Raw genomic sequence first — 288,358 nt, 5'->3', positions numbered from 1 at the left:
TTTTCTTTCCCACAAGTTTCACGTGGGGCATTTAGAATTAGAACTCTGTCACATAATACATAAGTGCCTTGCAGTCTGATCCTGTACTCCACCCAGGGCTGTGCTCCAGGCTGCCTGGCATGTGTCTTAGCATCTGTCATGTATTAGGGCCACATAAAACTTCTAGTGGAAGAACAAGAACAATTGGTAATAGCAAAAAGATGTGTTTTAAAGGTAAAATCAAGGGCTAAGACTCTCCTTCAGATGAGAACATTGTTTTGTATTTGTGTTTTGTTCTGTAACACAGATGGTCTCCCGCCCTGTACTCCCTAGCTTTCAGGATACACAGCACCTGAAGAGGGGACACTATGAACAGGTAGAAGCCTATGGACTTTCTCTCTGGCACAAGGAGAAATAAAGTCACTAGCTTCATTTGTTCATCACAGTGAATTGTCTTTTGTGGATTTGGTTTAGTAGTAGAGCACTTGCCTGGCATAAGTGCGTCCTTGAGTTTGATCCCCAGCACAGAAAATGAGTAAGTGATTACAAGTCAATTGTTCAACAAAAACTTGTCTGGTTTGGGGAGATGAGCCAGGATTAACTCTGAAAGAGACAGTTAACTTAGTTTGCTGGATACATTCCTCAGAAGCAATGTCTTACTCTGAGGCAATACTTTGGCCATGACCAACCTAGTAGTCTTTAACCCCTAGTTAGCAGAAACTAACCAAAATTTGGTTTATTGTCAGTTACCTCTTTTTCCTTACCAGATTCAAGTGGTTCAAGAACCATTGAGTACCAACACCAACAAGAAAATAATGTGTTTGTGTATATTCTCTATCTTTTTCAGATTTTCTGTTTTCATATCTATAATAAACATTCCCTTGGTGAATATTTTGACTGGGTAGCTCTTACAATTATATATTCAATACTAAAAGCAAAGTATAGCACATGTAAAAATGAATAATAAATATTTGTCGAACAGAGATCACTATGTGACCTTTCTTGAGAAAGGGAATAATATAAAGATTAAAAATATGGTACAACTCAATTTAGGTTCAATTTTCATGGAGAAGTTAAAGTATATTTTTGCTGTCCTTAAATAATATTCAACATACTTTTCAGGAGGGAGGGGGGGAGAGAGAGAGAGAGAGAAGAGAGAGAGAGAGAGAGAGAGAGAGAAAGAGAGAGAGAGAGAGAGAGAGAGAGAGAGAGAGAGAGAGAGAGAGGTGATTCCTGTTATTCCCCTATTTGTATTAAAGGCAAACAAAATTCACAACAATAATTGGAAATCATTAAAGAAAAAATGTTAGGTCAAATTTACTTTATAACAAAGATCAATGCTTTGGAAAATGTGTGTTCAAAAATAAGTTTATCACTTTACCTCTGAGTTGACTGAGTCTGTGTTGTAGAAAATAACCCCAATTAAGGATATCTTGTTGGACGTCAGAAGACCCAGGTCTAAGGATTTACTTCTGGGGACACTTGAACTCACAACAGCCATGGGACTTAACCTCATTTCTTAGGTTTAGCATCTACTTTGGTATATTCCTTTAGGGTGAAAGAATACAAAGATATATTTATTTTTAAATTACAGTCTGGCAGAGTTTCAGCTCTATGTGCTTTGTTAAGTGGTGAAATGATTTGGCTAGTGGTTTCTCAGTCAGAATTCCATAGTTCTAGCAAATGGAGGACTCTGGGGAAAATGACTGAACCATCCTTGTGTCATTTTTTAAAAGTTGGAGTACCTGTAGCAATTCTTTGATCCTAGTCAAAACCCTCTGATCCTAGCCAGAGAAAGTATTTTGAAACTTTAAGCCACTGATCCTAAGCTTCATCCATTTCACAAAACTGGAATCATTTAAGCAACAATCTTATTACCTTTGCTCCAAAAACTCTTCTCCAGAGAGTCTCAGAGTAAATTTGAAAGGTTTTTTTTTTTGTTTGTTTGTTTCATGTAGGGGCCATTCCTGGGAGAAAGCCTGGTAAAGAAGAAGAGCTGTTAAGTGTTCCATCTATTCCTTTCACCTTTGATGCATCTGAATATTCTGTGCACAACAAGTTATTTATCAGAACCTAAAACTCTGTGCTTAGGAATAGTCTCTTAGAATAAAAGAAAGCTCTAATTATTCTTAAGATTAAAACAGAATAAATGAGATTTATCTTTCATGGAAATCATAAAGTTAAAGGAAAATTGACCATCTTTTAAAATTCTTAAAGACAATTAGAAAAGCTTTTTTAAAAGAAGAAAGAAAATGAAAAAAAGTCTTATATCACAAGGAAGGAATTTTGCTGATAGTAAAATGTCTTTGAGAGAGGAGAAGGTAAGGTGTTTAACATAAGATGGCTTTTGAGGCATTGCAGCTAATGTATTCGAGCTTTGTAACATTTAATTCCCACAGATGGTGACAAAGCTGATTCACTATAATCAGGAATTTGATGTTTGCCAAGTATTATAGGTCATTTTCCCTAGTATTTTATTTAAGAGATTAAATAAATATTAAACTGCTGTTTACATATTTAAACAAGAAAAGAAAGCTTTCAAAAATCCATCATTTTGCATATTACAGTCATAATTTAACAAAGCATTCATTTACTTATATCCATTCTGGTTATTTTATTTTCTCTGAATATATACAGCATCAGGTCAGAATTTTGGTACCTAGTTGCTTTTAACCAATTTTTCAAAAATGCACATTATTTACCAGCTTTAAGTGCATATTCCACTGTTTTTTCCCCATATATTCAGAGAATTATGTAACCACTGCCATAGTGAACATTTCCATTCCCCACACCCCCCCCCCGCCAAAAAAAAAAAAACACCCTGAGACTATCATCAATCACTCCCCATTCTCCCTACATTGGAAACTACCAATCTACTATCTGTCTCTATGTATTTGTTTATTCTAAACTTTGATATAAATAAATTTATACAATTGTGGTCTTTGGTGACTGGCTTCTTTAGAATGATGTTTTCAAGGTTCATCCACTTAACATAATTAGTATTTCACTCTTATCATAGCATTATCAGTATTTCAATTATTTTTATTGCTGAGTAACATTCCATTTTATTAATTTATCACATTTTGCTTATTAGTTGATGAATATTTGGGTTGGTTCCACTTTGGGGATAATATGATTAGTAATTGCTATCTTGGAACCAATCTGTTACTTACTATTGAACAAGATGACATAAACTCATAAACTCAAGTCCCTCTCCTCTGGCCAAAACTCTCACATCTGCTGTTTGGGGCTCCTCTAAATTGATATTTTATAGAGATCAGACTGGTGTATTCTGTTAGTTACAGTACTATACTCGGTATCAAACAATTAATGTTACTAGGAGGTAATGTAGAATAAACTTAAGATAAATTATTGGTTTGGAGACGACTTGATAATATTTATAAAAAGCAAACCAAAAAATCCCCCAAACAATAGTGATAGCCTACAACCTCCTATTGTCACTGACTAGACCTTAATTTTTACCAAGATGGAAAGATGAAGTACACCGATGAACCACATAAAATGGGTGTACATTTCAGTCTCACTACAGCAAGATTAAAAAATATTCTATTATTGTTGTTGAGCAATGAACTTGCTCATTATCATCATAATTGTTTTGAAGACTAGGATCTGCTATAAGTTCCTCTGGAAAGCCCTGGTAAGGAAAGAGGTGGCTTCCTAGGTGAAATAGAGAACATCTGAATGGTAGAACAAGTTAGCTTGGTATTAAGGGAAATCTAATACTCTCTTTCTCTATTTATAAATACTCTTGGAAACTTTGTCTTGGCTAATATATTTCTCATTTATTCTTTGCCTTCATTTTGATCATTTCTTCTTTCACATATGAGCCTCATTGCCCACAAAAGATATTTAACCTATTGATTAGCACTCTGACGAGGAAAGAAAAGTTAGGGGTCAATTACATAATGGATTAAAAGAATAATTTCCAGCCAAGGAGAAAAACACGGTATAAAAAAGTTTGACTTCTGTTTTTGAATCATTTTTGTCAAAGCCTAATAAACTAATAAACTCTTTTGTACTTTTACAGCCTCTGAATGACTTGGAATTGAATCAAGGAACAGCCAATAACTCATCCAGAATTCTTATATTCAAGTGTTTTAAAATTAGAAATGGCTCAGTAAGGGGAGGTGCTGAATGCTCTAGGAGACTGAAAAGAATGAATAACTGAGTGATTAAGCTGATTGCCTTGGCTGTCCTGAGAGCAATGGCTGCATCAATAGGAAGAAAAAAAGATTTTATACTTCTAGAAACTCTATAGGTAAAATTGAGGAGAAATATCAACTCTTTAAAGAGCTAGTTTTATTTTGGGCTTCCTGGTAGTAAACTGAAGACTAATTAAAATTCATCTTAAGTGATCATAATCACTTTTAAATTTGTTGCTGTTGCCTGTTTTTATTTCCTCTTTTCTCAGTCGTATTTTTTCCAGACTTTTTTTCATTAAAAAATTCAAACTTACAGAAAACATCAAAATGTAGTCCAAAAAATTCCCACATATCTTTTGCTTCAATTCAGCAATTAATATTTGCCACAATTGCTTTTTTTCTTCCAGAAGAAAGATTGGTAGATAGATAAGAAATGATAGGAAGATGGATTATAATAAATAGACACATGAATAGATAGATTTTTGTGGAACTATTTGAAATTGAAGGACAGACTAGCAAACTGTTAAAACTTCTATAAAATTTTATCAGTTTGTTTAAAAGCATATCAAATTTTCTAAGATTATTTCTTTTATATTTCTTTTTTGTCAAAGGGAGGAGATACTTGAGATTGAACCCAGGGGTGCTTAACCACTGAGCAACTTTAGTCCTTATTTTTTATTTTGAGACAGTTTTCCCTAAATTGCTTAGGGCCTCACTAGGTCACTAATATTGGTCTCAAACTTACATCCTCAGTCTCCAGAATCTCTGGTATTACAGAGGTGCTCCAGCATGCCCAGCTTCTTTTGTATTTTTTAACTCTCATTTTTTTTTTCCTGTGAGGAATTTCTTTTCCTTTTTCTAACTCCTACATGATTGCTTTCTGTATGTAAAAATCAACAAGAAATTAAGTAATGTTCAATGTGCTTTAGTTCTTTCCTGTTATTATTAGTTTTCATGGTTGATTTGTCTTAAACTTGACCATTCCCGTTGATCCGACACCCTTTGACATGTCAGTATCAATTTTGAGCCTTAATTTTATGAATCAACAAAGATATTTTATTTATTAACTAACTTACTTGTGGTGCTGAACCCTGGGCATTTTGAATACTAAGGAAACTGTGAGCTGTGCTCCCCCCAATGCCCAAATTCAGGATACAACTGTCTGTCACCTGCTTGAACCCAGGACTGTGGTCAACTGAACTGCAAAACTAATGCTTTTTTTTTTTTTTTTAAGCTTCTGTTTATTGCTTGCTTGCTGACTGAAAAATTCCAGTCCTGCCTAGAGCTCACAGGTCCCACTTATTAATGTTTCAATATCTGTGATTGGCTAGTTTAAATGATGATAAGCAAGTCACTGAGATGTGTTATTTGCGCTTATATTCTCCTTGGATGAACCAGTAAGCTACTGTCCTCCCACAGAGCTTGAGTCTCTACTATGGTGGGTGACAGTCCCTGGCCAGGTAAATAAAACTCTCTTTTGATTTGAAATTTGGACTTGGAGTGCTTTCTGGAACAGCTCCCCATAACATTTGATCTGTCATTACAAAGTTTTGCTTTCATTTCTTCATCCCAAGTTACTCTCTTCTTCTCCTACAATAATAAAACTAGCTTCAAAGAATGTTAATATATCTATTTACTTTTTCATTGAGTCCTATACAAAACAATTTCAAAATCACTGCACCAATTCCACTACCAGCAAGGTATTTTTCGGGTAATTTTTTCTTCCATCAGAAGTACATAACCACAGTATGTTTTTTTAAAATATCAACTGAATATTGTTTATTACATGTGTTTATGAAAAATATTGGTCACTTTTTTCAAAATTCACAATTTAAAATTATCCCGTTTTGTTGATTCACTCTTTTTTAATATGCAGAACATGAACAGTTTTCAAAAGCTGTGACCACATAAGCCTCTTGCAGCTTCTTGATGCCAAGTTCCTCTTCCACAACAATGTCATTTGCACTCGCATTAGTGCTTGGACCACTTCTTACCAGCTTTCAACTCAGCCTATTCTCAAGCATCTGCAAGTTGCAATATTGAGCAAGTTGTAATAAGCTTACTGGACCTAGTAATATTTTTCTAAAAAGAAGTACCTATCAAGGCATTTCTGTTTGTTTGGGGGATTTCGTTTCTTATTGATTTGTGGAGATAATTAGATATTCTACATATTTTTATATATTCATTATAGATATCTGGTGATTATGGATAATTAAAGATGATTTTAAAGCTGATGGTAACCAGATATATTGGTTGACTAATGTGCTTTAACAATCTATATGGTTACTTCATAGATATCACAATACCTTTTACTGTATTTGTAATGCTTTTCTTCATTTTTTGTCTATACTACTGCATACTGAAGTATGGCTAGGCAGATGTATTTTCTCAATACTTGTTAAGACTTTTTAGTACTTGCAAACAAATGTTATCATTTTAATAAACTAAGTTAATGTTATATTATACTATTAATTCCTTTGAATACTGAGGACTATTTTTAAAAAAAAAGAATGCTTAAATGACCACCTGACCAGATCTTTCTCTCTTGTTAAAGATTCTAGGTTTACGCCTAATTAATTTTTTTGAACTGGTTGAAGCAGATTTGATTAAATTTTGTGCAAAATGAAGTGATAACTAGCAATATATGAAATCATGCTGTTATAGGCAGAGACCCAAAGGCAATTGAAATTATTTTCTCAAGGTGTAATATTTTCTATTATTATATGTTGTTAATGAAGCCAAGTAGATTTAATATGATACCTTATTTTTTTTTCTTCTTAGTTAACAACAAGGTGTATATATTCATGTGTTTGTGTATATGTGTATGTGTTTGTGCATGTCATTTTAAGTTTTTTTTTCTGTAAATTCTGTACTTTTGAGTTTAGGGGTTCAAAGGGGACCAACAAAAACCTATTTTGGAGTTTGGTCCTTTGGAGTGGACTTTAAGTATCATCTGACCCTATCCATGGATGATGAGTCATAGCTTTCAAATGTAATTTTAAATATGGAAATTGAAACACAGTTATTGTTCTAGCTTTGCCAACTATTTTTATTTATAGTCATGATTAATTCCACATTTCCTTGTAGGATTCTTCTTAACACCTCTTTAAGAAGACACTGTTCATCTCTTAATGTGCTTGAGATTCAGTTAACAAATAAGGTAGGAAATCCACTTGCAGTTCCTATGAACTGCACAAAGGTAGAGAAGCCATACATAGGGAAGTGAGTGATGAGTTAGGTTAGACATAAAATATTTGTTTAACCATTATGTATGCCTTAATCTTTATTTTTAATGGATTTTCCTTTTTGTATATCTTGTTTATGATAAAGTAAAAATGTTATTTGATAATATAAAAATATTAGACAACGTCTTATTTTTTTCCTTCCAACTTCCACTTCAAACTCACTACTTTATTCCTGTGGATGCAGATTGCTTCCCAGTATGGTCAAGATCCTGGGTTCAATCCCTAGTACTGCAAACATGATAAAATAGCTTAAATGAAATTGAAAAAATAAGATTCACCACTTTATATCAAGCTTTAGTTAACTTTTCTAAAACAATATTTTTCTATTGCTTTTTCAATTGTTTATCTTACTAGCATCTCTGAAGATTTCCTTAAACTACAATTCATGAAGAAATGATAATTCCTCTGTTCATCTCTTTTCATCCAATTAAAAAGCCTTCAGATTCTTTTTGACTACTGGAAATTCTTCTTTTTCTCAATAACTGAAAGAACAACCACTTGGAAGAACTAGCTATTTACTTCCTCTTTATTTCTTGCCACACTAAATTCATCACCTGTATATTTGCACTTCATATAGTTTATGCAGCACCCATAGATCTTGTATGTACCATGAGCAATAAGCTCATTTCATCTTTGATAGGATTATTAGGTCACAAGGATGGAACTATAAATACTATAAATGTATTGTGAAACTTACAGTTGTTAACTTGTTAAATATATTTTTAATTTGCCCTTCCGACATAAACAGAAAATTCACTGAAAAATAGAGCATTTGCCTATAATGCTAACAACAACAACAAAAAAGATGTTCAAGTTCTTAAGACATGTATATAAAGGAAAAAAAATTGCCAAAACCCAATAATGTATTTCAAAATAATTAAAATAGGAGAAAACTGAGTCTTGTTACCACTCCTGTCTATTAACAGAGATACATAGGAAAAAATACAAACAGATTAAAAAACACAGCACACTTTCAAAAGTTTTTTCGATTTTCCAATGGATACAGTGTAGTGTAGGTAATTTAATCTTATTTGTCATGGCTCTTGGTGAGCTTTTGAATGTGCAGAGTAGAACATGATCCAAACAGAATACTAAATAATCCTACATGAGATTGAGAAGAATTCTTCCATGGCAGTATAAAGGATCGCAGCAGACCTTACACACCTACACTGTTACGCTCATGGAGCACAGCACATATATCCTTATCAAATCAAATAAAGGTAATTTAGAAGTAAAATCAGCTTGATTGGGGATGACAGAGAAGGCCTCTTAGGTCCCCACTTGCACAACTGGCTAGAAAGTGGTACTGAATTGGGAATATGATTATATCTATTAAATAGTGACCCCTGTTTCTAGGCAGGCTCCAAGTCATAGAGAGCAAAATCAGGGATACTGGTTTCATGAACTGATTTAATGAATATAGAAAACTTACCAAACTTCAGTTTTCTGCCCTCTATAGAAACATCTGAATACTTTTCACTAAAATATTTTCAAAAATGTTTGTCTATCTGGTATATAAAAACACAAAATAGAGCTATCATAATGTACTCAAAAATACAAATACTTATAATTTCATATACACATATATGCCATCTATCTATCAACTGTCTATTCATTCATTCAAATATCTATGTAGCTATCCCTCTAGAATCCTTGCTTATGATACTAATGACATTTTAAGAAATACTCATCTGCAAAATAAAGGCAGCTGGAAATATTTCTCTCTTAGGCAAAATACCTGAGGAATAAGCCTAATTTTCCTTGAGCCTCTTCAGCGATATGGCTGGGAGTGATAAACACCGTTGTGGCAGACAACTAGAAATGGCACCTCTGTCTCTGTCTCTGTTGATTCTGTTTTTCTCTTTGTGTTGCACACAATGAGAGGTGTAGATAAGCAGAGAGAAGCTGGAACATCTCTCTCTTTGTATACTCTTCACATTTGTAGCCATTCCATCATCCTTAAAGACGGCAGGTTGGCATTCCAGTTATTAGAACTGTGGTTGGAAGACACTGGTGGTCACTGTGTAAAAGTAAGACTATTCGAGAAAATGGACAGAGATTGTGCCTTCCCTGTTAACACACCAACACGTGTGAAGGCTCCACCCTCTGGCTTGCTTCCCCACCCTCCATTCCACTTTCCTCATATAAAGCAATCTGAACACTGTGTTTATATGATACAACACGTATGTTTTCCCTGTCAAAGCAAAGAAAATGACCCCTCTTAGATAAGTCATCTCTGGCAGGCTAATCATTGCCCAGACCAGTGTAAATTATTCTCTAAAATAGCTGAAGCAAGTCACAGTGATAAACAGGCTGGGGCACATCTGTCTTTGCAAAGCTGAAATTGTTACTGCTAGGTGAATCCTCTGTATTCTCCTCACACTATTGCACCCATGGAGTGCAGCACCAATATCTTTGTTGAATCAAATAAAAATAACATTCCTGGTTTGATTACATTTATTTGATGCTGACTTGTGATTCACCTCCTGATGCCAGATACTTTTTTCCCAGATTCACTTCACTTCTTTCTAGAAATGCTGATTTCTTGTCTCTTTACATTTCTACAGTTTTATTTCAACCTTATTTTATTTCATACTATAACTTACTTATGTTTCATGTTCTTTTGTTAACTTTCTATAATTCCATAAACTTTGAGCCTAAAACTGTATCTTCACATGATTATAGATTATCATAATGCTTTATGAGTATTTCCAGACCAAGACAGCAGATGAGTTTCAAGGTATGAGACCGAATCTGTGTATTCTATGTAAATTCAGAAAATGTGTCAGTCAGACAGCTTTGCATACTTAATAGCTAGATAATTCATAAAACGTGAAGAGCAACTGAGATATTTCAGAATTTCTGTGAAACAAATTCTCTCAGTAACATTTCTTCTAATAGTTTGTTTTGAGAAAGAAAAATTATTACCTCTTTCCACTTCCAATCCCCTGAACCTGTGATGTTAGACAGCACTTAACATTTTCTTCCCTTTTTAAATTCAAATGTCCTTTCTCATTTTGTTTCATAGTGAAGGTGACATGCTTCTGGGTTTGGCCTGTTATCCGACAACCCTATCCAATTTAGAATTCATCCTGGAATTTTCAGTTTCCCTACATTATTAATAATAAATGCACTAAAATAAGCCCAAATAAATTTGGAATGAGTCCTCATTTTTTTTTCTTGCTGACATTCAAATTTACCATCCAGTACTTTGTGACATGCATATGAAATGAACAACTTTCTACTTTAATATTTGGCAAAATCTGGAAAAAAAAAAAAAAACAAGTGCTAACCTGTCTTTTTTGACCTTTCTAAACAGATTTTAATATGCCTTTTACTTTAAAGGGCAGAATGCAAGGGATGCAAAGACAAAGTGTTCTGGGACTAAAAAGGACTGGAATAACCAACTCTCTATACTCTCTTCTAGTGGACAAAATAATTACTCTAGTCCATGCCAGGCGATCACTTGTTATAAGCAATCCTGACATTCCTATGGGAATATACCTGGTCCTGAGGCTGGGAGCCTTTTAGACTAAAAACTAGTGGGAAAGTATAGTTAAATATAGTAAAACTAATACAAGCAACAGGATGAGCAGCCTGCCTTAGAGCATGGGAAACTCTTAATGCCTCACTTCTAAGGTTTTGCAACAACATTTCAAGGATCAAAATTGTAAAAATAAAATAATTCATTCACTTTATGGCATGGTGATGATTTTTATTCATTCATAAACAAGTTTTGCATCAAAAACTAAAAATTGTGAAACCTTATGTTCATAAAATATTATTATTGAATTCCGGTTCCTCAAGAATACTTAAAACACACAAATAAAAATAAAGTGTAAGCAAGTGAAAATATATTAAACTAATGAAATCTTCCATACATCAAAAGGAATAATTAAAAAAATTTTAAAAGGCACTTACAGATTGGAAGAAAATATTTGGCAATCATAAAGGATTAATATCCAAAATATAGAAGGAACTCATGTAATTCAATAGCAAAAGGCAAACAAAAATGAAACAAAACAAATAAGCTAATTTAAATGAGCAAAAGACTTGACTATTCAATCCTTTGAATAGTCCAAAGACAACAAATAACATCAAGTGGATAAAATTTAATACAATATAATTAATCAAGAGGAAAATGCAAATCAAAGCTATAACCTTATAGTTGTTACAATGACTATTATCAAAATGTAAAAGATAAGCATTAGCAAGGTATGTACGCTCTTGGTAGGAATATAAATTGAAACAGTCATTATGGAAAACAAAGAGGCTGTTCAAAAAATTTAAAATGGAACTACCATATGAACCATCAATTCCTCTTCTAAGTAGATACACAAAGGAAATGTAATCATTATTTGTAGACACATCTACCCTCCTGTTTTCGTTGCATCAATAGCCACAGTAGCCAAGATATGGAAACAACCTAAATGTCCATCAATTAATGAATGGACAAAGACATTGTGAGGTGCTATGATATGTGTGTTTGTACATGACTAACAATCAACATTTTAAAAAATGACATTTGGGACAACATGGATGAATCTGGATGATACTATGTTAAATGAAATAAGCCAGATACAAGAAGAAAATACTGCATGGTCTGACTTAAATGTGGAATATCTAAAAAGTTAAATACATAGAAACAGAATTATCATTAACAGTAATTGCCAAAGGAAGAAATTAGGAAAATGTCAGTAAAAGGATGTAAAATCACAGTTATGTTGGAAGAATAAGCCTAGAGATATAAGGTATAGAATGAGGAATGTAGTTAATAATATAACATTTCATCCTCAAAATTTATTAAGAAAATACATTTTATGTGCTTTTATCATGTACACATAAAAAGTTAACTGTATGAATTGATATGTGAATTTATAAACTATTTATTATTTCACTATGTATAGGTATAACAAAATATTGTGTTGTTTGCTAAAAATGTCTAAAATTTTAAAATATTATTAGTCAATGGGTAATTTGCTCTGAATGTTGATAATTTCCACCCAAAAAGGAGGCCACAATGATATCATAGACTACATAAAAGCTAAAAAAATGGATTTCATAAGACCATACTCCTTAATAGGTGGTTATGTACAATTTGTTCAAAACTAGCAATTTACTTCATGAAGTTTCATAAAGTATATTTAGACATTCTGTAAACATGACTATTGATATCAAATAAACATTTTCTAATTAATCATCACTCATTTATTCTGTTTTTTGTGATATGTAAAATGAAATTACAACTCAGTGCATTAATTTCATTAGCAGGATGTGAATTTCACAGTTTAAGAATCTAATCATCTATGTTAGTTAAATTCATTCCAAGAAAAATTCAAAATTTTCAATAAATTCATGAAATCAAGACGAAGTCTTTAGTAGTATATTTCATTGATGGTGAAAGATCTTATGTTACTGTGAATAAGAATAAATTAAATTGAAAATTTCACCATTGAGCCAGGTGCAGTGGTGCATGCCTGTAATGCCTTTGGTTTGGCAGGCTGAGGCAGGCAGATTACAAGTTCAAAACCAGCCAGAAAGTTCAAAACTAACCAGAAACTTAGTGAGGCCATAAACAATTTAACAAGATTGTATCTCAAAATAATAATAATAAAAAAGCTCTACTGGGTTTGATCACTGGTGAAATTAAAAAAAAACATCATTGAATTATTTTGAAGCAATCACTGTAACATAAATTTTGGTAGAATGTATTGTCCCTAAATTAAAAAAGTAAACTTGGAAATGGTTGCACTATACATAATAAATAATGCATTCAAATAAGTTGCACTATTTAAAATTAAAGCTTTAATTTGACAGAGCACATTGCAAGCATTTTATATATGGATAAGTAAAGTAATTAAGTTACAGCATTGTTTGGTAAAGCTGATGTGAAAAATGAAAAAAAAAATTCAGTGCAACAGTTTTTCTGCCCCAAATTAATCAGGATTTGGAATTATTTGGGCTTAAAGTACTTACTTTGTAAATCATCATAAGTATTACTCACTTACTCTCCAACTAGTGTAAAGTTATATTTTAAATTTATTTTCAGTGTATTAGAACTCTTCACCTGGAAAACAAAATTTTTAGAATGTCTTTGTAATCTTTGGAAAACAAAAATTGGAGTCAGAAAGATTTTGAAGTTTTTTTTTCTATTTCAAAAGGAAATCTAGAAGAAAATTAATAAGGGAAAGAGCTCAAGTAGTATGCAAGTTAGCACTGAATTTTTCTTAATTGTGCTTGGGAATATCCTGAGGTCAGGAGCAATATTTTGATTAAGACTTTATGGTAATGTAGATATATTTTCAATTTCTACTTGAATGGAAAGAAATAAATTGACTTATAATATATGTAGGATCCAAAATTGTTGCAAAAAATAACTTCAAAAAGAGCAATTTGCAAGTTTTGGTTATAAAATCATGTTTATAGATACACCATGTAAATTTGAGGAAATATTATCCATGAAAATTTCTGGGCTGAAACATTTACATATTTCAATATGAAAAATGTTGAACTGAAAATACTTAGCAGATTCTTCTTTGAGCTTATCAGTTACCTCAGCACATAAATATTTTTTCAAATTAAAAATTCAATTAAAAATACTATGCCTCACAGAAAAGAGCTAAGTAAGGAAAGTTTTTGACAATTTCCAATATTTTAAACATAGGGTGAAATTTTGAAAATAGGAGGCATGCAAGTAGTATATTATCATTGGCCTGGAATCATTAACAGAAAATTTCTGCAACTAATTTTTTCTCCCTGTACACTGACTTTGTGACTCATCTACATTATATTGCTTGTTTTGCAATTTATTAAAAATATCTCCTCACCCTGGATTTTAGAGGAAATTCTTTGGAATACTGAGTTTTACACAAAAGGGAAAGAGAAAAGAAGAAAAAATAGTGTTTGCTTGGAGCTCATAAAAGAACAATTGTTCTTGCTCCATGACTTCCATCCATTCTCATCACTACCCCTTCTTGAATCACCTCACTTTAAAGGCACAGAATTTTTCTCTCTTTTACAGATTTTCTTTCCCTTTCCTCTGAAGCCAATTCATCAGTGACACCCAGTTTCTTTTAGTGGAGCTGGTGGAAATTATTTGCTTTGTCTCAATCCTTCTGAAGGTTATTTTTACAAAGGTCATGCTTTCCTGAAAATCTGAAATCAGGGAAAAAAATAGTAAGAATATTCACTGTGTACTGGCCGAGTTCCAGCACTGGTATAGGTGATTTACCTGTAGTGATCCTCATACCTCCTCCTAACAACACCTCATTTTAAATGAGGTACTGATACAAACTAAATGATGTGCCTATTCAAAAACCAGGTACTATTATACCACAAATGTGAATTCAGAGAGGTATAATGCCAGTCTATAAGTCTTTAATATTTTCCAAAAATATCATTATAAATAGCCTTTTCTCCCTATTGGTACAGCAGTAATAATGACTAACTTCATTGACTGTGTACCATTTGCCATGTACTTTGCTAATCACTTTACATAAGTTCCCTTGAGTTTCATTTCAGTAACCAAGAGATGAATGTCCTTTGATGTCCATCTTTTTAGTGAGCTAAGCAGATGCTTAGAACATTTTCTTAATTTCCAAAAGTCAGAAATTAGAAGAAAGACTAAGATTCAAATCCAAATGTGATAGAAGGCCTATCAATAAACTATGCCATAATGAACATTGGGACATTTGTGTGTGTTTGTGCATGGGAGTGGGTGTGCACATATGTCCATACTCTGTAATAGCAGATGATACAATTGTTGTCATTTATTCAATGGTCTTTTTCCCACCTTGGTTCTAGAGATTGAACTCAGGGTCTCATGCATATTAAGTACATGATGTATCACTGAGCAACAATGCCAGTTATGGTCAAGTATCAGCATCTAGAGAAAAAATATTTTCTGAAGTCATACAATATTTTCAAATTAACATATTCAGATTCATAATTAATTAATTATGAGGTTTCCAAGGGAATCATACATTACAGACATCAAATATAGGCCAGATGAAGCATTAAAAAATAATGAAGAATGCATGAACTTTATCACAAGTCTTATGGCCATAGGGTCTGGAGAAAGGTACTAGGACATTTCATTTGTGGAGAATACTCTTATTTTCTTCTGTCAATCAAGCATGCATGGCAAAGACACAAACCATACTCACTTCTTTGCAAGACGTCTGGATCTTCTTCAGAAAAAATATGGAAAATGAGGTATAAAGATACAAAAGAATTTGAATCTGAGTTACACAGCTAGTGAGGATAAAATCCAGAGGAAACCCTATTTTCCTTCTTACTTTAACCTAACTTGACTTTCTAAAATTAAAACACCAGAGGGCTTTTGGGATGGCAGGAGCTATTTCCAGATTTCGTTTATTCTAAAGTAGACTCTTTCAAACTTGACTGCCTAATGAAATGTCTTGTAAACTATAAAAACAACTAATCTCACTTTAGATATAAAAATGTACAAGGCACAGGAGTGTTACCCAGAAGCTCTTCAGTGACAACCTGGCCCTATGCATAGCCTCACCAGGTGAGCAGGCCCTCTTAGTATAGCTGGAGCAAAACATGTTTCAGCTCAGCCAGGAAAATGAAAGGCTTGACCTCAAATGAGTCGGTAGTTCATTTTTAGGCTTTCCTAACTACATATATTGCCTTAAGGAAGTCAAGTTGTACACATTTGCTCTCCTAGCAACTGCATTTGTTTAGTACTGTTATAGTTCATTGCCCTGCAGGCAGTAGGTTAAATTATTTATGTTTTCATTTTCCTTCACATATTTTATAAAACCAGTGTTTACTTGTAAAATACATTCTACTTCCTTTATAAATAAAATGACTTTCATGAAATTATCTAACATCTGGCCTACACATGAGTATATTAAAACATTGAGAGAGTCACCCTGTGGTTCCAGAGAGAAAAAAATTATATTCAGGAACACAGGTCATGAAAGAACTACTATAGAAACAGGAACAGTGCAACAATACCGGGTGGTGCGTCAGGCAGCGAGTACATTGACAAAGTATTGACAAGAGGATGCTTAGGTTTGGAATTGCTAAATAAATGTCTCTTTTGCTCTCAAGTACAATTCGTAGCCAGGCACGGTGGTGCACACCTATAATTCCAGCAGCTCCGGAGGCTGAGGCAGGAGGATCATGAGTTCAAAGCCAGCTTCAGGAAGGGTGAGGCACTAAGCAACTCTGTAGGACCCTGTCTCTAACTAAAATACAAAATAGGGCTGGGGATGTGGCTCAGAGGTTGAGTGCCCCTGAGTAGTTCAATCCCTCATACCCTCCCTAAAAAAAAAAAAAAAAAAAAGGACAATTTGTAGCCAGAAATAAATACAACACAAAATATATTCAGGAAAGTCTGTCAAAGTAAGTAATACAATAGTTTATTATGTTGAGAGTGAAATGAGTAAGGGAGTTTTTCATAAAATAAGTATGAAAAAAAAATGATCAATGCTATATTTATTTTAAAATAATAAAAAATAAAGATAAGTATTACATAGACCCATTACTTCCTAATTATTAGTTAGTATATGTCTTATATAAAGTATCCAGGTATCAGAAGAAGTGGAATGAACAAGAAAATAATTCACATTTTAAATAGTTTTCTTTGTTCTTTTCAGATTCAATACCAAAGAAAACATGAGAAATCACTGTGGTATTATTATAATTATTATTGTTTGATTTGTTACTGAATGTAAGAGAGAGGCTCAGAGACATGTTTAGGGAAGGAAGTTAGAAGGATATGTGGAATTTTTATCAATATATAAATCATCGAGATGTATGAAGAGTCAACAATCTTTTTTTTTACTGTGTCAATCTGATAGCAATTGGTGATCTTAGGAGAGGAGATGTCCTACATTTATTTGATAAACTGTACAAGTGTTCTGGAGGTAACTCTGGGTCAATGGGCAAAGTTCTACAAGGTCTGGTAGAAGATTAAAGTTAAAACATGCATAAAAGTACCTTTTTTATACTTCAGTTATTTTCTCACCATGTATTCAAAGAAGATGTAGGGTTTTTCCAGCAAAACACACTTGTTTCAAATTTTAGTCATTTGTTGAAAGTGCTTTAAAGTATACCTATGGCTTTTAGAAGAATTGAAATTTTACGATGACAACATGTAAAGACCAATTTACAGTACTTGTCATTGGCTGTTATATTGTCAAAAACTTCAAACCATTTACTAAATCAATGATGAGCAGTGTCAGATTTTACCATACTTCCCTACAGTGATGCCATACTCTATAGAATATCCTAGGAATATCTTCAATTTTTCATAAGGAATAAACTATTTCTTCATATTTTAAAATCATTGAATATCTATAACTTCATTTTCAGTTATATAATAGCACATTTTATCAATTTCTGTGTTTTCAGGAGATAATTAGATACTGTGAAACTTTGGGTAGAACGTGGATGGTTCAGTTGCTGCTCTTCATGATCACTAAAAGCAAGCACCTTGGAAAGCACACATAGTGGAACATGGTACAAATGCAGAGCTCATCCACAAAAGGGTCTTCAAGAAAACTAATTATATCTAAATCATTGTAATTAATATTTTTGTAAGCTTTCTTAATTCTAAAATCCTATTCGTTCTGTTTAAATCATTCCCTTTTCTCTTTTTAAAGATTTGATCAAGTAATCTTAGATAATAACAAGTTTCTTGCATTATAGATTGTTTCTTGTTTTTTTTTTTCAAGTTTCATCAGAAAGGAGCAATCATATAGGAATGGTTATTACCATAGGTTTAAGAAAAAGCAGCAAAGAAATGTTGTAGTGTTGGTGAGAAACACTCTTAGATTTACAAGGGCAGAGAGTAGGACGTCATAAAATCTGGAAAAAGCACCTGAAAGAAGCAGCTTCCCAGTAGGAGCCATGATTTTTAGAGACAGGAGAAGACATTCTTCACTTATAAAAGTGGATGTAGGAATGATCAGCATCTTGACAGAGCAAGTAAATGGGGAAAACTCTCCACAGAGGGCAGAAGAATCTACTAATGATAGAAAAGAGAGTGTACTCCCCCAAAGGTCCCTGAAAGACTTAAGACGTGGGGAAGATCCTAGATGGAAGCATTTACAGAGGGCTGCCAGATCTGGTTAAAAAACTATGAGAGGGCTGGGTAATATTTTAAGTTCCCAGAATTGAGTGTTATCTATCTCCGTATTCAAATGGCTTACCAAGTGCCTTGATAGATGAGAAAGACAATAAAAACACTGTGATGACTAGTTGCTAAGCAAATTACCCTTGCTCTACAGTGTATGGGCTGAAAGGTGCACCTAGAAAGCTATTTTCTTCAGAATTTGACACAGATTGGCTTCCAAGGTTTTGTGATTTTCTAATAATTAGAACTTCTTGATGGATGAAGAAAATGTGGTACTTGTACAAAATGAAGTATAATTCAGCCATAAAATCAATGTAAGTCTATGATTTGTGACTACCAGAATTAAACTGGAGATTATTATGTTATGCAAGATAAGTCAGGCAGAGAAATACAAGTACTTCGTGATCTCACTCATACATGTAGAGATGTTAGCCTCATGGGAATTGACAGTAAGAAGGTGGTGACTAGAGGATGGGGAGAGTTCAATCAGTGGGTACTAAGTTACAGGTAGAGAGGAGTAAGACATTCTGGTGAGCTATTGGATAGGACAGTAACTAGATAATCATGATGTACTGTACATTTCAAAAGCATAAAGAAAGGATTTCCAATGTTTTCACCATGAAGAAATGATTCATGTTTGAGGAGATGAATATGTTTAACATCATTTAAACATTACACAATGTGTTCATGTATCAAAATGGCCTGGTAATAAATGTGTAAATTTTTTTGTCTTTACATACCTGTTAAACATAATGATTATTTTTTTAAATAATTAAAATGGTATGTTGAATATGTTAAAACATTTTTGGATTGGGGTCTTCCTCCAACTTCAGGCAAAATTTTCTTTTTAAATGCAGATTCCTAAGCCCTAACCTAGACCTACTAAACAAAAATCTAGGCATTTTAAATTTTATATCCTCTCTTTGCCCTCCAGGGTAATTCTTAAACACAATAAAATTTATAAACAAATCTCTTGCAATTTTAAAATAAATCCAATCACTTAGTATTTAACTCTATAGGTAGTTATAGAATGATACAGGATAAGTATATCTGTGAGAGTTTCACAGAAAAAGAACAGTTGAAGAGAAAGGAGAAAAGATGGAATTAATAGAAAAGAAGGAGTCCATAATCATTCTAATGTTTCATAAACTTGATACCTCATTTTGAGTGAGGGAATATAGGTATTGCAGAAGAGAGGTGGGGAGTTACTAGAAGAAAAACTCAGTATCTAAAAAACTTACAATTTCATTATGTTGTTTAAATATGGCAATAGTGGAACATTCTTGTAACTGGCATTAAGCATCAGAATTAAAACCCATTATCTTCCACTTGTGATAACAGAGCACATGTGACAGTCAAGTAAATAATCAAATCATTTTATTTTCCTATCACTCTATCCATATTTCACATTGATGTCTTTTTATTTATGACATTAGAATCTCTGGCATTATCCAGTTGTGATTTTCTATCTTGGAGTGCCCAGATTCTTGGGAGACTCTATCTGCAACAAGAATCTAAAATGAAATCCAGTTTAATTTACCAGAAGGGTCTTAAAATGATACCCATACTTAGCTGTTTAGCCAGCTAAGCATACTTACTGTCCTTTCTTAAAGTAAGATAACATTAAATGGTAGGTAATTACTTAAAAGTAGAGTTCAGTTGAGTCTGAACTCAAATCTACTTGTATGGAAAAAAATCACATAAATAATTTAATCATAAAATATAAATATAGTTTGATCCACAATCCAGATAAACACAACATAAATCTAAAAACCATTTTTAACTTCTAAAATCTAAAGGAAAAATGGATCAAATGTTAAAAAAATCACAACAGATTATTACAACTGAAAAATTTCAAGCCTTCTTCAGTTGATTCAACCTATTTCGTTTAGACCTTCTCCATTCATTGTGGAAAAACCTTTTCACATCGACTTATAAATCTTGATGTGATATTTTACAATGTGTTCCAAACACCATTTTCTTTTATGGACAGCATAAATCCTCTAGAACAGGGCTATCTGTATCCACAATACACTAATCTGAAAACATTAGAAGCAAATTAGGAGTCTTTGCCATACAAAATTAGACTAATAAACTAATTAACTCACAAATGCTTATGCAGCTTATAACAAATTTAAAGGAGACCAATAAAGTTGTTTATAAGGTTACAATAATTAAAATAACTTCATTAATGTACGCTGTTCATGGATAGGCAGAACTAACATCATCAAAATGGCGATATTACCCAAAGTTCTCTACAGGTTTAATGAGATGCCAATCAAAATCCCAACAGCATTTCTTGTAGAAATAGACAAAGCAATCATGAAATTCATATGGAAAAACAAAAGACCCAGAATAGCAAAAGCAATTCTAAGCAGGAAGTGTGAATCTGGAGGTATAGCGATACCAGAGGTCAAACTGTACTACAAAGCAATAGTAACAAAAACAGTATGGTACTGGTACCAAAACAGGCAGGTGGACCAATGGTACAGAATAGAGGACACAGAGACTAATCCACAAAGTTACCACTATCTTATATTTGATAAAGGGGCTAAAAGCATGCAATGGAGGAAGGATAGCATCTTCAACAAATGGTGCTGGAAAAATTGGAAATCCATATGCAACAAAATGAAATTGAATCCCTTTCTCTCGCCATCCACAAAAATTAACTCAAAATGGATCAGGGAGCTAGATATCAAATCAGAGACACTGCGTCTGATAGAAGAAAAAGTTGGCTATGATCTACATTCTTTTTGAATAAAAGAATATCCTAGGATATTTACCCTTGAGAAACTTGAAGAGACCAACGGTTGTCACTAGGTGAGCCACATGGTCCTGAGGATGTCACTTCCAAAGTATCCAAGATTTGGTGGACATCTGTGCAACATGAGGTATTAGACAAAACCAGTGACTTTCATTTTCTTTTTAAAATTTTGTTCTAATTAGTTATACAAAAGAGTAGAATGTATTTTGACACATTGTACACAAATAGAGCATAACTTCTCTTTCATCTGACCAAACATGGGGCAGAGTCATACAGGTAGTGTAATCATACATGTATCTAGTGTAATAATGCCCATCTCATTCTACCATCTTTCCCATCTCCACTCCCCCTCCAATCCCCTCACCTCACTACCCTTAGCACAATCCAAATTTTCTTCATTTGTCCCTACTGCTGTCCTCCTTCCATTATGGATTAGCATCTGCTTATCAGAGAAAACATTCTGCTTTGGTTTTTTTGGATTTGGCTTATATTGCTTAGCATGAATTTCTCTAGCTCCGTTCATTTACTGCCAAATGCCATAATTTCATTTTTTTAGGTCTGAGTATTATTCCATTGTGTATATGTACCATATTTTCTTTATTCATTCATCTGCTGAAGGGCATCTAGGTTGGTTCCATAGTTTAAATATTATGAATTGACCTTCTATAAACATTGATATGGCTGCATCACTGTAGTATGCTGATTTTAAGTCCTTTGTGTATAAACTGAGGAATGGAACAGCTGGGTCAAATGGTGGCTCCATTCCAAGTTTTCTGAGTAATCTCCATTTTGCTTTCCATAGGGGTTGCACCAATTTTCAGTGCCACCAGCAATATAAGAGTGTACAAATAATGACTTTTTATCTGTTTCAAAGAGTCCTGATGGATACAGAGACAGGCAAGTGGACAGATGAGCTTTACTGTTATTGTTAAATATTTGGAGGTTTTGCATTATATGTCTTTGAAAAGTGATTTCTTCCTAAAAATGTATTCTTGGTAGGGAATAGCCACAGAAAATCCAGAGATCGTGTCAGCAGGATCCTTGTCACAGAGGAATGTGTAGCACATGACATGGGAATTTAGTCAGCATTGAGAAAGCCTTTCACATAGGTAGTTAGAGTCCTTGGATAAGGAGGTTCAAGAGCAAGAAAGAGATCCTTGGTCCTAGAATGATGAAGATGCTGAGAAGACATAGATGTGCACACCTGAGGATAGAGGGACAGGTGTGAAGATAACAACATGGCACTTTAATGTGGATTTAAGGTGAGGAAATGAGTCAAAGTTTTTGTTTCTAACACTGAGTCATATATCAAAATGAACAAGCTTCAAGGGTAAAATATCTTCATAATTTTAAAGGATAGCAATTTAAATATTCAGGTGGTGACTATGTTGGTCTTAGAACCTGCAATGGTGTTAAGCCTATTGCAAGGAAGATAGATGACTTTCCCTCTCAGCAGAAGTAATTCCGAGATAGAAAAGAGCAAAGCATGCAGAAAAACATGACCTTGAGTTTACCTTTGTTTTGCTTGCACTGTGGAAAGGAACACAGTCACTACAAGAGAAAGGAGAAATGTCGGATTTGTGGAAGTTGTGGAGAGAGATTTTTAAATTGGACCTCTGTAATGTTGATTAGGGATAGATACAGCAATGTCAGATCTTCCTTAAAGTAGGAAATTAAGTGGGATTTAGATCCAAATGAACATTGAAAATTTTAATAAGCACTCCTATTTATAGAAACTTAACAGTTATCTGTTGTCACAGTGAATAAATGCATGATATTTGAATGATGAGTAACCCTTATTTCTATACTTATATGAAGAGTTATGGATATTTTGGTGAATTAAGGGTATTCAAAATTTATTAGAAGTTGAAAGGTTATTAAGCGAAAATATTCATTGACACCTTATGTTAAAAAACAAAAGAAGAATGCTCTAGTTGAATTAGAACAGGGAAGGAAGAGGATAAGAAGAATTTTACCCACTCAGCATCTTCTTGCCTATAGGGTCCTGCTGTAGCACAAGGCTTTGAGGGACACGTTTCAAAATCTGGATGGAGGCAGAAAGATAGAAACCTTTGGTTCAATGTCATTGAATTATTTCAAAGCAGGAATTAGATCTCTTTAGTTATTTAATGACCTACATATTTAAAACAGTGTTCTGAATACATTTTAGAGGTATTAATTGAGATGAATAATTGTAGAATAAAAGAATGAACTGCAAAAATACAATGAGAGTATGAAGCTAGTTGATAAATTTTGTCACTAAAATTCATTTAATTTGGCATTGCAGAAACTTGTTACTATGAGCTTTTCAAAGCTTCTCTTCTATAACAACAATAAAAAATATTATTTTTTCAGAATGTGCTTGCATCATTAATATTCCCTCTGGGAAAATAATGGTGTCTCCAAATTGGTACTCAAAACAGAAGTGGAAAGCTTTAGAAACTCAGATGGTTTCTACCAAGCCTTTGAGGATGTGTTTTCATTAGTGAGATGTCCCTCATAACTCATGATCAAATGTATCAGGGAAGTATTAAGTAATGTTTACTTCATTCGTTTAAGACTTTTTGTCTTTTATCTTTATATCAGTGTTATTATTGTTCTCATTTATATAGATAAATGTATGAGTCATAAATATTTTGTAGTTCTAATCTCAGATATAGAGTCTCAGAAATTCTCCTAGAGAATCAATTTATATTCCACCAAAGTATTTTGGTATTCTATTTAACACAAAATGTTTTGTATGACTAAAATATCCAAATACTTTATTTTCACAATGCTACACATACTACTTGAAGAAAAACTGGTTGACTGTTAGTTCAGGTTTCAAAGATTTGATCCAACTTTTCTTTTCATGCAATTAAAGAATTCTTGAAAACAACTAACAGAAGTCAATCCTAGGATTTTTTTCTCTGACTTGACTGTAAGTACTATAATCGCACACTAATTGCTTATTTTAGTGTAATATAAGTCAATAGGATTTCAGAAGGCAGGCAAAAACCCATAGGCACTTATAAATGTCCTGTGACTTAAATAGATAAATAGCCTGCATTCTCATCATTTATTTGACATTTCATTAATAGTACAGATTTTGTGATTCATACTGTTTGAAAACATTATTTCTGATCCTGAGTCATTTAAAGGGACATTTTTTTCCATGTAATTACTTCCAAGGCCTGAACAGTACCAAAATCAACATTCTGTATTCTTTGAAAATTTAAATTTATAAGAAGAATTTCCTCCCATTAAAGTAAAATATCTGGGGATGGGGCTGTAGCCAAGTGATAGAGTACTTGGCTAGCATTCCTGAAGCCCTGGGGTTGGCAAATAAAAGAAAACAGAAAGAGAGAGAGAGAGAGAGAGAAAGAGAGAGAGAGAGAGAGAGAGAGAGAGAGAGAGAGAGATATCCATATTTTAATTTTTTATATCACTAGAATATACAATCATTTAAATTTAATGCTTCTGGAATAATCACCTACATAAACTTTGAAGTAAGATTAATGTACGTGATATTACTGTCAACCATAAATATATGGAATTTTGAGGCTCAAAGAAGCAGCAAAGAAATATTGAAAAATATTTGACATAGATGACTTAGAAATGAGTATATAAAAGGTTAAGAAGACTAGGTAAAAGGTGACAAAATTTTCATCTAACTCAGAAGAATTTCAGAATAGCATTCATTAAAATAATCAGATTAAACAAGGATTGCCAATGTCTTGGCTGGGCACAAGATCACGAGCCACCACACAGCTTTGTCGATTCAAACAGCAATTCTTTATTCCCGAACTCACACCGGCCTCTACACACGTTCTGGGGAAATCCCAGTTCTGCTGCCGCCCAATTCACCTACTCCACGAGGCTTTTTTCCAAAATACTTTCTGAATCTCACGAGAACTCAATGGGAGCTCAGGTAGCAGGAACGCCCTATTTCCAGCAGCAATAATCTTCAACCTCCAACTTCCCTAAAACCCATATTGTCTTAAACCGGGAACGCCCTAAACCCAAGGACCGGGATACTTCCTCAAACCTGATCAGCTCTAAACCTGGATCCGCCCTGGTCCTTGAGCAAGGTCACCTTACATGCAATGTCAACAGCGAAATTCCAAGGCAAGTCCATTTAACATGGGGTACGCTGGCAAGGAAATTTTGATGAGTCATTCCTACTTGGCAATGGCCCTCAGCAAAGGATAATTGTATAAATAAGTGACTGAATAAAATACATTGCTTAACTGAGGCATGTTATGAAAGTTTTATCTGAGTTCTAAAGACTGGAAATAAACTAGGTAGATTATTTAGCTTTTTTCACTATTTTTTTTACTAGTTTTACTTAAAGGCAGATAATATAAAAACATATTAAATATTTGCTATGCGTTGATTTTTCTTAAATGATATTATCACGATATAATTTAGAAATAATAAGTATACCTGATTTAAATGTACACTATCCAGAGTTTTAGCTTTTATGCTAAATTGATAAAACTATTTTTTATAACAGAAATTTTCCTTAATCCCTTTTGAAATCAACCACCACCCTTATTCCTGGCTCCAGGCAACTATTGTCCTGCTTTCTACCACTCTGTCCTGGCTTCCTTTACTCTAAACTTTCACATAAATGGCCTCATGTTGATTGTGCTCTTTGTTATGTTGTTATCAACAGTGTTTTTGTGTTTCATCCATGTTGTGTGACTAATTTTTTATTATAAATCATGATTATGTTTTCTGAATATAACAGTTTCTTCATTCATTCACTATTTATTTTCCCTATAAATTTTTGGAAGTTTCATAGTTTTAGTTTTTTTATATTTTACAAACATGTCCATTTTAAATTATTTTGTTGTGTTTTTTATTATATATAAGAAATAGGGTTCATTTTTTTTCCATGTGCATTTACAATTATTCTGGCATTATTTGATGAAAAGACTTTCTTGTATTCATTAGGTTAATTTAACCTCTGACAAAAATCAATCATTTTGTGTGGCTTGATTTAAGACCTGTTATTTCATATTAAATTTATTGTTCCAAAAATACTGCATTGTTATGATTACTGAAGTTCTTGAAATCAAGTTAAGTTCCTCAAACTCATAGTTTTTCAAAATTGTTTTACTATATGCCATTTGAATTGTTTTGTGAACTTTGAATCAGCTTATCAAGCTCTATAAAAACAGGCTGCTGAAATTTTAATTAGAATTTTTTTTTTCAATCTATAGAAAAATTTAGAGATAATCAATGTTGCAAAAACATTTGAGTTTTATAATTCATGAACATGGTACATCTCTCTCTTTATTTGGATCTTCCTTCTTTTCTGCCAATACTTAATGATTTTAAGTGCATAATATTAAATATTCATTAATATGCTATTCAAAGAAATAATTTATATATTTATTGAAATAAAATACATTCAACGAACTTTTACAGAGCTAGGTACAAGTCATTGAAATTCATATAGAAGAAAAATGCAAGACAGTGAGCTTACCAAGCATTAAAACATGTTAAAAAGCACCAGTATTTGAATTAGTGTGTTACTAGGTATGTAATGGGAAAGACAAGTATATAGAACAGAAAGTCAAGAAATAAACTGAAGTAAAAACGAAAATTGAACACACTGTAAAGTTATATAGCAAGTCATTAGTGTAAAGAGGAACTTTTAAATAAATTGTCCTGACACAATTGGATGTCTCCTATAAAAATTAAGTTTTCATCTATTCCTTACTGTACATTTAAGATTAAATTTCAAATGGAGGAGTGATCCAGTGCAGATAATAAAACTTGTAAGTACTTGAAAATATAAAAGAATTCCTTCATACTCCAGGTATGGAGAAAGCTTTCTAAGCCTCCTCAGGAACTGATAAAATAAAGAAAATTTTTGATAAAGTTAACAACAAAAACCTTGCATAGCAGAAATGAAAGCAATAAGTACAGTCTCAATTTTACTGTTTAGTGTTGTTCACTTACCTTCTATTGCATACTAAATGCTAATGCTCCTATAGATAAAGAACTCAAGAATATAGAGAAAATTGGCAAAATGATCATGAATAATTGTTTTGTCAAAAATAATTAAAAAATACTAAATGCTTTTAAAAACTTAAAAACATACCCAACTTTATTTATAATAAGAGGAGTGTAAAATAAAACTGTATTTTTCATTGATTCTCAGCTATCACATTGGCAAAAGTTAAAACAAGTAAGTCTATGGATAAACAGAATTTCTCTCATTACTTTGGGGAATGTTTTTTAAAATATTTATCACATACAATTTAATATTATATACCAAAATTACAAGTTCATGCTTTTTAACCCAGTAATCCAACTTCTAGAAATGCATTCTGAAGAACATGTTTCCAACAATATGTATAGATTAATATGCATGTGTTATCCATCATAGCATTGTGCATAATTGCAAAATGTCAGAATTCATCTAAATGCCCTTGCACAGGAAATTGGATGAACACGGTACATGCACATGATGGAGTACTGCAGCTGCAAAAAATAAGAGGGATATGGAAAAAAAAAATGTTCAGGAATCACTACTCCTGAATAATTCGTATACCTTTGTTTGGAATGTGAGTCACTCTGGGAAGAAAATAAACATCAGAAATATTAAACCAAAAAAACTCTATTATACCCTAAGATATTGAGATCAAGTATTGCCCAAATGACAGTAGAAAAGCTTTTGAAGATAAAATAAAATGAATCTCTCTCTCTTTCTCTCTCTTTTGTGGTGTGTGTGTGTGTGTGTGTGTGTGTGTGTGTGTGTGTGTCTACGTGTGTGTCCCTTTTATTATGAAGAAGTTATTTTGGTCTAATGAATGATACAATATCCCATAGCTGACCTGAGACATGATAGATGTATGCAGGGCCCTTCTTCCTTTCCCCTATAATTCCAATATCTTACATTTTTAAAGCACTTTATAGTCTAAGATCCTTGGCACATATCATCTTATTCAATCCATTTTATTTTAAGTTACTTTAGTACATTGAACTTTTACATGAGAAGCCACCCTGCTCCAACTTTACTGGCTATCCCCATCCCACACCAATCACAAACACAACTAATTAATTCTTTGCTTCTATCACTGATCGTGAGTATAATGGCAGACTAGATGGTAAATTTTGTATTTTTTATATGGTACTATACTTAGGTAGAGTATACTACACTATACTTTAGTGTAGTAACCTAAATATTGTATACTTAGTCAGTATTATAGTTCATGTACCATGGTGTGATTGCAAGAGTTGATTTTCTTTTGAGAAGAAAGTATGTATCCCAATAAATATTGTTTAATGTTTCTCACTTACCTTCTCTTGTGTACTGAATTTCCTCAGCCCCTGGTCTAGTAATTTCTGTATTTACACATTACTTTTGTTATTTACTTTCTAAAACTTTTTTCTTGATACAAGTTTTAATTTTTCCAGGATTTCTTCTCCCTGATGTTCTCCATGACCTGAATTACTCCTTCCTAGCAGACAGATGTATGGTGTGAAAATGAGATATTGAAATTCCAGCTAGAGCTCATGTTTGGAAATTTTGAAGAGGAGACTCTTTTGATTACAAATATTATAGAATGTCACAAGTGAATTTTATGAGAACCTATATACTGTCCACAAAGCTGGACAAGATTCTAGATAGCCATGGATGAAAAAAATCTTCCCTTGCAGGGGTATTTATGTAGTCTAATTTCTATGTTTCTGTTTACATGCAGCAGAAAAGACTTCAAAGTTCATTAAATATTAGATAGCCACATGATCAAAATTGCTGGAAGGTTTGTGGTTTAAATCAAATATTAAATAAGCAAATGAAAATATCAGAAAAAAATATGAAAGAAAATAAAGGTGGAAGTGCAGGGCACACACACTTACTTTAAGGCAGAGATGCAATAATATTTAAGCTCCTACATGTATTAGAATTCAGCAGGGAAATAAAAATAACAGGGCACATACAGAGATAGATAAGAAGAGATTATTATAGATAAGATTATTATAGATAAGAGATTATTAAAAGTATTAACTCAGCAATTCTGGAGGCTCAGAAGTCTCAGGGTATGCCATCTGCAAGCTGGAGAACCAGGAAAGCTAGTGGCATAATTCAGCCTGAGTCTGAAGGACTGAGCAATAATGGGGCCGGGAGAGGGGAGGGAGGGGAGCAGTGAAGAATGTCCCAGAGTCCACAGGTCCATGTACTGGGAGGCCAGAAGCAGTTGAAAGTCCCAGTTCAAGAAGAGAAAGGGAAGGGCAGGGAGAGGAAAGAGAAATAATTAGCTCTTCTGCTTTTTTGCTGTTCTTAGGTCTTCTGTAAATAGGAAGATGTCCACTCACCCAAGAGGGAGGATGTTCTCTACTTAGTTACTGATAGAAACACTAATCTTTTCCAGAAACATGACTGTCATTTGAGTGTGTCCCTTGGATAATTAATTCAGGCATTGCCAATGAGACAGAGTCGGGAAGTGGGTCCCTTTGAGAAGTGATTAGGCTGTGAGGGTTCCTGCCTCATGAGTGGAATTAAGGCCTTTATTAAAGGGGCTCCATGCAGCCCTTGTCCAACGTGCTATTGCACTTTGCTGCCACATGAGGACATGATGGTTAGTCACTCCTGAGGCTGTAGCCAAGATAACCAAGTCAGCTGGTGACTTGATCTTGGACTTTTCAGCATTCAGAACACTAAGCAATATTTATTTTTTTACTTTTATAAATTTCCCAGTCTGTGGTATTTTTTAATATTTATTTTTCTTAGTTGTAGTTTGACACAATACATTTTATTTTATTTATTTATTTTTATGTGGTGCTGAGGATCAAACCCGGGGCCTTGCATGTGCTAGGTGAGTGTTCTACTGCTGAGCCACAATCCCAGCCCCCAGTCTGTGGTATTATGTTACAGCAACACACACTGAATAAGACAAATCCGCTCATAGACATTCTTAGACATAATCTCACTCTGGACATTCTCAGAAATAGATATTCTACCTGGTATCTAGATATCCATTAGCCTAGTCAAGCTGACACGTGTAATTAACCATCACATTCCATGTCAGCTTAACAGGATAATTTGCTACATCAAAGTAATGGAGTTTTCATGTGTTCATGGTAAATAATCCTAATATTTATTGAGCACCTATAAAGTCCCAGAACTGTATTTGATACTTTGAAAGAAAAAAAAATCATCACATACAATTATGGGCAATGTGTTTGTTCTAAAAGAGTTCAGAGAAGTTATTATTTAAATTGAAGTGAAAGTAACAAATGATGAAGAATTATTTAGAGAATATAAAGCATTGTTGACCTTTCAAAGAAAAATATTAAGCTTCTTTTTTTAAAAAAAATACAGAAGGGCCATCATGCACAAAAAGGATTAGTTTCGCATGTTGGCTGTGATGATAATAAAATTAGTAATGTCACAATTGTTGATGTGTTTTTATCTATATTAGGAGGGTAATTTAGTTTCAGGGCCAAAAAAAAAAAAGTTAAAAAGCTTAACCTGAACAATTGTTTGGTATGTGCACTGTAAGCAGTTTGCAGTATATTCAAGTTGGGGATAGGGTAGGATAAGTTCATATTTGAGAATGTGATGTTCTCCCGGAGGCTAAGAATTGAGTTGATATAGTGAAATGTGTAAATATAAAACAACTGAAGAAACCTGTCACATTGTATAGTGGTACTTTTAAAATATACAGGATAAAGTTTCTAAAATTTTAATGAGAAAAAGGCAATTGAATTTTCCTGCTTTTCAATGCTCACTGTGGAGGGAAGGGTATTGACAAAATACCCTTAAGCTAAGCTCAGGAGCAGACAGCCACACAACTACTCCTTCTGCTCCCATAAGACTAGCCAGAGAGTGAGAGAACACTATGGGGCTGTGCCCATGGAGAGAAGTGATGAGCTTGCTGATGAGGAGTATCCAGCATTTCTCCTACATTTTGTTAATTTTTTACACTCTAAGTCTCTCTTAGGTGAGAAAAAGCCAGAAATATCATGTACTCAAACTCTCTTAAAATGAAAACATAGATGTATGACTTCAGTTTTCAAATACGAAATTCTCAGATTCAGAAATATTTGTTTGGGTGATACTCATAATCTTCGGAAACATTTGGTGGCAGAGACCTGTGTAGGCTCTCTCTCTCATCCAGTGAGGAGGTCCACAGAACCGGATATAGGAGACTGTGGCTGCGGAGTCACTAATCAAGACCTCGAGAGACCAAGCAGGAAGCAGGTCTGATTTACTGCACAGTTACCATGTATATATATTCAGGCAATAGCTAAGCAGATTATAGGCAGCCACCAATGCAATTTCTGGCCAACTGTCCTTGCAGCAACCAATGGAGGAGCGGGCCATGGAGCAAGCACAAGGACTGCAACACACGGCCTCACACCCAGGACTGAGCCTAAGGGGTAAGTGGTTTGCCACTCATGCCTAGCACAGGGGAGTGGTTTGCCACTCTCCCTTAACGTATGCCATGTATGCAGTACTCCATGCACTTGTCCCCACAAAAGCTGTGGCCTATTTTAGCGGTAGTGGAAAACAGGAAAGATGACGGTGCCCATGGGTGAAGCCCATCTTGATGTGATTGTGCATATGATCCACCACCAGACTTTGGCTCCCAGAATCATAGAAATTTGGCAACCTCTTTAGTAGGAATCTTCTTTCCAAGATACAACTTTTGCAGGCAGCACTAACAAACAGACCATGGGTCTGGATTCAGAGATATATCTCTTATTAGTATTATATCTATATCACCTTTGGTTAGTTATATGTTTCTGCCACAAGCTCTGAGAACACACATAGAGGAAACAAGAAAAGGGGTATCTTATAGATATGGTTAAGATCATGGTCCACAACCACATGTAAATACCAACTTCTATGCTACGTTCTAGTGACAAAAGAGATGAACCTAAAATAGGAACAGATCACCGCCTTCCAGTGATCTAAAATGGTGCTTAGAGAACAAAAAGTAGCAGCCAAAGAAAGAAATAATATAACACTTCTACCCCTCACCACATCCCTCACACTGCCTTCACCAGATGTCTGTCAGTGTCGCCTAAATAAAGACTCTCTTTTCCAATATTATAGTTCATTTTTCCTCCACCAAAGCAACTCTCTTTTCCAGAGAGCTGGATATGAATTGTAAGCTGTGCCTTGTCTTCTGTTTCCCCGCTTTGGCCTCATCTTGTACGCTGCTCTTGGCTACACACTAGCCACATCCAAGTAGCCCTTTACAGGACCCATACCTCCTGAAGTACGGCTCTGCTGCTGTTTTCTAAAGGACACCAGATCATATTCTTGGCTTATTGGTCCAAGTAATGTTTCCAGTCATTCATTGAGGCTTTGCAAATACATGCATGTGTTTGACTCTCAACAATGGTTAGTTTAGTATTATTCTTTATGCTTTTTTGAAAATAGTTGACAGTGATGATTAACAATAAATTATGCCCAGAATATTCTTAATGAGAGTAGGATGTATTTACCCCATATAACTCAAGGAATAGTGCCAGCTGTGGATGGTAGAGTTGTGGAGATGGTTACTGGAGATAATTGTTGATATTAGAACTGCAATTCATTTAAAGATCCAAACCTGAGGAAACTTCTGGCAGATAAATAATCTGCTTTATCATTGGTATTGGCTTATGTCTCCTGGCTTTACACCTGTAGTATAGATTGAAAGCTACCTCTAGTTCTTGGGAATTACAGAAATAACCAATTTGGATGTCATTAAAGTAGATAAAATGCCCAGGTGATTGTAAAGAACACAAATACACAGTGAAAGAAAGGTTTGTATGTCCAAAAATGGGTGCTATAAAATGTATTTATGACATCTTTCCCAATAATAATGAAAAGATAGTTTGCAAAATACACAATTGAGAGATTCATTTGAATTTTTTCATCATGCATTTTCCCCCTCCGTGGCATTCTTTATCAAGGAAGCTGAGTTGAGAGACAAAGTATGTTCACATACTTATCTATATAGTATATACATAGCTTTGTCAGGTAAGCATTATGTTAATATTCTCATTTTATGAAAAAAGATTTGATTCTCTCATCGATTAATTATCCTGATGAATAGAAAAAAAAATTAGGTTGTAATGAACAGTGATTCAGAAGTCTGTCTCTGACTCCAAATCTGCAGTCATTCCTCTCTGTGCACAGTTTTAGTAAAATCACATTAAATTCCATGAAGGACTTGTAAGAAATAATAATGATGTCTGGAAAATTTTCATGCATTTTAAATAGAAATAACCTCTTAGAACCCTACGGCATACAGAAATTTGCATTTTCAAAGAAAATTATTTTTGTTTCCTATGAATTGATTGCCAACTGATCCATAAATTTCAAAATAAAACATGAAATTAAAGCACTCAAAACGAGTGCCTGGAATTTACATCATTTCCCTCATGGAATTAAAGTGAAAGCACTTGGTAATTTTGCTTGGTCTAAGGGCCTTAGGAAAATTGACTTTCAGTGTTGATGAAATAATATTTTAAATGACAAACATTGGCAGGAAGACAATTTACTCTGTTGATAACATTGAGGAAGGCATTTTCAGCTTCAGATTTAGTCAGAAATCTCTGGAAGGATGCAATTTACAAAATGATTGCTCTGTGACTTTGCAAAATGACATTAACCTCTGATGACTCCGAATGCCAACATCTTAGACAATAATTCCCATGGTTTAAAAAGTCACAATAGAATTGAATGTCAATTGTACACTGGATTAAATGAAGGAAAGCTTGCTTTAAAATTCTAAATTCTATCGAAAAATAATAAAACTCCTAGAAAAGTACTCATGCTCAGGAAAATGTACCATATGTCCTCTAAAACACAGGCTAAAACAAGTACATTAAGAAAGCAATTCAAATGCTATCCTGTGGTGCCGAATTATGAGTTCACATATGGCATTCCTCACCTGTAACATTTTTATTTTACTTGGTTTCTTTCATAAAATTAAGGTATTTAGTTATTGTTTTGGTGGTTTACACAAGATAACAAGGACAATAAAAATGTAATAATGCTTTCACAAATAAGTATTAGTTATGTTCAAGTTCAGTGTTTGATCAGATCAGTTTTATAAACATATAATCTCTAAAAACCTATTTTTTGCCTTTGTTAAAATATTAAGCAGATTAATAGAAGTAAACAAATTGTAGGAGAAATAATGAAGTAAGAAAATAATAACTAGCATCATGTCTCTATAGTATATGTGGTTATAGAATAATTTTCCATTGATAACCACACATTTATTTATAATTATTGTTTGTTTTTGGGGGCAAAATATTAAATAGGGTTTTGAAGGTCATATTGAAATTAAGTAATGTAGTACATTGGTTAAATTTGTGGACTATAAAATGAGGAATAAATAGCAAATACTGGTTCTTACTTATACCATTAGAATGCCCACAAACTATTTAACTTTCATCATGAAAATTGATATTTCTTCACTTTTTTAGAATATCTTGTGTCAAGAAACAACCAAAGGGCTTATTGTTTAGTGTAGATTGGATTCGTGTCCAGAAATGTCAGTGAGAAGATGAGAAGACAGTTGCCAAATATGTTTAGGACTGAGAAAATTTACACCCCTCCCAGCCACACACACACACATACCGGGAATAAAGTAACTTTGACAGTGGACTGTAGGGAATTCTCAGCCTTTTTTCCTTGAAAAGATGTTCAGTGTCTACAAAAAGAATATATCTAACACAAGTAAAAAAAAAAAAAAAAAAAAACTAATGAAGCTAGGGAACAAGTCAGTTTTCACAAAGTGCAAAAAGATTTTGCACTTGAATGTCTAGAGCAACTTGAGAAATCATCCAGGGAAGATATGTTGGTGTCAAGCACAACTCAGATAAAAGATGAGATTAGCTTGAATTGATTGCATTTTCAATGTTGTAGAATGTATCTTTCCTGGTAAATAATCCAGTTCAAAAAGATTTATTCAAGAAACACTAATGAATAAAACTAGAATTGTGTCTTATTACTTTTGATCACGACTATCCAAATTTAGAATAAAGTACTATGAGAGACAGAGTTGTTTTACCAGGATGTAGTTGCTAATCTAAAATCTATAAAGAAAAGAGTGCATGAAAAAAAAAAAAGCTTTAGACACTTAATACATATTTGCATCCATCAACATGGAATTGCGCTTAACTTGATAATGATATACTCCAACAGTCTAAGAAATAATTTTAGGCTTTGTTGAGATATAATTTGACATAAATAAACTGCCAAAGTTGAATAGTGCAATTTGGTAAGTTTTTATGTAGGTATGCCCATGAAATTTTCATCAAAATTAAAATGATAGACCATGTTCATCATCCACTGATAGCTTCCTCATACCTACTTATAATCCCTCTTTCTCCACAGGCCTCTACTCTACATCCTGTGCTTCTTGTCACTAGATTGGCTTGTATGTTTTGGAATTTTCTACAAATATATCTGATTACATATTATTTTAATTGGCTTTTTAAAATCAGGATAACTTTTAGAATCATCCATATTTTTCATTCTTTCATTATTGATGAGCATTTTTCCATTGTATTATCCTAACAATTTTTTAAACATTCTCCTGCTGATAGCCATTTGGGATGCTTCAAGTTTGGGGCAAAACAAACAAACAAACAAACAAACAAAAAACTGTATGAGATAGTAAGAACAAGGTTAAAAAAGAAAAAAAAAAAACACCTTCAGTATGAGGTTTTGTGTTAATCTGGCAGGGAGTTTGACTGTGTTTAATGGTTGTTCTAATTACAGTTGCCTCAAGATTCAAACTCTATTGGTATCTTTTTTTTTCCCACTGGAACAGGGCAGTGAATCCAGGGACACTCAACTACTGAACCACATCTCCAGCCCTTTTTTGTATTTTATTTAGAGACAGGGTCTTGCCGAGTTACGTAGGGCCTTGCTAAATTGCTGAGGCTGGCTTTGAACTCACCATCATCCTGCCTTAGTCTCCTGAGTTGTTGGGATTACAGTCATGTGACACCATGCCTGGCCATTTTTGGTACCATTTTTTTTTTTTTTTACTATTTTCCTGCTATCAGTTTTCCTTGAGAACTCCTTCTTAATCAGAGCCCATTGTATGTGACTGTTCATATTGTATTATAATGTTTTTTCCTAGAATGATATTGATGTAGTGGTAAAATGTGAAAGGAGGAAAATCTTCTTCTAAGTTTATGATTAAAATCTCAGCTGTTATGGTCCTGTGCCCTAGACTGGCACCTTTGTAAATACCTTCTAGCTTCCTTAGGTGACAGATGCAATAGAGGGGTTTGACATTGCATAGTCATCTTCCCCAAAGGTCTAATAAGCTTCTGGCAAAGCCTTCTCCCCTGAAAAACATGCATCTGTTATGGAAAATTCTTTAGTCATATGCCAAAATTATTTTTTCCTACCCCAATCTTGCACAGGAAGCATGAAGATTTTTCTCACCATTCCATGCTGAGAATCTCTGGACTTTCTACACATAAAAGCTTTTATTATTTGCCTCATCTAATAGTACAGTCCAAGGAGTTTGTCAGTCTCACACTAATCTATATTCAGCCTCTAGAAATTCTTCCAAATTGTCATTTAAGTGTTCCAGTTTTTGGCTCCAGTGGCTTTTGGTGAAGGTAGTTGATTTCAGCCATATTTCTCTGTACTCACCTGTCTCTTCCAGTTGGGCAGTGGCAGTTTGCCCCATGACTTCAGTTCTCTAGGGTTCTAAGAAAAGTTGTTGTGTTTCAGTGTAGTTAGTATTTTTCTTGTTCTGAGTGTGGAGCTGACAACTTACAAACCCTTACATATCAAAGCTGTAACCAGAAGTCTGTTTAACTTCTCAGAAATTGCCAAAGTATTACAAAAGTGGTTGTAATATCTTATATTTTCATCAACCAGTATCTAAGATTACACTTACTCTGTATGGCATAGGAATAAATGGAATGACCAATGTTTTTTTTTTTTTTTTTTTTTTTTTTTTAATTTTAGACATTCTAATAGGTGTATAATAGAATAGTGTCTTATAGTTTACAGTTATTTAATATTTCCCTTTTCAATAATTTTCTTGGACTTATCCTACCATGTAAGTTATATTCCTTAATACTTTAGTATAGACTACATTGAAATACCATTAACTAGTGATCCATAGAATATTTGAGATATTATTGGACCCTTTATTAGTTTGACCTTTGTTGCTTTTTTTTCCACCCCAAATAAATGTCATTTCCCCAGTAATATTCTGAGTTCCTCGAGAAAAGTATTATTATATTTTTCTTTTTGCCAGTCCTCTCTATAACATAAGCCAAAAATAAACTAGTGCTTATTTAATAAATACTGCATATAAGTATTTGAATGGAATATGTTCTAGATTGTAATTAAGAAATCTTGGGCTGGGGATGTGGCTCAAGCGGTAGCGCGCTCGCCTGGCATGCGTGCGGCCCGGGTTCGATCCTCAGCACCACATACCAACCAAGATGTTGTGTCCGCGGAGAACTAAAAAATAAATATTAAAAATTCTTTCTCTCTCTCTCTCTCTCTCTCCTCTCTCACTCTCTCTTTAAAAAAAAAAAAAGAAATCTTGTTTTTCTTCTTTAGGAGAAAATGCTATACCACCAGCAAAAGCAAATTCTGTCGTAGTGAGCATTCTTTAAACTTGAAAGGAATAATTAATAGAGTGTTATTATTGTGATTCCTACATATCTTTATTTTGTTAATCTGTGGCTAAGCAATAATAATGTCAGTTTGACTGAGTTGGTAGAATAGGAACATTAGAAACTTTTAGGACTTAGTTAGAAAAAGAAATTAAGAGGGAGGCATACCAATTCACCCCTGTATTCTGTAAAGTCTTATTCATGATTTTAACTAAGCAGAGGTCATCCTGTTTGGAACAAATGCCTTACGGCATTCATAAAATACATTTTAAAAATCATAAAGCTAGGCTAACAGAAATATATTCACTGTTTTATTTATACTTGCTTTCAGTGTAATGATTGAAATAATAAAACCATTGGTAAGATTACTTTTGGAAATACATGCAATAAGTTTTCTTTTAATCTAAATTGATTACACTTATACAGAGAAATTGAAAAACAAATTGATAAAAGGTATAATAATGGTAGTCTTCATTTTTTCCTTCACTCCAAAAATGAAGTGAGATAATAAACTTACAAGATTTGTTGAATTAACTCTATAATAAGTCCGATATTTTTAAGAATAAAAATGCTATGCTTTATCAGTGGAATGTTCAGTATTATATTTTTCAAAGTCTCAAGAAAAGTTTGATAATCATCATATAACACATTTCTCTGAAATAATAACAAGCAATAGTTAACCAATATTGAATATTCATCATGTGCCAGGCACTGTGTAAATATATATGTTTATATGTTATATATAATATACATTTATAATTATATATTTATATAATTATATATATATATTCTTAATTGTGAAACAAGCATATGAAATAACAACTATTACTGTCTCACTTTTATAGAAAACTCCCTGAAATGCACAGAAAATAAATAACTTGCTCCTGGTTTCACAAAGTGGCAATAAAGAATTCTCATTCAAATTTATACACTTAGTAACTGAATTGGCCAAGAATATATTTGAATATGTGGAATATGTGTGATATCCCGAAATCAGGGCCAAACACACAACTGTATCCTGTTATTGGTACATGCAACTCTGTCTCTGTCTTCCCCTGGACATTCTTCTTGCCTTAGCCATGTTTGCAACTGAAGCTATGGACAGGAGCCCTCAACAACCTCATTTTCTATTTAAATGGTCTAATGACTTGGAGAATATACCATGCTATTCCTTCCTCCTGAGCTTAAAGATAGAGGACATGCAGATATACTCCTTATTGTATAATTGTCTTCTATCTTCTCTATAATCAAAACAAAAGATGAAAACAGACCACAGTTCCAACATACTCCAAACCTACTGCCTATATCACATAATCAAAAATTACATACAGATTTTCCCCAAAATGCTCAAATAGTAAACACAAAACATAAGTTTTACATCTTTGTCAGCTTGATTCTGTGAAATTAAACCCATCCACAATAGACACATTAGCATAAACAGTTCTTCTTGCCTGAGGGTGGAGAGGTAATATATAATGGACAGTCACTAATAAAAGTCAAAATACTTTCTCCTGTATGATTTATAAACTATGATGCACTTGCCTTAAAGGGAAGTTTTTCTCCATTTGAAGTCTCCCAGACTGTGATCTGTGTGAAAATAAACTTAAATTTTTCTTTATCTGATTGGATTTTAAATATCAGGCATAGTCAATGAAAAAAGAGTAAGTACCTTTTCCTTCATATCTAGCTCATTTATACAATCCTGATTGAGCAACATATTGCATTCTTGATTTCATAAGAACAAAGAAATGAACCTATGTATATGGAACACTCTTTAAGGAATATTATGAGGATGTCTGGAAATACTTGAAATTATTGGAAAAGTTAAGGATAATGGAAAATATTTACCTTATAGAAACAAAAAAAGAGAAATTATGTAAACACTATTATAAATAAAAGATACTACATATGATAAAATGAAGGAATCCAGATACTGTTGACTTCAGTGGAGAAACCATATAAAACAGAGGATCATCAATTTCTTAAGTCTTAAAAGTACAATTTAGTGTTTTGAACTGAGTGTTCCATTAAAAAGTTTGAGGTGCTGCAAGAAATCAGACACATACTCAAAAGTTACTCAGCAAGACAAATTTACTTTTACAGAAGTTGTGCTACCAAAAAGTTTGGCAAGTAAGTACAGTGGGAAGGAAGTCTTCCCAGGATTTTTCCTAATGTAGTGCTGTTTCTTGCTCTGATAGGAGGAGTTCAGGGTTACAGTCTACATAATTGACTAATTTGAAAATGAGGAAAACAAGGGGAAGGGCTGTAGTTATGATTGGATCACTTACTATACTACAGGCATTATGATTGGAAGACTGAGGACAAAGGGAGGTATGATGGGGATCTCAAAATGATGACATTTCAACCACGTGGTTTAGATTACAGCAAACACATTTTTGTTACAGATAAGGAAAATCAGACTATAGGTTTAATTTTGACAGAAAAGAGAACATTAATCTTACAATACCTATCTTCAAAAAAATTTTTAGAAGTTAAAAAAAAACAAAGTATTTTCTCTCCAGCACTATGTTAATTCTCTATGATAAAGCACCTTACCACACTAGACAAAGTATAGCGAACACTTTTTTGCATGTTTGGTATTATAAGAAATTGAGTGAAATCATCAGGGTTGTGAAAAGAAAAGAAAAGAAAAAGCTGTGACTTCCCTTGGAGGTCATTTTTAGCCTGTATTAAAATAGTGGCTTCAGAACATAAAAATGGAAAGAAAAAAAATTCAGTACCAGGAAGAAACAATGAACATTAGAAATGTTTTCTGACTCAGCCAAAGTCATGTTTTACTTTGAACTACTTAAAAACAAAAACTCTCACCTACTCTTTTAGCCCATTAGTGTTATATATCTAAGTATACTTTTTCCTTTGCATTAATCCTGCTTTGATTTTATAGAACTTCTGATTCTTTGTCCCAATACCTTTAATCATCTCTGAAAATTTTGCAGCTATTATCTTTTCAACTGTTTTTTCATGTATTTTCTCTCTCCTCTGCTTTTAGCTTTCAACTGTATTTATATTAGAATCTCTCACTATATCACATCTCTTACATTATTTATTGTTTGTAATTTCCATTTATTTTTCTCTCTCTGCTTAGGCCTGGATATTTTTCCTTTCTTGCCTACTTTCCAAATCATTAGTTGTCTTCTTACATGTGCTGAATCTTTTAAACCAATTATTTGAGTTATTAACATCAGCTATTTTAACTTAATTTTTATTTTGAACATTTTCAGGTTTCCAAAGCTCTGCTACTCACTCTTGTCTTTTTATTCCTTGAAAAAATTAACCAAAGGTTTTAAAACCCATATCTCAAAAATGTCTATATATCATTGGCTGTATGTTGTTTTTCTGAGATGATCTATTTCAAATACAATTAATCCCCTAAACACCTGCTTATTTGTTATGATGATATACATAAATATGGAGAAACTATTTGAAACTCCATCTTCGCTCAGAGAGGAATTGCTTTTACTCCTGGAATATCTCAGTATGTCTATCAATACCACAGCAATAAATGAATCAGGAATTTCTTTGATTCAAATACTGGTAACAATCTTAGTGAACACCAGTATAATTTCTGCGACATTTCACTCTTAGACAGTAGTTCTTTGGTCGTTCAGTGGAAATCATGGGTAATTACCAGGACCCTTCCTAGGTGCATAGTCCTATACTCCATTTAAATCTTCAAAACTGTAAATCTATCAAAATCTTTGTAAAAATTCTTAAGTCTCAATTTCCATGTTCATGCCTGACAGATGCATGTATTTTGCTTTTATTTTCCGATTATTTCTCAATATGAAAGATGGTCCAAAATCTCTCATTTCACTAGTGAAAGTGACACTTATAATTTCCCCATATTTAATATTGTTTATGTTTGATATTTTTATCTTATTTGTAATCTATCTTTTCCAAAAGAATAACAACTAATAAAGTCAGGGATTTTGTACTATTTAGTCCATTACTTGAGATTTGTGGTCAGGCTTCTTTTTATTGTTCTTACCCTTATTCTGATGGACAGATTTCAAGCTATGCTCTTTCCCACCCATATTGAAGGCAAATGTCCCTATGTACTTGTTTTGACCAATAAAAAGTGAACCTAAATGACATGGTTGATTTCCAGATGGAAATGTTATGGATCTGAATGTCCCACTCCTGGTTCTCTTTTCCTATGACAATTAATAATAAATATTAAATGGTGTTGCTTTGGTTTACAGAGGGGCTACACATACATGGCTCAGGGACTCAACTATAATACATGTTGAAAGACACACAACATGAGCAAATATCAGTCCTTCTTTTAGCTTGTTAATATTTTGAAATTAGTGGTTATCATTGCATAATTATTCCTGACGAGCATATACCCAGTATCTAATAAGGTGCTAGATCATTAAATGGTTTTATAAATTTTGCAGAATGACTGAGTAAATAAACGAAATGATTTCATTTAGCACTTTTTATGAATTATGCAGGGCACTCTGCATTTTACACACATTATTACATAAAATCATCTGAAATATCCTCCAAAATACATATTAATTATATTTTTCCTTAAAAAAAACCTGAAAACAAGTATCTAAGAAAAATTTTTGAATAGCACGGGATATTAGTAGAATATCCAAAATTCAGAACCAGTTCCATTATTTGAAAATGAAAGTGCTATTAAACATTAATCTGTAGCAGAAACTGAAGCTATATTAAGTGCTTTATCAAAAAAAATTATTTTACACTGTTTACAGTATAAAATGTATAAAAGGACATATTTTCCATTGATCATCTCTAAGAGTACATCACAGAAAGCAAGACAACAACACTCCAGTAATTCAAGAAGGAAAGCCCATAAAGTTAAGCACATGGGAGTAGGTACTAGGAAGGACAACACATTTTAGATAAGGAGTCATGGAATTTCTCATCCTGGTGACACACAGGGTCTAGATGTCCTTTAGACCCCTCATAAGAACTATCCTAGCTATCAGTAAGCACATCCAATTTTGGCTTAATAAAATTCGCAAAATAGCATAGAATCCCCTTGCCTTTACCTTTAGCAAAACAATTTTGTAATATAAACTCCAACATTTATCCCTTAAACACTGATAATACCCAAATAGGAGATATATCTTAAATGAGGTTTTGATTTGACCAGAGTTAGACTATTTAAAATATAGGTGTGGAGAGTATTCAATGCAAAGTAAATTTCTGTCAGAATTTATTGGTATATTAATGGCATATTAAAGGCCCAATCTGCTTTAATATTTGTTTTCATAAAAAAGTGCAGATTATTAGAATTATATAGAAGGCTGGTTCTATTTTTATTATTTATTTTTATTATTTCTTTTATTCTAATGAATGTCAATTCTGGTTCAGTTCAAAGCTCTTAAATCTCTGCAGCAAAAAATAAAGTTATTTTAATATCTTTCTAATATTTCTTCAAAAAACTCATAATGTTTCATATTTTCTGTAAGTAAATGGTATTTTTATGATAATTGCCTGAAGTGATATTCATTCTCAAAGGAATCTTGAAAGAAAGAATGTGAAAATACTAAATTCTGTCATCAAAATGTGCTTAAAATAAATTTTTGGCTATACAAGTGCAGAATATTACTATTGGATACTCCTACTCAATTTGTCATTTAGTATCTTTTGGACTATACTGACTTTGAAACTGAAGCCTTCTTTAGATAAAAGGGTGTATTAATGTGTGTGTGCATGAATAGTCATGTGTAAGTGAAAGTTTAACATGTTGAAGTTAAGGAGGTTTAAATGAAATGCCTCATAATGGATGAAATTTAGTCCTAGATAGTCCTCAGTGTTTTGCGAGATGCTGGGATGTATTGAGGTATGGTTCGATTTGGCAGTACAACACATGTAGGAATCATCAGACAGTGCCATTATAGATTATTCCATGTGGGAAACCTAATCTTTAGGTCCTTCTAAAATTATGAAAAATAGTAATACCAAAGGGTGTGAAAGTTAAAGATGATTCCAAGAAGTGAAACCTAACATGAAATATAATACAATGATAGAACTTAAAAAAACAATCCTGGAGAAACACTTTTTTGGAAAAGAGAAAATATTAAGAGTCAGAAATAATTATACCATGTTTGGAAGAAAAGGGATGGATTTTTAAGTGCAGTGAATAATTTGTGAAGATGAGGACTTGACTGCAGGATTATATGGTACATTTGAGTAATATTCTAAAGGTATCAAATATTATAGCAAGAACTGGACTTCCTTCTATTTAAATGAGAAAAGTCATTGCAGGGTTTTTTAAATTATTTTTAATTTGTATGGCAGTATCAAAAGTCTTTGGATAAAATTAAGTAAGGCCACCACCACGGTCACCATTGAAGCCATCATCTCAGGACACTGCCACCTCCATCTTAGGACACCACCCAGGGCCTGGAAGTCCATCATCAAGGTGCTGCAGGTTTGGTTACACCTGAGGTCTGCCTGCTAGATAGGATAATAGCCACCATCTTGCTGCTTCTTCACATGGCCACTCCTTTATTTGAGCAGATCCTTGGTAGTCTTTCTAATTACAAATTAAAACAACATTGAGATCTTGACTGCAGCATGATGAAACCTGTGGAAACTGAAACCCAGATCCGTGAGTTTGCAGCTAGGACTGTGTAGACAGATCTGAACCTAGCAATCATTTGGAAAGTCAGAAATTGGGAGCATTTCACGCTGGGGGAACACAGGTTAGAGAGGCTGGAGAGAGCCAAGCTCTCCCCAGCTCTGTGAGTCCTGAAGTGTGCAGGCATGAATGAGGCTGGCTGTAGTGGGTTGGAAGGTTGGAAGAAGGTGTGAAAGCATGTTACCATCAGCTAGCCCAGATAGCCAGTCTGACACCCACTGGGCCCACTTAGATCAGCACTCAATGGGTCCCAGCACCAGCCTGGTTCCCCACTCCTCCACCCCCCGTCCAACATCCACCAATCCCCTGGTCCCTCCAGGTCTGGCACCAGTCCAGCACCCAACAGGGCCCTCCAGCTCCCCAATCCCAAGTCTTCAAACCCCTCCCTAGCCCCCAACCCAGGCCAGCACTTACAGCTATACGGTTGACCTGAAAGTCTCAGTGCATGTCTTGATCCACCAGGAATTGTGGGCTACACAGGCATCATCAGGGGCCAAAACCAATACAGAACAGTTCTTTGTGACAGCTGCACAGGTTCCTGTGCCCATCCCTCAGAATCACCTGTGAAAGAAGTGCCTGACCAAGAATTAGACAGTGCAGGCACAGAATAAATCAAGTTTGGAGATTAAGTCAGAGATCAGTGTTTGGAGTGATGAATGAAGTATTACAAGTTGTTTGAACCATCTCAAGGTAGAGGTGATGCCCTTCTGAGAACTCTTGGTGGTATCTCTCCAATTGGAGACTTCTCAGTCACTTGTGACGTCCTGATCAAATAGTGTTCTGTGTCTCACAGTATTTACTGATTCAAATAGACTTAGCATCAAATGCCAGCTGCCCTGGGGATAAAAAAGAAATGGGTGTGCTTGATAGCCTTGAGATGTCAGCTGTCCAAAGGAGGGAGAAACATTATGCAAACTGAAAAGCCCAAAATAACTGTTTTCCTCACCACCCTGCTTTTGTTTATCTTGAAGAAGCTTTCTTACAATAAATATTTTTGGTGTTTAAATTTATAAAATAAAGACATGGAGCTCTGTTCTTTGTTGCTTAGCTAGACCCCACCAGGGCTGGCTCATGAACTTGGCCCTACTTCACCTATTTTTATGTCTTTATTTTATTTTTATTCTCACTATGTTTTCAATCCACTCATCACTCATGTTCAGAGAAGTATTTCATGCTGTGGGGGTTGCAGCAAACCAGGAATTGTGTGCTACACAGGCATCATAAGGGGCCAAAACCAGGCTCCTACATCATACCAGTAGAACCCAATGGAGATTCCTGTGGTGCAGTCTTCCAAGGTTGGCTGAAAATTGCTATTCTCTGCCTTCATAACTTTCATCTCTAGGACTAAACTTCCAACTCTAGTAAGCCTCACCATCCTGAGGATGGAGCCATCTTCACACTTCACAAATCCCCACCTATCTTCTAAGAAGATAAGCTGAGAAACTTTTGAACACCAACAGAAAAAACTGTTCAATTTTCCATTGAGATTTTTTTTTTTAAGGACTGGGATGTCTCAATAGTATATTAAGGTTTTGCTGTGCATTTTTTATTATTAATTTTTTTTTCTTTTTAATTTTTTACTGGTATATATTTTTCCTCTCACTTATCTGTTTCCCTAGATTCTCTTCCTCTTATCTAAACTTTATTATCCTGCTTAGCTAACCTTTATTAATTCTACTCTCACTCCTCCTAAATTTTTTTACTTCTATCGTCACTTCTTCTTTCTCATAAATATCACACCCTACACCACTTCTCTTCTCTCTTTGTCCACCATTTAAAATTGTAAATCCTTTTAGAAAGCTTACTATTTATGTTTAAACTCAGATACTAGAAACTTTCAGGGACACCATAACTCTACAGGGTAGAAACTATACTGCCTCAAATCCACATTGCTGGATGGAAAGACAAAGAAATAACATAATAAAAAAAGGGAACAAAGCACCCCAAAGAAACCAAGATGCTCAAATAATAGAACCCATTGGCAAAGAGTAGAACAAAAATCAGAGAAGGAGTTTAGAAACTGATAGATAAATAAATTGATCGGTAATGTAAAGGATTATGTATGGAGTGAAATAAAAAATAAATTTCAGAAGGCAAAAGATTACTTAAATAAAGAGATAGAGATTCTATACAGAAATTAAACAGAAATCCTCAAAATAAAGGAATAAATAAACCAAATTAAAAATTCAATGGAAAGTATCAACAACAGATTAGATCACTTGAAAGAAAGAATGTAAGGTAATGAAGACAAAATATATAATCTTGAAAATGAAGTTGACCATGCAGAGAAGATGGTAAGAAACCATGAACACAACTTCCAAGAATTATGGGATAACATGAAAAGATCGAATTTAAGATTTTACAGGATAGAGGAAGATGCAGAGATAAAAACCAAAGAATGCCCAATACTTTCAATGATATAATATCACAAAATTTCCCAAATATAAAGAATGAAATGGAAAATCAAATACAAGAAGCTTATAGGACCCCAAATGCACAAAATCACAATAGACTCACACCAAGTCACATAATGAGAATGACTAGCATTCTGAATAAGGATAGAACTTTAAAGGCCATGAGAAAAAAATATATCAAATTACATATTCAGATAAGTCAAATCAGATCTCAGTTGATTTCTCAACCAAGACTCTCAAAGCTCGCAGGGCCTAGAATAATATTTATCAAGCTCTGAAAGAAAATTAATGCCAACCTAGAATTTTATATCTGACAAAATTAAGCTTCAGATTTGAAGATAAAATAAAGACCTTTCATGATAAACAGAATTTAAAGAATTCACATCTAGAAAGCCTGCACTACAGAACATTATCAACAAAATATTCCATGAAGATGAAATGAAAATAAAAAGTGAAAACCAGCAAAGGGAGGAATAGTCAATAAAATGAGAAACTAAATCAAATAAAAAACAGAAATAAAGCAAAATGACTGGGAATACAAATTACATCTAAAGAATAACCTTGTATGTTAATGAACTAAACTCATCAATCTAAAGACATAGACTGAGCTGGGCAAGGTAGTACGTGCTTGTAAACCCAGCAGCTTGAGAGGCTGAGACAGCAAGATTGGGAGTTCAAAGCCAGCCTCAGTAAAAGCAAAGCACTAAGCAACTTAGTGAGGCCCTGTCTCTAAATAAAATACAAAAAATAGGGCTGGGGATGTGGCTCAGTGGTTGAGTTCCCCTGAGTTTAATCCTTGGTACCAAAAAAAAAAAAAAAAAAAAGACATAGACACTCTGCAAGATAGTCACCTCATAGGGAAAGACAACCACAAACTGAAGGTGAAAGAATGTTTAAAAAAATCACTTAATATAGATTGTGTAAATAAGCAGGAATGTTCATCCTCATATAAAATAAAGAAGTTCAAGCCAAAATTAATCAGAAGGGACAAAGAAGGACATTTCATACTGCTTAAAGGAATTACACATCAGCAAGATATAACAGTTATAAATATTTATGCCCCAAACAATGGAGCATCTATGTACATCAAACAAATCCTTTTCAATTTCAAGAATCAACACAATAAGACTGGGTGACTTTAACACATCTGTCTCATTACTGGATAGGTTTTTAAAACAAAAACTAAATAAATTATAGAACTAAGTAATACAATCAATAATTTAGACTTTACTGACAAATATAGAATATTTCATCCATCAATGAGCAAATACACTTTCTTCTTAACATTACATGGATCCTCTTCTAATGTCTTATATCTTATGCCACAAAACAACTCTTACGAAACAATCAATCAAACAAAAACAGATATTATACCCTGAATTCTATCAGATCTTAATGAAATGAAATTAGAAATCAATACAATAAAATATACAAGCTACTCTAATACCTGGAGACTAGATAATATACTATTGAATGATAAATGATAGCAAATGAAATCAAGGACAAAATTTTTAAAATGCAGGTTAACAAGAACACGATATAACATATCAAAATCTCTGGGACATCATGAAGGCATTGCTAAGAGGAAAGTTCATTGCATTGAGCTCCTTCATTAAAAGAATAGAAACTCAACAAATAAATGACCTAAAATTACATCTCAAAGCCCTAGATAAAGGAGAACAAATCAACACCAAAAGCAGTAGACAGCAGAAAATAATTAAAATCAGAGCTGAAAACAATGAAACTGAAACATAAGAAACTATTCAAAAAATTGACAAAAACGTTGTTTTTTAAAAAAAATAAATAAAATTGATAGAACCTTAGCCATGCTAATGAAGAAAGAGTGATAAAATTCAAATTACTAAAATTCATGATGAAAGGAAATATCACAATGGACAATACTGAAATACATCAGATAATTAGAAGCAATTTTGAAAATTTATACTCCAATAAAATAGATAATCTTGAAGACATCCACAAATTTCTAGATCTACCCATCTGATCTACCTAAACTGAATCAGGAGGACATACATAATTTAAATAGATGAATTTCAAGAAATGAAATAGATGATGCCATCAAAAGACTATCCATTAACAAGAAGAGTGAAGCAGGAGGCATCACAATACTAGACCTTAAACTATACTATGGAGCCATAGAAGCAAAAACATCATGGTATTGCCACTAAAACAGACACATAGAAAAATCGTTCAGAATAAAAGACATGAAGGCAAACCCACATAAATATCATTGTCTTATACTAAACAAAGGCACCAAAAATACTCATTAGAGAAAAATATCCTCTTCAACAAAGATAACCTCTTTCTTGTGCTGGGAAAACAGGAAATCCATATGTAGCAAAATGAAACTCAACTCAACTCAAATGAATCAAACACTTAGGTACTACAACAGAGACCCTGTGCCTAACAGAAGAAAAAGTAGGACCAAATCTTAATCACCTAGGTTTAGGAACTGACTTCCTTAAAAAGACTCCTAAAATACAATCAAGAATCAATAACTGGGGCTGGGGATGTGGCTCAAGCGGTAGCGCGTTCGTCTTGCATGCGTGCGGCCCGGGGTTCGATCCTCAGCACCACGTACCAACAAAGATGTTGTGTCCGCCGATAACTAAAAAATAAATATTAAAAATTCTCTCTCTCTCCCTCTATCACTCTCTCTTTAAAAAAAAAAAAAGAATCAATAACTGGGATGAATTCAAACTAAAAAGTTTTTTCTTAGTAAAGGAGATAATAATGTAAAGAGAGAGCCTATAGAATGAGAGAAAATCTTTACCACATGCACATCAAATAGAGCATTAATCTCTAGGATATATGAAGAACTCAAAAATCTTAACACCAAAAAACAAATAACCCAATCAATAAATGGGCTAAGGAGTTAAATAGACATTTCACAGAAAAGGAGATACAATTGGTCAACAAGCATATTTAAAAAAAAAAACTGTTAAACATCTCTAGCAATTAGAGAGATGCAAATCTATTCTAAGATTTCATCTAACTCTAGTCAAAATGGTAATTTATCAAGAATGCAAACAACAACAAATGTTGGTGAGGATGTGGGGGGAAAGGTACACTCATACATTCCTGGTGGGACTGCAAATTAGTGCAACCACTAGGGAAAATAGTATGGAGATTCCTCAGAAAACTTGGAATGGATCCACCATTTGAACCAGCTATTCCACTCCTTAGTTTATACCCAAAGCACTTAAAATCAGCATACTACAGTGATGCAGCTACACCAATGTTTATAGCAGCTCAACTCACAATAGTTTTACTATGCAATCAAACTCTATTCCCCTCAATAGACGAACAGATAAAGAAAATGTAGTGTATATATACACAGTGGAATATTACTCAGCTTTAAGGAAGAATGAAATGGTGGCATTTGGCAGTAAATGGATAGAACAGGAGAATATTATGCTAAGCAAAATAAGCCAATTAAAAAAAAACACAAAAAAACAAAGGCGGAATGTTTTCTCTGATATGTGGATGCTAATTCACAATAAGGGTAGGGAACTAGGGAAGAATAGAGTCACTTTGGATTAGTCATGGAGAGGGGGAGTGAAGGGAGGAGAGGAGGTAGGGGGGTAGGAAGAATCAGGTAGTAGAATGAATCAGACATTATTACCCTATGTGCATATATGACTACACAACCAATGTGATTCTACATCATGCACAACCATAAGAATGAGAAGTTATACTCCATTTATATATGATGTATCAAAATGCATTCAAGTTTCATATATAACTAATTAGAACAAATAAAAATATTTATTAGTTAACTTGTGTCAAGCACTAATTTCAAGGTGTAGGTATGTAATCAAGAACAAATTCCCAAGTTATCACTATTATTTTTATTTATAGTACTTGGGATTGAATTTAGGCCTCAGGCATGTTAGGCAAACCTTGTACCATTAGGCTATATCCCCAGATCATTTTTAATTTTTAAAGTTATTTTGATACAAGATTTTATTAAGTTGCTGGCCTCAAAATTTCTGTCCTCCTATCTCAGTCTTCTGAGTAGTTGGGATCATGTGTGGGCTATTAAACCTTGCCCACAGTTATAAATGCAATGTATTGTGTCTCAAAGATGACGGGAGTCTTCTCAATTTTAGTATTTTCATATATCTTCAATAAAAAATAAACATTCAGGTCAATATGAAAGCAAATATAATAACTTATACCCTATGCATGCAAACTCATTAGAAGACAAATAATATGATACATGTAAAATTACAAAAATATAGCAAAGCCTAAACCACCATAGAGAATCCACAAAATTCCATACAACATTAAGTACAGAGGGGTGGGGAGACTTAGGAAAAGCATAATGTAAATAAATCATCCCTGGAGGCCTGGTACCAGGTATAACAAAACACTGGCTACAGTGGAATAAAAATGAAAAGGTTTGGAAGTGTTCAGGAGCATAGAATACATGTCTCTCCAAGGAGCAGATGCTGGTAAAGAAGAGGATCTGTGGGACATTTAAGAACAGAAATGAAGGAAAGAAGAGTGTTAAATATTCTTCAGAAACAAAATCAAAATCAGAGCACATAGCAATTCCTTCACACCCATGGGAAAGCATTAAAGATTTATGAATTTAAAAAATTGCATCTCACAGCACAAACAACACTAGGCACTCATGGCCAACAACAAAAAAATATACTATTCCACCAAAACCTTTCAATTGTATCTGTATATAACTGTTATCACTCATTCAAGAAAATGAGATATTCATACCACAGAAAACAGCAGAAGTCGTCTTCAAAAGGCCACCATATAGAGAAGGCTTTAAACTTTTGTGTTTATCACAGTTCCCTTTATAATGGAATGAAGCCATGGACTTCATTCAAAAAAATATTTTAAATTCAATCATAATGTAAAAAACATGGAATTGCAATGGGAAAATATATCAAAATATAGTTTTCAAGGTATGTTCAAATTTTGATATTTAGTGTACTAATTTATTAGCAGATCAAATAAACTGTTAATATATGTAAATATTATTATGAGATACATGTGCTCACTATAATGTGATATAAAAATATCTCTGATATCTACTGATGACAGATTCTTGGGAACTGATACTGATACTACTACTATAATGTGTTGCCTTGATTTGTAACACAGTATGCTAAATTCCAATTAGAAACTAATAAAAAAATTAATACAAGTTCACATATACTACTGCATGTTGGTAAGTGTTCAGGTGTGCACATTCATTAAAAGGATAAAAAGAAACTGATAAAAGTGGTTATTTAGTGTAAGATTTAAAAAAAGTAAAGAAAATAAATAGAAGAAAGATAAAACAGAAAATACAAAAAAACCTTTGAGATCTTGAAAATGTCATTTATTTCTTAGATATGCCACCAAAAACACTATTCATAAAATTTAAAAATCCATAACTTCTGCCTCCTCAAAATTTAAAACTATTGAACTTTGAAAAATATCAAAAAGAAAATAAAATGAAAAGAAACAGATTAGAAGGAAATACTTGTGAAAGATACATCCAACGGGCTTATATCTAGAAGACAGGAAGAACTTAATAAGAAAAAATGAACCTACTCAGCAAATGGCCTCATGATTCAAATGAACCTTTACCAAAGAAGATATGCAAATTGATATTAATTATAAGAAATTTATTCAAAATCATAATCATTAGGTGATTTTTTCCTTATTTTTTTTATTACCAAGAGAGTAATTAAAAAAGATAAACAGTAACTAACGTCAGATAGGAAATAGGAATTCTCATGCCTTACTGGTGGGAATGTTAAATGGTACAGTCACTTTACTAAACATTTTTATTTATTTTAAACATAAATCTACCATGAAACTGAGAAGTTCTACTTTTAAAAATCTGTTCAAAACAAATAAAAGCATGTATATCCACATTATCCATATAACATATATTTTTTCTTTTTTTGTGTGATGCTGAGTCTCCCACATGTTTAGGCAAGTGCTAGTGTAGCTCAGTAGTAGCACACCTGCATTGTGTGCCAGAGGCCCTGGGTTCAATCCTCAGCACTGCAACAAGGAAACAAACAAACAACAAAAACAACAACAACAAAATCAAAACTAAACATCTTATGCCCAATATTCATGCCAGCATTATTTAAATTGAACAAATATTGGAAACAATCTAAAGGTCCATCAAATTGGGAATAACTAGACAGAATATAGTATATATATAATGAGATACTATGCAACAATCAAAAAAAGGGGGGGGGGGTTGTGGAGGCATACTACTACCTGAATAAGTTTTTTTGTTTCTTAGTTTGTTTTTTGGTTCCTTTTTGGCACTGAGGATTAAACCCAGGGGCACTTAATCACTAAGCCACATCCCTAACCCTTTTTATTTTTCTTAATTTTCAGACAGATTCTCATTAGGTTGGTTAAGGCCTCACTAAGTTACTGAGGCTGGCTTTGAAACTGCAATCCTTCTGCTTCAGTCTCTGGGATTACAGGTGTGTGCTACTGCACCAGGACAATAAGTCTTAAAAAACATGTTCACCTGAAAAGCCAAACATAAAAGAGCATGGATTGCATGACACTATAAAATACCAGAAAAAGCAAAAATATGGAGACAAAAAGTCAATTAGTGGTAACCTGATGGGTAATATGCAGAAGCTTTTGTATTTACAGAAATGTTTGTGAGAGAGCCTACGGGGGTAATCAAGTCTTCTAAAACTGATATACATTCATAATTACACGACTTGATGAATTTACTTTAAAAACTTTAAAATGAAAGATTATATGATATGCAAAATATGCAAACTTTAAGGCTGAGGTTGTGGCTTAGTGATAGAGTGCTTGCCTAGCATGCATGAACCACTGGGTTCAATCCTCAGCACCACATAAAAATAAATACATAAATAAAATAAAGGTATTGCGTCCATCTATAACTAAAATTTTTTAAAAAAAATATACAAACTTCTTTTTTATTATTAAAAATGGTAAAATACACATGGTTGGAGTATAGAAACAGGATGAAATGGAAGACTTTAAGACAAGACTCTTCTGTATATGCCTTTCTAGACCATTTGACTTTTCGAATCATGTAAGAAGACTTATCAATTAAAATAATTTTTTAAAAAATTCGGTTGGTTGTAACCACCATGTATGTTACTTTATACCAAGGTGCTAAGTGTTGTTTTCTCTCCAACTCCTAGCATTTTCTACTTTTGTTGACCCTTTACTTCTCCTGGGAGGTTTTCAGAGGATACATAGAGTTTCTTTTTGACAAATCCATGAATGGATATCATTATGAATTTACAATACATCCTTTCTTCACTTTGTAACTACTTTCTCCTTTTCTTCACATATAATATCATTGTGAGGGGAACAGGAAAATAAACAAGGAGAGAAATGAATTACAGTAGATGGGGTAGAGAGAGAAGATGGGAGGGGAGGGGAGGGGGGATAGTAGAGGATAAGAAAGGCAGCAGAATACAACAATTACTAATAGGGCATTATGTAAAAATGTGGATGTGGAACCGATGTGATTCTGCAATCTGTATATGGGGTAAAATTGGGAGTTCATAACCAACTTGAATCTAATGTATGAAATATGATATGTCAAGAGCTTTGTAATGTTTTGAACAACCAATAAAAAAAATAGAGTAAGGGAAAATAGAACACATGTGTAAATTCTCATTCCAAGAATGTATTCCTGCTCCAATTTTAGCCCTTTTCTTCCAAAATGCACCTGAAAAGCTCTCGAATGTCTTGGTTGGAATGTATCATTTGGAAAGAAAAACTTAACTTTTTAAAACCCGCCCTAAAGAATTAAAACAATTCAGAGTATTTTGTCTTCAATATTTAAAATGATACACTTTTAATATGAAGTCAAATATATTAAAAGAATGCTACAATTTCCCTGTTCTATAGTATAATTTAAAAAATTTAAAATATAACTATATCCTCTAATTCTATTCTTAGTTTACTGTGGTCACAAAAACAGGGGGGAAAAAGATAATACAGATACCAGAAATAGTAAAAGTGTTGTTTGCAGGTGTGAGGTTTTAGGAGAAAACAAAGAATACAAAAAACAATGTTGCCTATTAATATTGCTGTGAGTGCTTCAGGTGTTGATGCTGTCTTCTCTCTGATGGTTCTTGAGAAAGAGATAAACACACAAATCTCTTAAATGCCTCACGGCAAGTGATACCATCAAAAACATATGTGTAGAACAGGGATTTTTAATCTTCTTTTTCTTTTCTTTGATCCTGTAACAGCTCCATGTTACCGATGCCCTTTGGGAGGTATTCACCATGCTTATGAGGAAAGTGAGAACAGGAATTAGCCATACTGACTTCTTGGTATAGAGTACTATTTAAAACATTTTCTCATTTGTGATTTTTTTTATATATGCACAAATCTGCATGGTTGGAAAGGCAGTGAATACTTTCTTTGTTATAAACGTCTCTTCCTCCACAGTGTAAAAGGAGATGTTACATTTGGCTATAGACCCTTGCCCAGGTGTAGTTCAACCATTTTCTTTACTATAAATGAGACATTTTATTTTTTAAAAGATAAAGCATAAAATAAACTAGTGTTTTCCTAGTCTTGTTGTTGTTATTGTTGTTGCAGTTGGACACAGTACTTTTATTTTATTTATTTATTTTATGTGGTGCTAAGGATTGAACCCAGCCCCTCTCATGTGCTAGGGGAGCACTCTACCACTGAGCCAAAATCCCAGCTCTGTTTTCCTAGTCTTATTTTTTTTTTTAAGATTCAATATTTTGATTGACACCTTAGTTTCTGTTTTTTATTTTAAAAATTTTCCCCAGGATTGAAAAAGTGCGTAATAATTAAGGGGATGATTTTATAGTTTAGGTAGGGAGAGCTGTCTGGTCCAAGAAAAATGTGCTTGCTATCTTTGAAAAGCTGAAAATGCTCAGGTGGTATCTTATAACTATGATGTAGGCAATTTTCTGTCAGTGAATTAAGATCTAAAAGGGCCTGTGGAACATATGGTTCTAGGAAAGTTTTCTGCACCAAAGAAGGACAAACTAGACATTTATTTTTGCCACTATGAGTTCAGGTGACTTCAAGTCTACTCTTTCTAATTAGAATGGAATTACAGTTTTAAAAATTACTTTATAACCCCTTTTGTTTGTTTGCATCTGATTTGAGCAGGGAGAATCATGTAGTTACCATACCCACCACCGCTCCAACCAACATCAACACTATCACTTCCAAATCGAAGTAAAGCACATTTATATTCAATATATAATAGATAGTGGCTAATAAGAAACAGCTAATTAAGAGTAGTTTTCTCAGTTTTTTTTTCTCCCCAAAGCACCTTTGATACTGGATATAATGTTCTTTAATATTCTAAAAGGGTACTTCTGGATAATAATAGAAATGTAATCTAGAATGTTTTATTAATGTAATTCACAGTTTATAAATTCTCCATCTCATATAATTTCATTTTAATTGCAAATTATTTTTTACTTAACACAAGTCTTTTGTTTTAAGTACATCTGATTCTTAACTAACCTTGTATTTACAATCTCCTAACACTTCTCAACATTTTCATATCATCCATGGATGATCCTTCAAATATTTAGTTTAGTATTAGATAGAATTTTCAACAAAAAATAAAGCTTAAATGATTTTCTATTAATGTAAATATTGTTATAAATATACTAAAGAAAGAAAAATCAACGTATAATTGATACCATATGAAGCATTAATTCTTCACAAACTATTAGAAGATGCTTTTTTTCCAATATTTTTTAGTTGTAGTTGGACACATCTTTATTTTATTTATTTTTATGTGGTGCTGAGGATTGAATCCAGGGCTTTGTACATGTTACTCTACAAGTGAGCCACACCACAGCCCCTAGCAGATGCTTTCTTAAAGTGCAATGAAATCTTAACTCAAAGTCAGTGGACAAAACCTTCCCTAATGCTCGTTTTGCATTGCTTTTTATTTGGTACTGGGGATTATTGAAACCAAGAGCATTTTATTGCTGATCTACATCACCAGCCCATTAAAAAAAAATATATTTTTTTTTCTTGGAAAGAAGCCAAGTAATTAATATATATATATATATATATATATATATATATATATATATATATATATATATAATTTTTTTTAAGAAAAAGTCTCTTTAATTTGCTGAGAATGGCCTGTAACTTGCTGTCCTCCTGCCTCAATCACCCAAGACACTGGAATTACAGACATGCATTATTGCACCCCATGCTCTACATGCTATTTTAAATTTCTGTCTATGTTAATTTTGACCCTGGTGAAGATTGAAACAAAAAAAATCTTAATTTTATACACATTGTCCCATAATATAAACTTTGAAATTGTATCTGTAATATTGGATGACATTGGCTTTGTATGGGAGTAAAAGTACTAATGTGATCAGTATTTCCATCGCACAAAAAATAAACACTAGATTTTTTGTTGAGTTATTTTTCAAGATGTTCAAAGACATGGATGTAATGTGTAATTACTGACTGTGAAAGTTGTGAAGTCAGAATGGACTCTCTTCAGGAAAACATGATGTTTTCTTTTTTGTTTATTGCTTCTTCTGTGGGATAAATAAAAGCTCATTATTGAAAATTAATATGAGGGCTATCAGAAAAAAACCATTACAGTCTACAGAAAACAATAAAAATGAATAGAACAAAACACTAACCACAGAGTGAAAATGCTGAATTACAAAAAAGAGTTTCTAGATGAGAGACCAATATGTCTTTGATCCTGAAAATCTATATTTCCAAGCAAAGGCACACAATTGGATAAATATATTCATGAAGCTAACGTTTGTATGTGAATGTGAATAGCATCACATATACTTTTCATACTTCTAATTTATTTTTACCTGACATTATGGTAATTTATTTATCAATAATTCAATCTAGTCTTTTAACCTACACTTATATTATTTTGAAATTAATCTTAATAGAAAGATATCGTTTTTTTGTTTTACATTGTAAGAAACCAAGTTTACAAAATTTAAGTCCCTCGATGAAAACTTCTTTGGTAAGGAAAGAAGCCAAGTAAACAAATAAATCCGGAATTGAATTGAGCTCTGTGTGATTCCTATCTAGGTTCTTTCAACACAATAGGGCTTAAGGCTCCCTCTTGTAGGGCTATATTATACTCATTTGAGTTAATTTGTTGAGCTTACCCATAATCCTACAGTTTCAGTAGATATTTAATAGAATCTGGTGGCCCTGGTGATGCTGTGTTAATACACCTGGAACCCTGGTTTTCTGTCATATTCTGATGTCAGGTAATACTGTAACCTGAATGAGTTACTTTACAACTACATGCTTCATATTCTTCAAATAGAAGAAGAGAAGCAATTGTAAAAACTTACATGAGATCTCTGCTTTGAAACCCAGAACACTGTATAAAAAGGACACAACAGCAGCATGGGAAAATCAATAATACCAGATTTGGTCCTTATTCCAGGAATAGCCTCTTGCTGCCATTACACTGGCCAATCCCTTAAACACTTGAATTTGTGGTCTGAATGTCTGCTCTTTTTTTTTTTAATTTTTTCTTCTGAGAATTACAGAAAACTTTCTAAAATAATATAAAGATACTAGATCCTGCCACCCACACCGACCTGTGCAGGACCCAGGCTCACAGTAGGTCCAGGTTCATCCCTCCACCAGCAGACACTGGCTGGAGACAGCCCAGATCTGTCCACACTGACTTGTATGGGACCCAGGTCCAGGGCAGGTCCGGGTTTGTACCCCACCTCCACCTGAGATTCTAAGCCTAACCCACTTTCATCTTGGGACACTGCAGTCATCACTATAGACTTCCCCACGCAGTAGCCCCTAACTTTTTGATGATAGGGCCTAGAAGCAGCTGCATCTCATAGCAGGCATCCCAAAGAGAGTGTGAGGTCCACCCTTTCAGTCCCATCTCTGTAAAACATTGCATCCATCTTAGGGCACCTCAACTAATATCTTGAGTTACCTTGGCTATTGCTGCCACCACCTGTAGTAGCAGTAGCATACATTGAGGGACACCAGAATGGTCTGGAAGCCCAATATCATGGTGAAGAACAGATAACCTGCACAGATACTACAAGAATATAGGGTAGAAACTGTAATATCTCAGATCCATACTGCAAGAAAGGAAGACACATAGACAACATGAAAAAACAAGGGAGGAAAGTTCCCCAAACAAATCAGGACAATATAATAACAGATCCCATGGACAGAAAAGTTGAAGAAATATCAGAGGAGTTCAGCAGGCTCATAATTAAAATGATCTGTGAATTAAAGAATGACCTACATGAGCAAATACAGGCAAAAATTGATGACTCCAATAAAGACATAAGAGAACAAATACAGGTAGCAAAAAATTACTTCAAGAAAGAGATAGAGACTCTGAAAAGAAAACAAAACAAAACACAAAAACAACCAGAAATCCTTGAAATGAAGGATACAGTAAATCAAATAAAAAACTCAATAGAAAGCATAACCAACAGATAGACCAGATCACTTGGAAGAAAGAATGTCAGATAATGAAGATGAAGTATACAATCTAGAAAACAAAGTTGATCACACAGTGAAGATAGTAAAAACCCATGAACAGAAAATCTAAGAATTATGGGATAGCATCAAAAGACCAAATCTAAGACTTATTCGGATATAGGAAGGCACAGAGTTCAAACCAAAGGAATTCACAATCTCTTCGATGAGAGAATATCAGAAAATTTCCCAAGCATGAAGAATGAATTGAAAAACCAAATACAAGAGGTTTACAGAATACCAAATATACAAAATTACAACAGATCTATACCAAGACACATTATAATGAAAATGCCTAGCATACAAAATAAGGATAGGATCTTAAAAGCTGCAAGAGAGAAGATTAGATCATAAATAGTGGAGACCAATTTGTATCTCAGCAGATTTTTCAACCCACTCTCAAAGCCAGGAGATTTGGAACAACATATATCAAGTTCTAAAAGAAAATGGATGCCAACCAAGAATCTTATATCCAGAAAAACTAAGCTTTAAATTTGATGATGAAATAAAAACCTTCCATGATAAACAAAAGTTAAAAGAATTTACAACTAAAAAGGCTATAGTACAGAACATCCTCACCAAAATATTCCAAGAAGAGAAAATGAAAAAGAATGATGAAAATCAGCAGATGGAAGTATTACACTGAAGGAAAATCTAATCAGTGGAGAAACCAAGTCATATTAAATACCAAAAATAAACAAAAATGGCTGGGAATACAAACCATGTCTCAACAATAACCCTGAATGTTAATGGCCTAAACTCACCAATCAAAAGACATAGGCTAGCAGATTGGATTCAAGAAAAATGATCCAACAATATGCTGCCTCTAAGATACTCATCTCATAAAAAAACACATCCATAAACTGAAGGTGAAAGGTTGGGGAAAATCATACCACTCACATGACTGTGGAAGCAAGCAGGGATTTCCATCCTCATATCTAATAAAGTAGACTTCAAGGTAAAGTCAATCAAAAAAGACAAAGAAGGACACTACATACTGCTCAAGGGAACCATACATCAACAAGACTTAACAATTATAAATATATAAGTTCATCAAACAAACTCTTCTCAAGTTCAAGAGTCAAATAGACCACAACACAATACTTTGGGTTGACTTTAATACACCTTTTTTCACCACAAGATAGATCTTCAAACAAAAGCTGAACAAAGAAACTAGAAATCATTGATACAATCAATAACTTAGACTTAACTTCAAGAAAGAGGTATATACTCTGAAACAAAACAAAACAAAACAAACAAACAAACAAATATATGTATGTAAAATATTTCATCCTTCAGTGAGAGAATATATTTTCTTCTCAGCAGCAATGGTATCTTCTCTAAAATAGACCATGTATTATGCCACATAGCAACTCTTAACAAATATAAAAAAGTGGAGATACTACCCTGCATTCTATCACATCATAATGAAATGAAATTAGAAATCAATGATAAAATAAAAAATAAAATCTACTCCAACACTTGGAGACTAAATAATTGCTACTGAATCAACTGCACAATGAGTCTCAGAAGACATCCAGGAGGAGGTTAAAAATTTTTTTTAGAGGTGAATAAGAACACAGATACAATGTATCAAAATCTCTGGGACACTATGAAAGCAGTTCTAAGAGAAAAGTTCATTGCATGGAGTTCATTCCTTAAAAGAAGAAAAAGTCAACAAATAAATGACTTAACATTACATCTCAAAGCCCTAGAAATACAAGAAAAAAAATCTACATCAAAAGCAGAAGACAGGAAATAATTAAAATCAGAGCTGAAATCCATGAAATTGAAACAAAAGAAAAAATTGAAAATATTGACAAAACAAAAAGTTGGTTCTTCAAAAAAATAAATAAAATTGACATACCCTTAGCCATGCTAATGAAGAGAAGGAGAGAGAAAACTCATATTACCAACATATACGATGAAAAAGAAAATATCACAAAATACACTACAGAAATACAGATGATATTTAGAAATTATTTCAAAAACTTGCACTCCAATAAAATAGAAAATATCGAAGGCATCAATAAATTTCTAGTTATATAATTTGCCCAAATTGAGTCAGGATGATACACACAATTTGAAGAGATCAATTTCAAGCAACAAAATAGAAGATGCCATCAGAAGTCTACCAACCAAGAAAATCCCAGGAACGAATGTATACACTGCAAAGTTCTACAAAACATTTAAATAAGAACTAATACCAATACTCTTCAATTTATTTCAGGAAATAGAAAAAGAGAGGGAGAACTTCCAAACCAATCCTATGAGGCCAATATCACTCTGGTTCCAAAACCAGGCAAAGACACATTAAAAAAAAAAAACACTTCAGACCAATATTTCTAATGAACACAGATGCAAAAATTCTCAATAAAATTCTGGTGAATAAAATACAAAAACATATCAAAAAGATTGTGCACCATTATTAAGTGGGATTCATCCCAGCGATTCAAGGTTGGTCAACATACAGAAATCAATAAATGTAATTCATCACATCAATAGACTTAAAGATAATAATCATATGGTCATCTCAATAGATGCAGAAAAAGCATTTGACAAAATACAGCACTGCTTCATGTTCAAAACATGAAGAAAAATTAGGGATAACAGGAACATATCTATCTATGCTAAGCTCCAGGCCAACATTATTCTGAATGGAGAATAATTGAAAGAATTCCCTTTAAAACTGGAACAAGACTGAGAAGGTCTCTTTCACCACTTCTATTTTACATAGGTCTTGAAACACTGGCCAAAGCAATTAGACAGATGGAAGACTTTAAAGGATACACATAGGAAAAGAAGAACTCAAATTGGCAATATTTGCTGATGATATGATTCTATAACTGGAAGACTCTAAAAGTTCCACCAGAAAACTTCTAGAACTAGTAAATGAATTCAGCAAAGTATCAGGATATAAAATCAACACCTATAAATCAAAGGCATTTCTGTATATCAGTGACAAATCCTCAGAAAGGGAAATGAGGAAAACTATCTCATTCTCAATAACCTCAAAGAAAATAAAATACTTGGGTATCAACTTAACGAAAGAGGTAGAAGATCTATATAATGAAAATTACAGAACCCTAAAGAAAGAAATCAAAGACCTTAGAAGATGGAAAGATCTACCTTGTTCTTAGATAGGCAGAATTAATATTATCAAAATGACCATACTTCCAAATGCACTATACAGACTTAATGCAACTTTGATCAAAATTCTAATGACATTTCTCATAGAAATAGAAAAAGTAATCATAATTTTTTTTTTCTGGAGAAATAAGAGACCCAGAATAGCTAAAGCAATTCTGAGCTGGAAGAGTGACGCAGGTACATCACTATACCAGAATTTAAACTAAACTACAGAGCAATAGTAAGAAAAACAGCATGGTATTGGCACCAAAACAGACTGGTAGGCCAATGGTCCAGAATATAGGTCACAGATACTAACCCACAAAACTACAATTATCATATATTAGACAAGGTGCCAAGAACATGCATTGGAGAAAAGATAGCCTCTTCAACAAATGGTGCTGGGAAAACTGGAAATCCATATGTAACAAAATGAAATTAAACCCCTATCTTTCACCATGCACAAAACTCAACTCAAAATGGATCAAGGACCTAAGAATTAAACCAGAGACTCTGCGTCTAATAGAAGAAAAAATAGGCCATAATCTTCATCACGTGGGATTAGGTCCCAACTTCCTTAATAAGACTCCTATAACATAAGAATTAAAACCAAGAATCAATAAATGGAAGAGATTCAAACTAAAAAGTTTCTTCTCACCAAAGGAAACAATCTGTGAGGTGAACAGAGAGCCTACATCCTGGGAGCAAATTTTTACCTCTCACACATCAGATAGAGCACTAATCTCTGGGGTATATGAAGAACTCAAAAAGCTAAACACATACACAAAAAAACTAATAACCCAATCAACAAGTGAGCCAAGGACCTGAACAGACACTTCTCAGAAGGTGATATTCAATCAATCAACAAATATATAAAATAATGTTCATCATCTCTAGCATTTAGAGAAATGAAAATCAAAACTACTCAGATATCATCTCACTCCAGTCAGAATGGCAGCTATTATGAAGACTAACAACAATAACTGTTGGTGAGGACATGGGGGAAAATGTACATTCATACACTGCTGGTGGGACTGCAAATTGGTACAGCCAATATACAAAGCAGTATGGAGATTCCTTGGAAATCTGAGACTAGCACCACCATTTAACCCAGCTATCCCTCTCCTCGGTCTATATCCAGAGGACTTAAAAACAGACTACTACAGGGACAGAGCCACATCAATGTTTATAGCAGCACAATTCATAATGGCTAAACAGTGGAATAAACATAGATGTTCTTCAGTAGATGAATGGATAAAAAATAATGTGGCATATATACACAATGGAATTTTACTCAGCAATAAAAGAGAATAAAATTATGGCATTTGCAGGTAAATGAATGGCATTGGAGAAGATAATGTTAAGTGAAGTTAGCCAATCCCCCCCAAAACAAATGCCAAATGCTGTCTCTGATACAAGGAGGATGATTCATACTGGGGTAGGGAGGCAGAGCATGGGAGAAATAGATGACCTCTAGATAGGAAAGAGGGGTGGGAGGGAAAAGGAGGGAGCAGGGAATCAGCAAGGATGGTGGAATGTGATGGACATCATTATACAAAGTATAATGAATTGGTGTCAACATAGTTTAATACAACCAGAGATATGAAAAATTGTGCTGCATATGTGAAATAAAAATTGTAATGCATTCTGCTCTTATTTATTTTTTAAAAAAATCAATTAAAAAAAAGTGGATCCAGGACCTAGGAATTAAACCAGAGACCCTGAGTCTAATAGAAGAAAAAGTAGGCCCTAATCTCCATCGTGTGGGATTAGGCCCCAATTTCCTCAATAAGACTCCTTTGGTGCAAGAATTAAAATCAAGAATCAATAAAAGGAATGGATTGAAACTAAAAAGTTTCTTCTAAGCAAAAGATACATTCTGTGAAGTGAACAGAGAGCCTATATATTGGGAGCAAATCTTTACCCCTCACACATCAGATACAGCACTAATCTCTAGGCTATATAAAGAACTTAAAAAGCAAAGCACCAAATAAACAAATAACCCAATCAATAAATAGGCCAAGGACATGAACAGATACTTCTCAGAAGATGATATACAATCAATCAACAAATATATGAAAAAATGTTCATCATCGCTAGCAATTAGAGAAATAAAAATCAAAACTACTCTAAGATTTCATCTCACTCCAGTCAGAATGGAAGCTATTATAAATACAAACAACAATACATGTTGGCAAGGATGTGGGGAAAAAAGTATACTCATACACTAGGACTGCAAATTGGTGCAACCATTATTGAAAGCAGAATGAATATTCCACAGAAAACTGGGAATGGAACCACCATTTAACCTAGCTATCCCCCCCTTGGTCTATATCCAAAGGACTTAAAAACAGCATACTACAGGGACACAGCCACATCAATGTTTATAGCAGCACAATTCACAATAGCTAAACTGCAGAACAAACCTAGATGCCCTTCAATAGATGAGTGGATAAAAAAATGTGGTCCATAAACACAATGGAATATTACTCAGCAATAAAAGAGAAAAAAAATCATGGCATTTGCAGGTAAACAGACAGAGTTAGAGAAGATAATGCTAACTGAAGTTAGTCAATCCCAAAAAACCAAATGCCAAATGTTTTCTCTGATAAAAGGAGGCTGATTCATAGTGGGGTAGGGAGAGGGGACATGGGAGGAATAGAGGAATTCTAGATAGGGCAGAGGGGTGGGAGGGGACATGGGGTTAGAAATGATGGTGGAATGTGATGAACATTATTATCCAAAGTACATGTATGAATACATGAATTGGTGTGAATATATATTTTTATAAAACCAGAGTTATGCTCTATATGTGTAATATGAATTGTGATGCATTCCACTGCCATGTATAAATAAAAAATGATTAAAAAAACACTAGATCCTAAATCTGGAACCACTTTACATATATCTTACTCAGTAATTTGTGCTTTTGGTAAATCCTCAGGAAATGCTAAGCAGCAAGGACAGGTCAGAGAGTTTAAAAATTCTTTAAGGTTCATCTTTATTGACCATTGTTTCTCAACATAGTCACAGCAGTATTTTCATTTTAACTTGACAAACATATTGAAGCAACGATAATTTTATACCATGAACATATTTTTTTCCTCTGCTCTGGTTAGAGCAGTAGGTGGCTCTCTTGAGCTACTCTTTCTGTTGTCAGAAGTCTGCCTGCTGGGATTCTGCTGCCCCTGGGTAGATGGCAACCTCTGTAAGTACCTTGGGAGGGAAGGCCAGCTAACTTGAGAAAATCCAGTTCATCACTTGGCTTTCAGGTTTCGCTGATTTTAATTCTGTGTTTTCTCAACTATGCTGGCTATACAGAAAGATGCATATTCTCTCATCCATTAAGGAAAACAGCTGTCCTATGTGTTTCCGGTTTGATTCAAGATCTATGTGTTACATGGTAAATTTAGAATTCTCTTGAAGATTAAGAGTAAGAAGTGATTAAGCAATTCATTGAAATGCCCATCTAGTTTTAATTTCTTATGCTGTCATGTGCTTAACTGTGATATGAAAGATGAAAGTAAACGAATTATAAATCACACAGTTAATATTTGAAGTTTTACCAAATCAGATGCGTATTTTTGCTATATTAGGCCAACAGTCGTGGTTGCTGTTCATAGCCAGTGAACACTAAGGTTAAGTGGTTTTATATTTTATATTTTAAAAATTTCATAACTGGATGGCAGAAAATGGTTTTACATTGTTTCTGTCTTGTCAGATTATTGGAGAAATACAGAAATCTCTGGGTGTTTTTGCTGTACCTTACCCTTTACTGTTATGCAACCTATGAGCAGATGGTAGAGAGTATCTCTGCTTAATTACTTAAGTTTTGTACCAGAATTTTATGTATCAGGTGTTAGAAAGTTACTGTCAAGATAATGAAAACAAAAGCAAAGTAGAACAATACCAACTCAAACCCTAAGTGAATGAACAATCATGTCTAACCACTATGCCAAAAATCCCAATATTAAACACCTTTATAAACCAGGCAGGAAATGAAGATGGTGAGGCCCATCAGAATTGTGAAAGGAATGATGGTGATGTGGAGATGTGAGCCAGAGAGTGCTCACAATCCTAAACCTTGAATCAATATGTTAACCAAATAAAATGTGCCTGACTGCAGTCTCATGTTGAATGCACATTTGAAGCCCAGGCAGCCATGGTAGAAGAATCTGGACTCTGGCCTGGCCTCTCCATCTTATTTGTTTTTAATATAAAGTGCTATTAGGAGAACAAATCATGATCATCTGTGACACATACTTATTAAAACTTATGGAAAATATGGATAGATAAGATCCAGAGAATATTAAATAGAAGATCAGGATTCAAATGAAACAGATTTTAATAGAAACTCTTTCCTATCAGAAAAGTCTGTCAGCCTCCAAAGTTATTTCAAAATAAATCAGTGTTCTGGTTTTTATGATAAAGTAAATATAATCTGTATAAATTGGTTGCTGCATTGCCTGTCTTGGTGAGTTCTAGCTTTCACTTAGGTAATCTAAAATCTACTTGCTGGAGTTTAGTAAAGTGCTGAACAAAATCCACTATTAGTGTACATGAAAAGAACATTTTAGAAATGAAAGGAAACCTTTCAGAACAACTTCCATTATAAGAAGATGAGTCTAAATTTTAGTTAGGTTAAAGTTTAAGAAAGATTAAAAATGACTACTACATGTCTTTATTGTCATATATCATGTGCACAATAAAAAATCTGCTACATTATTCCTTACTTTGATACTTTATAAGTTAATGGCCCCATGCAAAAATTTAATTGCATAGTTTGTACATTTTGAAAAGCCATCAAATTCCACAAAACAGAATCAGTATCAGTAACCTGACACCCAAAGTGGCATAATTTTACCTGCTGTGCCAGCTGTGCTATTAAACACGATCCTTCAGATTTATGGACGTTTTATTGAGGAGAGGGTGGTATCCTCTAACAACAGATATTCTAGATAGAGACTGTCTTTAAAAAGTTTATGTGTAAGATCAAATACATCCTCAGCACTCACTGGAAGAAATTTAGTACTCAAATATCAAACTTTTAAATTTACCCAAGAATATTTCAAACTCAATGATGTAATCATATGCATGAAACTTTCTAAATTTAGTGATGCTTCCAGATCTCTTTCACTTAAATACGTGTAAAGTAAAGGCTCCTCTTTGAAGAGCACATTAGAATTCTACCTGCACCCTTAGGTTAGACATACCTGTGAACTACTAGAAAGATGCTGTGAGTTAAGGAGAGCTTTATTTCAAAGCAATTGATACCACAACTGAAATTCTCACAGAACATTCACCTAAATAAACACTCTGTACTTGCAGGTTGTTTTATATGTATCATTACATTATCCTTTTGAGTTTTTGAAATGATATATGCTAAACAATAAACTAAAGTCTGAGAAGCAAAAAAAAACTGCATGGGAGGATCATTATATTTAGAATGAGGAAAGTCTGGATGATTGATCACTGTAAATTAAAATAAGGCTGAAGTGGAATCAAGTCAGAAAAAAATAAGAGGACTTGGTCACAGTAGCAATCATAGAATAAAAATCTTCCTCTGAATGAACAGAGGAAAGAGTTGCTGTTACTTACTAGAAAACAAAAGAAAGTTCTCAGAGGAAATGATATTCCTTGGGAATCCATGACTTTTATTAAACATCATTAGTACTACCTATTAGCACATTTTATTTTTGTCACATACTGAAGAATATTAGGAGGAGGATGTATATTTTTATTTATATGAATGAGGGAAAGAGTTCCAACAGAAGACAACTAACAACCAAAACAAAAACTATTAAGTAGAGCTGCTTTATTGTGACCTACTTGTACCAAATGAACTGACTCCAAGCAGACCAGAGCTTTCTCTTGGGATTTTCTCAGAGCCTCCCATGCCCACAATATATCAGTCTACTCTGTAAAGCTTTAGGATCCCTATTCTCTTGCTTTCCTTCTTTGTCCTGAAAAAAGTCTTACTCTCCAGTTCATCTTGAATAATATACATGCATAGGTATATTTTTTCAGTATGTTAAGATAGTGTAATTTGGCAAAGCCCACAAAAGTTTTAAAAATATTCCATCTTCTTGATTCAGTAATTTTGTTCCAAGGATAAATTTTCAAAGATCAGCAAAAATTATTTCATAGTTATATTGTTTATTAGTGTCACAATTTTTAAAAATCTTGAATTGTCCCATATGTTCTCTTATGATAAATGTTGTATATTTCAATGGTGGCATATGACTTAGGTATTATTAGTCTTTATAAGAATGCACTTAATAAAAATATTTTAAAGAGAATATAAAGAAAATATTAGCTGTTATTTTTACTGGATGAAGGGCTTATGTAGAATTTAAATATCTTTACACTTTGTCACAATTTATAAATTTTCTATAATAATTATTTCTTCAATCTGAAGATGTACAGAATTATTACAATCTCATTTGTTTAATTTTGTGCAATTGTCCAACTGATTTTAACTAATGCCAAATATTCTCTTGAAGTTAAAGACCTGAATTTTTTGTTTATTTTACATTTTGTGTTAGGACTCAAAGCCTGGGGCTCCTGCATGCTAAGTATTACCTTATCACTGATCTTTCCCACTGGTTCTCACAAAGTGTGCTTTTCTGGATGGGGCAGGCTGGCACTTTAGTTGCAGCCAGATAAATTTTTATTATGGTTTGGATATGAGGTGTCTCCCGAATTCTTATGTATGAGACAATGCAAGAAGGTTTAGAGAGGAAAAGAATGGGTTATGAAAACCATAACTCAATCATTGAATTAATCCCCTGAAGGGGATTATCTGAGTGGTAACTTGAAGGTGGCTAGGGTGTGGCTGGAGGAGGTGGGAATTGGGTGCGTGGTTTTAGGATATGTATTTTGTATCTGGAGTGGAATCCCTCTCTGCTCTCTGATCTTCATGTGAGCTGCTCTCTACCACACTCTTCCACCATGATATCCTGCCTCACCTTAAGCCCCAAGGAACAGAGTCTATTGTTTATGGACTGAGACCTCTGAAACCATGAGGCTCCAAATAAACTTTTTCTTCTCTAATATTGTTCTGATCAGCTCTTTTAGTCATAGTGGTGATAAAGCTAAATAAATCACCTTTATCTTTGGCTTCCTTATTTTTCCCATCATTTTCCTTCATAACATTTTAGAAAACTATCCCAACTCTTACAGAGTGCTTAGTGTATTCAATATGCACATGGATTCTCTTGGCAAGAATCTTGCCTTTCACTTGATTGTTACATGCTAGGTAACATGATAGAGTCTTCTAGTTTTGCCATGGACACCCTTCTGGGGCATTCTTTTTTTGAAAAGTACCCATTCCTTTAAAATCTACAACGTCACCCTTCTTGTAGATGTGCATACATGTGACCAGAGAAGCAAATCCATGTTTTGAAAAAGGCCTAGAGAACATGTATTGGGTGCTTTCTTCTTTTCCTTTGTGTTAGTCATTTTGGAAAATTAATGACATCTTTCTCAAAAATTGTTAGAAGGGTACTGGTGTTATGGCTCGGTAGTAGACCACAAGCCTAGTACGTGCAAGGCTCTGGGTTTGATCTTCAGCACCACATAAAAAATAAATAAATAAAATAAAGGTATTGTGTCCAACTATAAATAAATTTTTTTAAATTGTTAGAATGATGAATAGGGAGAAGATGGCGGCGGGAAGTGAGTAAGCCGCTCCGTGCTCCGCGCCGCCACGCCCGCAGCGTATGTTGCCGCGTCTTAAAAGATGAAGTAAAGATCATTAAAGGAGATCTATTGACAAAGACTCAGCACCGTGTCAAGAAAGGGGCCTAGGTGGAGTGAATCCGCCACGACTCCAGCCAAGGTGGAGTGAGTCCATCACGACTTCAGCGCGAGCAGTAAGGCTGCAGCCCCCGAGCTGCCCGGCTCCCTCGGCCCCTTCTCCTTCTCCTCTCCACCTTTCCACTTTGCTTCTCCCCCGCCATCTCTCCTCCCACGCTCAGTCCCTAAATCGAGATCTCAATTTCTTTCCCCCACCCCACCCACTCTCCCGCGTGTCCAGTACTCGGCCCGCGCGGCCCCGAGGCGCTGCCTCCCCTCCCCCAGCCCGCACCCCTTCCCCGGGGGTCCCGAAGGCCACAGCTGGGCCGCCACCATGCCGCCGCCGCCGCCGCTTCCCGCAGAGCACCATAGAGCAGACTCTTCACCGCGCGAGTGAGCTGCCGAGTTAAATGGAACAGCTGATAAGATGAGTGACAATTTAAAATCTAAGTGATCCAACATGGCGGCGGACACGGAGAGATCAAGTCTCTAACCCCTTCAGCTGCGCGAGCATAGGGAGAAGTAAACTGTCAAAATACTGTTCGCTCAGGACCACTAGGCACTGTTGAGCTGAAGGGGATCCCGGGTGAACAGTCTGTCCCTCTCAGAACACACCAAACCCGGATTGGGCTGCATTCTAGTTCTGGTTTGCCTGCTTCTAGTGATTCAGCACTAATGATCCCGCTGAAATAACTAGTCGGCCCACCTGAACTCACAGAGGTAAAAGCCAACTGAGCACGAAAGTCAGACCTAGGGTATCCCTCTGCTGACAACAGAGGTCCCTTGCACCAGCTACCAGGGGAGTTGCTACCTGAGGGCAAACAAATTCGCTGGGGGTCCTCAGGCCCAAGCCCTACAAACGTAGGGTCTGAGGGAGGCAAACAGAAAGGGTGTGCCCAGGCATCTATGGAAACAGGGCTCCCAGGAGCAGCAGACCCGGCGTGTAGCCAGTATTGTGGCGAGCTTCACAGGTGAGCGGGGCCTGGCTTGAGGAACCACAAGAGAAGGCCATAGGCACTCAGGATTGGAGACCTGCACAGTCTGGGAAGAAGAGCTGAGGAACAGTGATTGGTTCCCACCCATCAAGAAGAGAAGCCTGGCCCAGTTCCCACCTACTGGAAGAGAAGTTAATTGAGCTCTATGACTGCATTTATTATTATTATTTTTTTAATGATTATTATTGGTATTTTTTAAAATTTTATTTCCACTTTTTGTTGTTGATGTTGTTGTTGCTCTTCAACTTTCTTATTAATTGTTTCAATTTTTTAAATTCTTTTTATTCTATTATTATTACTATTATTTTTTAAACTTTAATTTCCATTTGTTTATTATCATTATAATTTTTTTTGGTTTTAAATTTTTATTTTTTCGTTTTTTCTTTCTGTCTTTTCACTTATTTTCTTTTGTCTTTTCATTTCTTTTCAATTTTCTTATTCCTCCTTTCTTGAATTCTACCTGCCTACACTCACTCTCTTTAGTGACTTCTTCCCTTCCCTTCTAATACCTCTCCTCCCAAGCATCAAATAAATTTATAAGAGTAAACAATAACTCAGCAGTCAAACAGAACAAGAAGTAACATGAGCATAAAAAAGCAAGGAAGAAAAGGAGTACAAACAATGAAGGACAGCCTAAATATTCAGGAGGACCTGCAGTCATCAGAAAAATGGCCATATAAAGAACTCAAGGAACACCTTAGACAGATGGAAAGGAACCTTAAAGATCACATTGAAAATGAATTACATAAACAGATAAAAGAAGAAGTTAAGCATCTAGAGATTATAAAAAAATCAAACAATAATTCTAGAAATGAAGGAAAAGATAAACCAAATTAAAAATTCAATCAAGAGTATCACTAACAGAGTGGAGCAAGTAGAAGCCAGAATGTCAGATAATGAAGACAAAATATATCATCTTGAAAAGAGTCTAGCCAACTCAGATAGGCTGGTAAAAAATCACGAGAAAAACATCCAAGAGATTTGGGATAATTTAAAAAAACCAAACTTACGAGTCATCGGGATAGAGGAAGGCACAGAGATTCATGCCAAGGGAATGAGTAACTTGCTGAATGAAATAATTACAGAAAACTTTCCAGAAATAAAAAGGAAACAGATATACAAATTGTAGATGCATACAGGACACCGAGCACACAAAATCACAGTAGACCAATGCCAAGACACATTGTTATGAAGATATCCAATATACAGAACAAAGAGAAAATATTAAAAGCTACAAGAGAAAAGAGGCAGATTACATTTAGGGGTAAACCAATAAGGTTAACAACGGATTTTTCATCACAGACGCTGAAAGCGAGAAGATCCTGGAACAACGTATTTCAAACACTGAAAGACAATGGATGCCAACCAAGAATTCTGTATCCAGCAAAATGAAGCTTCATATACGACAACGAAATAAAAATCTTTCATGATAAACAAAAGCTAAAAGAATTTGTAGCCAGAAAACCAGCATTGCAACGCTTCTTGAGCAAAACTCTACATGAGGAAGAAATGAAAAACAATAACCAAAATCATCAGAGAAGTGCCTCGGTAAAGACAGAGGACAGGGGGAAAGCTAATCATGGAGAAACAAACTAAATTTGAAAAAAAAAATGAGATAAATAATCAAACATGGCAGGAAGTACAAACCATATATCAATAGTAACTCTAAACGTTAATGGCTTAACCTCTCCAATAAAGCGACATAGGCTGGTAACATGGATTAAAAAAACAAGTCCAACAATATGCTGCCTCCAGGAGACACATCTGATTGGAAAAGACATACACAGGCTCAAGGTAAAAGGTTGGGAAAAAATATACAAGCACACGGTCCTCATAAGCAAGCAGGGGTGGCCATTCTCATATCGAATAAAATCTACTTCAAGACTAAGTTAATCAAAAGGGATAAGGAAGGACATTTTATACTGTTAAAAGGAACCATTCACCAACAAGACATAATAATTATCAATATTTATGCACCAAATAATGACGCTGCAACGTTCATAAAACAAACTCTCCTCAAGTTCAAGAATCAAATAGACCACAACACAATAATCATAGGTGACTTCAACACACCTCTCTCACCATTGGACAGATCCTCCAAACAAAAGTTGAATAAAGAAACTATTGACCTCAATATCACAATCAATAACCTAGACTTAACTGACATATATAGAATATATCAACCATCATCAAATGGATATACTTTTTTCTCAGCAGCACATGGATCCTTCTCAAAAATAGATCATATATTATGCCATAGGGCAACCCTCAGTAAATATAAAGGGGTAGAGATAATACCATGCACTTTATCAGATCATAATGGAATGAAACTGGAAATCAATGATAAAAGAAGGACGGAAAAATCCTACATCACATGGACAATGAACAATACGTTACTGAATGATCAATGGGTTACAGAAGACATAAAGGAGGAAATCAAAAAATTCTTAGAGATAAATGAAAATACAGACACAACATATCGGAATCTATGGGACACAATGAAAGCATTTTTAAGAGGGAAATTCATCGCCTGGAGGTCATTCCTCAAAAAAAGGAAAAACCAACAAATAAATGAGCTCACACTTCATCTCAAAGCCCTAGAAAAGGAAGAGCAAAACAAAAGCAAATGTAGCAGAAGGCAAGAATTAATTAAAATCAGAGCAGAAATCAATGAAATTGAAACAAAAGAAACTATTGAAAAAATTAACAAAACTAAAAGTTGGTTCTTCGAAAAAATAAATAAGATGGACAGACCTTTAGCCATGCTAACGAAGAGAAGAAGAGAGAGAACTCAAATTACTAACATACGGGATGAAAAAGGCAATATTACAACAGACGCTTCAGAAATACAGAAGACAATTAGAAATTATTTTGAAAACCTATATTCCAATAAAATAGAAGATAGTGAAGACATCGATAAATTCCTTAAGTCATATGATTTGCCCAGACTGAGTCAGGAGGATACTCACAACTTAAACAGACCAATATCAATAGATGAAATAGAAGAAGCATCCAACCAAGAAAAGCCCAGGACCGGATGGGTATACAGCGGAGTTTTACAAAACCTTTAAAGAAGAATTAATACCAATACTTTTCAAGTTATTTCAGGAAATAGAAAAAGAGGGAGCTCTGCCAAATTCATTCTATGAGGCCAACATCACCCTGATTCTGAAACCAGACAAAGACACCTCAAAGAAAGAAAACTACAGACCAATATCTCTGATGAACCTAGATGCAAAAATCCTCAATAAAATTCTGGCGAATCGGATACAAAGGCACATCAAAAAAATTGTGCACCATGATCAAGTAAGATTCATCCCTGGGATGCAAGGATGGTTCAATATACGGAAATCAATAAATGTTATTCACCACATCAATAGTCTTAAAGATAAGAACCATATGATCATCTCGATAGACACAGAAAAAGCATTTGACAAAGTATAGCATCCCTTTATGTTCAAAACATGAGAAAAACTAGGGATAACAGGAACTTACCTCGACATTGTAAAAGCTATCTATGCCAAGCCTCAGGCTAGCATCATTCTGAATGGAGAAAAATTGAAGGCATTCCCTCTAAAATCTGGAACAAGACAGGGATGCCCCCTATCACCACTTCTATTCAATATAGTTCTGGAAACACTGGCCAGAGCAATTAGACAGACGAAAGAAATTAAAGGCATAAAAATTGGAAAAGAAGAACTTAAATTATCACTATTTGCAGATGACATGATTCTATACCTAACAGACCCAAAAGGGTCTACAAAGAAACTACTAGAACTAATAAATGAATTCAGCAAAGTGGCAGGATATAAAATCAACACACATAAAGCAAAGGCATTTCTGTATATCAGCTACAAAACTTCTGAAACGGAAATGAGGAAAAACACTCCATTCACATTATCCTCAAAAAAAATAAAATACTTGGGAATCAACCTAACAAAAGAGGTGAAAGACCTATACAATGAAAACTACAGAAGCCTAAAGAGAGAAATAGAAGAGGATCTTAGAAGATGGAAAAATATACCCTGTTCATGGATAGGCAGAACTAACATCATCAAAATGGCGATATTACCAAAAGTTCTCTATAGGTTTAATGCAATGCCAATCAAAATCCCAATGGCATTTCTTGTAGAAATAGATAAAGCAATCGTGAAATTCATATGGAAAAATAAAAGACCCAGAATAGCAAAAACAATTCTAAGCAGGAAGTGTGAATCAGGTGGTATAGCGATACCAGATTTCAAACTATATTACAGAGCAATAGTAATAAAAACAGCATGGTACTGGTACCAGAACAGGCGGGTGGACCAATGGTACAGAATAGAGGACACAGAGACTAATCCACAAAGCTACAACTATCTTATATTTGATAAAGGAGCTAAAAACATGCAATGGAGAAAGGATAGCATCTTTAACAAATGGTGTTGGGAAAACTGGAAATCCATATGGAACAAAATGAAACTGAATCCCCTCCTCTCGCCATGCACAAAAGTCAACTCAAAGTGGATCAAGGAGCTAGATATCAAATCAGAGACTCTGCGTCTGATAGAAGAAAAAGTTGGCTCCGATCTACATATTGTGGGGTCGGGCTCAAAATTCCTTAATAGGACACCCATAGCACAAGAGTTAATAACAAGAATCAACAAATGGGACTTTCTTAAACTGAAAAGTTTTTTCTCAGCAAGAGAAACAATAAGAGAGGTAAATAGGGAGCCTACATCCTGGGAACAAATTTTTACTCCTCACACTTCAGATAGAGCCCTAATATCCAGAGTATACAAAGAACTCAAAAAATTAGACAATAAGAAAACAAATAACCCAATCAACAAATGGGCCAAGGACATGAACAAACACTTCACAGAGGAGGACATACAATCAATCAACAAGTACATGAAAAAATGCTCACCATCTCTAGCAGTCAAGGAAATGCAAATCAAAACCACCCCAAGATACCACCTCACCCCAGTAAGATTGGCAGACATGATGAAGTCAAACAATGAGTGCTGGCGAGGATGTGGGGAAAAGGGTACTCTTGTACACTGCTGGTGGGACTGCAAACGGGTGCGGCCAATTTGGAAAGCAGTATGGAGATTCCTGGGAAAGCTGGGAATGGAACCACCATTTGACCCACCTATTGCCCTTCTCGGACTATTTCCTGAAGGCCTTCAAAGAGCACACTACAGGGATACTGCCACATCGATGTTCATAGCAGCACAATTTACAATTGCTAGACTGTGGAATCAACCCAGATGCCCTTCAATAGATGAATGGATAAAAAAAAGTGGCATTTATACACCATGGAGTATTACACAACACTAAAAAATGACAAAATCATGGAATTTTCAGGGAAATGGATGGCACTAGAGCAGATTATGCTTAGTGAAGCTAGCCAATCCCTAAAAAACAAATACCAAATGTCTTCTTTGATATAATGAGAGCAACTAAGAATAGAACAGGGAGGAAGAGCAGGAAGAAAAGATTAACATTTAACAGAGACATGAGGTGGGAGGGAAAGGGAGAAAAAAAGGGAAATCACATGGAAATTTAGGGAGACCCTCATTGTTATACAAAATTACATATAAGAGGTTATGAGGGGAATGAGATAACAAACATGGAGGGAAATGAATTATAGTAGATGGGGTAGAGAGAGAAGATGGGAGGGGAGGGGAGGGGGGATAGTAGAGGATAGGAAAGGTAGCAGAATACAACAGTCACTAATATGGCAGTATGTAAAAATGTGATGTGTAACCGATGTGATTCTGCAATCTGTATTTGGGGTAAAAATGGGAGTTCATAACCCACTTGATTCTAATGTATGAAATATGATATGTCAAGAGCTTTGTAATGTTGTGAACAACCAATAAAAATAAATAAATTGTTAGAATGATTAATACGTTTACTTGTGTGAACCTCTTTGTACACAGTGGGTTCTCAATACATGAAGGTTTTGTTTTGTTTCTTTTAAACATAGGTAAAGATTATAGTTAAAAGCTAAAGCTAAATAATTAGAACAATTTACCTTCAATGAAGATCTAATTTATAGATCTGACTGCTTTAAAGGTATAATCTCAATAATATTGAAGATGACATGTCAAAGGAGTAAATGGTTTTAGAAATGAGTCAGGATGGCGACACTACTTGTGGTAAGACACTGTAAACTAAATATCAAAGTAAAGGAGCCTAAGAGTCTTACAAATGACAATAGGTTGTCATAAATTGAATTAGGCAGTGTTCCATTTGAAGTTGTGTTTCTAAGTGTGGTTTCCACTTCAGAGAAAATCAACAGGACCCTGAGACACTATACAGAGACATCAATATGGCAAATGCTTTGTTGCTTGATAGGAATTTAACTTCCTTCTGTACCCATGTTGCTTTTTTAACACTATCTTCTGTGGTTATGTTACCTTATATAACTCTATGACCTTTAGTGAAAAACTGCTTCTGAAGAAAACCATTTAATAGCAGAATAAGTAAAGCAATGGTCCCATTTAATTCACTAATATTTTCATTTATCTCATCATCCAAAATCAGGTAACTCTAACCTAGTTCAGTTGCAGGATGTATCTGGAAAAAAAAAAAAAAAAAAACATCTCTTCAGTTAGTTCTCTGAATCAGGCTTTGATATGTATATGATACTTTATTAGTCTAATATTAATATGGTTTTGGAATTCTACAGCAGCAAGATTATATATTTCACTAACAAACAACCCCAGATCTGAGTTGTTTAACCCTACAGTTTTTTCTGCTCAGACTATATTTCAGGTAAATGGTGTGTGTATGTGTGTGTGTGTGTGTGTGTGTACGTGTGCGTGTGTTTTACAGGAATGTTCTACTCTACAGTCACTTGAAGGACCTAGTCTGAGGAATGGCTTAGCATTTAAAATGTCAGCATTGTGGTTGCTATAGCAAGAGAAGTGGGTGAAGAAAGTAACATTTCCATTGATTTATGAACACAAGTGACTCAAAACCCTTCCATCCACAGCCATAGTCAGAAGTAGTTTTGTTGCTCCAGGTAATAGGTGAGTAGGGGTTAAGGAAGGTGAAAAGCAAATGGAATGTTTTATGAGTGCTCTAGTCTCTGCCACAGTAGTTTTTAACCTCAACTAATACCCAAAAAGGTTTTGTAGCCTGGGACATTTCACCATAATAAGATTTACAACATGTAGAAGTACTTGTCTTTGTATGAAGTGGAAGAAAATGACTGTGAACGTAGGTAAATGTCAGTGAGAGAAAGTGTTTTCTGCAGACATTAAGACCCTGGACATTTTTCTTATTCATGATTTATAGATTCTAAATAGATTGTGCATCCAAGTGAGCAAATGAAATGAGCATTAATTGGCTGATCCTCTTTTTTAAGATTTTTCAGTTGTCCAAATGATGGCACAGCATGAGAATAACTCTGACGCTTGGATGTCAGCCCTGCATCTGTATTGGCACCTTTAGCTCATGCTTTCTGGTAATCTATCCAGTTCTTTCCTTCTTCTTGTGTTCTGCCAATTTTTCTTTAACTCCTTTGGTTCATCTTCCTAAATTAACAAGTTATTAATATTATCCCTATTATCCTTCTCTCCATAACTCCTTTTTTACTTCCACCTATGCATAAAACACTTCATAGCTCTGATCTTTGTCAAAATATTGGAAAAATCTATCCCTGAGACTAAGGATGAGGATCCCCAGTCTACATGTCCAAGTTGAACTTGAATAGTGTCTGCTCCTTTAGGAACCCATAGAAATTCCTATTCAGTTTGTGATCTCTTTTTAGATAATCAAAATGTCTACAGCAAGCAACATTTATTTCCATGTTGTAATTAGCAAACACGTGCCAAACATATCCTGGATGTGGTCTTCATATTATAAAATGAATATGTTATATATTTAAATTATTTTGATCTCTTTAGAATATTTTCTCGGGGGCTCATATCCTACAAACTGGAAATCACTCATCAGTGAGAACCTAATATTCCTTCACTAAGTGGAAATAAGGGATGAATATTCCTTCTTTCTTTAGAAAAATATCCTGTAAATTTTTAAAGTAAATTCAAATATGCTAATAAGGAATCTACACAAAATAATTTGTATAGTATTCCTAAATGTCCTAAATGCCACTGCTTTGTAGACCTCACTGTGTTTTCCTATTTTGGAAGATAAGATTCTGGAAGGCAGAGATCATTTGTACTCCTCTGTCTGATGTAGCAGGATACAGAAAACTATGTAAAAAGTTTGGATGAGTTATTTTAGAAAACATACATATTTTCTAAGTGAGATTTGGATAGCAGCCTATGTCTATTCCCCTGATGCCTAAAGATGCAAAGAATTGTCAGAACAATTTGGTTCATCAAGATTTAAAGTGCAAAATTATTATGACACTCATTTGGCACATGTGATACCAACAGAATTAAATCTTTAATCCTTAGGAGTCCTTCAAACAGGATCTGTTTCTATGAGATAAGAGGCACCATTAGTGACTATATATATACTACATGATTGGAATGAGTTAATAGTAAAATGACTTAAAGACCAATATCAGCAACTTGCTAGTTTGTTTCATTTAGTATTTTGTTATTTCATGGCTTGAGTATTACTTTACACCTACATGTACTTATAAGCAGGAAGCTCATTCTTCTAAGATTAAATATTGATGTTTATTTAGGGAATAATTATGGCTTTTAATATCTGCATATATTAATTTTATTAACCTGATTATTATAATGTATGTAATAATAAATAACATTTTAATTTTTCTCACATTATTTGCAATTAAAGAAAATATGAGAGGTTTTAACTCAATATTAAACCATTTTTATAATCAATAAAACATAAAATATCAAGGCTGATTTTGCTCATTTATCAGGGTTCACATTACTCAATGTTCTCAAAAAAAGATTATGTTAACATAATGTCACTAAAAATTTTGTCATTATTTATGTCTGGCAAGTACAAACTAATATCTACAAAACTTGGATGCAATATAAATAAATAACAAAATACATAAATCCTTTTAACAAAAAGTAAGATAAGAGTTGAAATACTAAAATGAAATCAAGGGATTTTCTTGCATGAAGAGATTTTCTCAATCTCTAATGCCTTTAATGGCAGAAAAACATTAACTACATGTCAGTAAAGTCCAAATGTAGAGATCAAAGTGTCTATCTACGCAGAAGAGTAAAATGCCTTTTGTGGAATGATTCATTTTTATTTAGTAAAAGTTGAATTTTCTCCTCTATGGACAACAAGTTCATATTTGCAATAGGATAAAATGTGTTTTTATTCAAAGTTCCCAAATGAATTTAACTCAGGTAATAAGCCAGGTTTATTCTGTGGGCTGAGCGCCTCTTGCAAATTGTGGCAGAGCTCTTAGTACTATAGTTACCCCAGTTCCAAAAACATGAAGTTCAGGTATTGATAAATGTTTCACAATATATTAGTAAAATGTTTAGGAAAGTACAGAACTACCTAACTGGCTTATTAAGAGGCCTGTGACAGAGCTATAGTAACAAAAACAGCATGGTATTGGCATCAAAATAGACATGAAGATCAATGAAAGGTAATAGAAGATGCAGAGACAAATCCACATATTTACAGCTTTCTGATACTTGACAAAAGCTGCCAAAAGTATATTTTGGAAAAAAGACAGTCTTTTTATCAAATGATGCTGGAAAAACTGGATAGTTATACATAGAAAAATGAAATTTTCAGAAAGAGAAGTGGAAGAAGATTTAGTGATAAGTATACAGAGAGAGGAAAATGCCTGATTTTGCCATTAATTTTAGGTTTAACAGTGAAGAAGGCCTTGTAATTTTTTGTAATTGTCATTCAAGTTATAATTCAAATTTCATGTAAATTTTGGATGATTTGGTCCTTGACTTGATCAACTAATGGAAACCAAGATGATGTGTACTGTAATTTATTAAATTTTCCTATGGAAAATGGGTATGAAGAGAGATGTTTGGGACCTAATCTGCCAATCTAAATGCCGCTTGAAATGTGCTTCCTTTCCTTTAACAGTCATCTTTTGCACTCTGCTAGGCACTTTAGAGCTTGGAATAAAATATACAATAACACACACTTACACTGCTTAATAATGAGCATTACTGTGATCTTAGAATTATTTCTGAAATACATAACTACAGAGTTCTAACTCTTTAGGTAGAACTTCATCTTTTCTCCTTTTGTCTTCATATTTTTCAATGTAAGTCTCCCAGAACCATGAAATCTTTGGTGATTTAATTCTGATGTTTTCCACTGGATGATGCAGGATTGATGGGAACTCTCATGGAATAAAAATGGTCTGACTGGACTCAAAGGAGCCTTAACATAATGCACTTTTAAGCAGAAAGAAATAAAGTAACGATGTTAGGATTCTCTTATTATACCATCCTTTGCTCTTTCTTTTCTAGCTTTCAAGATGTATCTTGTCATTTTCCACAGAGTTCTACTTGTATGACTCTCAATGAATCTTATTAAAGTAGAGTGCTAAATTCAGATTCATTGTTATGCTAACCAATGCTCATGTGTTTCTTCAATGTATTTGGGAAAAAAAAAACTCAAAGAAATTTCAAAGCATAAAATTTGTTACTAAACCATACCTTCTCCTACACAGACTTACCTACATCTATCTCAGTATTTCCATTTTTAAATGATACCAAGTTATAAACTGCATTTATCTTAGCCTAATTTTTCAGCAATAGAACTCTTTGGAAGGTGAGGGTATTTTGTGTATATTCTTAGTAAGAATATATCTATATTTTATATAGCTTTTATTTTAAAATAACTCTAAATGGATTACAATATTTTTTTCTATTGAATTTTCTCCTCGAGGTCAGCTTTCCCCTTTCATGGCATAGAAAAGACACTCCTATGTCTGCATTTAATTTAGTTTCTGAGTCTCAAAGACCAAAAGTTTTCTAAAAATCTGTGAAAGATTGGGTATTGATATTTTGTTTCTTTATTTGTTCTCTTTTTTTTCTTTCAAAGAATCATTAAACTTTAAATTGTTACATGCCACCCTAAAAAGTCTCCACATAATGTAGGAGTGGGTAGTGGAATAGTCTAAAATACCAATACATTCATAATCACCATTTTAAGATTTTTCCTTTGTGATGTACTATAGTCTTTCCTAATGTCCTCACTCACATTCAAAAAGAAAATGCAGAACAGCTGCTTATACAACTAGTGCTGTGCTTTGGAGAAAGAGAAGTGGAAGGAGGTTTATGGATCAAAGTACAGAGAGATGGAAAAGGCCTATGTCAGAATTTTAGGATGGAGGCTTAAGGGTACTTTTTTACTATGGTGTTCCTGGAAATCTTAAACCACTAAGTTGCCCCCCAAAGATAGGGCACTGTAGAATACTTAAGGTTCTCTTTTTGCAAAAGAAAAATACCCACAGAAACGTAAACACATTGCCATTTATAAATTCACTGTTGCTGATTTTATTTAATCTTGTGATCAATTCATTATTTACAAGGGGATATTAGTTATCCCTGAATGTATTAGGCAGGCTATTAAATAGATGGTGAAACATGAACACTGATCATCACGTATCATATTTAAAGAGACACAAAGTGGAGATGGGAGACGAGCAATTCTGGACAAGCAGCCAGAAAAAGGAGAAACCTCAGCCCTTGAGAAATATAAATAAAGAAAAATGGGTATATTTTGCCTTCATCAATTATTCTAACATTTATATTTTTATCAGAGTAGATCAATATCCAAAGAGATAGATTTCCTTTTTCCCCTTTCTTCATCCTCCTGAAGATAATTCAAATTGCACAAGTGACTAAGGCAGTAATTTACATCTTTCTAGATAAAAAGGAGGTCTTTCTGCAGTGCAGCCATGAATACGATTCAGGGCAATGCTTTCCAACTACCTAGGATGAAAGAGGAGCATTTTATATTTTCCCATATCAAACACAATAAAAATAAATTAGAAGAGAAAAAAAAGAAAAGACATAAAGTTCAATCCCTATTTTGCTATCAGTGGATTCAACAGGCATAAAATTAGGCTGTTATTTTGATGTACAATTTAAAATTTTCAAATTCTGTACAGCATCTCAAACTGACAAATAACCATTATGCATACCATTACCAGTTGGCATATCATGTTATGGAGCCCTGGTTTAGGGGTTTGGGAGAATAGTGCCCATTGAGAAATAAAGATGGACATCTGGAGTTTTATTCCCAGTAGAGAGGGACTCCATTTTCTACCTTTGCCATGTGGTTCCTCTGCTTCAGGGTAGCTTTGAAGTATGTTTCCCATGATAGCAATCCAAATCTAAAATTCAGATGCTGGATGGGGATTTATATGCTGACATTTTAAGAGAGTGGTTTTTAAAGATTTCTCACACTTAAGTGGATTAATTCATTTTTGTACTCTTCTTTCCTATTGCCGCAGTCTGGCTGGGCACAATTTAGGAGCCACTTGTCAAAAGAAACTAACTTTATTTTTAGAACTACAACCGCCAAACAAAACAGCTCCTCAGGAAAAAACCCTCAGAGCCCAACTGCCACCACCGGCTTCCCCAAGCCTCTCACCCCCACACAAACCTCACTACCTCCCACAATCCTCCTGCTCTTGAGGCTGATTGGCTGGGTCACATGGGCGGAGCCAAAGAAGTCCCCTAATGAGCAGCTCCGTGGAGGAGCCAATCAGCTAGATGTTGCTGGGGCGCTGTGAACCAATCATCAGCTGGCAGTCTGAAGGGCGGGGAAACAGCCCAATGAACATCACCGCAGAGGAGCCAATCAGCTAGATGTTGCTGGGGCCGCTGTGAGCCAATCATCAGCCGGCAGCTGGAAGTTTGCTGGCAGCTGGAAGTTTGCTGGGGCCCCTTTGGCTGTGGCTCTCAACACCTATCACATAGATTAAATGTAAGTAACATTTTCATTTAACTGTTGGAATCAGGAATACTACCTATCTGGAAGATAATCCTAAACCACTGAGAAGTGTCCCATATTCCATATGATTTGAATATCCTGCCTTTTTGCTTAATAAAACAAAATTATTTTTCTCAATTTTAATACATATGAAGTTTTGATGAAAACCCTAGAAATTATTATTCTTTAGTTTGAAATTTTCTCTCAAATTGTTCAGTGCTCAGGAAAGAACATTGATGTATATGTTTCTTGGCATTTGACTCCTAAATGCAGTACTCTTAATCTTAGTACATTCATAGATATCATGTTCATGATGGTTCTATCTAGAGTTGCATCTCACACCTTGATTATATTTTTAGTGTAATTGCTCAAAAATTTACATATTGGAAATTATATTATTTGAAGATATTTTCTGATTTTTGTTTTATGACAGAATTTATTGATTTTAAGACAATATGTTGTAGTTAGGTTATATATTCGATGGATTTATTTCAAGGGGACAATAGAAATTATTGGTTTGGAAATAAACAGGATGTGAATTATCCATTGGAATAGATGAGATCAAAAGCACTTTATAAAAGTCTTTGCTGTGCATTTCTTTGGTTCTAGGTGTGAATATTATTAATAGAAGCATTAGAGCACATATTATATAGACTTACCAAAATTAATCTCCTTTTCTAAGCTTTACAAACTTATTCTTTTTATTAGGTTAATCATTTTTCTGCATAAAACTTAATAGTCCTAACAATAATAGCCTCAAATATAAAAAACAGAAATGTATTTTTTAATAAAAATCATGACTTTCTATTAGTTTCATCCACATACTAGAAAATAAAGCACCCAATCAAATGCAAAGTAAGGAGACCAAGGGAATCTCAGTAGTGCTGTGTTACCTCCTTAACAAAATTTCTTATTTTTTATCTCAGGTCTCCTTGTGTCTTCACTAAGACACAAACTGCATGATTTGTTTATTATAGATTGATGCTGGTATTGTAGCAGATATTGTAGTATTTGTCTTTAGATATTGTAGCACTTGTCTTTTCCAAAACTCCACATATATTATTTTTCAGAAGGTAGCATTTACTTCAATAATACTCTGTGAAAGACAGTCAGTTGGCCTCAAAGCATTTTTAAGGTCTATCTTTGGATAAAGTCACTTAGTTGTCTAAGTGCTAGAGGAATTCCTTTAAGGAAAGTGTAACTTAAGAGACCTTGGCAGCCTCTAGATACACAGCTGCCAGTGCAGGAAATGCTACACTGTCATTTAATTTTTCACTTTATTTTTTCCCCTCTGACATAGGGAGATTTCTTACTGATGAGAAAAGACTATGCAGCACACAGGAAGGCTTATTCAGACAGCACTTCTTGTCTTCCCCTCTCCACCCACTCCTCCTGCTGCAGGAAACACCCATCTCCATCTGTCACATGAGTTGTTTGGATATCCTCGAATTTTATATAGATGGAACCATGAAGTAGGAATAATTAATTGTCCGACTTAGCATATTCCATTTAATCATTTTGAAACTAATCTATGTTAGTGTGTGAAAAAATGTTTTATTCCTTTGTATTGACTAATAGCATTCCATTTCATGGATGTACCATTGAGTATCTATTGTCCTTAGGATGTTATGCTCAAAATAGCAAAGTACAGAAGCACCATTTGTTTCACATCCTCACAGACCCTTGGTATGTTCAGTCTTCTGAATTTTAGATATTCTAGTGGGTATGTTTTGGTATCTCTTGGTATCTCATGGTGATTTTGATTTGTATTTCTCTTTTGATTATTGATGTGATAATTTGGGGGGTTACTTTCTAGTCTTTTGTCTTCTTTCTTAAAGTGTCTATGCAATTATTTTGCCATTTCTTTTTAATTAACTCTACACTGAATGTTGAAATATAAGGAATTTTGTATACCCCAAAGAAGAGATCTCCTCTGTTAGATATAGATTTTGTGAATATGTCCTACCAATCTGGATCTTGCCTTCCATCATATTAAAAGAGTGCCTTTTAAAGAGTGAATTTTATCTCTGATAAAATCTCATACATTGACATTTATTTTTTTCAGTTTGTATTTAAGAATCTTTGACAAACATATGGTCACATCAAGTTTCACCTATGATTTCTTCAAGAAATTTTGTAGTTTTAATTTATTCTTTTAGTTCTGTGGCTCATGTCTATTTACTTGTTGCATATGTATAATCTATTTTGACTTATATCAAAAATTAATTGTGCACAGATAGATCCTTACATATTTACCTTTATATAAGATAATTCCTTAAATCTACTAGGATTTTAATTGAAATTTCTTTAGATAGATTAATTTAGGTAGAATTAACATTTCATCAATATTTCATATCCTGATGCATGACTATGGTATATTAACCCATTTATTTAGGACTTCTTTAATTTTCCTCAGAAATACTTTATAAACCTAAGCAGGCCAAGGTAGTACACACCGGTAATCCCCCAGCTACTCAGGAGACTGAGGCAGGAGGATTCCAAGTTCAAAGACATCCTGGCCAATTTAGTGAGATTCTGTCTCAAAAAACAAACAAACAAAAACAAAATAAAAAGGATTTCTAACATAGCTTAGTGGTAGAGCATCCCTGGGTTCAATTCCCAACACAGAAAAAAAAATTACTTTTTTAAATGTAAAGATTTTTCTACACTTTTTTAAAAATATCCCCTTAATATTATTTAAGATTTTAAGATTTTTGATGTCACCTGGTTCCTAGTATTCCATCCACACCAGAAGCAAAAGTTCCCTTAATTTTCCAAATTTATTTTACTCTCACATAAATCCAAGCAGTCTTAACAGCCCTAAACTCCTAATGCTTGATATTTTTTTGTCCAGCAAGAGTGAAACTGTTTGGGTCTTATTTCCTTGAACTGAGGCTTTAAAAACAACCTGAGAGAGAAAATCTGATTGAATGCTCTCTCTTTTCCTGAGCTTCCTTTCCACTTGAAATCATGGAAATAGACCTTAGGTTGCTATTCAATGCCCGCAAGAAAAAAGCAACCCAAAAAGTTGAATTGTTATTTTTGTCCAATTTTTGTAGTTGTTTGTGGTCAGAAAATAAGCTACCTTGATAGTGCAAAAACAGAAATGCCAATTTTCCTGATAAAATAAAATGTTATCATTTATCAGATTAAAGTTCTTATGTTTTCTATGTTGCCTTCCATTTTGTTTTATTTTCTTTTATCTTTCTTATTTCAACCCACAGGTGCAGAATACTTCTTACTTGATGATGGGATTCTCAGAATGGAAGAAACAATTTTACAGTAAGAGAGAAAGATCCCTGGGAGACAAAGAAAACTGGAGATGTCACCACCAAAATACATGGCTGTATTTTTGGTAAGAGTATCAGAATAGGCAAGACTGGGGAGCGAAGAAGAGTCACAGAAGCAATGAGTGATTTCCATATCATCAAAGTAGGTAAATCATATTGTGCACCCGGGAATCCAAAAGGACAAAAATGACACAAAAACTAAGAAGACACAGAGGTGAGGGCTCATGATGACCTGGTAATAAAAGAAATGAGAGATGGTCACAAACCAGCCATGAGCCGTCACATGCAGAAATGATAAAAGGAGAGATCTGTATCAGGAGATGACTTTGCCGTGAGTTTAAATGGAGATGAAGCAGGTGTCAGTCAAAGATAATTAAAGAGAATGGAGTGCATGGGATGTGGAGGTGGTAGTCAAGTTACAATCAGGTGATGAGCATTTTCCCAACCACTAACACCAGGTACATGCATAGGAGAATTCAAAGAGGATGGGTTCCAGTTCTGGATCCTCTAACAGTTCCCAAAGATTGAATTCTGAGACATGGGTTGAATTTTTTTTGGTTCTGTATTGCTTGAAAAATATTAGAAAAAAAGAAAAGAGGATTGGAAAAGGAGAAAATAAGCAGACAACAAACACTCAAACAATGGACAAATTCCTTTTGACTTAGAACAGTTAAACACGCATGTGTATAGGCTAGGACAACATTATTTGAACACTAAAGTCTATAGTTCATGTCAGAAAGCATTATGTTCCAGCTATCTCCCAGGGGTTTTTCAGGGTAGACTATTTTTCAGTATTATAGGCTGAGTATCTCATTTAATTTTTATCGGTGCATATTAATTATACATTGGTGAGTTTCCTTTTCACTGTCCAATGCCTTCCATGCCTTCCCTGCCTCCCTCCTGCTTGTCCTTTTCCTCTATCCCAGTGGTCTTGTTTCTACTTTCATAACACCTATTTTTTCCCACTTTTCCTTCTAGTTTCCACGTATGAGAGGAAACATAAGAACTTCTTTCTGAGTCTTAACTCTCTCTTAACTTGAATCTTTCCACATCCATACATTTTCCTGCAAATGGCATAATTTTGTTCTTTTTGGCGGATGAATAAAGCTCCATTGTGCTTATATACCACATTTTAAAAACTCAGTCCTCTGTAGACAGACACCCCAGTGATTCCATAAGATGGAAATGGAAATGCATATCAAAACTACATGGAGATGCTATGTCACTGCAGTGAGAATGGCAATCTTCAAGAATACAAATAACAATTAATGCTGGTGAGGATGTGGGGAAAGGGAACTCTGACACACTGTTAGTGGGAATGTAAATTAGTATACCCAGCATGGAAATCAGTAAGGAGGATCCTCAAAAAACTAAAAGTAGAACCACCATTTGATCCATCAATCTCACTCCTTGGTATTATCCAAAAGGATTTAAGTCAGCAAAATTTAGAGATGCATGCATACCTATGTTTGTCACAATAAAATTCACAGTAGTTTCCATTTTTCTTAATAGCATGACCAAAATATGCAGTATTATCTGACCCTTTCCTGCTTTTTCAACTTCCTAGATGGCACCACTTCTCAACACATACACACACATATGTACATGGTTCTTAGCCAATGGGCTCTTCTCAGCTCAGCAGAATCACTTCTTTACCCATGATAACTTTTTGTATGTTTTGCATTCAGTCTGCATGGAATACTTTCTCTACAACCTGTTTGACAATTTAATTAATATTCATCTTTCAGAAAACAGCTGAGATATCCCTTCATCAGGGAATTCTTTCCTGACTCCCCTCTGAATAGACTATTTCCCAGTATTTTTTTTTTAGCCAGAAAGTTCAATATTTATTTAAATATGTACAAATTCTTCTTTCTTTCTTCACCAGCTCCCACTCACCTTGAATCTTGTGCCTGAAAGTACAACACAAGCATTCCCAAGTCCCTGTTTCAGATCTGTGGGGACCAAGAAACTTTCTTCTTTACTATAAATTTAATCAATGCTGTTCCAGGGCCTGTTACACAATAGCACTTGATTAAGGAAACTTTTGTTTGTTTGTTTGTTTGTTTCGGTTGCTGTTCACTTGTTTTTATCCTCCTTGTATTTAAGATGATCCAATACCAAGTATCACTTGTTTTTTTTTATTATTTTATTGTTGGTTGTTCAAAACATTACATAGTTCTTAATATACCATATTTCACAGAATGATTGTTTTTTTTTAATGTATGGGAATGGAAGGAGACCCTCATTATTACACAAAATTACATATAAGAGTTTGTGAGGGGAAAGGGGAAAAAAAAACAAGGGAGAGGATTAAACAATAGCAGATGGGATAGAGAGGGAAAATGAGAGGGAAGGGGAGGGGGGATAGTAGGGAATAGGAGAGGTAGCAGAATACAACAGTCATTAATATGCTATTATGTAAAAATGTGGATGTGTAACTGATGTGATTCTGCAACTTGTATTTGGGGTAAAAAAGGGGAGTTCATAACCCACTTGAATCAAATGTATGGAAGACGATATGTCATGAGTGATATTTCCCAGTATTATAGGCTGAATATCTCATTTAATTTTTCTTCAGAGAACTTACCACGCTATGAAATTAGTTTGTTTTGTAATTGTGTAATATCTGTTTCTTCCCTTCGGAGGCAGGTTCATCTCTGTTTCACAAAATGGAACCTGGTACAAGTAGACTTCGTGTCACATGGTTCTGTGAAAAAAAAATTCAGTTATCTCTGAAATTAGTGAACGTTAGTCCTCAAATAAAGTGATTCAATTTTTTGTTACTAATGTATATTAACTATGAGAAATTGCACCAAGTACAAAGGTCCCTGCTAACTAGCCAATCCGCAAACCACTATGTGAATAACAGATGAATTTTTTTCAAACCGTATCACTAATTGGTTATCCTGCATCTGTTGTTCAGTTCAGGTTTGGACAGTGAAGCAGAAAATGCATTACCTCATGGTCCCCCAGTAATAAACCCACCCATGCAATATTGTACAAAAGTGGATAATTTAGAGAGTTGGCCAGCAAAGTAAAGGTGTTTCAAAAGTAACAAGAAGTGATAATGCTGGAAGTAAAGCTTAAATAAAACAAATGGAATTACAGAAGGAGTGCTGACTGTGGGGATGTTGATGCACTTTCCCTTCAATAGAGACAAGATCTATAACCAGAGAATAGAGTCAAAGTGAGATGATTGTTACAAATGAAGAAGGTGGCTGTGATTAGGAAGCTAAATATTAGGAAGTGATGCTGGTAAAAATCTTCACATTTAAAGGAACTCTTAGAAATAGTTCACATGTTGAAAATGCAAAGAATGCACTATTGGAAGCTGGTGACAACTTACAAAAGACTATGACAATGACAATTCACTAAGGCATAGAGAAGATGCTCCCATTACTCTGCCTGTAAAAAAAAAAAAAGGGGGGGGGGGTTTGTTTGTTTTGGAACCAAGGGTACTTAACCACTGAGCCATATCTATCAGCTAAGTTACTGAGGCTGGCCTTGAACTTGCAATCATCCTGCCTCAGCCTCCTGAGTTGCTTGGAGTAGAGGTGCACACCATCCTACCAGGCACAAATTAAAAATTTTAGTTACCAATGGTTCTAGTGTATTAAATTAAATGTATTAATTAAATACTAGTTTTACTATTTTTGCATTTCCCAAACATTTATAACAGGAAGAAAGTTTTTAAAATTTTTTGACAACAATTTTTAAAGTCAGAGAAAAATTGTTATTTTTTACAATTGATTATTAAGATCCATTTTCATGATTTCAATTTGTACAATTTCAGTGTGCATATAGTCATTTTATGGTCTTGTAATACTGTGCAAAGACTGCTTGGAATTAGTTGCTACTAAGTAGTTTTTGAATAAATGATTCAAATTTTAAAGGAAACAAACACTGAGAAAAGAGAGATTTATACTTATAGAAGCAAGTTTTGCTTACTGCTTGGTGATGGTTTTGATTCAGTTACCATATGTTGCCTTATTCTGAAGAAGTTTTTGAACAGATTATAGGCCATTGGTGTTACTTTATGATAAATTTGGGACAGGAATGGTGGGATGTCAAGATTGTACAGAGAGTAAGATAGTTATAATTTTGGTACACTTGCTGGGGATCAAAAGAAGGGCTTCATACATTCTAGGCAAGAGCTGTACCATGAATCTAGATCCTGAGTCCCTAAATCATTTTATATTTAAATATTTGCTATTTGTTCCCAAAGTAATTACAGGTTATACATGTATTTTAATGATTAAACAAGTTACTTCCCCTCACGCTGATAAAGAAAGTGAAGCCCCTGGCAGGCTGATCTTGCCTGATAACAGGGAAAGGCAAGAAGATCAGGGTGGAGACCACCAGACCAGATGTTTCTGACCCCAGGGTAAATGATGCCACTGAGAAATCCAGTGTTAGCTGATAAGGATTGAAAAGGGGGTCAAAACCCCCCAAAATATAGTATAAATGATAGAGCAAATGAACAGGGATTCTGCCAGCCAAAACAAGGATGCACTAAAGCTGGAGAGCCTGATGAGGACCTGACATCCCATCACTTGTCATTGTTCCTGAGCCTCTGCGTGATCCTCACCAAGGCCTGTCTGGACCTTGGTGAGAGGTGCAACTTCTCCCTATGACCACCTCCTCCTCCCCCTCCTCAACTGGTCATCCACTCCATGCCAGGAAAAGCCTGCCTTGGTTCCGGACCTGGTCACTGTGGTCTGAGTTAGTGTGCATCTACTGGACTTAAAAACTAAGGCTAAAGACTTTTGAACTTAGCATACAGAGGGAATGTCTGTCATTTAGCCTATCATGATTAAGTGTGTTTTGCAGTGCTTGGAATTAATCTAGAATTGTTTGCTGTGAATTAATCAATCTAGAATTGTTTGCTGTGAATTGATGGCAGTGCCTAGCATTAAGGATTGTCGTTTTCTTGATTAAGAACCTAGAGTGAAATTGTATTGAGTAATTTGAGTGAAGAAAGCATTGAAAGGGGCAGAAGCATGTGGAAATTCTTTATTTCTCCCCTCGACTACATACGTCGAAGTTTTGCCCCCTCATGACAAATAGTCAAGAAAACAGAGAACAGTTGAAAAAGAAACAACTTAAAATATGTAGAATTCAGTGTAAAATAAATAGTCACTGCTCATATCCAACTCTCAGTTTCAGCAAACTTCATGAAGATAAATGTATAGAACAACACACCAACTAGGTGTATCATGATAAAACAAATGACAATCAAAACTGAAGAGAAAATATTGAAAATGAAAGGGGAAAGAAAAGAAACCAAAGGGAAAAAATCATGTCCATGAAAGCTTACTAATCATCAGATAAAAGGGACAGATGAAAATAGAACAAAATATTTTAAATACTTGAAAAAAACTGACCCATGGTTATTTTAATTAGTGCATTATAATCACACATAGTAATGGAATTCAGGATATTGTGTTTGTTCGTACATAATTTGTTCATAGCATAATTTGATCCTTGTCATTCTCCATTACCTTCCATTTCCTCCTCTTCTGCCTCCCCTTGACTCCAGTTCTTCACCGTGCCTTGCCCTCTCCTCCCTCTTGACTACCTTTCTCTACTCTACTGGTCTCCCTTCTATTTTTTTCAGATTGCTTTTAAGAACAACAACAACAACAACAAAAAGAACCACTTTATTTTCTCTTTCTCTTCTTTCTATCTCTAGCTTCCACATATGAGAGAAAATATTTGATTTTGATTTCTGAGTCTCTCTTAGTTCACCTAGCACCATGTTCTCCATTTTTATACATTAACCAGTAAATGACAATAGTTTCATTCTTTATTCAGAAAAACCATTTTTCAAGAAAACATGTAGAACAAAAGCTTTTAGAAAAATAAAAGTGGAAAGAATTTGTTGCTAGGAGACCTACACTGAAAGAAATACTAAACAAAGTTTTGAAGCTTAAAGAAATTATAATAGTTGAAAACTTGAATCTTCAAAATTCAGGTAATTCAAAATACTATAACATACAACCAACCAGTTTCTTCATTATATCTCTTCCTAAAATAACTATATTAAGCAAACAATACAAAATGGATATAATGTGGGAGTTATAATAAATAGAGAAGTAAATCTTTGCTAATAGTTGTCCAAATAAGAAAAGGGTAAATGGGGACAAACTATTATAAACTAGCCTTTTGAATGAGGAATATAATCTTATATCTAAGTAGATCATGATAAATTAGGTATGCATATTATAAGCCCCAGTAAAGTCATATTAATATATCAAATATTGACAAAGATTTAAAAAGCCAATAGATTAAGTTAAATAAAATTCTATAAAAATTCAGTTCTAAAAGCACTTTTTAAGCTCAGGTAAGTTAAAAGTAGACATATGCAAAATAAAGCAAAAAAAAAAAAAACTTTTAAGTATTATTAATTATAGGTGGATCCTGCAAATATTAAACATGATTATAACTATGTTCATATCCAACAAAATGAAGTTGAAGGTGTATAATCTGAGATTATAAGAAACATTTCTTAAAGAAAGGGAAAATTAGTCAAATATTTAAAAATTTAATGTTAAGAATATCAAACATTAAAATTCAACTACTTAGTTTTCACACATTCTTTTTGTTAGTATAAGAAGAAAGAATGTTAATCAAATAAACTTTTAAGAACAGCATGATTTTGATATTAAAATATGACATCATTCTTAGAAGAAAATTTTAGGTGAATGTCTCCATGAACTAAAGAAGTTATCATTAGCAAATTATTCAAAATTGTATCATCTAAATTTTGGTATTTCACAAACAACTGAGTTTTATTCTAGGAATATAAGCTTTGCCTTTGTTTTTTTAAATATTTATTTATTTATTTATTAGTTTTAGGTGAACACAATATCTTTATTGTGGGTTTGACCACCACAAAAACAAACAAAACAAAACAAAACAAAACAAAACAAAAAAAACAGGTATTCATGATAAAACTCCATGAGCTCTGAGAAATGGGGAATTTTTTCACTCATGTAAATGATATCTATGAAAAACCTATGGTTAACACATATTTAATGGTAAAAAAAAATAGTTTTCCCCTATGTTTTAGGATATAAACCATATCCACTTCAATTACTTTTATTTATTTTACTTAAGGTGTTGCCAAAGGACTGTGAATTTAAGTAACAAAACCAATAGGTATAAATACTGCAAATTAAGAAGTAAAATGTATTTATTTTCAGATGACATGACTGATACATGAAAAAATCACAGCAAAAAAATCACTTGACACTAAATTGAAAACTATATGAGAACTAACTTAAATTAGGCAAAATTGAGGAATATGATTAAAACACACGTGTATCAATTATATTTCCATACTATTAGGAGATAATTGGAAAATCAAGCATAAAAAGCAATATATTTACAATACTGTTAAATGTACCAATAAATTTCTGGGAATAAAATTAAGCAAAAACTTTGCAAAGTCAATTCATTAAAAATTATTAAATTTTACTTAGAGAAATTAAAGACAGAAAGATATAAAATCTCCAGGAATTGGAAGACTTAGTATTGTTAAATTTCAGTATCCATAGTTAATTACTCTCAAAGTGAAATCTAACCACTTGTGGTACTCAAGGACACAGGTGTTTCAAGAAATTGAAAGCTTTCCTAAATAGTAAGATGTTATTTTCTTTTTTCATTACATTTCTCTCATGAATGTGTAGTGGCATAATCCTAAGTTCACCTGATGTGAGATATTGCAACTGATTGAATGTAAAACTAGATATGAGAATCTAGTTGTTTTCTATTAAGCCAGAAAATAAAAGCAATTTATAGAAATATAAAGTTATACTGCTCTTAACTCCATGTCTTTTTCTAAAATGATGCTATCTGCCATAAGTTTATTATTTATTTTTCCTCATCATTAATATTTAAAATAATAAACACATGACAATATAATATATATTATTTCCAATTTTAATTTTATAAGTGTGGATAGATAGATAGATCCCACATAAAGAAAAGTTAGTTGGGGATTTAACAAATTTTAAAAGTACAAGGAATTCTGGGAACAAAATTTTTGAAATTGTAAAAATCATTGATTTAAAGATTCAATACAATTCTCATTACAATCCTGAATTTGCATGGAACTAAACACAACTAATAAAATTCAACACCTATCCTGAACTTGAACATGCACACTTCACTCTTAGCAACTGAGGCCTTCAAAGCCCAGTTGTATTCTGTGTGTGCCTGTATCTACCTGTTCCTGTACCATGTGGAGTCAGCCCTGTGGAGTGGCCATTTCCCCTCCATGCATAGAGATAGTTTTTTAAATTTTCTAAGTTGCAGATATTTCAAGTAACCAACTGTGTTTTTGTCCTCTGTAGCTGTGAAACACCACTCATATCTTTAAAATGATATTTCCATTTTTACTTATATTACTCAAGTTTTTGTTTATATTTTACAACCATAATGCCAATATATTTATGCTATACCAATTTCCCAAAACCACGAAAAAATACCAGTATTAATTTAGTAAATATTTAATAGAGCTTCAGAGTGCTTAAGTTTCAGGGTATTCCCAAAACGTATAAATGTAAATTAGAGATTAGAATTGTTGCCCATTTAAGCTCAGGAAAACTCATACTAAATAAAATGCATTTCATTTGGGCTGTCAGATATACCTGTGGTTGACCAACAGGAAGGTCTAATTAATCTCATTATGTCAGAAGAATTAAATGTTTGTGATATAGTCTCAGATGTGTTCAGTGACTTTTTTTCTATAAAACTAGCTCTTCTAAACAGCATATAGTCTGAGCAATGTAAGTTTACAAAAACATTAAAATTTACCTTACAAAAATAAAAGCCATCTTTTAAGAATTATGGTTTTTGTTTTTTTCAGTCAGGTGTGGTGGTGCACACCTGTAATCCCAACAACTCAAGAAGGTTGAGGCAGGAGGATTGGGAGTTCAAAGCCAGCCTCAGCAACAGTGAGGCAATAAGCAACTCAGTGAGACCCTGTCTCTAAACAAAATACAAAAAAACATAAATTATCATTTTTAAAAAGATACAAAAGGATAATAGTTTCTAGGTTATGAAACAAGTCTTTACAAAGTTAAAAAATGCAACATGATTTACAGTGCTGTATCATTGAAGCTTAGGGATTTCTTGGTCAAATTTTCCAAACATGGATTGTAATTGGATGATCAGGTGGAAGTATTTCACAGGAAGATTTTAAATTCTCAGAAGAGATTAAGATACTTCACCTCTAATACAGTTATAATCCTAGTTTTCTATTATGTTACACTATTATCATCAATCAGGCTTTTATTTAAGCAAAATAATTTCAGAATTTCTTAAGGGAAATACGTAAAATTATGTATGCTTTGATGACGTTTATCAAGGAGAAAAGATAACAAACTTAGATTGTGCGTGCATGGAGACAAGACCCTAACAACCAAGTGAAAAAGCAAAACATATTGTTAGCAACTAAAAGCACTAGAAAAATCCTGTAATTATTAGTGATTAGTTAACGCAGCCAGAAAGTCTATTGAGGGAAAAAAAACTGCAAGGTTGAAAAAACAATATATAATTTAGTACTATATCCATGTTTACTTAGGAGTACACAAAACCATTCTGAAGGTAATGAAAATTTCATGGTCTATAACGAACTCAAATATGAGTTGTTAGTATTGCAATTTTTGAAAAAGGGAATAGAATATTCAAATACAGATCACTGTCACAGAGGAGATTGCTGGAGGCCTCCACATGTTATTACCCCTACAACCATCAGTCACTTACTTGAGAGGGCTCTGGCCCATTCATTTGTCTCTAAAAATACAAAGAATGTAATAATTTAGGAAAATCACACTATTGGAGTCAAAGAAGGAGACATATATTGGTATATTTTCTGAACTGTGAGAATCAGAGAATATTATCCTCAGAGATTTTTAAAGCACTTTTAAATAGCCATACTGAAATATCAGCATAACCAAATTAATCACATGAGTTTTTTCTTTTTACAAGAAATTTATAGAATTCAGAGTTTTCAATAAAACTCATGTATATGATTTTAGATCCATTGACCCTCTGACCCTCAAAAATCCTCAATAGTTAATTCATGTTTTTAAAATTGGACTGTACCTTGATATTCTTTTTGTCTTCATTTTATGGCAAAAGAATTTTGTAGAGTCCAAAAACTCATTTGTGGTGGCTTCTTCTATCAATTCTATAACTCCTACAAGTTATGACTTTAAATAGATCTTATTCTATTTAGCTTTGCTCCTTAAGCTTTTATGTAGCAGCCTAGTTTCTGTGTCCAGATAAAGGGGAGTTCTTTGTTCTAAAGCTCTTTGTAAATGGCAGAGATCATTTTTATTGCCCTATGAAAATGACACCAGAAATCTGTGCCCTGAATGTGTAGCCTAGAAAGAAGAAAAAGTAGAAGATTTGAGACACTTTTGGGAAAAGCTATGGTGGAACAGCAAAGCTTGTAGGAGTTTTAATCCCTGTTGTAGTGTCTTTCACAATGTGCAGAAGATACCTTGGTTGAGAAGTCCCTGAGCAAATGTCACCAGATTCTTTGAGCTCCCACCAGACTGACCTGAAAGTTGTCGACACTTGGGGGACTGCAGTTGTTTAAACTGACACCATCCTCCTGAAACCCTAGGGCCTGAAGAAGCCTTTTCTATGAGCATTAAAAATCAGAGTTTTGTATGTGTCAGCTATGTTTATCTCATGACTGCCAGAAAGAGAACATTCTTTCCAATCAAATAAAAGAATCCCTCCCAATCCCTTCCCCCTACCTCAAACACATTAGTTCAGGACTGAAAATAATGGAAAATGCTTTTTAAAGGAGAGGGGGAAATTACATTAGAGTGCCTTTTTCATAGAAAAAAAAAAATCTGTGTCCAGCAATTTCAACAGGATCATAAAGCACAGCAAATCGTTGAGTTTAAAGCACTCTCACTGGTCCTTTTTTGTTATATAACCTCTGCTTAACTCCCAAACTTCAGATTAAGCTTATATTTATGGCATTTTCTATTTGCATTATTCAAATCTCTTCTCACCCCTTCAGCATGCAGGCATTCTTTGGGTAGAACCAGGTTTAATAAAGACCAAAATGACTGTTTTTTTTTTTTTTTTGTTAAGATCATTCATCTTTCAGTCAGTCCTAGGAGGCAATTTATAGTTCTAAAGGCTACTATATTTTGGATAACGAATAACAATTTCACAGATGAGAGATTTCCATTAACTTTCCTCTACCATTTAGCCTGTACCTATTTTAGCACTTTCTTTGAGCTAAAACACCACTTTTTAAAATATTTCTGAATTTTTGTATTTTTCTTTCAGCAGTTGGCCATAATTTTGTGTAATGGTGACTAGAGGAAATGCTACGCACTGTTAACCTTACCAAAAATGGAATTCAGCCATCCAAGTCAGGGGAGTCCTGTGGACTTGGCTGTTCTCCTGGGATGGAAGCTGTTCAGAATCTCAGCTACCAACCTGGCACTTAATGTAATGTGATTTTTTCTCTATATTTTTCTGTGCTGGGAAATATTCACCAAGGGACACTCTTAGTCTCTTCCTCCCACATCTGAGTTTGTTCAGAGTGACTAGTCTTATTTAAAGATTTACAAATATTAGGACTGTTAATTTTTTTCTAGTTGATTATTCAATACCCAATTAATTTTTGATGATCTCTTTCTCTGACACTGTTTCAATCACTGTGCACTTTTATAGTAAATCCTTTTCATGGATTCATTTCTTCTGCTAGAGTGTGAACTCCTGGAGGCAGAAATAGATTTATATTACATCCTAACCAACACCTGGCCAATTATAAAGAATCAATAAACACTTTTAGAACTCAATGATTGAAGTATCCACATGATTTCTAAGTGCATTGGGATAATGATATTTATACATAGCACTTTAATGCAGAAAGAATAGGAATTTGGTATTTTATATACTGAATTAATTTCCTAACTCATTATTTACAAGTATTGTGATGAGAACTGTGTGAGCCTCATTTTCTTCATCTCCTATATGTATTTACCACATTATGTTTTGGACATGACACTTACTATTAATAATGTAAGTTCTACTCTCTCAACTGGTAAAAACACAAGTTTTTCAAATTTTTGTATACGTATGTTCATCAAAATCAAGTTTTTACTGTTTTAGTTTGATATTATAAATAATATGAATTATTTGTTTTTAAGTTTATTTAAGAAAAAGCCTTATTGTGCTTTCTACAAACTTTTAAAGATTAAATTTATTATGTGTCTTTTGGAATTTCCTAGGCCAAATCCTAATAGTTGTATGCCTATAAATTGTTATAACTTTTGGGAAAATTTCACTCTATTTTCTACAGTAAGTTGCTCACCATCTCTAGCAGTCAAGGAAATGCAAATCAAAACCACCCTAAGATACCACCTCACCCCAGTAAGATTGGCAGCCATGACGAAGTCAAACAACAACGAGTGCTGGCGAGGATGTGGGGAAAAGGGTACTCTTGTACACTGCTGGGGGGACTGCAAACGGGTGCGGCCAATTTGGAAAGCAGTATGGAGATTCCTGGGAAAGCTGGGAATGGAACCACCATTTGACCCAGCTATTGCCCTTCTCGGACTATTTCCTGAAGCCCTTAAATGAGCACACTACAGGGATACTGCCACATCGATGTTCATAGCAGCACAATTCACAATTGCTAGACTGTGGAATCAACCCAGATGCCTTTCAATAGATGAATGGATAAAAAAAAAATGTGGCATTTATACACCATGGAGTATTACGCACCACTAAAAAATGACAAAATCATGGAATTTGCAGGGAAATGGATGGCACTAGAGCAGATTATGCTTAGTGAAGCTAGCCAATCCCTAAAAAACAAATACCAAATGTCTTCTTTGATATAATGAGAGCAACTAAGAACAGAACAGGGAGGAAGAGCAGGAAGAAAAGTCTCCCTGGTAGTATAATATGAAACAATATAAGTGAAAAATTCTGTAGCATCCATAAAATAAAATTCTGTGGATAATCCTTGATTTGAGTATCCCATTCTAACTTATCACCTAAAATAAGCAGTGTCCAGTGTTTCCCAGGGGAGGAGGTCTGTCATCTTTCTAAGTTTTACACTAGTATAACTAACAGCTTACATGAGAAGACAGCACAGAACATAACGTCAATGCTTTCTCTTATGAGTATGAGAATACTAGCCTCCATTAAGATTAAAAGTTTCAGGAGTGGATCAAGGTTAGAAACATGATTCAGGCTTGGGCGTGGTACATGCAGGAGACCATTTGCCTTCCATTTGAAGATAACCCCTCCACCCACCCAGGTGGCTAAACATGAGAGTCTGTGATCATCAGGGTTTTTGTGCTGAGGAGAGAAATTTGAGATGGACTCTTTCACCTTGTGACTCTAGGAAAGTCATTCAACTTCTGTGGGGATAAGTATTATCATCTGTTTTACAAGTGGTAGGATTCTCCTTTACACTAAAGTAAGTCTATATTTTACATGCTTATGATTTTTCAGAGGATTGTATTCTATTGATCAGCTATTTAAATTATTACTGTTTGTGTTCATAATTTATTGCATTATTACAACCCTATTGAATTCTAGGTTATCAATTATCAGTTTCCATTTTTGTAGTCTCCTAAGTTTAAGTCTATAGAAAACAACATACACAAAGAAAATATACTTTTTAAATGATTTAGAAAGAAAAATATTAAAAAAAAACATTTTATAGGATTTTTGTGTACCTAATCTGCTATTATTTGATTTTAGAGACCTCCATTATGGAATTATAATCAATTGCTTTACTCAGTCATTTCTATGGCTGTTCCTCATATGTTGAATGTATTTCCCCTCTACTTACTCTTTTATTGTCAATTGAAATTGAAATTTGAATTGAAATTAAAATCTTCAACAATGTTAAAAATACCACCACATTTCTTCTGAGTGATTTAGATACTATCCCTTAATTATATTACGAATACTTATTTCCTTTCATTATGTCTCTAAATTAGGTATTTTATTCCCTCATTATTGTGCTATTTTCCTCTGCTATACCCTTCCATTTATTTGCATCTTTGGCAGGGAGAAAGAGAGTTAGATTGGCAAGTGTCAATTCCATCACCATTATTATCTTTCTACACCCATTTCAAATCTCTCTTTTAAATTGTCCCAAATATCCCCACTGTAACTCAGAACCACTGTGATTCTGGTACTTAGGCTTTTTAATAGGACCATTTTTTTCCTGTCAGAGTAGATTATCCTTTATTACAAGACTCATATTTACTCAATTGTGAAATGATAGCTTAATGAATGTTATTAAGTAATATTTTTTCTTAATCTCAAGACATAAAAAATTTTTCATCATGACCTAACCACTTGTTACAGTAATTTTAGTATCTATTTATTTTATTTTTCCACGTCTTCTCTTTTTTTCTCCTTCCATAAATACTTTAAATGTTGAATAATTTATACATGATGATGAGGGAAGGGGGAAAAAAAAGAAGGAGTGATGTTTGGAAATTTGAAAATGAGATGAGGAAGAAAGAAACTTGTTAGAAATGTCTAAGCAAATCATCTCTACCATCAAGTAATATAAGGAAGAAAATAGACTCAATCATTAATTTATTCTGATAAATACATTCCTGAGTTTGAAGCATTCTCCAGAGCACCAAACAGTGATTCATCATTTTATAAATCAACTTGCCCCTTCTATATTCCACAGCCTCAATTACTTATCTCCAAATACATCTCAACTTACCCCCCAAATTACTAAATAGCCCACAAAGTTCATCTGTGATTAAATCAGAAATGTTTTCTATGGGTTGATATGCTGTATGATCCTTAAGCCAAAATTGTAGGAGAGTCTGTTTGAGCCAATCTTTTTACCTCACTGGCCCTGAAGTTTTGTCTTCTAAAGTCCCACTAATGTTTAAGACTACAAAATTCGTAACTCAATAATAGGCATCTTGGCTAAGTTCTGAAAGAACTAATGTTTGTAAAATAATTAAGATTCAAGGATGAGGTTTTTATGCTAGTTTCAAACACTATGCTTATTTTATGAAGCAAGACAAAAGAGCCAGCTTTATCAGGAAACTGCTGTATCTTTGGCATATCAGACTTAGCCTGTACCCAGGACAGACCTGAAAGAAGAAAAAAATTGCAAGAATCTCACAATCAAGCAGGGATAAGAGTGGGTGGAAAATACATCTCTTATATTGAACAGAAATTGAAAACATAAACATGTGAACACTAATTTTTCTAGTTTTCATTGAAGTAAGTACAGGTAAAAAAAAAAAGCCTCACTTATAAGAGAAATCCTGTTAAAAACAATACCCATATGTGGAGGTACGGGATACAAAGTTCTTGCCTCTGGGGTTGGAAGTTGATTTGACTGAGAAGTGGTCTGAGAGACTCTCTTGTGTGATAGTATTAAAGTATTTTCACTTTATATTTCCATGTTTTATAGTACTGTTACTCAGAATATTATCTTGAGTTATGAAATTAAGCTGTAATTCATTTATCCCACAATATTTTATTATAAACCAACCAAAATTAAAAGATTTTCTACAAAATATTACTCTTTAATCTTCCAAATTTTGCAAGTTGTACAAGGTAAAGACAGATTTAGGAAGTGTTATAGATTAAAGGCAGTTAAAGAACTAAGACAACTAAATTCAGTATGTAATTCAGAATTGAATCCTAAATTAGAAGAAGGATCTTAGTGGGAAGTTTTGTGTAATTTGAATAAAGTCTATAGGTTACATAATAGTAATGCATCAAAGTCAATATCTCATGTTTCATAATTATAATGTGGTTATGGAAAAGACTTCCCTTGTTTTGTAAAAATACATAGTGATTATTTATAGGTAGAAATGGCTATATATCTATCCATCCATTTACATAGATATACATTTATAAGCACACACTGCACATGCAGAGACTGATAAAAAATATAGTAAAAGAATATATGACAATTTTAATACTATTTTGGCTACATTTTGATATCTGTAATTACTTAAAAATGAATATACTAAATTCTGGAGGTCAAGGAGAATGGAAATATTACATCAAGTATTAAGATAGCACTTGTGGATAAATTATTATAAAATTACTCTTCACATATTACACATTTTGAAGAGATTTTCTTGCTTAATGGAGGCCATAGAATAGAAAAAAGACACAATTTATGTTTGGGTATGAATTTTAAGATCTACTATATATTCTAGTTTGAAGAACTTTGTACAAAATTTATGATGGTCTTCTATTTCTAGAAAGAAGCTAGAGAAAATACCGTGAAGGACACTTCCAATGCAATCAATAAAGACATAAAAAAAAAAAAACTACAAAGGACAAAAGGAAAATGAAAGCAAGAATTCTGGAGATAAGCTAGTATTAAAACCAGGTTTTAGCGTGAGCTTTTTATTTGATGGATGCCCATAAGAGGTATAACAAAACATATGTTTCTTTCAGTTGCTTTTTCTTCTAAAACAGGGTACGGCAACAAAGAGAGGATATTGATTTTAGGTCAGTATTAAAAAAAAAGCTATCATATAAATCAGGTAGGATTCAAAGTATACAGATGTTAGAGGAAGATCTGGTTTAAGTCCAGGCTTTTTGAACTACTAATTTCATAGTTATAAGCTTCACATACTCTCTGAACTTCAACATAATCATCTAAAACAATAAAGTAATAAAATACACATTAAAATTTCATACTCCATAACATACAAACATTGTACCTGTTATCTGTGTTATTATTACTAATATAAAATGTGTCATAAACATTAATAGACTTTCCTTATTTGAGCAGTTGGAGATTACACCAAGTCTATAGAGAATTCCCACACACAGCCACTTCTACAGCCTACCTCCCTTCTGTGACTTCTGTAATTAACATCTTGCATTGGTGGGGGACTTATTTACTACAAATGATGAATTGATATCAATACATGAATTTTGATACATTTTAATGCATTGTGTTCACAATTATGATATGGGGAATAGTTTTACTGCCCTAAGCATTCTCTGTGCTTCATCTATTTATCACTCTCTTCTGTCTCCCATTTCTGTCATCTGGAAACCACTGATTGATCTTTTTACTGTTTATAGTTTTGCCATTTCTAGAATCAGAAACTACTCTATAGTATGTAGCTTTTTAGAGCAACTTAGAATGACTTTTTTTTCATTTAATGACAAAAAAGTTAATATGGAATTAAATCCCCTTTCTAGCTTTTGGGGATTGGATAGCTTGTTTATTTTAATCAGTGAATGGCATCCCATTGTGTAGATGCGTCACAGTTTATTTACCTATTTCTTTGAAGGGCACTTTCCTTGCTTCCAATTTTTGGAAATTATGAGTATAACTACACCCATAAATATTTTACTCATTTGACTATTTAGGAGCACAATTGCTAGATTATATGCCAGAACTATCTAACTTTGTAAGAAACTGTTTTCTAAAGTGGATGTACAAATCTGTGCTTCTACTAGCAATGCATGAGAGTTCCTGTTGCTCCTTGACCTTCCCAGTATTTAGTGTGGTCAGAATTTTGGACTTCAGCCATTCTAATATATTTTTAAATTTCCTAATGACATATTATGCTGAGCATTTTTCATACACTTACTTACCATCTGTATAACCCATCATGACTTTTTAAAAAGGTAACTACTATTTTTACACTACTATTTATGTTATTAAATTAGCATTGTTACACTTTTGGAAACAGAGGGGTTTTAGAAAGAAAAGCTAAAAATAAGGAAAGAAAAACAGAACTTTCAATGGTATCAGGGGTACAAGATGAGAAAGGCAAGGCAGGGAGATTCACAAATAGAAAGCAAGAGTAAGAACAAAAAAAAAAAAACAAACAAAAACAAACAAACAAACAAAAACCCTCCTATTTGAAGATATTCATGCACTAGGCATACCTGTCTGATGGGGCATTTTTCAGGTCAAATAAAGACTGTGTGTTTGTGTGTTAGAGAGAGAGAGAGAGAGAGAGAGAGAGAGAGAGAGATACAGAAACATAGAGTGTTATATGCATATGAAAAAGAGACCAAGACAGAGAATCACTATAAATGAAAGTGTGTCACTGAAAGGACAAAAATAAAAAATAAAAAGGCAGATATTTATTTTTACCCTTGAACCTACTCTATAGTATTAAAATGTTTTTCCACAGTATGCCCATAAGCAAAAATTATAAAGACAATTGTCACCATCCTCTCTCCATTGCCTCCAAACAACACTTTTCTCTAGATACTAGTGTACTTATATGTGTTTTTTTTAAAAAAGTAATGAGATGACTACATGGATAAATTCAGGTTTTAGGCTATGTGAAAAAATTATATTATAAAAATCTACCATCTTATTAATGATGCATATAATATCTCAGTTTGGAAATATATATTGTGCATATGTGCTTATGCAACTATGCCAATTCCAGGGATTTATCCCGAGGAATAATTTATAAATGTGTAAACTTAGCTAAAATCGAAGTCATTCAGCACTGTTTGTTGCTGCATGAAATGGAAGAAAAATAAATATTGCTACACATAGTTATAGCTTTATAATTAGCATAAACTCATATAATGTAATATTGTATATGGTCATTGCATATGGATATGTAAAAATAATTATCAATATTAAAGTTGTTCACTACATGTTAGCATAAAAAACAGGTGTCACCAGTATTATCCTTTTATTCTGCACAGAAGAGGATGTCATGGAGAGATATAGGATAAAGTCCTATAAAATACCTATTCTGGTTGACAAGACAAAAATTCACATTTACTTGCTTCTTTTTTTTTAACATTTTTTTATTGGTTGTTCACAACATTACAAAGCTCTTGACATATCATATTTCATACATTAGATTGAAATGGGTTATGAACCCCCAATTTTACCCCAAATGGAGATTGCAGAATCAGGTCGGTTACACATCCACAATTTTACATAATGCCCTAATACTAATTGTTGTATTCTGCTACCTTTCCTATCCCCTACTATCCCCTCTCCTCTCCCCTCCCATCTTCTCTCTCTACCCCATCTACTGTAATTCATTTCTCACCGTGTTTATTTTCCTATTCCCCTCACAACCTCTTATATGTAATTTTGTATAGCAATGAGGGTCTCCCTTCATTTCCATGCAATTTCCCTTTTCTCTCCCTTTCCTTCCCATCTCATGTCTCTGTTTAATGTTAATCTTTTCTTCCTGCTCTTTCTCCCTGCTCTGTTCATAGTTGCTCTCATTATATCAAAGAAGACATTTGGTATTTGTTTTTTAGGGATTGGCTAGCTTCACTAAGCATAATCTGCTCTAGTGCCATCCATTTCCCTGCAAATTCTATGATTTTGTCATTTTTTATTGCTGCATAGTACTCCATTGTGTATAGATGCCACATTTTTTTTTATCCATTCATCTATTGAGGGGCATCTGGGTTGGTTCCACAGTCTAGCAATTGTAAATTGTGCTGCTATGAACATCGATGTAGCAGTATCCCTGTAGCATGCTCTTTTAAGGACTTCAGGGAATAGTCCGAGAAGGGCAATAGCAGGGTCAAATGGTGGTTCCATTCCCAGCTTTCCCAGGAATCTCCAAACTGCTTTCCAAATTGGCCGCACCAACTTGCAGTCCCACCAGCAATGTACAAAGGTACCCTTTTCTCCACATCCTCGCCAGCACTTGTTGTTGTTTGACTTCATAGTGGCTGCCAATCTTACTGGAGTGAGATGGTATCTTAGGGTGGTTTTGATTTGCATTTCTCTGACTGCTAGAGATGGTGAGCATTTTTTCATGTACTTGTTGATTGATTGTATATCCTCCTCTGAGAAGTGTCTGTTCAGGTCCTTGGCCCATTTGTTGATTGGGTTATTTGTTTTCTTATTGTCTAATTTTTTGAGTTCTTTGTATACTCTGGATATTAGGGCTCTATCTGAAGTGTGAGGAGTAAACATTTGTTCCCAGGATGTAGGCTCCCTATTTACCTCTCTTATTGTTTCTCTTGCTGAGAATAAACTTTTTAGTTTAAGAAAGTCCCATTTGTTGATTCTTGTTATTAACTCTTGTGCTATGGGTGTCCTATTAAGGAATTTGGAGCCCGACCCCACAATATGTAGATCAAAGCCAACTTTTTCTTCTATCAGACGCAGAGTCTCTGATTTGATATCAAGCTCCTTGATCCATTTTGAGTTAACTTTTGTGCATGGCGAGAGAAAGGGATTCAGTTTCATTTTGTTGCATATGGATTTCCAGTTTTCCCAACACCATTTGTTGAAGATGCTATCCTTCCTCCATTGCATGCTTTTAGCCCCTTTATCAAATATAAGATAGTTGTAACTTTGTGGATTAGTCTCTGTGTCCTCTATTCTAAACCATTGGTCCACCCCCTGTTTTGGTACCAGTACCATGCTGTTTTTGTCACTATTGCTCTGTAATATAGTTTGAAATCTGGTATCGCTATAATGCCTAATTCACACTTCCTGTTTAGAATTGCTTTTGCTATTCTGGGTCTTTTATTTTTCCATATGAATTTCATGATTGCTTTCTCTATTTCTACAAGAAATGCCATTGGGATTTTGATTGGCATTGCATTAAACCTATAGAGAACTTTTGGTAATATCGCCATTTTGATGATGTTAGTTCTGCCTATCCATGAACAGGGTATATTTTTACATCTTCTAAGATCTTCTCCTATTTCTCTCTTTAGGGTTCTGTAGTTTTCATTGTATAAGACTTTCATCTCTTTTGTTAGGTTGATTCCCAAATATTTTATTTTTTTTGAGGATATTGTGAATGGAGTGTTTTTCCTCATTTCCGTTTCAGAAGTTTTGTCGCTGATATACAGAAATGCCTTTGATTTATGCGTGTTGATTTTATATCCTGCCACTTTGCTGAATTCATTTATTAGTTCTAGTAGTTTCTTTCTAGACCCTTTTGGGTCTGTTAGGTATAGAATCATGTCATCTGCAAATAGTGATAATTTAAGTTCTTCTTTTCCAATTTTTATGCCTTTAATTTCTTTCGTCTGTCTAATTGCTCTGGCCAGTGTTTCAAGAACTATATTGAACAGAAGTGGTGATAGGGGGCATCCCTGTCTTGTTCCAGATTTTAGAGGGAATGCCTTTAACTTTTGTCCATTCAGAATGATGCTTGCCTGAGGCTTAGCATAGATAGCTTTTACAATATCAAGGTAAGTTCCTGGAGCTAGATATCAAATCAGAGACACTGCGTCTGATAGAAGAAAAAGTTGGCTACGATCTACAAATTGTGGGGTCGGGCTCCAAATTCCTTAATAGGACTCCCTAGTTTTTCTAATGTTTTGAACATAAAGGGATGCTGTACTTTGTCGAATGCTTTCTCTGCGTCTATCGAGATGATCATATGGTTCTTATCTTTAAGTCTATTGATGTGGTGAATAACATTTATTGATTTCTGTATATTGAACCATCCTTGCATCCCAGGGATGAATCCTACTTGATCATGGTGCACAATTTTTTTGATGTGTTTTTGTATTCGATTCGCCAGAATTTTATTGAGGATTTTTGCATCTAGGTTCATTAGAGGTATTGGTCTGTAGTTTTCTTTCTTTGAGGTGTTTTTGTCTGGTTTTGGAATCAGGGTGATGTTGGTATTAATTCTTCTTTAAAGGTTTTGTAAAACTCCACTGTATACCCATCCGGTCCTGGGCTTTTCTTGGTTGGTAGTCTTTTGATGGCTTCTTCAATTTCATCCATTGATATTGGTCTGTTCAAATTGTGTGTATCCTCCTGACTCAGTCTGGGCAAATCATATGACTTAAGAAATTTATTGATGTCTTCACTATCTTCTATTTTATTGGAATATAGGTTTTCAAAATAATTTCTAATTGTTTTCTGTATTTCTGTAGCATCTGTTGTGATATTGCCTTTTTCATCCCGTATGTTAGTAATTTGAGTTCTCTCTCTTCTTCTCTTCGTTAGCATGGCTAAAGTTCTGTCGATCTTATTTATTTTTTCAAAGAACCAACTTTTTGTTTTGTTAATTTTTTCAATAATTTCTTTTGTTTCAATTTCATTGATTTCTGCTCTGATTTTAATTATTTCTTGCCTTCTGCTACATTTGCTGTTGTTTTGCTCTTCCTTTTCTAGGGCTTTGAGATGAAGTGTGAGCTCATTTATTTGTTGGTTTTTTCTTTTTTTGAGGAATGACCACCAGGCGATGAATTTTCCTCTTAAAACTGCTTTCATTGTGTCCCATAGATTCCGATAAGTTGTGTCTGTATTTTCATTTATCTCTAAGAATTTTTTGGTCCTCCTTTATGTCTTCTGTAACCCATTGATCATTCAGTAACATATTGTTCATTTTCCATGTGATGTAGGATTTTTCCTTCCTTCTTTTATCATTGATTTCCAGTTTCATTCCATTATGATCAGATAAAATGCAAGGTATTATCTCCACCCCTTTATATTTACTGAGGGTTGCCCTATGGCATAATATATGGTCTATTTTTGAGAAGGATCCATGTGCTGCTGAGAAAAAAGTATATCCATTTGATGATGGTTGATATATTCTATATATGTCAGTTAAGTCTAGGTTATTGATTGTGATATTGAGTTCTATAGTTTCTTTATCCAACTTTTGTTTGGAGGATCTGTCCAATGGTGAGAGAGGTGTGTTGAAGTCACCCATAATTATTGTGTTGTGGTCTATTTGATTCTTGAACTTGAGGAGAATTTGTTTTATGAATGTCGTAGCACCATTATTTGGTGCATAAATATTGATAATTGTTATGTCTTGTTGGTGAATGGTTCCTTTTAACAGTATATAATGTCCTTCTTTATCCCTTTTGATTAACTTAGTCTTGAAGTCGATTTTATTCGATATGAGGATGGCCACCCCTGCTTGCTTACGAGGTTTGTGTGCATGGTATATTTTTTTCGCATCCTTTCACCTTCAGCCTGTGTATGTCTTTTCCAATCAGATGTGTCTCCTGGAGGCAGCATATTGTTGGATTTGTTTTTTTAATCCATGATACCAGCCTATGTCGCTTTATTGGAGAGTTTAAGCCATTAACATTCAGAGTTACTATTGATATATGGTTTGTACTTCCTGCCATGTTTGATTATTTATCCTTTTTTTAAAAAAATATTTAGTTTGTTTCTCCATGATTATCTTTCCCCTCGCCCTCTGTCTTTAGCGAGGCACTTCCTACTGATGGTTTTGGTTATTGTTTTTCATTTCTTCCTTGTGTAGTGTTTTGCTCAAAATGCTTTGCAATGCTGGTTTTCTGGCTGCAAATTCTTTTAACTTTTTTTATCATGAAAGATTTTTATTTCGTTGTCATACCTGAAGCTTAATTTTGCTGGATACAGAATTCTTGGTTGGCATCCATTGTCTTTCAGTGTTTGAAATACATTGTTACATGGCCTTCTTGCTTTCAGTGCCTGTGATGAAAAATCTGTTGTTAACCTTATTGGTTTACCCCTGAATGTAATCTGTCTCCTTTCTCTTGTAGCTTTTAATATTTTCTCTTTGTTCTGTATATTGGATATCTTCATAACAATGTGTCTTGGCGTTGGTCTACTGTGATTTTGTGTGCTCGGTGTCCTGTATGAATCTTCAATTTGTATATCTGTTTCCTTTTTTTATTTCTGGAAAGTTTTCTGTAATTATTTCATTCAGCAGGTTACTCATTCCCTTGGTTTGAATCTCTGTACCTTCTTCTATCCCAATGACTCGTAAGTTTGGTTTTTTTATGTTATCCCATAACTCTTGGATGTTTTTCTCGTGATTTTTTACCAGCCTTTCTGAGTTGGCTAGACTCTTTTCAAGATGATATATTTTGTCTTCATTATCTGACGTTCTGGCTTCTACTTGCTCCACTCTGTTAGTGATACTCTCAATTGAGTTTTTAATTTGGTTTACCGTTTCCTTCATTTCTAGAATTATTGTTTGAATTTTTTATAATCTCTATCTCCTGATAGAGATGCTTAACTTCTTCTTTTATCTGTTTATGTAATTCATTCTCAATGTGTTCTTTCGCTGCTTGAATTTGCTGTCTTGTATCCTCTTTAGGGTTCCATTCCATCTGTCTAAGGTGTTCCTTGAGTTCTTTATATGACCATTTTTCTGATGACTCTAGGTCCTTCTGAATATTTAGGTTGTCCTGCATTGTTTGTACTCCTTTTCTTCCTTGCTTTTTGAAGCTGCTCATGTTACTTCTTGTTCTGTTTGACTGATGAGTTACTGTTTACTCCTATAAATTTATTAGATGCTTGGGAGGAAAGGTATTAGAAGGGAAGGGAAGAAGTCACTGTAGCCGCAGGTTTCAATGAAGTTATCTCCTCCGTCGCAGTCTGATGACGTCAGTTCCAAGCCACTCCACTTTCTTTTACCAACTCTTAATATTAAGTTATGATTTGTAGAGACATACAGGTAATATTTATTTCTGTGATCCCAGCAGCTCTGGAGGCTGAGGCAGGAGGATGGCGAGTTCAAAGCCAGCTTCAGCAAAAGTGAGGTGCTAAGCAACTCAGTGAGACTGTGTCTGAACAGAGGCTGGAGAATCCCGCAATGACAGTCTGTAAGCTAGAAAGCAGGGGAAATGAGTAGCTCATCCACCCAAGAAGCTGGAAACTTCAGAACAAAAGGGGCCAAAGCTGCAGACCCAGGACAAGTCTTTAGGCATTTACGCCTGCAAACCCCTGCGGACTTGTGGATGTGAGTTGGCCTTCAACAGCTAAACAATGGAGTCTGATGCCCGGGACTGTGCAGAAGCATACTTGCTTCTTTTACATTTCATTCTATACCTGTATAACTCAGAAATCTAGAATGTAGATCTTGGAGTCAAATATAAATGTTTTTCAGTATTGATTCCACCACTTAGAAGTTATATAATTAGTTTTAGGAATTTCTCTTTATTGCTAGTCACACATGTTTATTTTATGCACTAAGTTGAAAATGTATATGAAGTGTTAATTCCAACTTCAAACATAAAAACTACAAATCCATGCTAATCATTATTTTCATAAGAGGGTTTCACTGAATTCATTATAATAATTTTCATTACGGAAAAGACATAAAGTTTTTAATTATAAAAAAACTCTGGAAAAGAAAAATGGAATCTTATATCTATTTACAGAAAGATAACTACTGGTCTAAGTTTATGCATATAGATTTAGTATATGAAAGTAGTACCTAGCAATGTGGCAATAACTAAACAGACAAAATGAAAGAAAATTCAAGAATGTATTCTTGGGAGCAAGAATAAGGGTTGAAAATGTGTAAGGCAGGCTAACAATTTTTCATTATACCTTTATGCTTGTGTTTGATTTTACTTTGATAGAAATTGAGAAAATCTATTACAAGGAAACTTAATTTAAAAGTAATTTCAAAGATATCCTTTATTTTCCAAGACATTCTTTTATTCTCATTTTGGGTAAAGTAATCACAAAATTGAAAGTGAAATTGTTCTTTGATAAATAATGGAATTGTTTCCTTTGTTCAAATACCGTAGAGAATTTAAATGGAATAAAATCTGACAGTATCTATGTTCATTAATAAATGTAATTTAGCAATTATAAGAAACATATAGGTTATCGTTATTATTATTATTATTTATCAATTTCAGAATCCTGATAATGTGGTTCTGTACATGCTTACTTCCTGAAGATGCACCTTCAGTTTTGCATCATTTATATTTTTCTAACTTTTTGAAGAATTTATTCATAGTACTATTGATTTAAGGAATCTCCCATTGAAAATCACTGACTATGAAAAATGGTGATTGTGGGCTGGGGATGTGGCTCAAGCGGTAGCGGCACTCATCTGCCATGCGTGCGGCCCGGGTTGTATCCTCAGCACCACATACAGACAAAGATGTTATGGCCGCCAAATACTAAAAAAAAATAAATATTAAAAAAATTCTCTCTATCACTCTTTCTTACTCTCTCTCACTCTTTCTAAAAAAAATGGTGATTGTAATAGAGGCATAAACTGGTGGATTCAGAAAATACTCATGATAGATGGACATGTAAGATAAAAAATCTGTAAGAAAAAGTTATTATATGAAGACACACAAATAAATGACAATATGCAGAAACTCCCATCACTTTATTAGGACTGATGTATCTGGACACAATTCTGGGATTTAGATAAGAAGTTATGAATCCTACCTGGCTAAGGGATCATGCACTGAAATCTTTACACCTTATATATTTTAAGTCTATAAAATTTGCATAACAATCTATATGTGAAAAGAGTATTGGTAAAGATCATATGAGTCAATGCACATGAAGTAGAAACATAGTATCTCATTGATGCTAAATAGGTCAAATGTGAGCTTCAGTTCCTGGTTTATGTTCTCAAAACTGCTCAGAATTGAAACTTTCTAAATAAAGTGTAAAAGTTCTTTAATTATTTAACATCTCTGTATATGAAGTAATTATGTAGATAACTTAGCTTTAATTTTTTATGCATTACTTATCCAATATTCTTTTTATAAATTTTATCAAATACCAAATATTTGATAATATATATATATATATATATATATATATATATATATATATACACACACACACACACATGTATTTTTGTGTGTGTGTGCACGCGCCAGAAATCGAACCCAGGGGCACTTAACTCTGTGCCACATCCCCAACCTTTTTATTTTATTTTTAGATAGGGTCCCTCTAAGTTGTTTAGGGACTTACTAAATTGCTGAAGATGGGTTTGAATTTGCAATCCTCCTGCCTCAGCCTCCAGAGCAATTGGGATTACAGATGTGCACCACCATGCCTGGAAACATGTATTTTTTGATGCATGTACACAAACACACAGAGACACATGTCAACATATATACACATACTACCCTTTTTCCCACTGCAGCCAACAGAAATTTAGAAGGCTACTGTTATAAAATAACTAAAAAATTGGAGTAATTACCATCCACCTTTTACTATATACTACACACACTTTAAGTGAATTTCATTTTATTCTTCAAAATGGTCCTATGAAGTAAATATTGAAATTGTGTTCATTTAACAGATGAGGAAACTGAGACTAAAGTAATTGCATAATTTGGCCAACTTAACAAAACTCATAAACATCCAAGTTAGTATTTTTATGTACTGTGCTTGCTTGCAAGGTCCACTACATTTTTACAATTTTATCCTTTTGTTTTCTCCTTTTCCTGGAATCAGAACTGGAATATTACTAAGGTTCTTTTGATCTCATGAATGCAATTTGAGCCTGCATGAATACCAGGCTTGAGTTTTATGTATACGTTCACACTTAATCAATCATGAAGTCCTATCCATTTTACTCCCATGCAGCTCTCAGAGTTTTTGTTTCTGCTTCTACTCTAGTTTCCTGAGACATCATCTTTTCCCAAAACTAATCAAGTATTCTCAAAAATATCCTTGCTCCTACAGTTTTGCATTTTCCAGATTTTTCTTCTACTACAACAAAACTTTTCCTTCTCAATATAAATCTTACCATCTCACTTTTATGCTTAGACCTCCCTCCCCTACACTTAATCCTTATTGGCCATTAAATGAAGCTCAAAATTTTTATAATATTTCAACTTCCTATGAATATTGATTATTGTCCACTTCAGCGCCCCCTAGGTAGTGTAGGGACAATAAATTAACTACTTGTTGTATATTTTAAAGGCATGTTTTCTTTTCCCCAAGGGCTTTCTTTTATAACCATCCTTTTTCACACACGTACTTGCAATCTATGGGCCAGTACTCCCTGAAGAGAATCAAGTAGAAGAAAATCACACACAAAAAAACGACATCAGTAACCCCTATTGCAGGAGTGCAGGACAAAATGAGATGTGTCAAGCTGTCAATAAGTGTCAGAAAAGATAAGGTAAAGAAGACTGGACAAGGTGAAGAGGGCTGGGCAAGAGTCAGACTCTCAGAGATACTTGGAAACCAAGGAAGAATGAACAAAAGGTAGACAGGAGAAGAGACAGATTGCAGGAGCCACAAAGTACAACCTTGCTATCTAAGACAGATGGCTGAGTTATCCTCAATAGTTTGATTCACCTGTTCCAGAATGAATCTGGACTAGAATTCAGCTTGTTTCTTTCAGCCTTATTTTGAAAAGCATTGTACTAAGAGCAAATGATACAAATCTATGCTTCCTGTGAATACATCTTTTTCCAGTTCAGAAGTCAGACATGAACAAGTGTCTGAGACATGCATGGGATGATACATGGGATGATGGGACAAGAAACAAGAAAGACATAATGCTCGATTTGTGAATTCAGGATGGCAGTTTACAATGTTGAGAACTAATCAAAAAGAGTTTCAAGTACTTGGAAAAAAATTATATTTAATCTTTGAAAATCTGCCTTCTTATTAAAGACATAAATTTAATAATAATAAATATGTCACAACTATATTCATGTATGACACATATATAAAATACAACCAATGGTTGTTTTCTTAGGCAAGAAGAAGGACAACTAGTTTTCTCAAAAAAGGTCAAGGAAAAAAGCAAACTGTAATGTTAATGATAGCTGTACCTATATACTCTTTATTTTCTTTTTAAATTATATTTTTAAACTATTGCAATAAGAGAAGCATAGATATTTTCTCTCAGTTTGTGGGTTTCTCTCTGTTGTTTTCTTTGATGTGTAGATACTGTCCAGTTTGATGTCATTCCTTTTCTCTGCATTTCCTTCTGGTTCTCACCCTTTCGGGTTGTGTAGGAGAAATCACTGCCAGCCAGTGTCATGGAGCTTCCCCCCTACGTTCCCTTCCAGTGGATTTAAAGTTTCTGGTCTTATAGTTAAGTCTTTATCAATTTGAGTTAATTTTCCTTGAATCTAAGAATCAAATTTCCTTTTCTGTATGTGAATATTCAGTTTTCCTAACTCTGTTTAAGAGATTTCCTGTTCCCTGTTGTGTATTCTTGGTAACTTTATTAATGAGTTGATTATAAATTCTTAGGATGATTTCTGAATTTCCATTCCTATTCCATTGGTCAAAGTGCCTGTACTACACTGTTTAGTTATAACATCTTTATACTTTAAAATCAAGGAACATGATGCATTCAGCTCTATTTTTGATCAGGATTGCTGGGGCTATTTCATCAATTTATTTCTCCTTTGAGTCCATACAATTTTTAATTTTTTAAAAAAAATTCTGTAAAAACTGTCATTGGGTTATTTTTTCAACCAATTTTTTAAACAGGTGTATTTCTGAATAGCAGAAGTATAGGCGATTTTTACTTTCTTCCTAACAAATTTAAACTTTTAAAAATCCAATTTATTTAACTGATAACTAAAACATAAAGCTTATGCATATTTATGTATATCATATGATGATACAAGACATGTATTATGAACTTCTATTAGATCTTTTTTTTAGATTCCAAATATAAATAGAATCATGTGGTACTTATTCCTGTGCCTGGCTTGTTTCACTTATCAAGGTAATCCTTAGTTTCATCCGTGTCCCAAAACATAGGACTTCATTCTTTTTTAAGACTAAATAGTATTCCATTTTCTGTATGCACCACATTTTTTATCCATTTATTAGTTGAAGGAAACAGTTTTTTTTCTATTTTTTGGCTACTGTAAATAATGCCAAAATGAACATTGGTTTCCATATGTCTCTTCAACACAAATATTGCACTTTCTTTAGATACAGATCCAAAAATTTGATTACTGGATCTTATGGTAGTTTTCTAATATTCTGAGGAACCTGTGTACTGTTTTCTGTAATGGCTATTCTGGTGAATATTCCCACCAGTAGTATGTATAAGTTCCCTCTTCTCCACATCCTTGCCAGTGATTATTATTTTAATCTCTTTGATAATATTTATTTTTACTGGAGTGAGTTGACATATCACTGTGGTTTGGGTTTTAATTTCTCTGGTAGTTAATTATGCTGAGTATTTTATCACATACCTGTTGGCCATTTGAATGTCTTTTTGGAGAAATGTCTACTTATATGCATGACACATTTTTAGAAATTTGTTTTCTGTGATGGTTCTGGGGATCAAACCCATTGCCTTGTGCATGCTAAGCAAGCACTCTACAACCCCATCTTTTATTGCCAATCTTTTTAGTTGGGTTATTTATTTATTTATTTACTTTGATGTTGATTTTTTTGGAGTCACTGACATATTCTGGATATTAACCCTCTACCAATGGTCTGCAAGTATTTTCCTTATCTGTATGTTGTCTCTTCACTCTGAAATTTATTTCCTTTGCTTGTGGTTGATATAATCCTATTCATCTGATTGATCTTTTTTTTAACTATACAAAAACATTTTACTTCATATTACACGTACTTTTTAAAAAAGGCAGAAACATTTTAGTTTATACCACTTCACACAAAAGAAACTTGTGCTGGAATTCTATCTGATTGATCTTGTTTCTTGTTCTTTTCAGATCTTGTGCAAATAATTTTTGCTAACTTCAGTGTCCTGATACAATTCCCCTATGTATTCTTCCAGTAGTTCCATTTTTGGGTCTTGCATTAAGTGTTTTATCTGTTTCTAGTTGATTTTTTTGTAAGTGGTGAGAGATAATTCTTCTGTGTTCCAATTTTCACAATATTATTCATTCACTCTCCCTTCTCCCATGTGTGTTCTATGCATCCTTGTCAAAAATCAATTGGCTGTGGCTTTACTTCTGCATTCTATATTTTGTTCCATTGGTCTATGGCTCATTTTAATGCCACTACTATGCTGTGTGATTAATTAAAGCTGTGTAATACATTTTAAAGTCAGGTAATATAAAGCCTCCTGCTTTGTTCTTTTGACTCATGATGACTCTAGCCATTCATGTGTGTGTGTGTATGTTTTTCTACAAATTTTTTAGTACTGTTTTCTGTGAGTCTGTGAATAATATCATTAGAGATTACACTGTATTTATACTTTGCTTGTAGTTGCATAGACATTAACTATGAATCCTTCTAACCCAGGAAAATGTGCTATCTTCCCATTTATTTGTGTTTTTCAACTCATTTTATCAATATTTTATAGTATAAATTGTGTAGATTTTTATTTTGTTATATAATTCATTCTTAAGTACATTATGCTAATTTAATTGTATTTTTCTTATCTTTTTAAATAGTTAATTGTGTATATAGAAATACAACTTATTTTGGTATGTTGGTTTTATGAAGGGCTACAATCCAAAATATATTAGGAACTCAAACAACTCAATAGCAATGAAACAAAAAACTGTATTAAAAAATAAAAATGTGATCTGGCTGGTAATTTCCCAAGAGAGACATAAAAGTACAACAAATATATGAAAATATCCTCAATATTCCTTTATCAGGGAATGTAAACTTAAACCACAATGAGATTTAACCTCCCACCTGTTAAAATGGCTATTCCCTAAAAGACAAACATAAGATAGCAAGTAGTGGTGAGCATGTAGTAAAAAAAGGAACTCTTGCACGTTCTTGGTGAGAATGTAAATTAGTTCAGTAATTTTGGAAAATAATATGGAGTGTTCTCATAAACACTAAATATTGAATTTCTATATGATCCAGTATGTTGAAGAGATTCTGCTGTTCATGATCATTTCTGCATTATGCATCATAGCCAAGGTATGGAAGCAACATAGTTTCCATCAAAGGATGGATATGGAAAATGTGATATATGCACACTAAAGAATACTGTACAATCAGTAAGGAAAGGAACTCTGTCATTTGTAGAAACATGGATATAACTGAAGGTCATTAAGCTACATGAATAAGTAAATTATTTCACTTATACATTGAATCCAAAACAACCACAAAAATAGTTAATACCAAAGAAACAGTAGAATAGTGGTCATCAGAAGTTGGGAGGGAGAGAGAGAAACTAGAAAATTGAAAGATGTTGATCAAAAGGTGTAAAGTTTTAGTTAGAAGCAATAGGTTTTAATGATCTATTGTACTTTGTAGTTACCAAAGTTAATAATAATTTACAATATATTATATTATAATTGTGTATACTTGTAATATATATTGATTTATTACATATTTTAGCAATTTCAAAATTGCCATAATAGATTTTTAACATTCTCACTATTAAAAAATGAAAATTTGGTATTGGTGATGTTATAGACATGTGAATTGTCTTGACTGTATCTTTTTCAAATGTATAGATAGTACAAATCATTACATTGTATCACATAAATACACACAATTATTTGTCAATTAAAATTAAGTTAAACATGAATATATAAAATAGACACTAACAAAAATAATGTTTGGCTTATGTTAGTGGGCATATAAATATCAAACTCAGAAATTTCATATATGATTTTTGTCACATACTTGATATAATAATTAAATTGAATAATGTGCTACTGTTAATTGATTTTAAACTGTAAATGAGCCAAGAAATTAATATGAAACTTCTAAAAGACTAATTAAAGTGTTCTGCTGTTCAAATCTAAGCTCAGCTTTTTGTCAGATCATGGATTCTTAAGCTTTCAAGAATTAAGTTGTACCTTCCTACAGTCAAACTCACACATGAAAACACACACAGATCTCTGTGTGCATGAGTTATATTTATTTTATATATATTTATATATGTATGTGAAGAGATACATGCATGTATCTCTAAGTACATGTACGTGTATACATACATATATCACATGTTTGCAAATATTATCTACATATCTTTCTCACCTCTCCATCAATGTACGCACTATATGCTAAAAACAGTTAAACTTATAAAGCTCTTTCTGAATCTATAATGCCCAGAGGACCTTCAACTACCACTTTAGAGGCACCTATGCCAAGACTGATTACTCTAGATATTTTATTTTTCCTTTCCAACTAAATAAATTCATCTCATGTCTCCCACAAGTCAATTGTAATTTTAAGTCCCCTTTCCACCACTTCTCTTTCCTGTTACCTCGAGAAAGCACCAATGTGTGTAACCGGGTTTAGCCAGTTCGCTAGTGATTTTAACTTGTAGAATGTGATCCTTTGTCCCTCTTGGTGTCAGGCTGATGGAATGTAGTACACAAGGGGGGAAGATTCTGTGCTACATTCTTAAATGTTTTTAGCCCTAAGTCTACAAAGAATAAGCCCATAGCATCTATGCACTTGAGCAGTCAGTGAGGGTAGGTGAATAGGCATGAACATCAAAGATTGTTGCTGCTGATGGCCACCCTCTCCTGTGGAAAGAACCCAAGGGGCCCACAGATATCCCACAGCTGCATGCTTTAAAAGTATATTGTGGAAACCCATAAACACTGATTTGTCAGAAAATACAGCATCATCCTCTCTGCATCTGGTCATCAAAGCAAAACAAAATTATCAGAGCAGAGGGTATGGGAACATGTACATAGTTGCCATAACACGTCCACCCTCTGCCAGCTTCTCTGGCTCTAAGCCCCTAATAAATTAGGCTCATCAGCATCTCCACCTCATTTCCTTCTCCATGTTCTGGCCAAGGAGGCAGGTGGAGAGAGATAAAGACAGAGAGAGAAGATCTTTTAAAAAAAATGTATAGCAGGGAGTAGTGTTGAGGGCCTTTAATCTCAGCCACTCTAGAAGTTGAGCAGGAGAATTATAAGTTCAATATTAGCCCAGCAACTTATTGAGGCCCTGGGTAACTAAGAAAGACCCTATCTCCAAATGAAATAATAAAATGTGCTGAGGATTTAGTTCAGTTATAAAGCACTTTTGGGTTCAATCCCAATAGTTCAATGTATCTATTCACATAATATATAAATATAACTTAGATCTGTGGGAGTTTTCATGTGTGTGTTTGACTGTAGGAAAGTACAATTTAATTCTCGAAATGTATACACACACACACACACACACATATATATTATATACACACACACACACAAGCATTATTTCTGCCTTCTCATCACTCCATCTACCACCCTACAAACCCTCTAAGAGAACACATACCAACATTGCCACTGTTTTGTCTTCAGAGTCCTAGTTAGGCCTTACAACCCTCCAGGGCAGAGGAAATTCACATGTGTAGGATGGGTTCCTAGGGGCTTCCTCCAGGTAGGAGGATGAGGGACCACGTGGAATGTGTGAGGCAGGAGGTTTCTGAGTACTGAGATGAAGGCCTAGAGAAAAGAACTACCTGTTCTGGCAAGGAAAGCAGACAAACCCAGAGGGAGGGGCACTAGAAGACAAGGAAGCCTCCTGCTTTCAATATTTGCTTTTCTATTGCAGCTGCTGCAGTGTTCCAAACCAAGTGGAAAAAGCTCATGTAGCTGTGAGCACAGGGAAAAGGATTACCAGAGCTGAAGATCTGTAACAGCAGGGTGAGTGGGCATGGAACTGTAGAGTGGTGGTGATGGCAACAGCAGGGTTGGCTATTCTAAAAAGGATAAGTGGCAGTGAGGTGTGGATTGGGTCCTGTGCTGCTCCTGTCACAGTGGGGGACCTTTTCATCCCAGATGGCTCCAGGTGTTCTGCCACAAGCTGGGCATGAGCAGGGTGCCTGCAGTCCTGACCATCCCCTTTGGTCTTGGTGAGCTCAAAGGTTTCTAGCCCCAGTGCAACCTGGAGCACTGGGTGGCTCCCAGCCACAGCCTGGCCAAGATCAAGAGCAACCTGGTTAGCAGCCTTTTCTGCTTGAACTACAAATTTAAAAGCCAGCTGTATCCCGGACTTGCACTCCTGGGGGTTATGGTAGAGTCTTCCACCTCTATGCATCCAGGGAATGATATTTCACTCCAAACTGAAGGTACCCTGCAGACCCATGAGGCCTGTTAAAACTGAAGTGAGTCACAAGGCCCATAACTTTTCTCCATATGTCAGGGAGAGCCATTATCATAAGAAATACCTGCAGGATGATGTCATTTCAATGCTAAAGGACCTCAGGGAGGATGCAAGACAGCAGCCAGGGTGCAGATGAGGTAACCCAACATAAAATTAAAGTCATATTCCTCCTGCATGCTTCTGTCAGTGAAGTAGGCAACACTTCATTTTTTGCCCTAAATAATACAGGTAAAGAAACAAGGTGTCACTGGGGATGTGGCTCAAGTGGTAGCGCGCTCTTCTGGCATGCGTGTGGCCCGGGTTCGATCCTCAGCACCACATACAAACAAAGATGTTGTGTCCGCCGAAAACTAAAAAATAAAATATTAAAAATTCTCTTTCTCTCTCTCTCTCTCTCTCTCTCTCTCTCTCTCTCTCTCTCTCTCAATAAAAAACAAGGTGTCATCATTAAGACTCATCAAATAATTGGTTCTTTCATTGAAATAAAGCATGGTAGTGGACAATTTGGGAAACAAAAGAGGAAAAACATTAATTAAAACAATATAGATTATGCTAAGTGAAGCTGGCCAATCCCTAAAAGACAAATGCCAAATGTCATCTTTGATATAAGGAGAGCAACTAAGAACAGAATAGGGAGGAAAAACATGAGAAGATGATCACCATTAAACAGGGACGAGAGGGGGCAGGGAAAGAGAGAGAGAAGGGAAATTGCATGGTAAAGGAAGGAGACCCTCACTGTTATACAAAAATTACATACAAGAGGAAGTGAGGGGAAAGGGGAAAAAAACAAGAGAGAGAAATGAATTAAAGTAGATGGGTTATAGAGAGAAGATGGGAGTGGAGGGGAGGGGAGGGGAGGGGAGGGAAGGGGGGATAGTAGAAGATAGGAAAGGCAGCAGAATACAACATACACTAGTATGGCAGTATGTAAAAAAGTGGATGTGTAACCCATGTGAATCTGCAATATGTATACGGAGTAAAAATGGGAGTTCATAATCCGTTTGAATCAAATGTATGAAATATGATATGTCAAGAGCTTTGTAATGTTTTGAACAACTAATAAAATAAAACAATATAGAATGCACAATTACATATTTATTAGGGCTTAATTAATGACTGGAATGTGCATGGTGAATTTTTACTACTGCCTGGGTCTTTGTTTCCACTTTCAGATAAAATAACATTTGCTAGCAGCCTGACTTGAATTTGGAATATAAATGTCTGTGTCTATGTATACTTGTGTGTCTGTCAGATTCCATAAAGTTCTGTATGACTATAGTAAGGATTTCAGCAATTGCGTTCATTTGTGTTTGCATACAAAAATAGTTAGAATTCTCTAAATTTTACTTCAAATAACTGTGTGCTGCTAAATGATGAATTAAAGCACAGGTCCACAGGCTTTTTCCTCTAAGTGATCATATAGTAAACATTTAGGCTTTGCAAATAACCTACTGTCTTTTTCAATGTTATTTTAAAATTTTTTTCTCCACTCTTCTACATTTTCTGCTTACTCTTTTAAAAATTCTTTTTAAAATGAAAAATAAATCCCTATCTCTAGGATTAAACAAAAGCATGTCAGGGGTCAGATCTGGACTATCCACCATAATTCTCCAACTCATGAACCAGAAAGTTATATACCACTAGAGGTGGGTTTTTTCCCTTTCAAAACTCCAAACTAACCATGTGTACCATTAATGACCTTGTGTGTGTGTGTGTGTGTGTGTGTGTGTGTGAGTATGTGAGTGTGTGTATGTGTGTGTGTGTGTGTGTATGTGAGGGGGGAGGAGAGAGAGAACAGTGTTAACAAAAATAGGAAAGAATAATTAATAGTAATGAGATTGTATAATGTATTCTTTCAGTCTAATTTTTCACTCTTTAACTCATGTTTATATTACCAGCTTGCAGGTAAATGGGCATGCAGGCTCCAGGTAGATGAAATTTCAGAAACAAGTGTAATTTCCAAAAGAGTCACTGCACAATCTAAGTCCTCAACTCTGTACCTCCTTGGAAACTGCCAAGAAAGCAGAAGTAAAATCCTAATCCAGATATAGTTAAAAAGGATGGAAGATCACAGTGTTTGCAAAGAGTTCCAAGGAGTCTGGAATATAAAAACTTCATTCAGTTTAGGGACACAAATTTTTTTTATTGTTCATTCATTGGATTTACAGATATTCATTTATTGTTTTTTATTGGATCACCATTGGATTAAATTTTCCAGGCTTATGTTGGAAACTAAACAGTCGCTTCTCAGTTTTAAATCTAAGTAAGTATTTAATGATTTCACACAGTAAAGCGGCAACGTTGCAGGATATGTATGGATGCATGGCAAAGCTTTTATATTCCGGAAAATCCGCAGTATTACATAATTGTGTGCAAAATCAACTGGATAAGATAGACACAAATGCCGTGTTTTTGTTTTTGTTTTTTTTAACATATGGGCACTTAACCACTGTGCCATCTCCCAAGCCCTTTTATATTTTATTTTGAGACAGGGTCTCGCTAAGTTATTGAGGCTCATTTGAACTTGCCGTCCTCCCTCAGCCCTCAGAGCTGTGGAATTACAGGCATGTACCAACCTACCCAGCAAAATGTTGCTTTCTAATACTTACATCTCCTCACATATTTTCTCAGAATGTCACATTCTTTTTAAAATCAAATGACAACCTTTGATTCTGTCCCAAAGTTTGCATGCCTGAACATGGGCACAGTACAGTGCTCTCACACACTGTTTAGGAGACCTCTTTAAGTCAGTCTAGGACCACCAAATGATTCTAGGTAAGAATCTCTCTCCAAAAACAGATGGAATGATTATGGTGTGGTTACAACATTTTAGGCAATACTTTATTTAAAAAAAGAGAGACAATGAGTCATAAAATATAAAATTAAATGTATAATTATACTACATATGATTATTAATTTATGATGCTGGAATATTTTTAATCATGATGATTGTTTTCTGCCCATCTCATTCAAGTAAAATACTCCTTCACATAGTCGTTAGTGAACTAAAGGCTATCCTTTTATTTGCATTTATTTGTGGTTACTTTATTTACTTATTTTCTAGTTCTTGGGATCGACCCCAAGGCCTTGTATATGCTAAGCAGGAGCTCTACCATTGAACCACACCCTGAGCCAAATAGTGGTTACTTTCAATTCAAATTTCTCTATATTTATTATTCCATCTTTATTTTGTAAGAGTTTTAGATTTTCTTTTCCAGATTTTCTTTCATCTCTTGGGGGACTTCACTCAAATAGGTATGTTCTCTTGTTATATCATAGTAATTCTTACACTTTACTCAAAGGAAAAAAAAAGTGTGTGTGTGTGTGTGTGTGTGTGTGTGTGTGTGTGTGTGTTGAAAGATGTAAAAACATATGTAAAAAGTGCTCAGAGTGTCCAGGTGCAGTGATGCATGTCAACTACTTATGAGGCTGCAGCAGAAGGATCACAAGTTAGAAGCCAAACTTATCAGCTTGGACTGTCTCAAAATGAAAAATAAGAAGGGCTGGGTATGTCACTCAATTGTAGAGCTCCCCTGACTTCCATCCCAGTACTGGAGGGAAAAAAAAAAGTGTTCAGATTCCGAATTTGTTCACTGATACATAGTTATTCTTTCCTGATGGCTTCATATAATACTTTCGCTTTTCCTTGAAGTTAGACATGGCTTTGTGATTTATTTAAGACAATAATGTGACTAGAAGGGATGTTTATTATTTTTAAGTGGAAGCAATAAATTACCAGAGTTCATCTCTTAGCTCTTCTGCCTGTCAAAATGATTCTGGAAGCACTGTGGAGTCTGCCATACTGGTCCATAGCATGGAGGTCAACTGGTCAGAAACTATCCCAAGTGGAACTTACATGAATAAGAAACTAATCTTTCTTGTCAGCTATTAAGAATTGGAATTGGGCTAACATTCACTCAATCCTATCACATTATGTCAATCATGATGCTTTTTTTCTTCCAAGATATCTCTTAGTCCATGCTCCTGCATGTAGACAACTGTGACTAAAGGCTGATTTTAGCATTACAAAAGTACCAACACTAAGATGAAACTCACACTTTAAATTTCTTTTTTAGTTGTAGATGGACACAATACCTTTATTTTATTTATGTTTATGAAACTCATTTATTTCTAAGAAGAAAATAGGAAATCTGAGTCCTTAAACTCACAATTCTCTACCGGCTATGGATGAAGCATCAAAATCTCTTTTGAAAAATTGTCCTATAAGAATAACTATATATAGCAGCTCAATTCACAAAAGCTAAACTATGAAACCAACCTAGGTATCCTTCAATAGATGAATGGATAAAGAAAATATGGTATATATACTCAATGGAATATTATTTAGCTTTAAATAAGAATGAGATTATGGCATTTGCCAGTAAATGGATGGAGTTGGAGAATATCATGCTAAGCAAAATAAGCTAATCCCGAAAAAACAAAGGCTGAATGTTTTCTCCAATATGCAGATGCTAATTCACAATAAGGGGGGGGCACACTAGAGAAGAATAGTGTTACCTTAGATTAGGTAGAGGGAAGTGAAGGGAGGGGAGGGGATGTGGGGATAGGAAACATAGTAGAATGAAACAGACATTATTGCTTTATGTATATATGTGACTACATAACCAATATGATTCTGAAACATGTACACTCAAAAAAATGAGAAAATATATCCCATCTATGTATATCAAAGTGCATAAATTCATTCTGACATGTATAATTAAAACAAATAAATTTTTACATAGATAACAGTAAATAAAATAATAACTACAAAGCAAAAGCATTCTTCTGTCATATATACCTAATTAAAATAAGTAAATTAATAATAAGAATGACCACAGTAGTCCTACCTACCTAAATTATAGTATTATAATAAAAAATGAGTTTATGTGAAAAATTCTTTACATGGAATATACCATTAGTGTCATTATTGAAATTTTTGGAAAACAATAATGCTAACATGAATAATTTTTATTTTATATTCAACTCACCTATTTAGCACTTTACATGTTGATTATGTCTTATATCATGGAGTCCCTCATAGTCTCCCTATGTAAATACGAATTTGAAACATGTATTCCTATGTTATAATATTAGTCTTCCTTTTGTCTGTAGTCTGAATTTAGTCCTGATGTCTGAGCATCTTCATACAGAGAATAATTTTTCCATTTATCCCCTGTGAAACTGAATTTTCTAAGAGGAATCTGTTAAGGTTGACTGTGAATAACATAAAATATTGATGATTATAATTTAGATACTTTACTCTTAAATATGTTTCCAAAAATAAAGTTCATCTTTTGTACTATAACTTTATTACTAAAACTGAGCATTTCCTTAATCAGTGTTAGGACTAATGTTCTAAAAGATTAAATTAGCCATATAAATGTATTTTCAAACTAAAAATAAAATCATTTTATATTAGTATTGAGTCCAATATTTTCAAAAAGTACAATAATATTTTATTCCTAATGAAAATTTGCTTGAGTAAAAAATTAGTTTTTAAAATTATATATAGAAAGTCAGCAATAAATACCAAATGAAATTGTCACAAACCTATTATGAATTCACTCTTCTGTTATGAAATACACAGAAATTATTTTAATATCCTTTTTTAGCCACATATAATTAAATTACTATTGCTAACTCATGAAAAGAAAACTTATTTTTTAAAAGACAAGAAAGCTAAATTTCCACTATATTTTTGTGGATTTGATAGACATAATCTTATTCATGAATTGTTTGTTCAGATGCCAGCACAGCATGAGTGTTGCGAAAAGCATTTCACTTCTAAGAGTAAAAAGCTAGAGGGCTTACTTTAGATATTTGGGCTCTGAATTTGAATGTTATGCATTTCCAGGAAACTCTGGAGATCACAGCAGTTCAAGAAGGCCTCAGATACTGAAGTCAATCCAATCTACTTCAGTTTAGGACCAGGATTCTGGCTTGAAAAAGAACAAAGTTGATCTTAAAGTAGATTAATTAGTACAGTGATGCTACTTTGCATATATGAATTCCAGTTCTAGCACTCATTCTGGTCCAGCTGGATGTTACTAAGTTACTCAACCAAATTCAAGGAATTTACCTCTCTTTCTCTCTCTATATATATATACATATATATATAGAGAGAGATAAATATAGATATAGATTATATAAAAATATATATACTTATATATAAGTGTGTATATATGAACTCTAAGTATATATACTGTAAGTATAGTATGCTTGAAGGGGGGTGTTTGTGTTTTTTCAATATTTATGTGTTGAAGACCTAATCCCCAAAGTGAAAAAATGATAAAGGTTAAACGATGTCATGATTGTGGGGCCCTGAAAAGCAGATGAAAAGACACAGAACTCAAAGGAGGAACATTTTATTTTGGTTCACAATTTCAGTCCATAGTTGCTTGGTTCCATTGCTTTGAGGTTTGTGCCAAGGCAGAAACATCGTGACAGAAAGGCATGGCAGATTTTCATCTCATGGCCTCTACCTCTAGGCCTCCAGAAACCACTGACAGAGAAGGAGGGACCTGGGACAAGAAATAAACTCCCAGATCATGCCCCTAAACTTCAACCTACCTCCTACAACTAGGTTCCATCTCCTATAGTTTCCACTACCCACTGATAATACCATCATTTATGAATCCATCAGTGGATAATCCATTGATGAGGTAAGAGTCCTTATGTCCAATACCTTCCCAAGAGCCCCATCTTTAAACAGTGCTGCACTGGGGACCAAGCATTCAACACATGAGTCTTTCGGGGATACTCCAAGTCCCATTCATTACAAAGACAGACATATGCAAGCCAGGAAGATGACCCTCAAAAGAAATCTAAATCTGCTGGTATCTTGGTAATAGACATCCAGAATATGAGAGAAGATTTTTTTTTTTTTTGAACAGCCAGTCTGTGTATTCATGAGCTTTTTTAAAACATTTGTTTTTGTTTTTGTTGCAACCTAAGCTGACAAATACCAACTGAATGTTATTACCTATAGTTTTAGTTACTTGAGCAATAAATATAGTTATAATATCTGCTAAGATCCAGACAATGTGCTAGGATACAGTAACGAAAAGACAAATTTCATGTTTCCATACATATATGAATAACAGATAAATGAGAAAAGTAATACATTATTTAATGGCAGATATAAATATTCTTATTTATGTAACATGCTTATGAGAAAGAAAATGGCTTTAGAATTGCTGTAACTGGGGTTCTCTCCCTTCTGCTTGGAGTGGTTTTCCAAGTCCAACTTCACTCCCAAACAGAATGTAAACATACCAAAGAATGAAAGGGAGTAAGCATATTCAATGAGGAACTAGAAAATAATTCAGGTGAAACAAAGTAAATAGAGGAGCAGTGGAGGATATTGAGATTGGGAGATGTGAGATGGGGTAGTTAGGGTCCTAGGATTACATTAAAAATATATTGTGTGTGGACTAGAAGTATTGAAAGCATTGTATGCAAGGAATCTGTATAATTTACATTACATTTATTTTCCCTGAATAATTAGATAGTGAGAGCTTTTACTCATAAGAGGAGGCAACTAGGAAGCAAAGCACTTGAAGTGCTTACTAAAATTTTAAGAGAAACTGTCATTAAGACAACAGGGCACACACATCTAGAGCTCAAGCAGAAACCAAGCACTGCAAAGGGAGAATGTATATTGTTCTTTCAGTGGATCTAGATAAAATGAGCTAGGTAATAAATGTAGAAAAAATGAAAACTCTAGGACATTGACTTAGAAGAATTTAGCATCAAATATCACTAACAGTGGACTTCCAATAACAAAGGAAATTAGGGCATTTAGCTTTTAAATATGATCAAATATTTTAAAGTAGAGTCTGAAACACTTACATGGAATCATGATTGAACTACTGTTGGTTTCAATCTCCACCCACATTTTTTTGGGTGGGGGGAAATATTTGTGTGTAGTAATGAGGACTGAACTCAGGGGCACTCTACCATTGGATTACATATGTCATTGCCCTTTTTATTTTATATTTTGAGGCATGGTCTCAATAAGTTGCTCAGGCTGATCTTGAACTTGTGATCCTTCTGCCTCAGCCATCAAGTCACTAGAAATTTCTTAAGATTTGTTTTGTAATGGAAATATACAAAATCAATAGAGACTAAAACAAAATTGTAAAGTTATCTTTTCCATTCTCCACAAAGACCTGAGATGTATGCAGTTTATGGCTAATGGAATAGTTCTTTTCAATAAGGGAACTTGGGGCTCTGGCTTCCAGCTCAGCTCACTAGGCTTCCATTTATAGATAGCTGATCTAGAAAGAATACAGAGAGAATTCTAGACAATGCACTTCATAGAAGATGATGGAAAAATGAAGAAGGGCATATGTCCCAGCTTCCATTTCAAGAAGATTCCTGGAACTGCCATGGAATAGCTCTAATAATCACTGGTCAGAAATGGGCTAAATAGCATCCTGAGCTCCAAAATAGGTGAAATAATGTAGTATTTAATCTGGACATTATTTACTTGACTAAGATTCTATTACTAATAAAGGAAAGTGGAGAAATAATCAAGGAGGATTTTGTTAATTATAAGTAATTCTGTTTTAATGATGACATGACAATCATTTTCAGATGGAAAAGAAATTGACATAAGTTTTAAAAGACTAGAGGAGATAAAATAAGTGACAATAATAATTTAGTTCATCCTTTTCCAAAAATTCTAAATTCTGGAATTTATCTGAGAAAAAATATAAATTACTTTGGTAATGCTTTTGTGAACATTGATATAGCAGAGTATTGAAACAACCTGTTCTTATCAATAGGACAGTGCCTAATAATCTATTGTACCTTATTAAGCATAAGCTAGATCTACGTATTATTAAACATAAGCTAGATCTATGTATTATAAGAATTGATATATCTATGTATTATAAGAATTGATATATAATATATTGTTTTGCAAAAATAAAACTTTATAGAATGTTGTCATGATATTTACATTAAAGAAACAATGATTGGAAATTAATATATTTTAGAAAGGGTGAAGGGACTAACTTGACTCAGCTTAGACATTTTTTTGCCATGTAAATGTAACTGTTATTATTTCCTATGAATGCTGAAGATCACAAAACCACTGAAAATCACAAAACCTAATCTAGAAACTATAGTACAACTCTGTGAGGCATCTTGATACAAGAGAAGAGGAAATACGGACCTATAGTGCTCTGGGGGCATTTACTATAAGAGTCTAATTCTTCAGGACATTTCAGCAAAGTAGTTTTAGTTTCCTTCATTATATTGCTGATGAGAAGTGAAGCTCATGGACGATCAATAACTTGTGCATGGATTTACATTTGTTAAGTAGTTGGTAAAAGAAAAAAAAAATTAAATCCCTATCCTTTCCTCTACACTTTCATGCCTTGGGAAGTTGTAACTAATAGCACATACCGCAATAGCATTTTGGCAAAATGATTTGACTAAAGACCAAAGATAATTTTATAAACAGATTGGCACTAGATTTTGGGGGATTAATATTTATTTTATTCTTGCACAATACATGTTTCATGCTTAAAAAATGTTTGAAATGGTATGTAGTCTTATCATTGTTGCATAAAAGGCTAAAAAGAAAAATGTATATAAACCTTTTGCGCCTCTGTTTATAACTGAAAATTGATTATTTCACTCTGAGTGCATACATCAGACCCATATGTCTGTGAACATCAACTTTTTTGAATGCACCAAGTGAAATTAACCATACACTTGCCTTGAAAAATATAAGCAATTTGAAGAAAATGATAATTATGTCACAAAATGGAATATAAAGTAGTAATTTCAACTCCAGATTAACATGTATCCTATTTAATAAAAAATATTCCAGGACAGACCTAGTAAATGGACATATAAATAAGTAACAATCATCTGAATATCCAATTTGGTATTTCACATTCACATGATAACTAACATCATAGTTCAGGAAACCCTGGAATTATGGAGAGATTTATTTCAGTAATAAACTAATGTACTATCTCCAGCTATCAATAACTATTCAAGATATAGCATGTAGGTTTTAACAGAGTAAATCCCTGATAAAATACAAGTTAGAGCTATAAATGTTTAACTCTAGTCTATTGGTTCCTCTGGGAGGTGATGCTATCAGTCAACAAAACCTGGTATTTCCAAAAGATAAAACAAAATTACAAACAGAAAAACAACAGCTGGCTGGAGGATGGAGAAAAATAGGTTTATGTATCTCACAATGCATTTAGGATTAAGAAGAAATATGATCTCAGATGTTTAGAAAATTGCATCTGCAAATATAAATTAGGTTTTAAACTTTTTTCACAATTTTATCCAACAACTGAAAAAATCCATAAGCACATAATACTCCATTTGAAAACTTTTGCCATTTTTATTTGATGGCTCTATATGGCATTCCCACATAGGAATGTACAATATAAGATAACCTGTACCAGAGAGATTTGTTAGAATTTTTAAAAAATTGAACGATAATCTATATTTACTAAAATCAAGTTAATATGCCTGTCATCTCACATCGTTACCATTTTTATTGTGCTGTGAATACGCTTCACATCTTCTCTTAGTAAATTTCAAGTATGTGGTGCAGTTTTATTGACCATAGTTACCATGATGTATGTTAGATTCCTAGAATTTATGGATTTAATAACCGAAAATCTGTGCCCCTTGACCAACATCTCTTTTCTCCATCCCCCAGGTCCTATCAAATAAGATTTTTTTTGTTGGTTTTATTTTCCTCAGTTTTTTTTGTTGTTATTTGTTTTAATAATCTAGATTACTTATGTTTTCATCTCTTGCCAGAAATTCTAGAATTTCTGGAAAACATTAAATAATTCAGAGATTAGTATGAAATACATTGTTTAGATAAAGTAAAATATACTCATTATACTCAACCACCAATGAGTCTTCAATGAGGGCATTTCCCTTGTCAAGTCCTTTCTTGTGTAGAGCTGCTGATAATTTAAGTGTAATTTTAATAAAAGACTATGGATAAATTTCTGTTCATGATGAGGGCTGACTCATCTGTTTAGGTTTGTAAAGATTTTTTTGGTTGTGCCTGGTCACCACTCAGAATGGATGATTAGAAATGGCAACATGTTAACTGATGTGGGACATGGAGGCTTACGTATTAAAGAGCCAGATAAGAAAGTAAACTACTAGTAATAACCTTAGTTATCTTTCATTAAGTGGCTTCTCTGTTTTAAGCACCATGCTGCTTTTTGTTTGAATTATATCTCTTAATTCTACCTATAGCCAATGTAGTATATCCAAAAATCCTATTTTATAATACTTGAAAATTGTATCACAGTTCTTTTTCTTCCTGTCCTCTATTATACTTAATGTCTCACATTTTTGTGTTTCTTACTTCAAAATTACTCAGTTGTACGTCTGTCAAGGGAAGAAAGAAAGCAGCCTCTTGTATATTCCTATGTACTCTGTTTTTAAATCATCTACTTCCAACTTTAACCTCCTCTTGAGATTCTGATTAGCAAGCAGTCTATTAAAACTGATCCAGGGAGGTCAGCATAGCATTCTTACTTGGGAGCTTTTTTTCTTGCAAATTCTCGCTTTTCCAATCCATGTCTACTAAAATTCCTAGTGAAATTTTTTATTGTTTACCACATTTTCCTTGAACCAGTCTTCTCTCATTCCAGATGATGCTATTTCACCAATGACTTCTTTTTTTTCCTATTTCTGATAATAGTGATATCCACCATACTCATTTTTCAATAACCAATGTTTTAGACTCTAAATTAGCAACCCATTAATTTACATACCATCATATAGTCAGAACTATCAAGAATTTTTTTGGAGACAAATTTTAGTTTGCATACCAGTTTTTATCTCAATTCTAGTCTGATGATTCCCACTTCCTGAAGCAAATTTAACTTGGATTTAGGTATCACATCAGTGAATATGATACAGCTAAGTAATTTCTGTTGTTTTGTATCACAGTAATTTCACTTAATTCACAAAAGTGAAATATCATTCTCTATATATCATCCCAACTCCCTATCCCAAACAACACTAAACACTTTTCACATGGGAAGAAATGCATCCTGTATTATGCACTTCCAAGAACTTGTGTGCTATCTATAGCACACAGACATTAAATGAATGGCAATTGATTGACCAAAGGATTGAGTAAATTAGTTGTTACTTATTAATACCCTTTATGCTTTATGTTCATCAATCAAAATAGTATTTGTTCATTTATGAGGGAATTGTTATTGTTACTAGGACAGACCATGAACAAGGATAAGAAGCCAAAGTAAATATTGCCCTATTCAAATCAAATAGCTATATGTAGCAGACTAGGTAATTTCTCAGTTCTGCTTCAAGCTATTTTCATTATTCCAGTTTTAATGTCATTATTTTTTTAAAAAAATGTTGTTAGGTTACTAGGTAACTGTAATGAACCCAGTGGTGTGTTCTTAAGGCTAATATATAACTAATACCACTCTGGACAAAAGAACAATATTTTTATTTGATGTATCTCAAGCAAGTCAAAGTCACAACATATTCAAGGAAGACTACCAGGCACCAAATTTGTATTTACTCTATTGCTAATATTTCTTGATCCTCAAAAGTCTTACACCATCAGTTCAATTCCACTAATTAAGTGGCCCATTTGTTTACTGATGTCATAACAATTAATATGGACTTTGAGGTATTTTTCCTGTTATGGCTGATATATTGTTGTATCTAAAATAATAACACAATTTGCATTTTAGTGAAATTAATAGCTCAAAAAGTTGAAGAAAAATCTTTGTAGAATTCATGACATTTCATACCGAAACTACATTAAATCATTAAATGTATATGTTGCTGTCCTTGATGAATCAAAATATAATCACTTTCCTCATTATTTGATAGAAAAACATCCCAGAATTTCAATAAAAATTCTCTTGATAACTATTTAGAATGAATACACTATTAAGAGCACTGAATATGTGGAGATGTATGTTCATTCCTGGTCAGTTGTCAGTCTCTCATGGCACAATTACACATTCAATTGCAAGATTATATTCAGTGTTCCTTTCTCCATGGTTAGAGTTTTTGTTAGCTTTTTTTTTTTTTTTTTTTTTTTTTTTTTTGGTGTGACCAGAGGACCTGACAAGAACAATGTAGAGGAGATGAAGTTTATTTGGAGGTCAGAGTTTCAGAGATTCAGTCCATGGTCATCCAACTCCATGGCTTTGGTTCTGGGCCCAGGTGAAGCCGATTATCAAGGTGAAAATGTGTGGCAGAAGAAACCAGCTCAGGACATGGATATAAGGAGAGAGAGAGAGAGAGAGAGAGATAGATAGATAGATATTGAGATTGAGCTTTGCTCACAAAGAATGAAATGTAAACCACAAAAGCCTAACCCCAATGACCTTCTCTAGTCATGTCCTACCTTCCTGCAGGTACCAGGGTTTAATCCATGTCCTGCTGTATTAATCCATATCTGTGAATTAACCCACTGATTATTAAACAATTAGAGTTGCAGCCTAATCTAATTGTTTCACTTCTGGTTCTTGCATTTTGAAGAACCAGAGCTTTTGGGGAACACTTCATGTAAATCACAGCAGCTAGATGTGGTTGTCAAGAGATGTCACTTAAATCAAGTTGACTAAGTTTATTGCTAGAAGCTTCACAGTACTTTATTCTCATTCAGGGCTACAATTATACAATGAATAAGCAGCCTTATGCTACAAGATATTTAAAATCTATAATCTTAAATATTATCTTAATATATATACATCATATATGTATAATGATACACACACACACACGCACATGAAAACTGAGACAGAGGTTACCTTTCTCAAGCTCACTGAGTCATTTTATTGTTCTTTCAGAAGTATTCATTTTCTTTTTTTTTATTGGTTGTTCACAACATTACAAAGCTCTTGACATATCATATTTCATACATTAGAATCAAGTGGGTTATGAACTCCCATTTTTACCCCAAATGCAGATTGCAGAATCACATCGGTTACACATCCACATTTTTACATACTGCCATATTAGTAACTGTTGTATTCTGCTACCTTTCCTATCCTCTATTCCCCCCTCCCCTCCCCTCCCATCTTCTCTCTCTACCCATCTACTGTAATTCATTTCCCTCCTTGTTTATTATCCCATTCCCCTCACAACCTCTTATATGTAATTTTGTATAACAATGAGGGTCTCCCTCCATTTCCATGCAATTTCCCTTTTTTCTCCCTTTCCCTCCCACCTCATGTCTCTGTTTAATGTTAATCTTTTCTACCTGCTCTTCCTCCCTGCTCTGTTCTTAGTTGCTTTCACTATATCAAAGAAGACATTTGGTATTTGTTTTTTAGGGATTGGCTAGCTTCACTAAGCATAATTTGCTCTAATGCCATCCATTTCCCTGCAAATTCCATGATTTTGTCATTTTTTAGTGCTGCATAATACTCCATTGTGTATAAATGCCACATTTTTTTGTATCCATTCATCTATTGAAGGGCATCTGGGTTGATTCCACAGTCTAGCTATTGTGAATTGTGCTGCTAGGAACATCGATGTGGCAGTATCCCTGTAGTGCGCTCTTTTAAGGTCTTCAGGGAATAGTCCGAGAAGGGCAATAGCTGGGTCAAATGGTGGTTCCATTCCCAGCTTTCCCAGGAATCTCCATACTGCTTTCCAAATTGGCTGCACCAACTTGCAGTCCCACCAGCAATGTACGAGAGTACCCTTTTCCCCACATCCTCGCCAGCACTCGTTGTTGTTTGACTTCATAATGGCTGCCAATCTTACTGGAATGAGATGGTGTCTTAGGGTGGTTTTGATTTGCATTTCCTTGACTGCTAGAGATGGTGAGCATTTTTTCATGTACTTGTTGATTGTTTGTATGTCCTGCTCTGTGAAGTGTTTGTTCATGTCCTTGGCCCATTTGTTGATTGGGTTATTTGTTTTCTTATTGTCTAATTTTTTGAGTTCTTTGTATACTCTGGATATTAGGGCTCTATCTGAAGTGTGAGGAGTAAAAATTTGTTCCCAGGATGTAGGCTCCCTATTTACCTCTCGTATTGTTTCTCTTGCTGAGAAAAAAACTTTTCAGTTTAAGTAAGTCCCATTTGTTGATTCTTGTTATTAACTCTTGTGCTATGGGTGTCCTATTAAGGAATTTGGAGCCCGACCCCACAATATGTAGATCGGAGCCAACTTTTTCTTCTATCAGACGCAGAGTCTCTGATTTGATATCTAGCTCCTTGATCCACTTTGAGTTTACTTTTGTGCATGGCAAGAGGAGGGGATTCAGTTTCATTTTGTTGCATATGGATTTCCAGAATCGGATACAAAGGCACATCAAAAACATTATGCACCATGATCAAGTAGGATTCATCCCTGGGATGCAAGGATGGTTCAATATATGGAAATCAATAAATGTTATTCACCACATCAATAGACTTAAAGATAAGAACCATATGATCATCTCGATAGACGCAGAAAAAGCATTTGACAAAGTACAGCATCCTTTTATGTTCAAAACATTAGAAAAACTAGGGATAACAGGAACTTACTTTGACATTGTAAAAGCTATCTATGCTAAGCCTCAGGCTAGCATCATTCTGAATGGAGAAAAATTGAAGGCATTCCCTCTAAAATCTGGAACAAGACAGGGATGCCCCCTATCACCACTTCTATTCAATATAGTTCTCGAAACACTGGCCAGAGCAATTAGACAGATGAAAGAAATTAAAGGCATAAAAATAGGAAAAGAAGAACTTAAATTATCACTATTTGCAGATGACATGATTCTATACTTAGAAGACCCAAAAGGGTCTACAAAGAAACTACTAGAACTAATAAATGAATTCAGCAAAGTGGCAGGATATAAAATCAACACGCATAAATCAAAGGCATTTCTATATACCAGCGACAAAACTTCTGAAACGGAAATGAGGAAAAACACTCCATTCACAATATCCTCAAAAAAAAAAATAAAATACTTGGGAATCAACCTAACAAAAGAGGTGAAAGTCTTATACAATGAAAACTACAGAACCCTAAAGAGAGAAATAGGAGAAGATCTTAGAAGATGGAAAAATATACCCTGTTCATGGATAGGCAGAACTAACATTATCAAAATGGCGATATTACCAAAAGTTCTCTATAGGTTTAATGCAATGCCAATCAAAATCCCAATGGCATTTCTTGTAGAAATAGATAAAGCAATTATGAAATTCATATGGAAAAATAAAAGACCCAGAATAGCAAAAACAATTCTAAGCAGGAAGTGTGAATCAGGTCGTATATGGATACCAGATTTCCAACTATATTACAGAGCAATAGTAACAAAAACAGCATGGTACTGGTACCAAAACAGGCGGGTGGACCAATGGTACAGAATAGAGGACACAGAGACTAATCCACAAAGCTACAACTATCTTATATTTGATAAAGGAGCTAAAAGCATGCAATGGAGGAAGGATAGCATCTTCAACAGAAGTATTCATTTTCTATAGCTATATATGAAAATGTTTCACAAAATTTAGTGGCTTACAACAACATCCATTTATTATCCTACCATTTCAGTAGATCAAAAATCTGAGTGCAGCATGTTTGGTCTCTCTGACTAAGGTCTTCAAAGGCTGAAATCCAAGTATTGGACTGGGCTGTAAGTTCAAAGACTTGGGGCAGAGTTAAAGTCTTTATATCTATAAGACTGTGTTCAGTACTTGCTGCTGACTGCCAACCAAGTATTGATATCATAATTCCTAGAAGTTGCCTACCATTCCCAACCATGAAGCCATCCCTACAACATAGAGTTTCTTAATTTCTACCATCTCCGAGTTGTGGATCCTCCTTTAAATGGGCTTATATGATTATGTTGGGCTCATCCATTTTTAAGAAAGGGGATCATACAAGTGATACCCATCTGAATGAATGAATCCTAGGCATCATCATAGAATTTCACCTACCAAACTGAGTCATGACCATGGGGTTCCTCACTCCCTGTCCAAGTGTTTTTATCTTGGTATGTCAAGACTGACACATTTACCCACCTTGTATCATCGTACCACCCTGTTTTTTCTTTTATTTCCAACAAGAAAATTCAGAAATCTAAAATTAAGCAGAAATTCATTGGGAGGTATTAGATAAACATTTTAACTTAAATTTAAGTTCATATCAATTCAAATGTTTGTGCCAATTTCTTAGATTGTAACTGTTTATAACATAATTATAGTGCCTACAGTTGTCTTAAAATTCTATTAACCTGTATCATATATGATTAATAAATCCAAAAATGAATCTGAGAAGCTACCACTACTTGCCATTAGTACTCAGGTCAGGCACCACCTTACCCTGTTCTTTTAATACTGCTTTGATGAAAGGGCAATTCAGGATTTTACTATCTACTGGCAAGATCAGAGAGCAGTAGACTTGCATAGAAGTTGTTTTAACAATAGATGAGGGGCCTTAAAGCTAAAAGCACAGCGAACTCTAGACTCTCCCAAGTACTTCCAGGAGTGCTACAAATAGGTCATGAAATTGAGCTTCCTGTAGCCTTTGATCAAAATAAAAAATCCTTCCCTGGAGGTCAGCAATCTACTGTCACAAGGTCATTTATACAGTCTTAAGCTCTATCGAAATCTGAACAACTGCCAAAATGCTTTAGGCAAAATGTGATTTTACTTTATTTATTTATTTATTTTTTAGAGAGAGTTCCAGACTGGCTTATTCTAGAAATATGTTTCTGCCTCACAATTTTCAGTTTTCTAAAAGTGATGTATCTCATAATGTTATCATTTGTATTTAAGTCTTCACTCACACCAGAATGCCAATTGGAAAGGTAGCATTTGTTAGTAGTTTCTGATCTTCCAGTAATAAAAAGCCACTCTCTAGTTGTCTCTCAGTCCCTGCCACAAATGCATGTGTCCTTACTTGCTGCTTAATTTAAATTTGTTTTAAATATTTATTAAGTTAGGAGTAAGCCTGTCTTTTCTTCTACTTTCACTCATTTATCTTATTAAATGTCATGTGCCCCTAGACCTTCATAGACTACTTGATTGGTCTAATGTCAGGTGTGAACTTCAGTTTGATAATTTATTCTTTAGGTTTCTAACATTATCTACAAGCTTTCTGTGACTTAATTTCAACTGAAATCTATATTCTACCACATTTTGCTTGCTCAACATTATTCCAGTGCAATATACACCTACCTTTTCAGTGAAGAAGATAAACACAGGAGCATGTGGTAATAATGGTCATGGGTTTCCAAAAAAGCAGCAGATTCTAGCTGCACCACCATTCCGTGGCATTATTTGCAGTCTGTTGAAGCATGTAGAGAACAGGATCAGAATTTGATCCTGTTTTCTAGGCCCTAGATTAAAAAATATACGTCAAATGTTAGTTTTTCATTGAGAAGGTAATGAAAATTCATGATAAATACATGATTATAACATTAAACATTCGTCACTTGTTCTAAAAGTAGTTTATAAATGGGATAGAATATTCCCTAAAATCTATATTGAGGCCAAGATATCTCTCATCCTTATACTATTAATCAAATGGGCCAAATTATACTTCACAAAGATATGAGGTATAGCTAAGATGGATTCAATGACTTCACTTAAATTGTAGTTTTTATGCAGTTGTTACATTATTCAATCTAAAATTGGTCATATGTGTGGGCAAAGATGGCCTAATATATAAAGCTGTCTCAGGGTTGGTGGTATAGCTCAGTAATAGAGAGTTTGCCTAGCATATGCTAGGGCCTAAATTAAATGCCCAGCACTGAAAAATAAATATGTAAATGAAAATAAATGTTTAAATGACTATGGTTTAAATAAGATTGGTATTTGGGACTGATAAAATGCCATAAGGTTTCAGAGATACATGAATATTACACTCACCTGTCTTGCTCTACACACATTCACTTTCTTGTGGTCCCCAAATAGCTTTCCAAATGCTAATTTCTATGCTTACATCCCATACCACAAAGTTGCAGTGATGCAGAAAGATGGCGCCCTCTAAGACTACTTCTTAAAAGTTAGACACAATATCTCTCTATTCTGATTTTCTGAGCTTAGTAACATGGTGATATCCATCAGCAGAGAAATACAGGAAATATATTTGGTCTAGATAAGGATATGTTCAGATAATATAGTCTAGCATTAAGGGAAAATGAACATAAGTATTTTGACTAACTTAGGGTCTCTGCAGCATCTGAACTATTTAACAAACTTCCTAAGTCTATCTCTGTCAGGTTCATGTACCACAGCATTGCCCAATTATACTTTGACATAGTTGAAGTACATGCCTGAAAAAAACATGTTCACCTACTCTGAAAAAAAAATGCAAAAATTAACAACACTTTATGAGACTGGGACATAGCTTTACAGCATAGTGCTTGTTACTCAGCATGCATAAGTTCTTGAGATGCATCTCCAGCACTAAAACATACAAATACACATTCATTCTCTCTCTCTCTCTCTCTCTCTCTCTCTCTCTCTCTCTCTCTCTCTCACACACACACACACACACACACACACGGCCATTCTGGAAGCAGGCTCTCTAATTCTAATTTTACTCATAATTTTAACCTCTTTAATGACCACTGCATACTGTTTGGCATACTGTAATTTTATAGACATTTATGTGCCCATTATGCAAGTTTTTAAGATTAATTTATAGCAATCTATTCATCTGAAATTCTGTGGAACTCTGCACCTCTCTCATAAGAGCTCTCATGAATTAGTTTAAGTGATATATTCATATATCATTTTGTCTTACTTGATTGTAAGTATTTGAGGAGTTTCATCTTATTCATTTTTATAACCTTTACAGAACTGGGCACGTTGTGCATTGCTATCATATACCTATAATAGGAATTTCCTAAGTATTACAGAACTAAGTACATTAATTTATAAATTAATGAATTGAGTAGTTATGTTCTACATGCAGGTGGTGGCTTCTCTAATTCAAGTTCATAGGCACATAATCTTTGGATATTTTAGGATATAATGACACAAAGGCTATTTTGCAATTATATAGAAAATAGTTTTCATAGAAAATGTCAAACACTTCTCTTCACGTATTATTTTACATTTTCTACCTGGGGAAGAGAGAAGCTTTGGTTATATGAGGCAATGAGTCATCAAGCACCAACTGTACTTTCCTTCTGGATAATCAAATAGTGTGCCTCCTTCCCACTCATAGGCCTTATCCATGTTGGAAGGGTACTGTGCTCATTTTATCTGAAGGATAGGTAATTTCTATGGTGGGAAAGGAAGGCCCTTCTGACAATTTCCAAGCACTAATCTCCAATTCACCTTTGACATGAATAAACCTGACACAGTTTAGTAACTCCTTTTAGCTACCTTTCAATTGGCTCAGAGCTTGGAAGGCACAGAAAAATTATTGTTATTGCAGATAGAAGGAACTTTTGGTTACTCTCAAGGCATTTGATAGTTCCACTCTATACCTAGTGTTTTAAACCTTCTGTAATAAAGCTAGAGTCTTCCAAGAAACAGACTTTGTGAAGACCCCATCTTCAAACCCTAACTCTTGCCATCGAAAGATTTCAGACACATCTCTCAGAGTAACAAGAATGATTTTATTGAGAGGATGGGTAAAGGGAAAGGGGACACTTTCAAGAGAGAGAGTGAGTCCTCTTAGGAGAAAGAGAATGTTTCTCTTACAAATGTTTAACTTTTTAACTTACAAAAATAGTCAATTAAACACAAGAGTGTTCCATAGAATTTCAGATGGATAGATTACTATAAATTAATCATAAAAACTTACATTATGAGCACATTATTGGGTAACCAGGGAAGTTTCCAGAGAGTCCCACCCAAGTCCATCTCATGACTTTTTACTGACAGTAGGGTGACATCAGACTTTCAAGTCCCTATTACTATGACAACTCTGTCACCTTGGGTCATGCTGACTGGTTCTAATTGGATTCTTAATCATTTTTACAGGTTTTATGGTTAGGAGGAATTATCCTTACTTTGGAAAATCTGGTCTGTGACATGGGTCCCAAATGTTGTTCCCTTCAAAGTAATTTGGGTTCCTCTTAACAATGTTATGTCTTGCCTGCATTTCCTTGCAGATAACAGGTAGTATGCTGAGGAATGTGATATATCCTATCCACTTAGGCCAGGCAGGACCAAGGTAAATTGCTTTTTGGCCAAGAAAGCATGTGGGGGTCAGCACAGTGGCCCCATTTTATAGAACTATTCTCTTAATCTCATTTTCCCACCATCCTCATCTGTCTGTCCCATAACACTTCCTTAAGAATACATGTTACATTTCGGGGGGCGGGGGAGGAACTTCTAATGTTTTCAGCAGTTTAAGGTGGGTAAGGTATGAAAACAGGTTAAAAAGTTACATTTGACAGGTTATAAAGATTCAGACTACAAATATATATTTAGTCTGAACCATATTAAATTACCAATATTTAACTCTTTAATTTACAAAAATAGTCAATTAAACACAACTTACATGGGAAGAAACTATCATAAAGGGAATATTTTGAAAATGCTTCCTTTCCATTTACTATTAAAACATGATATTTTATAATAGTAAAAATACAATTATTAACTTTCTATACCTGTTATTATTTAAATGGTAAATATCTCAAATTAGGCTCTGAAAATGTTTGTATTTAATATATAATATCAGGAATAATATAAATGCACAATTTTATCTAAGTTACTTTGAGAGAACTACAGGCAATCATGAGTCAATTTCTTCATACTCTCTTCTCTGCAGGTACATTATAAATATTCTCCTTTCATTTCCTCTAGTATGCCAACTGTATTTTCAAACTACTAGTATATTTAGGTGCGACTGATGTGAAGTAACTGGAATGTTCTAATTTTGACCCTCTGTTATATGGTAATACAATTATATTTTAAGGCAGGAAAATATTTTTATTTCCTGGAAACATTTATATATTTAGTAATTCACCTTTGGTGAACCCAGAAAACCATAAATATTTAAGAACGAATTAAAGGGATTTATATCAAACTCTGTCCATTTGTTAAAGTTTAGGCTACCTTAAAAAACAATATAATTGAATGCACACAATTTGTTTCAATTACAATAACTTCAGGAACAAGTGCAATATAGTTTATCACTTAGGTTAAACAAAACTACAAGCAAACAAAATGCGAAAAAGTAGAGAGTGGAATAACATGGAAGCAAACCAATAAAAATACTTCAATTGGGTCAACTGATTTATTTGTATTACTTGGTCTACTGTATTACCTGATCTTAGTCTTAATATCATTAAGAGACATTTATTAAACATATTTTGCAATTTATAATAAAATAAATTTATTTCAAGATGTAACATTTATTTAATGGACTCTGGTCAATTTTTTAATTCCATATCAGATAGCACTATCTGGAAGACATTCAAGGAATAAATGAATGTGATCCCTGCTATCTAGGAATTCATGGTATTTTGGAGACACACACTCAAATCATGTAGAAAACACACATGAGTGCTTTTGTCACTAATGATTGCATTGTAAAGAACCTGTTGGGATCCCAAAGAAAAATGATGAGTTCCCCAAATGCAAAAGTTGATGTAGATCTTGAGTTCTTCCTTCTTTGTACAAAAGATCTCTTTCAAAGCTACTGCTTTAAGATTGAACAAATTTGTCACACATTTGGAAGACCAGGCTAAAGAGAAGGGTGTACAGGCAATATCGGCCTCACAATCAAAATTTTAATAATTCTAAAGAAGAAAACATGGGCTGGGGGTGTGGCTCAGTGGTAGAGTGCTCACCTAGCATGCTTGAGGCACTGAGTTCGATCCTCAGCAACACATAAATGTAAAATAAAGATATTGTGCCCACTTAAAAAACTAAAGAAAAAAATGTTTAAAAAAACCCATATAGACTCAAAAGAAAAAAAAAATGTCTGATTCTCCTGACATCAGTTCCTTTGTGATCTTTCAGGATTTTGTTACCAGTTGACCAGTAAATAAATCTGATATAAATCAATTGACTAAATTTGTGGGAAAATATTTTGAAGAATATTTAAGGGAAATCAAGGAAAATATAAAGGGCAAATACAAAGCCTGAACATTTATAATCTCAATAAAAGAAATGGCAATAAAAATAAGTCAGGGAATAAAATATTGGACTACTGAAAAGATTCTGCAACATGAAAGAATAAAACCATTTATTGAAATATCATATTTTTAAATACTTAAAATAAAAAGCAAAACTAAACTGATGTTTGAACTGATTTAACTTTAGTTCACATTAACTTTAGTTCATATTATTTCTATAAAATTGAAGAGACATGTAAAATATGAAATTAAAGCATGACTAGAATAAAAGACATGATTGAGAAGTAAATATAAAAATGAATTTGGGTAAGAAATATAAAGAACTTCAGTCAATTAATAATCTAACTAGGTAATAAAATAATAAGAAATAGCATAATTTGTACTATAAAGGTATAGGGTAATGTAAAAAGTAATCAATTTACAGAGTATATGCTTGTCAGAGGAATTTAAAAACTCAATTAAAAGACAATATGAATACTATGAAAAATAAAGAATGAAAGCTCAAGATACAGATATCATTAATTATTCCACAAATGACATACTATGATAGCTGAAACTAGTCTTGACACACTGGAATATATGCAAGTAGATAATGGTTTTCACTGCATAGTAGACACCATAAATAATGAATTTAATGTGTCCTTGTGAAGTTTTTGAATTTACATTTCAAAGAAATAACAATGTGATCTAGATACAAGAAAACAAATACAGAGTGTCTTACAGTGATTTGAATTATGATTTTTTTTCTCTTTTACTTAGGATTATGCCAAAGTGATAAGATTTCAGTAGAAGTCAATCTTTGAATTTTGAAAAGTGTGATAATAAACTACTGATACTTCACAGTGTATTGTTTCTCTGGCTCTTCCAGCCTCTGAGTTCAACAGGCACTATTTATAGCTATGCTTGCTACTCTGATCACTGCCTGTGCCTTTATATGGCATTCTGCTTTGTTTTCTTCTTTTCTGTTAAAGAGGAGGAAGAGGAGGGGAAAGGGAAGGAGCTCTCAATTGAATTTAGGGCCACTCAGATGATTAAGGATGGTCTCAATATCCTGAATGTGATTCAATTTGCAAAGATGCTTTTTACAAATAAGGGTCTATCCATAGGTACTGGACATAACTTGTTTGGGTTTTACCATTCAACTCACTACACACACACACACACACACACACACACACACACACACAATTGAAATTTGAAATTAGGAGAAAATTATGGTAAGAAGCTATTGAAAATTAAAATGTTCCCACAAATTTTGGGAAAACTTTTGTGGCTATGATAATGAGTAGCATTTAGAATGCTTGTGTTCATTTAATCAGTAAGCAGCAATTATACTTAGTATGCATGCTTTTGTAGGCCAGTCAATGAATGACAGTCCCTGGTTCCTGAAAGCTAATCAGGATACAATTTGTGTTAATGAATGTATCTATCAGTGCCAATCTATGAACAATATCCCCACCTCAATGAACATGATTCCAAGGGTAATGTCAGCATACATATGGCCCTGAAATTTTATCAATTCTTGAATTTGTGCTTCTCAAAAATATCTATATAATGAGCAGTTTTCTCTGATTAGACATGTCCTTCCTGATTGGCATGAATTTCTCATCCTGTAGTTAACAATGAAGTCAGCATTGTCTGTTTTTTTTTTTTTTTTTTTTTTTTTTTTTTTTGCTGATGGTCAGTTCTGGTCTCATTATACTCTAAAACTACCATCTCATTCTAATACCTTTACATATTTATACATCCCCACTTAATGATAATGATCCTCTTTTTGAAATATGTTGTAGTTTATACCACTGCATTTAATGTTTTAGAAATAATAGAAAAATAAAGTTAAATCACATTGTTTTAGGTTTGTCTCTTATTAATAGCACATGGCTTATAATTCATTTCTTATGCTTGTGTCCCAATTATAAGGTGAAAGTTTGCAAATTAGTCATGTTACCTAGTATGTTTTTAAAACCTATGTTGTTGGATATACGGATTATATTCAGAAAGCAATTCTTTGGGTTTTTTGGAGTTATCCTGGATATTTATTCATACATGAACATAGGAAAGTTATAGCTGATTCATTCTACTGTCTAAAGGCAATTATTTTATTCTCAATTTTACATGAGATAAATTCTACACCTAAAAGGAAAATTTTTGAAGTACAATGAGTGAGGTTTGGGAAAGGTCTAAGAATGTACAGTTTTTGACCTTTTCTCAAAGGAGAGTTTGGACTATATTTTCCTTTTCCTCATCCATGTAGAACTTGACTGACCTTGCAAGGGACATGAGAAAGAGGGGATTGATTACAATCACTCCATTGCCTCGGGTCAAATGGATATTGTGAAGTGCAACTTGCTATGTAAAAGTACTCAATTAATCAAAATAAAAATGGTGGTGAAACAAAGACATCAAAAGACAGTAATAAACATAATTTGCTGTGTAAATATTTTTTTTTTCCAAAGGGTAAATAAGGCTTGACTTCCTTTTGGAGAAGTACATTTTAGATCTTCAAAAAAAATATTCTGAGCCAGGAACAGTGACTCACACCTGTAATCCCAGTGACTCAGGAGGCTGAGATTTAAGAATTTCAAATTCAAGGCCAACCTAAGTATTTAGTAAGTAAGTAATTCAGACCTTGTCTCAACAAATATAAAAACTATAGTCTGTATACCTCTAGTGTAGTGCAAAATGCTTAATTTGTTTTTACTTTAATACATCTAGTGCATAGCCTTTTCAAGACATTCAAAACATCTTATTCTATTTAATTTTCTATTTTGCTGAAAGATATTTTTTTTGCCTTTCAAGCCAAATAAACAGAAGCAATATTTCTAAAAAAGGGAGTATTTTTCAGCTGTATTATTACTAGCTATTTTTTATTTTTTCCATTGTAACTGTAGGGATTTCTCTAAAAGAATTTCAAAGTTTCCTTACAGTATATTTATTAAGATTCTCAGAGAAGAGAATTATAGGCTTTGCGTACAATCTCTGGGAGCACTGTTCTGGTGCATAATACACATTGAGATTCCTAAAGACACTTCTGAATGTATGATCTATCAACGAAAAAAAAATATCAAATGATTAAAATTACTTAAGAACTTTGTTCCTTGTTGTGCCAAAGAATTAGGGTCCATAACACTTGTTCCACAATATTATCTAACTATGAGATTAATATTGTGATCAATTCAGCAAATCATACCTAATCCATAATGACACACTCTAATTCTACTAAAGTCTCCACAGCTGTTCTGTCCCTCTGTGATAACATTGTAATAATATTGGTCTCCTTTATAATTACAAAATACAGCAAAACAGTCTAATTTATGACATTAGTATACAAAACATAAGAACATCTATTTTTATCCAAAGCGCATGATTCAAATTCTCATAAAACTTTTAAAAAATAAAAATGAAAAAGTAGATAGAGAAAAAAGCAATACAAATCAATACAGCCTAAGTACATATATGGATGCTAATTGAGATGAACATCATGATTTCATTATGTTATGAAATTTATTATTTACTAGAAGTTGATAAATTTCTTTTGTTATTAAAAAAATGAAAAACGGGCACTGCTTGTCTATGTAGCAAAAAGATAAAGAGGTTCCATCTGGTGAGTAAAATATCTAGCTTTGTTCCTACATGAGAATAGAAGAATGAAGGTAGTGGCTAATGATGAAGATCAGCTTTCATATTGTACATTTCAAATGCTCTCAGTAAGAAGTCTATATATATAGGAAATACGTGCTATTTCACAAAGATATGAAAGAATCATGTTAGCTTTGTAAGGATGGACAAGTGAGGCCTGTTTGCCCCTGGAATTTTACACACACACACACACACACACACACACACACACACACACATATTTATAAATATATAAAAATAAATATATTTTGTTTATAAAATTTTACTTTTAAACATTTTTAATTTATTTTAAAATTCTTTCTGGAAATATGTTTCTCTTTCCTTTTTATAAGTCAGAGAAAATAATGAAGCTTGTATAATTGCTCCAGGATTTAAATAATATTATATATACAATACATAGAAGTATAAATGCATCACATCACTCAGACTCTTTGGTGGTCCTTGATATAAATAGTGCAACACATCATTCCACAGCTTTAGGGCTCCATTGTCTACGATGAAGAGATTTCACAAATCTTGAATGTATGCAGAAAGAATGTTCTAAATACAGTATTATGACAAAACAGAAGAGGTTGCTATGGATTTTTTTTTAATTAAAATTTCTAAAGAGGAGACAAAATTGAAGCAATATCTTAAAGGATAAATACAAGTTATTCAGCAGCTTTGTGCTACTGTATAAAACTATGAAAATGCACGACAGTTTCCAAGTACCAGAAGCATTTGATACCACCGTAGTAGCAATTGATAAAAGGCAAGTTGTGTGTACATGCCTGATTTCTTAGTATCAGACCTAAAATTCATTCTATTGACTTAAAAGTGAAAGAACTTTGTTAGAAAAAATTATGTAGAATACAATCATCAGAAGGTTCATTGGGAAGTATTTCTTGCTAAGAAGCCAAAAACATAGAAACTGGATGTAGTTAATTCTGCATAAGTTTGATTTTCTAAAGGTTTCCTCAGATGATCCAAATAGTTCATTTAAATGGATCAGTGGTTTCAACTACCCCAAGGATAGTTCAGCCCTGCTATGAAGCATGATTCCTCTGGGATCTCTACTGAATGGTCACTAATCACTCTCCATTCTGGCTGAATGAAGCAGAACCATCTTAGTTCTCTGTCTTTTGGAAATTGTTCAGCTTCTAATCTCCAGTTGTCTTTTATCTAGTTTTGTGGGGTTTAATGCTTCAAATAAGCAACCTTTTAACACATTCTAAATTGATACCTATACAGATTTCTGGGAGTATTTTTCTGACTAGTTCTTATTTCTGGATCTCTTCTCCCAATGTCCAACCACTTCAGTGTCCTCAAATTCCAAATTGCATCTCCTAAAATTGCAAAAAACTCAGAATCTGGTGAACTCTGTTTGGGTTCTTCCTCCCTTGGTCACCAAAACAGCATAGATACCATCACATTGCCCATTTTCAAATCTCTGAACAATTATTTTTACATAATTAGTTACTCATTGTAGATGAATAATTGTGGTTTCTTTTTAAAATTTAAAAAAAAATTAAATTTTTCTCTACATTAGGTCCTGCTAAGGCATCAGAGAGGAGTAATATATTTTCCAAAGCTCATTCTGTTAACCATTTTCTTCATAATTTCTGGGGTGCTTTTTAAAATGAAAATTCCAATACACTAATCAAAATCTCTAGAGGTGTCCCTGAAGTATTCATAGGCTTCCCCAGCAGATTCTTAGGCAGAACAATGATTGCAAACTCTTAGAATAAGATATAGATAAGCAAAGATATAGTTTATAATTTCCTTATGTGTGCCAAATTGAATAGATAATTGACCTATAAAAATATCAGAGCAATTAATGTACCTATATTTTGAACATTCTACTTAGGAATGTTATAAATAAAACACAAGAAACCTGTTTGCGCTGATTGCTAATTATGGGTTTTACATGTTATAAAACATCACTTTTAGAAATGCTATAATATGAAAAATAATCTCTAACTACATAAAATTTTCAATGACCATTAAAATGTGATATAATGTGCTCTCAAACAATGCAAAGGAATTGAGGGAAAAATAATTCGGGACCCATTCTAGTTTTCATAAGTTACTCTGAAACTGAAGAAAAGCAAAAAAAGTAAGCAATATTAATTAGGTATTAGTATTGTTGACATTTGTGTTTGGGGAGGTAGAATAATAAGAAATGTAACACTTGAGCAAAAGGCAGGACAAACACAATAGCAATCAGGCCTTTTGGAAGACAGACAATAGTGATTAATACATCTGAGTGGGAAGTGTTAGAAGACATAAGAAATAATCTTTTCTATTTTACAGCCTGTTCTGAGTTATACTTGCAAGTCAAATGAAATCATTCCAAAGTAAATGAGATCTTACATTAAGATTGACTCATTTCCTCCTTTTAAGAATAAATATCAAAGAATGATCTTGGGTAGGAGACAAAGGGGATATGAATGTGTTCTTTTTTTATATTTCCTTATTTAGAATATTGGTTAGTGCCAAATTATGTTTGGGAAATGGAATGGTTTCTGCCCAAATTTTACTCCAACTACTCCATTTTTATACATTTTTTTGAGAAGATATTTAATTGGCTATTTTTTGCATGCCATTTTTAGAGTCAAATTGTTTGATGGAGGTGGAAGTTCACTAAATTAACAGAACCCATGCTGCTGTCCACCCTTTCTTTCAATTTCCTAAGATTGGAGTAGTGTTTTTCTCCTGTCAAAGGGTGAAAGGACAGAAATTATTTCTTACTTACTCAGTGCCTTGGCTACCTTTTGAACAACTGAAGACCACTTCATTTGTATTCTTCTGCCTGATTTAACCCCACCCTGCCTCACATCCATCTTAGTAACAAAGATGCATACCATTCCTCAAAAAGCAATGTAAAGGAATGATTGGATTATTGCTGATTCACCTCTATGTTGAGGGGAATTATTAAATAATTAAATTATTAAATTATTTAAATTATTAAATAAATAGATGGCATCTTTAGCCTGAGTTAATAATATAACATAAAAAGCAGCATACTTGGAAAGAGAGAGAAGCTTAGAGGACAGCAATTTACTAAAACCTTATATTTTGGTTTTCAAGTAAAATATTTCAGTTCTGCTTTACCAAAATAGACAAAATTTTCATTCATCATATTACTATACTTGAATTAGACATTCTTCACATTTATTTAATAATTTTTAAAATTGTATAATAACTTGAGTTTTATAGAAAAATTAGAGAGAATAAAAATGTCTGTATAACCCACACCCTGTTTTTCCCACTGCTAAAATTTTATATAAAAATGGGACATTTGTCACAACTAATGATATTCCTACACTATTTCATACATTTTATATGCATTTTCATTCCCTTAGTTGTTTCCTAATATATGTTTTTTTTTTCTCTTCCAGGATCCCATCCAAGTTACCACATTGCATTTAGTGTTTGTGACTACTCAGCAACTCCAGACTATGACAGCTTCTCAGACTTTCCTAGTTTTTGATGACTAAGTTGTTCTGTTTTGACTAAATGATTAACTGGTCAAGAAAAAAAAAAGAAGCTTTGAAAAAAAATTAGATTTGAATTGCTCTTGTGTGTTAGTCATCATTTAATTACCCTGAGCAAAACACTCTGAAAAGAACAGTCCAAGGAAAGAAAAATTTATTTGGAGTTCATGGTTTCAGAGGTTCTATCCAAGGTCAGCCAACTCTAATGCTTTGGGCTGGGGATCATCATGGCAAAAGAGTGCAGCAGAGGAGATCTCAGCTCATGACAGCCAGGAAGTAGGGGGCAGGTATGATATATTTCCCAGGGTCACAGCCTATATAACCTATATCCTCCAGGATGCCCCATCTGCCTACAATTACCATCTAGTAGTCCATTCAGCTATTTCTGAGCCTTGCTGCACTGGGGATCCTGCTTTCAAAACATGAGCTTTTGGGGAAACATTTAAGATCTAAACCATGATGTTTCAATTGTCCTCTAGTGTATCATAACTTGAATTTTGGAGAAAATAGACAATGCTAATTATTCTCACTCTTGAGAAAGGAAAGAAACAATAAGAGAGATAAACAGGGAGCCTACATCCTGGGAACAAATCTTTACTCCACACACTTCAGATAGAGCCCTAATATCCAGAGTATACAGAGAACTCAAAAAATTAGACAATAAGATAACAAATAACCCAATTAACAAATGGGCCAAGGACCTGAACAGACACTTCTCAGAGGAGGACATACAATCAATCAACAAGTACATGAAAAAATGCTCACCATCGCTAGCAGTCAGAGAAATGCAAATCAAAACCACCCTAAGATACCATCTCACTCCAGTAAGATTGGCAGCCATTATGAAGTCCAACAACAACAAGTGCTGGAGAGGATGCGGGGAAAAGGGTACACTTGTTCATTGTTGGTGGGACTGCAAATTGGTGCAGCCAATTTGGAAAGCAGTATGGAGATTTCTTGGAAAGCTGGGAATGGAACCACCATTTGACCCAGCTATTCCCCTTCTCGGTCTATTCCCTAAAGACCTAATAAGAGCATGCTACAGGGACACTGCTACATCCATGTTTATAGCAGCACAATTCACAATAGCAAGATTGTGGAACCAACCTAGATGCCCTTCAATAGATGAATGGATTAAAAAAATGTGGCATTTATACACAATGGAGTATTACTCTGCTTTAAAAAATGACAAAATCATAGAATTTGGAGGGAAATGGATGACATTAGAGCAGATTATGCTAAGTGAAGCTAGCCAATCCTTAAAAAACAAATGCCAAATGACTGCTTTGATATAAGGGGAGTAACCAAGGACAGGGTAGGGACGAAGAGCTTGAGAAGAAGATTAACATTAAACAGGGATGAGAGGTGGGAGGGAAAGGGAGTGAGAAGGGAAATCGCATGGAAATGGAAGGTGATCCTCAGGGTTATACAAAATTACATATAAGAGGAAAGGAGGGGTAAGAGAAAAATAATACAAGTGGAAGAAATGATTTACAGTAGAGGGGGTAGAGAGAGAAAAGGGGAAGGGAGGGGAGGGGAGGGGAAGGGGGGTAGTAGAGAATAGGATAGACAGCAGAATACATCAGTCACTAGAATGGCAATATGTAAATCAATGGAAGTGTAACTGATGTGATACAGCAATCTGTATACGGGGTAAAAATGGGAGTTCATAACCCACTTGAATCAAACTGTGAAATATGATATATTAAGAACTATGTAATGTTTTGAACGACCAACAATTAAAAAAAAAAAGATTTTGGTCATTTCAGTATGTACTCTTCCCCTAGTTGGTGAATTTTTTTTTATAAACTCTTCACATTCCAACCAGTATTAAGAACTTTCCAAGCAGTATCACTATTTATATTATTATTCAACTAGAAAGATTGAGCTTGAGAGGTAGTGCTGCTTTTCAGTTGATAAGTGGTTTTTGTTTTTAATAGCCACAATAAACTAGAATGATAAACATTTTTGTCTAAATGCACACTTCGCCAACTTAGTTGTACTAGCAACCTGTTGCTAAATGGGAAAATTTAGAAACATTGTAATTAATCTCCATCAAGATGTATTTGGGCTTGAGATTCTAATATGATGTAGTTACTTTGATAAAAGTAGTTAACTTCATAATCACAGACATCAATTTATTATATATTAAATTCATCTGCAAATAGATTTAATGAATATGTATGAAATGATTTATAGGTACAAAGAAATAAAGGAACAAGTAGAGAAAGACACAAGCCTACACAATAATTGTAAACTCTGTTCATTCACAATTTTGCTACAGGCTCATCAGCCAGGAAAAAAAATGTACACAGGTATTGGACATTATAATTCCTTCTAATTTTGACATTCTCTTTCAAACAAAGAACTAATAATTTCTCACTTTTGTCTTTGGTCCCATTGTGAAGAACACTTCTCTTGATTCTGATTTATATAAACCCTTCTTAGATCAGCCTCTCTGAGATCATGTAGTTTTGTGAACATAGTAAACCTTTAGAGCAAAACAGATCTATGTTCAAGTTCCACTTCTGCAATTTATTGATGCACTGACAACCTCTTTGATCTTGTCTTATGTGCTGATCTCTAACTTGAAGGTAAAGACTAATAAAAAGAAAATCACACAGAATAATTACTCAAATATTTTTGCTTTCTGTAACAAAAAATAAAACATTATATCTAGCTTACTAAATGTGCACAGAATAGTTATATATTTGGCCTAAGTTGAAAGAAAATAATTTTTTTCCTTCCCTGTCCATTGGAGACAAAGAATTGTAGTTCATTAAATAAAGTACTTTAAAGTCTGTTACACAGATGCATAAGTTTTGTGTATGTGAAAACCCACAGTAGGACTTTCAAGCATACTTTCATAAATATGCTTTGATGGATTTCTTTTGTCACCAGAAGCACTTTCTCATATAAATGATAGAATCACAAGAAAGATACAGATGTGTCCTTCTGTTTGCACACACAAAGCTCTAATTTCTGTACAATCTCTGATGCAATGATGACACAAAATACATCAGCATCTTTAAAGAGCAATTTCAAATATGCTTTCATTAGCCACCAAGTTACCCGTTTCTTTATTCCACAACTCAATACCTCATGGCAACAATTTTTGCCTCTTTTTACAATGGTATGTCATTGTGGAAAGGAATGATAAATGATACTTAGAAAACTGGTCCCTGCAGTATTTTTGGAAAGGCCTTGTGTTAGCATAGTTTATGTCAAAAAGTAGAGACTACAAATCCAGATCCTCTCCACATGCTTGAAGGTCAGACAATGACAACAAAAACAAAATAAAACAAAAAATTTGCCACTGCTTCTATTTATGACTCCTTCTTATGTATGAAAACCTCATTTTTTAAAGTGCTTTTGTGAGAAGAATTTAGAATCAAAAAGTACAGGTGATCTGTTTAAATTTGTTTCAGACAAAGAAAAATATTTATTTTATTCATTGGGGAAGATGGATTATAGCATCAGGATAAGATTATTCTTAAAGAGGAAAATTCTTAACTGTATTTTGCTTAGTTAAAATATTGAATTATTTAATAAGTAGTATTATAGTTATAAAATATCCATGTAACACTATTATTTGCCAGTGGCTCCATTGCTTTCTACTTTATGTTATTTATACAAAAATGTATCAATATCACTTTCTTGAAGATTTCCTGCCTTTTTTTTAGTAATATCTAAAATGATGGGGCAGACATTTAAAAACAAAAAGATTCACAATTTAATAATATAATTTAAGACTATTTTCATGTATCCTGAACACTGAGAAGGTGATAAAATATATGGCAGTTCCTTTTCTCAGGACTCCAACTCAGATTATATCTTAAAATATAAATTGGTAGAGACTTGAATTTATAAGGCAAAGTTACCTAAGATGAAGACAATGGTTTCTCTGCTCTGGTCCTTACAACACTGTGGAAAACACATCATGCCTAAGGATTCTGGACACTAAAGGCACTGGGAAGGTGAATGGTGACCATGAGAGCACTGCATTAGTGTCCTAGAGAGTTAGTTATTTCCACTAATAGAGTCCTAGCTGCATGGAGACAGCTGGACACAGCATTATCAGCAGTAAAAATCAAAGCCCTCAATCCAAAAATGGGAAGGCTTATAGGGGAAATGCAAAGGAGGAGGTAGGTAAGCCTTTAAAAGAATTGCTATGACATTTGCAAGTAAGTGGATGGAGTTGGAGAATATCATGCTAAGTGAAATAAACCAATCTCCAAAAACCAAAAGCCAAATGTTTTCTCTGATAAGTGGATGCTGATCCATAATTGGGGAGGGGGAGTAAGGGAAGAATGGAGGAAATTTGGATTGGGCAGAGGGGAGTGAGAGTAGGGGAGGGAGAATGGGAAAGATGGTGGAATGAGATGGACATTATTAGTATGATTGCATGAATGGTGACTCTGTATTATGTAAAACTGGGGAAAAGTTGTGATTCATTTGTGTAAATAATAATAATAATAATAATAGTAGTAGTAGTAGTCGTCTTTAAGAGCTTTGGGTCCACCAGTTGCCTTCAATGTAGTAGAGCCACATAATACTACTACATAGTATTATGTTTCTCATAATACTATATAATACTCTTATATTATACAAAACATGTCAGGATCCCAGACAGGTTATTTTTCCTGGACTCCTGTCTCTGCATAGATCAACTTCCTTTTCTACTTTTTCCTGCTACTCTACTCTGTGGAAACTATCTCTTTATTCAAAAGTCGACTTCACATACTCATGACAAATTCCATATAAGTATGAGATCTTATTTTCAAATAAAAATATTTCTTGGGAAAAATGTTAGAAGTATAGATACTATCTGTAATGTGCTATCCTTAGTATAAAAAGAATAATACATATGTACAAAATAAATGTAGAAAAGTTAATTCAGAGGCTAAAGAAATTAGTTATCTACAAGGGTAGTTGTGTGCATAAAGGATGGGGAGATGGGAGGATGGGACTGGGTAGCAGAGATAAGGAGTGAGTGACACTTCTTGAGTATATCTTTTGGAGCAGCTCTTCAATTATAATACTATTTTGCACACTTTACGTATATAGAAATAAGAAAATAAAACCAACTGGAAAATGGAGAAATTATACAAAATGTTACAAATAGAATAAAAAGATTAATAAATGAGCGTAATTATATTAAAAACAAATAGCATAACCATACTGACAGGAATGGGAAAAAAGAGCTAACTAATGTGACTTCACATAATATTACCTTGCCAACATACTGTAAGAATGGATGAAAAAAAAACTCTAATTCCTACAATTTATTTAGCAAATACATTCCACAAGGGCATGTGCTAGGAAGTTCTAAACTATTTCATATGTGTACAATAACTGAGTACACAAATATGACATAGATAATAAGAGCCAGTTTCCCACAACCCTGAAGAAAACGTTATAAGCCTAGAAAAACAAAGGCAAAAGTGAGTCCTGTGGTGAGTGGAATGTTTGTGTGACTTGGAGTTTATGTGTGCATTTCCTAGAAATGTCTACTAGCAGACTCAGAAGCCATGGAATGGCACCCCAGCAGCAATGAGAACACTTGGTGTGCAGGTTTTGGTTTCAAAACACCATTCTCCAATAAAAAGAATAATGGTTCCTTGGATTTTAAGACTAAGAGAATATACAAATTTAAAATTCTTCATGGTCTCACAAATTGCCGAGAAGAGTATTGTAAAAATCAGAGCTTGTTAAAAAAATACAGGAGCCAAACTGAACAATTTGTGTAGCATAGTAAATTATGATCTTATTGGATTATAATCATGTAGTAGATATTCATGAGTCAGTTCTTACATCCTAAAACTTGAATATAGAGGTACGCAGTCTTTCTTAAAATAGAATTTCAATTAATAAACATAGAAAAAAATGAAGGACAGAAAAATCAGCATTAAGCAAACACTATACTATAAAATACTCTTCTGTGTGGTACTGGGGACTAAACCTAGGAGTACTCTACCACTGAACCATAACCCAACCCTTTTTATTTGTAATTTTGAGACAGGGTCTCACTAAGTTACGAAAGCTGGCCTTTGACTTGACTTATTCTCCAAGTTGCTAGGATTATTGATGAATACCACTATACCTGGCTATAATAATATTTTTTTCAGACAAGATATACCTACAAATGTTAAAATTTATGGAGAGGAAGTCTGAGGAGCAATTAGATTTGAGTAACTTCAAGGAATTTACCTCATGATGTTTATTGGCTACAAAATGAAGGCGAGTTAACTTTAAATGGAGAAATCTGGTAGAAGTCATTTTAATCAAGTGCCAATAGTCATCACCAGCAATAAGACACACTGACATCATGAGCTATGTTATATATTGCTCTGAGAAGGACTTGCATCTCAGAAAATCATAAACCTCAGAAAAATTATGAAAAACAACAGTTAAATGCAAACTAATGGATATTTGACAAAAATAACTAATACTCTCCAAAATTTTCAAGGGAAGTAATGACTGAAAACTTTTTGCAGACAACAGATATAAAGAACTAAATGCAATGTAGGATGTTGGGCAGTAAACTAAATTGGGGGAAAAAGGATATTAAAGGGAAAACTAGTAAAATTAGAATAAGGTCTTTAGTGCAGAGGTCAGGTAATTGGCTGCCTGTTCTGTAAATGGAGTTTTTTTGAACAACACCATGTCCACTGGTACATTTTATCAGTGATTTCTCTCACTCCTCAGTTACAGAGTTGAACAGTTACAACAGAATCTATACATGCACTGAAAAGCCTAAAATACACATTTGCTTTTAACAAAAACCTAGGCCAAATCTCTGGTTTAGTGTACACTATTGTACCTACAGCAATTTCTTGGTTTTGAAAATTGTACTGGGTAACACATGATATTTGTATTAGGGGAAGCTGTGGGAGGGATTTACGGAAGTTTTCTGCCACATTTTAAAATTTTTCTGTAAGACCAAAATTAGTTTAAAATCCAAAACTGAAAATAAATAAATAAATAGAGTGAAAAGAGTGTGGAAAAAGTTCTGGTTGTATGGAAATCACACCGTTTGGGCTACTATAGGAAGAAGCCATTTTTTAAGTGCCAAATGTTGTTCTATGAGGTGGTTCTATTACAACTTATCAACTATTGATTTACTGATAAATGCTTAGCCTCTTTCCATTTAGGTCACTACTAACTATGTTATAATAAACATAACCTACTACATAACAATTATGTGTAAACCATTTTAAGGGCCAAAAATGGCTATTGGTAATGAAAATAACTTTACAAAGTATCCTTGCAATACTTGATTTATAAAATCTAGTTTTTAAATGTTTTATTTTCTCAAAAATTCCTTACCTAAAGATTTCTCCACCATCTGCACTACTGATATCTGGCCTGGATAACCAACTTCTTGTGCATGCTGTTTGGGGCAGCATATCCCTAGCTACCTCACTAGTTGCCAATAGCACAAACAAGTCTCCATGCATTGCCAGATTCTTTTGAGAAATAACAGCTAGCTCAAATCTCTGGTTTAGTATACAATATTTCACTTGAAAAAGTTTTCAATTGGAAACTTTTATTCTAAATTAAGATATTAATTTATTGCTACTGAATGAGAATAATAGACTGAAATTCAAGCTAATTTATAAATCAATAGAATTACAACCAGTAATGAAAAAATAACGCAGCAAAATTAGCTATCTAAATAAGACTGTAAATGGAAGAATGATACATGTTTTTAATTTGATTTTCATTGTCATTATTTATTACTAAAACCTTTATGCTACATGTAAATAAATGATTATTTTTACCTAGAGTCATGTTATACTTAGACTGCATAAAATACAGAATTATTTGCAATCATTTAAGAGTATCTGATATGTCAATTCACTTGAAAGAACAAATCATAGAAGCAATGTAAATTACCTATGAATGTGAAAGTCTTTGCATCATGATTTTAGCACAAAGAGGATAGAACAAGGCTTTTCAAGAAACATTTGTACTCTTAACTCTATTATATACTAAGTATATGAATTTGGGTAATTTGTGCAGCTCCTGAGAGTTACATCATATTATCTGTCAAATGGGCAATAGAAACCTACATGCTATCTCATGAAGACCTCAATCCTGCATGTTCAGCTCCTAGAACAATACATTATAAGTATCAGGCTCTTATAAGTATTTCCTAAATAAAGAAATGAATGCATAAGTGAATGGATGCGTAAATGAATAAAAGAATGAATAAGGTGTTTGTAAAAATTAAATGAGATCCTGTGCTTGTGAAAAATAAGAATATGTGTGCTTTAGATAAGGAGCATAAACAAGCAAGGCCATGTTTAAATTATTTGTGAAATAGCCAGGCTTTGACAATTTTCTGCCTGAGAGTTTGTAATGGAATAATTCACTGCAGGGGAGAGGGAAATCAGAGCAAACCACTCACAATCTTTCAGATTCAAGCAGAGCAGTACATTTATCTTTTATATCCTGGATACCACCCACCTACAGTTCAAATGAGGGAAGGAAGTGAGTGGCCAAACATGTAGATACACAATGAGGGCAACAATAATAAAACATAGGGCATAAACTCCTAAGAAGCTGATGAATTGTGCTAAGAAATAAATATGGCTATTATTTCAACTTAGATCAGACCAGAAACCAGCCACCAAATCATGGCATAATATCTAAGGTCCCTGAAGTGATCCAAAGCAGGGTTCATCTACATAGAAAAAATCAGAATCAGGACATACTAATGAATGCTGTTCAAAGTTAAGTAGTAGCAGTGGAAACTAATTAGTGATCTAGGCTGTCCTAGGCACCAAAGACAGGATGATTTTACAAGAACTGGGCAAACAGAATCAGGCAATGTGCAGAAACAGAAATAGTAGGGAAAATGAAGCAGAGAAATAGACATACATCACTGGTAACAAGGAAGAACATCGACAAGGGACGCAGAGTTTTGCCTTGGGCTCTGTAATTTTGTGTGGTTTCTGTCATGGGAGGAATCGACTTCAGCCTGGCTACTCTTGGATGAGACAATAATTGGGAAGAACTGGTTGGGGTGATAGTGCAAGCAGAAGCACGCAGGGAATGCTGTCAAAGAGATCACGCTACATTGAACAGCAACAAAAAGTTGGAGGCTCTCATAGTGTTGGATTTTTTTCTAAACTTTTCTTAGTTATCTTGATTCAGGACTGAACAATTACACAATCTGAAAATAGAAATCTTCAAGTTTAATCTTAATGTCAAAATTCTCTGAGATGATGTCATAGGTAGATTCACTTTCAAGAACTTTGTGTACATTAATTCATATAATGCTAATTACCATATAATACTTTAATACAACAATTTTTGCTTTATAAATTTGGGAAATGATGTCCAAAAGTGTTAAATAACTTCCTAAAGTTTATACAGTTGAAAAGCCACAGAGATGAGATTTAAGCAGAGAATTCAAACAGAAGAATCATCAAATATGTATGCTTGAAATGGAACATGCTTAGAGTCTCAGGTCACAGAGAGAAGCCAATACAACCAGAGCTCTGTAGACTGGCAGTATCACAGATGTCCATTCCATTTATATGCATGATTTCAAAAACTTCATGTATCTTAGTATTTATTTTTGTTTTTAAAGGAACACATTTGGGAAAACTAAATTATCAGCCACCTATAGAAACATTTTAAAAGAAGCACTGATAGAGATATAGCAACCTAACCCAAAGATTTTTCCACATTAACAATATGTCTTTTGTCATGTGAAAGTCATGTCTCTGATGTTTTATCTTCCACATCTCTTTAAAACTTACTATTTTTTAATAGATAATTCAATGAACTTCACCCTTACCCTCACTTCTACATGATTTCCATGGCATGCTTGTAATGGAAAGTTCACTTACTTCCTCTAGTTAGCTTTTTTCAAACTTGACATTATCTGACTTTTTCTAAATCAGTTTATTATGTCAACAACTCCTTTTGTGATATTATTCTTCTATTCTAGAAAAACTTTATTACTTTTCTCTTTCTTCAATCTATTCTACAAATCTGTTTCTCATCTGCTCTTTTATTTCCTTCTGAAATATTTCAGTTACCAATTGCTGCAATTTCAATTACCACTCTTAATTTTTTGTCACTCTATTTAAGGCAAAAATCATGAAAAGTTAAATTTATTGTAACAGTGTTGTAACTACTCTTTATATCTCAGTCATTCTCTTTCCAGCTTATCCTGTGACTTTCTGCCAGAATTATAGAACTATCTCTCCATTATGATAGAAAATTGATTGATTGTTTAATTAACAGAGATTATATGTAGTATATTTGGATGCAGTGAGCACAATATCCTAATTAATGTCCCTTGACTAAGCTATTTTATTAGAAGTACTACTATATACAAGAAAGAATAAATTGTGCTATAATGATTCATCAACTCCTGTGAAAATTTTGGCATGTATAAAACTACAGGCAGATATAATGTTTACATAAGATATGTGTGACGTGTGTTTGAAGGATTGAAATTATTTGCTTGAAAACTTCCATAAATAACAACAAAACAACAATATTTGGTTACTATAAAAAAAGTTTAAAATGTCCTGTCTTTTGAAACACATATTGATTACTATTCTTTCAGTCCCCAACCATACTGTACAATTCTTTCTTGATAGAACCCATATCCCTTCTAGATGCTGAACACTTCTAGTTCATTCTTTCTCAGCTTTTCTTTCAGCCAGAGCATATGCAACATGACACAATTCTTGTCAATGGAACCTTAAGAAAATCTGTGGAAGGATGGAGTTTGTTATAAAGATAGCATTTCTCAATAAAATAAAGTGTACACAAATGTACACAGATGATATGATCCTTTAATTTTGTCATAAAAATGTTGGTATGGGAGGATATGCTTCTTAGGTCTGTGGGGTTCATCTTGCAAATCAGAGCGTGGTTGATAGAATGGAATGAAGGATAAAACTGGGTCATTGAGATATTTATTCATTAGTATCACCCTCCTACTACCTTTCCTATAGACTTCTTATATTAAAAATGTATTAATAGTTAAGAAAATAGTTCTTAACTATTAATTAAATAGTATGTTACTTGTCATCAAAAGCTTCTCATCTGATGTGTATCTGTACTGCTTTCTCTATAGGACCTACCAGTGTTTTACAAATTTAATAAGGAACAGTTGCTCAATTAGTAAATATATCATTCTTTAAAGTGTTTATTTGTGAAATTATTGTCCTTGGACAGGACAAAAGTGGAGTCACATAAGTCAAAAAAAAATTTTTTTTAACAATTTGGCACAATCCTGTGCTTTGGCAGAACTCCACAACACTAAGGTTTGTATAAACAAGTCTTAAAAAATTATGGCATTTATGCTATCATCAATATGAACTTTAATAATATCTAGAATTATGCACCAGTACCAGGCTTCCCACCTGGGATATGACCCACTAAGGAAGTAAAATTTCATAGCTTCATGGTTAATATAACCTTATTTTCTTATTATAAATATTCTTCAAAATTTCTCTACTTGTTTTCCCTCTTGCTAGAGTATCAGTGTATTATAAATTAAATTCAAAGACAATGATCTGGAATATTTTAGGAATAGTCAAATACATAGATAAAAAGTTTATGATGTTTAAGAAGAATAACCCTTAGGAAATCTAGTGTTTATTATTATAAACTTAAGTCATCAAAAGAAGACTACTCTGTCATCCTCTGAAATGTTTAGAGGTCCAGAGCTCTAACAGAAATCACATCAAATATATTTCATCAAGTGGGAAATCATTTCTGAAGTATTGCTTTTCAATATTATGCTGGCTGGTCTTTTAGCTCTCCACAAAATGTGATTTTTTAAATATTCAATAATGTGTCTTACTATAAGATTGCACTACATTTGGTTAAGTTGCTGGCAGAAAGGTAGTTCCATGGCTAAAATTATTTTACAACCCACAAAACTGCTTAGGAGCATTGAAGCTGTCTACACTATCTGACCAAATTGAGGTTTCAATTTGCAAACACAGCTGGAAACCTTTGAAAGCAACTTCCAGATGCCATGACAGAGCCCCTTCCAGATTTTGAACAGCTCCTGTCAAAATGACAACTGGGAAACAGATCCACTATGCCTCTGGGAAGTGGAGTTTGTTTCTCATCTCATAGCTGCCAATTGCAGAGGTCCCATAAGCCAAGAGGGAGACTTACAATTATTATCTGTACTTTCTGATCCTACTGGGTTTCAGAAGCTACTGAATCTCAATAGTGCAGCAGCTCTCTGATTCTGGTAACTATAATATCATGTAAGAAATTACTTAGCATGCAGAAGTCTGGGACCCAATTTCAAATATTTGATCCCATATAGCAGAGATATTTGAGATATAGGACCCAGCGGTATGAATTTTTAAAATGTAATGCAGGAGAGGAGATTCTGATGCTGATTGTCCAGGGATTGACTTGGCTACACAATTTTTTAGTTAGGAAATAGCTGGGGCAAAAAGGGTAAACTAAAATTTGGAGTGATTTGGGTTACTATTTTAGAGCATTTTCCACATGTTTTCACATTCATTTTCATTTTTTCCATCTCATATTACAGGCAAGAAAGGATTTTCAATTTTGATGATTATAGAATAGTACAAATCAAACTAAACCTTCTCAGACATAACAGTTTATTCAAAGTTATAATTTTTAAAAGCAATGACTTTAATATTATGGAGAGTGAAGAGCAGTAGACAGAAACTGGAGGGTATTCAAACCTTGAAACAAAGGAACTGCATTGAATAACATTTGTGTTCTATTTCTTATTAACCAATTACATTTCCCAGGTTGTCAAGCAATGGACTGTTAGAATTCTTGCAGAAATCCCAGGCTTTCTGGTTTAAAGAATTAAGATAAAGGCAGTTGTCAGAGTTGCTGGAAATAAGGTGAAGGAATCTTAGGAAACAGGGAGTCACAGAAGGGTTGCTCAAAAATTAGCATATAAACACTGCTCAAATATCTGGTTTGCTCTTAAACATTGTATACATGAGGAAGACTCTAAGCAATGTAGTAGAATTCAGGGGAAATTGAAGGCTGAAAGAACTCAGGGGAAATTTAAGCTACAGTGGAAAAACTTAGTGGGCACCAATTTCACCGAGTAATTGAAAGCAACATTACAAACGAGAGAAGCCATCCCTAAAGGCCTTCTCATACTACACAGTGAAAATTACATTTCACTTCTGTGTAAATTCTGCTCAAAATTCATAATTTGAGCCTCATAGCAGAGAAGTAGTAGATGAATTTAAATAAAGGGGCATTCTATAAAATATTTGGCCTGTACTATTACAAAATATCAAGAAAGAACCAGAAAGGCTGAGAAAGTTCCAGATTAAAGACACACCTAAGTTGATAGCAACACAGAAGGATGGTTCACTGTTGATATCTGAGAAGAAAGTTGGGAACTAAGGATTTCATCCCCTTTACAAGGTAGCCAGTCCTCCCTCATGATTGACGCTCCTCCAGTGAAATACCTCTTTCCTCTTATCCACCAGGCTGATGTCAGAGGCTAGACTTCTACTATCACCCAGCAGTAATGAGGCCACTTCCACCCCAGTGTCAGTAGAGGCCTAATGGGAAGCTAGAAATACCAATTCTGTCCCAAAGTAAAGAGGAACCCATGCTTCAAGAATCAAAGGAAGCCCAATAGGGGAATCTAGACTTAGATTGCCTACTGACAAGAATGTTGTTTCATCCTTTCCTCTGCTAAAGCAATTCAGACCAAAAAAATACAAAACAGAAAGTTTAAATAATACCTATACTCTAAAATGTAATACCCAAATGTCAAGTTTTCAATAGAAAACTACTCTTTAAACTAATAACCAGAAAGATCATAAACTGAATGAGAAAAAAGACAATCATTATCAATTGAATTCCATGAGTCATCTGATGGTAGGTCACAGAACACTAACACTCAATAGACAAGAAGCAAACTCCTTTGTTACAGCTGCAAACCAGAGAAGCCTGCTATGAAGCAGGGTCACACAAAGTTTATCCAGGGTCAAGGTGAAAGAATTAGTGAATATACTAATTGGTAAATAGGACAGCTGACAGAGTAAGCAAATTCTCCTCAAGTTCAAGAATCAAATAGACCACAACACAATAATCATGGGTGACTTCAACACACCTCTCTCACCATTGGACAGATCCTCCAAACAAAAGTTGAATAAAGAAACTATAGAACTCAATACCACAATCAATAACCTAGACTTAACTGACATATATAGAATATATCAACCATCATCAAATGGATATACTTTTTTCTCAGCAGCACATGGATCCTTCTCAAAAATAGACCATATATTATGCCATAGGGCAACCCTCAGTAAATATAAAGGGGTGGAGATAATACCATGCATTTTATCTGATCATAATGGAATGAAACTGGAAATCAATGATAAAAGAAGGAAGGAAAAATCCTACATCACATGGAAAATGAACAATATGTTACTGAATGAACAATGGGTTACAGAAGACATAAAGGAGGAAATCAAAAAATTCTTAGAGATAAATGAAAATACAGACACAACATATCGGAATCTATGGGACACAATGAAAGCAGTTTTAAGAGGAAAATTCATCGCCTGGTGGTCATTCCTCAAAAAAAGAAAAAACCAACAAATAAATGAGCTCACACTTCATCTCAAAGCCCTAGAAAAGGAAGAGCAAAACAACAGCAAATGTAGCAGAAGGCAAGAAATAATTAAAATCAGAGCGGAAATCAATGAAATTGAAACAAAAGAAACTATTGAAAAAATTAACAAAACTAAAAGTTGGTTCTTCGAAAAAATAAATAAGATTGACAGACCTTTAGCCATGCTAACGAAGAGAAGAGAGAGAACTCAAATTACTAACATACGGGATGAAAAAGGCAATATCACAACACATGCTACAGAAATACAGAAGACAATTAGAAATTATTTTGAAAACCTATATTCCAATAAAATAGAAGACAGTGAAGCCATCGATAAATTTCTTAAGTCATATGATTTGCCCAGACTGACTCAAGAGGATACACACAATTTGAACAGACCAATATCAATGGATGAAATTGAAGAAGCCATCAAAAGACTACCAACCAAGAAAAGCCCAGGACCGGATGGGTATACAGCGGAGTTTTACAAAACCTTTAAAGAAGAATTAATACCAATACTTTTCAAGTTATTTCAGGAAATAGAAAAAGAGGGAGCTCTTCCAAATTCATTCTATGAGGCCAACATCACCCTGATTCCGAAACCAGACAAAGACACCTCAAAGAAAGAAAACTACAGACCAATATCTCTAATGAACCTAGATGCAAAAAACCTCAATAAAATTCTGGCGAATCGAATACAAAAACATATCAAAAAAATTGTGCACCATGATCAAGTAGGATTCATCCCTGGGATGCAAGGATGGTTCAATATACGGAAATCAATAAATGTTATTCACCACATCAATAGACTTAAAGATAAGAACCATATGATCATCTCGATAGACGCAGAGAAAGCATTCGACAAAGTACAGCATCCCTTTATGTTCAAAACATTAGAAAAACTAGGGATAACAGGAACTTACCTTGACATTGTAAAAGCTATCTATGCTAAGCCTCAGGCTAGCATCATTCTGAATGGACAAAAGTTAAAGGCATTCCCTCTAAAATCTGGAACAACACAGGGATGCCCTCTATCACCACTTCTATTCAATATAGTTCTCGAAACACTGGCCAGAGCAATTAGACAGACGAAAGAAATTAAAGGCATAAAAATAGGAAAAGAAGAACTTAAATTATCACTATTTGTAGATGACATGATTCTATACCTAGAAGACCCAAAAGGGTCTACAAAGAAACTACTAGAACTAATAAATGAATTCAGCAAAGTGGCAGGATATAAAATCAACACACATAAATCAAAGGCATTTCTGTATATCAGCGATAAAACTTCTGAAACGGAAATAAGGAAAAACACTCCATTCACAATATCCTCAAAAAAAAAAAAATACTTGGGAATCAACCTAACAAAAGAGGTGAAAGATTTATACAATGAAAAATACAGAACCCTAAAGAGAGAAGTAGAAGAAGATCTTAGAAGATGGAAAAATATACCCTGTTCATGGAGAGGCAGAACTAACATCATCAAAATGGCAATATTACCAAAAGTTCTCTATAGGTTTAATGCAATGCCAATCAAAATCCCAATGGCATTTCTTGTAGAAATAGATAAAGCAATCATGAAATTCATATGGAAAAATAAAAGACCCAGAATAGCAAAAGCAATTCTAAGCAGGAAGTGTGAATCAGGCGGTATAGTGATACCAGATTTCAAACTATATTACAGAGCAATAGTGACAAAAACAGCATGGTACTGGTACCAAAACAGGCGGGTGGACCAATGGTATAGAATAGAGGACACAGAGGCTAACCCACAAAGTTACAACTATCTTATATTTGATAAAGGGGCTAAAAGCATGCAATGGAGGAAGGATAGCATCTTCAACAAATGGTGTTGGGAAAACTGGAAATCCATATGCAACAAAATGAAACTGAATCCCTTTCTCTCGCCATGCACAAAAGTTAACTCAAAATGGATCAAGGAGCTTGATATCAAATCAGAGACTCTGTGTCTGATAGAAGAAAAAGTTGGCTCCGATCTATATATTGTGGGGTCGGGCTCCAAATTCCTTAATAGGACACCCATAGCACAAGAGTTAATAACAAGAATCACCAAATGGGACTTACTTAAACTAAAAAGTTTTTTCTCAGCAAGAGAAACAATAAGAGAGGTAAATAGGGAGCCTACATCCTGGGAACAAATTTTTACTTCTCACACTTCAGATAGAGCCCTAATATCCAGAGTATACAAAGAACTCAAAAAATTAGACAATAAGATAACAAATAACCCAATCAACAAATGGGCCAAGGACCTGAACAGACACTTCTCAGAGGAGGATATACAATCAATCAACAAGTACATGAAAAAATGCTCACCATCTCTAGCAGTCAGAGAAATGCAAATCAAAACCACCCTAAGATACCATCTCACTCCAGTAAAATTGGCAGCCACTATGAAGTCAAACAACAACAAGTGCTGGCGAGGATGTGTTGAAAAGGGTACACTTGTACATTGTTGGAGGGACTGCAAATTGGTGCGGCCAATTTGGAAAGCAGTTTGGAGATTCCTGGGAAAGCTGGGAATGGAACCACCATTTGACCCTGCTATTGCCCTTCTCGGACTATTCCCTGAAGACCTTAAAAGAGCATGCTACAGGGATACTGCCACATCGATGTTCATAGCAGCACAATTCACAATAGCTAGACTGTGGAACCAACCCAGATGCCCTTCAATAGATGAATGGATAAAAAAAAAGGGGCAGCAATAAAAAATGACAAAATCATAGAATTTGCAGGGAAATGGATGGCACTAGAGCAGATTATGCTTAGTGAAGCTAGCCAATCCCTAAAAAACAAATACCAAATGTCTTCTTTGATATAATGAGAGCAACTATGAAGAGAGCAGGGAGGAAGAGCAGGAAGAAAAGATTAACATTAAACAGAGACATGAGATGGGAGGGAAAGGGAGAGAAAAGGGAAATTGCATGGAAATGAAGGGAGACCCTCATTGGTATACGAAATTTAAAAAAAAAAAGTTTTCAATATAAAACTACTCTTTAAACTAATAACCAGAAAGATCATAAACTGAATGAGAAAAAAGACAATCATTATCAATTGAATTTCATGAGTCATCTGATGGTAGGTCACAGAACACTAACACTCAATAGACAAGAAGTAAACTCCTTTGTTACAGCTGCAAACCAGAGAAGCCTGCTATGTTGCAGGGTCACACAAAGTTTATCCAGGGTCAAGGTGAAAGAATTAGTGAATATACTAATTGGTAAATAGGACAGCTTACAGAGTAAGCAAGGTGGAATTATCGAGGTTTCCCTCAACTGGAAATGGACTGACTAGTTTAAATAATTTCACTGGTCACGGGGCTTAAGGGCTGTCCCTATGTATTTGGTGCATGACATTGGAGTATAAACATCTGACAAAGGTGAACAGGTAAAAGTAGGATGCTTTTGGAGTATATGTTTAGTAGGACTATAGAATGGGAGCCTGATGAGGGAAGAGTTGAGGTAGGTGGAATGGGAGTTTAGGTAGTAAAGGGGAATTGAGAGATTTTAATGACTTAAAAACTGGATCAAGACAGCATTTGTGAGCTGTTGCAAGACCTCTTAGCATGCAGAGGTCTGGGACCCAATTTCAGATATTTGATCCTATATAGCACTAAACCCCTAAGTGTTGCATATTTTGCAATGTTCTTGGAACCTACTAGGTTATCAACTAATGCCAGTGAACTGATGAAACATTTAAAGTCCATATTATGTTTGTTTTAGTCAATTTTTTGCTTCTGTAACTGAAGATCTGACCAGAACAATTATAGAGGAGGAAAGCTTATTTGAGGGCTCACAGTTTCAGAGGTCTTAGTCCATAGAAGGCTGGTTTCATTTCTTGGGGCTCCAGATGAGGCACAGCATCGTGGCAAGAGAGCATGGCAGAGGGAATCAGCTCACATCAGGAAGCAGAGAGCACAGACTCCACTCTCCAGGTACAAATACATACCCCATAGCCACACCCCGAATTAACCTCACCTGCCTCCAGTTACCACTCAGTTAATCCCACCAGGGATTAATTCAACGATTGGGTTAAGACTCTCACAATCCAATCATTTCTCCTCTGCGTTTTCTTGCATTGTCTCATATGTGAGCTTTTGGGGGACATCTCATATCCAAATCATATCAATGTTGAATGAAATAAACTTTGAATTTGGGTCACATAACCAAAGCATTGGCACTGAAGAACTCACCTCTGTGCTCTTCAGTTTATACATTGCTGGGGGCAAGACACAGCTGATAATTGGGCATATTAATCTTTTGGTGACAGGCTGCTGTTACTTAGCACTTATTGTGTCTCCAAAGAACCATTCACAGCTGTGAGTTTATTCTCTCACAAGAAAGAGATATGAGATAAATAAACTCTTGTATTATAAGGTCTATAATTTTCTTGGAAATAACTTGTAAAATAATGCTCATTGGTCTAAAGAAAGAAGATTAAGTCTTCCTAAAATGTTCACAAATGATGATTTCATCTTAATGAAAGGAAGTTTGGAAAAGGAAATGATGTCTAAGTCAGGACACATGTAATTTGGACCTATTAATCACTATTTATGTAACATCAAGCAAGTTCTCACTGTTTCTGGGTTACATTTTTCTCACTGAGAAAATAAAATACCTAAAAGTAATGGTGAGATTGGTCGGAATAAGAAACTAAAGTGAGAAATAGATTTAGACAGTGAATAATTTGTAAATGCCTTTAAGCAAATATCTAATTTCAACTGTCAGTTCTATGGTTGTTATCACAGACAGCAGTAGACATAAGAAAAAAGAACACGAACTTACACATTGGGATTAATTGAAAAATAGTAGGAAAGAGCTCTAAACTCAAATAATTGCCAACATTAACAAATCACAGTATTAGCTAATCAAGCATTCCCTTATAAAATGCAAAGACTACTGGGAATGGTAAGAGAGAATGCCACAGTTGATCTATTGCTCTTTGGTCTAAACTCATTTATAATTTTCACTTATTTACTTGAAACAACTACTTAATATACATAGTTTTCTTTAAAAGTGTGTATCAGGGAATGGGACAGATATTCAGCCAGAGAAGCTGAAGATCTTTTCACCAAGTATCATAAAGTGCGGTAGGGAAACAATTCTTGTTCATAAATAGCTATATTTCAAGGTGGAAAACTGGAAGAGGGCACTTCAAAACATGGAAAATCATACATGGTTCTGTCTTGTGTATCTACTTGAAAAATGCTAATATCAATCAATTTATACACCTATATAGATTGGCAGATATAGATGTATAGATAGAGATATCAACAGCATAAATTCACCAGTAGATAAAAAGGGCAATGTATCATAACCGAGTCAGGTTCATTTCAATGAGTGAAATGTGGGTTTGTATCAGAAAATAATGCAATTCACCAAGTAATTAAATTAGTGGAACAAACAGACAAATACTATGTGAAATTCTAAATAAATTGTATAAATTAGTAAAAAATTAATAAAATATTATATAAATAGCACTGTTCTCATAAGGGGGTTATTGTTGGTGCTGTGGCAAATGTCTGTAATGCCAGCAACTCAGGAGGCTGAAGCAGGAGGATCACAATTTCAAGGCCACACTTGACAACTTGCGGGGATCCTGTCTCAAAATCTAAAACAAAGGACCAGGGGGCTGGGGATGTAGCTCAGTGGTAGAGCACCCCTGGGTACAATCCCTAGTGACACCCCCCCCCCACAAAATATATGGTCAACATAACTACCACTAACTGTTGTCTGCTATTGTGATCTTCTTCCAAAGAAAGCAGTATGGAAAGGAAGCAAAAAGAGTATCATTATAAAAGGAACTTGACACACACTGGCACATAGGCAAGCAGGTTAGGATCATCAGTGGGGAATTGTTTTGTTAATTAAAGATTTCTAGCTTTTAGACAAATTCTTATGTGTGATTTTTCAAGCCCAACCACAGGCAAGTACAAAACCTTTATCTGGAAGTCTTGAGGGGCAGCAGCTGTCCTCCTCACAACAATCTCTAAGGGAAGTGGACAAGGACTTTGTATTCCTTGACTGGCCATCTTACACATACCTGCTTTTGTAGCCCAGGGAACTCCATTTGAAGATTTCCTTGCCGCAGTCCGGCTGCAGCAAAATAACCAGGGGGTGAACAACTTCTGTACTTTGATACAGCAGGAGTGGGAGCCATTTATTGTAGGACAGGAGCGGTATTTATACATTCCACACAGCTTATCTAATTAACATAAACTAGATACAGCAGTCAACCAATAAGGAATCTCCACACTTAATGGCTCGCTGGCGTTACTTCACAAACCACTCCCTCTGGCAATATGCCAGGCGCCATCCAGACTTGTTTACAGACTCTAACATTTCCTGAGAAGGAAACCTTGAAAGCAACTTTTCCATTCTGACTCAATATTTTTCCATTCCCAGCCTCCCGCTTGCCCTCAATCCTTGAGCCTCACCCTCTGTAAAACTACAGGAGCATTTTATTTGGGGCTCCTAGGCAGAAAAGTGATCCAAATGCCTACCGTGATCTACCTGACTCTTGACCAGTGAACTAATCCATGAGGTAAATGGAGCAGCGGGTAAGTTACACTTTCTCTGATTTAGCATCTTGCTTATAGCATCACAGAAAGTGATTAAAGCCTTTCCTGGTACTTTCATTTCAGGCATGTTTCTTTAATTGGCTCCCCAACACCTGGCAGCTCAGCTCTCTTTCCAGCTCCACTGAACTGCACACCAACAGTATGCATCCTTGATATAATGAGCTGAAAATGGCCCCCTGTATCTGTATTCTTTAAATGAGAATTGTCCTATTTGTTCCCATTCATTTATTTATGTCTTTTCTCCTTATTATATGAAAAATGATGAAATAAATGTCAGACATTCTACAAAATACCTAACTTGTATTCTCAGAACTGTCAATGTCATTAAAAAGAAGGAAAGTGTGAGAAATCATACCGGTGAAAAGAAACCTATGGAGACATGGCACCCAAATGAAATGTGGCATCCATGAAAAGGCTCTAAAACAGAAAAGCATCACCAAGTAAAAACTAAGGGTCTCCAGATGAAGCATGAATATGAATATAGATAACAGAAAGGCATCAACATTAACTCATTAACTGAGATACATATACCATAGTAATGAGGATGTTAATAATAGTGATATGTGGTGTATGGGAAAACATGTAGTACCTTCCCCTTTTTATTTCTGAAAAACTACCCTCAAAAAAAAACATATTTAAAAAAATGAAATGAGTGAAAAACTTGTTCCAGGATTTCATCATCACAATAATTAACTAATTTATTAATTATATAGACTAAAGAACACAGTGGAGAAAACAAAAACATTAAAAGTCTTTCTTTTTTGACTCAGTGGTGCAGGCCTGTCATCCCAGTGATGTAGGAGGCTGAAGCAGGAGGATCACAAATTTGAGCCAGCCTCGGAAGGCTCTAAGCAATAGGAAGACACTGTCTCAAAATAAAAAATCAAAAGGGCTGGGGATGTGACTCAGTAGTAAAGCACTCCAGTATTTGATTCCTCATACTGAAACAAACAAACAAAAAAGTTAAGTCTGTGAAAGAATAATGCAGTTGAAAAACTTTGTTTGGCTAATAAATAAAAAAAGACTTATTATATCATAGCAATAAAAAGACATGACTACAGATTTTAAAGACTTAAATTACAATGAAAGGAAAGTATAAACAATTTAATGTCAATACATTTAATATTAAAGTAGTATTCACAAAAATACAAATAAAAATAAATGCTGGTAATGATGTGACTTATAAATTATTGGTGGGACTACAAATTAGTACAATCATTTTGGAAAGCAGTTTCCCCAAAAGACTAGGAATGGAATTTCCATATGATCCAGCTACCCACTCCTTGGTATTTATCCAAAAGAACTCAAATCAGTATACTATAGTGATGCATGTATACCCATGTTTATAGCAGCACAATACACAGTAGTCAAACTATGGAACTACCATGTGTCTGTCAATGGATCAATGGATAAAGAATATGTGATATACTTACACAATGGAATTTTATTCCATCATAAAGAAGAATGACATGAATTGGGTGTCAACATACTTTATATACAAACAGAGATACAAAAATTGTGGTATAAATGTATGTTAAGAATTGTAATGCAAAAAAAAAACATGGATAAAGGCAAAAAAAAGAAAGAAGAAAGAAAGAAAGAAAGAAAGAAAGAAAGAAAGAAAGAAAGAAAGAAAGAAAGAATAGCATTACCTTACATTAGGTAGAGGGAAATGAAAGGAGGGGAAGGCAGGGGATGTGGTGATAAGAAAGATAGTGAACACCATGATACATACCTGCAATGAAACAGACATTACCTGCAATGAAACAGACATTATTACTTTACGTATATATATGACTGTATGACCAATATGATTCTACAATATGTATACTCAGAAAAATGATAAATTATATCCCATCTATGTATGATATATCAAAGTATATAAGTGCATTCTACTGTCATGTATAACTAATTAAAACAAACAAATAAATAAAGGAATGAAATTATGTTATTTGCTTTTAAATGAATGAAACTGGAGAACATCATGCTAAGTGAAATAAACCAGAATTGGAAAGTCAATGATCAAGTTTTTCTCTTATATGCAGAAGCTAGAGAGAAATAAGAAATTTTAAAAGTTGAGGGGAATCTCATGAAAATAGAAGGGAGAATAGTGAAATAGAGAAAGAAAAATGAGCAGGAGAAAGAAGTGATGGGGAAGGGTAGGAACAGCAGAATGAAATTAACCAAACTTTGTCATGTAATGTATAAACAGATCACAATGTATTCTACTTTTAAATTGAACTATAATGCACCAATTGGGGAAAAAAATCAAGGCCAGGTTTGATGGTGCTTGCCTGTAATCCCAGCAGTTTAGGAGGCTAAGCAGGAGGATCTTAAATAAAAAGACAGCCTCAGCAACTCAGATCCAGTTGCAAAGTAAAAAATATTATTTTATTCAATTTAGCAATAATTAATATTAGGTTCTGTCCAGGAATATGTTAATTTAAAATTTAAAACCAATGAATATAATTTATCATCCTAATAGAAAAGCATAGTAGCACTTGAATATGCAATTATATCAAATAACATTCACAAAAAAAGAAACTCCTTGCAAATAATAAATAGAACAAATATTCTTAATCTGATGTATAAATTTACACATATTAATGGAGATCCTCACCAGCAGAAGAAATCAAAGTTAAAATTATATAAATTAGAAAAAAATTATATATATTTTAAATGAATTTACAGTTAAAATAATTAAATAGACTAATAAAATCTTCATATAAATACTAAAATTAGCATTTTCACAAGGTAACTGAGTATATGATTAGGTTTATTTTAATATATTAGCAACAAATAAATAAAAATTTAAAATTAAAAACTAAAAATCATTTATGAAAGATTTAAAATAATCACACATAAGAATAAATACAGGTGAAAAAAAAAAAAGAATAAATACAGGTGAACACCATGATACATACCTGTAATTCAGTGACTCTGGATGCTGAGGCAGGAGGATGCCAAGTTCAAGGTGAGCTTCAGCAATTAAGAGGGACTCTGCCTCAAAGTAAAAAGCAAATAAACAAAAAAAGGTTGGGGATATATCTCAGTGGTAAAATGCCGCTGATTTCAATCCCTAGTACTAGGCATTAAATTAAAAAAAAAAAAAAGAATAAGTCTAATGACAGATATGTAACATTTCACAGACAAAAACAAAAACAAAATCACCACTTGTATAATATCTGGAGAAAATAAGGAAAACCCACATAAATTCAGGTGTATTCAATGTTAATCAATTATTCAATAATTTAAAGACATCAGTTCTCCACTCATTTATGAATCCAGTGTAGTCCCATCTGAAACTCCAGAAGGTATTTTTTTTCTTTGTAAGTTGATGAACTGATTCTATAATTTATTTGGAGACATAAAAAGATAAGAATGGCCAACATAATCTTAGCAATGAATCTTAAAGATTTTGAGTCACACCCCGGCATGGTGACACATGCCTGTAATCCCCGGAATGGTACATTATCAACTCTATTATTTAAGAAGACAAATTCTCCAAGGTACAGATACAGTTCTATTAATAAAGAAGCTAGTACTTAGGCAGAATGATGTAGCTCAGAAACTGAAAGACGGAAGTATAACTTTCTTTGGGGAAAGGGATGAAACAGCTGTAATTTCCAACAGTGGTGTTATAGAAAGCCTTGTCCCCAGTGCCAATCAATAATGAGGACACAGTTTTGAGTAAATGGAAAAAGAAAGGCAATTCTGTTCCCCTCTCCAGGTTAGGGATGGGGAGACAGAGACAAGGAAAAGGAAATATGTCTTTTTAAAAATAAGCCTCAATTATTCAAAGCCTGAAGTGGATCACTGTTACATTGGTATTTGAGCCAAACCAATCTATTGCTAGCATTTTATTTTAATGTATCATCATGGGGATTGAGAGGCACACTTTCACTTTCTCATTAATTACACTTTTGTCCCTGTATAGTTTTCTCAAAGAGCATGAAGTATCACGTTTCTGACAGCAAACAATTCTTTTCTTTTCTTTTCTTTTTCTTTTTCTTTTTTTTTTTTTTTTTTTTTTTTTTTTTTTTTTTTTTGGTACTGGGGATTAAACCCAGGGCATTTTACCACTGAGCCCCATCCCCAGCCCTTTTAAAATATTTTATCTAGAGACAGGGTCTTGCTGAGTTGCTTTGAACTCACAATCCTCCTGCCTCAGCTTCCACAGCCATTGTGATTACTGGAGTGCACCACTGTCTAGCAGCAAAGGTTTATCTCCTTCCTTTTTCCTGAAAAAAAAAAAAAAAAGGTGTTATTTGGAATATCTTTGAGTATAAAAATGACAACTCCAATTTGGATTTCTGGTATGATTATGTCATGTGAATTTAACAAAAATGTGTTGTTCAAAAGAAAAGCAATGATTAAATAAGTTATTGTAGTTATGAATTCCCTTTTATTGAATATCCTATTGAAATTTATTTTCCTAGCAAATAAATCTATTTTTCTTCTCTCCTTGGTAGAGTTTGTTTGTTTGTTTGTTTTACATAATAACCCTGAAACTTCCTGTTGAGCATGGCTTCTGATCTGAGCTGGAAGGTCTGGGGACACCCATTTCTGAGACAGGACCTGAAGTGATGCAACACAATTCCTTCATGGCTCAATCCTAGAAGTCCCTGAAAGCCAGTGCTGTTCCAACTACATCACTGGCCAAAACTATGCTAAGGTTCCTCTGACTCTACTATAGACAGGTTTGTACCTGACCAGAGCCCCCTGGTCTCCCTTTCCTCAGACATTTAGTTTAGATAATTTACAATTGCAAATTCTTTCTCTGCCCCTTTGAGATGCAAAACTCCCAGACTTTCACTAGATTACAATCCCTGAAAGCTTTTTCTCAAGCCATCATTTTGAAATAAAATCAGGATCCCTATCTCTCAGTTTCTGTGGAAAGGCAGAAAGTTGCATCAATTAGCAAACAATGAAGGCCTGATCACACTGAGAAGCTTTTCTCTAATGTCTCCCAGTACTTTTCCACTAGCTCACCTGAACACTTAAAAACGGTCTCACCTTCTATTTTGGTGAAGTTGAGTTCAATCTCACTCTGGTCTTTCAACAATCTTGAACCATTTGTTTTGCCTGTTAGCTCTATCCAGTAGATCTCACTGTCCTTATCTTCCAGGTGTGAGTTCAGTGTAGGTCTCTTCTCAGCCTTCACTTTAATGATCAAGAACTTGATAAGGATCCCAAAATAAAAAGCCTTCATTTCTCCTTTCTAATGATTACATAGAGTCCTAGATGACTGGGGACCAGTATGACATTCATATTTTTTATTGAGGAGTGGAGTGTATTTATACACATTGGTCCTCTGTGTAATCACTGATAAGGAAAAAAAAAATCATGAATGATAGAAGAGGAAGCTAATATTTATAATGAATATAACATGTACCAGGCATTCACACTGCTATTTTTTTTACATAAATGTTCTTATTTAATCCTTAAAACCCCACAAGAGAGAAATTATTATCTTTATTTTGCTGATAAAAACATAGTCATATAAAAGGAAAAGTATGGCAGAAGCAAAATTCTCACCATGGCTGGATGACCCAAATACTTGAACTTTTTTTTTAATTCCAGATACTTTTTTTTTTTGTATTTGATTCAGAAATGTATTTAACCTGGATATTCTTGTCAGTTATTTAAATATGCCAGTCATTATTAATATTCCTGGGAATAGGAGATCCCCAGACTGAAAAAGAGGGGAAAAACTGAAAGAAGAAAACTGTTCAGATAGCCAAATTTTTTATTTATCTAGTATTTTTTAAATTACTATTTTAAAACACTTAGTGACATTTTTCCCACAAAGTTTTGGAAGGCAAAGATGAGGAGTAGAGAGAAAATGGAACTGACAAGTTAGAAGTCACCATATTTAAATCTTGTAATTAGAGGAAATTTCTCCAACATGACGCATACTATTGGAAAGCAGTCATTCTTAATTTCAGAACTAAAAGTTCTCATTACCTCACAGAGGTGCAAATAATGGATATGAACGTGTGGTGACCAAGGAACATTTATATAAAATACCTTCCAAGCTTTCTCCCCACATAACCACTAGAATAATGATATCATTAAAATTTCTGGAAATCACGGGCTTAAGTACCAGTATTTATCAATGATAACATTAGGTTATCATTAGGAATCTTGGAAATCTGAACTTAGAATAGCATCTCATTGTGCTGTGTGTTAGGGAAAGCAAAAGTGGGAGTAAGATTTAAAAATTAGGTCAGTCCAAATCCAGGATTGACCTCATCTTCTTTGTGAAGGCATTATTCTGTCTTTATGTGTAGTTTTCAACTTATAGGGTAGATTCTCATTCATTTGAACTGTATCCTTTTCACAACAATTGGTTTAAGAATTAATATATAATCTCTACTGCTCTTTTTAAAGTAAATTTCCTTCTCATTGCAATGTAGAAACAAACTTGTGGTCTAAAGATTTAAGGTTTAGGATTACTGTACCCAAGAAAGATGACACAGAGAAGTTGGGTGATCCCTGTATGGAGTCATGAACTGTTAAGTAGGTAATCCAGAGGGAGTGGAGCCCAGAAGGCAATGCTGCTAGAGTCCCCAATCAGGCTCTTTCTGATTTATACCTACTTTTATACCTACTTCTCTACTCATCATTTACATTACATTTACACCTTTTACTGAAAACCGTTTTGAGACCAGGGCAAAGGACAAGTAGCTAGTAATAATAATAATAATAATAATAATAATAATAATAATAAAAGAAATGGGTTGATTGCACTTCCCCAATCCCTTGCTAACAGCCTCCGGGGGAGAGAAGGATCACACTTTCCAACATCCCTGGGACAGCTGTCTTCCTGCCTTTTGGCCACCAGGTAAGCAGGATGGAGGAAGGGCCATGAGAAGAAAGGAAACCTGAAATCAATAAAAAGGGTAGGACACCCCACTCACTCCCTTGGTACCAGCTCTGTGGGTCCCCTCCTCTCCAGAGGAGTCCCCACCCTCTCTCTTCCCTATCCCTTAAATAAACTTGTTTTACTGCCTCAGCATTTCTAAGATGTTTAATCTTCAACACCAGGGATATGAGGACCCAATCCTGATTTTTCAAGACCGGTTTCAGTTTGATTCGGGTTTTCTCTTTTTGGATCTAAAAGCAATACTTAAGCAATGCTAGCATCATTTTTTAAAAGCAGACTAGGAAAAAAATAGGGCTTTTCAGAGAAAAATCACAATGAGTGAAGTACAGTACTGATAGGGTTGGGCCTGTTTCAGAGGTTGGGTTTTGGGATGAATAGGCACCCCCAGAAACTGAGTGACATCTCTTGTATCTGTACACTCCTGAAGGAAGCCAGTCTTGGTAAAAATGAATGGGCTCTGAAACACTGCACTGGAAGGTCTCTACCTAAGGAAAGAGAGTGAGTTCATCACTGACTCGAGAGAGGGAATACCAGAGATGTGAAAAAGGTTTGGTCGTGGAATTAACAAGATCCTGCTGGTGATGTGGAAATCAGTGGACTATGGCAGGATCAGCATGTACTATAAACAGTACAGTCACTGATCTGTGACCAGCAAAGCAACAGAAGCCAGAGAGACAGTCGACCTGCTTAAGGCAGCTCTGATTCAGTATCTGGCTGATACTGAAAACACAAGAGGAAAATTTCCATTGACTAAAGACGTTGAAAAGTATGGCCTATAGGGGATTCTAGTTGGTTTTAAGTCTCCTTGGCTTCTTAAAAGTATTAGGAGAAAAAAGCCTGGGAAGGCCTAAATTTATCATTCTTCTAGTGGCAATGGTGTGTGTTCACCATCTGAGAGGTCAGAGTGCTTGGGACAAAATTACTCAATGTCTTCATATTTCACTTCCCACTTAGCAAGACACTAAGCTTTCGGTTGTGCAATATTTGAAAAAAAATGCCATTATTAAATGTATCAAAGGATTAAACATTTATTATTACCAACTGCAACAGTAAAAATGGAGCAGCCTAGTAATCAGGTGACCTAAATGTTATATATAAATCTGAGAGCCATAAAATTTTAGATTCTCTGATTTCAACTTGTTAATCTTCCAGGTGAAAATATTTCCATACTTTCTGAGATATTTTCTATAAATAATAGAGAAAATACCTTCAAGCATTGGCTCATCTACACTATTTCAAATCTTGAGAAATATCTTTCCTTGAGATGTTTATTGGGGAAAAATAAAGAAAGAAAGAAAATAACCCAGTTAAGCATGTAAGAAGAAATTTCTGCATAATTTCTAATCAGCAGGTACTGCTAAAAATTGTTATACTCTGATGAATGGTTCCTTCTTTTATACTAAAAATGCAAAATTTTTCAACTAGAAAAGATAGGTACCTTCTTGTGCAGCTGCCTCTTATATTGTAGTTCCATTTATTGAATTAGATTTAGGTGCAATTCTGCCCAGGTGGCATGTGTGTAGAGTTATTAGAAAATGTGTGCACTTATTGAATCTTATCACTGACATTTTTTCTCTTCTTCACATACCAATTTTCTCCATGTATCAATTGTCAAATAAGTTGATTTTAGCCAGGCTACAGTGAAAAAAAATCATAAAATCTAATTTTAATAAAAATAAGTTATTATATTTATACAGATTAAATATTGGAGTCACATTTTAGTTCCTCAAAATATGTGAAAATTGTCTTGTATAATTTTTGTATTTATCAAGAGACTGACATTATATTATCTTCTTTATTTAATGTAGCATAGAAGACTACATGAGAAATGCTAAAACTGGAAACTAAAAAAATTTACTAGATGGGCTGGAGCTATAGCTCAATGATAGAGAGCTTACCTACCACTGGTGAAGCACTGGGTCTGATTCTCAGCACCACATAAAAAATAAATAAATTAAATAAAACTATCATGTCCATCTACAATTAAAAGTAAAATCCAAAAAAATAATAATTTGCTAGATATTCATAATTTCTCTTGACACACTTCTTTTCACAAGAAACTTTGACTATATGAAAGTATTTTACTTGCTTTAGGATATACAAAAACTAATTTTGCTCTTATAGCCTTACGTAAGTACTTGCTTACTCATCTTCATTTCTTTAATAAAAATGAGAAACTTAATGATTTGTAGAATTCTTCCTAATGCCAAACTCCTACTGATATAATCAATTGTGCTTCAGGATCTGTTTTATTCAGTTTTTTTGTTGCTGTTACTGAAAGACCTGACAAGAATAATTTTAGAGGAGGAAAATTTGTTTGGGTGCTCATGGCTTCAGCCATCTCAGTTCATAGACAGCTGGCTCTATTTCTCCAGGCTTTAGGTGAGGCTGAACATCACACCAGGAAGCAAAGAGAAAAAGTTCTGTTCCACAAAGACAAAATATATACCCCAAAGGCACACCTCCCAAAGACCTACCTTCTCTAGCCACACACTACCTGCCTACAGTTAACATCAATTTATCTCTATCAGGGGATTAAATTATTCATTGGGTTAAGGCTCATAAAACCCAACCGTTTCACTTCTGAACCTTCTTGCATTGTCTCACACATGAGCTTTTAGGGAACACATATCTAAAATCTGGAAACACATAGCTCAGATCTAGAAGCAATTTAAATGAAGAAAAACAGCAAATATTCACTACATTTGGATCAGAGTTCTTGTATAATTTGCTTGTTCAAGTGTCAAATGTTCTATGTTCAGTCATTAACTACTATGGGGACACCTTATTGACTATTTCTCCATAAGAAGGGAACTGTATGTGTAATATGAATTGTAATGCTTTCCTCTGTCATACTTTTAAAAAATAATATAAATATATAAATAAAAAGAGGGGACAAGAGGTCTTATAGAGATAGAGGTCTTAGAGGCCATCAGAGTAGGGTCAAGAAAGAGGTCATGGGAAAAGTCATTTCAAAATAAGACAAACTAGCAAAACAGGATACACTAGCAAAACGGAATGAATTAGCTAAATCACATCAGCACTTAATTGTGAGAGTGAAGAAAACAGGAGGTCCTGAGTAAGACCCTGAAATGGCTAGATAAGAAACAACCAATCAATTATCTCAAACTCCCAGAAACAGAAACAAATCAGAATGGGGAGTAGTAAACTTCTCTACAAAAGACCTAAAAGAGACTGTGCGTAAGACAGAAATGGTACTCCTGCCTCTCCCATGCACTGTGCTGGGAGGTCTGTACTTTCGCCTTCTTCTTAACAAATTTTCTTGTTTGCTTGACTCTGTGCTCAGGGTGTTCATTCTTTGAATCCATGGCACATGACCTGATCCAATTTCTGCCAGCAACAATAACACAACTAAGAGCACATAAAGGGCTCTGATAAGTCATAAAAAAAAAAAAACGCAATCTTCCATTTATCTTACTTTAACTCCTTTTTTCCCCAAGTATATGTGGCTTTAAAAAGTCTCCTCCTCAAGCAATTTATATTTAAATTATGTAAAAAATTCCACATAACTATCTCTTTAAAATTGTCTCTGAGATAATATTTAGACTGAAATTCTTTAGGTCCTACAAAGTTGGACAATATAAAATTTCTACATTGTTTTAGAGTTATATAAGAAGTTGGTTGTATTAACAGTGAGTTCTCAACCTTGGTTATGTGTTTAGTGATAAATAGGTTCACAGTATGGGGACTTGCTCCAGATCCCCGTTTTTAACTATAAAACTAATCCAAATAGAATTTTTTTCCCTTATTGAAAAATAAACATTCTAGAAATGCATTAATCAATCAAGCTTACAGTACAATTTCCTTTCCAAGGGCAGTAGATGGTTCTGTATACCACACAATATTTTATTATATCAACTTTAATTAGATTCTATATCAGGAAGTCTATGAAGAAATAATACTGTTTGCCACAGTTCCGCTGGGCAAAATAATCAGGAGGTGACAAGCAACTTGAAAGCTGAAGCAGGAACTGCTTTATTGCAGGGAAACTCAGCCGGAACTGAGCGGGAACTCAAGGTAGCAGGCACCCAAGGTAGCGGGAGCCCCTTTATTGCAGAACAGCAGAGGTATATATACCTAACTGATTACACACAGCTTGACTCATTAGCATCATCCAGATACAGCAATCAGCCAATAAGGAATCTCCACCATCTTAATGGCTCAGTGGCATTGCCTCACGAACCACTCCTCCTGGCAAACTGCCAGGCACCATCTTGACTTGATGTGTGGTCCCCAACAACTGTTAACACCAACTATTCTCTAACAACGTACAGTCCTTGGCTTGATTTCATCTCAGACAAATCTATCATGATCAAAGAAACAGCATAACATCCAAAAAGAATAGGCTAATAACAAACTACCAATTAATATTTTCCCCTCAATTCCTTCTTTGTTTATTGAATTCTAAAACTGAAAATGGGCAGTTTTTGAGATTCACTTTAATGTCCTTTGAAAATTCATGTTTCTATATTTTTTAATCCTAAGGAAAAACTAAATATTATAGTTCCTTTAAATCAACACTGACAGATCATTCTTATAAATTTTATTTCTCCAGCATTGTAAATATATATTTTATTCTTAAAGAAAAATGGACCTTGTCAGCTTTTGAATCTCATGAGCTCATAATTAATTTTTCTTTTGGAGAAAGGAAATTTTTCACTGCTGGCATAGGTAATCTATACATTCGCTGTTAGAGAAATTATATATATTTTTAACTTCTCTATATTTTTATCTTTTCTGTTAGGTTTTCCTCTTTAACAAAGTTTGGTTATTTTCCTTTTTGGTGAGGTGACAGTAATTCATACTTGAAAAATTGTTATATTATTTAAATAAAATTTCCACATTGATTTGGTGATCTAACTTTAAATTTGGATCCTAATTGTGACATTTCCACTAAATCAGTAATCTTAAATAAAATAATTCTATACCATAGGTATAGTCTAGATTATTGCCACCATCAATTAATAAAACTTACTAGTGGTAAGGTTTCATCTATAAAATCATAGCAAAAATATTTTGTAAGATAATATGTATTTTACACAAATCTGGGGAGGCAGCAAAAAAAATTGGGATAAATGTGCTAATGTTGAAAATATGTGATCACTAGACACCATGTTTTATTTAGTAAGAAGAGCTGGCAGGCATGGCTGGAAACATGGAGAATCTCCATGGGTCAGTGGATATTCTGCTTCATGATATCAGCTGTCCCTACGTGTTGTCTAAGCACTGGTGTGCTCTAGCTGACTTGTGATACATAACTACAATGATGGCTACATTTCTAGAAGTGATAGAAACAAGTATAAATTAGATGTGATCTGAAAGTCTATGAAAATACTGATCAGGTTCTGGGGAATTAGGAAAATTGCAATAATAAGATGTGCCAACAGAATTTGAAATAAATATTAACAAAACATGCAAAATTTATAAAATTTTCAAGTGTATGTTTTTACTGCATACAATATTATATAACTGGCATATTAATAAAATGACGTATTTGAATTACTATAAGAATCAAAATAATATTTCCACTGAACTATGAATAAAAGCAATATATCCCCACAATTTTGAGAAAAAGGCTTTCTTTTTTCCTCTTAAGAATTTAATACATAGATTAAAAAGGAACTGTTATTTTGATCTCAGACTGCTTTAATTGTGTTTTCTATCTGCAAGCTTATATCATCTAAAATTTTTTTCAATGAGTATTTGTGAATGTATGAATAAATGATTATTTAATTACACTTGAATATATACATGAGTGGGATAGAAATTATTTGTGGCAAGTAACTTGAAATAATTCTAAAATCAGGTCCTAGGGCTGACACATGACACCTTGGGATATTGATTAAATTGTTGCTCTTATATATTCCTTTTCAAAGTTCCTACTTTGCTAAATATTCCTTTTCAGGAAGAATTTGTCTTCATTTCCTTAAAAGTGCAGCAAGATTAATGGATTCATCAATTCAATCACTAATTCAATAAACACTCTGAGGTCCCTACCAACCAGAACATGTCAAGGTCTGAGGTCATGAAGGCAGAATGCCACACTGACCTTCATAATGGAAATCACTAGTATTCAACGTCTGTGTCAGTTCCTCCTGTGTCAGTGAATGAGAGGTAGTCACCCAAGACCTTGATTTTGCAAGACAATAATGGGAAAAACAGAAAGGCAGAACTTACTGAACTTCCAATGCAGTATAAGAGAGAGTTATGATAGAAAAATGCACAGAAGTGGTAGCTGATGCAATCTAAGGAGAGTATGTGTTAAAGTGTAAAAGGTCGAGGGAAACAGTCACTTGTTGGGAAGGCAGAAATTGGAAAGGGAAATTGAGGACAGTGTGCTAGGAAAAGGGGACATAATAAGACAGAGATAAATAATACATAAATAAATGAATAGGTGTATATATATATATATATATATATATGTGTATATATTTTATCCCTCTTATAGTTTATATTGCTTTCATTATCATCATGTCTTAAAAATCAGTATATAAGTAAATTATCATTATAACTATTTCAAGAATATTGAAAATGGTAACCCCAAAATGAAAAATAGACTTGATTTTACACCCCAGTTTTTAGATAACATTTAAAAATTTGGTACATGTGTTAGTTCTCCATTAATGTTTTATGTAAGTATGCACAAACACATATAAATACACAAATTGCATATTTTGAACTGAAAGACTCATATCATATACTTAGTCTGACTTAATTTGTTGACATAACCATACCTTGGAGCATTTACAAGAATGTATACACAGGTGCCTACCTCCTTTTCAATGGCTGCATCATTTCCCATAATACATCTTGGGTATCTATCAGGTTCTCAGAGATGGACATGTAGGTCAATTTTAAGATTTTTATATAATAAACTGAGTTGTAATGAACATTCTTAGATCTAAGCCTCTGAGTTCAAATGTAGACATAGAATTATTTTTATTTCTGATATAAACTACCATTCTAATCACCATCTAAAAAATTTTAAAAACATGTAATCCTAGCAGAAGTTATGCCACTGAATATTTTAATATCCTTCCTGACACTAAGCATTCTCAGACTTTTACAGTGTTGATGTTTGATTCTACAAATCTTTATGCATTTTGTATCTCATATAAATATAAGGCCTTAAAGTCAAATACCTTGTAAGAATCTGGCAAGTAAAATAAACTTTTGAATCAGAATGGAAAATAGCTTAGAAATTTGGAAGAAATATGTTCTGGTTACATTAGATATTAAAATTTAGACTGTTGATCTTATAAAATAAAACTATAAATATAACTGTGGTCCTGTGGATCATTGATTTGAGGCCTATTGTAAGAAAAGAAGTCACTTGTGAGAAGACACAATCTTCCCTCTTTCCCAACTGCAATGACTCTGTCCTTCTCCTTCACTTACACTCAGTCAGTCCTTACCAATAGATAGGTTCAGAGATGCGAATGTTGTATCCTATTTTAAGGACTGATGTGTGAGAAAATCACTTTCTATTCTTTAGCATGGGGTGAGATATTTCGTACTCTGTAGAAAAGCCATTTATCACAGTTAGAGTCACAATGATAAAAGACAGAGCATTTAAAGGAAATTTGACATGTTTTCTGCTATTTTCATGCAAAATATATGTTTTGCTCCAACATTTCATCTTTTAAAAAGCACCAATTATCTCTCCAGAGAAACCATGAATTTAAGGCTTTCATCCCATTTTCTACTACCTTTCTGTTCCTTTCATTTGACACATTGCTTAACTTTTTATAACTGGAGAATTTCACATTAAAAACAACTTTTGATTTTACTATGGCAGACATTTAACTTAATATATTTTAAGTGGTAAATGCTCTGCTATGTTAAGCAGACTGTTATTAAACTGAATACTAGGGACTTATTTACTATCAAAAAGAAAGTAAGTTCAAAATATTTTTAATTCATAAAACTCTCCCTTTGTCTTTACTATACCCAGTAGGACTACAGTTGGTGACATATCTGATGGCTGTGAGCATTAAGGAGAGTTGGCATATAATAACTAACATTCTTTAAAGATCATTCTGGCTTGTACCTGAAGGCCAATTTGCATATCTGACGTACTGAGCTGATGAGGCTATGAAAACGGTCATGATTCTCATCAGAAAAAGAAGGCTGTTAAGTTATGTAACAAATTACTTTCAGCTGCTCACTACTCCAGTCTCCTCAGGTTTGCATACATAATACTGTGATAATAAACATTCATGCAGAATGGGTTCTATAACTCAAGCCAAACTCAGCCCCTGGCCAAGTGTTAAGCAAGCCAACTTGGATGGAATAGGCTACCTGGAAATTAGTGTAGGTTTCAGAGTCAGATTTATCTGGCTTAGCAATTTATTTGGAATTTTGATAGAATTAATGTACTGGGTAATTACTATGACACGCAAACCCTTAATTTCTTAGTAGGCAAAATGGTAATAATGATGCCTATTCTACTGACTTGCAGTAATTGATGCGAGGTGAAGTACATCAAACACACAGAACTCTGTCAGTTCTAGTCACAGTGAATTTCATTAGCTGAGAAAAGACATTTATTTATTGTTTGCTTTGTCTTCCTCATGGATAACTAAAGTTGGATCAGTTATTCTGGTCCATTAGCCATGTGCCCCTTCTCTTCCAGATCATGCATGAATGGATGGTCTGCTTGAATTTCTGGTCTGTTCCAACAGAGAAGACCTTTCATCAAAAGGCTTTGAAGAATACTCACAACCCACCCCACTGCAGCTTTCACTTGTGCATTTACCACCTCCTGCCTTCCCTTGATGTTGTTCTTCCTGATATCCATCAGCTCACACCATGTCCACCATTCTCAACTTCACTTCAGCTGAGCTTTAGATGATATATCACCATTTTCTATAGCATCATGTCGCTCACTAAATTACAGGAGTATTGTGAAGTTGATCAGCTTGAGCTTATTCTCAAGTTCTGCTTGTTTTATTCAACATCTTTCATTTTCTACAAATTCATCTACAAATTGCTGCTGCTCTAATTTGGCATCTCAAAATATTACTCTTCTTAACTGTGTCTTCTAAATATGTTGATTGACTTTTGCTTTACCAGTGGCGAATGCTATGTCACTACCTGATGTCTCTTGTCCTCTGCCTGAACCTAGAAATCATCTTTACATTCTGTTCTTTTCTGTTTTTTTTTTTTTTTTTTAATAACTACCCTTCTTAAAAACAAGTGGTTTAGGTTAGGTTTTTACACAACTTACATATGAACTAGTTGCAAACCACAGTTTTGATAAACATTCTGTGTTTCAGGAGGCTATGGCGATGGGATTTGTAACTGATTAGCTGATGATCCTGATGATTTCATTGAACATAGAGTCTACTTTTCATCACTTAGTGCAATTGTAATTTGATATATTATTCTGCCCAAATAAAAAGTAGAATGTCTGCTCTTCTAATTCAAAACAAGATCCCCACAGACTGAATGCCTGTCAAATATATGAAATTCATTATTTTAATTAACTTGGCAATGTAATGTCAATGTAATTTGGTATTATGTGACCCATGACACTCTTTCCATATGTATTGTCTTTTAATTGACTTTGGATCGTCCTATAGTTTACAAGAAAGTCTATAAAACTGTTCTGATTGTTCAAACGTATATGTAACTTTCAATAAATATTTAGTTATTTTAAAAGAACATTATCTTTGAGCATCAATATAGCAAATAGTCTACCACATGAAAAACAATTTCTTAAAAACTGAGGAGACATTGCCTCTGACTTGTTGATCTCCATCTGGCTGAGAAATAAACTATGTCAAGGCCATCTGACTATCAATCTGCCTGGCTCCTCGTCCCTTAGCTGTCATTGTCTACAATCAACTCTCCTAGGACTTCTGAGGATCATTTGCATTGCTAATGACAGAAAAGATCCTCAAAGCAGCTGAAACCCAGATGGCTAGTCAGGTGTATTGAGATAGACTAAAATCCAACTGACGTTGCTGTTCATGGAAAAAGTAATATACAGGAAATCAGCCATTGTCATTCAAAGAAATCACCTTCTCATCTCTTTGACTGTATGGTAAATATATCCCAATATCTGCCAGGAGGCCTCTACTCCTTGTGTTTTTAGAAAACCCAATATTATTCATCCAACAATACATTCTACTCCATTATGTACTACAAATCTAGAAACCACAGAGAGACAATTCAGAGGCTGGCACTTTCATAATGTGGATACATTCATTCCATGGCCATGGTTTTAAGACCTTCAATAACCAGTGAAGGGCTTGGCTATACATCAATATGAGAAAAAGATTGTACAATAAATGATACAGTTGTAATACTACATTACTAAACAGTCTGAGATTATTTGTTCTCCAGCAAATCAGTATACTTTTTTATTCATTCAAACTCATATACACAATGCTAAAGTTTTACAATTGTAAGTCAGCTTCTGTAAAATAATGCATTGATGAATCCAATCTCTTTGAAACTCAGTTTCCTATTTGCAAGCAGCCCTAATTCATAGTCTGCAAAGATTTATTCACACCAGTGGAGCTGTATGTAGGATTCCTACTGATACTATATATTGATTAAATAATAGATTATCTGAAGAACTTTTCAAGAATATTTGTTAATGAACTCTGCCATAAGTTAATAAAACCGTGTGGTTACATACCCCCATTAGTTAATGTTGATGTTGTTATTGTTTAAAGCTCCAGGTATTTTAAGGTAAGTAGATGTATCATGAACACTTAACAATGTTGTTACTAACAGTGTTAATACTTAACACTGCTAATTATTACTAACAATAAATAGTGTTGGAAATTTTCCATAGGACAAGAGTTTGAAGTGTCTTCCAGTTATGATGTATGATAACTGAACTGAGTTGGAATTGTACCAGGCTGAATGTAACAGAATAAAGGGAATATCTTCAGCTAACAAGAACTTCAGAAGTCAGTAGTCCAAGATTAAATCAGAAACTACTCATGTTAATCAAAGCCACAGATCCCTTGACTTTATCAACAAACAATAGGCTGGCTTTTCCTTGTAGACAGTCGGTTTTTCCAGGAAACAAGAAGAAATTAACAGAGTGGTAAGAGGGGTTATATTTTTTTTTTTAAAAAAAAGCATTTTCCCCCTGGAAATTCTCAATTGACTTCTCAGTACCCAGAAAAATAGCCACAAAAGAAGTTAAGAAAAATCTAGGAAGTACATTACCATTTCTTTTTCTATTTTGTTAACATTAGTATCATTCTTACTTTGTATCCAAAAATGATGTTTACTGTTTTTATTTACCCAGGTGCCATCTACATCAAAAAGTCAGAAATATTTCTGTTGATGAAATATACTTCTCATCTAAATATAAAAGACAACATATGAAAAATATTTTTGAAGGCTCATTTCCCAAAAAGGAATAATTTTCCATGAAAAATATGATATATAATTTGCTTAATAGCAATGCCAAACATGTGATGAAATTGCACTATCAAGAAAATTATACAAATGTGATGTCCCATTAATCAACATTTTGATGTGTTTCTTGAGCAGTGCTCACAAAGACTCAATTTTCCTAGACTGGAAAAATCACGCTTATCATGTATACCTGTTTTAAAATTCAGATGGCATTCACTTTGTGTTAAATTCTGAATCTAAAGAGAAAGAGTTCTATTTTTATCCCCCCTTAGCTCAATTATGAATGTAATTGCTCTGGCCATTAACTGTGTGATTACATGTGCATCCTTTGTCTTTCATTGCTTGATGAATCTTTTTGACATGTTATTTCAAAAGAAGAATGTACTGAGAGACAAACTTCTCAGGTTGATGTGATCCACTTACAAAAGTTCAAGTTAGTAATGCAGAAGACTTGGGAAATGTTTTATTATTTTTTAAAGGCCCAATTGGGAAACAAAAATCACAAAATATTTAAAAGGAAATACTGAAAGAATTATTAACTCGAAGGAGGTTTTCTATAAAGCAGTAGAGTGCTCTTAAAAAGTACCCCATGGAAAGTATACAAGGAAGAAATCTCTACAATTGAATTCAGATCTCCTTGGAGAAAGTGACTGCAGATCAGTGCATGGCAAAGAAGGTGTTAACACAGGTAAGAACTTTTCTACAGTTGTTGGATAAGTATGAAAAATCCCTGAAGAGTGCAAGAGATAAATAAATATGACTACTACTGACAAACAGGAATTACTCTGAGTTGACAGAAGAGGCTGGTAACCAACCACTGGCTCACATAGAAGCCTCATTGGTAATTCATTTATAATATACCATTCAATCTCAATGGCAAGTAGTGCACAGGACTCCAACTGATACATAATGAGAGTGAGTGGTACTGATACCGTCCACATATACTACCCCCACTGTCTCTACATGCCAGTCATGTGGAGCACAAAGAAAATAATGGGAATCCGAAAGGGGAACTCCTTCTTGTTGTGTCTATCCAGTACCTTCTAATGTCAAAGCTTAGCATCACCAGCTGCAAAGGAGACATTTTTAAAGGGCTCATCTCAATTTTTGAAGAGCAAACAAAGAAGGGTACATTAGTCGATATGTTCATAGCCTGCACAGTTCCTATCATCAACCTGGGCCCTAGATGGAAGGTGTAAAAGCTGGGGAAAAGCCAGTTTAGACAAACACACAGCTTTAAACTGCATGATGAAAGTGCTACTGATTTATCTTTAATTAACACAAATTGCCTCAAGAATTTACTTTAAATTTGATTTTTTGGCATTTTCAGCATATATTTGTTTACTTGTTGACAGAAAATGAAAATCTTATCTTGATCATTAAAACCCATTGACTACTCCTTTCCTAATTAAATAAATTCAGCATTCAAACTTATAGAGATGCAAATAGCACAATAGAAAAAAAGTAGCATAATGTAATAAAAACAAAATAAAATAGTAACACTTTTGTCAGTAATGTTGGTAGACTTTATCAGAGGGCAATTATTGACTTATTTTCACTTAAAAACAATATAAATTAATAAATTGTTATCCCTAGACATTTATGCTTAATAGCAATATGTTTACTGAAAACAGATTTTGGGCTAGCATAGAGCATCTTTTAACCTGAAGAGAAAGTCTGACTGAGTACTAAAAAAAGTTAAATAATCCCTTATATATCATGACTTCCATGTATCTCTATATTGATAGAGAAACTTTTTAAAAAATGAACTGGGTTACATTTTCCCTTTTTGGAACTATCTAATTACTTTTGAGTACAATAACTCTTTAAACTCAAAGCAATTGCTTATCTTGCCATAAGGAAGTTTTTAACAGTATTTGATAAAAATGTAAAACTCTGTCACTTTTTCCCTAGAACTCAAATAGACATCTGAATCATTAGCATTGATAAGCTTATGCTTAGGTCTCAGAGCTCAGAGATGTGCCCTGTGGGCTGGGACCTATCTTTGAGAACTGGGAACTGACATTTGTATTAACATCTTTTGGGAGAGTCGAGTTAAGTCTTTTCTAGAAACATCGGGGAATTTCAAAATGAATCTTACTACCACGGGAGAGAATTGCCACTGTCAGCATTAAGAAGATTGACAGAGTGACTCTTAGAGTAACAAGACACAAACAAGCAGAAAAATATGGGAATCAGCAATCCCTTCTTTCTCCTCCAGATTTACAGTATTTCCGTAGTTCTCACTATAAGCAGAGTTTAACTTACAGACTGATGGGAAAAGAAAACTACAATTTCTGAATTTTAAATCCCAGCATAATAAATTAAATTATAGATGTCTAAGTCTGGAGCTGAGAGACAATATCTTCATAATTACCACAGATTGTCTTAGAATTTGACTTGCTCTTTTATAATTCAACTGAATATTACTGCGTATTATAAAAATGTCATTATTCCCAATTTGCATATGTAAGTATTGACTCTCAATATTTAATTGTTCCATCCTGGATTGTCTGCTATAATTAACTTCAAATTTGAATGCAGTGTTTTCTCTTTCCATCTATTTATATCCAAGCTGAAAGCCTTGATATTGCTGTTATCTTGAATGCTGTTACCTCCTTAATTTAAACTCGATAATCTTTGATTCTCTCAAAAACTTTGGGCATCTTTAGCATTATTCAATTCCTCAAATATTTTAAATATCATGAATGAACTCTATCATTCATGAATGTTTTTTTGTGGGAGAAATTTTAATTATAATTTCATGCCATTTATGAATGTATTTATATATACATATATAGTACATACACATATCACTTATATATACCTAAACACAAGTATATATTATGGTCATACATATATGAAACTGGGTTTTCTAATTCCTATGTCAATATCACTATTTCATTTGTCAGGTGTATTCATATTTTTGTAAATATATAAATACATTTCTGTAAAGTTTAAAACACCCTTTCAGTATGCTCTGTGGTCATGATCCTTTATTTCTGATACTGGTAATCCATGCCCTCTCTTCATGTTGTTGGTTCAGAATAACCTTATATCAAAGCTTGGGAAGGACTTTATACCCAAGTTTAAATGATAGAAAAACCCTTCTTGTAAACGTAGACATAAAACACTAAACACTATCATAGCAAATCAAATCTAGTAATATAAAATGTAGATGATGTCAAGTTTATTTATTCTAAGATCTATAGTATTACTTAATCATAAAATGATAAAATTAATTCACCACCTTAATAGAACCAAGCAGAATAATGATATCATTTAAACAAATGTGTGTAAACATTTTATAAGATTTTACATATATCTGATTTGAAGTAAAACTCAATATAGTAAGAATGAGAGATTTTCTTTAACCCTATGAAGAATATATCTTAAAATTTGCAAAAATATAATATTTGTGAAATAGTTTAAATATTTTTCCATACATTGAGAACAAAATGTCTATATCTGCCATTTCTTTTAATCAACATTATGCTTGAAGTTACAGATAATGTTATATGATGACCAAAATAAATTTTAAAATATAAACATTAAGAAGGAAGAAATAAAAGTGTATATTCATAGGTAGCATATTCATAGGTAGTATATTTGTATACAGAAGAAATCAAAAGAATCTATACATAAACCATTAGTTTGTACCATGTTAAGATGCTAATTTTGAACATCTGTATTCCTCATAATAACAATTTCAGGAGGTTTCACCTAATACCAGAATTGACACATAAGTTTAATAATATTTCTCATATAATATAAATACACCAACTCCCCCAAAACCCCTATATTTTTAAAACAGTGAAAAGCAAATTAGAAAATAGTAGCTGGAAATAGGAAGTGCTAATGTACTCTCACATAGTAGGGCTACTGTCAATAATAATAACATATCATCTATTTTGAAAAGCAAGTGAAAAGATTTTGAATGTTCACTATAAAGAAATGATAAGTGTTTGAGGAAATGAATATATTTCACCTGATTTAAAGGTTAGCTATAAGTAAAATGTGTAGTTGTATCAGAGGATCACCTGGTATCCCATAAATACATATAACTTATATTTTTATGTATCAGTTAAAAATAAATTAACTAAATAAAATTAAAAAAACAAAAAGATTAGAAAATAATATTTCAATTTATGCCCTCTGAATTGTCTTGTAAGCATTGAATGACTGGGAATAAATATAAAGACTTCAAGGCCTCTAAAAGAAAAGCTTCTGAAAGAATTCAAGCCCTCTAAATTTTGTAGAAATTACAAAACTTCACTGAAACAAAATCTACATAAATATGTCAATGTGCAATGGTTACAGGTTGAATGGCTTAATATTATAAAGATGTCATTTTTTCAAAAATTGATCAACAATACCAATGCAAGACTCACTGTATCCAAGTGTTTTCTGGTGGTTAAAACTACTTTTAAATTTCATATAAATGTACAAGAACCAGGAATATCTAGGATACTCTTGAAGAAAAATAAGTCAAGTTTTGATATATACACACTTTTATAACAATACAGACAGACCAAAGAAAAAGTATAAAGAGCCCAGAAACAGAGCCAAACGTGGTATAGGAATTATGTGAAATTCTCCCACTGTTCCAAATTATGTTTTGACTAATGGTTCAATAAATGCTAGTTGGAAGAAACTACCTCCAGCTTTTACCTATTTGTTAAAAGGCATTTTATTTTGCTAAAAACATATGAAAGCTATTAGATATACTGAAATACAGAGATACATATTATTCCTGCTACTAAATAAAATAAAAAGAAATATTAGCTAAGAGATATCATTAGCTAAGCATTATTCTAACTTAGCATTATTGACATGGGTGTTACCTGGGAGACTTGGTAATCTGAAGCTGGACTATTCCACAGAACAACACATCCACCTAAATTGATAACAAGGAGGATTCCATAGTCAAAACACAATTTGGAGCCATGTGAGAATTTCAAATTGTCCTTATGCCATCAGTGTAAAAGTTCATATCTTCAATGAAACTTTTCCTGGCTCCATTACTTGGCAATCATCAAAGTCAGTATAAATGACCAACTTTGAACTTTACCTTTCTCTTTTAAGTCTAAAATTTGTCTTCTGGATATATTAAACATTTTGTGAAAAATACAATGGAAGATTTAAAAAATCTGTTTTTCTTGGATATGTTAAAGAAGCAAATGAATTGTGAATATTGTCTGTTTTATTTTGTTTCATTTTGCTTTTATTAAAAGAACTTGAAGTTTAGTCATATGACTCTGAAAGATCTCCAGCACACTTACATAGGAAAATTATAGGCATCTAGAATAATTTCTTCCTAAAGAATAGCAAGAGATATTTTTTAGTGTTGTCAAGTAGGATTCTGACTTGTCACAAAGTTAGACATTGTCAACAGGAATTTTGCTATCTTCTCTACCTCCCAAATATAAACTATATTTTGTCATTTATAGTTAACAGAATTTTATCTGAAAAACTTTATGTTCATACTAAATATTATATATTTTTATACTGGATCTTAGAACATTAAGATAACTTGGGGAAATAATTGGTTTATATTTATGCTTGAAGTTAAAATATTATTATGATTTACCAATGAAAATCATCATTGAAATAATTGTTTTAAGATGATTTTTTTCTGCATATTTGTGTATTCTAGACATATTACCTACCCTTTTTTAGATTGATGGAGATTTGACACTCTGTTTCTAAAATCACAATATGGTCATTTAATTTTTGCATTTTTAAAATTGGGAACATTTTGAAATAACACATGAAAATGACAATTGTGCAATGCCAAATTACTATAGTTGTACAGAATACACCCACTTTGCTTATCGACCTGCCAATGTAAAAGCATTCTTCAATGTACATCCAATTACACAGCATCCCAGAACGTTTAGAGATTTACTGCAAAATTAGGAATCTGATTTTGAAGTTGTTGTTTTTGTTTTTTTTTTGTTTTTTTTTTTGTTTTTTTAGTTTTCAGTGGACACAACATCTTTATTTTATTTTGATGTGGTGCTGAGGATTGAACCCGGGGCCCCACACATGCCAGGCGAGCGTGTTACCGCTTGAGCCAAATCCCCAGCCCTGATTTTGAAGTATTAATTGGTTATCTGCTGAATGCTTATGTAGTGTTTCATATTTATAGAGTGATATTGATTAGATGACTTGATTTTACTCAATTTGTACAATTTTTAGTTTATTTTTAAAATGAAAACATTATCAAATTCTAATAAGTCTCCTGAGATTACTGCAGACTATCATATAAGTTAGAGGGAACCAGATGGGTCAAACAACTATTTATTTTATATATTTTTTTAATATTTTTTTGCTATTTTGCTGTTAGGTCATTTTTGTCATGTATCTCAACTTTTTAAAGAGGTAGTTAAAATAGTAGCTAGCATTTTTTGAATTGAAGACAGTATGTTGGAAAAGAATGTGAAAAGATTTGCTTAATGTCATATGGAAAAAATTAAAGACAAAAAATGATAGAGACAGGAAACAATACCTAGGTTTTTTAAATTTTCAGTTAAGTGTTTTTCAAAGTGAGCTATTCTCACAACTTCTCTATAATAGAAAAACTTGGAAAAAAAGTCAGCATCACTTCACGACAAAAGTGCTGAACACATTATAGAAAGATCATATATCAACATAAGGAAGGCTACATATGGCAAATCCATGTACGACCTCATACTAAATGAGGAAAAACTAAAATCATTCCCTTTAAGATTCAGGAACAAGACAAGGATGTCTATTATTATTGCTCTTAATCAATATAGCATTAATGATTGTGGCCATAGAAGTAGACAAGAGAAATAAATAGAAGCCATATAAATAGAAAAGGAAAAAGTCAAATTATCCCTGTTTATAGAAGATATAATTCTGCATATATAAAAACTTAACACTCCACCAAAAGACTAGTAAAACTGGCAAACAAATTTAATAAAGTAGCAGGATACCAAATCAACATTAACAAAACTGTAGCTTGTCTATATACCCACAATGAATTTGTTGAGAAAGCATAATTCACAATAGACACACAAATAAAATCTAATATGTAGGAATAAACTCAACTAAGAAAGTGAAATACCTCTACAATGAAAATTATAAAAAAACCCAAGAAAGAAATAAAAAAAATATACTGAATAGTGGTGGAAAGACCACCTATGTTTATGGAGTGAAAGAATGAATATTGTTAAAATATCCATATTAACCAAAGTAATATGAAGAGTCAATGCAAGTCCAAGAAAATACCAATGATATTCTTCATCAAATTAGAAAAAGCAATCCTAAAATTCATATGGAGTCACAGAAACAACTTGGCATTGGTATAAAAACAGACACCAATGGAAATGAATAGAGAACCCAGAAATCAGTCCATGAATCTACAGCCAACTGATTCTAGACAAAGTTGTCAAAACCATACATTAGAGAAAGGACAGCCTGTTCAATAAATGGTGTTAGTGTAAAGTTTTTTGAGCTCTTTGTATGTTCTAGGTATTAATCCTCTAGACATAATTTTTTTCAGATATACGCATGAAGAAGATTCAAGCTTAGCCTCTGTTTCAAAAATCAACTCAAAATGAATCAAAGACCTTAATGTAAGCCCTGAAGTCCTGAAACTGCTGGGTAGAAAAATAAGAAAAAAAATCAATGTATGGGTACAGGCAATGATTTTTTTTCAAAAGGATTCCAAAGGTCCAGAAAAAAAAGCAAAGTATTGGCAAATGAAATTTCATCAAACTATAAAGCACCTCAACAACAAAGGAAACAGTAAAAAAAAAAAGTGAAGAGAGAACTGAACTGACAGAATTGAGGAAATACTTGCCAGCTATTCATCTGACAGAAGGTTAATATTGAGTTTATATGAACAACTCAAAATCTTACAACAGACCAGAAAAGTAATCCAACCTACAAGTGATCTGAATAGATACTTCTCAAAAGAACAACTGTAAAGGGCTAATAAACATATGGAAGAATGCTCAATATTATTATTCATCAATGAAATACAAAGCAAAACTCTAAGATACTAGCTCATTCCAGTTATAATGGCTACTATCAGATTAAAAAAATACATGCTGCTGAAAATTTGGTTGAAAGTAACTCTTGTATGCTGTTAACTATTCTTCCCAGAGAAAAACCTTGTGTTTTGGTTCTAGTAAATATAACCAAATATACTTAATATTTTATTTGTCTTGAACTCCATCCATTTTCCTACAAATGACATAATTTTATTTTTCTTTATCACTGAATAAAACTCCATTGTATATCACCAATACATTTCTTTATCTATTTATCCACTGATGGACACATATGCTGGTGCCATAGTTTGTATATGGTGAATTGTGCTGCTATAAACATGGGCATGCATGTATCACTGTACTAAGATAACTTTAATCCTTCAGGGTAAATAATAAGAAGTGGTATATCTGGTTCATATGGTGTTTTCATGCCTAGTCTTTTGAGGAATCTCCATATTGATTTCCATAGTAGTTACATAATTTACAGTCCCACTAAAAGTGCTTCTCTTTCTCCACACGCTCTCCAGCATTTATTATTTTTTGTATTCTTGATGACTGCCATTCTGACTGGTGTGAGATTATCAGTATAATTTGATTTTCATTTCCCTAATTGCTAATGATTTTGAACATTTTTTAATGTATTTGTTGGTCATTTATATTTCTTCTTTTGAGAAGTGTCTGCTTAGTTCATTAGCCCATCTATTAATTGGGTTATTTGATTTTTTGGTGTAAAGTTTTTTGAGCTCTTTGTATGTTCTAGGTATTAATCCTCTAGACAGAATTTTTTTTCAAGAGATTTGTTGTTTTTCACTCACCTAGCAATACCTTTAATACTTTATCATCTATTCCCATTTTTGTATTGGTCCCTTAGACCAAACACTTTGATTAGAGAATTTTTCATCCAATGACAGAGAAGAAATTCCTTTTACAAAAGAACATTATGAAAGATAGAAAGAATATATATATATATATATATATATATATATATATATATGTGTGTGTGTGTGTGTGTGTGTGTGTGTGTGTGTGTATCTGTATCTATCTATCTATCTATCTATCTATCTCTTTATATATAATTGTAAAAAGAATATGTCAAATGAATGAACAGCATCAAGCAATAGAGGAATGTGGCTTATGGGGAAGCAAAGTAGTTGCAGCTTAGTTCTTTGAATTGGTGACCTTAACTTGAAGTTGAACTTAAGCTATAGAGATTCTTGGCACAAAGCTGTAGGACTGCATCAGTTCCTTTAGACTTATTTAGAAAATGAACTGATTTTTTTCAGGTCATATTGGAAATGCTCTGGACAAATTCTTCTTCAAGGCTCTGTAAAGTTCTAGACAATAGTCTTGGTTAATGTGTTAGTTTTGATATTTTAGATTGCCAGGACAACCAGATAAATTTATAAGGTAAATACTATTAGTATGGAAATAATTTATATTAGTCTTCCTCAAAGCTGGCATGAAAATATTCTATCTCTGAATATTCATAGTTATGTTTGAATTTAGAGATTAGGACACGAAGAGGCAAAGAAAATTGATCTAAGGCAAACAAAAAAATATCAGTGTTAAGAGTAGACTATCTCACTTCTTCTCCTGACTCTATCTCTAACTTTGAGTCCAGTTGGGTTTCCTGGCTGCTCCTCAGTTTTCTTACCCATAATCTGTGATGCTGAATCAGATGAACTCAGAAGTTCTCTCAAATTCTCACACGTTGCCAAGTGTCTTTAATGTCATAACAAATGCCCTTACATGGAAGGAATCAGAAGTAAGGAGAAGGGGGAAGGCATAAGATATGTACAAACAATGGTTATCCCTAGAATGCCCCACTTCCTATATGAAAGTAATTATTTAAAAATCAGAGAAGAGCCAGGCACAATGGTGCATGTTTGTAATCCCAGCCACTCAGGAAGTGGAGGCAGAAAGATGCAGGTTTGAAGCCAGCCTGGGCTAATTAGTGAAATGTAGGTCACTGGTAGAATGCCTCTAAGTTCAATCTCCTATATCACAGAAACAACGACCAAAAATTAAAACAGAGACATCAAAAGCTGTTCACCATGGGAAAGATAGATTCTATAGTTTAATTGCAGGCAACTTTGCTGTTCGTTTTTTAAATTTAATATTGTATTAGAGATCTTAGATTGTGCAATAAAGGAGAAAAATAAAATACATATTCATTTTAATTGAAGATGAAGGTCTATACATATTCAGCAATCACCTAATTTTATATATAGAAAATCATAAGCTTTTGTCAGTTTTTATCACTTTTTTTCCCCCATGGGGATTGAACCCACAAGCACTTAACCACTGAGTCACATCCCAGCCCCTTTTTAATGTTTTATTTAGAGTCAGGGTCTCACTGAGTTGCTTAGGGCCTCACTAAGATGTTGAGGCTGGCTTTGAACTTGTGATCCTCCTGCCTCAGCCTCCTCAGCTGCTGGGATTACAGGTATATGCCACTACACCCAGCAAATCTGTGGTTTTATTAAAAAAAAAAAACCCTTAGCATAATAAGTCAATTTATCAAAGATTCAGAATTAAAGATCAATATAGAAAAAACAATTGCATTTTATGTCCTAACAGTTAACAACATAAAATGTAATGTTCATAAATAAAGACAATTCTATTCAGCATCAAGAAGAATAAAATACATAGTTACAAATTAAATAAAACTAAAGTCATGCTGAAAGAAACTGAAGATTAAAATAAATGAACAGATAAAATTCATGAATCTCATGACTGGGATTTATTTAAAATCTTAGTTTCCCCTAAATAAATCTGTAGATTAAATGCAAACTATGTCAGTATCCCAGCAGGTTCCCCCTGCCCTGGCCATAATTTGACAAATATATAGAAACTTTTATATGGAACTAAAAAGACCTAGAATGACCATCTCAATTTTGGAAATGAGAAACAGAATTGAAAGTCTTAAAATCCCTGATTAAAAGTTTACTATAAAGCAAGAGTAATTGAAACAATAAAGATGCACATGAACACTAGAACAGAAGAGTCTAGAAATAAACCTTCACATTTAAATATATTCATTGCAGCCAAGAATGTACTTTTAACAAATTATTCTCGGATAATGAACATATATATGCTAAAGAAAGAAAAAAGAGAATAAATTTACCTTTCACAATACAAAAAACATTATTTGAAATATATCAGAGATAAAAACATGAAAAAAAATAAAGAAAACTGCAAATCAATAAGTTAGGCTTGGAAGAAAAATACTGAAAAATTACAATATATCTGAAGAAGCTGAAGAAGGGATAAGGAGGAAAAACTTAAAATTACAAAAGTTAGGAAAATGTCTGTGAAGATGGCGGCGGGAAGTGAGTAAGCCGCTCCGTGCTCCGGCCGCCGCGCCCACAGCATATGTTGCCGCGTCTTAAAAGATGAAGTAAAGATCATTAAAGGAGATCTGTCGACAAAGACTCAGCACCGTGTCAAGAAAGGGGCCTAGGTGGAGTGAATCCGCCACGACTCCAGCCAAGGTGGAGTGAGTCCATCACGACTTCAGCTCGAGCAGTAAGGCTGTAGCCCGAGCTACCCGGCTCCCTCGGCCCCTTCTCCTTCTCCTCTCTGCCTTTCCACTTTGCTTCTCCCCAGCCGTCTCTCCTCCCACGCTCAGTCCCTAAATCTAGATCTCAATTTCTTTACCCACCCCGCCCACTCTCCCGCGTGTCCGGTACCCGGCCCGCGTGGCCCCGAGGCGCTGCCTCCCCTCCCCCAGCCCGCACCCCCTCCCCGGGGGTCCCGAAGGCCACAGCTGGGCCGCCACCGCGCCGCCGCCGCCGCTTCCCGCAGAGCACCATAGAGCAGACTCTTCACCGCGTGAGTGAGCTGCCGAGTTAAATGGTACAGCTGATAAGATGAGTGACAATTTAAAATCTAAGTGATCCAACATGGCGGCGGACGCGGAGAGATCAACTCTCTAACCCCTTCGGCTGCGCAAGCATAGGGAGAAGTAAACTGTCAAAATACTGTTCACTCAGGACCACTAGGCACTGTTGAGCTGAAGGGGATCCCGGGCGAACAGTCTGCCACTCTCAGAACACACCGAGCCCGGATTGGGCTGCATTCTAGTTCTGGTTCGCCTGCTTCTAGTGAATCAGCACTAATGATCCCGCTGAAATAACTAGTCGGCCCGCCTGAACTCACAGAGGTAAAAGCCAACTGAGCACGATAGTCAGACCCAGGGTATCCCTCTACTGACAACAGAGGTCCCTTGCACCAGCTACCAGGGGAGTTGCTACCTGAGGGTAAACAAATTCACTGGGGGTCCTCAGCCCCAAGCCCTACAAACGTAGGGTCTGAGGGAGGCAAACAGAAAGGGTGTGCCCAGGCATCTATGGAAACAGGGCTCCCAGGAGCAGCAGACCCGGCGTGTAGCCAGTATTGTGGCAAGCTTCACAGGTGAGCGAGGCCTGGCTTGAGTAACCACAAGAGAAGGCCCTAGGCACTCAAGATTGGAGACCCACACAGTCTGGGAAGAAGAGCTGAGGAACAGTGATTGGTTCCCACCCATCAAGAAGAGAAGCCTGGCCCAGTTCCCACCTACTGGAAGAGAAGTTAATTGAGCTCTATGACTGCATTTATTATTATTATTCTTTTTTTAATGATTATTATTGGTATTTTTTTAAATTTTATTTTCACTTTTTGTTGTTGATATTGTTGTTGCTCTTCAACTTTCTTATTAATAGCTTCAATTTTTTTAATTCTTTTAATTCTATTATTACTATTAATTTTTAATCTTTAATTTCCATTTGTTTATTACCATTATAATTTTTTTTTTGGTTTTAAGTTTTTATTTTTTTCATTTTTTCTTTCTTTCTTTTCACTTTTTTTCTTTTGTCTTTTCATTTCTTTTCAATTTTCTTATTCCCCCTTTCTTGAATTCTACCTGCCTACACTCACTCTCTGTAGTGACTTCTTCCCTTCCTTTCTAATACCTCTCCTCCCAAGCATCAAATAAATTTATAAGAGTAAACAGTAACTCAGCAGTCAAACAGAACAAGAAGTATCATGAGCATAAAAAAGCAAGGAAGAAAAGGAGTACAAACAATGAAGGACAGCCTAAATATTCAGGAGGACCTGGAGTCATCAGAAAAATGGCCATATAAAGAACTCAAGGAACACCTTAGACAGATGGAAAGGAACCTTAACGATCACATTGAAAATGAATTACATAAACAGATAAAAGAAAAAGTTAAGCATCTTTATCAGGAGATAGAGATTATAAAAAAAATCAAACAATAATTCTAGAAATGAAGGAAACGATAAACCAAATTAAAAACTCAATCGAGAGTATCACTAACAGAGAGGAGCAAGTAGAAGCCAGAACGTCAGATAATGAAGACAAAATATATCATCTTGAAAAGAGTCTAGCCAACTCAGATAGGCTGGTAAAAAATCATGAGAAAAACATCCAAGAGATTTGGGATAACTTAAAAAAAATAAACTTACGAGTCATCGGGATAGAGGAATGCACAGAGATTCATGCCAAGGGAATGAGTAACTTGCTGAATGAAATAATTACAGAAAACTTTCCAGAAATAAAAAAGGAAACAGATATACAAATTGTAGATGCATACAGGACACCGAGCACACAAAATCACAGTAGACCAATGCCAAGACACATTGTTATGAAGATATCCAATATACAGAACAAAGAGAAAATAATAAAAGCTACAAGAGAAAAGAGGCAGATTACATTTAGGGGTAAACCAATAAGGTTAACAAAGTATTTTTCTTCACAGACTCTGAAAGCGAGAAGATCCTGGAACAACGTATTTCAAACACTAAAAGACAATGGATGCCAACCAAGAATTCTGTATCCAGCAAAATTAAGCTTCAGATACGACAACGAAATAAAAATCTTTCATGATAAACAAAAGCTAAAAGAATTTGTAGCCAGAAAACCAGCATTGCAAAGCATCTTGAGCAAAACTCTACACGAGGAAGAAATGAAAAACAATAACCAAAACCATCAGCAGGAAGTGCCTCGGTAAAGACAGAGGACGGGGGGAAAGCTAATCATGGAGAAACAAACTGAATTAGACAAAAAAAAAGAGATATATAATCAAACATGGCAGGAAGTAAAAACCATATATCAATAGTAACTCTAAACGTTAATGGCTTAAACTCTCCAATAAAGCGACATAGGCTGGTAACATGGATTAAAAAAACAAATCCAACAATATGCTACCTCCAGGAGACATATCTGATTGGAAAAGACATACACAGGCTCAAGATAAAGGTTGGGAAAAAATATACCACGCACACGGTCCTCGTAAGCAAGCAGGGGTGGCCATCCTCATATCGAATAAAATTGACTTCAAGACTAAGTTAATCAAAAGGAATAAGGAAGGACATTATATACTGTTAAAAGGAACCATTCACCAACAAGACATAACAATTATCAATATTTATGCACCAAATAATGGCGCTGCGACATTCATAAAACAAATTCTCCTCAAGTTCAAGAATCAAATAGACCACAACACAATAATCATGGGTGACTTCAACACACCTCTCTCACCATTGGACAGATCCTCCAAACAAAAGTTGAATAAAGAAACTATTGACCTCAATATCACAATCAATAACCTAGACTTAACTGACATATATAGAATATATCAACCATCATCAAGTGGATATACTTTTTTCTCAGCAGCACATGGAACCTTCTCAAAAATAGATCATATATTATGCCATAGGGCAACCCTCAGTAAATATAAAGGGGTAGAGATAATACCATGCACTTTATCAGATCATAATGGAATGAAACTGGAAATCAATGATAAAAGAAGGAAGGAAAAATCCTACATCACATGGACAATGAACAATACGTTACTGAATGAACAATGGGTTACAGAAGACATAAAGGAGGAAATCAAAAAATTCTTAGAGATAAATGAAAATACAGACACAACATATCAGAATCTATGGGACACAATGAAAGCAGTTTTAAGAGGGAAATTCATCGCCTGGAGGTCATTCCTCAAAAAAAGGAAAAACCAACAAATAAATGAGCTCACACTTCATCTCAAAGCCCTAGAAAAGGAAGAGCAAAACAACAGCAAATGTAGCAGAAGGCAAGAATTAATTAAAATCAGAGCAGAAATCAATAAAATTGAAACAAAAGAAACTGTTGAAAAAAATAACAAAACAAAAAGTTGGTTCTTTGAAAAAATAAATAAGATGGACAGACCCCTAGCCATACTAACGAAGAGAAGAAGAGAGAGAACTCAAATTACTAACATACGGGATGAAAAACGCAATATTACAACAGACGCTACAGAAACACAGAAGACAATTAGAAATTATTTTGAAAACCTATATTCCAATAAAATAGAAGATAGTGAAGACATCGATAAATTTCTTAAGTCATATGATTTGCCCAGACTGAGTCAGGAGGATACTCACAACTTAAACAGACCAATATGAATAGATGAAATAGAAGAAGCAATCAAAAGACTACCAACCAAGAAAAGCCCAGGACCGGATGGGTATACAGCGGAGTTTTACAAAACCTTTAAAGAAAAATTAATACCAATACTTTTCAAGTTATTTAAGGAAATAGAAAAAGAGGGAGCTCTGCCAAATTCATTCTATGAGGCCAACATCACCCTGATTCCGAAAACAAAGACACCTCAAAGAAAGAAAACTACAGACCAATATCTCTAATGAACCTAGATGCAAAAATCCTCAATAAAATTCTGGCGAATCGAATACAAAAACACATCAAAAAAATTGTGCACCATGATCAAGTAGGATTCATCCCTGGGATGCAAGGATGGTTCAATATACAGAAATCAATAAATGTTATTCACCACATCAATAGACTTAAAGATAAGAACCATATGATCATCTCGATAGACGCAGAGAAAGTATTCGACAAAGTACAGCATCCCTTTATGTTCAAAACATTAGAAAAACTAGGGATAACAGGAACTTACCTTGACATTGTAAAAGCTATCTATGCTAAGCCTCAGGCTACCATCATTCTGAATGGACAAAAGTTAAAGGCATTCCCTCTAAAATCTGGAACAAGACAGGGATGCCCCCTATCACCACTTCTATTCAATATAGTTCTCGAAACACTGGCCAGAGCAATTAGACAGACGAAAGAAATTAAAGGCATAAAAATAGGAAAAGAAGAACTTAAATTATCACTATTTGCAGATGACATGATTCTATACCTAGAAGACCCAAAAGGGTCTACAAAGAAACTACTAGAACTAATAAATGAATTCAGCAAAGTGGCAGGATATAAAATCAACACACATAAATCAAAGGCATTTCTGTATATCAGTGACAAAACTTCTGAAACGGAAATGAGGAAAAACACTCCATTCACAATATCCTCAAAAAAAATAAAATACTTGGGAATCAACCTAACAAAAGAGGTGAAAGACCTATACAATGAAAACTACAGAACCCTAAAGAGAGAAATAGAAGAGGATCTTAGACGATGGAAAAATATACCTTGTTCATGGATAGGCAGAACTAACATCATCAAAATGGCAATATTACCAAAAGTTTTCTATAGGTTTAATGCAATGCCAATCAAAATCCCAATGGCATTTCTTGTAGAAATAGATAAAGCAATCGTGAAATTCATATGGAAAAATAAAAGACCCAGAATAGCAAAAGCAATTCTAAGCAGGAAGTATGAATCAGGCGGTATAGCGATACCAGATTTCAAACTATATTACAGAGCAATAGTGACAAAAACAGCATGGTACTGGTACCAAAACAGGCGGGTGGACCAATGGTATAGAATAGAGGACACAGAGACTAATCCACAAAATTACAACTATCTTATATTTGATAAAGGGGCTAAAAGCATGCAATGGAGGAAGGATAGCATCTTCAACAAATGGTGTTGGGAAAACTGGAAATCCATATGCAACAAAATGAAACTGAATCCCTTTCTCTCACCATGCACAAAAGTTAACTCAAAATGGATCAAGGAGCTTGATATCAAATCAGAGACTCTGCGTCTGATAGAAGAAAAAGTTGGCTCCGATCTACATATTGTGGGGTCGGGCTCCAAATTCCTTAATAGGACACCCGTAGCACAAGAGTTAATATCAAGAATCAACAAATGGGACTTACTTAAACTAAAAAGTTTTTTCTCAGCAAGAGAAACAATAAGAGAGGTAAATAGGGAGCCTACATCCTGGGAACAAATTTTTACTCCTCACACTTCAGATAGAGCCCTAATATCCAGAGTATACAAAGAACTCAAAAAATTAGACAATAAGAAAACAAATAATCCAATCAACAAATGGGCCAAGGACCTGAACAGACACTTCTCAGAGGAGGATATACAATCAATCAACAAGTACATGAAAAAATGCTCACCATCTCTAGCAGTCAGAGAAATGCCAATCAAAACCACCCTAAGATACCATCTCACTCCAGTAAAATTGGCAGCCACTATGAAGTCAAACAACAACAAGTGCTGGCGAGGATGTGGAGAAAAGGGTACACTTGTACATTGTTGGAGGGACTGCAAATTGGTGCGGCCAATTTGGAAAGCAGTTTGGAGATTCCTGGGAAAGCTGGGAATCGAACCACCATTTGAATCGAACCACCTTCTCGGACTATTCCCTGAAGACCTTAAAAGAGCATGCTACAGAGATACTGCCACATCGATGTTCATAGCAGCACAATTCACAATAGCTAGACTGTGGAACCAACCCAGATGCCCTTCAATAGATGAATGGATAAAAAAAAATGTGGCATCTATACACAATGGAGTACTAAGCAGCAATAAAAAATGACAAAATCATAGAATTTGCAGGGAAATGGATGGCACTAGAGCAGATTATGCTTAGTGAAGCTAGCCAATCCCTAAAAAACAAATACCAAATGTCTTCTTTGATATAGTGAGAGCAACTATGAACAGAGCAGGGAGGAAGAGTAGGAAGAAAAGTGTAACATTAAACAGAGACATGAGATGGGAGGGAAAGGGAGAGAAAAGGGAAATTGCATGGAAATGAAGGGAGACCCTCATTGCTATACAAAATTACATATAAGAGGTTGTGAGGGGAATGGGAAAATAAACAAGGAGAGAAATGAATTCCAGTAGATGGGGTAGAGAGAGAAGATGGGAGGGGAGGGGAGGGGGGATAGTAGGGGATAGGAAAGGTAGCAGAATACAACAATCACTAATAGGGCATTATGTAAAATTGTGGATGTGTAACCGACGTGATTCTGCAATCTGCATTTGGGGTAAAATTGGGGGTTCATAACCCAATTCATTCTAATGTATGAAATATGATATGTCAAGAGCTTTGTAATGTTGTGAACAACCAATAAAAAAAATTAAGATAATTTTCAGAGTTTTCACAAATATACCATTGGTAAGGTGTGGAATTGCTCATTCCATGAGTAGAATTTGTGTCATTTGTTGTTGGATGGGTAGAACTGTGTATCCACTCTTTGTCCAACTTGCTTCCATATGGCCATTTTAGTTCCTCCATGTCTATATCACAGTCTTAAAACTGTCTCTCTTTTTGAGGTTCGGACATCATAATAAAATACCACACATAGAGTGACTTAAACAATTCATCCATGTTCTCTCAGATTATTATTCTGAACTGTGTTTACTATGTGTTATGATTCTCTAGCACTCCCTCCCCGAAGGTGAAGCACTTCTAGCTACAACTGAAAAGTGATAGTAGCTGAAGGCTTTTAGCTAACTCCTTGTCTAGTACTTGGCCTTGGTTGGAGAGAGGTGTCTCATTCAAGGTCACAAATGGTGATGCAGGGGAGTAGTTTCAGACTAATTTTTTCAATTTGGGAAAATTCCAAAAACCCATCTCAGCTCCTTATCCCCATATAATGGGTTAAGGACTTTTGTTCAACTTATCACAGTCCAATTAGAACCTCTTGCCAATCTTACTTTCTTTACTCCCTTTAAATGTGTTGATCTCAGGTGCACATACTTATAAATTTCCTACTTGCAAATATCTAGGTAAGAGTTGACTCCCTAAGAAACCTGGTGCCAAAAACCGTCTCAGAAAGGTATGAAAATAGAACTTGGGCACTTCATCATCTACCAGCTCATTAACCATGAGAACTGCACTGCAGGTAACAGATAGATCATGAAGAGTCCATAGCTAATGATAGTGCTGCATTTATATTTTCACCTGAAGGTCAACTGGGAGGTTATATCAAGTAGAAGGGGTTGCACTGGAAAGTGAAATGTACTAGGTGTATGAGATATAAGAAAGCAAGTGTAATGATAGCAGGTGTGGAATTTAAGCATTTGATATATTGCAGACATATGAAGAGAGTCCCAGAGTTCCTTAAAATATTAGGTAGAAGTCAGTCATGAGCAAGTGGATGAGGTGTTTAAGAGAACAATACAGAGAAAATCAGTTAATCTACAGCCCTGCCTCAGTGGTGGTACAAGGTCTGATAAGATAGCCATTTCAGGATCCCTACCTGATCTCAGCTCTAAAAACCATTCCTGTAACAACAGAAGGAAGATAGATAAATTCAGGGGAAGACAAAGATATATTTGCTCAGAAGGGCCTACATACTAACACATTTTATGCAAAGCCCTAAACAAATAACAAAGACTAGAGATTTCCAGATCTAAGAAAGCAGAATGACTGAGACTTGAACACCCCCGATTCTCACCCCCAATCCCACACCACCTCCCACCCTGATTACATACACACCATAAATTCTGTTAAATTAGTTCCAATTAGGACCAGGCCAAGATGACCAAAAGTTGCCCTTAGTGTATTAGCTACTATAATCTGGTAACCCAGAGCCAAAAGCTAATACTTGGAGTGGACTTTCTAAAAATCTCCCTGTTTTATTCAGCTTTTGCATTTCTGTGACCAAATACCTGACATGAACAACTTAGAGGAGGAAACATTTCTTTTGGTTCATGGTTCCAGAGGTTCCGTTCATGCTTGGCTAAGTCTATTGCTTTGCGCCCAAGGTGAGGTAGCACATTGTAGTGTAAGGACATGGTGAAGGACAGCTGTTTTACTCATGGTGCCCAGGAAGCAAAGAGAGCAGGGGAAGTGGCCACATGAAAGCTGAACCTTTCCAGGGCATGCCCTGAGTGACCCACCTCCTTTAGCCATCTGCCTATAGTTACCACCTAGTCTAATATTGGATGGGTGGAACTGTGTATTCATTCATTGTACAACTTGCTTCCATATGGCCATTTTATTCATCTAGGATACACTCATTAGATTACAACTCTTCACAATTCAGTAATTTCACCTCTAGCCTCAACACAGGAGCTTTTGGAGGACACCTTATTTCCAAATCGTAACACCCTCTTACTGGGACAGAAAGAAACTGGGACACAAAGAGTGCATTTTTGCTCTCTCTGTGAAGACCTCTCACTCCCTTGAGAGCATTATACTTTCCCTTCTCTTTCTCTGCTAATAAACTTTGCTATATTTTACTAAAAGTCTTGTAATTTGCTTGAAATCCTGTTATGCAAAGATACAAGAGCCGAGAGCACAACAAAATGTCTGGTAAAATCTTATCTCAGAAAAAATCTTATCTCTATTATTAATAAGAGATTAAAAGTGGAGAGCCTCCTAGACAGTATATAAAGAGATTCTTCCTGTCTCTATCTTCTAAGAAGTAGACGTTTCCTATCTTCAAAGAAGACAGAAAAATCTTTGAATACAGTCCATTTCATGATCATAAAAGTAGAATTCCAGTGGCTCTGGAGACTAAACCAGGAGGATCATGAGTTCAAAGCCAGCCTAGCAACTTAGTGAGGACTTCAGCAATTAGTGGGACCCTGTCTCACAATAAAATTTTTAAAAAGGGCTGGGAATGTTGCTTAGTGGTTAAGCGCCACTGGGTTCCATTCCCAATATGGAAAAAAAAAAAAGAAAGAAAAGAAAAAGAAAAATGGATGAAGATACTTCAGTTCTCCATCTTCAAAATTCTGCAGGCCAAGGTAAATCCCTGGTTTTAAAAATATGGAACCTCAGGCCGGTCACGGTAGCACACACCTATAATCCCAGCAGCTTGGAAGGCTGAAACAAGAAGATCTGTGGCTCAGCGGTAGTGCCCTCGCCTGGCATGCTTGCGGCCCGGGGTTCGATCCTCAGCACCACATACAAACAAAGATGTTGTGTCCGCTGATAACTAAAAAATAAAATATTAAAAAAATTCTCTCTCTCTCTCTCTCTCTCTCTCTCCCCCCCTCTTTAAAAAAAAAAAAAGAAGAAGAAGATAATGTGTTCAAAGTCAGTGAGACCCTGTCTCTAAATAAAATACAAAAATAGGGCTGGGGATGTGGCTCAGTGGTTGAGTGCCCCTGAGTTTAATCCCTGGTACTCCCTCCCCCCGAAAAAAAGTGGAAACTCAGATATGAAACAGTGACACCAGTATCAGTGGCCATCTTTGGGCTTGCATAATTTGTCCTCATTAAAGGCTTGGATATCCTATTAATCTGGAAATAAAACGATGGCCTATGTCTCATAAGACAATATGGTTTTCCATTAGATCTACCATATCTCTCCCCTCTTGGCTGCCAGATCAATAACTATGGTTGAGGCCAGAAAAACCATCACATGATATGTTTTCTGGAAATTTCTAGAAGACACTCATTCATCAAAGCTCTGCTAATAGAGGAACTGGCATCATTAAGAAGTTCAGTGGTGACTGTCTTTGGTTCGCTAATCACAAGAGAAATTGTCACATGAATTGCTCTCTGATTATAAGGGTGTTTTTAGAGTATTAAAATAACATAAGGCAGATGATGGTGTTTACCCAAGGAAATAAAGTGGAGTCAGTTGTTGTAACAGATGCAAAGTAGAAGTGTCATTAGTATTAGAAATAGACTGCATTGCATTGGATGGATGGGCAGATACATTTATAGCCTTCTCCCAGGGCTATATGAATTTTTTAACCTTTGTCATATTGTCTAAGGGGAGTGGAAATATCTAGACCTGGACTATCTGAATAGGAACAGTATATTAAATAAAACATTTTATTAGAGCAAGATGAGCATAAAGCAATGTTCCTTGGATCACAAGACACATATACTCTTGAAAGTAGGAGCTAGAATCTGTGAATGAGTGGAATTTCCAATGATCTGTGAGATGTTAAGGCATCCTCACCAAATAAAGAACATATTATTGAATCCCACACCTTTTCCACTAAGAAGGAGGTACAATACCTCATAATCTTCCTTGGGTTCTAAAAAGTAACATACTACTTGTGAATAATGCTCCATCCCAGTAACTAGATAACTCAAGGGGTCTACATCAAGACTAGACTATTGTGCAAGTGGACCTGCTGATTGAGTTTTATATAATGGAAAATAGATCACACTACCATACCATCATGAATTATATTTAAAAATATAGCAAGGGAAAATTATCCTGGGGACAGAACTTTGGGTTTGGTCATTGGTCATATAAAATATTATGGAAATAAAAGGCTTGGCTGATTGGTCATTGGTCTATAAAATATTGGAAGAATGAGAAAATAGGATATATTAGTTTCCTAGGACTGCCAAAAACTGGGTAACATAAAATAGGGGTTTTCTCTCTCTCTCTCTCTCTCTCTCTCTCTCTCTCTCTCTCTCTCTCTCTCTCAGGTCATAAAATCATGAAGGCCATAAGATGAAATCCAAGTGCTGTTGGAACCACACTCTCTCCAGATATGGGTTCTGGGATCTGTCATAATTCTTTACATTGTGGTTTTTCTGCTCCAATCTCCGTTTATGTGGTCACATTGTCTCCTCCTTGTATCTTTAATCTGCCTTCTCTGCTATGTATGTTTTATAACAACACTATCATTGGATTTAGACCCATCCAGTTAATCTAGGATGATCTCCAAAAGTCAAAATTCTTAATTGCATCTACAAAGACTCTTTTCCAGAAATGTAACTTCCACAATTAGGTTATACACATCATTTGAGGAACTGACATTCAACCCAAAAAAGAAGAAAAGGAGAAGAGGCATAGAAATTGATTTAGGAGAGTAAGTACAAAATATGAAATATTTATATCATACATATCAAATTCACTAGTGTGCATTTACTCATGAAGAGGTGTCCAATAACCAAGTAGACAGAATGAATTCTCCAGGTAGATTTGTCAGTTTCTACATGAGCTACCCTCCTATTGAACAGAGTAGACAAAGTAGAAGGTTATGCTTGATCCCAGTAGCATGGGCTCCATGTCACCAATGAGTTAAATACTCCCACTGACACTCCCACGCCACTGCTAACTATTTAAGAGACACTCAAGCAAAACCCCCACTATAAAATTATCTATAAAGGAGACAAATCAGGTATTCATTGATGAATTAAACATTTTAGATCCTTTATACCCTGAAGGGGGAAGTAATTCTTTCTGACTGCTAGCAATGTATAGTCCAGGATGATTTTTGACATACATAACACAACCTGCACCACTATCCATTGACACAGGTGTGTTTGGTCTACCCAAATGTATCCCTCTATAATATCTCTCAGAAAAAGTCATCCACTTGATTACAAAGGAAAATTATGTTTGCCACATGATCATGGAATCCATAATCCTATGATATACTATACCATCCAGGGATTGCTATCCTTTCAACAATCAGTTGAAGGCTCAGGGAAAGCACTAACTTAAAGAGGATACTCTGTGATATTGATATGCTCTGATAGGTCCAATTTTAAGATAATTTCAAAGATCTTGCTTTGTGTTATACAAAAGCTGCCCGCCCAATCCAAGGGACTGTTAGGTAACCTTATATTGTAATAGGAAAGTGGCATATATCATTCAGATTCTAGATCAGTTGACTTTAAGATGGGCAGAATATCCAGGTGGGCCTATCACATGTATTCTGTAAATCTGAGTTTAAATATCAGAAATCCAAGACACTCAAGATATTTGATGTGCCATTCCTGGCTTTAAGATGGAGAGGACTACATGGCAAGTGATATGGGCAATCTCTAAGAGTTCAGCATGGCCCCAGATAGGTAAGCCTATAAACAGACTGCTTCCTGAACATGTATCTAAAATGAGGGAGTCATCTTAGAATCAGTCAATCAAAGCTGGAAAGTCATGATAGAAAAAAAAATCTAGATTTTCCTAAAAAAATTGTAATTATAATGCACACATGGAAAACTGCTAGTACATACAGGAGGAATATCCTTCTTAGTCACTGAAAGCTTAGTGAAGTTGTTCCAGTTATATGGAAAGCAAAATGTGTAAGGGATTAACACTAATATAAATGTAAGGTGGTCTCCAAGTAAAGTGTTTAAAATGCACACTGTTTGCTTCTCACAGTTTATAGTAAAATACAAAGAAATAAATATAAATGGAGAAAATATCTTTCTACAAAGGAAGATAGATAGGACTTGATAACTTGGATATTATTAACCTACTGAAATGGCAAAAGATGCTAAAATGAAGAGAAGACTTACAAAAGTGTGGCATAGAAAAAAAGGCTGAGAGTGTGGTGGTATAACTTGATGTTAAAATCTCAGATCACAAGGTCAGAAAATTGTGTCATGCAACTGGCTTTTTGATAGCTTAATGGTATATGCTCAGAGGACCAACTATGAAACATAAGGACTTTGTTCCTCAACAAGCTCAACATAAGCCAATAATAGAGAAGGAATTATCTCAAAAATATTTGTGAGTCTCATGGCTAATGGAGTGAAACCCAATACAATTCATGCAAGATCACAGGTTTTTGAGAAATTGACATCAGCAGGAACGCTGCCATTGTGAACTGAAAAGGCCAGAGAGTGGCAGAAATCAGGGTGATAAACCTCTCTGCTGCCAACATGGGATACTTTTTATGAAAAAAGAAAGGATGATTATGAAGGCAGAACAGAGGGCAGAGGTAAGAGTTCAAATGGCAACAGAATATTACTCCCAGGCCTTAAAATATAACCAAGAAAATTACAAGATTGCAGAAAGCCCTCGTTTTCAGGTAAGTTTCAATTAACAATTCATTTGCACTTCTCTTTTCTCCTTTTGAAACAGAATGTCTGAAATTATCCTTCTATGCCCATCACACCATTGAATCCTGTGAGTGTTGGAAGCAGATAATTTGTCTCTAAGTTTCACAAGCCCCAAAGTGGAGGAAAATTTTGCCTAGGAGCTATATATATCTAATAGATTATACCCAGGAGTCTTTTCTAATCCTGATTTTGATAAAATTGAGAATATCTGGGACATTGAGTCAATGGTAAGACCCTTGGAAACAATGGAAGAGGATGAATATATCTTGCTTTGTTAAAGAACATAAAATATTGGGGTCAAGGGTGGGCTGATTCTGTTCCTTGAGTATACTCTTCCTGAAAGATTACTAGTTTGTATACATGAGGAATTTTTCTCCTGTGTTTATGTTGTGTTATGTTATGTTTTGTGACTCTGCAATAGCAGATGGAAACTAGTTCTTTTCTTTTCTTTTCCTATTGTAGTACATCATCCCTCTCACCCCATGATAAATTCAAACTAACTGGTTGCTGTTGCCATACTGATCTCATCATTGATTACTCCAATCTACAACCATCCTTGTTTTGTCCCAGGAGGCTGGTTGTATGACAGTTGTGGCTGCTTCAATTCCCACAGTGTTCTGCCTGCTGCTTAATGAATTAAGTCCCCGTGAACCCAGACGGCAATAACTATTGACTCCTCTCTAAGTACCCACTGCTCTCCTAAGTCTCCATATCTAGCCATGTGTGTCCTAAAGGAGAGTAAAACCCCCGCTCTCCAACACATGGATTTCCTAATAATCAGCATCCTAGGAGCATCTCCAGAAGGACATTGACCTGAGAAAGTGTGCAATGGAGATGGGAACAATAACTTTTTTCACCTCTTGCTTAGTTCAGAGCATTTTTTGTATGACTGAGGATTACCAATTATTTCTCCAATTTATTTTATGTCTCAAGAAATGTACACTATATATCCACATGCAAACACACACACACGTACACACACAGACACATACACATGACACTATATATCCACATGCAAACACACACACACACACACAGGCACATGACACTATATATCCACATGCAAACACACACACACACACACACACAGGCACATGACACTATATATCCACATGCAAACACACACACACACAGACACATACACATGACACTATATATCCACATGCAAACACACACACACACACACACACACATACACACACAGACACATACACATGACACTCTCCTACCTGAATATTATTTTGGAGATAGTCACACAGAATGACACCAGAAACAAATATAGATTCCCTTATAGTTGAAAAGCATTCATTTCAATTATGCCAGTACTTTGAGCACCCAATAATCAGAGGTATGGTAAAATATAATTAATAATCACTCAATTCCTTAATATTTAAATGAAAATACCCAGTACTGAGATAAAAACAACATTTCCATATTATTAATTTATTTTAAAAAGAAGTCATCTCCTAAGATTATGAACATTAGGCAAACCCAACACTTAATATATTAAAATAAAATATAAAATTGAAATGGTTATTGAAATAAAATATAAAATTGAAACGGTTATTGAAAAAAACACATATCTATTTTATTTATTTATTTATTTATTTATTTATTTATTTATTTATTTATTTTTAGTGAGTACAGGGACACCTTGGGTATGGTAGACAAGTGTTCTACGACTGGGCTACATCCAAAACCCCTTTAATTTTTTAAAATTTTTTAAACTTTAATTTTATATTTTAAGAAATCTTCCTAAATTGCCCAAGCAGGGCTTGAATTTGAGAATCTCCTACCTCAGCCTCCTGAGTTGCTGGTATTATAGATATATGTAATTGTATTCAGCAGGACATTTACCATTTAGAAAGAAAATTTCATATGATACTACAGAATGTACAGATATTCTCATTTCATAAGTAAAATGAAAACTGAAAGAGACAACCTTAAACTAATACATTTCTAAAAGGAATCATGTGTTTAAAATTATGTGATTAAGATTAAATTTTATCTAGAACAAAAAAATTAAGTAAGCTTTTAAAAATTTTCTTATTTTAACAAAATAGATCATTAATAATTCTATAAAATTTCATAGATCCAGTGAAAAGAGGTATTAACTGGGGGTAAGAGATGGAGTCATGATTTTTCTGACAGCATCAATGAGTATTTGATTCTGATAGCCAAAAAATATTCAATATTTTTTACGAAAAAAATATATATAAAGGCTTCATCAATTTTCCTACTATCTCTTTTAATGCTTTGATATATATGTTAATGTATTCTAAAGCATGCTTTATGCCACCATTTTTTGGGTGTTGAATTGTATCCCCTATAATGCTACATGTTCAAGTCCTAACCACCATTTTTGTGGATGTGACTTTATTAGAAAATAGGGTGTTTGTAGACATAATCAAGTGAAGATGAAGTCAGACTGAACTAAGGTTGGCCCTAATCCAATGACTGGTATCTTTACAAAACAAAGGAGAGGAAGATTTGGAATCATAGATGCAGAGAGAGTGCCATATGAAATAGAGGTAGAGATTGTAGTAGTTTGTATACACACCAAGGCTTGCCCAGAATGTCCAGAAACTACCAGAAGCTAAAGATAAACATGAGACAAGATTTTCCCTCAGATCCTCCAGAAGGAATCCTCCATGCAATACTTTGTCTTTGGATTTCCAGCATCCAGATCTCTAAGGGAATAAATGTATGTGGCTTTAAGCCACTCAACATGGCACCTGTTTATGTTAGTCCTAGGAAACAAGTATGTCTGCCTCAGTAAACTCTTTACTCATCCAATTCTTTCAAATCCTTATCTACCAATTTCTTCATCAGTAATTTCAATTCTACATTTTTGTTCCTATGTATTTTATTCATTTTGTGTGTGTGTGTGAGGTGTGTGTGTGTATGTGTGTGTGTGTGTGAGGTGTGTGTGTGAGGTGTGTGTGTGTATGTGTGTGTGTGAGAGAGAGAGAGAAAGAGAGAGAAAGAGAGAGAGAGAGAGAGAGAGAGAGAGAGAGAGATTTCATTTTGGATCAATTACATGCAATTATTAGATATGCGAGCTTGTAAGAAGTCACTAAACTGAATGGACTGTGATTGAATGGAAAGAACAACCATAATGGATAGTTATGGTAGAAAATTGTTTGAAGAGGAAGGCTATATATTATATTAGGTCAGTTGACTCGTATGTTTTTCTTTTGACAACTGTTGGTTCCCTAGGCATTCTTAAAACTAGAAATCTGTGACTAGTCAGATAAAAATGACTTGCTGCTCTTTACTCTTTCTTTTTGAAAGAAAAGGAGGGACTAACTGGGGGAAAACGCATTAATATATACTTGATATGAACTTTGAAGCATATGAATAAACAATAGAAATAAAGTTATAGATACTAAAGACCAAAAAATCTAGAATCTGGAATAAATTTAGAAGAAGATTATAAGAAATGCACTATTAGATTATAGGTCTATTAAGAAAGCTATTATAGATTATATGAAAAGCCACTGATTGGGCAGGAATATATCCATGCAATCAATTCTTTGCAAACTAGAATTTCTTTTTAAGCAACCATAATAATAATTCTTTGCAACAGAAATAGATATAATAAACAAGCTGTCAAATGAGATAAATTAGAGAAATTAAGCATTAAAAAGGACAACTTGCCTCAGTAAAAGATATGTGAGAAAAAATAAGTATCAGAGACAGTGCAGATTGGGAATGGCAATAATATCTGTATTTTTAATTTCCTTAGAACAGCAACTTCTGAAAAACTATTTTGAAGATGAATATATGTTGATTGAAATGAAAGAAAATAATGTTAATAGACCAATAGGAACAGCAGAGTTTTATAGTTCAGAATTCTTATATGATTTAGAAGATTAAACTGTAAGTATATACCTTTATATCTATAAGAGTTTTCAGTAAGGAATTGACAAATACATGAACCACTGTCTTCTGTAACCTAAAGAATAAAATTCAGAATCCCAGATATGATGTGTTAGATTCTTTCACTTCATTCCAATTCTTCCTACTCCTTCCTGGGTCACCACTTCTCCTTCTTGTTTCCTCACCTCTTAAGCCTTTTGATATTATCAAGGAAAATTCCTAGTCCTTCTCCAAAAGTTCTTGCATCTCTAGCAAACGTTTCCCCTTCCTCTTTTTCTCATGATTAACCTTTCTTACACTTTGACAATCTGGTCAACTGTCACCTTCTCTATGAGGCCTCCCATGATTTGGTCATCTACCAGTCCTTCCTTGCACTTTCATTTCTATGCTTGAGGAACTGAAGATCTCTGGAAAAAAGAGAGAACTCAATTTAAATTATATATATATATATATATATATATATATATATATATATATATTTAAATTATATATATATATTTAAATTATATATATATATATTTAAATTATATATATATATATATATATATATATATATATATATATATATATATATATAGTACTAGGGATAGAACCCAAGGGCACTTAACCATGGAGACACATCCCCAGTCTGTTTTGTATTTTATTTAGAGACAGGGTCTTGTTGAGTTGCTTAGGGTATCCCTAAATTGCTGAGGCTGCTTTTGAACTCACAATTCTCCTGCCTCGGCTCCTGAGCCACTGGGATTATAGGTATGCACCACTGTGTCAGGCAACACATATCTTACAGAGGAACTCCAAACAGTCCATAATTTCCTGTGTTGCTTTTCCTGGAGTTTTACTTTCTTACTCATCAAATTATATTTTCAATACTTCCTTCCTTCCTTCCTTCTTTATTTCTGTTTCTTTCTAATTGCAAAAAAAAGTTGAAATATCTGCACACATGCTCCTGTCCAATAATGACCTTGTTTCATAGTTTATTGAAAACATAGATGCATTCAATAAGATGCCCTCACCTTCTTTCCCTTAAACCCCCAACTTTCCTGGCCTGAATCCATTTCCCTCCCCTTTCCTTATAATTATACAGAATATCTTTGTTAAAGGCTCCTGCATTACAGATCTCACTTGTCCTCAATTTCTCATAAATTTTATTAAATTTACATTTAGTCCCTTGAATTCTCAGGGATGAAGATGTAATGCATTGGTAGAGTATTTGTCTACTATGTGCAAGACCCTAGGTTTGATGCCCCACATGGAAAAAAACATAAAATGAAAATAATGTACTAAATTCTCAGTTTCTCCTTTTCTAATGTCATTACAATTAACCTACAATTATGTTTTTATACACTAACACACACAACACACACACAGCATCTCTTGACCCCCATTTCTTTGTCCAGGCATCATTTTCCTTCTGATGGTCTTTAAAACAAAAATTTTTGAAAGAATAAAATGTTTGTCACCACACCTATTCCAGACAGGTCTCTGTCACCATCACTTACTGAATTCCACTGGTCAAGTTTACCAACAATTTCAATTTGACAGATACAAATTCTACATCTCCATGTTAACCTATAATGACTCTTAGTATCATTCAACAAAATGAACACCTTTATTTAATAATTAGCCCTGCTTTTCTTGTCTCCCATGCTATATATGCTTCTTGTTTTAGCTTTACGTGTTTTAATCCTCCTCTAATAAAACATCATAAGCTGGTAGCTCATACACCACAGGAATCTATTTCTCAGAGTTCTGGAGGCTGGGAAGCCCTTGAGCAAGGCACCAGCACATTTGATGTCTGTTGAGGGCCCATTTCCTTCAGAGATGTGTGGCTTCTCACTGTCAACTCTCACAGTAGGAAGGACTAGCCAGCTCTTTGGGATCATTTTTTAAGGTCACTTATCCCACTCATGAAGCCAGAACCCTCAAGAACTGTCTCCCAGAATTTTTACCTCCTACTACATAGACTTTTAGACCATAGGACTACTTCCTGAGGTGATGCTTCTGATTTTCTGTTCTTTGTTCCTCTTCCTTTTGAAGATCTATAAACACTGAAGCACTCTCAGACTTTGGAACTAGTCCCTATCTTATTTTTTGTTATACTCTTGTTTTTTTATGCTATGATTTCAGAAGCAGTTTTCAAAACCTTCTATACACAGATGAATTTCAACTCTGTACCTCATCTTGAACTTTCTTCTAGGCTCCCACTCTTAGTTGACATTTTTCACTTGTCAAATTTACCATGTACACAGCAGACCTTATCCATCACCCTCTTACCATGTCATACTAACTCACTGTGCTCTTATATCCCTCATCTCAAATATTATCCTATGAAATAGGAACTTTTTTTTCTGAATCAGGGATTCAGTGTCGAACTGTCAAAATAAAATATATCCCAAAGTTGTCTCTATTTGTTTTCACTGCTGCTTTCCCAATATAATCCTCCATCAATATTCTCTGGACTCCTGCCATGAGTGCTAATAGGGTTTTGTGAGTACACTTTTCACTTGTCCATTGCATTCTCTACATGGAAATCAGGTAATGAATTAACTGGTATCTGAAGGCAGGTGGGATGGGACTGAAGGAGGTGGGACTTTGGGGACATGGCTTTGGGATATATATTGCATATCTGGTGAGTGAAGTTTCTCTCTCTGCTTGCTGATCATCATGGAGCTACTTCCCTCTGTGATGTTCTCCCTCACCTTCAGTGCTGAGGAATGGAGTCTGTTGTCTATAGATTGAGACCTCTGAAACTGTGACCCTCAAATAAACTTTTCCTCCTCTACAGTTGCTTTGGTCAGATCTTTTAGTCACAGCAGTGAAAAAGCTGACTAAAACAGTTACCTCACTTGGATTTCTCAAACTTAGGTAAGAATCTGATAATAAAATAGCAATGAAAAAAGCTGATAATTTTGGGGAAATTATCATGGGTGGCATGTAGTTGATAATCTCTGGATCTAATAAATATATATATATATATATATATATATATATATATATATATATATATAATATTGCATTTAGCAAACATATGCAGTACACATAACAAACCTAAGTGATAAGTGATGCCAACTCATCAGTTGTACATTACATTTATGAGATCAAAGTTTGTGCAGGAAAAAATAGATGGAAGCAATGATGTATCAGATAGGTCAGATAACAGGAAATTCTCCTAAAGAGTCATTATTCATTCACTAAAAGATCCTCTAAATCACTCTGAGAAGAACAGCTAATTTATTGAGTTTTGCCACCCTATGAGAAACACAGTTTGAGGGATCCTTGGTAAATTCTGGTAGATCCCAGAGCAGTCCCGGTCACAAGAAGTCACAAGGTCCTTTTCTCTTGAAAAGGAGCAAACAAAGCTATCCTTGGCTGGGCCTGACACTGAGGAGTAGAACCACAGTGAAACCAAACATGGAAATGAGAGATGAAGGAAAGGAGGTTCAGATGAACATGGAAAATAAAAGAGCCAGGGAATCTCAGAAAGTAGACTATTGTTTGTTTGTTTGTTTCCTCCATAATTGCAGAACTGGAAATTATGTGAGATTAGGAAAATCTATCTTAAACCATGACTCCTTTTGGACAAAATAATTTTGTTTTGAAATGAAACTTTGAAAACATTGAGGTTATACCTCATAAAATCGTATTATAAGGAAAAACAAAAAAGAAAGTGGGGGTCAAACTAACATTCCATAACCAATAATATGTATTCCAGAAAAGTATGTCCACAAAAAAGATTAAAAGCATTACCCACTATTTATAAATAAGAAAAAAATACAACTAGAAAGCAAGACACAAAAGAGCATATTTTTTTTGCAATCAAAAAGCAGAGTTGAAAAAAAAAGCAGCAATAAATAAATAAATAAACAAACAAAAAGCAAACCTTACAGCTTCCTTTTAACTGGAACTGCCAGCTTCCCATAATTCACCAAAATGACCATAAAGAGAAAGAGTATAGACACTATATATTTTCTCTAGGTCTTTTAGAGAACATTCCTTTGTCTGCATACATAGGAAGGTATAAGAAAAGTACTTTTGTAGACACCAAGAGAAGGGTACTGTTCAAAAAGGAAGGATGCACAAATTATACCACAATAAGAATGGAATCATCTACAGTGTTACTCAGCATGTTGCTGGAATTGTTGTAAAGAAGCAAATTGAGGGCAAGATTCTTACTAACAGAATTAATGTGCATATTGAGCATACTAAGCACTCTAAGAGCCAATACAGCTTCCAAAAGGCCTGAAGAAAAGTGATCAGAGAAAGAAGTAAGTTAAAGAGATAGGTATCCAGGTTCAACTGAAGTTCCAGCTTGCTCTATCCAGAGAAGTACTTCATGAGAACCATGGGAAGAAGCCTGAGCTGCTGGAACCTACTTCCTATGAATTCATGGCATAGTAAATGTAAAAATAAATGAAAGGCCCCTGGACTGTAAGAATCAACAAAAATTTTTAAAAACTCACTAAGGAAGTAAAATATCTCACATATGAAGAAAGTAAAAGAAAATAATTCACTGATAAATTTTAAATTATAAGAAACACAATAGCAAAAAAATTGATAAGACCTTAAAATAAAATAAAATATGTGTATGTGTGGATGGGAGGAGGGCTTGAAAAATATGTAGAGCTAAGAATTTTTAAAAATATAAAAAATAATAAAAAATATGGATTATAAGACCTCTTGAAGAAAAAAAATAAAAGAAGATATAGAATCATACTGGAGACCATTATTCCTAGAAACTTTTAGGAGATTTTAAAAAATAAAAGTAGATATTGACAGAGCACGCTTCATACCTGAGAATATCAACCCAACAAACATAATCTTATAAAATGACAGGACTTTAACAAAAAGAAAGATCATTTTAGATCACCTTCGGTGATCTAAGATCACCCTTAATCATCTAGACAAATTTGAAAAGATAAGTTATAAAGGAAGGAAAGAAATTTGGATTATAGACATTTTGACATAACACTGTATGCCAGAAGCAATGAAAGAAAACTTGAGTCAAAGATTTTATATCAGAAAAAAACTTACAATTAAGTATTAAAGACACAAGTTGTTCTCAATCTCCAAGAACTCAGATTATGACTCCCATAAATATTCCCAGAGACATGAACTGCAGAACAAGCCACATGTGACCAAATAGCTAGAAGCACAAATTTATAGTTCTAGGCATAAAGAAGGAAATTCAACAAAAGTGACTTTAGAGGTAGAACTACATAAAATTTTAAAAAAGAGAATATAGTTTTTAACAGTTCTGTTCCAGCAAAAAGATAAGTTAGATAAGGTACAACTATTAAAATATTAGAGTGAAAAAATATTAGAAAAAATAAGAACAGATTAAAAATTACTTTTTTCTTTAATAACCTTAATGCTCATAGTAATAATATTGTTATCCTGCTGCTATCTCTTTAATGTGCAGAAAAAGTCACCTACAGGTGGAGTAGAAGGCACAGTCCTCCAGCCCTGTCTCCTGGTATTCATGGCCTAGTGCAATCAATACCATTCCTGAGTGGCATCTTGCTTCTAACAAACAAGAGATACATAAGGTGAAGAATCATCAACTTTCAAGATAATATCTAATATTATCTTTAACAGGGCTTTGTTCTCCTAATACTAAATTAAAACATTTAGTTGGTTAATAGTTAAGTACCATCTGGCAATTGTCAATGTAGTTTTCAAAATAAAAATTTTTACTGTATTGTTGTAATGATTGCCCAAGGAACAAGGTTCTCTGATGAGAGGTTAATTATGTCATTATGAATTCCTTTTGAATTTGTGGAGCATGTAATGTCTCTCAGTATGGAGCCATTTCTAATTATAAAGCATTTAAATAAAATAATTCAAGGTGGGCTGATTGATTGTTCATCAATTAATTGGAAAAATAGAGGTGAGATTTGAAATTAAGTGATAAGTATCACTAACAGATGACCTGTTGTAGACAGGGGACACACTCAGCCCACGATAATCGCAAGGGATTTTATCTCTTAATTGAACTTGGAATGGTGGATATTGAGACATTATTGAGACATTATGTCAGCAAACTTTCTTCTTTACTATGCTAGAAATATAATTTCATTAGATCATTGCTGCATTTAATCCTATTTTTTCTCTTCTTATCCAGATTTGTCATTGACTAAAGAGGTACCTTTCCACTAGCATCTAGAGGCACCTGAAGGCAATGGTGCTTAAAATGTAATGGCTTACTAAAGAGAAGCATTAAATGATTTTTGATGGAAAAGAAAAAAGTTTTGACAAATTTGACATGTAAAAGGAAAGCATATTTATTTTATTTGATTGCAAACTAATTAAGTTTGAATATTGAGAAGTTTTTAACCAAATTTCATAGAATCTAAGCTGCTATTATTTTTTTTTCTAGCACTGGAAATGGAACCCAGGGACACACTTTACCACTGATTGGACTACACACCCAACCCTTTTTAATTTTTTAAATTTTAAGACAGGGTTTCATTAAGTTGCCCAGGCTAACCGGGAATTGGTTTTCCTCTTTCCTTACTTCTGGAGTAGCTGGATTATAGGTATGCCCCACCATGCCCCAGTGAGCTGTTATTGATTTAAGGAAATTCCTAAGAAGAAAATAATGCCACTATTTATAATTGTAAAACACAAACAGTTTTAAATGCTCTTGACTTTAGAGATGATAAATGTGGGAAAATGTAAACCATAAAATATGATGAGTTATTAAGTTACTAGACCATGAATACAATGGTTGATATCTTGGGTCTTTCTTTTTTTTTTATTTCTATTAATTTTATTTTTTAAATACAGGACAGTGGAATACATTACAATTCTTATTACACATATAGAGTACAGTTTTTCATATCTTTGTATATAGAGTATGTCATGCCTTTATACACGTACTTTTTTGCATTATAATTCTTATTACACAAATATGCTTTTCTATGTGAAATGCCAATAATCTGTCAATTATCTTCCATGCACAATACGAAAATCATTAATTTTCCCTGTTCTCAAGGGTAGAGAGTATTAAATAAAACATTTTTTCTTTTTTCACTAAGATGTGTCCTCATTTGGAATGAAATTCTAAGTATGTCCATTATGATTTGATGGTAACCAAGGGGGAAAGTTACTATCACCTTACATGTGCCTTATGTTCACTATTATTTTCGTAAGTCTTTCCTGTCATCCTAAGGTAAGTGTTCCTGAGATTCAGACCCTTGTCTTTTGAATAGGGAAAATAAGCCAATCTTTATATCTCAATTATGGCTGTACACAAAATAGAAGAGAATTTAGACATTCACAAAATTTGAGTCATTGTTGCATGCTGAACACTGGCATGAGTGAAATTTTTCTATAGACGCAAGTTTAATGACCCTCTTGGGCAAATGGTTTTATAAAAAGTGTAAAGGTCTATATATATTAGTAATTAATTTATTAGTAATTAATTAGTAATTAATTTTTTAATTATTAAAAAAAATTAAGACATCTGTCATCTGAAGAGGGCAGATATTCTGGATTTGCCAGCGTTGACCTGTATTAGTTTTCTAAGCTTCCATAACAAAGACAAATTGGGTGGCAATGTTTTCAGAGGCCAGAAGTTCCAGGTCAAGTTGTCAGCAGGTGGTTTCTTCTGAAGGCCTCTCATGTTGACTCCTAGAGGACCATCAACTCTGTGTTTTCACAAGACCTTCCCTATCTTCTTTTCTTGAAAACAAAAACAAAAAGACAAACAAAAAACAGTTATACTGAATCAGGCCCTACCTGTATGATCTTATTTTACCTCAATTATCATTTGAAAGGCCTTTTCTCCAAATTCAATCACATTCTGAAATACCTGGGATTAGGATCTCCTCTCATGAATTTCAGGAGGACGCAATTCATCCATCACATACCCCAAGGAATTTAGTCTTCTAAATGAATTTGGAATTATAGAGCTCAGAGCTAGTGATTCTATCACCTTGCATCTGACCTCTGATATTGTGCATTCAAGTGATTGAACTTGCCCATTTCTTATGTTTAACATAACTTCAGAGCTTTTGAGCCACGGCCCTTTGTTTGGGCTTAGAGACAGGGTGTTCCTGCAATGAAGCTGAACGCTCTGAACAACATTTCTAGAAATTATTAGTCGCCCGGCACTGAAATTAAGTAACAACACATAGGGATATTGGACATTATTATTCCTCTCTGGCACTAGGACTGTAGATTTACATAGCACCAAAGGATTTAGTGGTAACAATGGAGACACAGATTTAAAATTATATCTAGTCAATGTCCCATAAATATGTGGTCTGTTCTTTTTCACTGAATATTCAATTCAGATGAAAGCAGTTGCTTAGTTGTTTAATTTCAAAAGGATAGTTGCTTGATAAATTCATAGAAAAAGATACCAAAAAAGATTAAAGTAAATAGATAATACAATAAATAATTTAAAGTTTTGAAAATATTTCATTAAAAGTATGTTTAATTTCTTTTTACTTTTGGATTTGAGCTCTTAAACAATGGCATAATATTTCATTTAAAATTTTTTTAAAAAGATTGTAAAGAAGCTATTATGTTTAAAAACAAGAAATTCCACTAATCAGTTTTATGGAAGTTTTTGGAAATTAAATTTCGAAAGCATGAATACTTCAGTAGCAATTCTATGTTTGCTATACTTACTTTTAAGCACTTAAATGCAACATGGATACCAAAGATTTTCTTTGACAGCTATGATGGTGGTACATGCCTGCTATCCCAGCTATTCAGGAGGCTGAAGCTGAAGGATTGTAAATTTGAGGACAGACTGGGCAACTTAAAGAGACACCATCTCCATAAAAAATTTAAAATGGCTAGGGACATAGTTTTGTGGCAGAGCATTTGACTAGCATTCACAAGGTCCTGGCTTTGATCCCCAGTACCAGGAGAAAAAAAAAAGATTTTTTTGAAATACAAAACTCTCTACCTTTATAATTTGTTTGTCCTTGATATATTTGAGGCAAAATGGTCAGCCATATTTATCCTATTTAATTTGCATTTTCACTGTCCCAGAACCTCCCTAGAAAATAGATCTATTCTGCTTTATGTGTGCATTAAATCTTAACTTACCTTTCTGTTGATATCTCTGATAGGCAACTTTCTCCAGTGTCTATGGTTTTAGTTTCCAATTCTTGAATGCTGCTGTGGATGAAGCATTTAGATGAGATAAAGGGTCAAGAGCTAAGCAATAACTGGGCTTTTCTTTCTTTCTTTCTTTCTTTCTTTCTTTCTTTCTTTCTTTCTTTCTTTCTTTCTCTTTCTTTCTTTTATTTTCTTTTTCTTTTTTTTAATGTATTCTTACTCTGTTTTATTTGTAGCCAAAAAGCATACTGCTTCTCTGAAGAGGAGATATAAGATAAAATAGAGGCTTTGGGGAAATTTAATTAAAAGGAAACTTTATGGAGATATTCTTTAGTTCAGTAAAATGTAACATCCCAAGGACAATTGGGTTTCAAATATAAAATCACAAACACAGCTATGATCAGAAATTGCTATAACTAGAAGACATTGACAAAGCACCTTCTTAAATAAGAAAACTAAAGTCTAGAGAAATTAATGGCTTGACCAATTATAACACCAGTTAATCCCAAAGGATAATTTAAATACAGGTTTCTTGAATCTTAGATCATTGATCCTAGTATTTTGTTATCCTATTTGACTTGTGGTGTTTTCACATTGCCTAATAGTTTATGAAAGAAATTTCATGAATACTGTAGATATTACTTTATCTCATATTCAAAATGACCTTTGCAATAGATAGGGAAATATTTTAACTCTTGAATTTCACTTACAAATGAAGAAATTGTACCGTAGGGACACAAAGTGATTGATAGAAAATTACAAGATCAGACCTGTGCCATCTTACTAAGGAGCTTTGACTACTCCCACTGATATCAGTTTAATGTCTAAAGTAATTTGCTGACCAAGTACTTGTTATGCCTTCTTCAAACCAAGTATATTTTCTGTCATTTATAACTCCATAATAGTTTGCAGTCCCTTAATGCTGATTCAGCTGAAGACACTATTATTGCATTACAGATGTGCTATAGAACAGGCCTCACAGAGATGGGGGAATAGATAACCTGATATTCTTCTGAGTCACTGAGATTTTATTTAAGTGAATTTTGGATTCCAGGTTTTTATTTTTTCTTCCCTTGCCTTCCAGTGATTACAAGTAGTGAAAGGGTCAGATTCATTGTATTTTATGTTGCCTTCTACAGGTAAATTAATAAAGCTAATAGAAATAGAATTCAGCTTTTCCATAGAAATTCAACCCAAAATAAAATTGGTTCCATCTTTAAGATTTTTCATGTCATTGTCTGCTGGCAAGGAAAGCTACTTAATCAATAAATATTTGTTAAGCATCATACAATTGCAAGGAACCATGCTCAATTCTGGGAATTTTATGCTGAGCATAGCTGTCTTTATCTACAATGACTTGTGCTCTTTCTACTTTGTGCATATAGAACCAAAAGGGAGTATTTGACTCACTAAGACAAAAAGCATCATAGTGGGATGAATTTGCTGGAATCCAGAAGTAGAGTGATCAACAGAATTTAATTGGGAGTCAGGAGTTCTTTGGGTTTCAAATATAAAATCACAAACTAAGGAGCTGTGACTACTCCCACTGATATCAGTTCAATGTCTAACCTTTGTTTTACCGGGAGCTTCTTATAAGGATGTGGATATGTTCTTCCTGGAACCTCTTCAACAGCTTTACTTCCTATATTTTCATGTAAAATACTCTGGGAAATCCTTTCTTTTTCTAAAGCAAAATGATTTAATTTTTTTCTGATTGTTTTTGGTGCTTGATATGTCTAACTATTTCCTTTTTAAAAACATACCTACCTAAATCTTCCTCCTTTTCTTCCATCCTTCTTCTCTTTCTTCCTTCTTTCCTTCTTTTCCATGTTCTTTCCCTTCTCCCTCTGTCCCTCCTTTCCTTCTTTGAGTTTTTCATCAATTAATCAACTGCATCTTTTTAAAAAATTCACGAATAATTTACTTTGATTTGAATTTGTTTTAGTTGCCCACTGAAACAGTTTGAACAGAGATACATGTGTTACTGTTGAGTGCATGTGGCTTCTGAGGAGAAAAATGTTCATTCAAGTTAAGCAATGCCTTTTCTTTACTCCTCTACTAAGCCTCTGAGTAACAATTTATTCATAATGATTTTGTTTCATTAAATATTGAAATGATTTGTCAGGATGTAATTCTAGTTTATTGCTCCTTGTTCAAAGAAAGTAAAAACTAACACAGGTTCATACACTATGTGGGCATCAGGCTTGGCAGAGGAGAGGGCTGAATTGCAAATAACAGGATGAGCTGAAGGTACAAAATACACCAACATACACATAAACCTGCATGGAGCTTAAATAATTCCATCATTCATTCATCCAACTATTCATTCATTTGTATGGTAAAATTTTCTGCACTCTCAAATGCACCCGATGTGGAACTAAATGCACATTGTACACCCCCTTGATTTCCAAGATTTCTCAATAATAAGGTCCCTATTTCAGTCTCTGATTCTCCTGATCAATGCCTAGAATTTTGTTCTGCTCAAAGAAACACAAGCTAACATCTGAAAAGCACTTTGTATACCAATTTCTTTATGTCTCTCAAACCCCTGAATGTGACACCATTAACAAGATCATTAGTTTTCTTTTCCTTGTTCATCTCTCAGACATGACTCACGTGCTTAAGAGATGCTCTGCATGTCATAAGTTTGTGCTGAAAAATTATTTTCATTTGGTTTAATTCTGTCTGTTTTGATCTCTCTGGAGATGCTTTCACAGTGATTTACTGATTTTCTAAGACTTTGTCAACAAGGATTATGTATGAATAAGATTCCAGATCATCTAGCTCACTGATGCATGACCTAGGTGAATAATCTTCTATGTACTTTGATTTCATTAACTGACCAAATTTTTTTTTCCTTGCTAAAACACCTACCTTATAAGGTTACTTTAAAGGTTCAAAGCGATAATAGGCATGCCATTTTGTAATCTCTAAAACAGTTGGTTTCTATAATTTGTGGAGTTGGTATTGTTGTTGATGATGATAATGATGATGATGAAGATGCAATGTAGCAGCATCTTCTGGGAGCTGAAAATTGTTAAGTTCTTTATATGGATATTCTGCTTCTTCAGTTTAAAAAGGTCTCCAGATAATTTAAAAAAATTTCATTTTGATAAAAATATTATGATATCATTTGAGGCTATGCATATGTATGTGGTTGTTAGTCCAGATGAAAATAACATGAGGTTCATCCACATTGTAACATCTGTCAATACCTCCACAGCCCAGATGTTTCCAGGCCTGGAAAGGAATAGAGAATTGGGAGTGACTGTCTAATGGATACAAGGTTTCCTTTTGCAGTGATGCAAATGCCTTGGAACTGGATAGAGCCATGTTTGCACCACATTGCAAATCACACCGAATTGGACCCTTTTAAAGAGTTACTTGCCAATTTTGTTATGTAAATTGCACCCCAATTTAGTGGAATAATTTCCTGAAAATCTGATTTAAAATGTGTTCAAACAAAAAGGAGATATGAGAATATTAAATTATGAGACTATTAAAAGCTTCTCTTGGGCTGGGATTGTGGCTCAGTGGTAGAGTATTTGCCTGGCACATGTGAGGCACTGGGTTCAATCCTCAGTACCACATAAAAGAAATATATAATTAAAGTAAAGGCATTGGGTCAATCTACAACTAAAAATTTCTTAAAGGAAAGAAATAAAGTAGAATTTAAAAAAAAAAAAAACAGAAGCTCCTCTTTCAGAATGTTCTTTTATAAAATTCATATGTAAATATAATCTTTCAAAAGTTACCAAGTCTGCGACTGTCCATTTATTTTTGGTCTGAATCTTTGATATGTAGTTTCCGTGATAAAGTGAATTAATAATTTCTCCTGTCTGAAATCATAGAGTAAAATTCAAAATTAAGATGAAATAAGAGGTTCTGAGGGGAATGGGAATAAAAAACAAGGAGAGAAATGAATTACAGTAGATGGGGTAGAGAGAGAAGATGGGAGGGGAGGAGAGGGGGGATAGTAGAGGATAGGAAAGGTAGCAGAATACAACAATTACTAATATAGCATTATGTAAAAATGTGGATGTGTAAGTGATGTGATTCTGCAATCTGTATGTATGGGAGTTCATAACCCACTTGAATCTAATGTATGAAATATGATATGTCAAGAGCTTTGTAATGTTTTGAACAACCAATAAAAAATAGAGATATATATATAAAAAAAAAAAAGAAAAACCAAGGCAGATAATCCTATCCTATAGTTTCTTCCTTCTTTCCTTCCTTCATACTAGGGATTGAATTCAAGAGCATTTTACCACTGAGATATATCCCCAGTCTCAATAAATTGCTGAAGTGGCCTTGAATTTGTGATCCTCTTATGTCAGCCTCTGAGTCACTGGTTGTAACAGTTTAGATAAAGAATTCTCCAAAAGCTCATGTGTGAGAAAATGCAAGGATGTTCAGAGGTGAGATTATCAGATTATGAGAGGTGGAACCCAATCAGTGGATTCATCAACTGATTTTGATTAACTGGGTGGTAACTGTGGGAAGGTAGAGTGTGACTGGAGGTGAGTCACCGGGGACTTGCCTTTGTGGTTTATGTTTTGACACTAGTGAATGAAGTGAAGCACTCTCTACTTCCTGTTGCTGTTTTCTGAGCTGCTTTCCTCTGCCACACCCTTCCACCTTGATGTTCTGTCTCATCTTGAACCTAGAGCAGTGAAATTGCCCAACTACAGAGGGGACCTACACCCCAAAATAAACTTATCCTCCTCTAGGATGTTCTTATTAGGTCTTTTGTCACAGAGGTGATAAAGCTGACTAAAACACTGGGATTACCTAGGTGTTTGCCACCATGCCTGGCTCCTATAGTATATTTTACTAGCTCATTAATCTTTTGCCATTGGATTAAGAAGCTATTTGCTTGGTTTATAACTCACCAAACATTAAGCTCCACCCCAACCACTGAATCCAGAAAATGCATTCTTAAACTCTCCTTTGTGCAAGAACAAATGGATGTGATATTGTTTTCTACAAGTTTAGCAAAAGGGAGAAAAACAAATAATAACAGTGAATATGTGAATAAGATTATGAATAAATAAAGTATGAATAAAAGTTTTAGGTGAGTGAAGGGTATTAGATTTTATAGGATATAATGTTTAGAACTCATCTTTTTTCATCATAAATTAATTAAAAGAGAATTGTTTTCATTATTAAGGATCTAACTCAGAGCCACGTACATGCTATGCAAGTGCTTTACTACTAAGCTACATCCCCAGCCCTTTTTATTTTTTTATTTCGAGGCAGGATCTCACCAATTTGCCCAGGCTGGCCTAGAATTCATGATTCTCCTGCCTTAGTCTCCCAAGTAGCCGAGATTAGGTTTAAAGAGTAGAAGTTTTAATCCACGGAGATGAAAAAGTAACCTGAATGAATGATACCATTCATATTAGCAACTGAACCTAAGTGTGTGGTCATAATGCATCTCTTGATTCTAAACCCAGGAATTTGTCAGAATAATGAGCCATATTCAGGGTAAAATAGGAAATCCCAGTACTCAGCAGATCTAAGTACTTATACGAAATTTATAGCACAAGAAGACACAGCTGAGAACTATTTGCTCTGTCTAGGCAGCTGGCTTTGAAAAGTAAACAAAGAACAAGAGAGTTTGAACTGCACATGCTGATTTCTGCTCCCAGAGACACCATCAGAATCCACATGGTATAGTGGAGAGGGATCATAGAACCAGAAGAGAATTACAAATGACTGAGGTCCTTGACACAAAAACAAGAGGCACAGTGAGATTTCCTTCCAAGATTAATGGGGAGAGGGCTGGGAGGGAGTCTTGTAAGAGAAAAAAGGAAGTGTTTTTTAACAAGTCCTGGTTAAATATATACTAAGTTCCCACAGAATCTGAGTCAGAAACTTGTTGATTCGTTTAAAGAGTAATTTATGATAATATTTCATAACTGCCTTTGATGTTACCCACCTTTTTTATTTTAGTAGAAAACTTGTACTAGTTGATAATCTTTCAAGTTTCACAGTAGTTCAATTCTAAAGATAAAATTGGGGAAACAATTAGTAGATCTGCTTGATAGAAGAAGTGGGGAATGAGAGAACATAAAAGGGAATAGAGCATATTCTGTCTATCTATCTACTTATCTACCACAGAGCAAAAGAGCCATGTTAAGGGCAGAGGTCATGTGTGAACAATGATTGCTGTGCATTAAAACTTACACTCTTTTCAACATATGAGAAGTCAAGATGTGTTTGCAGAGGTGAATTGGAGATGTAGAATTGGGATGAATTTCTTCATAATTCTTATATGTGATTGTTGTAGGTCAAGGAAATGATGCTGGAGAAAGAAAAGAGATGTGAGTACACATGTGTTGTTATATAACTATGTTTGGATATCTGTACAAAGAGAAAGAGGTCATTCATCCATAAAGTTACTGTATAATAAACTAAAAGCAGGAATGGATTACCCTCTTCAACACTGTATTTGTTCTCTTGTTTGTACAAATATTGCATTCGTCCTTTGAAATGTTGCTCACCAAGGAAACTAATAAGGTGAGAAGAAAGGAAGAATGAATATGTGAGCAACGTTCATGATAATAGGAACTGTTCCCAGCACACTACATCATGGGAGCAGATGGGGTAAGATGGATAGAGACTACATGCATTGAAACATTCAGAATATCACTTGGTTTGAAAGAGTCTTTTAAAAGGCTACATACATACATGGAGCCCAAGTGAGGTTGTCTATTAAAATGTATAGCAACTCAGTGAGATTATAAGTAGCCTATATTTGTAAGTACCCAACATAAAGTACTTAATGAGTATATTGATTTTGAAAAATAAAATAAAAAGTATTTCTTCTTTGTAAATAAAACACAATGATGTATTTTTGTATTGTTAAATCCATAGGATGATAGAGATATGCAAATGGATAAATCTTGGGAAGAAAATAAAGGGCCTGTAAGTACAGATTTGTTAATATATCACAGATTAAAATAAGAGCAAGAAATGCACATTACAAATTAGATCATTTATGTAACTAAATAGAGCAGAGATTAGCACATTCATTTTCTGTTTTACATTTTTAAAACATTCTATTTCATCTTTGTTGGGTTGAAATGATACTCTTCTCCCACCAAAAAAAAAAAAAAAGCATAATGCATGGAAATTAGACAATCGTTTTAAAGATATGTTGTGGGAAACAAAGTTGGAGTGAGAAAAAATTCAATCTCTTCACTCCTTTATTACCTGAGAAATGAAAGAAGGAACTAGGACCTGCTAATACAAATAGTAAATCCTTAATGTAAATAAAGTATTCTCCTTTGTTTATATTTTAAAATAACTACTACCATCATCAGAATCCTCACAGTATTTTCAATTTATGTTTTGCTTTCTCCAGATGATTCTTGGTGATGGATGGGATGGCCAGCCACTATGATATCATCAAGTCATAAGATATGTCGATATTGGCATCTGACTTCCATGGAAAAGATCAATAATTTCAACATTTCTATATAACAGGATGAATATAATGAAATAAACCTAAGATGCAATTCATCTCACCACTGGTGAGTTAATAAGTTTTACCTCATGGTTAAACTACTAACTCACATTGATCCAAAGGTGTTTTAACATTGCTTAACAATGTCAGAGACCTCATTTAATCCAATATTTAATAAACAATGATTAATTTTTAAAAATAAATAACATCTAAAAATCTGACTTGAAATAATTAATTGCTTATTTTTTTCAAAATTACTCCATTCTTATCAGATGCAATGAAAAGTAACTTGTTGTCTGCCTGATCAATTTGAAACAATTCAAACAATCTCATTGTTAGAAGCAGGCACACACTTTGCAGCTTAAGTTTAACAGAAAAAGCATATTGACTTTAGTTTTCCTGGCAAAGTCATTATTGTGTGTAAGCCCTTCTTTCATATTTTATTATAAGCATAGCAAAATCAAAGTTCTTTCTTTTCCAGGTGTCTTGAAACAAAACAGATAATTCTTCACAGATTTTGTTTGTCATGCACTGATAAATATACTGAGCTTAAGAATTACCTTGAGTATAACTTCTGAGATATTATTGAAATCCAATTTTTCTTGTCTGAATCCTTGAGATAATTGCATGGCTTGATTAAACAATCTGATGATCTCCTATTTTCATGTATAGCATATCTGAGATTCAAATGCATTTCACAAATTAGTGTAAAATCACAATGTTATGTTTGTCCTTTTTGCTTGTCTCCTCTTCTTTTGAAAGTGCCTCCACCTTGCCCATTGTGCCCTGGTTGTTCAGAGAACTTAAGTTTCTCTTTTGAAAAACCATGCTATTTTCATCTTTGCCTTTTCCAATGCCAAGCTGATTCTAGTTTCCCATGATTTCCACTTTTGAAAGAACAAGAAAATCTATGTTTTTTAAAGATCTACTCCATCAGACAGACTGAAATACTTTCGTATCAGGTAGGGAATTGTCAAAAGCATTTCCTCATTTCTATTCAAATTAATGACTTAAAATTTTAGACAGGAGAAATAAGTTCAAGAGATCAGTTGTGCAGCAGGGTGACTTTAGTCAATAACAATATATTTTATACTTCAAAATTACTGGGGGTGGATATTGTGTCCTCACCACACCAAAAAAAAAAAAAAAAGATATATGGGGTAATGCATGTGGTAATTACCTCTATTGAGCCATTTTATGAAATATCATTTTTATTACCACAATATATGCCATGTTTATTGGTCAATTCAAATTACTTAGTTAAAACACAAGAAATTCAATATTTTCTTTCCACTTGAAAACTTCTGTTTACTGAGATTTTCTTTTTTTGTTAAGAATTTTTTTGTTTTGTTTTGTTTCCAGAGCCTTCCTGACATGGAGAGTTAATATTTCATGGAATTATTATAGAAACCTGCCTTGGCAAAATTATTTCTGTCCCTTGTTTACATGACTCTTGGGATGGCCTTTTCAGACAAGGATTTCAATGAATGGAGAGCACTTTTAACTAGAAAAGGCACAAAATGATGGTGCATAAATGAACCAGAAACACTCAAAAGTTTTTATGAGAGTTGGAGGGACAAAATGTATTTCTCTTTGAGTTTTTCAGCACTTTTGTTACAGCATATTCTTTATGCTTTTATGGACAAGGCATAGGAATTTCTTTCCACATGTTGAGTATTCCTCATCCTAAATGCTTTTGGACCAGAAGTGTTGAATTTCAGATTTTTTTGTTTTGCTTTGTTTTTGAAAAGTGTGCCTACACATAAATAAGATAGCTTGGGGATGAGATCCAAATCGAACACACAGTTTTGTATATACCTTATTCGTCTAGCCTGAAGGTAATTTTATACAGTATTTTTAGGGTTTTTGCATTTTGACTATGACCCATTATGTGAGGTTAGGTATAGGACTTGTGGTGCCATGTTGGTGCTCAAAAAGTTCTGGGTTTTGGAGCATCTTGGATTTTGTATTTTTGGATTAGCTGTGTTCAATCTGTGTTTCAATATTGGGGAGAGAAAATTACAATGTTTTCTCACAATAAAGAAGTACAAACTGAGAGTAGATTTTCAAATCTGTCATGAAGCCAAGAGCAAGGCTAGCCTTTGGCATGGTGGGTACAGCCTCAGCTACACCTGGATTAGCTTCCTTGTCATCCATGCCATTGCCTGTGGTCACAAGCAAGACAGTTAAGTACGATTCTCTTGTTCTTCATTTAAAAATGGGAATGATAATAGTATATTTGTCCTAGGATTATGATTAGGTACTGTTACTGACTAGTATTTTCTTTTTTTTTCTTTTTTTTTTAAGAGAGAGTGAGAGAGGAGAGAGAGAGAGAGAGAGATTTTTTTTTAATATTTATTTTTTAGTTCTCGGCGGACACAACATCTTTGTTGGTATGTGGTGCTGAGGATCGAACCCGGGCCGCACGCATGCCAGGCGAGCGCGCTACCACTTGAGCCACATCCCCAGCCCATAGTATTTTCAATTCAGGTCAATATTTGCCTAATAGAACAAAATACTGCTGTTTTTGTTTTCATATTCGTTAATATATTCTCAAGTCCCTGACTTTTCACTGCCACTCTTTTCATTCTGCTGTATTCCATGTAAATAACAACTTTCTAATATACTTAATAAGTGGATTTTTCATATTCTATGCAATAAATCACTGCAGTTTCTAGTACTATTTACCATTGCCTTATGTTTGCATCTACTTTCCATTTTATGTTCTCAATTAATTAAAAAACACAAAGGAATCTTAAGATGAGAGGGTCCTTTCTTAAATTCCTGCCTAGCTGTGACAAAAATTACTATCACTTTAAGTATTTGCTTTGTGCTCTATGTCCTATATTCCTTTATTACCTGTGCCCTTCTCTCTGGACTATGTGAGTTGACTTTTCCTCTATGAGATTTCCAATATTTACTTATTTATTATTGGTACCAGGGATTGAACCCAAGGCTTCTTAACCTCTGAGCCACATGTTCAGCCCTTTATTTTATTTTATTTTTATTTTGAGACAGGATCTTACCAGGTTGCTTATAACCTCACTAAGTTGCTGAGTCTTTGAACCTGCAATCTTCCTTCCTCAGCCTCACAAGCCATTGTGCCACCATTCTAACATGGGCTTTCCAATGTCTAAAGCAGCAAATTTATACACTTGCTATTTAAAATAAGTGAAATGGGATTACTAGTCCAATCCTAGATACATCTGAAGGAAAACAACACTTGTAAGATGGCCATAGGCCCTAACTGGGGCGGCATGGACTATCTACTCTCCCTTGGGGCACCATCACATGTCACGTGGGTACAGATTTCTTGCTTTTGGACTTTGGAGTTAAATAAGTCAGAAAAATTGTCATAACATGAGATTCATAGAGGTAAAGAAATTTAGAATGGTCCCTGGTGACTTTTTTGCTCAAAGTTAGATATACTTATCTTTCAGAGCAGAAACAGATAACTAAAAGAAGCATTAAGACATAAAACAGGAAGTAAAGTACAGATACTGTTGCTTCTGTCATTAATACAACCACGCAAGGTAGCAGCAAAAGAAGAACATATATTTCAACCAAGTTAAAAAAAATACAGGATAGTGGTTCTCAAATTTTTATGTTTATGAGAATCATCTTGGATGTTTATTAAAAATACAGATTTTCGAACTTTATGCACTTTGAGTATCATATATGAGTATCATATATGTGTTTGCTCTTGAAGAAAGCTCTCACCACTGACCACCATTGCTCTAATACCCAGACTCTGCAGGACTTTGACAGGTCCACTGGAAGTCTGCTCTGCCCACTCTTGGTATCATGTGCCACACCTCTACTTCTCTCAAGAGATTTCCCCTCCATCAGAGAGCTGTTTCCTGTAAAACCCACAGTCGAGATTCCTGAGGTTTTACCATCCTCCTTCAGGTTCTCACCACACTGGAGCTTAGCCCTACAATGATCTGCACAAAATCAAGGAAGAAATGCATTATTTTTTTATAATTTCTTTCATCTTGACTCATCATCCATATATTTGTAGGAAAATTCTTTCTTTCGTCCTCTTTTCCCCCATATATTTCATGCAGGAAATTCATGTCCTAGAGATTACTTCCTACATTTACCCAGCTCCATTAGAGGCCCATGCTGCTGAAAATTTTGCCAGAGGTTACAATGGTCTTTCTGTTGATATGTTTTTGCTTGTCTCACCTCATCTAGCTCATTCTTCCCTCAACTAGAGCTGTCTCTCTCTAATATAAATCTCATCATATAACTTTTCGGCTTAAGTTCCCTCGTCAATTACCTTTACTTTCAGGATAAAATCTAATTGAACATAACCAGCATCTTGTTGCTGTTTCAGGCTTAGTTCTCGCTGATTACCTCCACACCTCATGCCTTGTCGTTAGTCTGTTAGTCTTTGCTTTTGCAGAAACTAGTGCAAACAACACTTTTTCTCCATTTACTGATTATAAGCCTTTTCAACAATAATATAAGATTAATTTTTTTTCAGGGAACATTTCTAATTTTTCTGTATCTCCCTTCTTCATAGAATGGGGCTGTGAATATCATTGCCAATAAGGCAGGGAGGCATATAGGATGAATAGAAAATGGAAGGAAGAAGAGAGGGAAAAGGGAGTGAGGGAACCAACTACATATTTTGCCTTGAAACTAATACCTATATACATGGGTTTGTTTCACTCCCTTATATATTAAGACTTAGCTTTTCTGGTATGCTTATACAACACACAAAACTAATACAGAGAGAGCAATAAGCTATTACTTCTTGGCTAAGTTGTCTAGCGCCACTATACCCACTCCTCCCCTCACAGATACACAGCATTGATGTGGGCATCAATTCACTTGTGGTTATTAAATGAAAATCCATACAAACCCTTCAATCATTTAAATTCCCAGGGAAGAAAGTAGGTCAGAAAGATAAAGGAATGCTTCCAAACTGAGGAAGATGGAAGGACAGGAATGAGTAAAAAATCCCCAAGTTAGGAGTTTTTAAAAATTCATATCCTTCACAGTTGTTTCTCTTCTGAATAACTCCTCATGTCAGAAATTTCAGTCATGCAATGAAGCAACAGCCCATTTCTCAGAAGTATGATGAATCTCAATTGAAGATAATACCTTTTATTTTTAATTCTTTCCATTGTTTGTGATCAAACATGTAATCATAAAGTAAAAAAAAAAAAAATGTTGGTCATCCCTGTCATTTATCAGAACATGGTTTCTCAGCCAGGGCCGATATTTTCCATTTTGCTCTGTGAGGCTGGGTCTAGTACTCAGCAATGTATCTCTACCAGTATTTGGTTAGATTCTAAGAATGTTAGGCTTTAGTGGGAGAGTAGATGGCAAGAGGAGAGAAGAGACTAGTTCCTCCCTTCTTAGTTTTCCTAGCACCAACCATCACAACAACAACTGGTCCCAATGTCTAGCATCTTTCTAAGATGTTCTTAACAAGGATGAAATTTCTTAATATAAAATCTTTCTGGCCTGTTTACTTCTGTTTTACTTCTTTCAAAGCCCTCATTGGAATCTCAGACTTGGTATATTATTGAGTAATTGAAATTCCTGTGCCATCTTGTAGAATGTCACCAGTTCTTTGACTGGATCATACTAATCAGATTTTTCCCTCTCCACTAAATAGAGACTATTTACTAGCAGAAAACAATTTGAGGAAAGTTATGCAATCTTAGCTTTATTTCTAATTTTTATAACTTACATTCCTTCCTCGGTGGTTCTCCACGTTTTATACCCACATAAGGTCTGCAATTAGGTGAATCATAGTAGCTGAAAATGAAGAACTGCCAATTAAAAGTAAGACTGCAGGAGCTATTCAGTCTAAATGGTATATTATATCAAGGAGAGCAGCTCAAAAGCAAAGTTTGCCATTTATCTTTAAAGAATACTGTAAATATAAAAATGCTATTTTTAACGTGTTCTTATATGGTGCATAGTAGACAACAAAGTAGACAAAAAATTGAAAAACAGAATATTTTGGTACTTTATTCATAGAAGTTAGGGGGAAAGGTCTTAAAAATAAACTTTTTACTGTTAAGTTTGAGTAACAATGACTGAGCAACATGTCATAGGCCTTTTTTTTTCTCTAATATGTTACTATAAGACAAAAATAAGCTTCTGTCTAAAAATTATAGTGGTTGACTCAGCAATAGGCTGTTACAGGATAAATTGAGGAGTAAAGGATCCTTATTTTGTCAGATAAATAAAGCTCTCTACACCCCTCAATGAAGTCATGTATTTGATGGTCAGTCCTAGAAGTTGCTGTAGAAAGTTTACATGAAAATGAAAAACATTTAGAAGACAGTGATATTCTATGAGGGCTTTCACATACTACATGTTTTGTTCTTGTTTTTGTTTTTGCAGTGCTGGGGTAGAAACCATCATCTACTACTTTGGAAAGACTTTTGGTTCTTGTTTTCTCCTCTGTCTTCTCTAGCTCCTCAAGAGTTTGAGAACCTGTCCTCTCATCATCATCAGACAAAGGCAGATTTTACCTCTAACCTCAGTCCTGCCATCAGGTAAATTGAAGAAAAAATTCAGCCCTGCAGATGGGACACTGTGGTGCCACCAATTGAAGAATTTTAGTCTGACCCACTGGATAAAATCTAGTACCTCCTGGTGAGTGTGTTCTTTTCTTTTTTAAACCACTTTTCCCTGCCTTTATTCCTTTTGTATCATCTCTTTACCTTAGATTCTGCCCCTTATTTCAAACTGGCCTTCCATTTTCTCTTTACCACTGATTCTGCTTTGAAGGAATGTTCCCAATTCTCTACCTCTAATAAAGGAATCTGGAATATCAAGGCTAATTGCTACCAGGACTTCCTGCAAATGGACTGAACACATTGAGAGTAGCTGATAATTATGATAGATTCATGTACTCCTTGGTGATCTGGTGTTTATTTATCCCATGGGCAAAGATAATGGATTCTCTTTTCTTCCTTATCATTGGGGTATTTCTAAACACTTATTATAAAAATAACATTGACACTTCTGTCGGTTCCATAATTTTCAGTTCCTATTTCTCTCTCACTCTTTTTCTCTCTTCTATTTGTTTGTTTGTTTTTAATGAAATTTTTGGTCGTTTTATGATTACTAGCAGGAATATAGATGAGGTAGTTGAATTTTGTTTGCTCTTCTACCTTTAAATACCATGTATTTGTACTCAGAGTCAAATGCTTCCTGCACACAGGCTCATGCATGCTTTTGATACAAAATGTTTGAGGCTTTAATTATGATTTCAATTAACTATCTTATTAGGGACCAGGTTTGGCTGTATTACTCACATCTAAATGATGCAGTAGTTCACTATAAGAGTCCACCTTTTATATTATTTACAAGCTAAGAATTTAACTAATTATGGCTTCATGGATACTGGTGGATGGCATGAGACTCCAGTGTCAGAAATAATGGGTTTTATTATTTACATTTCAGCAAACATGCTGTCAAGTCCCACAGGGGTAATGAGATAGTGTTCTGTTGGAATATATGCATGCAATAAACTTGCATTGCAGCTGAGGAAATACTAAGTTTGCAGAATCACTGATTCCCAAGTGAGCTTCATTTTTGTCTTGTTGAAGATATCTTATTCCTCAAGGTGGCTCACTGCACATACAATCTTATGACATGGCTTGAGTAAAGGATGATCAGGATCTTTAATTTTTGTAATCTTCAGCCAAAATCTACATTAAAAACTAAAATGTTAATGTCAGATGATCTCTTCCAGTATTCATTAACTTCAATTTTCTTAGGAAACTCTTTGAAATTTTGTTTTAAATCCATATCCCTGGATACCACTGAGATATCAAGAAACTGCATTATTAGTATAAGCAACAGCCAATCCTGAATCAGGTTTCTCCTAGAACTGAATTTTGTTGCTTCCAAATTGCTTTCTTATACATGGTATCATGAGCAATTGAATTGCTTGTAGAGACATGCCAGTTGAAAAGGGAAAGGAAGAAAGAAAGAAAAAGAAAGAAAGAAAGAAAGAAAGAAAGAAAGAAAGAAAGAAAGAAAGAAAGAAAGAGAAAGAACCTCCCTAAATCTAAATATGCCTTGAGTTCAATAGGAGAAGATTAAAGTGCATATAGCTATTTTTTAACCTGGCTTAGATTATAAATTCTGACCACAGGAGAGAAATTATACAAGGTAACTGCACTTGGCAGTATGTCCATGTTAGTGGCTCTCTGGAAAGTGTTTTAGCAAAGGCATAAACTAGGATGAATCAATGAGCCTGATTCAAATGCAGTCAAAATGCTTCTTTCTAAGAATCAGATGGTTATTAGAAAAATATAAGAAAAAAAGGTAAGGAGCACACATTTTGAGATCTGTTTTAGAGCTTATTCTACTATAGATAATATACCTTTGAGAAAATCACAGACTATGTTAATTCATTTGTAATAGGGATTATATGTGCCTTGCCTGAGAGGTATTTGATTCAGGGGAGAAAAATGTGAAAAGTATATTGTCAACTAAAAAGTGATATATGGATGAAAGAAATGCTGGTAGTTTTATACATGGCAATTTTTATCATTTAAGAAAAATGTACATTTTCTGAATAAATAAAAAAACAGCACATTGAAATAAATCTTTTTCCCAAGGAATTGATTAAGGTATAAGATATTATTTGATGAGCCCAAATATAAATAATTTTGATTACACTATTCTTGCACTATCAAAGAATCTGTTGTTAAACAGTACATAATATGAGATTGAGAATTGGTATTAGTTGGCAATTCTTCCATCAATACCTTTTCCCTCTTAATAAAAATTAAAGTACCTAAATTTTATTAACCTGGAAATAATTTGAATATGTGTAAGCAGTTACTCACCCAGAAGGCCCTAACATTGTCACAACAAAATTATCTTCTTTCAACCATTATTCTTTGAGCCCTTTTATACATATTTGCCAGTTCTGTATAAAATGGCAGCCCGATTATTAGTAGGTTATTCTTTGGTTCATAATGTCAGAGCAGAAATTCAAGAAGAGTTTATTCTTATGGTTTCATTCTAAGCATGACTTATGATGACATAATGGCTCTGCTCCATTTACACTATCTTCTGAGCAAAGATTACTATGTTTGATGCAAGTTAACATATTCAAGTTGATTTGAACTAAGTCATACATGTAGACCAGGTGCTCTGGGTTCCAATGCTGGATGCCACAGTCTGGCTGGGCACAATCAGGAGCCACTTGTCAAAAGAAACTAACTTTATTTTTAGAACCACACACGCCAAACAAAACAGCTCCTCAGGAAAAACTCTCAGAGCCCAACTGCCACCACCGGCTTCCCACAAGCCTCTCCCCAAACCACAAGCCTCTCCACCTCCCACAATCCTCCTGCTCTTGAGGCCGATTGGCTGGGTCGCATGGGTGGAGCCAAAAAAAGTTCCCCAATGAGCAGCTCCGTAGTCTGAAAGGGCAGGGAAACAGCCCAATGAGCATTACGGCAGAGGAGCCAATGAGCTAGAAGTTGCTGGGGCCACTGTGAGCCAATCATCAGCTGGCAGTCTGAAAGGGCGGGGAAACAGCTCAATGAGCAGCACCGCAGAGGAGCCAATGAGCTAGAAGTTGCTGGGGCTACTGTGAGCCAATCATCAGCTGGCAGTCTGAAAGTTTGCTGGGGCCCCTTCGGCTGTGGCTCTCAACAGCTGGACTCATCATGATGTCCCCTTCCAGAGGTTCGTAATTTATCAACAAGCACTCTTTATCTGCCCAGAGCCTTTTTTGAAATTTAGGTAATCCAAACTGAGTAAAAAAGATTTTGCAATAACATAATATATACAAGAATGATATCATAAACATTTGTAAAATGAAGGTTTGTTATTTTCTGCCTTTTAAATTAAAAAAAAAAATTTCGGCACTTTTTCTATAACTTAAAATAGGTCACTCATTTGTCTTAATGGTTTTAAGAAAACCCAATAGGCCCTTGGTGTCATATTTATGATGTCAGCACTTGTTTTGGAATCCTCAGGCTTCCAGTGAATACTGTAGTTCAATAGCTCACCAAAGCTATTTTTTTTTTTCAGTGAAGGACCAGATAGTATTTCTTGCTGTACAAATTTGCCAAGAGATAAATGAGGATATTACATGTTTATATTATAAGTAAGAAAACAAATTGCCACCATGTTTTTACTGATAAAATCTAAATAATAAAAGTAACTGAATAACATTTCTTTTGGTAATTTAGGTTTAATAATGTGGAGAATGAATTTTTTTTGAGGACTTAATTTAATGGAGGTGCAAAGTTACTCTTTATCACCAGATCTATGGCAAATATTCATTTGGAAAAAACATTGTTAGTTTTCAGAATATATATAATATGCCACTCAGGGCATTTGGTGCAAATCCAATACTTCTCCTATCCCTTTAGTAAGTGGCCTCTTATGTGTGCCTACTTTAAGCCAGAGCCTGAGTGTTTATTCAGCTGCTGAGTTAAAATAACAGACTGAGTGTTGAGCATCAAATATGGACACATAACAATGATGATGCTGGGTTCTGAGGTACTTTTGGTGAAATGGTTCATTGGAAATTTTTTAGATTTTTATTTTATAAATGATAAGGCCTTCCGTTTTAGAAATAGTCCAGCTTTCATTTTTCATGTTAAAATCATTTCTAGAAATTGTGATAGAAATGGCTCTATAGGACCAATAGCTGGATATTGTTTTCTTCTGATACACTTAATAAAAGGGATGTCTTTATACTTTGTATGAATTATAATTCCACATATAGAATTACATCATTGCAACCACAATCCTAAGCAGTCAGATTACAAATGGCGTGGGGACACACAATAAAACCAAAGATTTGAAATAGATTATTGAAGTGTTGGCTGGGTCTCATCTCTCACTTTATACTCTAAAACATACAACTGGTAAAAACATGTTCCTTGGTTCATATTTTGACTCAGACTCTTACTAGCACTTTTACTTACTTAGTAACATTCATAGAGCTTATACAAATCTCAATTTAATCATCTACCAACTAATAAAGATAATACTTATTTTCTAATATCACTATAAGGATAAATAAATATGTCATATGTGGGAAAACTTTACACCTGGTTGGCTATATACACTCTAGTTTTTCTATTTTTCCTTTGAAATATATTTCAACATATTATTTATATATATATTCATTCAAGTATAATATTCTTGCACAATGACAAAGAATGAATTATACTTACCATGAACAGAGATAAATTGAAAGATGTATAATTAAAATAGGGGCATTATGAAAGCAGGAATTTTTTGCTTCAAATTTTCTCTATTTTCTCAGCCATGAAACAGAGCAATAATATCTGCTAATTAAGATTGTCATAAAGCTAAGAATACAAATTGCTTTATAAATTGGAAGCATCTGATGAAATTACAATTATTATCTAGAAATCATGTGGCTATATAGAAATTAGTTTTGATTTAGGTTGATTATCAACATATCATGATGTATTTTTTCATCCGTTGCGAGGTGATTCCTCAAAAAAATCAATTCTTAAATTCTAAAGATATTTAATGATTATTTAAAATATAGAAATTTGTTGATATAATTTATTTATTTATTTGTTTATTTATAAATAAAAAAAATATTTATGTTTAGATGGAATCTTTTTGTATTGCTATGTCCCACCCACTCAAGTGATCCTCAAGTGATCCTCTTGTTGAAGACTCTCAAGAAGCTGGGCCCTTACAAATGCACCACCACACCTAGATTATATAAAAAGCAGTATGGAGATTCCTTGGAAAACTGAGAATGGAACCACCATTTGACCTAGCTATCCCTCTCCTTGGTCTATAACCAAAGGACTTAAAAACAGCATAATACAGGGACACAGCCACGTCAATGTTTATAGCAGCAAAATTCACAGTAGCTAAAGTGTGCGACCAACTTAGATGCCCTTCAGTAGATGAATGGATTAAAAAATGTGACATACATACACAATGGAATATTACTTAGCAGTAAAAGGGAATAAAATCATGGCATTTGCAGGTAAATGGATGGAGTTGGAGAAGATAATGCTAAGTGAAGTTAGCCAATCCCCTCCCCCCAAAAAATGTCGAATGTTTTCTCTGATATAATTGCTAAAATTTAAACTGAATTTGACCATCTGACTCTGTGTTCCACTGTGTAAAGTGTACGTCACACATAGAGATTATATACAAGGAAGAAGAGCAAGGCTTTGCCTGTTTTCTTGATATTCTTTGGAACTCTATTATTCTTCCTTCTGCAGGTTCTGGTGGTATTTGTTTTTTCTATTTATAAGTTTGTTTATGACAAAGAAATCCAAAGGATATATTATAATATTTAACCTCAAATCAAACAGAGTGTTAACTGCTTTATCAGCTGTACCTAAACACCAGCCCAGGCAAACAAAGCTCCATACTGTCCAGGAAGCAACACTTGGGTGTGAATGACATTCGATAGAAGGCACATTGTTTATAATGGCCTACTAAGTCCCATGCAATCTGTTTCCTGCCCATCTACCACCACCATCACCTCTCCAGCCTTCTTTCCTGATATTCTCTGATGCTTATCATTCCACTCCAGCTAGACTGGACTTCTCTCAAGCATGTGTCTCCTGTCCTTAGCTCTGACTGTATTCTGGGTTTGAATGATCTGTCCAACATGAACAATGGCTAAAACTCATTCACCATCCCTGAGGCTTTCCCCAAGTATCACCCTCTTAAAAATACTAACCTTCAGCCCCTATTTAAAATTACATCTCTTCAACTACCAATGTTTTTGATCAGTCCCCTGCTCTACATTTTCTCATGACACTTACCACTGTTCTTCACAACCAAACTACTGGCTCTACTCACCCCAGGACGTGGAGGCAGAGTGATTCACAGAAAGCATTTGTGAGAGAAACTTATATACAGAGGGCTGCAGCATCCTCAAAATGGTCAGTGGCATGAGAGATGTTGTCTCGGGCTGTGTCCTTCACAGGGTGGAGAGCGGGTGAGGGAGTCAGGTGAAGGAATCTATCTGTGGTTTAAGGAGTTTGGTTCAGGACTGGGTTCGATTCTATGTGTGTGCAGCAACAAATTAATCTTTCTGTTTTCAATAAACAACCTAAAGAGCTTTATTGATGCCTGGGAACATTCAAGGTCCTGGATTGAATTCAAGTATGCAACAGCTGGCCAGGTCACAGAACTGTCTAGGTACTGGGTGTTTCTGAGCCAAAATACAGAAAAAATGTCTGTGGAGAGTGGTGTGTTAGAACGGAGGACCAGGGGATGCTGCTGTCACTGTCTAGCACACCATACAGTACATTTTTATTATTTATTGTCAGTCTCTTCCTGTGAGAATATATGCTACACGAGAGATCTTCACTCTACATTGCTTGTTGCTGTTTTCCAAGCACTAAGAATGCCTGGCATGTCTTTATTGAATGAACTAATGAAAAAAAAAATAAGAAAAATTCTTTCATTTATAAGAGGTGTTTGGAATTTTTTTTGGAATTAGTATCATAATTTTCCTCTTTTAAATTTGTTTTTTACCTAGTTATTTATTATTTAATTTTTCTGTTTCTAATGGGTGCTATCCATGATTCTAGTTTTGAGATAAAAAAATAATAATGTGTGTGTTTTTTCCCTCTGTTTTTGGTACTCAGTTACCTGACAGTGCAGCCCCTTGTATGAAAAAATATCACCAATCTTTCAAGAGAAAACGTTGAATCTAAAGTTTATAGGCTGTGAAATATCTATTAAGTCCATATAGACTCTCTGGGAGTCTTAGAATCTTAATCATCTACCATAATGAGAAATTTAATTTTATGTGTCCACTTTCATGTGTCAACTAGGTCCTGAGGTATCAAGATATTAGGTTAAACATTATTCTGTGTGTTTGTTGGACTGGTTTTAGATTAGATTAACATTTAAATTGGTAGTCTGAGTAAAACAGATGGGCCTCCTTAATGTGGGTGGGTCTCATCCAATTAATTGAAAATGTGAATGGAACAAAATGGCTTGACTTCCCCTGAGCAAATAAAGGTTGCTTCTGCATGCCTTTGAACCGGGACATTGGCTTTTTCCAGATTCAATCTGAAACACTGGCTCTTCTTGGAGAGACCAGCACACAAGCTGCTGGGATCAAACATAAGAAACTGAGGTGTGTGACCTATTTCATGTAGTGGAGATCATAGCCAAACTGACACCCCCACCATTCTGCACCATAGGCACACTATCTCACAGATTCTGCTTGAGTTATGGCCACAGATTAACCTAAAATATTAATAACTCAGTAAAGTATTCCAAATAATTTGTGTTGCTACTTTCCCTAAAGGTGATGGAGCCACAATTCTCCAATCTTTAAGTGTGGACTCACACCATGATTTTCTTCCACAACAGTGGAATGAAGAAAGGGGTAAAATGAGTAACATTGCAATGGAGACAGTTCACAAATGCTCACCCAGTGGTTGAAGTCAACATGAAGAGTCATAAATCACATTGATGGCGTGGAGGTGATGGGGTTTGATGAAAACGACATTTCACCTCCATGTGCGTCTTCCTGAAACCCACAACTACAGTGTGATCATGAGGGAAGTCCCAGTTAATGACACTCTATAAAATACCTGAACAGTTCCTCATCCAAGTGCAAGTCATCAAAATCAAAGAAAAGGTAAGAAACTATCAGCCAAAGGGAGCCATGGAGACATAAGAGTTAAATGTAATAGTATATGTTACATGGGCTCCTACCATAGAAAATGGATCTTAACAAAAGCTAAGGAAATTTAAATTATGTATGGACATTAGGTAAAAGTAATATATAGACACTAGTTTACTGATAGTAACAAATATGTCATACTGATAGGTGTGGAGCATATGAAAACTCTATACTGGGCTGGGGATGTGGCTCAATCCGTACCACACTTGCCTGGCATGCTTGGGGCGCTGGGTTCGATCCTCAGAACCACATAAAAATAAAATAAAGATGTTGTGTCCACCAAAAACTAAAAAATAAATATTAAAAAATTCTCTCTCTCTCTTCTCTCTCTCTCTTTAAAAAAAAAAAAAACAACTCTTACTATCTGAGCAGATTTTCTGAAATTGAAATATATTCTACAAAAAAATTATTGAAAGGCAACAAAAAGCTAAAAATAATATTTTAAAACTGCAAAATAAACCTAACTTCAAATTTAATTAAAACAATGTTCAAAATAATATATATTTTTCTATATTGCTACTATTTTCATATACTTCTATATTTTATAGTCATTAATGCCATATGATATTCCACCAAATCACTTATGTATCATGTATTTAAATATTCAGCTATTATTAAACCTATGTGAAATGTAGGAAGATCACTTTGAGAGTGATCATATCTATCTGTCTCTATATTTATTTATTCATAGATCTATTATTTCCTTTGTATTTTTCTATGATATTTAATATTCAGAACTTGAATTTGAACTGTTAGAGATTAAGTTTTGTTGTTTAGGGCAATACAAAATAATTTATAAACAAATCTACATTTCATGCAGTAAGTAAAAATTTATACAGTTTTCTGATCACAGATCTTAAGAAAACATTTGGAGATTATCATTAATCCTCAGTGCTCTTCTGAGCTCCAAAATGAGATTTCTGTCACTACCCTGACAAATGAGCTTATAATGACAGTCAAGGCCCTAACACAGTTCTCCAAATTGCCTGTGCCATGACACTTTAAGTGTTTTAAGGCTTCTCAATTCAATTTGTCCTGATACTGAAGCCACACTTGGAACTAGAGTAGTATTAAATTCTGCTACTATTATATCAGAGAGAATGAAATACTTGTCTATTATCTAATGTGTATGTGTTAGGAAGAAGAAAGAGAAGAGGTGGGGTAGAATGGAAAGTAATAATAATAACTGGATTACTCTTTAGTGACAAACGTAGCAACATATAAAAAAACCAAAATCACATGTCAAAAGACATAATAAGACATACAAAAAAACCAACAATGGTTATCAATTATTGACTGCTCTCTGCTGCAAACACTTTTTTAGAACTTTCACTTTTTTAGCACTGTGGGAGTTGACAGTGTTGTTGATACTATTATCATCCACAGTAGAAAGGGAGACTGAACACAGTGAGGTTTGGTAACATGCTGAAGTCCACACAGTTAAGAAGAGAGAGGACTCTAATGCTACCTAACGCCAGGGTGTACATCCTAGTTCCATTTCCTAATAAAGGAAAACGCCACCTGATCTGATCAGTATATTGCTAAGGAAAGTATTTCTACAGAACCAGATTTTTCTAATTCCTATTTGCCTTGGAGACTAGAATTTTATAATCATTTTTAAATTAACCTTTAGAACAAACTAATTGAAATAAATGAACAAAAGAAACCCATTTACAATAACACCAAAAAGAAAAAATACTTAGAAATATATTTACCCAGGGATGAGAAAGAGCTATACACTGAAACTATAAGACACTGATGAAAGAAATTTACAAAAAAAAAAAATAAAATAAATAAAAGGAAAGGTATTTCATATTCATTTGAAGAATTAATATTGTTAAAATGCCCATACTATTCAAAGTGATCTACAGATTCAATGGAATTTCTATTTAAATCCCTATGGCATTTTTCACAGAAAAAAAAAATTCTAAAACTTATATGGAACCACAAAAGTCCCAAAAACTCAAAACAAGCTTGAGCAAAAAGAACAAAGATGAAAGCATCACACTTACTGATCTTAAACTACATGACAAATATATAGTAATTAACACAATAAGGTATTAGCATAGAAACAGATGTAGACCAGTTGACCACAAGTAAGGCCACATGTTTATTAAACTGATTTTCACAGGAATGTCAATGATACAAAATGAGGAAAAGATAGAATCTTCAATGCATGATGAAAAACTGGATATCTACATGCAAAACAATAAAATTTGAATTTTACCATGCATTGTATATAAAAAAATTAACTTGAATTAAAGACTTAAGTGCAAAACCTGAAACCATAATTATAGAAGAAAACATGGGGACAAAAGGCCCTTGGAGTTGGTCTTGGAAATGAATTTTTGTTCATGGTACCAAAACACAGAAAGTAAAAGCAAAACCAAGCAAGTGAGACTACATCAAGCTGAGGGTCTTCTGTATAGTGAAGGAAACCACTGGCAGGATAAAAAATAGAAATTTACAAAATGAGAGAAAATATAGGCAAACAACATTTATTTGATAAGGAATTAACATCCAACATATATAAATAATTCATATAAGTCAATATCAAAACAATTAATATTTTAAAGTTCCACTAGTTTTTCTTATGTGGTTATAATTAAGATTTTTTGCTTTTAAATACACACAATTTGTTTATAGGTGAATGACCCATCGTACAACTATTGCACTAATTGAAGTGTAGCCTTCGATGGGATTCCCTTGATCAAACTAAGTAATCATGTAACATAAACACCTCAAAATTAATATGTTCCTTAAACTTCTATTCTGTAAGTAAAGACATTTAATCTATTTATTTTTGGATATCAAAATTAGGTAAATTCTATATGTTTCACATATGTGCCCATTTAAACAAGTATATTCTTAAAATTAGGACTTTAAGAAAGTCTATTGAGATTGGTTAAATCTATGTTATGATCAGTGGATTATATAATGTATAATTCTTAAAAGGATTGAAATCCATGGATTATTATAGAAACCCATTTTTTTTTTCTGTTTATTGCTGCCAAAAGAATTATGGAAACTCCTTCCCTTCTAATGGAAAATAGCATGGCAGAATTCCATAGATTCTTTTAATAACAATACCAAAACTGCATCAAAACTCGTATTTCTAGAAGAAAGGATATTGGATGGTTTTAGCATAATGAAATCATCAGTGTTTGCGGAGACAGGTATGTGTACTCTGATTTAAACAAACATTATACAATGTATAGTTGTACCAAAATATCACACTGTATCAGACAAACATGGACAATGTTATGATTTTAAAAACCTTGCAGTTTCACAATCAATTCAATATTCTTCAATTTCTACCAATTTGTACCTGGGAATATGTAATGGAGAGAGGTGGGTGTCATGTGCTCTTTTGGATGCATGTTTCCTTTCTCTTTCATTCCTCCATAACCCTCCTACTATTGGCTCTTTAAAAGTCAGGGCAGAAGGTATGGGAAATACCAATTTCATAGGAGGAAGTAGTGGAGCAGAAAAAAAGGAGAAAGAATTAAATGAAAAGTGAAGTTTGACTTTGCTCCTTGAAATTCTTTTTTTGGGGCTGGGGATGTGGCTCAAGCGGTAGCGCGCTCGCCTCGCATGCGTGTGGCCCGGGTTCGATCCTCAGCACCACATACCAACAAAGATGTTGTGTCTGCCGAGAACTAAAAATAAATGTTAAAAATTCTCTCTCTCTCTCCTCTCTCACTCTCTCTTTAAAAAAAATAAAACATTTAAAAAAAAAAAAAAGAAATTCTTTTTTTGTTTTTGTTTTTTTTTTATTTTTTTATTGGTTGTTCAAAACATTACAAAGCTCTTGACATATCATATTTCATACATTAGATTCAAGTGGGTTATGAACTCCCATTTTTACCCCAAATACAGATTGCAGAATCACACCGGTTACACATCCACATTTTTACATAATGCCATACTAGTAACTGTTGTATACTGCTACCTTTCCTATCCTCTACTATGCCTCCTCCCCTCCCCTCCCATCTTCTCTCTCTACCCCATCTACTGTAATTCTTTTCTCTCCTTGTTTATTTTCCCATTCCCCTCACAACCTCTTATATGTAATTTTGTATAACAATGAGGGTGTCCCTCCTTTTCCATGCAATTTCCCTTTTCTCTCCCTTTCCCTCCCACCTCATGTCTCTGTTTAATGTTAATCTTTTCTTCCTGCTCTTCCTCCCTGCTCTGTTCTTAGTTGCTCTCATTATATCAAAGAAGACATTTGGTATTTGTTTTTTAGGGATTGGCTAGCTTCACTAAGCATAATCTGCTCTAGTGCCATCCATTTCCCTGCAAATTCCATGATTTTGTCATTTTTTAGTGCTGTGTAATACTCCATGGTGTATAAATGCCACATTTTTTTTAATCCATTAATCTTTTGAAGGGCATCTGGGTTGGTTCCACAGTCTAGCTATTGTGAATTGTGCTGCTATGAACATTGATGTGGCAGTATCCCTGTAGTACGCTCTTTTAAGGTCTTCAGGGAATAGTCTGAGAATTTGAAGGCTGTTTGTCTTTTGGGGGTTAGTGTCTTGTCTGTGGTATCTCATCATGAACACATGTGTTATCTGGTTCACTGGTAATGCCGTCTTGGGTTGATCCCCTACAATCCTTCCTGGTATTCATCCCATCAGCCTTTTTTAGGGTGTGTGTTCCAGGAAGACTGCCTTTTGGGGTAGAGTTCTATCAAAGTAATACAAGTACAGTTAGCTTGTGCAGAATAAATTTGATCTCTAGGAAGCTCACATATCTTGCCAGTTTGTGAACTCAGACTGCCTAACTCTTAATCCCTCCTCTTTTACCATCCTATTGGTTACTTTTACAATGTCCTGACTTCAAATCTCTCTGAGCTATAAATAGGTAATCTCCTTTGGTTGTGCAAGATCTATTTCCACAGATAATATAGAGCAGGAGAGAAGTAGCAATTTAATAATTGTTAGGCTAGGAAAGAAGATAAAATTTTCATGTGAAAACTGCAGATTTTTCTAGAGTCCTTTTCATTTAATTCAGATGGAATAAGTGTATTGCTTCATTCTGAATATCATTCCACAGGTGGAGAGGGCTTCTAGGGCTCTCTTCAACACCTTCCATATGAGTTCTTTTCAGACAAAGGATTTTCTTCAGATATCTTTGATGATAGGGTAGAAGCTGGACAAGTCTTGCTCCTTGTTCTGCATGCTTGTGACTTTAAAAAGGAATTTTTCAAGAATCTAAATGAAAGAAAGAAGAGGGAAGAAGACAGTGAGAGAAACTGGTGGGGGGTGAGGGTAGATTTACTAGATAAAAATTTGCAAAAATGAAATTTTAGAAGATAATTAAAACTGCTCATACAAATTGGGCTTCTCTTAAATGAAAGTAAAGGGTTTATTTTACAATTAGAATTTAGGTCTATAAATGCAATTAAAAATTATGATCACCAATTCAAAGAAAACTGCATAAAAATAGGTATGTCTGCACAAGTGTTTGTGTCCTTTGAACTAACAAGCATGAAGGTTTTTCTTACATTGCTTTAGAAGGCTAGAACCAGTTACCACTGATTTGGTGTAAGACATACTGAATCACCATTGGCAGATTTTCTTATATTCTGTTATTTCTTTGAAATGCTTCTAGCTGGGTGTAGCTGTTTATTTTAAAGGGGTGACAGCAGAGGGAAGAAACAGAGAGTATAGTATTTATAGAACAACTTTATATGAAGGGAATATTTAGATTTTTACAGTTCCTGTCATGAAAAATAAACACACTAAGTTAATGATTATGGTAATCCCAGATGTTTGAAGCCTAGAAGTTAGAATCATGAAACTTTGAAGAATAGTCTACATTGGTATCGTCCTTGATCCTGTCTTAGAATTATGGAATGCTATCAAGAATTTCCTGTAATAACAATTATAACTGCTTATACTTGGACTACTACAAACTATATTTATGTTACCTCAGGGTAATGTGTTTTCACAATACTGAAGAGTGTTGTCACCTTTTAAGAATCATTTATTCATTACCTACTGTGGCAGAACACTTTGTGGAGGGACACTAAAAAAGGTATGGATTCTTCCATGAAAAATGTTCTAGTCCATTTAGGGAAACATGATGGAGATATGAAAATATAACAACAATTTTTATAAAATGTTCATAGTAAGTGTAAAATTATATAACCCAATATCAGCTGAGTAGTCTTAAAGACAATATTTGAGGATTAGGGATGCAGTTCAATGGTAGAACTCTTGCCTTGCATGCATGAGGCACTGGTGTTGGTATTAGTAGTGGAAAATACCTGATTATGCTGAACCTCAGTCTATTATTTATAGAATGGAGATTAAATCAATGTTGCTGATATATTTTTAAAGATAGTTGAAGACTATGTTATTTTACAAATGAAAATGTTTATATAAAAGTTGATTTATGCAAATATGTGCATTTAGAGGATGTGAAGTGGAGCAAATTATAACAGTGGTTGACAAGCAGTCTCCTAATTTTAGGATTACTGGAGGTGAGGGTCATGGGAGATCAAGTTGTCCATGTTCTTCGATAAGCAAAACTCCTAAAGAGTTATGCATCAGGCTCTGGATCATATAGTTATTTGAGCTGAAAGAGGTGAGAGGAGACTTAGTAAAACTGGAAGAATTAGTTATATGGATGTGAATGAGTTGATTAGAGGAGAATTCTGTGTACATATTATAATTATGTGTAAACTTTTATTCACTTAGTCATGTGTCATAAAACAATGGGAATGCCTTCTGAGAAATGTGTAATTAGGCAAATTTGCCCTGTGAAGATCCTAGAGAGTAATTAACACAAACCAAACGGGCTATACCATCACAGGGGAGTTCTGTTACATATGTGGAGCATCATTATACAGAACATGACTATGTACTGGGAACCCCAAAACAAATCCTAACTGTACATACTAAATAACATCCCTTAAAATCAGTACTCTGGTCCAGAAATAGATCAGTAGCCTCTTTCATAGCAAATCAGAAAACTGCCCCCAATGGGTAACTACTATACCACATTTAATATGTTTCTAATAATTTTTATAAGTTGTATGAATAGAATTACTTTGCAAATACTCAATTAGTCTGGCTCGGTTTGTTCAATATTGCATTTTGAGTTTTCTTTTGTTGTGGCACATAGCAGTAATCCATTGTTCTCCCTGCTTAATTGTCTATTGAATAAAACACCATAATTTGTTCATATTACTACAAATGAACATTTGAGTTATTCCCAGTGTTATTATTTTTATTGTTCTTAGAAATAGTACTGTGGCAAACGTTCTGGTACAGAATGCACAAAATTATTTTGCACATGAACAAAATTATTTTGGATAAATTTCTGGATCATGGTATATGAACTTATGCAACTCTAGGTGATACTGCCAGACACATTTAAGAAGTTGTGTGAATTCACATATCCACTCACAATGTATGTGATTGCAAGCTTTTTCATACTCTCCATGCAATAGTGGCTCAGGCTTTATAATCTCAGTTATTTCAATGAATTTAAAATAATATCTCACTGTGGATTGAATTTGCATTTCCCTGATGACTAATAATGTTGAATACCTTTCTGTACTTATGGGCCATTCAGATTTATTCTAATTTGCAATGCTTGTTTGAGTTTTTAGACCATTTGTTAAATTGGTCTAGTGATTGTGCTTCCCTTATTGATTTATAGGAATTCCTCGTCCTTTTACATAATAGTCCTTTGTTGGAGATACGTGCTGTGAATATTTTCTGCTAGACCTCAGCTTGCATCTTTGCTCTCAGGATAGCCTTTTGATAATAAAGGTTCCTAACTTTAATGCAGTGATTTAGCCATCTCCTTTATTAGAAATAAAGCTTTTCATGTCCTATTTTAAAAGTCTTTTGTAATCCTAATGCAATCTATATTTTCTGGAAATTTTACTGCCTCTCACATTTAGATCTACTAAAAAAACTGAAATTGGTTTTCTTGCTTGTTGTTTTGTTGTATTGTTTTTGCTGTGGTTAAAATATCTTGAAGGAGTCCAGGTATATATTTTTTAACTTGCATAGTCAATTGTTTCAACAAGTACTGAAAGTATCTATCCTTTTTCCATTGCATTATACAATCATTTTGGTTGTACATCCATTGACTAATGTGTATGTGTGGCTCTTTACAAAGATATTCCTTCAACTAATTGATGCTATACACCTCATTATTTTTGATGTATGTATATTCAGTTATTAGACTCCTGTTTCCTGTTCATAGTTTTATGCTTCTTTGAACATGTTGCGTAAGGTAATTTTATATTTTGTGACTGAAAAAGTCAATATCTCAAGGTTTTGTCTGATTCTGTGACCATTTTTCAGCTATCTTTCACATTGCATTATTTATTTGCATTTTTCTTTTTGAAATATATTTTTGCTCTAGGGAAGGTTATTTTTCTTGAAATTTGTGTTGAGGTCTGAATTAAAGGTGCCTTTCTCTGGTTAAGATTTATATTGTCTCTCTTACCTACAAAAAGCTAAACATAATCTGCGACCCCTTTAAATTAAATTCTTAAAATTTGTTTTGGATCTTGAAGTCTGCATGGCAGAAGTCTAACTTAAATTTTTCATTTGAGATTATTCTGGATGTCACAGACAACAGTAATTTGCAGCAGGAGCTCATGTACCAATTTGTGGTTACATATTCTCAACACCAAGTTAATAGCCTGAGAGAAGGAGATGGAGATAAATTTAACATAGTCATAGCTCCTAAGATTGCATCTTTAATTTCATTTTTTCTTTACATATTTATTTTAGAGTGATATGATAGTTTGTATTACTAGAGTGCTATGATAGTTTGTATTATTTTATTTTATTTTATTTTTTTTTAAAGAGAGAGTGAGAGAGGAGAGAGAGAGAGAGAGAGAGAGAGAGAGAGAGAGAGAGAGAGAGAGAGAATTTTTAATATTTATTTTTTAGTTCTCGGCGGACACAACATCTTTGTTGGTATGTGGTGCTGAGGATCGAACCCGGGCCGCACGCATGCCAGGCGAGCGCGCTACCACTTGAGCCACATCCCCAGCCCAAGTTTGTATTATTTTAAATCAGATTTTTTTTCCATTTACCACTGAACAAAATATTTTTTTGTTTCTGTTTTAATATATTGTGCTAGTTAGTTTTCAATTACTTTTAAAAATATCCAAGAAAAATCAACTTATAAATATGAAGAATTTATTTTGGCTCATAGCTCTTAAGGTTTCAGCCTATGATCATTGGGCATGGTAGTACGCCATGAAGGCAGAACATAACGAAATCACTCATCCCTTGTCCAGGGCTCAAAAGAGAGAGCACAAGAAACCAGAGCCCCCAAATCCCCTTTGAGGACATGCTCCCAGTGACTTAAAATTCCCACTAGGCCCCATCTCTTATAGAATCCACCCCCTTTTATTAGTTTTAAGCTGGGAACCAAATCTTTAGCACAGGGGTCTTTGGTAGAAACACCAGATTCAAATTATAGCAGATACTTTTAATTTTTTTTTCCAAAATTTATTTATTTTCATAAAAGCAATATGTTTCTTTTCTGCTAAAATAGATTTACATAGAAAAGCTGATGAATTCCTGGAGATCAAGATCCCTGGAAACATGGCTGTGTATGTGGTAGAGGAGTTTCAAAGCACAAGAGAATTTCTGAATCCTAACCTAGACTTCATTTCCCAACCCTCCTCCCGAGGGAAAAAAAAAAATACAACATGATCATTGATTTTGTAGAATTAAGTATTGTTTTATTTTAACTCAGGAAACTAATAAAACACAGATCCTTAAAACTCCATTTATGGAGATGGTCATCATGTAATAGGTTACCTTACATGGTAGAAATTTTTAATAAAGTACCCGCTTTTAAAAATAGTTTTGATTATAGAAATCATGATTCATCTAACAAATGTTATAGATGCTTTGAATGGTTAGAAAATGATGGTGTGGACTTATTTTGTAGTTAAATACATCATTTCCAAACTTAGTATTATGTATTTCATAGCCACGAGTCACTTATCAGCAATAAGAATAAATACTCAGATGTTTTACTTGCCATAATTTTGAGAATGGGGAACCTGGAAGAGGGGCAATATGCCTTTTTCTCTTACAGACACCTCACTGAATCTGCAGTACCTGAGTCTAGATACAACTATAAATGTTGCAGTATCTTCAGTTTCTACCATTCCTCCAAGGAACTCTTGGGGCAGTAAATGGGTTTACGGGAATCAGCTAACCATAAAGGATGGTTCATGAGCATTCAAATTTGAATTTAATTTGATCGTAGGCTTAAGCTCCTGTGTGGCAGCAAAATTCATATCAGCAGAATTGCAGGTTACCAGATCTCATTACACTTGCATGCTCTTAATGTTGATGGTGTCCCTTGCTCATGCCACAGCCCAGAGGGAAACATTTATATACCTGCTGCCTCTGATGATCTGTCCCGGAAGACTATCTGATGACCTATTCCTGTTATTTCCTACTTAGATTTTTATTGGTAACAAATTACAATAAGACTCTTCTGAAGAACATTTGTATTTTAATAGGGGATGTTTAAAAGGGATTCAAGATTCAAAAACAAGCTTTTATAACAGAAGCATGAACAGAACAGATGTTAGATTGGCAAAGGGATTTCTCTGACTCCTTCTCCAATCACCTGTGTCACATGAGCAGTCACTTATTCTCTCACTTCAAGGTTAAACAGCCTCAATGGCCTTCATTTCTGTTGCACAGACAAACCTTGGACCTAGATGGAAGAGTTTTGTTGGTATTGTTGTTGCTTTTTTTTTTCTTTTCCTCCCCTGCTGACACAGCATCATAGGAATCAAAAGAACAGAATCCAATACAAGGGATTCAAGCCCAGAACAAGCCTGATGGACCTAATTTTCTTGAGAGTCCATTGGCAATTTACCAATCTGCCAAACTTTGTCTTCTTTTATAGGCCTTGGATGATCATTGTGTAGGACTAATGAAAACAAAATAGCCCTTATTTACAGGTATATGTATTTATCATAGGATTTATTACAGAGTCCTTCAAGTCCTATAAACAGGAATTTGTTGATACTTACAATTTATGAAATTATATAAAATTGACTCTTCTTCCTCAGCCTACCTAACAAGTCAAGAAAGAGTAGCTAAAAAGGTCAATATAAAAATCGGCAACACCATTTATTAAGAAATTTGTATATTTTCCCTTGAAAATATTCCTGGCCAAAGATATATTTATTCTGTTGCCAACAAATCAGGTGTCTTTTTACTTTGGCTTTGCAGAGATGATCTAAAGAGTTAATGTGCAATGTGTATATACAAAGTGATGATCTGTTTGGAAATTCCATTAAAACAAACATGAGTTTCACTCTTATCCCTCTCTGGGTTTAGCAGACTTGTATTTGTTACCTGTTGTTATGTAACAAATCACTTCAAAATTGAACAGCTTAAAATAAACACATGTATTACCTTGCAGGTTTGATTGGTCAGTAAACTTGCTACAGTGGATGGGGCCCTCTGTTCCAGGGTCTTTCATTAGCTGTAATCAAGGTACCAACTGAGGTATCATTCTCTTGAAACTCTTGAAACTTGGGTGGGCAGACATCTGCTCCCATTCTCAAGTAGTTGACAAGATTCTGTCCCTATCTGTTGAACACATTGCAAGACACTTTCCCAGGTGAAATGTTTAAAAAATATTCTTAATGAAGTGATACTTCAAAATTAGAGAGTGCTGATAATTCTTTAGTTGAATAATAAAGCTATGATTCACTTTAATTTGGCAAATAGGAGTCACATTTTCTCTTACTTAAGAAAACTTATTATTAGACAAAATTAAAGAGGAGTTACAGCACATCTGATATTCTAGCACAGTAATCCTTCATTATTTGTGGGGAATTGGTTTCAGAACCCCTGGCTGACAGCAAAATTGGCAGAAACTTTATATAGGGTGGCAGAGTATTTGGATATAGCTTATGCACAACACTCTCTTCTTGAGATTAACTATAATGCCTAATAAAATGTAAATGTTGTGTAAATTGTGTTATGATATTATTTGGGGGAATAATGAAACGAAAAAATCTGAACATGTTCAGTGCCAATGCAATTCTTTTTTTTTTCCCCAAACATTTTCTATCCATAGTTATTTAAATCTGCAGAAGAGGATCCCATGGGTACTGAGGGCTGACTCCACCTATTCCTTAGAGTGATTTCTTTAAGCATACAAACTCTTTTGCCCACTTGGAGACTTGCAGTTTGTCCTAATAAATACGCACTTCCATTTAAATAAGTAGCTGAGAATTGCTGTTTGTATTTTGAGTTTGTCACTGAAGTGGGACCTAAAATGTTCAAGGCAACATTTTATTTCTGAGATGAGCTCAGTAAATATTGAATCAAAGATGAAATTTTTAATTAATAATGAGCAGTTCTCTACCTTTTGGAATTTAGTTTCACAAAAGCCATTTAGAAGCTCGGATCTTTTTAAAGGCTACTCAATAGTGAAAGCTGAGGAGCACTGGGAAAATTGAGGGTGAAGTAAGCATTACTTAACATAGAGCGGAATTAATATCTCCTTCCTGATACTCTGCTGGCATTCTTATATTCCACTTAGAAGCCATTTCAACAAAATCTTCTTTCTATCTTGTGTAGCCTCACTCAAGTCATCATCTTCTGTTGCTTAAACCAGAGAGACAGGCTCCTAACTAGGGGCTCCACTTCCAGCCTTGGTATGCTAATGTCTGTGCTTCTAAATAAAATCAGGCTTCAATTTTTCCAATATTTTCTCTTTTTTCAACATAAAATGTAACATCCTTATCAGTATTTAATGAGCTCTACAAGATCTGGCCCAGGGTACTCTGTCATTATTCCAATCTTCCACCACCTTGAGGTTTCACACCTAGCAAGATGGCTTCCATGTTTCTCCTCAGCTGTGCCAGGCATGCTGCTACCCTTGAGCAACATTGTTGCATATTTTGTTGTCTGAATGGAACTCTCTCCTTTCAGAGGTACTGTCTTCTCTTTGAGTAGAAGACTAACATGCCTTCCTGACAGAAAGGTACTTCCTCAGATGAAGAATCTGAGTGAGTAACCTATTCTCCTCCTTAATCACTCACTGGTAATATTTATTGATCTCTCTAATGCTTATAACCATCTGGTATACATGGTGCATTAATTTTTCTTATAGTCTAATTCCCGCCTTAGATTTTAAGACCTAGGAAAGCAGGGATTAGATCTGCTTTGTTCATTGGAATGTCCAAACTGTCACTTGAAAACATAATTAGGCAGAAATTTTAATGTTAATACTCTTTCAAGATTTGTTAGGTATTTGATATAAAATTGTCACACTAACTATATACATAAAATGTATATGTAGATTGCATATATATGATTATACATATACAATAATAAAAGGAAAAATTTATTAAAGTAACATTCTTTCTGTAGATTGTAGCAAAGTCCTTGAGCCACAGGATAACAACCCCTACACATCTGGGCACTAGAAGACTGTCTAAATATGTATCTAAAAATATTTCATTTAAAAACACACAGGTTATCTAGGCTCCGGTTTCTCAGCTACTAGAGAATAAGTGATTCATGTCATTTCATGGTGAACCAATGACATGGAGGTAAGGATTAAATAAATTAACACATATAAAGAAGTTTGAATAGTACAGTATAGTTGTTAAGTACCTAAAAACCTATTAAGTACCTAATAGGTTAAGTACCTATTAGTGAGGTGATAATCATGAAATCTTTATTTCACTAGATCAGCCAGAACAAGCCATTTCATTTTTATACTTCCAAGGCTTGCTATCTCCTCTGAGCAAGAAATAGGTTCACTAATAAAATATAAGGAAAATTTTAAAAATCATCTGAAAAACAAGATTGAGAAAGAGAGAGAGAGAGAAAGAAAGAGAGAGAGAGACTGATATATAGAGAGAGACTGATTCACAGAACTAGAAGTTCTGAAAGTTTTAATTCAAAATATAAATAAAGTAGGTTTAAAGCAATAACTCTGTGAACACCTACATGGCTATTAATGAGGAAAGAGAAGATAGTCCATTGAAACTCAAATTCTTCCTTCACTGTGGAGAGAAATCCTCAGCTGGTATGAGTCTGTCAGCCCATGGCTTGCCTGTTAGTGCTTTGCAGAGCAATATGAATCCTTTATAGAGGAGCCTTGCCTGCAAAGAAACCATGATACTGTGTTATGCATATTTACTTGTTTTTAATGGGGGGAATAAAAAGCTTTGTTTTCAGAAAGTGTCTGAATTCTTACATCCCATGTGAAGTACAGTTATGGGAATCAAGGAATAAATAGGTCATGACCTTAGTATTGTTACATCCTGTCAGTCCATCCCCCACCTCCTCATCCACATACTAACACAGCATTCAAAACAGTAGAAGCAATTCAGCACTAATCTATTTTTATTTTTATGTATACGTGCATGTATTCTTGAGATAGGGTTTCACTACATTGCCCAGGCTTGTCTCAAATTCATGCTCAAATTCACGTACTCAAGTGCTCCTCTTACTTAGTTGTAAAACATGAAGTTTTTCAGTAGGAAGCCAGAAGAAAATCTTTATGCAGGAAACACACACACACACATATTAGTGAATTTTTTATTTGAATTTATATATACAATGCATACACATACAGAATATATGAAATATATGAAATCTATATGCAGAATTACATTTATATTATGTATATATGCCCCTAAATATCAAGTACTAAATCTTCTGTTTGGGGGATTTTATGGTTTTTAGACATTCACATTGGGTTAGCATTCTCTGGGAACTTGCTTAAACTATCTCATCTACTTTATGGAAGAAGAAAATTTTGTTCTTATCACTTGCAGCTATATAATTTCAAATAAAATTTCACAGTTCTGTGCAACTCATTTCAATCACCAGTAAAAACCAGGGGATGGTGATATTACCTAATGCATGGGCTTGTTGTGGTAAGTAAACAAGCTAATTTGTTTATTTTTCTTGGGACAGGATCTCACAATGTTGCCTGGGTTAGGTCACAAATTCCTGGGCTCAAGTAATCCTTTTGATTCAGTCTTCTGAGTAGTTGGGACTATAGGCATATGCCACCATGAACAGCAATACTTACTTGAACAGATGAAAAAAGTTCCTGGGAGATTATGTGTTTTGTAATAAAAACCAACAGAAAACCTTGTGCACAATCTCATTTCAAGACCTAGAATTTGTTTTAAAAAGTCATTCAATCAACATAAGTATGGTCAATGATAAGAAGCTTACCTTGCTAGATAACTCTCACAACCATGTACTAGACTGTCTATGGAATACACTTAAAATTGTGAATATCAATTGCTAGCCAATGACATTCTGTTCTGTGGAAGACTAAAGAGGTTTATTTCATTTGGACAGACAAAACCAACATTAATTCATTCAACAAATATTTATGGAATACCAAAATAGATTCAAACCATTAAGAGAACAATACAACTCTGTGTATATAAAAAACTGGGTGCTAGAGAATTTTCCTTTCCCTCCTGAGCTCCAATTCTCAATTTTCACTGCAGTCTCGATTAATTTGAGAACAAAACCTGTCATAATAAATGAAATTCACATGGTTATTAGAGAGGATCTTCCTGGGTTGTGAGAAATAAGGTCTCACAAAAAGGACTGTATATTAAGGGAAGGGAAAGAATCAGGGTATTGACAGTGCAAAAAAAGCATGAATAAGGACAAAACTCTGTGGTGTTATGTATTGATCATAATGTTTTCTGTCCTACCTTTCTCTTTAGGGAGCCATATTTGAGGCATTTGTAAGTATGGTAGCAAAATTAAGTGAACACAGAGGACTTGCATTCTTTGGCCTGTGCAGATTGCTATATGAGCAAGGGAAGGGGAAGATTCCCTGATCTTATAATAACTATTAATGCTGGACATGTAGTTATCTATAGTGCAGCAGTCGCATGGGAGGACATCAGGGATGCTGCCTCAGCCACCAAGGTAGGAAAAGAAAAAGAAATAATTGGGGGGCACTTTTATTTTATTTATTTATTTAGTTAATTAGTTAGTTTTGTGCTACTGGGGATTAAACCCAGTTCTGGAGATGAACTCAGGGGTACTATAATTGCACTACATCCTTAGGCCTTTTTATTTTTGAGATGGGGTCTCACTAAATTGCCCTCACTGCCTAAAAATATGTGAAACTCCCTTACCTCAGGCCTCCCAAGTCAATGGAACTACTTTCTGGACATTTTTAAACATGACTTCAGACTTTCTGAAAATAGCTAGGGTGGGAATGAAATCAGGCCGTCTTGGAATTCTGACATTGGAAATGAAGTAGATAAACAAATTCTGCATATCAATATTCTGTTAAAGCAGAATATTGATGTAATGTACTCTCAGACTGTTGAGCCACTTCCTAGGATCACTAAATCCACCTTGATGGGAGAGTTTAGTTCTCTGAGTTTGAGCAAGGCCTCTGTGTGATGTAGATGTTTGAGAACCATTCAGCTGTATGTATGAGGTCCTTCAGATGATTTTGGTCTAGAAAAAATCATTCTGACCAGGGGCAATTTTGTTCTCCAGTGGACATCTGGCAGTATCTGAAAACATATTTATTTATTACATCTGGGAGGGAGGGGGTAGTACTGAACCAATGTGTAGAGAGTATGGATACTGCCATACTGGGTTCTATTTGGTATATGGTCTCACAATTTTATGTTCAATATGAGAAGTGCAGAAAGTTGTAGAAAGTAAAAACAGTCTAAAATAGAAGTAGTTTTATATCTAGTTAAGAAGTACTAAAGCTGTTACAGCAAATCCATTAGCTAATGCCCAAATTTTTTTTTTTTTTTAAAGTTGAGCTGTGTTAAAAGCCGACCTAATTAACTTTGGGACAATTATTTGAACACTAAACTTTATGTTTATTTAATGTTCACAGCTTATTCAAGTAAAAGGATACATTGGTTTCTACTTATATTACAAACACACATTTACATGTTGCACCTGTTCTCACCAACTATGCCCTTCACTTCTATCCACTCATTAATAATCATGAATTTACATGGATTCTGTAAACATTGAATATAAATGTCCATTTATGCTTACAAGAGCTATTTTCAATGTGTAACATTTCTAAATCCTAATCTATTTTTTCATAAAAAGAACTGCAGAGGTAATTGCCCTATCATACTGGTCTAAGGACACACAATAATAGCAGAAAAACACTATTCTTCTTTGCTAGATTGTTACAATTAAAAGGGGCTTTTTCAATGCTAACATTCTCCAAATTAGTCCAGAAATGTTTAGGAGGTAAGTTTAAGGTTAACATTGGCCACCTCTAGCATGCATGATTTTCTTTTCTCTCTATTATAATGGTTTTATGAAATACCATTCTCTTTTGTTTTATCAAAGCTTCACCAAGTGGGAAGGTTCACCTTTTCTCTAATCTCTTGTAGAGATTTCAGAGTAGCAGAGCTTTTGGCTTTACTGCAGATGCCTCTCCTTGGGACCCAGGCATGAATCCGAGGGGACATGAAATATCCCTGAGTATCACACTTTGTAAGAAAATCAAGGAGAAGCTCAGAGCACATCTTTCCTGAGCTGGCAGAACATCTAGTGATTCTCCCACAACAATCCAGGAGGCTGACAGGTCAGCAAGGGGCATTCCAAAGGTCGGTCTCTTAACCATCTCCCTGCCCTTTCTGGGAGGCTGTCATGAGACGTTTCTCATTGCCTAATGCATTCTGTTGCAGAAAGAACTTTATGCTCTGATCACTCAGTTTTGAGCTGTGGACTCAAACCTTTTAGCTGCAGTCTAAAATTGGCTCCTGGGAAATGGTGTATTCTGCAACTTGCGTTGCACTCATCTGCCTCCTTTTCCTTTGATGTGTCCTTCTAGGTGTGTCAGGACAAAGGACTTGAGCTATTCTTCCTTTCACTGGGTACCAAAATAATCAACTGTCTTAGAAGTTAGTCATATCCTTACTGACAAAATCAGTCTAGTCTTGGCTTTGCCCTCTGTGGTGTGTTCTCGACAAATTGCATCCCAAACTGAGGCTTAGAATCTTGGCGACTTTTTATATAGGTAAGAAAGTAACCTATATATCTTTTCCCAGGATTTTCTCTATGGTTCTGCTTTGAAGACTGAAAAACTTTGCTTAATAGCATCTCTCTGCAAGTTCCAAAATGTCCACCCAGACCAGTGCTGCAGCACAACTAGTTGGTGTAACATTTCTTTCCTCTGATCTTCGTTCCAACTCCTCTGGAATTCTGGGGATTTTCACATCACCATATCTTGCTGGAATCATGTCAAGTCTACTCACTATAATAAATCCCTTAATCCCGTAACAATCATATAAGATAGGCTTCCATGACTTAAACTTGATGATAAAATCAGATTTTTATAAAGCTTACATGAAATCGAAAACCTCAAAAAAGAGGATTTGAAACACATTAACAGATAAAAAATTTTTTGTCTGTAAGAGATAGTCATTACAGTTTGGAATTAAGTCAGTTTAAAAATTTGTGCTTTTTGGGGGGTTGTTGTTGTTGTTTGTTTGTTTTTAATTTTTCCTTCCTCAGAGCTTAATAAGCACAATCCAAATATCTGGATTGTGAAGTAACAACTCTGATTGCAAAATCCTTGCCTCTTCTTCTAACTGAGTGTGTTGGATAATGCCACATGTTCAATAATTGTCTTTACTTTTTTCATTGTTCTAAAATGTAGAGAATGGAGCAAGCTTACTGCTCAAAAACAAGTGCATAACAAATATTGAAAAATTTTATGGAAATGATTAGATCCCATGAAATAAAGTCTTTGCTTCTATTTAAAGGAAAATGTCTACTGATATGGGGGCAATTGTTTTCATCTGAACACATATAAGAGATGAATTCTGAAATCTCTTTTGGTTTCATGATGTGATAACAATGATGTGTCATATTTTTCTTAAAACCATATTAATACAACTGCAATTTGAAGAGAAAAGCCTCACATACAATATCTTATGTTTCCTTATAATCTTGTTGATTTATATAAAGTTAATAATATACCATTATTTTGTAAATAAAAACACTGAATCTCAGTAGTTTGAATGAACTATGCAGTGTTATAAAACTTGGAAGCAGTAGAAAATAAATAATTCTATCAAAACATGTACTTTTACTTTTAAGAAATGCCGAATGTCTTCTCTGATATAAGTGGGGTAACTCAAAATGGGGTTGAGAGGAAAAGCAAAGGAAGAAAATTACCTCTAAATAGGGAATAGGGGTGGGAGGGAAAGGGAGAGAGAAAGGGAATATCATGGATGGTGAAAGGAGACCCTCATCATTATACAAAATACATGTATGGAGATGTTAATTTGGTGTCAACATACCTTATATATAATCAGAGATATGATAAATCATGGTATAATGGTGTATTAAGAATTGTAATGCAAAAATAAACAAATAAGTAAATAAATGAATACATTTTAATGCAAAACAAACAAACAAAAAAGAACCATCTTTTAAGTAAGTTTGATGACACTTACAAAAGACAGAGTCTCACTATTATAAGGTAAAGCATTTAAACTGATCCTGTAATGAGGCTATGAGTCTGGACGGCCTAAATAGTCAAGAGATAAAAATGATAGTTTTTTCTGCTTTAGAGATATTTCACAGTTTTTTAAATGACCATGAAATTATCTATTGGTCCACTACTCTAGACATTGGCAGTTACCAGTGTTTTAGCCTGGATCACCTGAGATCCAAGCTAAAACATGGAAAGGACCTAAAACATGCAAAGAAAAACATTCACCAATAAAATATATTCATCAATAGGCAGTTGTAGTTAGACCATTAGCTTTTTCTTTCAGCAGGTCTGGTTTCTTAAAGCACATACTTAAAGCACACACAGAATTCTTATTTAAAAATCAGATTAAAGTAAAAACATTCTTCTTGACACTTTTACCTTTTTACAAAAACCTTGTAAAACTTGTCCATTTTGAATATTCAGAATATCTCATGGTTATGTTGTTCTTGTTATCATAATGGACCAATAGATAATTTCAAGGTCATTTAAAAAACTTTGTGAAATATCTCTAAAGCAGAAAAAAACTATTATATATATTTATTAGTAGCAGGGCCCAGTAGTGTTTAACCACTTAGTCCTATCCCCAGCCCTTTTATATTTTTTATTTGAGATAGGGTCTTGCTAAGTTGCTTAGGGCCTCATTAAGTTGTTGATTCTAGGTTTGAACTTGCAATCCTCTTGCCTCAGCCTCTTGAGTCACTGGGGTTACAGTGCCTGGTGAAAATGTATTTCAATTAATATTAATTCTTTATTTTTCTTAGCACCTTATACAAGATCAAAATACTAATGGGGATTAATGACATGCTACTAAAAGAAGAAGTTATAAAATGATTAAATCCAATTATATAAAGGAATTTGATAGACAGGGTCATGGAAAAATCATCATAATGTAAGCAGAAGCAGAGAAGCCATCTGTTATTGAAAGTAAATTTTAGATAGAACTTTTAAAGCTAGGCAAAAATGAAAATTTTGGAAGTATCACATGGTTTCTGTTTGGGGGAATAGAAAATAATAATTGTACTTCAAGATAGACATTTTTTTTCTTCTGGGATGTCCTAATTTTTACATACATGTATTTTGTCAATTATTCAGTCAATTTATTTTTTATTTTTTTCTACAGTATTCCACCATTTAGAAAAAAAAAAAAAAGCCAAGTTGGAGATTTATGTCTAACTTTTTCTTCTATTTGGCTCAGGGTCTCTGGTTTAATTCCGAGGTCCTTGATCCACTTTGAGTTGAGTTTTGTGCATGGTGAGAGATAGAGGTTTAATTTCATTTTGCTACATATGGATTTCTAGTTTTCCCAGCACCATTTGTTGAAGAGGCTATCTTTTCTCCAAAGTATGTTTTTGGCACCTTTCTCTAATATAAGATAACTGTAATTATGTGGGTTTGTCTGTGTCCTCTATTATGTACCATTGGTCTACAAGACTATTTTGGTGCCAATACCATGCTGTTTTGTTACTATTGCTCTGTAGTATAGTTTAAGGTTTGGTAAAGTGATGCTACCTGCTTCACTCTTCTTGCTAAGGATTGCTTTAGCTATTCTAGGTCTTTTATTTTTCCAGATGAATTTTATGACTGCCTTTTCTATTTAAATGAGGAATATCATTGGGATTTTGATTGAATTGCATTAAATCTGTATAGTTTTTTTTGGAAGTATAGTCATTTTGATAATATTAATTTGGCCTATCCAAGAACAAGGTGGATCTTTCCATCTTCTAAGGTCTTTAATTTCTTTCTTTAATGTTCTGTAGTTTTCATTGTAGAGGTCTTTCATATTTTTTGTTAGGTTGATTCCCAAGTTTTTTTTTTTTTTGAGGCTATTGTAAATGGGGTAGTTCTTCTCATTTTCCTTTCAGAGAATTTGTCACTGATATACAGAAATGCCTTTGATTTATGGGTATTGATTTTATATACAAATCTCCAACAAGTTGGATTAGGCCCCAATTTCCTTAATAAGACTGCTATAGTGCAAGAATTAAAATTAAAACAATCAATAAATATTATAGATTCAAACTAAAAAGCTTCTTCTCAGTGAAAGAAATAATCAATGAGGTGAATAGAAAGCCTACATCTTGGGAGAAAATTTTAACCACATACACATCAGATGGAATACTAATCTCTATAAGAACTCAAGAATCTTAACACCAAAATAAATAAATAAATAAATAAATAAATAAATAAATAAATAACCCAATCAGTAAATGGGCCAAGGAACTGAACAGGCACCACTCAGAAAATGATATACAATCAATCAACAAATATATGAAAAAATGTTCAATATCTCTAGCAATCAGAGTAGTGCAAATCAAAACTACTCTAAGATTTCATTTCACTCCAGTTAGAATGGCAGCTATTAAGAATACAAACAACAATAAGTGTTGGCAAGGATGTGGGGAAAATAGCATATTCATACATTGCTGGTGGAACTGCAAATTGGTGCAGCCCATATGGAAATCAGTTTGGAGATTCCTTGGAAAATTGGGAATGGAACCACTATCTGCCCAGCTATCCCACTCCTTGGTCTATACCCAAAGGACTTAAAAACAGCATACTACAGGAACACAGTCTCATCAATGTTTATAGCAGTACATTTCACAATAGCTAAACTGTGCAATCAACATAGATGCCCTTTAGTACATGAATGGATAAAGAAACTGTGGTATATATACATGATGGAATATTACTCAGCATTAAAAGAAAATAAAATCATGGCATTTGCAGATAAATGGATGGAGTTGAAGAATATAAAGCTAAGTGAAGTAAGCCAATCCCCAAAACCCAAATGCAAAATGTTTTCTCTCATATAAGGATGCTGATTCATAATGGGAATGGGGAGTGGGTGGAGCATGGAAGGAATAGATGAACTCTAGATAGGGCAAAGGAAAGGGAGGGGGAGGAAGGGGTCATGGGGGTAGGAAAGACAGTGAAATGAGATGGTCATCATTAGCCTAAGTAAATGTATGAAGAAAGGAATGGAGTGATTCTATGTTGTGTAAACCAGAGATTTGAAAAATTCTGTTCTATGTGTGTAATATGAATTGAAATGAATTCTGTTGTAATTTAGAATAAATTAAAAAAATAAAAAAAAGCAAGTGCAAATGCTTTGGAGTTAGTTAACAAATTTCCTGTTGCATAATGTGAATTGAGTATAGATAAAGAATTCTTCCCTTGTCAAAAGTTTTAGAAAAATTTTATTGTCTAAATATGGATTTTGTCACTCATTGCTTTAAAATGCTAAGATTAAAAATGAAATAAGTGGAATGGAATGATATTTTGGATAAGCAAAAGAAAGGAATAGAATTGAATCACAGGATGAGAAAAACTTCTTGGTGGAAAGAAAAGAGGAAAACTATCAATATTTATAATTGAAGTCCAGAAAATGAGAAAAGAATAAAAACAATGTTGAAAAAGGTCATGGAAATTATTTTCTGAAGTTGAAGAAATGTTGCACAAATTAATGATTAACTATAAAGAAAAATTCAATACAACACAACAAAACATCAGACAAGAAAATAGAAGAATAACATCTTGAAAAGATGTTGGCTAGAGAAAAATATTTTCTTTCTTTTTTCTTTTTTTAAGCACCAAAGAAGAAATGAAACAGCTGATAGCATAAAGGAATGGAAGCCAAAAACAATGCAATAAAAATTTTTAACTTCCATATAATTGTCATCTTTAAATTTATTCCCACAAAGACTTATTCAAAAATAAAGATAATATAAAGATAATTACAGGCAAAACTAAAGCTGAGAATTTTTTTTTGGCAGCAAAATTGCATTAAAAGCATTAGTAGTTACAGAGTTCTAAAGGAAAAGGTAAAATAATTGAAGGCAAAAACAAAGAAATTCTTGAAAAAATAAATAAACAGCCATTGGTAAGAAAAATGAAATTATTATTAACTTAATAAACTATAAAAATTGGTTTTGTTGTGTGTAAATTATGTGAATTATTAAAAGACAAGTAAATAATAACACAAAAGGCAAACAGTAAATGAACTTAAGTATTCTCAGTTCATAATTTTATGCAATGTAACAAATAAAATAATTTATATTAAACATTAATGAGTGACAGAAAAATACATGAAAAGTACATGGGGTCTATTAAAAAATAGTAAAAACGTGGAAATATATTGAAGTAATACAAGAAAACAAATAAAAATATTGATAGAACTAGGGATAAAACAAGTATAATTAATAAAAGTGAATAGTAAGGGGTATATTTAATGTTTCAGTAATGATTGTAACAATGACAGTATGTAGTAGAAGGAAGTACTTAGGACTAAATACCATAATTACATGTTAAAAATGCATTTCAGGATTAAAAGATAGTATGTGTTATTTACATGACAACCATAAGCATGAAAGTAAAGAAAGGATGGAATTAAATATGTGGAAAAACATAAATACAAAAATTAAGAGATAATTTTTAAAATATCATAAAATGCTGACTTTAAATTAAAAGGAGTATAAGAGAGAATGTAGAAATTTCCTTATTATAAAAAAGCTAAATTTTATGATTTAACAACATTTTTTAAAAACAGAAAGTAAAATGATGAGTAACAAATTCTAAATCATGGAAAATTTAGCACAATATTTAAATAACTACTAAAACCTACTAAAAGTGAATCACTTGATAAAATCCAACACTGATTAATAATCAAAACACTCAACTAGCAATGTATAGAAAGAAACTTTCGTAACTCTACAAAGCATCTGAAAGTCACCTACCATAAATATATATTACAAGAATATTGGCATCATTTCCCCACATATATGAAATGAGACAAGAATATCTGCTACATAAGTTACTGTGCATTTTTCACTACAAATCTTGGCCATAAAACAATGTAAGAAGGAAGCAAGTAAAGGTATAAGATTTGAGAAATAAAATAAAGCTCTCATTATGTGTAGTAGATATTATTGTTTATGTAAAATATTTAAAAGAATTACAAAGTACCAGTAAATTTACCAATATCACTGACTACAGGATCAATGTGCAAATCTACTATATTTTTATAAAATTATCCTGCAATAATCACTAGAAAACAATTTTTTAAAAAAGAAAACATTTATATTAGCTTCCAGAAACATGTAGAACAAATTTAATAAGAGCATAAGACTCTATGTTGAAGTTGTAAAACATCATGGTATATTCAAAAGTCAAAAATTGAATTCAAAAATTCAATTCTTATCCAAATTGACAAGATTCTAAAATTTATACAAGAAGAGTAAATGGCAATGTAACACTAAGATAAATATGAAGGTAGAGAACAAAAGTTTTATGGTTTCTATTATTATTTATCTTGGGGTTCAGGATCTGGAGCAAAAGCTGTTGAACTACAAGGAAAGTTTTTGTTGGGTGGGGTGATCTCATGCCTCCTACCTTCTTCCTGGGAATTGGGCTGTACTGGTGAGCTTTATGAAAGATGCAGAAACTGGATGAATGATAGTTTCCTAATTCACTTTCACACTTTGGAGGAAGGGGAGAACAAAGACTGAGGAAGTGAGTGACTTGAATGGAAGTAATGTCAGGAAATAGCAGACTACATATCTTCATAGAGTAAAAAGAAAATGTTTTCGTTCTTCTGAGAAAGCCAAGATACAGGGTAGGGATAAAACATGTGCCAAGTAGGAGACTTTCTGGTAATTTGAAATTGATAACATTTTTCTCACCTAATGTACTATTGTAATAATTTTCAAACTTGTGGCAAGATTCTCCTATGTAGCAAGATATTTTATAAGTCACTTTTTATTAGCATATCTTAACTTCTCTTCAAAGAAAAAGGGGATAAAGGATGCACTATGAATAGATTTTCTAGCTCTGTATTTGAAAGTGACAGGAGAAAGGCAGGGAAGCGAACATTTCTAAGATGCTACTAAGATGCAGAAGGAAGAACTTGATCTGAAGGTGCAATCAGAACTGGGCATAAATGAGCCTCAGAATAGGACATAGGGTTTAAAGTGGCAAAGGAATACTGAACTGCAACCTGATTATAGTTAGAGGTGCAGACTAACATGCCCAGGATAAGACCAATCCAGAGTGAACTATTCAAGGTTGTGAAAAAAATCAATTTCTTTTATTTATTTATATATTTAGGTTTTGCTTCAGTTGTCTTTTATACTTTTTAATAACTTTCAATTATAGCTGGATGCTTAGCTGCAAGTCAAAAGCAAGTATAAAAACATGGTAAATATAGTTTCAAAGAAGGTACATTAGAGGCTATTTTATAGGCATTTCTTATTTGTCTAGTACTTGCCCAAGGTATTCTAGAAAACAACCTCTGTGCATGACTGATTCCAATATTGAGTTCAAATAAAAAGAGGATGACAAACCCTTTAGTTTACAGATACTTATCTCTGCCTAGTAGTAACTAAATGGGAGGTATCCATTGGTAACAATGCCTGCCACAAGCTCTAGTTTTGGAATTAGGATAGTAGGCATATCATGTAGTTCTTTTCTTCTTGAAATGTATAGTAATGGTAGATAGCAAGTTACTTTCCATTTTATTAATAATATTGGTGCAAGATTTCTGGGAAATTTGAATGAATGTAAAAGAGTTTGAGAAAATAAATTTAAGGTCCTATAAATTCAGCTAAATCTCAACAGGATAATTCTGTTTATAGTTGAAACTCTATCAACCATTACTGAATCCATTAAAAAATCCCATAAAGAAACATAAACGCCCTTTAACACTATATCCACAAAGATTATAACCTTAGCTATAAAGTTGTACTTAGCTGTTAGGGAATTTCATTTGTGATTATTATTATTATAGAGCATGGGCAGATAAGGGGTGGACTGGTAACCAACACTAAGGATCTCTACTTAAAAACAACAGTGATAAAAAATTGATTATAATCATAACAACCAATATTTATGTATTAGTTTCCAGGAGCTCTTTGCCTTCAAGAACTTACTCATATTGCCTAGAAGAGAACTAGGTATATAATTGTCATAAATTGTATTTTCAAAACTTGGCCCCACCAGTATTCTTATTCTCACATTTTCTTCCAGAAATTTGCCTCCTGCCATTAACAGTGAAGCCTCTTTCTGTTTCTGTTGGAAATTGGAAGGGTCTTTGAGACTGCTTTAACAAGTGGTATGTGTGGAATTGATGCTGTGCCTTCTGATCTAGGTGGTTAAAGGTGACATCCCGTATTCCTGGCTTGCTTTTGTTTTTGGGACACTTTCCCTTGGATCTCAGCTTTCATGTTGGAGGATGCTCAGATTTCACAGAGGCCACATGTGGATCTTCCTGCTGACAGGTTTAACTAGGGACTCAGATGAACTTAGCTACATTATCTGCCAGATGTGGAAGAGAGAGACATCATCAGGTTCTCTCCTTGGCCTATATGCCACCCCAGATGAGGTTGATGGAAACAGGGAATTAGATGACTCTGCATAAATGGCACATTTACAAACAAAATAAAGGGTGTACTTATTTAAGCAAGGAAGCTTTTAGGTAATTTTTTATATACTTATAGACAACCAAATAAAATACCTAACAAATTCAATTAATTCTCACAAGAGTCATTTGAGGTAGAATTCTGTTGTGTATAAGGAAAAAACATAAATAATTAAGAAACTTGTCAAAAGTCATACAATTTGTGAATGGAATGAATAAATGTCATATATATATATATATATATATATATATATATATATATATATGAATAGATGTGACCATTTTACCCAGCAGTGCTGTCATGATGTAACCTTCTCACCTCTCACTTTCATTTCTATGTGAAGGCTCTGGGAAGACTCATTGTGCACTGTGGTCAACTGTTGTTGGTGCAAAGCAGGAGATTGATTCTAATGGCAGAGTGCTGTCATTTATGCCTTGGTCCACACTCAGTTCCCAGTGTGTTCAGTCCTGTCCTTGCTTGATCTATCTGAGCTCTCTGATCTCCATCTCCCAGGTATTTCTCTAGGTCATGGGCTCCACTATAATGACTGAATTCTAGTGACTCATTAGATGCTGCTTGCCAAAGCTATCTTGATAGTAGTGAGGTGCGACTATTAACTGAAAAAATATATCCCAGCATTTATATCTATTCTACCAACATTGATCAAAATAGTGAATATCTATTACCCTTTCAATTTCCTGTATTGTCCAGTGGTCTGCACAAAGAAACTCATCTTATAAATCTAGCTTCATCTACATTCCAGGCTCATTTGCACCCCTATTATGTTGTTGGTTAAGTCCAATTAATATTCATAAACATAACACACATTTCAAGATAAGTTATTCATATAAGGATGACATTTCTTGGAACAAAAATTAGCATGCATGAGGACCCAACATCGCGGACGGTGAGGAGGCAGCACTTTCAATGCCTCCGCAGTAACGTGATCAGAGAGACCCATTAATACACCTACATGCGAAACTTCTAGCAAAATTCCGCTGAAAGGAGACCTGTCGGGAATTAGTAAGTCTATTAGAGGGGTCAGTTTGTCCCAGACGAGTGAATCTCGGCAACGCGGAGCAGGGGCACAATCCCAACGGCCGCCACCGAACTGCCGCTGCCCACGCGTTGCAGCGAACGTGCGAACAGCCGCTGCCTGCCTGGGCCCCCGCCAGCCTGGCTCCGTGAACTGCCTCTGGCAGTTTGGCGCTGCAAACGACCACCCCCCCCAGCTCATGTGAACAACTCCTGCCGCCGGGCTCTGCAAAGGCCCCGCCCACATGGTGAACAGGCCCCGTCCGCCCAGCTCTTCGAATAGCCCTGCCCACACGGGGGAATCAGGAGGGGCGCGGGACCCGCGGCGCGGAACTCCCGGCTACCGCTCCCACCAGTGCTGACAACTGAGGTCTCTTGGACCAGCTTCCAGGGGCGTGGCTACCAGAGGGCAAACAAATTCGCTGGGGGTTCTCAGCCCCAAGCTCTACAAAGTTAGGGTCCAAGGGAATGGCAAACAGGGAGAGTGTGCCAAGGCGTTCATGAATACAGGACTCACAGGAGCACCACACCTGGCGTGTAGCCAGTATTGTGGTGAGCATCACCAGTGAGCGGGGCGTAGCTCGAGGAAAAGTGGGGAAGTGACTAGACACAAGAGAAGGCCCTAGGCACTCAGGATTGGAGACCTGCCCAGTCTGGGAGGAAGAGCTGCTGGACAGTGACAGGCTCCCGCCTACTGAGAGGAGAAGCTTAGCCCGGTGGGCACAGCTCCACCTACTGGAAGAATAGTGAATCGAACTCTGAGACTGCATTTATTAAATTATTTTTTTGTTGTTGTTGTTTTTAAAAAAAAAAATTTAATTTATTTTATTTTATTTTATTTTATTTTTTAATTTTAATTCTCATTTTTATTTTTATTATTATTATTTTTTTAATTATTTTTAATTTTCTATTTTTTTCTTTCTTCTTTTCTTCTGTCTTTTCATTTCTTTTCAATTTTCTTATTCCCCATTCCTTGAATTCTACCTGCTTACTCTCATTCTCTCTGGTGACTTCTTCCCTTCCCTGCTAACACCTTTCCTCCCAAGCATCAAATAAATTTATAGGAGGAAACAGTAACTCAGCAGTCAAACAGAACAAGAAGCAACATGAGCAGTATGAAAAAGCAAGGAAGAAAAGGAGTACAAACAATGCAGGACAGCCTAAATATACAGGAGGATATAGAGTCATCAGAAAAATGGTCATATAAAGAACTCAAGGAATACCTTAAACAGATGGAATGGAAGCTTAAAGAGGATACGAGACAGCAAATTCAAGCAGCGAAAGAACACATTGAGAATGAATTATATAAACAGATAAAAGAAGAAGTTAAGCATCTTTATCAGGAGATAGAGATTATAAAAAAGAATCAAACAATAATCTTAGAAATGAAGGAAATTATAAACCAAATTAAAATCTCAAATGAGAGTATCACTAATAGAGTGGAGCAAGTAGAAGCCAGAACGTCAGATAATGAAGACAAAATATATCATCTTGAAAAGAGTCTAGCCAACTCAGAAAGGCTGGTAAAAAATCACAAGAAAAACATCCAAGAGTTATGGGATAACATAAAAAAAACCAAACTTAAGAGTCATCGGGATAGAAGAAGGTACAGAGATTCAAACCAAGGGAATGAGTAATCTACTAACTGAAATAATTACAGAAAACTTTCCAGAAATAAAAAAGGAAACAGATATACAAATTGTAGATGCATACAGGACACCGAGCATACAAAATCACAGTAGACCAACGCCAAGACACATTGTTATGAAGATATCCAATATACAGAACAAAGAGAAAATATTAAAAGCTACAAGAGAAAGGAGGCAGATTACATTCAGGGGTAAACAAATAAGGTTAACAACGGATTTTTCATCACAGACTCTGAAAGCAAGAAGATTCTGGAACAACGTATTTCAAAAACTGAAAGACAATGGATGCCAACCAAGAATTCTGTATCCAGCAAAATTAAGCTTCAGGTACGACAAGGAAATAAAAATTTTTCATGATAAACAAAAGCTAAAAGAATTTGCAACCATAAAACCAGCATTGCAAAGCATCTTGAGCAAAACACTACACGAGCAAGAAATGAAAAACAATAACCAAAGCCAAAAGTGGGAAGTACCTCAGTGAAGACAGATGGAGGGGGGAAAGCTAATCATGGAGAAACAAACTAAATTTTAGAAAAAAGAGAGAAATAATCAAACATGGCTGGAAGTACAAACCATATATCAATAGTAACTCTAAACGTTAATGGTTTAAACACTCCACTAAAGCGGCATAGGCTGGTAACATGGATTAAAAAAACAAATCCAACAATATGCTGCCTCCAGGAGACATCTGACTGGAAAAGACATACACAGGCTGAAGGTAAAAGGTTGGGAAAAAATGTACCACGCACACAGTCCTCGAAAGCAAGCAGGGGTGGCCATCCTCATATCGAATAAAATCGACTTCAAGACTAAGTTAATCCAAAGGGATAAGGAAGGACATTATATAATGTTAAAAGGAACCATTCAACAACAAGATATAACAATTATCTATATTTATGCACCAAATAATGGTGCAGCGATGTTCATAAAACAAATTCTCCTCAAGTTCAAGAATCAAATAGACAACAACACAATAATTCTGAGTGACTTCAACACACATCTCTCACCATTGGACAGATCCTCCAAACAAAAGTTGAATAAAGAAACTATAGAACTCAATATCACAATCAATAACCTAGACTTAACTGACATATATAGAATATATCAACCATCATCAAGTGGATATACTTTTTTCTCAGCAGCACATGGATCCTTCTCAAAAATAGACCATATATTATGCCATAGGGCAGCCTTCAGTAAATATAAAGGGGTGGAGATAATACCATGCATTTTATCTGATCCTAATGGAATGAAACTGGAAATCAATGATAAAAGAAGGAAGGGAAAATCCAATATCACATGGAAAATGAACAATATGTTACTGAATGGTCAAGGGGTTACAGAAGACATAAAGGAGGAAATCAAAAAATTCTTAGAGATAAATGAAAATACAGACACAACATATCGGAATCTATGGGACACAATGAAAGCAGTTTTAAGAGGAAAATTCATCGCCTGGTGGTCATTCCTCAAAAAAAGAAAAAACCAACAAATAAATGAGCTCACACTTCATCTCAAAGCCCTAGAAAAGGAAGAGCAAAACAACAGCAAATGCAGCAGAAGGCAAGAAGTAATTAAAATCAGAGAGGAAATCAACGAAATTGAAACAAAAGAAACTATTTAAAAAATTAACAAAACTAAAAGTTGGTTCTTCGAAAAAATAAACAATATTGACAGACCCTTAGCCATGCTAATGAAGAGAAGAGAGAGAACTCAAATTACTAACATACGGGATGAAAAAGGAAATATCACAACAGATGCTACAGAAATACAGAAGACAATTAGAAATTCTTTTGAAAACCTATATTCCAATAAAATAGAAGATATTGAAGATATCGATAAATTTCTTAAGACATATGATTTGCCCAGACTGAGTCAGGAGGATACACACAATTTGAACAGACCAATATCAATGGATGAAATTGAAGAAGCCATCAAAAGACTACCAACCAAGAAAAGCCCAGGACCGGATGGGTATACAGCGGAGTTTTACAATACCTTTAAAGAAGAATTAATACCAATACTTTTCAAGTTATTTCAGGAAATATAAAAAGAGGGAGCTCTTCCAAATTCATTCTATGAGGCCAACATCACATTGATTCCGAAACCAGACAAAGACACCTCAAAGAAAGAAAACTACAGACCAATATCTCTGATGAACCTAGATGCAAAAATCCTCAATAAAATTCTGGCGAATCGGATACAAAGGCACATCAAAAAAATTGTGCACCATAATCAAGTAGGATTCATCCCTGGGATGCAAGGATGGTTCAATATATGGAAATCAATAAATATTATTCACCACATCAATAGACTTAAAGATAAGAACCATATGATCATCTCGATAGACGCAGAAAAAGCATTCGGCAAAGTACAGCATCCCTTTATGTTCAAAACATTAGAAAAACTAGGGATAACAGGAACTTACCTTGACATTGTAAAAGCTATCTATGCTAAACCTCAGGCTAGCATCATTCTGAATGGAGAAAAATTGAAGGCATTCCCTCTAAAATCTGGAACAAGACAGGGATGCCCTCTATTACCACTTCTATTCAATATAGTTCTCGAAACACTGGCCAGAGCAATTAGACAGACGAAAGAAATTAAAGGCATAAAAATTGGAAAAGAAGAACTTAAATTATCACTATTTGCGGGTGACATGATTCTATACCTAGAAGACACAAAAGGGTCTACAAAAAACTTACTAGAACTAATAAATGAATTCAGCAAAGTGGCAGGATATAAAATCAACACACATAAATCAAAGGCATTTCTGTATATCAGCGACAAAACTTCTAAATCGGAAATGACGAAAAACACCCCATTCACAATATCCTCAAAAAAAAAAATACTTGGGAATCAACCTAACAAAAGAGGTGAAAGATTTATACAATGAAAACTACAGAACTCTAAAGAGAGAAGTAAAAGAAGATCTTAGAAGATGGAAAAATATTCCCTGTTCATGGATAGGCAGAACTAACATCATCAAAATGGCGATATTACCAAAAGTTCTCTATAGTTTTAATGCAATACCAATCAAAATCCCAATGGCATTGCTTGTAGAAATAGATAAAGCAATCATGAAATTCATATGGAAAAATAAAAGACCCAGAATAGCAAAAGCAATTCTAAGCAGGAAGTGTGAATCAGGTGGTATAGTGATACCAGATTTCAAAGTATATTACAAAGCAATAGTATCAAAAACAGCATGGTACTGGTACCAAAACAGGCGGGTGGACCAATGGTATAGAATAGAGGATACAGAGACTAATCCACAAAGTTACAACTATCTTATATTTGATAAGGGGGCTAAAAGCCTGCAATGAAGGAAGGATAGCATCTTCAACAAATGGTGTTGGGAAAACTGGAAATCCATATGCAACAAAATGAAACTGAATCCCCTCCTCTCACCATGCACAAAGGTTAACTCAAAATGGATCAAGGACCTTGATATCAAATCAGAGACTCTGGGGCTGGGGATGTGGCTCAAGCGGTAGCGCGCTCGCCTGGCATGCGTGCGGCCCGGGTTCGATCCTCAGCACCACATACCAACAAAGATGTTGTGTCCGCCGAGAACTAAAAAATAAATATTTAAAAATTCTCTCTCTCTCTCTCTATCTCTCTCTTTCTCTCTCTCTTTAAAAAAAAAAAAAAAAAAAATCAGAGACTCTGCATCTGATAGAAGAAAAAGTTGGCTCCGATCTACATATGGTGGGGTCTGGCTCCAAATTCCTTAATAGGACACCCATAGCACAAGAGTTAATAGCAAGAATCAACAAATGGGACTTACTTAAACTAAAAAGTTTTTTCACAGCAAGAGAAACAATAAGAGAGGCAAATGGGGAGCCTACATCCTGGGAACAAATTTTTTCAGATAGAGCCCTAATATCCAGAGTATACAAAGAACTCAAAAAATTAGACAATAAGACAACAAATAACCCAATCAACAAATGGGCCAAGGACCTGAACAGACACTTCTCAGAGGAGGACATACAATCAATCAACAAGTACATGAAAAAATGCTCACCATCTCTAGCAGTCAGAGAAATGCAAATCAAAACCACCCTAAGATACCATCTCACTCCAGTAAGATTGGCAGCCATTATGAAGTCAAACAACAAGAAGTGCTGGAGAGGATATGGGGAAAAGGGCACTCTTGTACATTGCTGGTGGGATTGCAAATTGGTGCAGCCAATTTGGAAAGCAGTATGGAGATTCCTGGGAAAGCTAGGAATGGAACCACCATTTGACCCTGCTATTGCCCTTCTCGGACTATTCCCTGAAGACCCTAAAAGAGCGTACTACAGGGCTACTGCCACATCGATGTTCACAGCAGCACAATTCACAATAGCTAAATTGTGGAACCAACCCAGATGCCCTTCAATGGATGAATGGATTAAAAAATGTGGCACCTATACACCATGGAGTATTACGCAGCACTAAAAAATGACAAAATCATGGAATTCGCAGGGAAATGGATGGCACTAGAGCAGATTATGCTTAGTGAAGCTAGCCAATCCCTTAAAAACAAATACCAAATGTCTTCTTTGATATAATGAGAGCAACTAAGAATAGAGAAGGGAGGAAGAGCAGGAAGAAAAGATTAACATTAAACCGAGACATGAGGTGGAAGAGCAGGAAGAAAAGATTAACATTAAACAGAGACATGAGGTGGGAGGGAAAGGGAGAGAAAAGGGGAATTCATGGAAATGGAGAGAGACCCTCATTGTTATACAAAATTACATATAAGAGGTTGTGAGGGGAATTGGAAAATAAACAAGGATAGAAATGAATTACAGTAAATGGGATAGAAAGAGAAGATGGGAGGGGAGGAGAGGGGGGATAGTAGAGGATAGGAAAGGTAGCAGAATACAACAGTTACTAGTATGGCATTATGTAAAAATGTGGATGTGTAACCGATGTGATTCTGCAATCTGTATTTGGGGTAAAAATGGGAGTTCATAATTCACTTGAAGCTAATGCATGAAATATGATATGTCAAGAGCTTTGTAAGGTTTTGAACAACCAATAAAAAAAATTAGCATGCATGACCTTTCAAAAGTGAAGTAAATTTGGAGGACATAGAGTAGAATTTATAAATAATAAAACATTTGAAACACTATGGAACTATAATAGAAAAATCAGAACAAAGGATGATCAAACTGATTCTCTTAGATGATGAACATTAGGCAAGTTATTAAGTACACTTCTATCTTAAAACTCTTCATAAAAAATCTCTAAGAATTGAATTCATTCATATCAAAATATGTTAACCAATATACTTACAAATTTCCTTTAAATGATACTTTAATTTTCTTGCAAATTGAACATTTTTTACATGGTCATAAAACTGGAAGAGATGGTTTATTCTATGTAGACAATGGAAAGTTGGATTAGCAGCCAGGCATGGGGATGTCATGGCAGAGTGCTGTCATCTATAATGTGGAGCCTGAGGCAGGAAAATCACAAGTTCCAGGCCATCATGGGCAAATTAGAGAGGTCCTATCTCAAAATTAAGTTTTAAGAATGAGCCAAGGATGTAGTTCAAAGGTTGAACCCAGAGCACTCCTAAGTTTAATCTCTAGTGCTGAGAGAGAGAGAGAGAGAGAGAGAGAGAGAGAGAGAGGAGATTATAAAGTACAAGGCCTATGTCAAGGATTTTTTTATTTGAATTTTCCCTGCTATGGTAAATGGTAACAATAAACAGTAACTGCAATCCTTCACTTGTCCCTGGTCTCATTTCCTTTGAAATGTGACTTTGCTTCTTCTCACACTATGTGACAGCACCTTTCCCTGGAGTCTGAACTAGCCATGTAACTTGGTTTGGCCAAGACAGCATGGAATAAGAGATGGTGTGCTAGTCTCAAAAGGCATGTCTTCTCCCTCTGGAATGTCAATCCCCCTTGTTTCTGTGTGAAGTTTAGGGGTATTGCCATTTAGCCATTTGCTATCTTTTCATCATCTATTTTCTGACTTATTATTTTTTTTTTGTACCAGGAATTGAACCTTGGTTTACTTAACCACTGAGCCACCTCCCTAGCCCTTTTAATTTCTTATTTTAAGACATGATCTTCTTAAGTTGCTTAGGGTTCCACCAAATAGAGGAGGTTGGCTTTGAACTTGCAGTCCTCTGATCTCAGCCTTCCAAGCCACTGGGATTACAGGCGTGTGCCATTTTACCAGACATCTGTCTGGCTTTTACCTTCAGGGGGTCAAAAGGAGAATTCTAATGATCTTTTCGTGGATTGTGGCTTGATCATTTGGTAATGATGAGCTTTATTTTTATTTAGCTTAAAGAGTGAAAAAGGTGCCAACTCAGCTACATGTACTGATGATCTAATTATTTGCAGCCTGAGATAAATAGAAATAATAGACAGCACTGAAATGCAGGCCCCAGAGCAACGCCTATTAACCTCATGTCAAACATTAAGGTGGCATGAAGTTTGGCTTTTCTAGGCATGTTAAATTAAATAACTCATGACTGTTTTGAAAAGACTTAACTTCTTTTTTTCCTGAAAATAGAAATATAACAAATTCATAATTTTAGAACTAAACTCAAATGACAAAATTATAACAGTTTCTAAAAAAGAATTTCTTTTGATTGTTTGTTCAAATGATGCAAGTTTAATTAATTGGCTTTTAGAAGCAATAAGACTGCCTTTGCAATTCATGCTTTGATTAAATAAAAAGAATAAGAAAGAGGGGTCATGAAAGGCAACACATTCATGCCCTTC

Source organism: Spermophilus citellus (assembly GCF_964194105.1).
Source record: "Spermophilus citellus genome assembly, chromosome: 5".
In the NCBI taxonomy this organism is placed as follows: Eukaryota; Metazoa; Chordata; class Mammalia; order Rodentia; family Sciuridae; genus Spermophilus; species Spermophilus citellus.
This window is presented reverse-complemented; position numbering follows the sequence as displayed.